The 286,740-nt window shown below is 45.9% G+C and overlaps 7 protein-coding genes and 1 non-coding gene across 16 annotated transcripts; 4 read left to right on the top strand and 4 right to left on the bottom strand.

Moving 5' to 3' along the window:
- Window positions 1-9,169: 9,169 nt before the first annotated feature.
- Window positions 9,170-22,313, bottom strand: UBL7 (ubiquitin like 7). Of its 2 annotated transcripts, none has more exons than XM_010593744.3 (11): window positions 22,256-22,313; window positions 20,699-20,911; window positions 19,452-19,571; window positions 15,658-15,740; window positions 14,804-14,888; window positions 14,177-14,234; window positions 13,289-13,422; window positions 12,983-13,032; window positions 12,556-12,723; window positions 11,845-11,967; window positions 9,170-9,502 (listed from the first exon to the last, which is right to left on the bottom strand). In XM_010593744.3, exons 1-11 carry the CDS (start codon window positions 22,293-22,295, stop codon window positions 9,365-9,367), a joined length of 1,212 nt encoding a protein of 403 aa, XP_010592046.2. In that variant the 5' UTR covers window positions 22,296-22,313; the 3' UTR covers window positions 9,170-9,364. The 2 variants fall into 2 exon arrangements, with proteins under 2 accessions (XP_010592046.2, XP_003413867.1); XM_003413819.4 differs by having other exon boundaries at window positions 22,207-22,266.
- Window positions 22,314-63,558: 41,245 nt separating this feature from the next.
- On the top strand, window positions 63,559-119,994 carry ARID3B (AT-rich interaction domain 3B). Its single transcript, XM_064267273.1, has 9 exons — window positions 63,559-63,653; window positions 66,578-67,202; window positions 94,282-94,353; window positions 94,556-94,628; window positions 109,686-109,869; window positions 111,085-111,365; window positions 111,486-111,734; window positions 113,197-113,295; window positions 116,080-119,994. Exons 2-9 carry the CDS (start codon window positions 66,654-66,656, stop codon window positions 116,244-116,246), a joined length of 1,674 nt encoding a protein of 557 aa, XP_064123343.1. The 5' UTR covers window positions 63,559-63,653; window positions 66,578-66,653; the 3' UTR covers window positions 116,247-119,994.
- LOC111751638 (U6 spliceosomal RNA) lies at window positions 97,892-97,997 on the top strand. The gene has a single exon (XR_002786760.1). It is a non-coding gene; the product is annotated as a U6 spliceosomal RNA (small nuclear RNA).
- Window positions 119,995-120,045: 51 nt separating the features above from the next.
- On the bottom strand, window positions 120,046-139,348 carry LOC135227265 (uncharacterized). Its single transcript, XM_064267275.1, has 5 exons — window positions 133,289-139,348; window positions 132,556-132,755; window positions 131,823-132,003; window positions 125,526-130,322; window positions 120,046-122,667 (listed from the first exon to the last, which is right to left on the bottom strand). Exons 1-4 carry the CDS (start codon window positions 133,439-133,441, stop codon window positions 129,945-129,947), a joined length of 912 nt encoding a protein of 303 aa, XP_064123345.1. The 5' UTR covers window positions 133,442-139,348; the 3' UTR covers window positions 120,046-122,667; window positions 125,526-129,944.
- A 929-nt stretch (window positions 139,349-140,277) lies between these two features.
- Window positions 140,278-159,784, top strand: CLK3 (CDC like kinase 3). 4 transcript variants are annotated; one of them, XM_010593748.3, is made up of 13 exons: window positions 140,281-140,392; window positions 143,764-143,915; window positions 144,614-144,830; window positions 146,661-146,757; window positions 147,033-147,099; window positions 149,412-149,528; window positions 150,310-150,476; window positions 151,708-151,802; window positions 151,894-152,023; window positions 152,241-152,323; window positions 152,614-152,693; window positions 152,959-153,049; window positions 153,715-159,784. In XM_010593748.3, exons 2-13 carry the CDS (start codon window positions 143,764-143,766, stop codon window positions 153,889-153,891), a joined length of 1,473 nt encoding a protein of 490 aa, XP_010592050.1. In that variant the 5' UTR covers window positions 140,281-140,392; the 3' UTR covers window positions 153,892-159,784. The 4 variants fall into 4 exon arrangements, with proteins under 4 accessions (XP_023408677.2, XP_010592050.1, XP_010592049.1 ...); XM_010593747.3 differs by having other exon boundaries at window positions 140,303-140,431; XM_023552909.2 differs by lacking the exon at window positions 153,715-159,784 and having other exon boundaries at window positions 140,278-140,392; window positions 152,959-153,499.
- EDC3 (enhancer of mRNA decapping 3) lies at window positions 154,646-218,026 on the bottom strand. Of its 4 annotated transcripts, XM_064267274.1 has the most exons (8): window positions 217,867-218,026; window positions 217,347-217,535; window positions 201,392-201,602; window positions 197,952-198,268; window positions 178,652-178,987; window positions 163,991-164,144; window positions 159,584-159,801; window positions 154,646-156,891 (listed from the first exon to the last, which is right to left on the bottom strand). In XM_064267274.1, the coding sequence occupies exons 3-8, from the start codon at window positions 201,553-201,555 to the stop codon at window positions 156,557-156,559; spliced, it is 1,524 nt and encodes a 507-aa protein (XP_064123344.1). In that variant the 5' UTR covers window positions 201,556-201,602; window positions 217,347-217,535; window positions 217,867-218,026; the 3' UTR covers window positions 154,646-156,556. The 4 variants fall into 4 exon arrangements, with proteins under 4 accessions (XP_064123344.1, XP_003413869.1, XP_010592051.1 ...); XM_003413821.4 differs by lacking the exon at window positions 217,347-217,535; XM_010593749.3 differs by lacking the exon at window positions 217,347-217,535 and having other exon boundaries at window positions 217,899-218,021.
- Window positions 218,027-254,923: 36,897 nt separating this feature from the next.
- On the bottom strand, window positions 254,924-261,081 carry LOC100665901 (cytochrome P450 1A1). Of its 2 annotated transcripts, XM_023552910.2 has the most exons (8): window positions 260,973-261,048; window positions 259,232-259,358; window positions 257,742-258,600; window positions 256,898-257,024; window positions 256,720-256,809; window positions 256,502-256,625; window positions 256,271-256,357; window positions 254,924-256,110 (listed from the first exon to the last, which is right to left on the bottom strand). In XM_023552910.2, exons 3-8 carry the CDS (start codon window positions 258,570-258,572, stop codon window positions 255,825-255,827), a joined length of 1,545 nt encoding a protein of 514 aa, XP_023408678.2. In that variant the 5' UTR covers window positions 258,573-258,600; window positions 259,232-259,358; window positions 260,973-261,048; the 3' UTR covers window positions 254,924-255,824. The 2 variants fall into 2 exon arrangements, with proteins under 2 accessions (XP_023408678.2, XP_010592052.2); XM_010593750.3 differs by lacking the exon at window positions 259,232-259,358 and having other exon boundaries at window positions 260,973-261,081.
- Window positions 261,082-274,852: 13,771 nt separating this feature from the next.
- LOC100666189 (cytochrome P450 1A2) lies at window positions 274,853-279,817 on the top strand. Its single transcript, XM_003413938.4, has 6 exons — window positions 274,853-275,948; window positions 276,694-276,814; window positions 277,262-277,351; window positions 277,615-277,738; window positions 278,664-278,750; window positions 279,520-279,817. Exons 1-6 carry the CDS (start codon window positions 275,118-275,120, stop codon window positions 279,815-279,817), a joined length of 1,551 nt encoding a protein of 516 aa, XP_003413986.1. The 5' UTR covers window positions 274,853-275,117.
- Window positions 279,818-286,740: the final 6,923 nt, after the last annotated feature.

Raw genomic sequence — 286,740 nt, 5'->3', positions numbered from 1 at the left:
TTTTAGATGAGGAAACTGAGGCATATGGAGGGCCAGGGACCCACCCGAGGTGGCAAATGGTGAAGCCAAGATGGGGCCCAGGTTTTCTGACTCCAAAGAACCATAGCTAACACAGAAGTTACTGTGTGCTATGCACACTTCATAGCCTCATTTTAACTCACTTAATCTTCCCAACCTTATGAGGCAGGTGCTAGTATCTGCCTCCTCTTTACAGATGAGAAAACCAAGGTCACACGGCCAGTTAGAAGGGCTGAAACTCAGGTGGTCTCTCCAGGGCCCATACCCTTCACCCTGTTGTATTGCTGCCTCCTGTGTGTGGGCCTCAACAATCCTCAGAAGAACCCAGACAGGGTCCAGGTCACCAGGTGCTGGGTAGTAGGGCAGGCTAGGGGCAGGCTCAGCCTCCCAAGCAACAGGGCAGCAGATGGAAAATGGGGTAGATGCCAGAGAATTTTTTTCCAGGCTGGGGGTGGGGGTGCTGAGAACCACCCTCACCTCATGTTGGGGGAGGTCTGTGTCACTCTTCCAGCTCAGCACCTGCTCTGACATCCCCCTGTCTTCCACGGATGAGGGTACCACCAACAGGCACCCCCGAGACAGCCAAACTGGGGGCAAAGGGCCAGGGCTGGATGGCAGCCCACTCCTGGTTAGCTGTAGGCAGCCAGGGGGAGTGAGGATGTGACTCATGATTTGGGGCCATAGTTCCACAGAGGGACAGGGCAGATAAACTATAGGGCATAGAGGGGAGCAGTTACACAGGGTGGGGAGAGTATGGGATCTGGTTTAGAGCTTGGCCTCAAGAAGCATAAAAACGTATTACTGTAAAGTTGATTCAATTCAATTTAGTTCATTCCAGACTCACAGTGACCTTATAGACAGAGTAGAACTGCCTCATAAAGTTCAAAAGAACTGCCACATCTTTCTCCCACAGAGCGGGTCGTGGGTTTGAACCACTGACCTTTCGGTTAGCAGCCAAGAGCTTAACCACTACTTCACCAGGGCTCCTTAGGAAGCACAGGGAAATCAAATCAGAATGGCATTAAGTGGTGATGGGGTTGCCTGACTGCTTCCCTGCGGCCACGGCTAGCTCTTGGGCCTGGACCAGGGATGGGGGCATAGCCCCCACTCATAACCAATGATGAGAAGCTGCAGAGGAAGCAGCAAGCAGCAGGTGATGCTGACAGGTCTGAGGGGGAGACACATTCCTGGGCTCCCCCTCCCCATGACTCCACAGAGGGGGTAGTGGAGGAGGGAGCCTGGGAGAAAGAAATGATCTAGGGGCTTCTGTCTAGGATGGGGGGCGCAGAAATATGCCTTGAAGGTACCATTTCCTGAGCCCTGTGGGCAGCTGAGGCAAATCCAAGAAGGGCCCTTGGGGAGTCAAAGAAATGGGCACACACAGACCCGAGGTTCATGGCCCCTAAGCAGCAGCAGAGGTTCTGGGAGCCGTCCTCTCCATTCCCTCCAGCCAAAGCCCCTCATCTTTGAAGACCCAACTCAGCTCATCCCTCTGCTCTCCAAGGTTGCTCTGACCCCCTTCTCGGCCCTGAGCCCTGTGACTGCACACAGCGTTGGCATGGGTGACTCGCCCCAAGACAAGAGGCCTGTGAGAGCTGTAAGGATGGAGCCCAAGCCCACAACATATTCCACATGCTAGACCCCACCCCTGCTGTGAGGCCTGGAGCTTGGCACCCACCCAGGCCTTCTGGCTACTAACAACAGCAACTATTACCGTCCCCCACCACCACTGCCAGGTATTTTGGTTTGGCCCTGGTGCTTCTCAGCACCTACTCCCAAGCTTGTTCAGAGACAAGCTCACCCCTCCATCTCCTCCAAATCTATTTCTGACAACCCTATTGTGGTTCTGTTGTGTGTAGGGGGGCGTGCGGAAGGGCACCCAGAGTGACAGGCAGTCTGTTTTTTTAAGAGAATCAGAAAACTGAGTTTTTTAAAATATTAGCAAATAACTCAAAAGTATGAGGATGTATATGGTCTAATAAAAACCGGTCCGTAGGCCACACCTGGGACTTCTGACTTACGTGTGCTCACTGTGGGCAGGCCCAAAACTCTCACGGGCATGGGAACAACAGCTTCTGAATGTTTAGCTATCACCGTACTTGGCCCAACCCTCAGAGATCACATCAAGGCCCAGGCTAGAGCAGGTGAAGGGCACAGAGGAAGCCTTCCTCAGCAGGCCTTCATAGGCCCTGGTCTCAGCAAAACTCCCCACCCCCACCCCCAGCCCCGTGCGCACATCCATCTCCCAACCTCTGCCAGGGTGTTCCTATAGTCTCCTGAATGCCTGCCCTCTCCCCACCTAGCCAAGCCTGCCTTTCCTTCCAGGCTAGTTCAGAGCCCACCACCCCCTGGATGTATGCTCAGCACACTCCCACCCTCAGTGGAGAACTCGGAATTGCTACCACCCTTCTCAGCTCCAAGGGTCAACACTTCTCGGTGGCATCCTTTTCGTGAATCTCTGTCCTAGTCTTCTAAAAAAAGATCCATTTTTACTTGATTTAAAATATATATATATTAAGATCTGAGTCTGGCCACCCAAGTTAAGTGAGACAAAAAGAGCAAACGTCCAATGATGGACAGGAGATTGGCCACTCAGCCTACCTAAAAACATGTTAGGTTCGCCCATGGTTGCCTGGGGCAGCTCTGCATCCTTTGCGCCGAACTCTGCCAACCAGGCACTGGGTTCATGGTTGGAGCGCCACCTCGTGGCTACTTCTGGAACAACCAGAGAGGAGTCAACAAAGACGCAGTATGTAGCTGAGTGACAACTGGGCTACCCCCAAGCATTTTTCTGAGACAAGTTCACCCCTCTATCTCCCCCAAGCCTATTTCTGAGTCCCCATTCTCAGTTCCCAAGGCCCAAGACAGAGCAGGAGATGGTAGAAGTCATGTGGATCCGATCAAGATTAACGTCTCCCAACTAGATGTAGCTGGGAAATCAAAGATCAAGTCCCAGCTTGGCCACTGACCAGTTAAGCAAGGCCCTGCCCTAGGCCAGACATCCGTTTCTTTGTTTAAAAAATGAAAAAGAGGGGCTAAACAGCAGCTTTTCTCCTGGCCTATTGCCTATCTAGACCAGGAAGAAACATGGCCTTCTGTCTTCTGCATATCCTTGTTGTTTGTACTCCAAGAATAGGTTGAACTAAATATGCATTTTAAAGCATCTCCCAAAGACGTATGGTGTCCCAGGGCCCTCCCAGCTCTGATGTGGTCCTTGGGTCCACTGAGGCCACTTCAGTGAGGAGATACCCATGCAGGCATGTGGCCACTCACAAACAGTTCACTTTCTTTCATGGATGTAATGATCTAAGAATTCCAATAGTCAGAATTACGAAGAGCTCTCAGGGGTCACTGGGTCCAACCTGGGAGGCCCTGACAACAGCCCTTACAGTGATCATGCAGCCTTTGCTTACATACCTCCAGTAACAATGAGCTCGCCTCAAGACAGCCTGGTCCATCTTGTTTCTCTCTGACACAAACCTTTTTCCCCTAATGACTTCCAATCGGTGATCCTAAATCTGCCCTCCAAGGCCACACAAACCACGTCTAATCCCTCATCTTTGGAACTGAGGTCTTCAGGGATGTCAAGACAGAGGTCAAACAAACCCATTGACATCACGTCAACTCCAACTCATAGCAACCCTATAGGACAGAGCACTGCTCCATAGGGTTTCTGAGGAGCGGCTGATGGATTCAAACTGCTGACCTTTAGGGTAGCAGCCATAGCTCACCCTAGCTCTCAACCGCTGCACGAGACAGAGGTCACAGCCCCCTAAATCGGCTCTTTCTTCAAGGTGAATAACCTCCATTCCAAATAGGTCCCTCAAGGGCCTTTTCCTGGTCTTTCTAATCCTGGCCCTTTCCCCAGACACGGTTAGTCATTTAACAAACTTTTACCGACTCCCTCCTAGGTGCTAGGCAGTCCAGTTTGGGTCCATCCTTTTAAAAGATCAGGTCCCAGATCAAAATACAACACCTAAGGTGGAGGCTGACCAGTAAAGGGCTTAAGACTGGCCTCCGCTCCTGATTTTAACACCAGCCTGTCCTGTTGATCTTAACCCTGGGTCACCCTTGGGCTAATTCCCACCTATCAGTAGTGGCTGCTACCCTGAAGGTCAGCAGTTTGAATCCACCAGCTGCTCCTTGGAAACCCTATGGAGCAGTTCTCTGTCCTATAGGGTTGCTATGAGTTGGAATTGACTCGATGGCAATGGATTTGTTTGTTTGACCTTTGTGTTGACATCCCTGAAGACCTCAGTTCCAAAGATGAGGGATTAGACGTGGTTTGTGTGGCCTTGGAGGGCAGATTTAGGATCACCGATTGGAAGTCATTAGGGGAAAAAGGTTTGTGTCAGAGCTAAACAAGCTAAACAGTAGTGGCTTTCTGGGACACCGTGTTGAGAAAGATTGTGAGTTTGGATCTGAGCCCAGGAGAGGAAGAAATGAGACCCCATCCTGCATAAGAGCCATTCATTTTCTGGTTCCAATCCCTCTGGTTAGGGTTGACTCCCTGTCCAGGTCCTGACTCAGTCATCTAGAACATTCACCAGCCCAGCTTTGAGTACCTAGGCATCACTGATATACACAATGTGTAGGTGAGTTGAGGAAAAGTGTCAAACAGGATACAACTGGGACTCCTAGAGGTGAGGTTGTCTGTGGAAGAGGCCGGAACTTCAGTCAGTCTGATTTGGAAGCCCCCAAGATCCAGGCTGCCACTTCCAGGAAGGATGAACAGCTTCCGGGCCTGCCCAGCAGGTGCCTGGCTCCAGGTGGGTGCATTGATGGAATACACTGATACAAAATCCTAACCAGCCCTGGGAAGGCCAGTTTCCCAGCCTTCAGTCACGTCCAACTAACAGGAAGCACTCATCTGTAAATGGGGATGATAATAATACCTACTTTTTCAGGGCTTTTAAGAGCACCAACTGAGACGGCATATGTGAGTGCCTAGCTCAGTGGCTGGCACGGAGAAGGCCATGATAAATGAGCACTACTGCACTGGACTGCTGTTAGCCAGTTTTTCCAGGTAGAGCAAGGCAGTGCCTGGGTTGCTGTAAAAGGCATTAAAAACACAGAGGAAGCTGAATTCTATTCCAGTGACTGCAGCGCTTGAATTCAGCTTCAGACAAGGCCAAGGCCAGGGAAACCAGGAACACAGCTGAGATGATCAGGGCCAGAGGGTGTTCCAACCTGTTAGGTCCAAGCAAATAGAGGGAGGCCTGAATACACCCCTCCACAAATATCCTCACCGTTCACTGCCAAGGCCTGTGGCAGAGGTAAGACTCCGAGAGCTTGGTCTGGGGCCCAGGCCAGATGGGGCTGAGGCAAGGAGCAGAACCGGGGCCCATGTGCCCAGCAAGCTGTGCCAGCCCAGCCCATGCCAGCCCAGCCAAATTTGAGTTATATCAGGAGAAGGGATCTGTTCAGAAAACTCACCCATCTCTGCATATTTGCATATTCTATTTCAGGGCTCTTTCTTTTTTTTCCCTTAGCTTCCTAGAAAAGTTCTTGTGATCAATTCCAACTTCACCTCTGCTGAACTGAAAAAGTTCACTCTCAATCCCATCTCCTCCCCAATTACCACCCTCTCCCTTGCCATCACCGTCAAGGTTCTTCCAAGAGTTCTCTGCCCTCCCTGCCTCTACTGCCCTCCACCTACTCAGTCCTCAAACCCTACAATTTGGCTTTGGTTTCACTGTAACATCTCCCCAGGGTTACAACAGCTCAAGTCAGCAAGTCCAAGGTCAGGCTTTCTGTTACTAGATTTCTCTATAGCAGATGACACCATGGACCATGCCCTCTTTGTCCAGTTCCTTCCACTCTCTCAGCTTTTGTTAACTTCTGCTCTCGCCTTCCCAGAAGCCGCAGATCCTGCCTGCCCCCTCCCCCCCCGGCCCGCCTCAGATTTCCCATGTCCATCAGTCACCATTTCCTATAAAGTCTAACTCCTTAGCGGGTATCTCTCTTTCCCTACCTCTCCCTGGAAAACTGAATTGCCTTCTCATATGACACATGCCCGGTCTTCAACTCAAGACTTTCTGATTATTATCTCCAGCCCAGAAACATTTATGTCTCTACCTGGCTGTCCCACGGTACCTCATGCTCAATGTGCCCAAAACTGGTCTTGTATTCCAAATTCCAAGCCCAATCCCTTATTCTTGCTGTGCCACAATCTACCCATGTACATGGTGGCTGCCTCCTCCCTCCCCTCACCCCCAGATCCAATCCTTCTTCAACATCTCACATCCCCGTCCCCCCCGCCCAGCTCCCCTGCTGCAGCTCTAGTTGAGGCCCCCACCATGTCCCATCTGGAGGTAACCGAGCCTCCTAGCTGGTCTCACAACCCCCCGTCTCACTTCCCACAAATCCAGCCTCCACACAGCTGTCAGATTAATCTCACACACAAATCTGGTCCCCACCGTCCTGCCTAAAGCTCCGCAGCCTGATCTGGCCCCTCGCTCTTCCACACTTTCGAGGCCACCAACAGCGATAGAAACAGCACCAACTTTGGAGTAAGACAGACCTGAGTTTCTAGGCCTACTACTAAGAAGTATCTAACCATGAGATTATGGGCAAATGAACTCACCTCTCAGAACCTTGGCATTCCCCATCTGTAAAATGGAGGTAAGAATAGTACACTCACCTTTCCCGAAGACGTGATATCAATTCTAATTCCTCAAGTCTCTCCATCCCCACTGCCACACAGCTAGGTCAGCCCATCACCCTTCCTGAGTAGATCATTGTCACAGCTTCTCACTGATCTCCCTGCCTCAAGCTTACACCTACTCCCACTCCACCTATTCACCACACAGCAGCCAGAGTCATCTTTCTAAAATACAAATCTGACTCTCACCCCTGATTAACTCTTCTCTAACTCCCCATTGTCCTCAGTGCATGCCCAGTTCTTTAGTATGGCTTAAAATTATCTGGCCCCTGCCTACCTATCATCCACCCTGACATACAGGTCCACAGGAGCCATGTTTTCCTCCACCTCTCATCCTCTCCAAACATTCCCTCTTGCCTGGAATACACCTTTTCCTGCAGAAACACTCCACATCCTTCAAGTTTCAGTTTGGACGCCACTTTCTCCAAGCAGCTTTCCCTTACCACCCTGCCCCCAATCCACGTTAGCTGCCCTTCCCATGAGCCCCCATAGCCCACTGTACTGGCCTGGCACAGTTCTCACGAGGCTTTCCTGTAAACACCTGTTTATAAATCAAAAACACAGCTCTCTGCAAGCAAGGACCCTGCCATGTTTACCTGGCACAGAGTACAGGCTCAATCAATGTTTATTGGAAGGGTGAGGCTTTGGGTTGAAAGAGACAATGGTGAGGAAAGTATTCTTCAGCCCATGGAAAGCCCCAGGCTCAGTGGGGGTACTTATCAAACCCAACATATACTATTTAAAACATGGCCACAGGAAGCACAAAGCCAACTTGCCAAGGCCCTGGAGGAAAGGGCTGACAAAGAAAAAAAAAAAAAGAGGGGAAAGGGAAATTGTGGGGACACTCAATTCTGGGAAGCAGGATAACTGGTACTTGGGGGTTCAGTTTCAGGGATAGGGCAGGGTTACTCAAAGTTCCGCAGCATAAGGGACAGGGGGAATTAAGAAGCCCCAGTGCCTTTGAAGGCAATCTGTGGGGGCAGGGTGAGGGCTGCCACAGAATGAAAACCAGCTCTCGACAGGCTGTATCATGGGGACAGGAAAGGCTGTGTCAGCCCCATTTGACCAAGACAGGCCCATGAGGATGCAACTGGCCTTTATTCCCACTACGAGCAAGCAAGAGACACTGGGTTCAAAGACAGAGCTTCCTGCTCTTTGTTCCCAACCACAAGGAGGCAGTGGGGCCCCAGGCAGACCACTGAGGCACAAAGAGGCCTGACACCAAGAAGCCTGGTGAGTTCCAAACCTTTTCCGCCAATGCAAATGCCTCTCAACATTAATCCAGGTTGAGAGGGGAATGCAGAGAGGCTTATCAAATTTTCTGCAGGGAAAGAACAATGTGCTGTTTGGGCCAGACCTGGAATAGTCGGTCCTTCTAAGCACCTCACTACCAGGATCACTGATCAACTGGAAGTCATCTAGACAAAAGAACAGGATCTGCTGGGGACCAAAAGGAGGAAGACAGGCCAAAGGGACAGGCAAATCACCACTCCCCTCCTTAAGTAACTAAAGTTCTGCTAATACAGAAGAGGAAGCAGGCTTGTTCTATGTGGCCCCTCAGAGCAGAAAGGGGACCGAGAGGTAAACGCTCTGGGGAAGAGTTAAAGGACAGAATAGGCTGTCCTTGTAAGTGGTAAGCTTTTGTCCTAGGCAGTGACAAGCAGAAGCTGAATGGCCACAACTGTGGACACTGTGAGTAGAATGTTTGCTAAAGGCATGGGGTTGGAGCAGACCTCCGAGCTCCTTTCCATCCCTACATTAGTTCCCAAATGAACTGGAACGCCACCTGAGGCGAAGGGGTTTTTTCCGAACAAGTATTCAAAGCACGTGGGACCCACTTGCTTGAGCTGGACGTGTCTGTGACGCGCAGGGAACGCTGTGCCGGGGGAATAAGAATGCAGGCAGATGGAGCAGCAGCTTGGGGGTTGGTGCCCTCCCTTCAATATTAAAGCTGAGCCCTGCTCGTGTTGGTGCTGTTGTTTAGTATTGTTATTTAACTGCTCTTGTATTTATGCCTTCAGGACAGAGAAGAGGGCCCAGCCTCCTGACGCAGCTCTTAGGCCTGGATTCTGGCATCATTACAAGAGACATCAAGGAGTGCTTGGTGAGGCTAGGCCCAGGGAGGGCAAGGAATCTTCTGGAAGCCTTTGGGAGAGGGAGTGATGTGGAGGGCACGCTGCCCTCACCTGCTCCTCTGAAGGTCTACCCAGCCTCTCCCCAGACTGTGGCCATCTCAGAAACATGTGCCTGTGCTGGTCATGACAGCAGCCACCCTGAAGATTGGGCAGCAGCCCTGTTCTAGCCTTGGGCACACTCTGAGAATGCCACATCTCAAAGCACCAAAAGATCCCAGGGCTATTGCTAGAAACTTCTCATGAAAGTGAATGTGGACATCACACAGGTGAAGTAATCCCCATGACCTGTGTCTAAAATTCTCCATCCAGGGCCCAGAACCAGGGGCCTGCAAGCCCCCTTATACCACAGCACCAAGACCTATATCCCTTGCTACCCACTGCCTCTGCCAGCAAAGATCAGCCAGAAAGGGCACACATTGGACAAAGCAGAGAGAGTGGACCATCAGGCAGGTGTATTGGGGAGAGGACAGATGGTGGCACCTTCACAAGTGCCTCCCATGGGCAGGAGCCTTTGCAGCCTGATGAGGGCTGGGGAGGAGCTGGGAGTTTAGGGGGCTCCTCCAGCAAAGATGAGCTCCAGGGCGGCTTGGATGTCCCCCCCAGTGGCCTGCAGGGCCCGTAGGCTCAACTCGTCATCCTGGATGCCCATGTCACGCAGCTGCTGCAGCTGGGGCTGCCATTGGCTCTGTGGAAAGACAGAAACAAGCAGAAGCTGTTAGCAGGGATCCTGAGGATAACTCATTTCGGGCCCAGAAAGGAAGATGGGATTCCTACAGCAATGTTTCTGTAGGAAGGCTAGAAGATGGGCTTGAGGGTTTGGAGAACAAATCCAAAGTTTTATAAGAAAAAAGGGAAATTTTAGCATAAGGATCAAGAGAGAAAGCACAAATTACTTAATGTCTAAATTCTAAGAGACTAAGTTACTTGTTTCTCCCCTGATATATATATCCACAAATATAGACAGGCATACATACACACACATATACCTATAAATAAACGGGGGTGAATAAATCTTTAAATTATTTCATTTTTGAACACGAATACAGTGAAAAATCTTACTCTCAGCCACTCCCATCCTCACCCTAGATAACGAATTTGATTTGTTTCTATGGGGAAATACATTTACCCTTTTCATATACCTCTGTTCTATACCTTTCCCCACCTCCTTTTTTAATATAAAATATATATATATATATATATGCAATCTAAAAGATCTTTTCATGCCAAGACATAAAGAAACTTTTCTTTAATGTATGGTATTTCATCCTATGGGTATTCACTGCACTATGCCCCATCTTGTGCTGTTACCAACAATGCTGCAGTGACTAACCGTACAAATGGCATTTCTACATGGCACGTACATCTCTAGGGTAAATTCCTGGAAATGGGGCTGCTAAGAATTTCACAGGTTTAAGGCCCTCTGTTTCCATTTCAGTGAACTGTCTGTTCACAACCTGTGCCCATTTTTCTATGGGGCTATTGGCCCTAAATTTCTAGAGCCTCTACATAGCAGTGAGATTTGTCCTTTTCAAATACATGCTACAGGCTTTTTCCCAGATTGCTGTTAGCCTTTAGGCTTTGCTTGTTTTGTTTGGCTTACCATGCAGAAATTTTCACTTTTGTGAACTAAAAATTTATTACTCTTGGACTTCCAAAACGTTAAGAGAATAAATTTGTGTTAAGTCACAGAAAAAAAATTTTTTACTCTTTTGTTTCATGGCTTCTGGATTTTTGCATTTCAGCTACGAAGGGCCTTCTCTACTACAAAGATGTAAGGAACTTCCCCCACACTTTCTTCTATTACTTTCATGGCTCCATTGACATTTCACAGCAGGAGGGAAGTGCCCAGCTTAGTCAGGAAAAAAATGTGTTCACACGTGGGAAGGAGAAGGCAGTGGGGATGAAATGTAAATTTGGAAAGGTTGGCAGGGGTGAGACTGCTTAGAAAAACACACAAATCCACTCAGTGGCTAGGCAGAGCCACGGAAAGCTCCTGAGTGGGACAGCAAATTGAGCAGGTGCCCAGCTCAGGAAGGTACAGAAACAAGAAAAGACTAGCTGCCTGCTCCTCTTACCCTGGCTGTCCACGAGGACCACGCAGGTAGTAGAAACAACAAGAAAACTTGAACCATCTCTACTACTCAATAGCTTTGTGACCCTGGGCAAGTTACAGACATGTCACTTATGCCACAGGCTTATTGTGAGGGGTAAGGGAAACCAACATGAAGTAACCAGCTGGTGCAGGGCAGCATGCAGTAATACCTGTCCCTCGGGTCTTCCACTTAGCTACAGAGGGCCTTTCTATGAAGCAGAGTGAATGGTGTCTCACAGGACTGCTAGACTGAGTCTAATCTCCTCAGCTTGGCATTCAAGGCCCCTCATCCTCAGGCTCCTGCTCTGTTTCTCTGGCTTCACCTCAGGATCTTTTACACCAGGCCTTGTGGTTTTGAGTATGTCACACATACCTCCATGCATTTGCTCAAAGAGGTAGCTGCCTCTGCCTAGAAGTCATCCTTCCAACTCCCAATATCCCCTATCCTGCCTGGCTAGCCTCTAACTAATTCTGCGGTAATCAGCTCAGACATCCCTTCTTCAGACCTCACCTCCAGCCTGGCTGGGATTCTGCCTTGCTGCTCCCCCAGTTCAGTAACTGCCTGTGCTCTCCATGGCAGGGAAGACGACTGTCTCACCTCTAGCCCCAGCGTCTGTACCCAGGCCTAGTATGTACATGTTCAATGCTCAGTCAACACTCACGGAATAAATCAATGAATGACTCCTTGACTAAACTCCCATGGTTTTCTAAGCCAGGCAGTCAGTGGTGTCAGGCCATGGTCATCGGGTGTGAGAATGCAGGCCAGAGGACAATAGCCCTTGCTGGGTGCACTCCTCACCTGTCACACTGCCATGCCCCTGCTGTACCTAGAGAGGAGCATGCCAAATGGGAAGGACCTCCAGGGAGCGGAAAAATGCCTGGAATCCAATGTAACTATGAAGCCCCATGGGAAACAGGAAGTGGGGAAGACTGACCTGGAGGCTGGGCTGCCCAGAGGCCTGCAGAGCGTGTTGTAGGGCTTGGCTGAAGAGGTCGTTGGTGATGGGCGTCCCTGACTGGACACCGGAGGACATTGGTGAAGTCCCTGAGGAATGGCCCTAGAGACATATTGGTGCAGTCAGTACCACCCTCCAAGCTACCTCAGTCTAACAGCAGATACCCACTGCTGAGATATCACCCTGCGGTGCCCCTGAGGTACCTCACTACTTCCTCACAACACGGGCTTGCCCATGAGACAATCGCATAAAAGACCCCAAAAGCTCTAAAGATAGGCAAGACAGGTTCCACTCTCTTCTGCTCTGGGGAATTGGAATCCAAGCCTCTGATCCAGCCTGGACCCCCAGCACTGGGAGAGATAACTCAGAAGCTGGGATAGACCTGGCACCAGGAATGCTTAAGCAGGTGATTTCCGAGCCCTGGCAAAGATGTGGAAGGACATATTATGTGAGGAGAGTCTTCAACTACCAGAAGGAACCAATCAGGACTGTGCTGAACCCCAGACTTCTCAATCCTAAAAAAAAGTGTGAGAGGAAACTCCCCTGGAAGTGCAGTGAGAAGTCCCCACTCGGGCTCCAGGCAGAGCTCAGTACAGACTGAACTCCAGAGTCGGCAGAGGCAAACCCATCCAACCACTAGGAGCTTCTCTCCTGGGGCTGGCTGAGATCTTGCCAGCCCTCTCTCCATACCTGGGTGCCAGGAGTCGGCGTGTGAGAGCTGCTCTCCGGAGTGCTGGCCAGGGCCAGGGCGGTGGCCAGCTCGCTCTGGGTGATGGGTCGGGGCCCAGCAGCTCCACTGTACCCCAAGGAGGCTGGGCGAGAGCTGGGTGTGCTGCTAGAGGGCGTGGACCTGGCGCTCTGGAGAAGGGAGGCACCCAGAATCAGGGAAGCGGCACTGTGGAATTCCCCGATGACCACCACCCCCATTCCAGGAATAGCTCTTAGGGAGACTCTCTAAGCTTCCAGGTTCACAAAGGAATCCAGAAAAAGGAACAGTATGACATGGGCTTGACAACCCAAGGACAATGTCCACCCCAGGCTTGGGAGTGCCAGGTCTCAGCCAGGCACACATCTCAGGCACCACCTCCCCCAAATGGCAGGCAGCCAGACCACTTACTGGGTGAAAGTCGTCCTCGTCATCTGAGAGCCCTTCAAACAGGAAGCCACCTGAGGGAGGGAAAACAGATTTCAGGAGGAAGAACAGAAAAGCACAGGCACAGCTCCAAAATCTCAGCTCAAATTACTCTACAAATTCCTATTTTCATCTCTCCCTTTGGAAAATTACAGGACAGATGCACTTCCTGACTTAAACCGAGAGTTCCCAAGGAACGCCCTCTGCCAGAGCTATACATAGCTGCTGAGGAAAGCACATCCCGGCATTGCCGGCTGCCGAGGGCCCACCTGACACTTTCCTGGGGCTCACCTGGCATGTCCCGGTAGGAGCTGGAGGCCATGCTCCGGGAAGAGGAGTCAGCCCCCGGCAGTGGGGTGCTGCCCGCCACCGAGTGCAGAACCAGCACGATGGCATTGACCAGGGCCGGGTGGGCAGGCACCAACCTGGCAGGAAGAAATCCAAGGGTGACTGGGAAGAACAGAACACCCTCAGCCACGGCAGGGGAACAGGACTTCTGGGTGGCCCTCACAACAATCAAGTCCTCTGGGCTGCCCAGGTTCAGTCTCTGGTCTGACTCTTCACTGGCGATCTGTGACAGGCCCCCTCTCTTCCCGGGGAGGGGCTCAGCTTCTTCATTTGCAAAAAAGAGGACATAACCTCTACTGTCCCTTTTAGCACTAAAATTTCATCAACCTATGCATGTTTCTCCTTCCCTCCAGCTTAAAATCCTTTAAAGGCTCCCCAGCATGAAATCTAAACTGAGCCAGGTACGCAAAGCCCTCTCCTTCAGACTCCTGCTTTAGCTCCACACTCTCCACACACTCCCTGTCCTTGGGCTTTGTCGTCCCCCAAGGAGCCCTTGCTCTTTCTCTCCTCCACACCAACCTGACATATTTAGAAGACAGGCTTGGTGACAGACTGGGAATGGGCTCCAAGAGCAGAACCCATTACTCTTAGGGTTTAGGTTTCCTAGGCCAGAGCAATTAGGTTTCTGGCCCAACCACGTGAGGAAATATAACCCCGGCTCATAGCAACCCTATAGGACAGAGTAGAACTGCCCCATACAGTTTCCAGGGAGTGCCTGGTGGATTCGAACTGCTGACCTTTTTGGGTTAGCACCCATAGCTCTTAACCGCTATGCACCAGGGTTTCCGGGAGGAAATATAAGGTGCCCCTTAATAGGATGGTTATGCTTACGTATCAAGCATGTTGGGATCAGCGAAGACAGAGAAGAGGTCCTTGTCTTGAAGAACCCCTAAAAGAGAACATGGCTCACCTCAGAGAATGCATTTATGGCCAGAACCAGAAGGAAGAAGAGGCTTTGGGCCTCAAAGCAACAGGCTAGACAAAGACATAGGACATGCCAGCCCACATGAGAGGCAGAAGGAAACAAAGCACCAAGCAGCACAATGCAAGCACTCTTCATCCTATTGCTCCATCTGGTTCCAGTGGAGATGTTTCCCACTTAGTACCGCCCCCTGCATTTAAGACACACACTGAGTACCAATTACACTCCAGCTGCTTCTTGCTCCTACATCTGGGTGCTTGCCTGACCTATGAAGGCTGGCAGCAACACTTCCCTAACGGCTGTGGTTTGGGCTATTGCCCTCATTTATGATTTAAGCCATGATCTCTACATGGGAATGAGCTCTTTGAGGGCTGGGTATATCTAACACATTTTGGTTACTCCTCCTCCTCACAAGACCAGCGATTTCTTCAAAAAAAAAAAAAAACAATGGTCAGAGTTTCTTTAGAGTAATTGCCTTCTCCTGGTTTCTCTTTTGCCAACAATTCCTACTTTCTCAAGTTCACTCTTGTACTTACCGAGAGCAATGGGGTCACTGCTGAGGCCTGGGGTGGCCACGATGATCTGATCCAGAGATTCCTTATTACTGAGCATTTTAAAGACCTGCAGGAGAAATTGGGAGGGCTAAGCATTCCAACCAGGGTGATCCACTCTGCGAATACCCACTCTCTCCTCAAGTGTATGCACACAAGCCACCAAAATGGAACAACTGCTGCAGGAAACAGGTGAACCTCTTTTTGTTCTGAGAGCGTGGCTTACTGGGGGGCAAAGAAACAATAAAAAAAAAAAAAAAAAGCAAGACCACAGTAAACCTTCAGTCTCTGATTTCTTCCCCCAATTACAGTTCTAATACTTCCAAAATAAAAGCTTTCATTACAAGCCATTAACAAAGGTTTTCCTAGGCCCCAGAAGTCCCTTTCAATCTCCATGCCACTACCATTTCACACTCATACAGACTGGAAGTTTCTCAGCTGTATTAATTTTACTTGCCAACTCTCCTGTACAAAGGCATCAGCCCATTTCCCCTAAAGAATAAATCCAGGTAAGGGGCGACGGGCGGGCAGTTTGGCCAGAGGCAAGCAACAAAGCCCACAGAAACAGTAGCTGGATCCTTTGGCTGCAACCACATTCCTTCCATGAGGCCACTAACAGGACAGGTTGTAACATTATCATTAGAGGGAATCAACAACACCTGGCTGAGGGAGCCTCTGTGGAGAAGACAGGGCTCTACTGAGGCCCACAGATTCCCCAAGGAACTCTTGGTTGCCATGGCAATGGGCTTCCAGCTCCCACTCTACACCACTCGCCAGTGTTCACACCCTCTCCTGCAGTCCTGGCAGGAGTCTAGGGCCGGGGGCCGCGGTGTACTCACCGCCTCTCTGTAGGATGAGCTGCTGTGCAGGGCAGTGTGCAGCACCCGGAACTCCCTCATGGCAGCCACTTTGTCCACAGGTTCTGAGGACAAGACACTTACGTTCGACCTACAGCCCAGGCCCTGGCCCTGCCACCAACCTGCAACATCACTTCAGCATGTGCCTGGGTGCAGCCTGGCCTATGAGTTCCCCTTCCTCATCACCCCACTGTACTTTGAGTGCCCATTCCGAAAAGCTCAATTATGCCACAGGTGTGAATACCACACTCCCTTTTAAAAATTTCAATAGATAAAACAAGCAACCAAATTCAAGTTCCAGCAGAGGAGAACGTCACCACATGAAAGAGAATGTTCTGATCAATACCCCACTGCAAGAATTCTAGGCTTCTTACATTTGAACAGGCGGAAGATCTATTCAACTCAGTAGACTCATATGCAGCCATTCTAAAGGAGTGTTCCAAACCATCTTAACCCTCTGGAGCTACGCTGACATGATATGTTAAGAGAAAGAAAGAGAACAAAGTTGCACGTGCATTCTCTGGTATAACTATGTAAAATGTGGCAGTATGCATACGGTCCAAGGCTGGAAGGGGACAAGGAGAAGAAGAGCACTTAGGTGGGGCGACAGCATCATGGGTTATTGTTTCTCTTTGATATTTTCTTTCAACCTTCTAGAATACTACCTTGAATGCAAAAGAAAACACAAGAAGGACCAAGAAAACACGCTGTTCTTTCAAGGCTCTTAACAAACTTTCATGACATGCTTGATAGCAAATGTTTCCCTGGGGCCCAAAACTCCTTTTCTGTCTCTGGACGACTATTATTCAGATATGTGGAAAGTTTTGCAGTTGCTATAATTATACTTGGATCTCTGGTGGGGCAGTGGTTAAGAGCTACGGCTGCAAACCAAAAGGTCAGCAGTTCAAATCCACCGGCCGTTCTGGGGAAACACTATGGGGTAGTTCTACGCTGTCCTATAGGGTCGCTACAAGTTGGTTTGGTTTTTCTGGTAGTTATACTTGATTACCTGACATCAGCCCATTTCAAAGGTGAGGAAATGTAGGTAACGGGGGAGGGTGGGAGATGGACAGTTCTCCCTGGATCACACTTTTAAAAGTGTGGTTATTTTCACCGAGGACCACCACTTGTGCCTATATAGGTTGTGTACTGCCCAAGCTGGGGGACACCACTCCCAAAACAAGGTGAATGGCAGCCCCGGGGTTTCTCAGCAGTGTTCTTACATATAGTCCTAATCATGAGGGTTGTCTCTTGAAAAATATTCATCTTAAGTAAATTATCTAATGGATTCATTCAACAAGCATGTACTAGACGTTCACTCCTTGTCTAGTTTTAGGCAAGGGACAGGAATGCAAAGAATGAAAGAGTCTGCCATCAAGTAACTCTTAGAACAATACAAGAAAAAGAGATCAGAACAAACACACTCTACACAATGCCATGCTGAGAGCCTCAGCAGAGGTGTGGATCACAGGCACTAGAATACAGAGGCAGCGAACCATCACTGAGGAGAGGAGATAGGACACCGCACTGCCTCCCAGAGGAGCCACTTTGAGCGGGTCTTTAAGGTAGAGCAGCTGTTTCCTGGGAGGAGAAGGCATTCCAAGCTAAGTGAGAACAGTGCAAAGGCAGGTACGAATAAAAAAAACATGGTGCTTTGAAGGAGCCGTGAGTTGTTTTATGTGGCTGGAGCTCAGGGTATATACTCCTGCTCAACGGCAGGCCGAGATCCTGATGGGATTGCGACTGGCCGTGGAGAACCACCAAAGGAGTCCAGGTGGTAAGGGCGGGACTGACAAGTATCTCCTCCTAGAGGCTCTAACCCAGTGGGAGAGCAGGGAATGTACTTGCTCTTAGAAGCGGAGTGCTCAGAGATAAAAGAGCTAAAATATCTTCACAAAAACAGTTTCTTTTCAGATCTAAATGTTCACTTTCACCTCCCAATAAAAAGTCCACCTGCATCAAAAATAAATCTCTAAGGCAGAAGGCGGGGAAAGGGACGCTTAATGTCTTAAGCCAATAATCAGCTAAGTGTAATGGATGTCTCAATCATGTTTCTGAAGTAATTTCACCCTTCGGGAGTGGGAGATAGCCAGCCCAGTGGAAGGACTGACACTCTTGGACCAGGAAGACTTGGGTTCGTGTCTCAGCTTTGGCATTCTTTTTCTAAGTAGGTGACCTTAAAGAAATGCCACTCTAACCCTTTCTCTTCACCTATAAAATAATTACTAATGCTTTTATCTACCTTGCAGAGCCACTATATGGATTAAGTGAAACACCAAAGAAAACCTAGCTGCAGAAGCAACAAATGTTTTTTTCCTTCTGTCAACACCCTTCAGCCAAAGACCATCAGGGGCACACCTGTAGCTGAACAAGTTGAGCTTACCGCCCCAGTGGCACCATGGTTAAGAGCTACAGCTGCTAACCAAAAGATCAGCAATTCAAATCCATCTGCTCCTTAGAAACCCTATGGGGCAGTTCTACTCTATCCTATAGGGTTGTTATGAGTCAGAATTGACTTGACAGCAATGGGTTTGGGTTTTTTTTTTTTTTAATAGACAGAGAGAATGCACACCATGGGGAACCATACTGTCTCAATATGAGGGTGGTGAAATGATTTATTATAGGATTTGACTGTGTGATTTTGGGGGAAGTTTAAGGAAGCAGGATTTTGCTCTGGATTGGGTGTTATCAGGAAGTGGTTATTTTATGATCGGCTATCTAGAAGAATGGAAAACTAGAGCAAGGCTAAAGCTGTAACCAGTAAAGCAGCAGCAGTCACTCATACTAGCTAGGATGTAGTGATATTTGGTCATTCTTGCAGTTTGGACAATGTTCAGGTTTTTGTCTGTGTTCAGACATGATAGGAATCTCATTTTTGTTCTGATCCACCATGGTCTCGAGTATGTGACCCGGTCTGATGCTGATGGTCTACAAAACTGTTTATCACCAACAGGAGTACACCAAGACCTAGCTGATAGTACCGGGGCCAGCCCCCAGGCATCAGGGGTTGCTTTTCTCCTTCTCACATCCCATCAGAATACAAAAGATGTTTTTGTCCTTTTTGTTTAAAATGAAAAACACAGTAAATTTTCAAGCTGATAGCCAGTCATAAAAAAGTATGTCAAAGTGCCAGTTTAATAAAGCTAGTCTCTTTTACATAGCTTAGCTTTATCCTTGGCAACGTAATTTAAAACACAAAATGCAAATTTTAAATTATGAATTTCAAGTAGCACCTTTTATTAACAAATCAAAAAGGCATTAGAGGCTTTGTATATTTTCTCTAAGAGCTACTTTAACACTGTTTGAATATTCTCAAGCTTCAGGAAAATAAATGACTAGTACACTAGGAGTGAGCTGACTGGGCAAATCACTACCTGAGGCAATTGTAGGAAGCGAACAAGCTACAGCACTAGAGAAGTGCAAGAAGTTTCCAGCTTCCTTCTAATGAGAACGGTAACAACAACAGGATACAAAGTTCACTGAGAAATAAGCTCTGAACCTAAAGGAGTTTTAAATAAACACACACACTCCCCCATCTCAACAGAAAATAGTGGGTGATGAACTTAGGAATTAGAGAAGTGGTGCCGGCAGGAAGGTCAAAACTGGCCTCTGTTTACCAATGAAGCCTAATCCAATAAGAAATAACAATATCTCCTACAGCCATCTCAGTAAGTCACCCCTTTGCGCCACCCAAGCTCGTGACTTGAGAACACCAGGCCCTTCCCTTATAGATATTAGAGAAGTTCTGCCCATCAAAGGGCCAGCCTCTCACTCACCTGGTTTCTGATCAGGCTCGGGCCAGGACTTACGCAGAACATGGACTGTGGACCCAGGCTGAATGCCATAGAAGTCAAGGGTTTGGTCATCTTTTAGCTTCCGGCCACAGTAGATCAGATCTAAAAAAGAAGCAGCCTGTTTATGTGTTGTTCCTCAAAGTAATTTAGATAGCTGGTTTCTATCCTCAAAGAAGCTTATCTTGATTGGATAGATAGTGGAGAATGATATAAGCTTCAAAAGAACTCTTATTTAATAAATATATTTTAGCAATTGTTAACAAGTACAAACTCACAAAATGCAGTTATACAAAATCTGTCCACAGGAAAGTCCTAGAGCTTAAAATTGTGAAGACAGCTCAATTTAAAAGAATGGAAAAAAATTCAACAACAAAAAAAGGATGAACCCAGTACCAGTATGCCTGAAAAAACCCTTTTGGCCAGTCGGATAGCTTAGTTATTAAAAATTACAACAATTGAGGGCTGGATTAACTCCTGAAATAAAAAAAAATAATAATAACTGCCCTGAAATAATCTTTAAAACTTAAACCAAAATATCCCCTTAAGTCCTCTTAAAATCAAACAGTACTTTAGCTTAACTAGTAAAAAATGTCTGCCTTGAGCATTATGCTCTTTTAAGAACTAGCGACATGGGATCAAACTAACAAGAGCAATCGAAAGATTAGATAGGAACCTTAGAGGACAGTGGGTTTGTATTAATGGGGAGGGAACAACTCAGAAAAAGAGGGTGAGAATGACTGCACAACTTGAAGAATGTAATCAGTGTCGCTGAGCTGTACATGTAAAAACGGTTGAATTGGAATATGTTTTGCTGTGCATATTCTCAACAACAAATTAAAAAAAAAAATTACCACAAGCTCCTCTACCTGGACTGCCCTTGCCATCTTCTTTTCCTTTTTTACTGCCTTCGCTCTAACCAACTAACCAAACAAAAAGCCTTCTAATCATTCCTTAAGACCATACACTCAATGCCATATACTAGGGAGCCTTCTCTGACCAACCCCTCCTTCCTTACCACCCCAAATTTTTGCACCTTCAGAGAAAGAATTTAATACTGTCATAGTTTAAGAAATTTATATAAAGTAGTTCAATATGATGCATAATCCTGAAGTGTTAACATTAAAAAAGGCAACAAATTCTACAATCTTTATTTATTCTTGTAATTTCAGATGTCTCCTGCCCAAAAAGAGATCAGAGCAGCAGCTCATCCCTCGTCCACAGAGACTCACCAATCAGCTCAGGGTCTGGAACAGATTCCTGGAGTTTGCCAGCAATGAGTTGCTTCAGAAATGAAATACTATAGCCCCCCAGTGAGTATTCTCCGAGCTCTGTCTCTGGCAACCGAAGAATGGACTTTGGTGCAAGTGGCTGATCAGCCAGCTTCACCGCCAGGTGCCAATCTGAGAGAGACATTCTCTCTCTTTCACGCTCTCTCTTTTTCCCTGTAAAAGAACAAAACTTTAGTGGTTGAAGGCCAGATTGCACCCCTACTCCACCACACCCCATCAAGGAAATGAATGAGAGATAATCAGTGTAACACTCTTAGAAAAGCACTGGATGCAGCACCAGAAAGCCAGAACTTGAATCTGGGGTCCTCTTTATGCATCCTGTGATAGAGGGCAAGGCATTTCAGCTATCTAGGCCTCAGTTTCTTCATCTTTAATGCAGATATTAAAAACACTAAGCAACCTAACAGGAATGTTGTCAAGTTCAAACAAGATCATCCAACCCCCTCCCTTTGTACACCTCCTTATTTCAGACTTTTTTCTATCAAGTGTTGCTTGAACTTTTACAACAGTTTGTAACAAGTTCCCTACTTTTTGCTTCTCCTCTATCAAATATCCATGCTGCTGTCCTAGTCCTCATTTTAAAACACAGTCTGATTGAGTCACTCTTCTGCTTAGAACTCCTCCAATGGCTCCAAACTACCTCTATGAATAATTCTAAACTCCATAGCCTGGCTTACAAAACCACTCACATTCTGCTCCCTCTGCCAACCTTCCTCCCAGACAGAGCCCTGTCCTGTCCCCACCCCCAAAACATAAATACACTCCATTAAGCTTCCATTCATAACAATGCTCTCGGATCATTTTACACCTTTTCTCTCTTGGCCTCTTAGCAAACTTCTACCAAGACCAACCCAGACACAACCTCTTCACCTCTCCCTTTCCTACCTCTACTTCCTCTGTTGTTCCCACAATCCTCCTCAGGGCAAAGGGCTACAAACATCTGTTACTTCTCAGCCTCCCCTACTATTCTTGGAGACCTCTGAGGGCAAACACTACAACTTCTCGCTTTATTGTCCCAATGCCTGACACATAATGGATGCTCAAAAAATGCATTAGAAACTCTGAAGGTTGAAGAATCTTGTAAGGCAGGACAAGCCCTTGTTTAAGTCATCATTACTGCTTCCAGGGGAAGGGGCTGTGAGGCTGCCGAGCAGACGCCAAGGCATTCTCAGGGTAGCGTCCACCTCAAAGAGACTCACAGAAGGAACAGGTCTTTTTAGATACGGTATGTCATTTAACCCTCACAACTGTTCCCTGAGGCAAAAATGATCATTCACATTTTAGAGAAGAAACCGAGACCCAGAAAGATGAAGTCACTGGCCCAAGGACACACAGCTAGCTAGGTGTGAGGCATGGACACGCTCTCTGGCAACCCCACCGCTCCCGTAGGCCCCTCTAACTGCAGGATACAAATCGAGGCCCCACAGCCCGGGGCCCAGCGCCCTCACCCGTCCCGCGGAAGGAACCGGCCGCAGTGCCGCCGGTGTAAACACTCACTCTGGTTCCCTCGCCGGAAATCGGAAGCTCCGCACGGCATGCTGGGAGTTGCAGTTCCCGCTGCGGCCCCCGCCCCTTTAACTATCCGGACTGCGAGGGGTGCCAGTTCCGGAGCTTCCGCTTCCGGGAAGGGCGTGGTCTGGGGTCCATTTGAAATCCCTGGCGCGAGGTATGTTCTTGCTTTTTTGGGAGGGCACCTGTCTTCTGCTACTCTCCCGCTGCGCTAGTCGCCAGAGGGAGGCTTCGTGATGCCCACGCTCTTTTTAGAAGCATATAAAGTCCATCGGTTATGCCGGGTTGTCACAACGCTGTCTGGTGGGAACGCCCTCGGTCTGATCGCAGACGGGGAGGGTCTCTTCCCAAGCGGCCTCTATAGACACACGCCCGAACGCCCGCCGCCTCGGTTCCCCGTAGCTCTCACGGTGAGAACGGCTGCCCTCGGGGTGAAATCAGCCTCTTTTGTGCTCCTCGCAGCTGACTTCTGATGGCGAACTTACCTATGGGGAGTGGAACGATGAGCTCTCCCCTCTCTCCCAAATAACTAAAATTCGGTCTTCGAGGGGAAACCCAAATTGGGTTCCTGGCATGCACCTGACAAGCAATGGTAGGGTTTATGTAACAGTCATTCATAGAATCAGTTTGTGGAGGGGGATTTCCCCTGAACTCTTTCATAGACTGCATATTTTAGATGACTGAAAAAGTTCTGCCCAGTTAAAATTAGATAATATTTACATAGACGTTAGCATTAGCTAAAATACTGAAGAGGGGCTACATCTGATTAGTTATATTTAGGTAATTAATCAAGGGCTAAGGAAAATAAAAATAATAAAATAAAAAACCCACTGAGTCAGTTGATTCCGACTCATAACGACCCTATAAGACAAGAGTGGAATGCCTCATAGGGTTTCCAAGGCTGTAATCTTTACAGAAGCCGACCACCACATCTTTCTACTGCGAGCAACTGGTAGGATCAACACCCAACCTTACAGTTAGCAGCTGAACACTTAACCACTGTGCCACCGGGGCTCCAATAATAATACAGCAGGTGAATATAAGAAAGTAATGAGGTTGATCACAGCAGCTAAAGGCACAAACAGCTAAATGCTTAACTTTTTTTTTTTTAATTTTTATTGTGCTTTAAGTGAAAGTTTACAAATCAAGTCAGTCTCTCACCCAAAAACCCATATACACCTTGCTACACACTCCCAATTACTCTTCCCCCTAATGAGACACTCCACTCTCTCCCTCCACTCTCTTTTCGTGGCCATTTTGCCAGCTTCTAACCTCCTCTACCCTCTCATCTCCCCTCCAGGCAGGAGATGCCAACATAGTCTCAAGTGTCCACCTGATCCAAGAAGCTCACTCCTCACCAGCATCCCTCTCCAACCCCTTGTCCAGTCCAATCCATGTCTGAAGAGTTGGCTTCGGGAATGGTTCCTGTCCTGGACCAACAGAAGGTCTGGGGACCATGACCACCGGGGTCCTTCTAGTCTCAGACCATTAAGTCTGGTCTTATGAGAATTTGGGGTCTGCATCCCACTGCTCTCCTGCTCCCTCAGAAGTTCTTTGTTGTGTTCCCTGTCAGAGCAGTCATCAGTTGTAGCTGGAAGTGCTTAACTCTTGAACATCCCAAATATTCAGACTGGGACCAGGGCAACAACTGAGTAGGCTAGCTTGATTGAGGAGAACAGGCTGCAGGGTCTGGGAGTGCCTAAATTGGAGATTGACCACCCTCTGCTGTTTTCATAAGCAATGTGAGTGGTTTTTACAAAGTCTGTCACTCCAGCTATCTTCAGGTGGCTGAAGTCCAGGTTCCTTATGACTGTTCCCAAGCTCCCTCTCCTCCCATTCCTACCCCAGCCCTTGCCTGTACAGACCTTCCTCAAGGGGTCTCCTCTCCTGGGATGCTTTCTTCCATCCTAGTTTTTGTTGGGGTTTTTTAGTGTATTTCAAATTTACCCATCTGTTATGGACTGAATTGTGTCCCCCTAAAATGTGCATCAACTTGGCTGGACCATGATTCCCAGTATTGTGTGACAGTCCACCACATTATCATCTGATGTGATTTTCCTATGTGTTAGAAATCCTAACCTCTATGATGTTGATGAGGCAGGATTAGAGGCAGTTATGTTAATGACACAGTACTCAATCTACAGGATTAGGTTGCATGTTGAGTCAATCTCTTTTGAGATATAGAAGAGAGAAGCTAGCAGAGAGGAGAGGGATCTCTTACCACCACGAAAGCTGAGCCAGGGGTGGAGTGTGTCCTTTGAACTCAGGGTTCCTGGGCTGAGAAGCTCCTAAACCAGGGGAAGACTGATGACAAGGACCTTCCCCCAGAACCAACAGAGTAAGCCTTCCCCGGGAACTGAAATTGGACTCCTAGCCTCCTAGACTGTGAGAGAATAAATTTCTGTTTGTTAAAGCCATCCAGTTGTGGTACTTCTGTTATAGCAGCACGAGATAACTAAGATACCATCTTTAGAGATATTTCCTCTTTCAGGAAGCCTTTCTAACTACCCAGCCTTCTTAGGCTTCTTCCCTTTCTATCAACTAAGGTGCTGACATCTGAACTGCACGATATAGTCTAATTTCATGCTTTATTAAACTTTGCTTAATACTGTGCCATAACTGTCTGCAGGAGAAGGCAGGGACCCCATCCTCATTTTGATTCCTCAAAAAGGAGCTGAATATACTAGGTGCTTATGAATTCTTGGCTTTGATTGATTTCATTATAAGCTCCATGAGGGAAGGGACTAAGACCACCTTGTCCTCCACTTTATCATCAGCAGTTGACCAGGGTCTGGAACAAAGTAGGTGAGCAATATGTGTTGAATGAATAATTCCAGCCAAAACTTTCTACCAAATGTGGCTGTCTTGCTGGGAGTGGAGGTAAGCCTGTTCAGAAACACTGCAATGATAATTATTAGATGAGCAAACAAATGAACAGATAACCTAGGACCAAACAGATTCTTAGGGAACCAAGTCACTAAGTAGGAGCTGTGCTCTGAAGCGAAGGTCAGTCAGATCTTGGAGAAAATTAGAAGCCTGGACGCAAGACAAAGATGGATGGCCAGACATATACAGTGAGACGAAGGAAAGTGTTAGGGCCCAGTCCTTTCAGTCAACCTACATTTAGAAGCACTGACCCTCATCAGCTCTTTCTGAAAAGATGGTGTATAATTTTATTCATTAAACCTTCAAGAGATTATTTGACCTAACCTGTAACTCTATTGGAAAACAAATTATAGGAATGTGCACTTGTATTTTTTTTTAATAACTTTTTTTTCTGTTTATGAAAATATGGGGATTTCTAGGTCTGGCAAGATAGCAAATAAAGATGATCTGTAAATACCCTTGCTACAAACACCTACAAACATTAGATAAAAATAATACTGCCACCAGTTGCTGTTGAGTCAATTCCGACTCACAGCAACCATACATGCGCCAAAAGTAGAACTGTGCTCCACAGGGTTTTCCAAATGGCTGAGTTTTTGGAGGCAGATCACCAGGCCTTTCTCCCGAGGTGCCTCTGGGTGGACTCAACTCTCCAGCCTTTTGATGCTAACCATGTACACCACCCAGAGACTCCATATAAAATAATACACTTATAAAAAAGTCACATAGTTGTGGTCACAGGAGAAATGGGAAATCCTTAGGTGCTAGAAATGAAGGAGAAACTGAAAACATGAGCTTGAGAGCTGATATACACCTCCCCAGAGAGATTAGTGGTCCTCTGAAACCTTGCTTGGGGATTTTTGTTTTAACCCCAAAACACTGGATCCCTCAGAGTTTGAAACTGACAACTCTGCACAAAATTGGATCTCTTAAAAGAACTGTACTTTAAGTGAAAGGGCAGACTGAAAAAAAAAAAAGATGCATCAGAACTAAGAGAAAACAGTTGGCCCTGAGAAAAGGTAAATTCGTGTATATAAGAATAGTCTCCTGAGAACCTGAACCCCAGGCTTGTGCTTTGTACAAGTTTGGGGTCAAAATTCCTGATGTCCAGAAACCCCCAAGATTGGTCCTGGGGCTCTTGGCAAAGCAAATATAAATCCTCTTCGGAGCAACTCTACAAAACCCCATGCCATTGAACAGGAAAAAAGAAAGTCAAACTGAAGATGACTTCACACAAAGAATTAGCAAATTCTCACGGTGAGACAGCCCCCATGGTGCTGTATTAAACACCCCGTTTTCATTGGTTGGCTTCCTCCCCCCAGCATTTGAATTCTGCTTTTATGTAAACCCCATTGTGCTTGCGTAGTATGATTAAGAATGTTGCTGACAACTGGACTAAACCAAAAGTAAAGAAGTTTCCTGAATAAACCGAACGCTTCGAAGGCCAGAGTAGCAGGGGTGGGGGTCTGGAGACCGTGGTTTCAGGGTACATCTAGGTCAATTGGCATAATAAAATCTATTAAGAAAACATTCTGCATCCCACTTTGGTAAGTGGTGTCTGGGACCTTAAATGCTAGCAAGCAACCATCTAAGATGCATCAATTGGTCTCAGCCCACCTGGAGCAAAGGCAAAGGAGAATGAAGAACACCAAAGACACAAGGTAATTATGAGCCCAAGAGACAGAAAGGGCCACATTAATCAGAGACTGCATCAGTCTGAGACCAGAAGAACTAGATGGTGCCCGGCTATGATTGATGACTGACCTGACAGGGAACACAACAGAGAATCCCTGATGAAGCAGGAGAGCTGTGGGATGCAGACCCCAAATTCTCAAAAAAAGACCAGACTTAATGGTCTGACTTGGACTAGAAGGACCCTGGAGGTCATGATCCCCAGACGTTCTGTTAGCCCAAGACAGGAATCATTCCTAAAGCCAGCTCTTCAGATAGGGATTGAACTGGACTGTGGGATAGAAAATGATACTGGTGAGGAGTGAGCTTCTTGGATCAAGTAAACACATGAGACTATGTGGGCAGCTCCTGTCTGGATGGGAAGTGAGAGGGCAGAGGGGGTCAGAAGCTGGCCGAATGGACACGAAAACAGAGAGTGGAAAGAAGGAGTGTGCTGTCTCATTAGGGGGAGAGCAACTAGGAGTATATAGCAAGATGTGTATCAATTTTTCTATAAGAACTGACTTGATTTGTAAACTGTCACTTAAACACACACAAAAAAATGTTCCTGACATAATTTCTATGAATTCCCTACTTGTAAACCCCTTTCAAAGTAACTTGCCTGGTTGCCCTTGCCAAGCAGTCTTGGTGGCAGCAGCTCTGAATGACTCCTTCCCTTGTACAACGAAATAAAGGTGCCTTTCCTGTTCTCCCACCTCAGTCTCTCATTTACTGGCCAATATGAGTCACGCCAAGCACGAACCCGGAGTTTCCACCCAGTAACAACAGAAATAATCCGTTATAAGAGACAGTCATCGGAGGAACAAACAAGATAGCCACAACGCCAAGAATGTCAGATAATAAAAACCTGTTGCCGTCGTTGATTCTAACCCATAGTGACCCTAGAGGACAGAGTAGAACTGCCCTATGGGGTTTCCAAGGAGCAGCTGGTGGATTTCAACTGTTGACCTTTTGGTTAGCAGCTGTATCACTTAACCACTGTGCAACCAGGGCGTAAAAAAATGGAGATAAAAGCATGATAAAATTTATTAAAGACATTAAAGATATCAAGCTTTTAAGAACAAATAAGACATGATGAAACAAGAACAGGTATATTTGAAAAGAACTTTCAGGAGTATTGTCACCAAAATTAAAAATTCAACAGATGAAGGGCCTTGTAAAAGGCATACTTCGTGAATATCTTCTCCCAGTTTGTGGCTTGCTTTGTCACCCTGTTAATGGCATCTTTTGAAGACAGAATTTTTTAATTTTAATGAAATCCAATTATGAAATTTTGTTTTGATGTTTAGTGCTTTTTGTGTCATATTTGAGAAATCTCTGCCAACCCTAATAATGAAGATATTTTCCTATGTTTTCTTCTGCAAGGTTTACCGCTTTTGTCTTTCTCTTTTAGATCTATGATTAATTTCAGAATAATTTTTGTGTATGATAATATGAGGTTGGGATCAAGGTTCGTTTTTCTATATGGATATCCAATTGATCCAGCAGTACTTATTAAAAAAAAAAACAAAAACCTTATACCCACTGAATTTCAGCAACAGCTTTGTCATAAAATCAGGTATTATGTATGTATGAGTCATTTTCTGGACTCTCTATTCTGTCCTACTGATCTACTTTTTTTTTTTAATAACAATTTTGTTGTTGTTGTTGAGACTATACACAGCAGAACATACACCAATTCAACAATTTGTACATGTACAATTCAGTGACACTGACTACATTCTTCAAATTGTACAACCATTCTCACCCTCCTTTTCTGAACTGTTCCTTGTTATGGATTGAATTGTGTCCCCCCAAAATGTGTGTCAACTTGGCTAGGCCATGATTCCCAGTACCGTGTTATCTGTCTACCATTTTTTCCTCTGATGTGATTTTCCTATATGTTGTCAATCTTAACCTCTATGATGTTAATAAGGCAGGATTAGAGGCAGTTTTGTTAATGATGCAGGACTCAAATCTACAAGGTTAGGTTGTGTCGTAATCTCTTTTGAGATATAAAAAATAGAAACCAGCAGAGAGAGAAACTGCCCCTGGAGCTGGCAGTCTGAATTCAGACTTCTAGCTCCCTAGACTGTGAGAAAATAAATTTCTGTTTGTTAAAGCCATCCACTTGTGCTACTTCTGTTATACCAGCACTAGATAACTAAGACATTCCTCTTCCATGGACACAAACTCACTGCGCCCTAAGTTTCCTATCCACTCTTTGAAGTTGCTGCTGTCAATTTGATGATTTATTTATTTTTTTATCCTTATGCCAATACCCCACTTCTCAATTACTGTAGCTTTACAGTAGGTGTTGATATTTTTACTCATATGCTTCTAAAAATACAATTTTATTGAATAAAACAAACATATTCAACAAAATTTAGATTACACTGCACAATTTGTTTAGTCATCTCATTTTTCACTTAGCTGGAATATTTTCCCATGTGCTTAAACTCTTTGCAAACATGGTATTTTTACTTTTTATTTTGAAATAATTTCAAGTTTACAGTAAAGTTGCACAGAAGTACAAAATAACTCCCGCCTATCTTACCCAGAGTCCCCAATTGTTAACATTTTACAATATTTTTCTTATCATTCTTTCCTTCTCACTCTTTGTATTCACATACTGTCTTTTCTTTTTTTTCTGAGCTATTTAAGAGTAAATTGCAGACACGATGCCCCATTACTCTTAAGTATTTCAGTGGGTATTTCCTAAAAATAAGGACATGCTCTCCTACATAGCTACAGTACAACCCATCAGAATCAAGACATTGTTATTAAACCAGTGTTTGTTGATATGTGCCTTCGAGCCAATTCCAGCTCATAGCAACCCTATATGACAGAGAACTGTCCCACAGGGTTTCCTAGGCTGTATTCTTTATGGATCATAACAAATTATGGATAATATTGTGAAGAATGGGAATTCCAGAACACTTAATTGTGCTCATGAAGAACCTGTACGTAGATCAAGAAACAGTCATTTGAGCAGAACAAGGGCATACTGCATGGTTTAAAGTTAGAAAAGATGTGCACCAGTGTTGTATCCTTTGTATCTTTTCACCATACCTATTCAAACTGTATGCTGAGAAGCTAGACTCTATGAAGAACGGGGCAACAAGATGGGCAGAAGACTCATTAACAACCTGCTGTGTTATGCTGTTAACACAATCTTGCTTGCTGAAAGTGAAGAGACCTCGAAGCATTTACTGATGAAGATCAAGGACCACAGCCTTCAGTATGGATTACACCTCAACATAAAGAAAACAAAAATCCTCACAGCTGGACCAGTAAGCAACGTCACAATAAACGGAGAAATGATTGAGGTTGTTAAGGATTTTACTTGGATCCACAATCAACACCCATGGAAGCAGCAGTCAAGAAATCAAAAGAGCACTGCATTGAGCAAATCATCTGCAAAAGACCTCTTTAAAGTGTTGAAAATAAAAAATGTCACCTTGGAGACTAAGGTGCGCCTGACCCAAGCCATGGTGTTTTCAATCACCTCATATGCATGGGAAAGCTGGACGATGACTAAGGAAGACTGAAGAAGAATTGACACCTTTGAATTGTGGTATTGGCGAAGAATATTGACTATACCATGGACTGCCAAAAGAATGAACAAATCTGTCTAGAAGAAGTACAACCAGAATGCTCCTTAGAAGCAAGGATAGCAAGACTTCATCTCACCTACTTTGGACATATTATCAGGAGATCAGTCCCGGGAGAAGGACATCATGCTTGGCAAAGTAGAGGGTCAGTGAAAAAGAGGAAAACCCTCAATGCGATGGATTGACACAGTGGCTGCAACAATGGGCTCAAGCATAACGATTGTGAGGATGGCACAGGACTGGGCAGTGTTTCGTCCTGTGGTACATAGGGTCACTACGAGTCGGAACTGACTTGACAGTACCTAACAACAACATTCTTTATGGGAGCAGATCATCAGGTCTTTTCTCCCATGGAGCAGGTAGTGGGTTCAAACAGCCGACCTTTCGGTTAGCAGCCAGGTGCTTACTCATTGCACCACCAAGGCTCCTTATTAAAACATTACTACCGTCTAGTCTACAGATCCCATTCAAATTTCATCAACTGATCCAGTTAGGTGGAGACAGAATCACCCCTCTGCTGTTCTCATAAGTGGGAGATTTCCACAATGTCGGTTATATCAGTCATTTCTCCAAAGGTCCTTGGTTCCTTTTAGTGGAAAATAGTATTTAGAATCAAAATCTGGATGCTAGGTGTGCTTGTTACTACTCGGATGTCATTATTTCCAGTCCCTCTCGGTGGATAGAGTTAAAGGTAGAAAACATGAATGTTTACACACACACACACTCATATATTTCTATTAATAAACGCATTCACACCAATACCTACAATCTAATCCAATGCCACTTTTTTTTTCTAGACTTCCCCTTCTCTATAATCTTACCTTCCTTCTCAACAGCAAGAAATCTGGCTTCCATTTTCCTTAATAAGTTTATTTTTATTTAATCAATCTTCTGGGATGTAGCCAATCTCTCAACCACAACAGCTGTGTCCTTGACCTCAGTGCCCTTAACCCACACCAGCTAGCCCTAGTCAAGAACTTCCTCCTATCCCAGTGCCACTGATTAATATGGGTCCCCAACGGTTGTGAGAACCACCCCCTCCCCCACCCCAGTACCATCGACTCGGAGAACTTGATTTTTAATGACTGAATAATATTTCATCTTATGGGTATGCTATAATATAACCAATCCTCTATGGATTAGATAGCTATGTTGTTTTCAGTTCGCTATTATGCAAAATGCTATAATTGACATGCCTGTATATAAATCTTTGTTTGCATCTCTGATTATTTTCTTAGGCTATATTCCAAGAAGTTAACATGTTTAAACATTTAAAGACTTTTGATAGGTATTACCAAGTAATTACTTCTGGAATTTCTTTATATCTTTATTTCCTGAGTGCATCTCTAGACACCAGAGTTTAAACTTACTATCATCTCAATTTGATGCATTAAATTTTAAGTCTCTTTTAACTCATTGTTTCCCCTCCATCCCTTTCTTTTCCTTATAATTTATCTGTTGAAGAACCTGGGTCATTTGACCTGTGGTTTCCCACAACCTGGATTTTGCTGACTGCTTGGTGCAGTTCAATGTATTCCTCTGTCCCTTGTATTTACTGCTAATTGGCAGCTGAATGCAGATGCTTGATCAGACTCATGTTCAATCTCATTAGCTAAACTCTAAGTGGTGGTATCTTCTTTCATCAGAAGGCAATTAATATCTGGTTGTTTTTTTAAATGCAGCTTATAAAGACAGGTTAAATGCATTATTCCTTCCTTTTATTTATCAATTCTCAAGATGCTAAATTAGCTCCCCATCTATCATTCTCCACAGGTAACTAATTAGGTTGTTGTCCCCCCTTTAAAAAAAATTTTTTTTGTGGTGAAATATACATAACAAAACATATACCATCTCAACAATTTCTATATGTATAACTCAGTGACACTGATTACATTCTTCAAATTATACAACCATTCTCACTACCCTTTTCCAAATCATTCCACCACAATTAACTTCAACGTCTCCTAAGCAAAAACTCCCCCTTTCCCTCTCCCTCCCACCCCTGGTAACCACTAATAATTTTTGGTTTCTATATATTTCTTTATTTCATATAAGTGAGATCATACAATATTTGTTCCTTTGCAACTAACTTATTTCGCTCAGCATGATGTTTTCAGTGTTCATCCGTGTTGTGGCATGCATTAGGACTTCATTTCTCTTTATGGCTAAGTAGTATTCTGCTGTGTGTTGCGGTGCATTAATTACTTTTGTGTGTGGCCTTTCTAGCCATGGTCTTGTAACTCCGACCCAGATGACTGTGTGATAGGATAATTGTGGCCTACCAAGGGGATTGGTCAGTTTTGCCTTAAAAGAGAGCCAATTCCAGAGCAAGAGAAAAAGCCCACCATCACCAAAGATGGAGTAACCCACAGAAGACAGCGCAGTGGGCTTCCCAGCCCACGGAGTGAGAAAGATGAGTGCCTTTGAGCAGAGACTGAGGGCCAGGGAGAAGTCTACTTGCCAGCCTCCACAACCACGTGAGCCGTTTCCTTTATATGGATTCATGAATTCTGTGAGATGTTGCAGGGAATTAGAGAACCCAAAGACAGGAGGGAGAGTGCTGAGGCGAGAGGGAGTAATTGATGTTAGAAATTATGGAGTGGTACAGCAGCTTGGAAGAGTTAAACATTTGGGAGTCTTTAACCTCCACCTCATAGCAACCAACTTTGTGCTGATCCTTATAAAAGAAATTATTAGTTCATGTGTATATATCACACAGTTTGCTTATTCATTCATCTGTTGATGGACATTTCAGTTCTTTCCACCTTTTGGCTGTTAGGAAAAGTGCTGCAATGAACACTGGTGTACAGGTTTCTGTTTATAGCTCTTTTTTTTTCAATATCATTATGAACTCATGGATTTAATGATATTTAATTTGGCTTGATCAATTCTAATTATTATCTTCTATGAAGCTCAACTGAATCTTTTCGATAATGACCCTAAAAGTTGTTGATAATTGCCTTGCTATCTAGTATGACTAGAGTCTAGTCTTATCTTGTATATTTCCTGCTCCAGACACAAGAATTAGCCATTTCTTCAGGAAGCTCATATGTGTTTTAGTGGGGAATTGTATTTTAAGACCATAAATTAGGCACTAAAACCTGAAGCACTATACCACCAGGGTTTCCAATCTAGGTACAAGGGACGCTTATTGCTACTAGGTTGGTCATTGTTTGTAAGCCTTTTGAGTGAACAGAGCTATAGATACAGGCATATCTATATTAGTAGATATAGAAATAGAGGTTACATCTTATGAATTTATACTTCGATTCAGGACTGAAGGGTTTTTAATGTAACCTTTTCCAAATTACATCTTTATTTCCTTTCTTCTACATGAAGAATCCTAATTCTCAAGAACATAGGAGACAATACAATCTGAATATCCCATAATTACTCATTTACTTTATCCTTTCATCCACATTACTCAAACAACAGCCTTAGAATAACAATACTAATAGTATCACAAACATAATTATTGAGAAAAGTTTTACAGAATTTTTGACCAAGGCTCTTCAACAGATAAACTGTAAGTGAAAAAAAAGGAATGGAGGGGAAACAATGAGTTAAAAGGGACTTAAAATTGACCCACCAAATTTAAACCAGAGGTAAGTTTCAACTCCGGTGTCTAGAATTGATAGAACTTTGATAGATTAGTCACCAAGCTTTCCAGTGAATACCTGATTATTTAGAGGCATTCCTATTCTCAGGTCTGTCGGACATGCTCATTACTTCCCTCTGCTTCTTCCTGCTCAGATGCTGATATCATGTAAGTCTTATGGTTGCCAGCAGTTTGTCCTCACCCCCTTGTACTTTAGAGGTCATGGGGAAACCTTGTCATCTAGTTTTGTTATAAACATTGCCCATGGGTGTTTGGTTTTGCTAACTAGTTGTTTGATCTGTTTTTAAGTGGGATTCAGAGAGAGTAAAAAACTATTCCACTGCCACCGTCTTCCCAGAATCCTTCTCTCCAAACTTTCGATCTTTAAATAGTATTCCAAGAAAAACACTCATCAGCAATGTATGAGAGTATCTATTCTCCATACCCTTTTCAAAAAGGCTATTATCTTTCTTTAATACATGCCTATATAATAGGTTTGAAAAAATGAATTATTTAAAAATTTTAATTTGTCTTAAAATAATGACAAGCAAAGAGAAAACCATTCTACTATTCAGTGTTCTTAGTTACAAACAACAGAAACTAACTCTGGTTAACTCAAGCAGAAAAGGAATATATTGGACTGGTACCATGAAGGGGACAGAATCAATGAGACCAGGCTTGAATAAGGACCAAGGGAGGCAAGGAATGGCCCAGAACCAGCCTTAGAAATGGCCGACTGTCAGTTCACCTATAACCTTCTGCCCACAAGTCTAATTTTAAAATCATGGTATTTGCCTCACTATGGATGTTGTTCCTGGGGTTAATGATAAAATTTAGCTTAATGTTTCATCCTGTTCCTAAGTTCCCAGCCAGATATATCCCAGAAAAGTAACTCTTACTTTTTTCCTGGTATCATCAGAATTCCTATAAAAAATGACTGCTGGTCAAAGGTAATTAGGCCACATGTCTTAACTGCTTTGTTCTGATGTAGCTATAGTTCACCTCACTTTCCTACTGAATGTTGAGGCACTTTCCATCCCACAATTCCATGCCTGGGTGAGATTTGCCTTTCACGTCAAAAGGAGCACATCAAAAATTTGAATGAAATCAAAGACACAAGGGAAAGATTAGTCCAAAGGACTAATGGGCCACAAATCCCATAGTCTCCACAAGACTGAGTCCAGCACAACTAGATGGTCATCGACAGCTGACAGGGATCACAACAGAGGGTCCCAGACAGAACTGGAGAAAAATGTAGAACAATATTCAAACTCACACACACAAAAAAAGACCAGATTTACTGGTCTGACGGAGACTGGAGAAACCTCAAGAGTATGGCCCCCCACACCCTTTTATCTCAGTACTAAAGTCACTCCTGAGGTTCACCCTTTAGCCAAAGATTAGACAGGCCTATAAAACAAACAATAACACATATAGTTCAACCATGTATACGAAACTAAATGGGCCCACCAGCCCAGGGGCAGGGACAAGAAGCCAGGAGGGAACAGGAAAGCTGGACAAATGGAAATGGGGAACCCGAGGTCTATAAGTGGAAAGTGTTACACATAGCGGGGTTGGCAACCAATGTCACAAAACAATATGTGTATTAATTATTTAATGAGAAACAATTTTGCTCTGTAAACTTTCACTTAAAGTACTATTAAAGAAAAAAAATTTTTTTTTGGAATGATTTCACCCATGGAGCACTGTGCTGGAACTTCGCCAACTCTTCACTTGGCTGGAGACTATTCTAAGAATGGAGAAGGTGAGCTCACTGAAATGACTGTAAAATATAAAGATGTGTCTTGCTATTTATGTGGGCCTCTTTCTTCTCCTGGAGTCTGAAATAAAAATGCACAAAGAAGAAATCACAGCCTTTATGTCTGAAAATTTATGTCATGAATGTTTAAGTGACTGTTATGTGCAAGGCATTATATCAGGAGCTATGGGAGGGTGAGGGCTGGGGTGATTTAATTTGCTTTCATTGTTGATCTGTATGGTTCTTAGAGGCTTGTATCAGGTTTTAGGATCTGCCATTATTCTTCAGGAATGGGGAAGTTTTGTGCTTTCTTTTCATCATGTCTTTGCTTTGCTTCTTTTTCTTCTATTGGCTTCATCAAATTTTCTTTATGCTCTTCTCTTCCCATTGACATTGAAGTTGCAATTCTATTTCTTTTCTCTTAGAAGTTTAGCATGTATATTTAGCTTAAAAACCCCAAACCAAACCCGTTGCTGTCCAGTCAATTCCGACTAACAACAACCCTATAGGATAGAGAAGAACTGCCCATAGGGTTTCCAAGGAGCGGCTGGTGGAGTCAAACTACCAACCTTCTGGTTAGCAGCCATAGCTCTTATCCACTGCATCACCAGGGCTCCATATCTAGCTCAGCAGAGTCTAAAGTTAATCAACATCACAACCTCCCTTCCAAACAATATAAGGACCTTAGAATGCTTTAACTCCAGTCCTCTCCCTCTCATGTTATTTGTTCGACAAACCTTTTTGAGTACCTACCATGTACCAGACTGATACAGTAATGAACAAAATGGGGAGGGGGGAAGGGAAGAAATCCCTGTTCTAATGGATTTATATTTTAGTGGGGGAGACAAACAAGATACAAAATTAAAATATATGTTAGATAGTAAAAAGCACTAAGGAGCAAAAAATAAAGCAGGGAAGAGGAATATGAAATGCTGTGTGTGTGTGTGTGTGTGTGTGTGTGTACATAAAATATTAGCTATGCATGCCATGAAAGGCCTCACTAACAAGTGAATTTTGAAAGGAGAATGAAAGATATCAAAGACATAAGGTAAAGATTAGCCCAAGAGACAGAAAGGGCCACATAAACCAGAGACTACATCAGCCTGAGACTAGAAGAACTAGATGGTGCCCAGCTACCACTGATGACTGCCCTGACAGGGAACACAACAGAGAACCCCTGACGGAGGAGAACAGTGGAATGCAGATCTCAAATTCTCGTAAAAAGACCAGACTTAATGGTCTGAGTGAGATTAGAGTGACACTGGAGGTCATGGACCCCGGGCCCTTTGTTAGCCCAAGACTGGAACCATTCCTGAAGCCAGCTCTTCAGACAGGGACTGGACTGGACTATAAGATAGAAAAAGATACTGGTGAAGAGTACGCTTCTTGCATCAAGCAGACACATGAGACTATGTGGGCAACTCCTGTCTGGAGGCGAGATGAGAAGGCAGAGGGGGACAGGAGCTGGTTGAATGGACATGGGGGATACAGGGTGGGGTGGAAAGGAGTGTGCTATCTCATTAGGGGGAGAGCAGCTAGGAGTACATAGCAAGGAGTGTATAAGTTTTTGTATGAGAGACTGACTTGATTTTTAAAGTTTCACTTAAGAAAAAATTTTTTTTTCACTTAAAGCACAATAAATTAAAAAAAAGAGAATTTTCAATAAAGACCTGAAGGAAGTGAGAGAGCTAGCCACGTAGATATCTTGAGGAAGAGCATTCTAGGCTAAAAGAATTGTTGTTGCCATTGAGTTGCTTTGACTTGTAGCAACCCTGTGTGACAAAGTAGAACCGTACAATAGGGTTTTCTTGGCTGTAATCTTTATAAAGCAGATCACCAGGTCTTTTCTCCTGCAGAGTGGCTGAGTGGGTTCAAACTGCCAACCTTATGGTTATTGAATAGCAAGGGGAAAGCCTAAAGGGCATTTTGACATGTTTACGATACAGCAAGGAGGCCTGTGAGGCTACAGTGAAGTGACTGAGGGGAAGAATGGAAGGATTTGAGGCCACACGGCTAATAAGGAGACCAAATCAAGTAGAATCTTACGATCCATGTTAAGAACTTTAGCTTCTAGTCTGGAGGGGAGATGAGAGGGCAGAGGGGGTCAGAAGCCAGCCGAATGGACATGAAAAGAGAGAGTGGAGGGAAGGAGTGTGCTGTCTCATTAGGGGGACAGCAATTAGGAGTATATAGCAAGGTGTTTATAAATTTTTGTATGAGTCTGACTTGATTTGTAAATTTTCACTTAAAGTACAATAAAAAATAAAAAAAAAAAGAACTTCAGCTTCTATTCCGTAATGGGGAGCCACTGAATGGTGTCGAGCAGAGCAACCATGTGATCTGGCATGTTGTACGGAATCACTCTGACTGGTGGGTGAGAGCAGACTGCTGGGCAGTAAACCAGCTAAGAGGTTACCACAATAATCCAGGTGAGAGGTGGTGGTGGCTCGCCTAAGATGGGACAGTGAAGGTGATGAGAAGTGGTTGAATTTTGAGTGTATATTGAAAACAGAGCTGACAGAATTTGCTGACTGACCAGTAACATGTGAAGAAAAGGGAGGAGTCAAGGATGATGCTCAGACTTTTGGCCTGATCAGCTGGAAAAATGGAGTTGCCATTAACTCCTATTGATCAGAATTTAGTCACAAGGTATGGCAGGCAGAATTCTAAGAATGTCCTCCAATGACCCTCACCCTTGTAGAATCCCTTCCCGTTTGAGTATGGGTAAAGCCTGTGATATGATATCACTCTGGGGAATTTGTTACATTATATGTCTCTGGGTGGTTCAGACAGTTAATGCATTCAGCTGCTAACCAAAAGGTTGGAGGTTCGAGTCTCCCCAGAGGTGCCTTGGAAGAAAGGCCTGGTGATTTACTTCTGAAGAATCAGTCACTGAAAATCCTATGGAGCACAAATCTACTCTGACATACATGGGCTCACCATGAGTTGGAACTCACTTGACAGCAACTGGTTATGGCAAGTGGGAAATAATCCAGGCGAGCCTAATCTAATCACCAGGACTTTAAAGCAGAGTTTTTTCCAGCAGATGGGCAAAACTGGAAGTCATGGAGAGTCAAAGCATGAGGAGGACTTGCCATACCAGTGCTGCTTTGCGGATGGAAAGGACCCCATGAGAAGGAGTTGAGGCAGCCTTTAGAAACACAAAGTAGGACTCCAGCTAACATCCAGCAAGAAAATGGTACCTCAGAGCTATAGACACAGGAACTGGATTCTGCCAACAATCTGAATAAGCTTAGAAGGGGAATGTTCCTCAGAACCTCCAGATAAGAGCTCAGCCCAGCAGACACCTTGATTTCGGCCCTGTGTGGCCATGAGCAGAGAACCCAGTTGAGCCTACCCAGACTTATGACCTACAGAACTGAGAAGTAAATGGGTGTTGTTTTAAGCTGTTAAGTTTGTTACCCTGCGGTAGAAAAGTAATACACATGGCCACAACTGATTCTTAAGAGAGACTAGGCCGTGATGTCTCAAGCTGGGCATTCATGTACCTTGTTAAACTTGGGAGAGGGAGTCTATAATGAAAAGAAGAATGAATACTGGGGGGACAAATGGTCTGCTGCACACTGTGAACCTGCACTGTCCAATACAGTGGAAGCTAGCTTCGTGTGGTACGTGCGGCACTTAAAAAATGGCCAGTCCGAATGACACGCCCTGCAATGTAAAATACACACTGAATTGCCAAGATTTAGTATGAAAAGTTGGATGTAAAATATCTCATTAAATATATCTCACATTGATTACATTTTTTATTGTGGTAAAATATGTATAACATAAAATCTGCCATTTTAACCACTGGCATTAATTACATTCACAGCGTTGTGCAACCATCACCGCTACCTGTTTCCAAAACGTTTTCATCACCCAAACAGAAGCTACATACCCATTAAGCAATAGCTCCCCATTCACCTTTCTCCCAGCCCATGGTAACCACTAATCTACTTTCTGTCTGTATGCATTTGTCTGTTACAGATGTTTTACATAAATGGGATCATACAGTATTTGTCCTTTTGTGTCAGGCTTATTTCGCTTAGCATAATGTTTTTGAGGTTCATCTATGTCACAGCACGTGTGTTAGAACTTCATTCCTTTTTATGACTGAACACTGATTACACTTTGAAAGGATATTTTTGACATATTGAATTTAATCAAATATATTATTAAAATTAAGTTTACCTGTTTTGTTGTTTTTGCTTTTAAAAAACGTTGCTGCATGTGTCATTTTAAGTTACATACACAGCTCATGTTACAGTTTTATTGGACAGCGCTGCTGTAAGCTCTTTTATACATCTCAAATTTTTTTTACCATGTATGTGAACTGAATTAAAAAAAAAAAAACATTTTTTTCATTCAACATTGCAGGTTTAAAAAGGCAACGTTTCCATTAAAAATAACGGAAATGAAGGGAGTTTCCAGTCACACTCAGCAAACGTGTTCCCCTAGACTACTAGGTGATGCATGTAAGTACACAGGAGGAGAAGCTAGTGTGGAAATTGGTGGGTCTGGGAAGCAAACGAAGGTTAAGACATTAGATGACCACCATGGTGGAGGTGGTGTTTATGCCACCATGATGCATCCATTGGTTCACCGCAGTCTTGAACAGAATCTAAGTTCTTGTAGCAAAGGAGGAAGGGATGGCTGTTACGTAGGTAGGTATCACAACCCATCTTAACTGGAGGGTGAAGAAAGAATGGTCTACCATAGATCTGTATTGCCAAGACACGTGTGTAGTGCCCTCTGGTGGTCTACGGTGGCAATGGAGCCAGGCGGAACAGACCCTCATCACTTCTCACCACCTCCACCACCCTCCTCCAAACCACCATCATCTCAGGCAAGAATTATCATAAGAGACTCCTAATTGGTCTCCCTGCTCCCACTCTTGTCCACTTATTTTTCCCACAGCAACGGAATGATCTTTTTAAACCTTCATCAGATTATGTTACTCCTCTGCTCAAAACCCAGAGTAACTTGCCTTCTCACTTAGAGTTAAAGTCAAAGTCCTCACCATGGTCTACATAGCTCCACATGATACGTCCCCCAACACCTTAGCTACCTTTCTGTCCCCAGCTCTTACTCCCCACCCCTTATGCACTCCACTCTAGGCACACTGGGCTGCGTGCCCTTCCTCTACTAGTATGACCCGCCAAGCGTGCTCCTGCCTTTGTATTTACTATCGCCTATGCCTGCAATGCACGGCTTACTCCCTTGATTCCTCCAGGTCTGTACCCAAATGTCACCACATCACCTTATCAGTAAGGCCTGCCCTCATCACCTTAGGTAAAAGATCCCTCCTCCCACCATTCTATAACCCCTCAACTGGATTAATTTTTTTGCCATAGCATTTAACACCATCTGACATATGGTAGGAGCCTTGGTGGTGCAGTGGGTAAGAGCTTGGCTGCTAACCAGAAGGCTGACAGTTCGAATCTACCAGGCGCTCCTTGAAAAGCCTATGGGGCAGTTCTACTCTGTCCTATAGGATTGCTATGAGATGCAATCAACTCGATAGCAATAGGTTTTTTTTTATGGGATACATGGTATATTTACCTGTTACATGTGTTATATATTTGTTTACTACCTGTACCCCACAACTAGACTGTAAACGTCAAGGAGGCAGGAACCTTGCCTACTATGCTCACAGTTGTACCCCCAGCATCTATAACAGTGCCCAGCATGCAGTAAAAAAGTGCTCAAAAATATTTGCTGGATAAATAAAGAAAATAAGATCTAAACAATGAAAAGCCATTGTATGGCCTTCATTATTTCATTCTTGGTTATCAAGACCATGTCACAAAACAGCCAAGTCTCCACAAATGTATATAAAATTTATATAATTCTGATTATAATCCCAATAGATTTCTTTTTAATTGGATTAAATTATTTTAAAATTCATTTGGAAAGAACAAAGTACTGAGAACAGCCAATAAAGGTAGGAAGAAGAATACTGAGGGTGCACTTGGCTTACCAGATATCAGAAGATACTATAAAGCTAATATGATAAAATCAATATGATATTGGATAGGAATAGGCAAATTTGTGAAACAGAATAAAATATAACACATAAAAGGTAGAATTTCAATTCAGTAGGAAAAGAATAATCATGTAATAAATGCTGTTGGTATTATCTACCTGGAAAATAGCCTCGAACCCTCATCTTATCCATTCAGTTGCTGTCGAGTGGATCCCAACTCATGGTGACCCCATGCATGTCAGCGTACAACTGTGCTCCACAGGGTTTCAATGGCTGATATTTCAAAAGTACATCCCCAGGTTTTTCTCCCGAAGTGCCTCTAGGTGGACTCAAGCCCCCAACCTTCCAGTTAGCAGCTGAGAGCTAACCACCTGCACCACCTAGGGACTCCCCTTATTTTATGCCATACACAAAAATAAGCTCCAAGTAGATTAAATGCTGAACCGTATTAATTAAAGTTGGTACTTTTAGAATCCTAACAAATTCAGAATATTGTTAATTTGATCCTTATACATATCTGAAGACATATAATTGATTTAACATATAACAGCTGTTAATTCACATTGCACATTCTTAATCTCTTTGCTTTAAAAAAAAAAATCTCTTTTTGTAACCGGGTTCAGGGTATCAAAGTCCAAGCAGAGTGAGAAGGGAGTCCATGTTGGGGAGAGAAGAGTCAGTGGTGGGCAAGAGTGGGGTGTTGGAGCCTGACCTGAACAGGAGGGGGGTTTCCACACAAGGGTGGGGGTGGCGGCAACAGAAGCCCAGCAGGAAATGTCAGAGTCCAAGCCAGGGTAAGATAGGGTTAATGGAGGGGCAGGACAGCAGCAACAATGGAAGATACAAAGGGATTGAGCAAATGAGTAAATATTTTGAGCATAATGGGAGCCAACAAACGAAGGGACAAATAAAGTAATGGAGTGTTGGGTTGGAGTTGAAGGCGTCAGGGTGAATTCATGATTTTTGAGTGATACAAGCAGATACAGTGTATGCGTGGAGTCCCTGGGCGGCACAGACCGTTAAGCACTGGGCTACTTACTGAAAGATTTGGCACAGCCATGAAAACTCTATAAAGCCCAGTTCTACTCTGACACATATGGGGTCACCATGAGTCAGAATCGACTTCAGGGCAACTGGTTTGATTTTTTTTTTTGTAGTATATGTGTTAAGTGTGGAGCCCTGGTGGCCCAGTGGTTAAGTGCTATGGCTGCTAACCGAAAGGTCAGCAGTTCGAATCCACCAGAGCTCCTTGGAAACCCTGTGGGGCAGCTCTACTCTGTCCTATAGGGTCACTATGGGTCGGAATCGACTCGACAGCAATGGGTTTGGTTTGCTGTTGGTATATGTTAAGTATATATATGTATGTAGGTCTGTCCACTGAGAAAGGAGTAGTGCCATCCCAAAGCAAGGAGCACACTCAGCACCCAGATCTTGGATTCTGAGTGCTAAGAAGCCTGGCAGACCCCACCTTAAACAAGTGATCAAAATTAACATCATCAGTAACGGGACAAACTGAAATTGTGCTGCACCTTACAGGACGCAAAGGAAAGAGCACAGCATCACTTCTGATATTCCTGCCAACGATGTGTAACTTGAAACGAGTCATGAGGACACATCAGACAAACCCAGACTAAGGGGCATTCTACAAAACAGCTGGCCTGTAATTGTCAAAAGTGGTCACGGACATCCAGGAACTTCCAGACTAAACGCAGGTTACCCAGTAAGCAAGGTAAGCACAGGCTCACTTGTGCTTACTTACTAGTCTGTCACTACACATTAGTCACTGATCTGTAGTGACAGATTAGTAAGTAAGCTCAGGTAAAACCGTGCTTACCTTGCTTACTGAATAATCCATCCCTGATAGGAATTGTAAATTTGAAAAGAGGCTTTGATTCTCAAGGAAGGTGCTGTGGGGCTGGGAGAGAGACAGATGTCAGCCATAACTAGAAGCAGAATCTCTGATGTGGTGAAAAAATGCTCACTACAGATGATCTGGTAAGCATTATCTGATGGGATAATCCGCCCCAAAAGCAACGTATGGTCCTGGATTGGATTCTTCTGCTACAAAAGACAGAGCTGGGACAATTAGCAAAACTTGAATGGGGTCTGTGGATTAGATGTAGTACAATATCAACATCGATGTCCTGGTTTTGATGGTCGTAGTGTACTTACATAAAGCAACGTTTGTAGGAAATACATGCAGTTGCACAATCTTTTGGGCGTTAGGGCATACTGTCAGCAACATACTCTTACATGGACAGGGGAAAAAAAACTTCTTTGCACAAGCCTTGCACAGCTTGGTGAACTTACCTGTGTAATCATCACCCAGACCAAGAAACAGAAATGACCAGCACCACAGAGGCCCCATTTGTCCCCAGCTGGATTGTGCTGCAGCTGGTATAGGCCTAGTGGCTAGGAGGGGAGGTGGAGCAAATCTCGATGTGGTACCTGTTACTCTGTGGACAAGTGGGCCACTTCTGCAGGCTCAGAAGATTCAGAGGAATCTGTGGAGTCAAAATCTTCTGTTGCATGCACCTGATATCTCCATTGCATATGTCAGGGTCCCAGGTTTTTCCAACTGGCACCCTGACTTTGACATAGCAGGTCTGCCTTATTTGGGCATTTAACTGTCTTTGAAGTCAGTCACTTAGACCACTAAACCCTGGGCTTAGTCCTTGGCTTTCTCCACCCTCCAACGGCAGGAGATGCAGCCTTCTTTGTGTGCACCAAAGAAGCTCTCTGGCTTTCATACATGGCTTTCAACGGCCTGATACTGGCCCTGAGTTGTTCATTACCCCTTTGCAGCACATCCTTAGAGCTTAGCAATAGCCATCCAATTCCATCATCCTTATAGCTACTATCCTCCACACATTGCCGCACCTGATAGATACATTGTGTACTCTCGAGCACTCCATTCTATTACTAACCCATTGCCTTCAAGTCAAATTCCAACTCATAGTGACCCTGTAGGAGAGAGTAGAACTGCCCCATAGGGTTTCCAAGGCTGTAAGTCTTATACAATATTTGTCCTTTTGCAACTGACTAATTTCACTCAGCATAATGCCTTCCGGGTTCCTCCATGTTATGAAATGTTTCACAGATTCATCACTGTTCTTTATTGATGCATAGTATTCCATTGTGTGAATATACCATAATTTATTTATCCATCCGTCTGTTGATGGGCACCCTGGTTGCTCTATTCCTATTTCGATGAGAGTTTTTATCGTGAATGGGTGTTGAATTTTGTCAAATGCCTTTTCTGCATCAATTGATAAAATCATGTGATTCTTGTCTTTTGTTTTACTTATGTGATGGATTATATTAATTGTTTTTCTAATGTTGACCATCCCTGCATACCTGGGTATGAATCCCACTTGGTCATGGTGAATTATTTTTTCAATATGTTGTTGAATTCTATTGGCTAGAATTTTGTTGAGGATTTTTGCCTCTAAGTTCATGAGGGATATAGGTCTGTAATTTTCTTTTTTTGTGGTGTCTTTTTTTTTTTTTTTTTACCTGGTTTTGGTATCAGGGATATGCTGGCTTCATAGAATGAGTTTGGGAGTATTCCATCCTTTTCTATGCTCTGAAATACCTTTAGTAGTAGCCAAGGCTGTAAGTCTTTAAGGAAGCAGACGGCCACACATCTTTCTCCTGCAGAGCTATTGGTGCATTCGAACCGTCAACCTTTTGGTTAGCAGCCGAGGGCGTAACCACTGCACCACCACAACCAATTTTCCCTAGTTGTCTGTAATCCACCTACCTCTGGTAATGGGTTCCTTGTAGCCAGACAGTGATGCCCTAGTTCCAAAACCCCATCTTATCACCTACTTCCTCGTCCACTTATGGTACCAATTGTCAAATGTCGGGCTTTCAAGGAGGTGCTGAGAGACTTTGGGATGCGAAATGTTTATTAGGGATTGCCACCTGTGAAAGGAAGAGAGGAAGCAGGATTGAGTAGAGGGAAAGTCAACCTGTGCTGCAGGCTCAACAAAGTCTTGGCCAACCAGTAGGTCATTCTGGAGCAAGAAGTGCCCATCAAAGTTGTCCAGCATCAGGCCTAAACAGCTGAGCCTTTGTACCCCTACCTTGCTCAGTCACCAGATGTGGGTTGCCCCCAGAAGGGTGTGATCTCAGTCCAGCTAGGCTGTGCAGCTGAGGCAGACCCTGAAGGAACTGACAGCTAGAGGCAGTCTGCTGACCACACTCTCTGTGGCTGTGAAGCAACCCTTCCATGAAGGCGGGGGTCTGGGCAACACATCACCATGTCCCATAATAACATACATACAGAAAAGTGCCTAAATGCTGAGTGCACAGCTTGGTGAACTCACCCATGTAGCCATCGCCCAGATCAAGAAACAGAAACCCCAACTGTCCCTCCTCTCAGTCGATATCCTTTCCCCAAGGTAACACTATCCGTCTTCTATTACCATAGACTTGTTTACCTGTTTTTGAACTGTATAGAGATGGAATTATACCATGTGCATTCTTTTGTGTCTGATTTCTTTCCCTCAACACGTTTGTGAAATTCATCTATCTCGTTGCATGTTGTTGTTGTTAGTTGCTGTCAAGTTGATCCCAACTCATGGACATCCCACGAGTACAGATTAGCACTGCTCCATAGGGTTTTCAAGGCTGTGACCTCTTGGAAGCAGACTGCCAGACCTGTCTTCTGAGGTGCCTCTGGGTGGGTTTGAACCACTGATCTTTTGGTTAGTAGTAAAGCTCTTAACCATTTGCACACCCAGGGACTTGCTGCATGTAGCAGTACTTTATTCTTTCTTGTTGTTTATATTGTTCCAGTGTATGATCATATTCTAATTTGTTTATCCATACTGCCATTGCTGAACATTTAGGTTGTTTGCAGTTTTTAGCTATTATGAATCGTGCTGCTATGAACATTCTTGTTCCTGTCTTTTGGATACGCATGTATCTTTATATATGTAGGAGCTGAATTTCTGAGTTATAGGTTATGTATGCTCAGCTACAGTTTTCCAAAGTGGCTGGGCCAATTTACCCTCTCAGAAGCACTGAATGAGCATTCCAGTGTTCCACATTCTCCACAACACTGGATACCATCAGTCATTTTAATTTTAGCCATTCTCATTAGTATAAAGCGGTATCTCATTGTGGTTTTAATTTGTATTTCCCTAATGACTAATGAGTTTGAAAAACTTTTCATATTTATCAGTCAATTGAATATCCTTTTTTATGAAATGCTTATCCATATCTTTTGCCCTTTTATATTGTTTTCTTTTTTTTCTTACGGATTTGTAGTGTGTGTCTATGTGTGTATACACATATATATTCTTGATAAGGGTCCAATGTCTCCAATGATGGAAAGAGGGAACTTAAAAGAGCTCAGGAATGTGGCCCACAAAAAAAGGCTCATTCATATATTAAATAAAGCACCTGGGGGGCACAAATACAAATACTTCTTAGATTTAACCAAACACCTCATGGGATTGGTTTACAGGGTCTGAAGGCTTAGGACCATAGTCTTGTGGGATAACTCAGTCAACTGGCAGAATAATATAGTACATGGAGTTTATGTTCTACCTTCTAGTTTGGTGAGTAGCAAGTGGGATATTAAAAGCTTGGGAGCGGCCATCTAAGATACAACTATTGAGCTCTACATGTCTGCAGCAAAATAGAAAAAAGGAAACCAAGAATGCAAAGAAGAAACTAGTCCACAGGACTAACAGTCTACATGAACCATGACCTCATCTACCCTGAGACCAGAAGAATGGACCATTCTGATCAGAAGCACAGTAGATGAATGTTGGCAAAATGTGAGCAATAACAGAACTCAAATTTTTAAAAAGTCCAGACTTATACTGGATCAGTTGAGGCTGGAGGACTCCCCGAGACCATTGTCCTGAGATTACCCCACGAGGTCATCTTTCAGCTAAATAACTGATTGGCTCATAAAATAAACAATAGAATTGACTCAAGGTCACTGAGCTGGATCACCATTGAGTTCTGTGCTCCGTTAAAAAATTACCTATATGAGTCCAAATGATCAACATTTACTCAAAAGTGAAGACGAGAAGTCAAGGGGACAGGGAAAGCAGGTAACTGGAAATTGAATCACCAGAATGGAAATAATGAGAAAGTTGACATACTGCAAAAAAATATAACCAACATCCCTGAACAAATCATGTAAAAGTTGTTAAATGGGAATCTAATTTGCTGTGTAAACTTTCGCCAAAAACACAATAAAATATTTTAATTAAAAAAAAAAAAAGACTCATCCTTAAACATCTGCCATGCCCAGAGAATGCAGATGCCACTCAGGACAGTATTATCATGTACCAACTTTACTGTCTCTCCTAGTACTTCCTCCATATGTCCCAATCTTTTTGTTGTCGTTGTTCTTAGGTAAAAGTTTACAGCTCATGTTAATTTCTCATGTAAAAATTTATGTACATATCGCTATGTGATTCTAGTTGCAATCCCTACCACGTGACAGCACACTCCCCCTTCCCACCCTGGGTTTCCCATGGCCATTCACCCAGCTCCTGTCCCTTCCTGCCTTCTCATTCCGCCTCTGGGAAGGAGCTGCCCACTTAGTTTCATCATTTCTTTTTTCTTTTATCTACCTGAACTAAGAAGTACACTCTTCACGAGTATCATTTTCTGTTTTATAGTCCAGTCTAATCTTTGTCTGAAGAGTTGGCTTCAGGAATGGTTTTAGTTCTGGGTTAACAGAGAGTCCGGGGGCCATGTCTTCTGGGGTTTCTCTAGTCTCAGCCAGACCATTAAGTCTGGTCTTTTTATGTGAATTTGAGTTCTGCTCCACACTTTTTTCCTGTTCTATCAGGGACTCTCTGTTGCACTCCCCGTCAGGGCGGTCATTGATGGTAGGCGGGTACCATCTAGTTCTTCTGGTCTCAGGCTGTTGGTGTCTCTGGTTTATGTGGCCCCTTTGTCTCTTGGGCTAATATTTTCCTTGTGTCTTTGGTGTTCCTTATTCTCCTCTGCTCCAGGTGGGCTGGAGCCAACTGACGCATCTTAGATGGCCACTTGCAAGATTTTAAGACCCCAGATGCCACTCACCAAAGTGGGATGCAGAACATTTTCTTATATGCCAATTGGCCTAGATGTCCCCTAAAACCATGGTCCCCAGACCCCCACCCCTGCTACTCTGTCCCTTGAAGTGTTTGGTTGTGTTCAGGAAACGTCTTAGCTTTTGGTTTAGTTCAGTTGTGCTGACTTGCCCTGTATTGTGTGTTCTCCTTCCCTTCACCTAAGATAATTCTTGCATATGTTCCAATCTTCACAGGTCTTATGGGTGTGTAAGTTACTCACTGCAAAAGGATGCCTAGCTAAAGGTTTAACTGGGGGCTGAAATCCAGCCTGCATTCCACTCATGGGGCTGTGTCTACCTGGAAGAAGAGGTGACTTTTTCTCATTCGCACAGAGGTGCAGTTCTCTCACCCTGGGGTTACATCTACCCTGAAGGGACACCTTTTTCTAATCTGCACAAAGACACCGTATGGATTAGCAGTCACCCAGTATGAAGGAATCAGAAACAATGGCTAGCAAGATGAGGAAAGAAGTGGACACGCTGAATGAGAAAGGAATGAAGCTGGTCAGACACTTCTTTTCCATAGTAGGTGACCTGTCTCACGGCCAAGCTGGGAGAGAAGGAGAAGCCTCAATTTTAAGGAATTTCAGAGTAGTGGCTAATTAAAAGGAGCTGGGCATTTTAAATACTTAACTGATGCTGTCTGGGAGACTAGCATGACAAAAGGACTTTTAATACTTAAATGTGGCCAGAAAAGTTGAGGTACTTGACCATGGTTTCATCTACGAGGCAGGGGAAAACTAGCCCCAGAGAATAAATTAAATGGCTGGCAGAAGACAAAAACTAAGTTGATCTCTGATTTTCACCCCGTAGCAGAAACTTTTAGTTACCTACTAATATATATTCTCTACTTTAGGAACAGAACCACACTATATTTCCCACAATCTCTTGGAGTTTGGTATAATCTTTCGGCTAAATCCCCTCCAATGGAATGTGGGATGGGCTAGGGATAATATGATAGGTGCCACTTCAAGGACTGGCCTATAAAAGCCTTCCATGAAAAGCTTTTCTTCTCTTTCCCCATACGCTAAAAAAAATGCAAATGATGACAAGGGCTGAAGGGATGACAGAGAGAAGGAACCCGGATCCGTGAATCTGCAAGGAGAATTGCCCCACCAAGCTAAACATCAGTTGAAGGCTACTATGTAAGCAGGAAATTTTGTCAAGCCACTACATTTTAGGTTTGCTTGTATTAAAGGAGGTCCCTGGGTGGTGCAAACAGTTTGCACTCAATTACTAACCTAAAGTTTGATGGTTCAAGTCCACCCAGTGGGGCGTGGAAGAGCCCAGCTGGTGTGAAACAACCTAACCTGTTGCTGTCGAACTGATTCCGACTCATGGCAACTCCATGCGTTACAGAGTAGAACTCCCCCTAGGGTTTTCTTAGGTGTAAACTTTATGGAAGGAGATCACCAGGCCTTTCCTCCCCAGCACCACTGGGTGGGTTCAAACTGCCAACCTTTAGTAGTAAAATGCAAACCATTTGCACCACCCAGGCAGGTTTCTCCATAAGATTATAGTAATTGAAAACACTATGGGTTGCAGTTCTACTCTGACGTACATGGGGTCGCCATGAGTTGGAATTGGCTCTATGACAATGTTTTTTTTGGGGGGGGGAGGATGGTTTGTGTTAAGGCAATAACCACAAGTTTTTCAAATACGAAAAACAAAAGTAGAATTTATTTCTTGCCATTCAAGGAGACGTTCGATCTCCCTGAACAAAGTAAAAGAGGGGGTTTATAAAGGTTTGGGGGATGTTTAGACTAAATATAAATCAGTGGATTTGATTGGCCCAGACTGAAGTAGGGTTAGTCATTGCAAGCGTTTTAGGAGCAGATCTATTAATGTAACGTTTGGTGACTCTGGGTGATGCAGCATAAAACTGATATTGACTGGTTTTACAGTTTCCTGTGTGACTGGGGCATGAATAAGGGCCTCAGGCAACAGTGGAATTTTCCATTCTCCTTTTTGGCCCTCCTTGACAGGTCACAGAAGAGGCCAAGAAATAACGTACTGAACAAGGATCGACATTTTCTGAAAGGGCCAGAAAGTAAATACTTTAGGCTTTATGAGCCATATTGGCTCTCCTGTAACTGCTCAACTCTTCTGTTGTAGCAGAAAGCAGCCATCGACAATATGAAAACAAATAGGCATAGCTGTGTTCTAATAAAGGTTTATTTACAAAAACAGGTGGTGAGACAGATTTGACCCAGGGTCTGTAGTTTGCTGATCTCTAAAAGTCTAGATCTAGTCCACTGTCGTGGTTCTCCTTAGAGGGTGAGATAATGGCTATGGTGATCATTATGACTTACTTTGGGTTTTTATTCAGGATTATCTGTTGCATCACCTGATAAGACAGCCACCACACAGTACCGTTTAAAACTTGGACACCAACTAAATAGTATATGAGTACAATATAAACAAATATACAACCACTAGATTAAAGGGGGACTGTAACCAAAACCATGATCCAAGTTTTCACAGATTAAAAAATAAAACCAGTTGCTGTTGGGTCAATTCCAACTCATGATGACCACATATGTTACAGAGTAGAACTGCTGCTTTGGGTTTTCTTGGCTGTAATCTTTACAGAAGCAGATTGCCGGACCTTTCTTCTGCAATGCTGCTGGATAGATTCAAACCTTTTTTTTTTTTTTAAATTGTGCTTTAGGTGAATGTTCACAGCTCGATTAAAAGTTTATACACGTATTGCTTCGTGATATGGGTTGCAATCCCCACAATTAGACAGTACACTCTCCCTTTCCATCCTGGGTTCCCTGTGTCCATTTGTCCAGTTTCTGTCCCTGCCTTCACATCTTGGTTTTGGACAGCGGTTGCCCATTTGGCCTTGTATGTTTAATTGAACTAAGAAGCATGTTCCTCAAGAGTGTTATTTTTGTTTTACAGGCCTGTCTAATCTTTGTCTAAAAAGCAGGCTTTGGGATTGGTTTCAGTTCTGAGTTAGCAAAGTGTGCAGGTGCCATAGTCTCGGGCGTTCCTCTGGTCTCTGTCAGACCACTAAGTCTGGTCTTTTTTTGTGAATTTGAATTCTGTACTACATTTTTCTCCTGCTCTGTTTGGGACTCTTTGCTGTGATTCCTGTCAGAGAGGTTGGTGGTAGCCAGGCACCATCTAGTTTTTCCGGGCTCAGGCTGATGTGATGTGATGTCTCTGGTTCATGTGGTCCTTTAGTTCTTTGGGCTAATATTTTCCTTGTGTCTTTGGTTTTCTTCATTTTCCTTTGCTCCAGGCAGGACAGGACCAATAGATGTATCTTAGGTGGCCTTTCACAAGCTTTTAAGACGCCAGATGCTATTCACCAAAGTGGAATATAGAACATTTTCTTTATGAACTATGTTATGCCAATTGGCCTAGATGCCACCCCCAGACTATAGTCCCTAGCCCCTAACCCCTGCTACTCGGTCCTTCAAAGTGTTTGGATGTGTCTAGGAAATTTCTATGCTTTTGCCTTGGTCAAGTTGTGCTGACTTCCCTATACTGTGTGCCATCTTTCCCTTTTCCAAAGTTGACACTTGTCTACTATCTAATTAGTGATTTCCCCTCCCCCTCCCACCTCACCCCCGTAACCATCAAAGATTGTTTTTTTCTGTGTGTAAACTTTTTCTCGAATTCTTATTTTAAAAAGTGGTCTCATACAATATTTGTCCTTTTGTGACTGACTTACTTCACTCAGCATAATGGCCTCCAGATTCATCCATGTTGCGAGATGTTTCTCGGATTCATCGTTGTTCTTTATCCTTGTGTAGTATTCCATTGTGTGTATGTACCAGAGTTTGTTTATCCATTCATCTGTTGATGTTACCAACTTTTTGGTATCATGAATAGTGTTGCAAAGAACATGGCTACTACTAACCTTTAGGTTAGCAGCCGAGCACAAAGCTGTTGCACCACCGCCAGAAAAGATGCTCTTGTTGGCCTGAATTATGGGAACGAGACAAAAGAGTATCGGCCGGGTTTCAAGCTTTTGAAAAATTTTCTCTAACCTTTTTGATAATGTTGAAACTCTCTGAGAGATCTTTGGGAATACAGGTGAATTTTTCCCCTTAGTACAGCACAACTTCCTTGTGAGATAAGATGTGTAAGGCCACCTCAACGAGATGGACTGACACGATGGCTGCAACAATGGGCTCAAGCATAACAACCATCATAAGGTTGGTGCAGGACCAAGCAGTGTTTCATTCTGTTGTATACACGGTCGCCAAGAGTCGGAACTGACTTGACAGCACCTAACAACAACAACGAGGTCGCCTATTTTGGCCTACTACCTGTCCTAGTTTAGTGACTTCTTGCACCTAAAGCTTGGGAGGTCTTTGTCAAGCTTCCGGTCATTTGTATAGCCATAATCTTGAAGAACTCTCCCAAATTTATGTGCCTTCTACAAGGAATGATGAAAAATGAGAGCAGGAACATATTTTCCAAGTTCTCCTTCAGTGGTTATGTTCTCTGGGTTAAATTCACACCTATGTTCATAGCTATTATGTCAAGATTTGATTACTTATATCGAGAACAAAGGGATTTTCCTTTATGTAATATTGACCAAAAGGTTCCTCTCTGGTTACTGGGAGTAACCAGAAAAATTTAAATGGAACTGCAAGGGACCCCAAATAGCCAAAGCAATCTTGAAAAAGAACAGAGTAGGAGGACTCACACTGACCAATTTCAAAACATACTACAAAGCTACAGTAATCAAAATAGCCTGGTATTGTTACAATGATAGGCATATAGACCTATACAGTAGAATTGGGAGTCTAGAAATAAACCCATACATCTATGGTCGATTGATTTTTGACAAGGGTCCTAAGACCATTCGATGGGAAAAGAACAGTCTCTTCAATAAACAGTGCTGGACCAACTGGATTTCCACATGCAAAAGAAGAAGCTGGACCCATAGCTCATGCCATATACAAAAATTAACTCAAAGTGGATCAACGACCTAAATTCAAGAACTAAAATCACAAAACTCTTAGAAGAAAAGATAGGGGTAAAGCTTCAGGACCTAGTTTTTGCCAATGGAATCTTAGATATGACACCAAAAGCATGAGCAACAAAAGATTAAACGGCCAAGTTGGACTTGGACTTCATCAGAATTAAAACTTGTTCACGAAAGGTTTTTACCAAGAAAGTAAAGAGAACGTACAGATTGCAAGGAAATTTTGGGGAACTGTATCTGATAAGGGTTTAATATTCAGAATATACAAAGAACTACAACCTAATGACAGAAAGACAACTCAGTCAAAAAATGGGCAAAGGACTTGAATAGACATTTCGCCAAAGAAATACAAATGACCAAACAAGCACACGAAAAGATGCTCAACAGTCATCAGGAAAATGCAAATCAAAACCACAATGAGATATCATTTCACCCTGTCTCAGTTATCTAGTGCTGCTATAACAGAAATACCACAGGTGGATGGCTTTAACAGAGAAATTTATTCTCTCACAGTTCAGGAGGCTCGAAGCCCAAATTCAGGGTGCCAGCTCCAGGAGAAGGCTTTCCTCTCTCTGTTGGTTCTGAGCGGAAGGTCCCTGTCATCAATCTTCCCCTAGTCAAGGAGCTTCTCAGTGCAGGAGCCTTGGGTCCAAAGGATGCGCTCTGCTTCTGGTGCTGTTTTCTCGGTGCTATGAGGTCCCCCTGTCTCTCTGTTCACTTCTCTCTTTTATATTTCAAAAAAGATTGACTTAATACACAACCTAATCTTGTAGAGTGAGCCCTGCCTCATTAACATAACTGCCTCTAATCCTGCCTCATTAATATCATAGAGGCAGGATTTACAACACATAGGAAAATCATATCAGATGACAAAAATAGTGGACAATCACACAATACTGGGAATCATGGCCTAGCCAAATTGACACATATTTTAGGGGGACACGATTCAAGCCATGGCATACTACCATTAAGATGGCTATAAACAACAACAAAAAAATACAGAAAACAGGTATTGGTGAGAATGTGGAGAAACTGGAACCCTCGTCCATTGCTGGTGGGAATGTAAAATGATACTGTTGTAGAAAACAGTTTGGCAGTTCCTCAAAAAGTTAAAACATAGAATTACCATATGATCCAGCAACTCCACTAGTAGGTATATACCCAAACGAATTGCAAGTGGGAACACAAACAGAGACTTGTACACCGATGTTCATTGTGGCACTATTCATGACAGTCAAAAGGTAAAAACAACCTAAACATCCATCAATAGATGAATGGATAAGTAAATGTGGTACATACATACGATGGAACATTACTCAGTCATAAAGACAAATGAAGTCCTGATAAAAGCTACAACACGGAAGAACCTTGAAAACGTTTTGTATCTGAAGTAAGTCAGACACAAAGGACAAATATTGCATGATTCCGCACATGTACCTAGAATAGACCAACATACACAGGCCAAAGTTTATTAGCAGTTACCAGGGGCAGGAGAGAGAGGGAAAGGGAAAGTCATTGCTCAGGGGGCACTGAGCTTCTGTTAAGCATGATGCAAAATTCTGGAAACGGATAGCGATGGTGGTTGCACAACGTGATGAACGTAATTAATGTCACTGAACAGTGCATGTAAAAAAATGCTGAAATGGCAGTTGTTATATATATATACACATATATAAAAATATATATATATATTTTTCATACATACACACGTTCATATATGCATACATCTATATATCTACCACATACACACACACAAAAACCTACCAGGGTCAGGGCTGATTTTATACGGGTTCAGGATATTCAGTCATTGCAGACGCCATAATATTAAAGCCAGCAACACAGAGGGTTCATCACTATTGGTGGTGAGAAGGGTAGGAGCCGAAGACAATGCACACAAATGTAAATGCCATTCTCCTCACACTGGAATTCCAGAAGTGAAACTGGAGGACTGAGCTGTCCATATTAGGAAGTGACTGGCTGCTTGATGAGCATCCTGTTAAGCCAAGTATTCTGACTTCTTTAGGAGGGCGTGGGGGGAGGGCAGAAGGGAATTGGTCAGGAGAATGTTAAATCAGTTAGCTTTATAAACACTCAATTTTCTTCCAACATAATAGTGCAGTTACAAGCATTATAAAATCTAAGTTTCACTCTAATTAGAGAGACTGAAAATTCAGCTCAGTTTTCTGAATCACATTCCCAAATGAGGTTATCTGTTATCCCCAGAAACGGCAGCAGGGTTAAAAATCTGTGCGGAGCTTGGTTTGAATGGATCCAAGCATTGGGCATGTGCTTGCCCTTGTCACAAGGCAGTAAACGAAGGCCTGGAGTACAGACAGCCTCCTCAACCTTCTGGCACTGAATAAAATATCAACTTAATAAAATGATCAACAACTCCCATTATACTATGCTTAGCTTCCTACAACGAAGTAAAGTATCAGGGATAAAATAGCATGTAACTCGCAACAGGAACATAGATATTTGGTGCGTGCTATGTGGCAGCAAAGACGACATGCTGAACCTGGGGCCCAAACATTTCAAACTTAACAAAAGCGAATGCCCCCCACCTTTTATTTGGGAAACTCCCTTTCCACTGAAGTTTCTCTAGAATACCTTGCCTTCTCTGACTTTTTTTCTTAAATACTTGCTCAAGTACCCTCTATAACTGCTTTATGCTTTTCTCCTGATGAAATTGGCTGGGTTTGTTTTTTAATCCAGAGACAAGTGTCCAGGCCAACCCTGACAACAGAAAATGTCTATTACTCTCCTTGACACCCCAACATTTGGTGTTGGTGCTTGGAAATAAAGACGACATAAAGCCCCTGGCGTTTTTGGGTGCATTTACAGGAATTGGTTGGGTCTACAATTCTCCCAGAAACCAAGCTCACTCCCAGGCAGACTTCAGCTAAGACACCCTCTACTCTTAAGTCTCTTGACAGCACTTGACAGTGTCTGGCTTATGACAGCTCTCTCGGCTGGGGGCCAGATGGCTCTCAGAGAGCCCCAGCCAGAGGCACAGGCCTGTGACCAGGTGTCTTGTTCTAGGACAGATGGCTTGAACTGCCTCCTGCTCCCTCTTGCTCTGGCAGTCTGCAGGACTGCTGGGAGTGCCGGGGCCATCAGAAAAATCTGGATGGAGCTTTGCAAAGACAGCTTTCAATTACTAAGTATCAAGGGGAGTGAGGCAATTCACTCTTTTCAAAGAGAATGAGCCACTTTGGGATTGGCCTTTTTGCTTGTTTTAGAGGTCTGACCTCTACATTCCCAGGTGAGGGGAAAAAACGATATAATCAAGTCAATTAATCAGAATGTTGGCAAATCACAGAAGCAGAGGCTTGGAACAGATCTTGGTGAGAGCAGGTGGAAAGGGAATGTAGCAAGAGAGCAACCACCTCCAGAGGAATGTTGGGAGGCCTCATTACTTTAAAGTTTTCAAAATTCATCCTTAAGCCTCAGTGAAGAGGTGTTGATAGTTCCCCAGGTTTGACTGGCTTATGGAGGCCGAGGCATCACAAAGTCACCGGAAACCAAACACCAATTGTCTGATTTACAAGATGAACAGGACTGTGAAAGAGTCGTTTCTTAGGCAAATCCGTCCTGTAGGAAAACGCACTGGAAGCCAAACTGGGCTGCAGATTAACATTACTGGTGTATTCACCTCGGTATCAGGTGAGGTCCCCTTCAGGAATGTGTTGACTTGATACACCTTTTAGGCCCTCCTGTCACATTCTTTCTTTACAAGCCTTGACGCCATTTACTCAGCAAAGGCTTTACACATGCTAATAGAGGCTCCTGCGGCTATACCTTGATCTCAGGACAAGAAGAAACCTAATCACCCAGTTACATTTTAATTTCCCATAGCAATAAAAGGTACACCCTCTCCTGCCTTACTAGGTTAATTAATCCTGAGAAACTTCTGGTGGGGCCAATTCAGACTGAAAATGTAATCACTCTTAATTTCAATGGGGAAAAAAAAAAACTTACTTGTTCCCTGAGTCCCGGAATTCATACCCACTCATGCCGAAGCACCAAATCTCATTAAAACAAACACAATGGTATCAGTCACTGACAGTGGCTATCACAGACACAATCTACAGGTGTTCTCCCTTCATCGCTGCCGTTACTAGCTACCACAGAGTCCGACTCATGGAGACCGTATGTATAACAGATCGAAACATACCAGGGCATTGTTGGCACGTCTGAGTCCATTGTTGTGGCTATTGTGCCAATCCATCTTATTGAGGGTTTTCCTCTATTTTACCAAACATGTCCCTTTCTAGCTACATTATTATTTTATAATATGGCTGTTTACCTGTTCTTAGCTTTTATGCACTAAATAGTAAGTTTATAACAAACATGTATACTAATGATACCCAATATTTATGCAATTCTACCTTTATTAAAAAAAAAAAGTAATTAAATGAAAGCCATGTAAACATTACCCTACGGAACAAAATGAAAGTATGTTCATATGTATGATGTATAGGATTATCCCTGCTATAAATAAGCAGTGGAACCCTGGTGGTGACATGGTTAAAGCACTTGGCTGCTAACCAAAGGTCAGCAGTTCAAACCCACCAGGCACTCCCAGGGAGAAAGATGTGGCAGTCTGCTTCCTTAAAGATTAAAAAAAAGCCTTGGAAACCCTATGGGGCAGTTCTACTCGGTCCCAGAGGGTCGCTATGAGTTGGAATTGACTTGCCAGCAGTAGGTTTGGGTTTTTTGGTTTAAATAAAAAGTATGAGAAATCTGAAGGAGAACTTAAGGTAGCACAGGCCAACTATGTGAAGTTGATGCACAGTAGCTCTCCTCTTCAGGCGTTCAGCAGCTCCAGGAAACAACAAACCAAATCCATCCTGACAGAGGCAAGGAAAGGAGCCCTGGTGGTGCAGTGGTTAAAAGTGCTCGGCTGCTAACTGATAGGTCGGCAGTTTGAACCCACTAGCCGCTCGACAGGAGAAAGACGTGGCAGTCTGCTTCCGTAAAGATCACAGCCTTGGGAACTCTACAGGGCAGTTCTACTCTGTCCTACAAGGTCGCTATGAGTTGACATTGACTCAATGGCAATGGGTTTTTTGGTTTGGTGTAGTGGTTTGGTAGAGACAAAGAAATGCCTTGTGTTATCAGTTACCTTTTGGGGCAAAACAAATCACCTCTAAACTTCTTGGTATAACTTGAAAACAGTAAACATTTATTATTTCTCATAGGTCTGTGGGTTCACTGGGCAGCTCTTCTGGTCTGGGCCAGCTCGGCTGGGCCTGAATGGTCTAGAATAGCTTCGTTCACATATCTGGTGGTTGGCAGGCTGAGTGGGCTGAAGAGCCACTCTCAGACGCCTGGCAGTTGGTTCGATGTCAAATGCGGTGACAACCATCCATTAGGTGAGCCAGGAGTTATTCATATAGTGGAAGAAGAGTTCGAATTACCAGCAGCAAGAGTGGGCAAGTCTCTGCTTGTGTCATCCAATGCCAAGTCACACAGCCAAGCCTAGATCCAAAGAATGCAGGAATACACTCTACTTCTTGATGGGAGAAGCTGAAAAAGACTGGCTATTCTGTTCAATCTACCGCGGCTTAGAAAACAAAGTAGAGATATTAAATGATATTCCTTGTAACCTTAATGGACGTATGTCTCAGGGTTTCATTGTATTTTTATGTTGCGTGTGGAGGTAGTTGGTGGGGAGGGCATTTTTCTCTTTCAACTACTAAAGTCCAACGGCTTTCCTGGACCCTATACTGTTAAGGCAAAGAGGCAACACCAAAGAGGTGGGCAGAGGCTAGAGCATCCTAGGGCCCTATACACCATATAAAGGAATTCAGTCTTGATCCCAAGAGCAATGGGAAGCCATAGAGTGGTGTTTGAGGAGAAAGATAAGATCATTTGGGTTACAGGGAAGACAGTAACTCTAGAAGCTTTGACAGGAAGGGAGATAGTGAGATAAGGCTTTAGTCACAGAATGTGGGATCAAGAGAAAGATTTTTTTGTTGTTGTTTTAACAAAGATGGGTGAAACTGAGCTTATCTGAATACTGATGGAAGGACCTAATATTTCAAGAGGTTAAAGGGAGATCCCTGAGAAATTAGAACAGAAACTTAAGCACACATGGGAAGTTTGGCTTTTTTGTTTGTTAAACAATCATACGATAAAATTGACTTTTATTTTCGGTATAGAGTTTTTCAGATTTAATGCATGTATAGATTTATATAACCACCACCACAATCAAGATATAGAAGAGTTCCATCACCCCAAGAACCTCCTTTGTGCTATCCCTTTATACTCACCCCTCCTTCCATCCTTATTCCCTGGCAACCACTGATCTATTCTCCATCACTGTAGTTTCAATCTTCTCAGTAGTTGTCATTTTAAGGCTGGCTTCCTTGACTCAGCATAATTTCTCTATTGTTATGTTGTTACATTGCCAAATTGCGTGTATCTCTAGTTCATTCCTTCTTATTACTGAGTAGTATCCTATTGAGGATGGCTCCTCGTAGTATTCCCTGGATAGCAAATGATACCACTATTCTACCAGTTACTTGGGCCCACAACCTTGGCATCATTCTCAACTCTCTTCTCTAATCCACATATCCAACCCATCAGCAAATGCTGGTGGCTCTACATTCAAAACACACCTGGGATCTGACCGTTCCTCATCACCTCCACTGCTGTCACCTAGTCCAAGCCATCATAATCTCCTGCCTGGACTAGTGCTTTTACCTCTACCCCTCCACTCCCATAATCTATTCTCCACATAACAGCGAGAATGATCTTCTTAGAAACTTAATTCAGATCATCGCTCTTTGGCTCAAAACTCTCCAGTGGTTTCAGTGATGACAATCCAGAGTTGTCATCATGGTCTACAAGGTCTATTGAGCCCTTGGCTACCTCTCTGATATCATCTCCACTCCACTTTTCCCCTTAACTCACTATGTATCAGGCATGGTGGTCTCCTTGCTATCCCTATAGCACAAGCGTGCTTCTGTCCCAGAGCATTTGAACTTGCTATTCCCTCTGTCTGGAAGTCTTCCCCTAGATATCCATATGGCTCACCCACATCAAGTTTCTCCAGTTCCATTAAGAACCTTCAGGTTCTGCTTTACTATCCCTTATCAACGACTTCTTCTCTGATTAACCTATATAAAATAGCAGCTGTCTGACACCTCTGTTTGATCTTTATCCTGCTTTGTTCTTCACAGCACATATCCCTACCTGACACTGTATACTTTTCTCTCTCCCCAAACTAGAATGAAAGATCCTTGAGGACAAGGAATTTGTTTTATTCATTGTTTAATTCAAACATCTAGAAAAGTGCCTGGCCTAGAATACAAAGGAAGTTCAGTAAATACTTTTTTTTTTTTATAATTTTTATTGTGCTTTAAGTGAAACTCCACAAATCAAGCCAGTCTCCCACACAAAAACCCACATACACCCTGCTACACACTCCCAATTACTCTCCCCCAATGAGACAGCCCGCTCTCTCCCTCCACTCTCTTTTCGTGTCCAATTCGCCAGCTTCTAACCTCCGCCACCCTCTCATCTCCCCTCCAGGGAGGAGATGCTAACATAGTCTCAAGTGTGCACCTGATCCAAGAAGCTCACTCCTCACCAGCATCCCTCTCGAACCCACTGTCCAGCCCAATCCATGTCTGAAGAGTTGGCTTTGGGAATGGTTCCTGTCCTGGGCCTACAGAAGGTCTAGGGGCCATGACCACTGGGGTCCTTCCAGTCTCAGTCAGACCATTAACTCTGGTCTTTTTATGAGAATTAGGGTCTGCATCCCACTGTTCTCTTGCTCCCTCAGGGGTTCTTTGTTGTATTCCCTGTCAGGGTCAATAAATATTCTTGATAGTCCACTTAAGGTTGATAAATATTAATTTAGGGATGCCAATCTGTTCACTAGGACAATTTTCTAAGACAAGGTACAGGCACACAGGCATAGAGAAGCATGTAGGTCCAATCAGGTGGGAGACTTACTCGGAGAAATGTAAAAGGGAAAAACGGAGTGCTGGGGAATTAGAGTGGGACTGTGATGATGTACCATTGAATCTAAGATGGATAAGGATGGAAGGAAGAGTGTTGTTGTTGTTGTTAGGTGCCATTGAGTCAGTTCCGACTCATAGCGACCCTATGCACAACAGAACGAAACACTGCCCGGTCCTGTGCCATCCTTACAATCGTTGTTATGCTTGAGCTTGCAGTCACTGTGTCAATCCACCTTGTTGAGGTCTTCCTCTTTTCCGCTGACCCTGTACTCTGCCAAGCAGGATGTCCTTCTCTAGGGACTGATTCCTCCTGACGACATGTCCAAAGTATGTAAGACGCAGTCTCGCCATCCTTGCTTCTAAGGAGCTTTCTGGTTGTACTTCTTCTACGACAGATTTGTTCGTTCTTTTGGCAGTCCACGGTATATTCAATATTCTTCGCTAACACCACAATTCAAAGATGTCAACTCTTCTTCGGTCTTCCTTATTCATTGTCCAGCTTTCACATGCAGGAAGGAAGAGTGGAAGGGGTTAATGGATAAGAGATAAAACAGAGGCTTTCAACAAATTGAAGGTTCTGATAAAGTAAAAGAACTGTTATGGTAACATCCTTACTGAAAGAATAGCAGGCTGTGGTTGGACAGAGGGATGTTTGATAACTGGTGACAAGGTCCAAGTTCTGGCTGTGAGACTGGGAGGCTCATGTGGGAGTCACTAGAAAGTGGCCTGGATGTTGAAAGGGTTGTCTGCAGTGACTCTGAAATCATCAAGGAAGATGGTCAGAGAGGAGAAAAGTTGCAAGAGACTAGGTGAACAAATCTGATGGCCTATACTGAGGCAGCCAAAAGGGTGGCAAAGTCTAAGTAAGTTCTGGGAAAGCAAGAGTTTTATGAGAGGGTGACAGGATTTGGCACACAGACTCCACCTTTGGAATCTAAGAGGTGAGAATACTAACACAGGTAGTCCTCTTGACTTACTCAAGCTAGGAGAACCTCACTCACCACCGTTCTTTTTTTTTTTTTTAATATATCTTATGGTTAGTAATACGTACTACATACAATGCTGTAGCGTGTAACTTGCCGATGTTCACTCGCTGACAAAGATCAGATTTATAAAGCTACTGATTATGAAAAAAATAATCATGAAAACTAACACAAAAAAAGGTATTTGACGTATGCCAGGACCCACTTACGACGAAGTCATTAGAATGGAACCCCGTCTTAAGTCGGGGCTGCCTGTACATGTGAGGGGGCTCGGGGAACAGGAATGCAGCATCCTCAGGGAACAGCCAGGTCTCAGTTCAAAAAGAGGAGTTCAGGGAAAAGCTGATCTGGAAACAGGAATCCCAGAGGTTTGAAGGTCGGGGGTTAGTACGGGACCGAACCAGCGGAAGCTCCAGACACCCCTTTGTCTTTCACTTACCCGCGCCACACCAATCTCCGCAACCAGAAAACGTTCAGAGAAGACTGTAACCAGCCCGTTTCTTTTCAACTTCCCGCGGAAGTGCTCACACCGGAAATCCTCAGCGTCCGCGCTTTTCCATTGGCAGAAGACTTTAACCCGTTTCCGTCCGAGACTGAGTCCCGAGAGGCCGTCCCCAGGAGTCACTTCCGCCCCGCCCCGCCCCTCGCTCTCTTTGGAGTCGCTTCCGGCCTCGGGCCCCGCCCCACACCCAGTGGCCCCGCCCCCGCCCCGCCCCGCGCCTGTCGGCCCGGCCCCGCGGCGCCGCTTCCGGTGCGGGCCCCGCCCCGGCTGTGGCCCCCGGCTGCGGAGGAGGCTGAGACGCAGCTGCGGCGCCGGGGTCTGAGCGGCTGCCTGCTTACCGTGGGCTGAGCCGGAGTGCCCCGCAGAGGTAAACCGCGCGGGTCCTTGCTCCCTCAGCCGCAGTGGGAGCGGGGACTGTGGCAGGTGGAGGGGACGGAGAGGTGGGAGGGGAGGCAGGTGTGTAGGGGGAGACGGGAAGGCGCGGGCGGTGGTCCGCGGGGGCGGTGGAGGAAAAGTGAGCGCTGGGAGGAGCCCCGAGTCGCCAGTGCCCATTAGGGTCTTTTGAGATAAAGAGATGGGAAGGGTAAGGGGCCCCGGGAACTGAGGGGGCAAAGATAGGTGGGGTTGGGGCGATCGGAGAAGAGGCCAGCGGATCGGCTGGGCGGGGGGTTGGTAGAGGTAAAAGTGATAGGGCTGAATGGAGAGATGTAAAGAATGGGGGGAAGGAGGCAGGAGTGGCCGGAGAGGTGGATATGGGGCCGCGAAGGAGGCTAGGGCCAGAGGTCTCCGGCAGCGAAGGCAGAGGGAGTGGTCGGCAAGGCCAGGTCTGAAGCTGCCAGCAGTCCGTTGCTCCGAGCTTGGTGGTCCGGGAACTTTAGGGGAAATGGAGGAGGGGGCGGTGTGAGGGGATGAAGTGGTTTAGAGATTATGAGACGTAAGTTCTCTGAATGTACCCGTTGCCGTCGAGTCGATCCAGACTCGTAGCGACCGTATATGACAGAGTAGAACTGCCCCCACAGGGTTTCCAAGGCTGTAATCTTTACAGAAGCAGACTGCTACATTTTTCTTCCGCGGAGCGGCTGGTGGGTTCGAACCGCCTACCTTTTGGTTAGCAGCCAGTGCTTAACAACTGTGCCACCCCAGTTCCTTCTCTAAATGTAGACAGGTGGTATTATTTGGGTCAACTGGTTGCTTAGGGACTGGGGGGAGATGGGCTCTTTGGGGGAGGGCATGTGTATTGAGTTGTAGAACTGAGTCATCTCAGTCTTACTACAGAGGCTGTGAGACACCTCCCCCTCTGCTGGGGACAGCCTACAGAGAAGATGGTGCCACAAGACAAGAAGCAACTCTTCGGTGAATGGAAGGACTTGGTTGAAAAATTATTCCGCTTGTGATTGACTGTAATGATTATAAGGGAATTTTAAATGGCCGACGAATTATTTGCTTTATTCATTGTTTAATTTTTTTCGTCCCAACTTGTTTTTATTTTAAGGGAATACTTTTGTCCCCTGGATTTTATGTGGATGGAAATCTTTTCAGGCTTTGTTACACTGTAAGAAGAGCTACATTAGAAAGTATTGCACAGGCACAGCTCACTTTTTAAAGTGCCCAGAGAGGAAGTAAAGGCTCTAAGAGGCTAATTGGAATTTGAATCATCCACAGAATACAAAAGGCAAAAGCAGTGCTTCAGAGATAAACAGAAAATGAGAATTTTTTATCTCTACTTTTTTTTTGGCCCGGCTTCAGGTACTGTACCTGTTTTACTCTAACCCATAAAAGATGTTCATAAACCCAAGCAGTTTTTATTGCTAGGGGTCTGATTACATCTCCATGGATTTTTGAAGATGCATGCTAAAGACATTTAGGGTTTTTTTGTTTTGTTTTTTGGGTTTTTTCCTACCCAATCCTAAAACACTGGAACAGCGCAAATAATCAAGTTCCAGCTTGTGCAGTGCGGCTTCTTCTTTCATGTGATAACAAAATTGTACACCATGTTGCAAGTCCTGTTCACCTAAAATTGGCCTGTGCATAGTAATCAGTTTGGTTATGCATCCCTCAGCATGCTGAGGAGACATAACAAATGTGAGGTTTGTTGGGTGTGGGGGCCTGGAGAGGAGGAATGGGGGGGCTAGAGGAGGAGAGGGTGTGAAAGGGGTGTGTGTGTTTCGAGACTGATTGGTAAGAATGCTGATAAACCTGCCCCCAGAATGCTTTTGGTCTGAAAGCCCTTTCTTTTTGTATTGGTCATAGATTATCATAGTAGAAGCGAATCAGAAAGAAAGGGGATGTGAAGATTTATTTGGCCGCTTAGAAAAAGAAGAAGCATTAAATTGTTTAGACAGTGTTGATATCTGTTTCAAATTAATTAACGTGAAAATCTCTCAAGGAATTCCCGCTTGTTTGTTTTTGTGTGAGGATTGCAATTTGAGACTCTTGCCTCCTTGTGTGCCTTTCTTTCATGCTGTTGGAATTGGATTCTTAAGGTCCAGTTAGCATGGCTCAGTCCACTCACCAAGCAGGCTAGCAGTTTCACCTGGAAAATCTGAAAAGTTTAAGCTGAAGAGCAGTTTGCTTGGTCCCACTTTTGTGTGAGAAGAGTCGTTCTGTCTGCCCATAGGCTCTGGCTGGCCTGGATAGTAATATCTTTCTGGGATGGGGTTGGGAACATGGGTAGCATACTCTTTTGTAGGCAGACCCTTCCTTCCGTGTATTGTTGTGGTTTTCATAGTCACTACCTCCCTGCAATGCAAACCCAGTTGCCATTTCAGTAATAAATTAACATCTGGGAATGTTGAGGGAGAGAGATTAGAACCTAGATGTTAGCCTACTAGGTATCTTCTGGGTTTACTTCTTCTTAAACGCTTAGTAGTGCACCACTAGTGAGCTTCAAAGGAGCCCTGGTGGTGCAGTGGTTAAGCACTCTGCTGCTAACCAAAAGGTTGGTGATTGGAACCTGCCATGTAGCACTCTGCTTCCGTAAAGATTACAGCCTTGAAAACCATATAGGACAGTTCTACTCTGTCCTGTAGAGTCAGTATGAGTCGGAATTGACGTAACGGCAATGGGACTGAGCTTCATCTGGTATTTCTCCTGTTAAATACTGTTTCTCTTCTTCACAGCCTTTTTTTTCCCGCCCTCCCCAAAACCCCCACCGCTCAGTCATCTGAAAACTCAGGTGTAGTGAGAATGAGAATAGGCCTAGTGTTCAATACCTATGGCCCTTTACTGGAGAAAAGAAAGCCTTTTTGTGCTTGTTTTACAGTTTTTGTTTTTTCCTCCTCTGTGGTTAAGGCCAGACCCAGTGTGCCTGCTGGGCTGTGACCAGGTTCATAGCCATGCCAATCAGTGGGTGAAGCTTGAGGCAGTCATGGAGCCCCGGCAGCAGCAGCAGCAGCAGCAGCCGCAGCAGCAGCAGCCGCACCTGGCTTCTTTGCAGATGGACGCCAGGGAGAAGCAGGGACAGCAGATGAGAGAAACCCAGTTCTTGTATGCCCAGAAGCTGGTCACACAGCCCACTCTTCTTTCTGCCACACCTGGAAGGCCTTCTGCCAGCTCTGCCCTGGGTCCCTTAGCCAGAGTTCCACCAGCCACAGCAGCCCCCCGAGTTTTTGAACGAAGTAACGTGAACTCAGAGCCTGAGGAAGAGGAAGGAGGTTTGGAAGATGAGGATGGGGTTGAGGAAGATGCAGAGGTGGCTGAGAAAGAGGCACAGTCTGCTTCAAAGTGTTGCCACGTGCAGAAACCAGTTCACCAAGACTCCAGAGCAGTGCCCCTGTCCAGTCTCCTTCCAGCACCAGGGCTCCCACCTCATGGACCGCAGACTAAAGAAGACCATACCAAAGATGCTTCCAAGGCCCCACCTTCCGTCTCCACGTCTGGGCAGCAGAGCTGGAATCTGGATGAGCAGCTCAAGCAGGTCAGTGTTTCTGGCGTGGGAGGTCATTTGTTCTTTCTAAAGGCTGGCCAGACGGGTACGGGACTGCCAGGGGCAGTGACTATGCCAGGCTCTGCCATCTGTCCCACTTCAGTGACCAACAGCCAAGACGGGAATAGATGTTTACGTTTCTCTCACCTAACTTCTGTGTTTTTGAGTAAAGCAATGAGATGTTACTTCTAGTATAGATAATTCCAAGTTTGATGTGAAAGAATGTCAATACGATTTCTCTTTTAAGGGATAATGAGGTTGTCGCAATAATGGTATGAAGAATGTCTAAAAATGAGATGTGCTTTTAACAATAGTTTTTTTGATAGTCACGTAAGGGAACGGTCTTACCTAAGACAAGTTTTTTGGTTCCAGGTTAACCCAGAGCCTGCTCTATAAGGCAGTTTGTTGTTTTGTGTTAAAATAGCGGACGAGAAGTACTTGCACTGTGTATATTTCCAACAAAGAGCCTGTTAGACATGATTTCACTTATCTCTTATATCACCCCTTTTGAGACAGAGAAAAGTAGACCTCAAAACTCCCTTTTTGTCCAAGGTAAGCTTAAGTGATTTCCACACGTGACGGAGCATCAGAGTCATCGAGGGAGCTTTTAGAAAATGCAGATTCCTGGGTCCTAATGAATTATGTCTCAGAGAGTGGAACCTAGGGAATTGATGTTCTCAACCAAGGCTTTCTAGTTGCTGTGCAATACAGTTTTCTCACTCAAAGAGTGGGGTGATGATAACTTGTTCCAGGTTAAGTGAGCTTAGTCAGGGAGTTTGCGGTGAAGCCAGCAATAATTGCTGGGTACTGCTCGTAAGCACAGTCTTCATATGGCCGCGTGGTGCTGTTTAGAAATCAGTTTTGAAGAGCTGAGGAGTCATGTAAGAAAGGTCCTTTGGTACCTAAAAAAACCACATTTTTGGACCAAGGAAACCTGTACAGTTGATCTGTAGAGTTGATCTGAGTTTTACTATGGCAACAATTGCAGTAGATTCTGCAGCCAGAGAAGTGGGGTTCAAATCCCCCACTCTTCCATTTCCTGCCTTTGTGGCCTTTTAATAGGGCTCTTAGCTGATCTGAGCCTGGGTCTTCTCGCCTATGAAATAAAAATGACACATGCCTCCCAAGGGTGTGTGAGGATTAACTGAGCTAGCACATGTGAAAGTTTGTACAGAATCCAGGTACATGGTAGGCGGTGGTGGTGGTGCTGCTTGCGTGCTGTCCAGTCGATTCCATCTCATGGTGACTCTACATGACAGAGTAGAATTGCCCCGTAGGGTTTCCTCAGCTGAAATCTTTACGGAAACAGATCGCCAGGTCTTTCATCCCATGGAGCCGCTGGATGGGGGTTTGAACTGCCATCTTTTTGGTTAGCAGCCAAGCACTTAACCACTGTGCCACCACACACCCAGGCGCGCCATCCTCTTCTGCATGCACACAGACATGCCTCTGCAGCAGGGGAGGTGCTGAGATGCACAGCAGTTTTCCCTCTGATCACCCAGGGAGAGCTAGGACTAGGATCAGAGAATCCCAGCTTCCACGACAGCAGCACCCTGGCCACCAGCCCAGAGCCGCCTCCTGGCTGATTACTTTGGTTTAGCAAAACATCTGTGAGTTGCCGGCAGCCCCCGCGTGGCTGTGTGGTTGGCAGAGTTCCATGGCGGCTGCTGAGTCAGCTCACAGCGGCATCCCGCCCTGACAGCACTGGGAAAGTTCAGGCCCGAGGCGGCTGGGCTGCCCCCGCCTTGGCAGCTGGCCAGCCTCTGCGTGTGTGCGGTCGTTCCTAGAAAGTGCAGCCGCGTGCGAGGAACAAGTGGAGCTCCAGAGCCTGTCTGTCTTCAGGAAGTGCAGCAGGTGTTGAGGTCAAGCCATTAGGGCTTTGAAAAACGCAGCTCCTCAGAACTGGCGTGTGCATGCGCACACGTGTGCACTGTGGCCGGGCGCCCGCTGCGGCATTCTGGATAGCAGCAGCCCCATGGCTGCACAGCTCAGTGCGCGGGCCTGGCTGCCTGCTCTGCAACCCTTCAAGTTCACTTCAGGTTTCTGAGGTGTACCCACTAATTATAGACTGTCCGAGCACCTGGCAAACTGTCTTTTAAATGCCAACATAGACGAGACCTAATGCTTCACCTAAATTTACTTTCTCTTTGGATTTAGAGATGAAGAACTGGGTTAGGACATCACTTTGTAGCAATGACTTAAGACGTTAGATGTGTGCTTCTTTTTCCCATTTTGAATTTAATTTTCAAAGTCAATTTTATTGGTGCTCTCCTCCCTTGTCTAAATCCTATTTCTAAAGGGGTAAATATTACACTGTGGGATTTTTAAAATTTTGAATTTTAGTTGTGTTTGGAATGGAGGCTAGAAAAAAGTATATCCTGCAAGAGACTCTAGAAACCATTACAAATCATGAAACTGGCTTTTTTGGCTGTTCTTGTTCAGAGCCTTGTTTAGTTTCTTTATACAGTTAACCTCTAGAGAGTAGTAAAAGTATCCCTTGCTCCAGGAACAATTACAAAGCTCTTTTACAGCTGACACAAAATGATCTTATTGTCAATGTTAACAGTGTCCATTTTGTTCTTTTAAACAACAGGCTTTTACAGAGCACTTCTCTGTGCCAGGCCTGTACTCCATGGATAAGGCAGGCTTCTCCCTCAAGGAGCAGGTTAGTCTAGTGGAGGCAGTGTGGCAACCTCAAGGGGAATTGGGTCTTGGGTTGTAACTTGACTTCTATCCCGTGTCTGCTGAAGGCTCACCACCCAGTCAGTGCCGTGGTATGGGTGTTTTAAAACAGAATTTTGTTTCAGACTAAGGTACAAAAGTTAATTTTGTCTACAGCATAGAGTAGCTTGGTAAACCAACGGGGATTCTCAAAACTTTTTACAAAAGAGATTGTATGCGTGCGTGCGTGCATGCGTGTGCGCACGTGTGTGTGTGTAGAAAAAAGGCATTTGCCAACCAAAAAGCAAAATATCTTTTGCTTCTAAAATTCATCTCTTAGAACATGTAAAGACAAAGCTATTTCATGGATTCTCTTGAAGAAACTCTTAGAAAATATTTACTTCTCAAATCCTGATCACAAGAAAGAATGTAGTATTTTCTGACACCAGAGTGATGATGGGAAGATGAATAATACCGCTGAGCCAAGCATTCTAAAGCCCATCATATTTGAAAGGCAGAGTAAAGAATAAATAATTGTAAAAGAAGACAACAAAGAGTGGTGTGCCCCTCCTCTCCAGGGAGGTGGGTGGAGCCCTATCGGCACACAGCCAACTGGGGGACACTACTGGCCTGTTAGGGGGTGGTTTTCCGTCCCCCTGGGAAAAGGAATGGTTCAGGCCGTACAGGCTTTGTCTGTCTTGAGCCCATTAGTGGAGCCAGACTTCCAGAAGGGCATAGACTGTCTCCCATAGAAGAGAGGAATAATTTTCTGCGTACTTTGGCAGTCTGTTTGGTTACTGAGTGTGGGAAGAAGGGATAACTGACTACTTATTCTCCAGAATCTATTACCAAGAGTACCTCTAAGTAATAAGATTTAGTCCCTTGATTAGGCCTGTTTTTCTTGGTATATACTGCTTGGGTTGGGAACATTTGAACCTGTTTATAAAGATTGTAGAAACTGTTACCTGGGGAAAAAATGGTCATAGTCTTTCCCTGCTTTCTCTGTAAGGATATCTTGCTGCCCTTGGCATCTGTAATCACAGTGGCATACCTCTAGTTCAGTGATTCTCAACTGGGGGTGATTCCTGCCCCCCACTGAGGACATTTTGCAATGTCAGGAAACATTTTTGGTTGTCACAACTGGGAAGAAGGGAGGTGTGTTACTGGCATTTGTGGGTAGAGGCTAGGGATGCTGTTCTACTTCCTAAAATGTCTAAGACATCTTCCCTGCCCCCAAACAAAAAGTTATCATGTCCAAAATTGAAGAGTGCCAAGGTTGAGAAACCTGCTCTAGACTTTGTAATTAGAAAGAGAACATATGCTGTGGTGTTAAAATCAGACACTGGCTTAGGGTTTCTACAACGTCTGTCCCTTGGTACTTTGGTTTCTGTAACTGCTTCAGGGGTTTGGCAACCTTGAGTTTTCTTCACTTCTGTTTTCAAAATCTGTTGAGTTCATGTCTTCTTCTATAGTTGTCTGAGTGAACATACAGTCAATGGGGAGAGAATTGGGACCTAGAACTTGAGATCTCTTACTTGGCTCTACCAGCAGTCCTTCTGGCCAGCCTTCTGTGGTATCTAGGGTGATTCGTGAGAGAGCTTGGTCGCCCTTCTAAGACATCAGCTCCAAAAGGTTATGGGAGTAAACACTTGGTAAACTTGTTACGTAGTAACAGATGTAATTATTAAGTCAGCATTGGTTTTAGAGGATGTGGATTTAGATCCTAGCTCCACCATTTTGTTCCTGCACTACTTCAGACAAGTGACCTACCCTGCATCTTGAACCATGCAGACGTCTGTTCCAGGGGATGGTACTCCTTTCCCACCATCCTCAGTGAATTCTTTTAAAGATATTGCAAAGATAGAAGAAGAAGAATATGAGTGTGACTGGAAGGCATTATGCTGAGTGAAATTAGTCATAAAAGGACAAATATTGTATGAGACCACTATCATAAGGACCCAAGAAAAGGTTTAAACTCAGAAGAAAACATTCTTTGATGGTTACGAGGGTTGGGAGAGGGGTATTCACTAGATAATAGACAAGAATTATCTTAGGTGAAGGGAAGGACAACACACAATACAGGGAAAGTCAGCACAACTGGTCTAAACCAAAAGCTGAGAAGTTTTCTGAGTACAACCAAACACTTCCAGGGACAGAATAGCAGGCGTGGGGTTCTGGAGACCATGGTTTCAGGGGACATTTAGGTCAATTGGCATAACAAAGTTTATTAAGAAAATATTCTGCATCCCACTTTGGTAAGAGCCATCTGGGATCTTAAAAGCTGATGAGTGGCCATCTAAGATGCATCATTTGTTCTCAACCCACCTGGAGTAAAGGAGAATGAAGAAAACACCAAAGACACAAGGAAAATATGAGCCCAAGAGACAGAAAGGGCATATAAACCAGAGACTCCAACAGCCCGAGACCAGAAGAACTAGATGGTGCCTGGCTCCCACGAGTGACTGCTCTGACGGTGAACACAACAGAGAATCCATGATGGAACAGGAGAAAATTGGGGTGCAGAACTCAAATTCTACTTAAAAGACCAGACTTAATGCTCTGACTGAGATTGAAGGGACCCTGGAAGACATGGCCCCCAAACTCTTTTACCCCAATACTAAAACCATTCCCAATGCCAATTATTCAGACAAAGATTAGATTGGACTATAAGACATAACGTTTCTGTCGGTTTATCGTACTGTGGGGACCAGCTTCTGCAGTCTGAAATTGCTCGAACATGAAATCAGGATGCATTGATAATTATTGGTGATTGGAATGTGAAAGCCGGAAACAAAGAAGGATCAGTAGTTGGAAAATATGGCCTTGGTGATAGAAACAATGCCAGAGATCATATGGTAGAATTTTGCAAGACCAACAACTTCTTCATTGCAAGTACCCTTTTTCACCAACATAAACAGCGACTATACACGTGGACCTCACCAGATGGAATACACAAGAATCAAATTGACCACATCTATGGAAAGAGGCGATGGAAAAGCTCAATATCATCAGTCAAAACAAGACCAGGGACCGATTGTGGAACAGACCACCAATTGCTCATATGCAAGTTCAAGTTGAAACTGAAGAAAATTAGAACAAGTCCGCTGGAGCCAAAGTACAACCTTGAGTATATCCCACCTGAATTTAGAAAGCATCTCAAGAATATATTTGATGCATTCAACACTAATTACTGAATACCAGACAAGTTGTGGAATGACATCAAGGACATCATCCATGAGGAAAGCAAGGGATCATTGAAAAGACAAGAAAGAAAGAAAAGACCAAAGTGGTTGTCAGAAGAGACTCTGAAACTTACTCTTGACATCGGATAGCTAAAGCCAAGGAAAAAATGGTAAAGTAAAAGAACTGAACAGAGGATTTCAAAGGGCAGCTCAGAAAGACAAAGTGTTATAATAACATGTGCAAAGACCTGGAGATAGAAAACCAAAAGGGGAGAACACGCTCGGCATTTCTCTAGCTGAAAGAACTGAAGAAAAAATTAAGGCCTTGAGTTGCAGTAGCGAAGGATTCTGTGGGGAAAATACTAAATGACCCAGAAAGCATCAAAAGAAGATGGAGGGAATACAGAGTCACTATACCAAAAAGAATTGGTTGACATTCAGCCGTTTTGAGAGGTAGTATTTGATCAGAAACCGATGGTACTGAAGGAAGAAGTCCAAGCAGCAATGATGGCATTGACAAAAAACAAGGCTCCAGGAATTGACGGAATGTCAATGGAGATATTTCAACAAATGGATGCAGCTCTGGAAGTGCTCACTTGTCTATGCCAAGAAATTTGGAGGACAGCTACCTGGCCAGCTGACTGGAAGAGATCCACATTTATGCCTATTCCCAAGAAAGGTGATTCAGCCAAATGCAGAAATTATCGAACAATGTCATTAATATCACAAGCAAGTAAAGTTTTGCTGAAGATCATTCAGAAGTGGCTACAGCAGTATATTGACAGGGAGCTGCCGGAAATTCAGGCTGAATTCAGAAGAGGACGTGGAACCAGGGATATCATTGCTGATGTCAGATGGGTACTGGCTGAAAGGATGTTTACCTGTGTTTTATTGACTATGCAAAGGCATTCAACTGTGTGGATCATAACAAGTTATGGAAGAATTGGAAATTCCAGAATACTTAATTGTTCTGGAACCTGTACATAAATCAAGAGGCAGTTGTTCAGATAGAACAAGGGAATACTGCGTGGCTTAAAGTCAGGAAAGGTATGCATCAGGGTTGTATCCTTTCACCATACCTATTCAGTCTGTGTGCTGAGCAAATAATCCAAGAAGCTGGACGGTATGAAGAAGAATAGGGCATCAGAATTGGAGGAAGACTCCAACAACCTGCGTTATTCAGATAACATGACCTTGGTTGCTGGAAGTGAAGAGGACTTGAAGCACTTACTGATGAAGATCAAAGACCACAGCCTTCAGTATGGATTACACCTCAACATAAAGAAAACAAAAATTTTCACAACTGGACCAATGAGCAACATCTTGATAAACGGAGAAAAGATTGAAGTTGTAATGGATTTCATTTTACCTGGATCCACAGTCAACACCCATGGAAACAGCAGTCAGGAAATCAAAAGACACATTGTGTTGGGCAAACCTGCTGTAGAAGACCTCTTTAAAGTGTTGAAAAGCAAAGATGTCACCTTGAAGACTAAGGTGCGCCTGACCCAAGCCATGGTATTTTCAGTCACGCCATGGTATTTTCAGTCACATCATATGGTTGTGAAAGCTGGCCAGTGAATAAGGAAGACCGAAGAAGAATTGATGCCTTTGAATTGTGGTGCTATCGAAGAGTATTGAATACCACAGACTGCCAAAAGAACGAACAAATCTGTCTTGGAAGAAGTACCACCAGAATGCTCCTTAGAAGCAAAGATGGCAAGACTGCGTCTTACATACTTTGGATATGTTGTCAGGAGGGATCAGTCCCTGGAGAAGGACATCATGCTTGGTAACAAAGAGGGTCAACAAAAAAGAGGAAGATCCTCGGCAAGATGGATAGAGGCAGTGGCTGCAACAATGAACTCAAGCATAACAATAGTGAGCATGGTGCAGGACCAGGCAGTGTTTCGTTCTGTAGTGCATATGGTCACTATTCGGAACTGACTAGACGGCACCTAACAACAAGACATAAAATAATACTCGTGAAGACTGCGTCTTAGCCCAAGTAGATACATGAGATTAAATGGGCAGCTCCTGTCCAGAGGCAAGATGAGAAGGCAGAAAGGGACAGGAAGGAGGTGGTTGAATGGACACAGGAAATCCGGGGTGGAAAGGAGGAGTGTGCTGTCACAGTATAGGGAGAGCAACTAGGGTCACATAACAATGTGTGTATAAATTTTTGTATGAGAAACTATCTTGAACTGTAAACTTTCACTGAAAGCACAATAAAAAACAAATAATTTTAAAAAAGAATATGAGTGTGAAAGTTCTTTGTAAAATTTATACCACCGCACAAAGGTTAGGTCGAATTGTCATTAGCACCTAGGTCAAATGTTCCGTAAATCTTGTACATTACTCTGAAATGACTCCTTTTCAAGCTTTCTAGAGCTCTGAACTGTAGTATTCTGGGGCTCTCTGAAACCTTTCAGGATTATGTGAGCTTAAACAATTGCACTTTTGAACCTCCTTTACCTTCTAGAATAGGGATATGTGAAATTTTTTTTTTTTAGGTAGAAGTAAGCTTTATTTATATTGCTTTGGTTGCATCATCAGGAAAGACCAACCTTTAGAAAAGGATATCATGCTTGACAAAGTTGAGGGTCAGTGAAAATGGGGAAAACCCTTAACACGACAGTTTGACACAGTAGCTGCAACAAAGGCTACTGTGAAGATAGTGCAGGACCAGGCAAACGTTTCATTCTGTTATACATGAGGGTGCCATGAGTCAGAGCAGACTTGATGGCAACTAACAGCATTTATATTAAATCCTTATAAATTATTGATCATTGACTTGGATCCTCAGTGCCATATAAAATAGCAACCTATTATATTTCTGTAATAAATTTGCAGTCCCATTCACCAAAAAAATAATTTCATGTTTTTTCCACCTTCTCATTGCTCCGTCTGCCTCCGACACCCTCACCTGTGACTTTGCCTGATACTTCATAGAAAAATAAAAGCCAGTAGACACACACTGCCCTTATTGTCCCACCACCAAGTATACAAAACATTTAACTCTGAACCCATTGCTGCTGCTTTCTTTCCTGTTGCTAGGGAAGAAGTGTCTTTCTTACCAAAGATCACCTCCTCCACATGTGTTCTGGATGCCATCCCTGCCTTGGTGTTCAAGGACCTTGGTCCATCAGTGAAACCCTTACTCTCATGCCTCTTTGGACTCTCTGTCTTCTGAAGCTCTTTCCACATCCACGCATGTTCTGTGATCTCCCAATCAGAAAACATCCACAAAAACCCTTTAGTCATAAAATCAGCCTAATTTGATTGTTACACTGTGAAAAACCTTTTTTTTAAACTGCTTATTTCCCCTCTAGCTTTTTCTGTATTCCTGCCCACCTCCTCTCCCTCACCCATCTGCAACAAAGCTCCCAAAGGAATTGTTCGCACCCCCACCTCTGTTTTGTCACATCATGTTCACTGCTCAACCCACTCCAACTTGTACACTGTCCCTTCCATGTCCCTGAAGTTACTCTCGCTAAGGTCGCCAATGACCACCATGCTACTAAACCCAGTCAGACCTGACCTCATTTGACGTAGCAGCAGTGTTGAATACAGTAGACCTCTCCCTCCTTGAAACATCTCTTCTTTTGGTTTTATAACCCCACAGTCTGCTTATTTTGTTTTATCTCTTTAACTTTCTCTTTCCTCTGGCCATTAAAAATCGGTTACCCAGAGTTCAGTCCTAAACCCTCTTCGCTATATGCTGTGCTTGGGTAATTTCCTTTTACTCCCATGGCCTTAAATACTCTCTACAAGTCATTGACTCCAGCGTATGTTCCTTGAGCCCACATTTCTATTCTGAGTTCAATGTATGTATTCCCAACTACCTTCTTGATATTCCAACTTAAATGTCTTTCTGGCATTTCACGCTTACCACATATAAAACTGAACTCTTGATTTCCAACCTACCACTCAGCAGTTATTTCCTTCTTTCTTTTTCTTCTCAGTAAATGGCATTTCTGTCAACTTATTCATACTCTCTCACCCTCACATTCAGTCCGTCATCAAGTCTTATCAGTTCTACCGACTAAATGTCTTCAGTCCATCACCAATTCCCATCAGCCAGTTCTACCATCTGAATATCTGGAGTCCCATCACTTCTCTCCTTCCTCGCCATCATCTACCTAATCTAAGCTACCGACCTACTGCTGTATCTCAACAGGTTTCTGCGCCCCTCCCCACCATCTAGTCTATCTGTGACTCAACAGGTAGAGTGAGTTTCTAAAGATCAAATTGGAGTATGTTACACGTTTGATGCCAACCAAGTAGAATGTCCAGTTGCTTTTACTGTAAAAGCCAAAATATGCATGAATCGACCCCTGCCTACTTCTCCAGCCTTACCTTTGCCAGTCTCCTGATCTGTCACCGCTCCAACCACCTTGGCATTTGCATATGCCAGTCCTTTTGCCTAGAACTCTCTTCTCGAGCCTAACTGTTCCCCAGTCTTCAGTTCTCACCTTGAACATCACTTCCTGAAGAGCACTGTCCTCACTGTCAGCGGAGGTCTGGTTCTCCTGTTATATGCTGTCATTGAACATTATAATCTTATGTTTGTGTGTTTTATGTGTTTGATATCTGATTCCTACCGTAGATGGTAAGCTCTAAGGGGAAAGGGAAAAGGTTTGTTTTGCTGATCATTGTATCTTCAGCACCGTCACAGCACATAGTAAGAGCTCAATAAACACTTGTTCCTTCCATTTTGTTTTAATTTACTGGGGTTTTTTAAAATTGAACTTTTTATTAAGATAATTGTAGATTCACACGTACTTAAAAGAAGTAATATAGAGTGATCCCTTGTACCCTTTGCCCAGTTTCCCCGAATGCTAACATTTTGCAAAACTAGTGCAATATCACAACCTAGAGGTTGACGTTGATATAATCCACCAATCTTATATTTCCCTGGTTTTACTTACAATCACTTGTGTGTGATCTATTCTGATTTTAAGCCTTGTTAGTTGTATGTTTAACATATTTTCTGAATTTCTTGTTACTTAAATGCATTTGAGGCCGTAGATTTCTTTCTAGGTCTAACTTTTACTGTATCCCACAAGTTTTGGTATGTAATGCTTGAATTGTTGGTTAATACTAAACATTTTGTAATTTCAGTTGTTATTGTTTCTTTAATCCATGGTTTGTTCAAGTGTGTTTCCACATATGTGGGTTTACCTTTTCTTAATATTAATTTATAACTTAATTACTTTGTAGTTAGAGGACTGGTCAGTATGGTATCAGTTCTCTGAAATCTGTTATGATATCCTTTGTGTTGGGCTTGTGTGTGATCAGTTTCTATAAATATTCCATGTGTGCTTGGAAAGAATGTATATTCTCTCTTTGATGAGTGCAGAGTTGTATATATGTCTTTTGGATGAAATTTGTTACATTACTTAAATCTTCCTTATCCTTATCCTTATTAAGTTTTGTTTGCATGATGAGTTCTAGAGAGAGGTGAATTATAATATTCCAGTATAAGATTGACTTTTTTTTTTTTTTAGTTAATATGAGTACATTTTTTTCTTAGACATTCTGGTCTTTATATCTTGAGGCCACATATAAAAGACCTATTTCTGTCTTTTGGTAGATTAATTTAATCCGTTTAGTTATTAGGATTGATGATACATTTGGACCTATTTCTGCCCTCTTGTATTGTCTATTTAACTTCTTTTCCTTTGCTTCTCGTTTTCTCCTTTTGTTGATTTTTCTTTATTCAGTCTTTGGCTCCTCTACTGGATTAGAAGTTATATGTTCTATTTCTGTTCTTTTGTTGGTTACTTTTACATTTAAACTTGCATTCTTGAGTTTTTACACTAGTTTAAAACAATATTAAAAAAAAAGTTTCTGTTGAGTCAGTTCTGACTCGTGGCAACCCCATGTGTTTCAGAATAAAACTGCACTCCATAGGGTTTTAATGGCTGTGATCTTTTGGAAGTAGATTGCCAGGCCTTTCTTCTGCAGCATCTCTGAGTAGATTCAAACCAGTAGATTCAAACTACTCACCATGGTTAGTTAGCTGAGCACTTAACCATTTGCACCAATTAGGATCTTAGAAATTCTAGTTTTAACTTCTGTCTCTGCCCACCCATCTTTCAGATTATTGTTGCCAGTATCTTTAGTTTGTTTAACTCCCCCACAATTAGTCCTCCCACCACCCAATACCCATTATTTATTTAGGTTTACCAGCAATTTTACAACTTCATCAATTTACTTTCTTTCTTTTTTTAATATTATGTTTTTAAAGCTTACATAGCAAATTTGGTTCCCATTAAACAGCTTTTGTACAGATTGTTCTGTGACATTGGTTACAATTTTTGCAATATGTCAGCATTCTCATTGTTTCCATCATGTTTGTTCAGTTTCGGTTTATCTCCCTTCCCTGCCCCTCCTTGCTTTCTCATCTACATTGTGTCTTATAGGCCACTCTCCCCGCTGGATTCAGTTTCCTTTTTCCTTCTTTACTAATTCTTTTAGCAGAGATTTATATGTAGCCTTGGTAGGTCTGAAATTTTACTTTTTTTTTTTTTTTAACATTATTACGTTTTATTAACAAAACGTATATTCTCTTTAATACATGTGGAATTTTACATCTAGGTAAATAACACATTTGGAATTTACCATTTACAGGAATTGTTACAGGATAGCCATCAGTTGAAATTTTGTCTTTATTGTTGCCTTCACTCCTATATCATTGTTTGTAGCTTTAGGTTCTAGCTAACCATTATTTTACAATATCATTTTGATGATAGGATCCCATTGGCTCCTGGCAACTGTTTTTGCTAAGGAGAAGTCTATTGTCAGTTTGTCACCTTTTGAGTCCTTTTCTGTTGTACTTTTAAGAATTTCTTTGTGACCCTGCTCTTTTGCGCTTTGACTAGCATGCTAGGTTTGTACTTATTTATCCCACTTGGGCCTTGGTCTGCACCTTCAACCTGATTCGTTCATGTCTGTTTTCCTTCATCACTATTTTTCTTGGCCATTATTCTAATAGAAGTATTTGAACCTTCTCATTCAGTCTTCCACGTATCTTTTCTTTTTATAAACATTATGTCAATCTCCTGCAACTCTGGAATATTTACACATCCTATTTTCCACTTTCTAATTCTCTCTTCAGCTCTGTCTATCCGACTTTATTGCTTTTTCAAAATTTGTTTCATCTTATTATTGTGTTTAATTTCTATACATTTGTTGGCCTTTAAAAATCTGCCTGTTCTTACCTTACGGTTTCTATTCCTTCCTTTTAGTCCTTGGACCATCTTTACCTTTTAAAAAATCTTTATACTATGGAATTGTTAAAACTTCATTACGGAAAATTTCAAACATACAGAAGAAGCAAGAATAGTAACAAACCACCTATGTTCGTTACCCAGTTCAATAATTACCAGTATTCTATCTATTCTTTAAACACGCTTATTTTAAATATGCTTTTAGATTATTCTGTTATTATCTCTTATTCATTGAGGCACAAGTTCTTCCTGTGTTGTCCTCGTCTTCTTTATAATGGTTTATTGCCTCTCCTGGTTGGTTGTTCTTTATTTTTTTCAATGTAAGCTCATTTTGAGTGGGGATTTGTTTCTGGGGGAGTCCCGTGTGCCTTGGATTGTAGAAGCATTCCTTAGGGGAATTTTGTTTTCTGATTTGGTGGGGCAGTACAATTTTTGCAGGTTCTCGCTGGTTTGAGATTGTGTGAATTTGGAGTCTATATCTGTGCATGGTGAGAGTCTCAGTTACCATTTCTTATGAAAGCACTCTCTTTCCATGATGCCCCTGGCAAATGGCAAAGTTCCTTCCGTCAGGCTGGTGGGCAGTTTTTCTAGGCCCCAGTTGCAGGGATGGGGATTCCGTCCCTCATGGCCTCTAGCTTTATGTGATTATCTCAGTTCTGGCTCCTGGCATGCAGAGGACCTGGAGCCTGGACTCCCATCCCTTGAGGGGAAGGGCTTAAATGCCCATTCATCGGCCTCGGTTCTTAACTGTATCTGGGTCCCATTCTCCCTTGAGCCCTTCAGCTTCAGCACCTGTTCGCTGCTTACTGATTCTTCTTTTTTGTTTCTAGCATTGCAAACTCTTCTTTCTTGGTTTCAAGAAAACAAGATATGAGGGGTGCAGGGTATTGAATTTTATCTAGCATTTCTATGTGAGGTTTTCCAGGCCATCTGACTTCAAGCCCTCAAGGTTCACCTCTTCCCATGCTCCCTCTCTTTCTTCATTTCAGAGGGAGCACGGAAAGGATCATCCTTTCTCAGTGTTTCTCATTATTGTAAAAGTAACTTTTATTTTGTTTTCTAATTAGCAGAGTAATTCAAGCTCATTGTAGAAAATACAGAAATTTGTAAGTAAGAAAATATAATCACCACAATCACATAACCTAGATACAAATGTAAACATTTTGTTGTATTTCCTTTATGTTTTGGGGGAGAAAAAAGCCTATTATGGGTACATTTAAAAATTTTTTATATACAATTTTGTGGCCATCTTTTATCACTTAACAGACTATAAGCATTTTTTATCATTAAGTTTTAAGGTATTTTAAAATATTTACATATATATGGAAGCCATATTGACTCATAAAATAATTTCAGAAATATGGAAGTGTATAAATGTCAGCCTGACTCTGCAGGGGTAATGATTGTTAACAGTTTGACCTCTACCTTTTCAGAGCTTTTTCTTTTCACAAATATAATTTGGTTTTTTCTAACAGAAACAGGAAGTTTGCATCTTGTTCTGCAACTTACTTTTTTCTCATATTATGACTGTCCTTTCATGTGTTCATGCAGATCTGTTTATTCATGTTTTTATAATCATTTATCTCAAAATTATGTAAATAATGCAAATAGATGCTCTTGAAAAATACAGAAAAATAGAGAATAAAAACTTACAGTTTAAAGAAATATTATAATGTCTTTTGCTTATCCGTTTCCCTTCAATCCCACCTCCCTCCTCAGAAGAGACCACAAGTAGGAGTGAATCAGCTTCTAGAGTTGTTTCTGTGTATCTACCTACGTAAGTGTGTAGTCACAGAACGAGAAAGAGTACACGTGCGTGCTCACGTGCATAAGCTCGAGCATACACATAAACTATTCTGCCCTTTTTTTTTTTTTTTTTACTTAACAGTCTTTCCATGTCAGTCATTATATATGATTTCATTTTTTTCAGTGGTTACACAGTAGTTATTTACCATGATTTATTTAACTTATTCTCTGTTGATGACTTTTAGGCTCATTTTTTTCTATTACAGTTAATGCTTCCACAAACATCTTTTTAGGTGCCGTGTAACACAGTGCCCTGGTGTATGTATTTCTGTGGCAGGAGTAATTATTCTAAGAGGTCGAATTTGTTGCATCACAGGATGTATATGTATATTAATTGTTCTAATTAATTTTTATCAAAGATTTTTATTTTTATACTTACACGTGGTTTTAAAAAGTCAAATAGTATTTAAAGGATTATAACAAAAAAATGGTTCCAACCTTCCCAGTCCTGGCCATGGTTTTCAACTCCTACAGCAGTTTTTTTGGTATTTACCTACTCATTTTTAAATAACATGCTTATAACACTATTTCTTCTTTTCTCAGTTTTCGATATTATCTGTTAACTTCCTACAGTGGAAAATGTGGCTTTAACTCTTACGCCAACTCCCCTGCCCACGTGCACACGTGCATACACACACACTTCTCCTACCCTACTCTTCTGACATTGATTAAATCAATAGCCGGTGGTTACACTATTATATTATACACACATTATTCACAGACGAAAGGAGCTCTGCTGCACAATGGTTAAGCGTTTGGCTGCTAACCAAAGGGTCAGCATTTTGAGCTCACCAGCCCCACTGTAGGAGAAAGATGTAGCAGTCTGCTTCCGTAAAGATTTCAGCCTTGGAAGCCCTATGGGGCAGTTCTGCCCTGTCCTGTGGGGTTCGTATGATTTGGAATGGACTTGAAGGCAATGGATTTGGGCTTTATTGCTGTTGTTTTATTTATTTCACTGCCTAGTCATACAGCGAGCTATGGTTACATATCCTTATATAGTTAGCTTTCTCTGGAAATAATAATTGCCTAATTTTTTAGTTAATTTTGTTTTCTATTTACCTTTGTTTCATCCTCAGACTCTTTGACAGACTATAAATCTTCCCTCAGTACATTAAATCCGTAAGCTTTGTTGAGCAGTTTCATGTTTATTCCTGCAGTTATCTCTTCACGAGTTTCCACCCTTCTGTTCCAAGTTTGACTAGTGACTCTTTGGACCTGCCACAAACTGTTGTCCTGTTGCCTGGATCTTATGCCTTTCTGCTTCTTTGGTTTCTTCTCTTATTTTGGTGGAGCACATCCTCCAGTAGTTTCCTAAGAAAAGATGCATGGGATGTAAATGTTGGGGGATCTTGCATGCCTTAAAAAGCTTTTATTCTGTCATACTCTATTAATAGTTTGGCTGGATATAGAATGCTAGGTTGAAAACAATTTTTGAAGAAATTGCTCTGTTATTTTCTATATTGTTGCTCTTGAGAAGTTTTATACATTTCTATGTATAATCTGGTTTTCTCTTTGGAAGCTTTTAATCCACATCTCTGATGTTTCACAGAGATGTACCTTTAGGTAGATCTTTTTCTATGCCATCTGCTGAGAATTTAGTGAACTCTTTTACTTAGAAATATGTGGTCTTTATTTGGGGGACATTTTTCATCCCTGATTATAGTTTTCTTCCTTTTTTTTTTTTTTTTGGTCCTATCTGGAATTCTTGTTATTTGGGTACTAGACTTTTTGAACCAATCTTCTACTGTTCTCTTTCTTCTGCTATTTTACATCTCTTTGACTTTAAAATTTTCATACAAACTGCTACATTTTCTCAAAATACTAATTTACTTGTCTGCCAATAATGTATTTTTCCAAATCCTTGCCAGCATTGGTTATTACCAGTCCTTTTATTTCTATCTTTTCAGATGTTATTTGCCTTCCATATTTGTTCCATAAATTCCCCGCTTGTAGCCTTTGCCGATTTTTCTATTCCATTGTTTATCTTTTTCTTATTGATCTGCAGTAGCTTTTGTGCATAGGCCCTTGTCTTTGTGTATGCTTCAAGTAGTTCCCTTAATTGGTTGGCTTTTATCTTAATTTGTGTTTTTTTGTTTTTTTAATCAGGTAGGAGTTTAAGATTTTGATGTAGCTATGTCTATTGATCTTTCCCTTTATGGTTTCTATCATACTTAAGAAGGGTCTTCCCCTTCCCAGGATTATAAAAGAACTATTCTTCCCTATTTTTCTTACTATTTTATAGTTGTGCTTTTATGTAGATCTTTACTCCATCTGGCATTTATTAATAAGAAGGACGTGAAGTTGCTTTTATAAATAAAATTATACTATATTTCTAATTATTTCCTGATGATAGATTCGTAGACGCAGGGTTATGAGATGGGGGAGATTACAAAATTGAAGCAGTTACAAGCAGGGATTTAAGGCCACACTGCCTGCATTGGATTGTCAGTGCCACTGTTCGGTAGCTTCATAACCTGCAAGTGACTCAACTTCCTGGTACCTCAGTTTTCTGATCGGAAAGGTAGAATAATGATAGTACCTTGTTAGGTTGTTACGTGCCATCGAGTCAGTTCCAATTCATAATAGTACGTACCTCATAATCGTACCTACTGGTGCTGATAATACACATAATAGCACCTACTTTATAGTATCGTGAAGATTAAATGTTTAATACATATAAAATGCCGGAACGATGCCTGACGTGTTGTTAAGTACTCAGTTAATACAGTTGTTGTTTTTACTGTTACGGGCATTTTAAGGCAAATTACTTTCTAGAAAGGTCATGCCATTTTATATTACCACTAGCAGTATGGGGAATTCCATTGCACCAACCCTTGTTATTGTTGAATATTAATCTTTTGTTTAAGATTTGCTAATTTTACATGTGAATGATGGGCTCCTGTTTTTGATGTGTAATCTTCTGCTTACCACTTGGGTCCTAAAATTAAATTGCTGTCTTTAGGAAATGATTTATATTGCGTCCTAGATCCTTTTATGGGATTGTAGTTTATAATTTGGAGGCCGCCTTCTTAAGTGTATTGTGACTCTCCCCCAAATTCATTACCATCATCTGCCAGGCCCCGTGCCAAGTGTATGAGTGTCACAGAGGAGTAAGTCCCTGTTCCAGTGTGAGAGAGACTCACAGAGTGGAGGTGGCTGGCAGCGCAGGAGCAGCTGATATCAGAGTGGGCATGGTACACCATAGTTGGATGGAGTGGGGAGAAGTCCTAGGAGAAGCTTTTAAAATCTGTGAACGGGGCTGACTTCAAACACAAAGCACAGCCATGTTCTGCCTGGTATCAGAGTGAGCACATTACACCATAGTACCGTGAGGGAGTGGGGTGGGAGAAGTCCTGGGAGAAGCTCTTAAAGTCTGTGAATGCAGCTGACTTTTAAACTCAAAGTGCAGCTGTGTTCTACCTGAGAAAACTTGCTCTGTGGAAATACCAAACATGAAAATGAAAGCAGGTTTTTGTTTTTCACCTTTATAAAATAATTCATCACGTCATTTTTTTAAATATTGCATTCTTCCTGTACCTTTAAAATACATGGTTTGAAAAAAGAGTTCTGTGAAACTTTTTTGGAGCATTGACTTTTAACAAGTTACTTGGCTGTTCCACATCTCAGTTTCCCCTTCTGTCAGATGAAGGTCAGATGAGGTGTTTTCCCACTAGGCTCTGACTTTCTGGAACTCTCTGAGTAGAGCTCTGTGGTATGAATGAATGTCAGCAACCATTTTGGAACTTCAGTTGGTAGCTCAAGGGGTAGAGTATGTCATGGTGCTGCAAACTCGGATCCTCAAAGAGAAAAGGATCTGGGACTTCACTGGGCCCATTCACCCATTGGTATTGGGGTGTCCTCCACCAGCATTGCATTTTAGTTTTTCTTCCTCCTTTTGTAGGAACACCCATTTCTTCACAGTCTTCTTGATTATTGCATGGAGTGTTGAGTGTCCAAATGGACAGGTATGAATGCCACCCTTCATTCCCCTTCCTCTTCCTTCTCCATTCTACTGCTTAATTAGGAAAGTGTCCCTTAACTCTTTTTCCAAGCCACCGAGTCTGAATTGATCTCTGTTGCTGTAAGAGGTGGGGAGGCGCTGGCTGGTTCCTGCTAAAGTTACCTGCCAGCGGAAGGTGTGCATCTGATAATTATAACTCTAGTGCTTCTAAGGCCTGAGCAACTTAGCTAAGAGCAGTAATCCTGATCTTATCAGGAGGGTTTTGTAGTCCAACAGTGTTGCTTATAACAGTATCTGTTTTACTTCCTGGGGCTCCCCTCTCCTCCTGGCATTCTCCTTTAATCCTGCCCATTACCCTTGTACATGTCTCATTACCACCTGGAATCAGTTAAAGCTGGAGAGAGGGCAAAGAGTGTTTTTCCTTTCTTCATACCAAGATGTTGGAATTGGACTTCTAACATTACAACATCACTGACCAGGCCAGCAGTAGAGCAGTCACAAGTGTGCTACAGGTAATACAGAACCACAGACCTGGCCAAAGATAAGGGCATTTGTTTGTGTTGCTTATTAAAAAAATAATAATAATACTAACAACAGCAGTATTCAGCCCAAATACTTTAATTACATTTTGTATTTCAGAGCAGTTAATTGGTATCCATGAGCTCGATATCAGCCCCTTTGAAGGCTAGTGATTTTGCTAATGACTATTTTGAGGTCCAGGTCCTAGGAATTCATCCAGATCCTTGACCTTGGGTTTCAGAATCTACTACATTATAGAGAGTAGACAGTAAGGAAACACATTCCTGTTCTGTCTTCAGGAAACACTCGAGAATCTCCCTAAAAGTTGCTAGTACGTGCAATGATGCTTTAAGAATAGGACAGCTTCTTAAAGGTTTCAGAGTATGGGGAATCCAAGCGAAGAGTTGGTAGCTTAGCCTTGTACTTTAAACTTTAGGGAAAGGGTTAACTTCTGCCTTGGAGAAGAGTGAGGGATGGGAACTTAAATTGCTTTGGACATCTGAGCTGTGCTTTAATAAGATATTCCAGGTGGTCAAGGAGTAATCCTAAAATAGCCTAGATACTTAATTGCTTTTAAAGTCAGGCACTCTTGTCTCTGGGGAGGTACAGCTCTAAGGAATGCAGTGCTGGCTCCTAAGATCCTAGAGGCGTGGTCTGGTTTTTCTTTCTTTTTTTTTTTTTTTTTAATCCTAGTAAAAAGAAAGACCCAAGGTAGCCCTCTTGGGTCAGGAGCTATTCCTTAAATTCCCCCCCCCTCCCTTTCTTCTCACTGGAAGATGGGCAGTAAGCCTTGGCTTCTTTTGCTGCCAGCTGCCATGCCTGACTTCTCCAGGGCTGTGGGATTGGTCTTGTCACCCCGCAGAGACAGTGGTCTGTTTTCATTAGTGCTCAGAGCCTTCCTGCTTCATCCCCTGCCCAGTTACTGTTTCCATCAGGAACATACCTTCCTTACTGTAAGAATTCATATTCATCCTTCTCATTCTTGGCTGCGTCATATGACGGTCATTTCTCCCTGGTTCTGCTGCCCCTACCACCACCCCCAACCCCCACCTCAGCGTGGGCTGCCGCACAGCCAGTGCTCGGTTTCCCTTTCAAGTCTTTAGTACTGTTTACAGAAGCAGTACGTTGACACTGTAAATCATTACTTAGGGGTGTTAAAAAATTTTTTTTATTAAATGAAGAGTCTTGTGGCTCTCTGAATTGAAAGACTATTGCGAAGGTGTCAGTTCTGTCTAAATTATCCTATCATTTCAGTGCAATCCAAATCGCCGTTGAAGGGGAAGGGAAGGGCAAGTGATGGGTCTTGACAAATGATTCAAAAATTAATCTAGAAGAAATAAACATAACTAGTATTTTTTTTTTCTCTTTCTTCCCATTAGACTTTAAACCCCATAAAGTCACAGGCTTTTATTTTTTTCTTTTTCCCTCAGAACCTTTCATAATGTCTAGTATATCCTGGATGACCAAATGTTTATGTATAAATGAATGTAATGAAAACATTTCCAAGTGAAAGTCTCCCATGTTGCAATCCAATTTAGTGTCTGCCTGCATACATTCACATGTGTATAGTATATGTTTTTCCAACAAAAACGGGTTATTGAAACAGTTCAAAGCACTGATTTGATCATTTCTTTCTCTGTTCAGAAAACTTCCAGTGTGCTCCCCCTCCCCCAGTTCAGAGTTTAAATTTCCTCGTGGTATTCAAGGCATTTCACAGCCTGTTTCCACCTTAACTATTCAGACTTGCTGTCCTGTATCCTCCCTGCCAAAACATGCCTTGTTTACCCCCTACTCCATGCTTATTTGAACTGTAAATCTCCCTGCACCCTCCTTTAAGGCCCAGCTTGATCTCCACCTCTCAGCCACTCTGGCTTTTTCTTCAGCCTCCTGGGCACTTTGTATTTTGGTACTTATTGCCTTGCACTATTAAATGTGTGTTACATGTATGTTCAACTTGCTGGAACTCCCAGTGGTGAGAATCACAGGTGTGTGGGTGCTTCTCAGCACGATGCTCTACCTGTGGTGGGTTCTTAGGAAATCTGTGTGGAATGAATTTGTCATAGGATCTTAGTTTCTCCAGGGCAGAAAGGGCCCCTAGAGGCCATCTAGTCCAACCCTGTCTCATGTTGGATTCCACACCATGACATCCTAGACAGATGGTCATCCAGGGTCAGGAAGCTGCCCACCTCCTGAGAAGGCCCACCCCATTATTGGGCAGTTCTAATTCTTAGAAAAACCCTTTTTCTATCGACCTGAAATCTTCCTGGTAACTTCTGCCCAGTGAACCTAGTTCTGCCCTCTGGGGCTTTAGAGAAGAAGAAGGAAAAAAAAAGTCTGTTTCCTCTTCTACAAAGCAATCTTTTAGATTTTCAAAGATAGGGATCATTTCCCTTCTTCCAGAGCTGAGGTGCTAGGGAAGTGCTATTTTAATTTTGAGCAGCAGTCAGGTTAGACTGACTCATTAGTATTTTTTGAAGGCCGCCTTTGTGCATGCCAGGGTGCCCTATTCCTGTGATGCCCTCAGAGCTGTTACTCTGTGCTCTCTTTCCAGACCCCCAGGCCCCTAGGGGAGAATGGGGGCTTTGGAGGCAGTGGGAAAAGGTTAACAATTTAGTACCCTCAAACAACTCTCCTGGGCAAGTGTCCTGTGAGGGCTGGCTTGCTGTTCAGCTGAACCACCCAGGTGAAGATGAGGTAAATCAAGGAATGAAAGAATCACGCATTGATAGGAGCTACCCAGGGTCATGCCTTGGACAGTCTAGGATTCTGTGGACAGAGGATTTTATTCTCACTTCTTTTGCTCTCTCCCTCATCTCCCCACCCAAAACACTTTCTACTGTTCTTTCAACCCACGAGGCAGCGTGGTAAAAGAAAGAGAGCCAGACAAACCTAGGTTTAAATCCTCACATTGCCCAGACTTTGGGCAGAGTTGAAACCCTGGGCAAGTTATTTGAGGTCTTCAAGCCACGTTTTCCTGGCTCTCAAATAACCATCTCCACATTTCTCACAACTAAGTGATAAAATGTGTGGAAAGCTCCTGGCCCAATCTTTGATGCGCAGAAGGTACACAAACACTAGCTTCCTACTCCCCCTTCTCTTCCCCTAGCCTTCTTTCACTACCATTTTTGAGGTATTTAAAGGCATTACACTGTGGCTTCCCTAGGGAAAATGAGCTGAATGTGGCTATAGTAGCCAAAGCTAGTCTTGGGTGGGTATTTGGGAACAAACTGTCAGTTTCCTGTGAGCTCCTGGTGAGATCAAAGATGTTAAAAGGGAGTTCTCAAGTAGGAGAGGCTGAGAAGGTTGTAAATAGCAGTAAGTGACCACTCCGGCTACTGTTGAGTCCCAGCACGCAGGGGCTATTTAATACTGCTGCTGACAGGGTAACAAAGCCTGTGCCCCGGGCGGGCGGGGCGCGGTAGACTTGCAGGCAGTGGCCCTTCCATGGATATGCTTTTCTCATGGACTTGTCTCGATCCCTTAAATGTTGAGCTGTCTCTTCTTGAGTGTGTTTCCTCTGCAGGCCCACCCCTCTCCTGCCACTCCTTGCCTTCTTCCACCACTACACAGTCACAGTCAGCCATACTCAGCATCCCAGAAAAAATTATTTCGGGCTGGTAACTTTCCAGCAGTCATACCCCGACCTTGTTGATAGGCCGAGGAGCCTCCTGCACGTAAAGTTGAGTTGCATACACAGGCGATGTTTTACAGCAGTTGCTCGGAGTTAGAGACCAGCTAAGCCTGTAATCCTCCGGATGAAAGAGGGACAGGGAAGGCAGAGGAGTTGTGGGAGTGGGGGGTCCCCTTGGGGAACCTATCCCTGTCTTTCAGCAGATGTCTTTAGTGCCTTCTGTGTGCTCACAGGATGCTTGCAGACTGAGGGCATAGACAGGGCACAAGTAACCAGAACACGAGGCAACAGAGCTCAGAGGAGGGCGTTGATTCTGCCTCGTGGGCAGAGGTAAGGGGCACTTCATGAAGGAAATGGCATTCCAGCTAGACCGTGAAGGGCGGGCAGGTACAGGAATGACTCTCCCTTCAGCCAGAAAACCTGTGAGGCCTGATCAAAGTTTAACTGTCCCAAGACAAAGGAAGTAATGCACAGGGACATTTCTCCATCAGCCCCGATGGAATATTTTAAATTAAGTAATGGACCATCCTTGCCCTGGAAATGGACAGAGGAAAATACCCCCAATCCTGGGCAACTCTTTTCCCCACATTTTCTTTAAATAGTAACTGACAGTACCTATCTGGGGAATAGCCAAACAGTGGGATTGCTCAGAGTTCAGTTTCCCATTTCTGTTCGGTTCTAGCATGTCTCCATCTCCTCTGTGGTCACTGAGCTATTACTAAGCAGATTTTTAAGCTCTCTAAGGGGCTCACATTTAGCACGCTATAACTAGTACAAGGACTGACCCTCCTGTTATAGTTCGGGTAGAGTTGGAGAAAGCCAAAGGAGCCCTAGCTCCCAACCCCCATGCCAGGGCATTTCTGTCCCTGCTCCCTGAGCTCAGCGCTAGCACTGAGGTGTTTGTTTTCACACATAGTCACACAGGGATCACACTGGCGAGCTTGTTTTTTATACTTCTCTCCTGCTGTGGGAAGCCCTGTCTCAAAATTCTGGGTTGTGGATTCTGTTCTCTCAACCCAGCTGAGTGTTAAATAGTTTTTGAGTGAGCATTCAGAGTGCCTGGAAGTTACTGCAATTAGCAAAAATCTGTGTTTTCATCTCTCTCAGTAACCGGTAACCGATAGAGAAAGAATCCTCCTGTGAACAAAATCAGCCTTCAGATCTCTGACGGGAAAGTTGGGAATTGAGCTGCCACAGTAAACAGCTGACATAACAGAAGCAGCAATGATCCCCATTAAATGTCTTTCAGCCGATGGGGCTCCCGGGATAATTGACTTTCCAGCAGGAATTACTGGCTCAAACAAAATCACTGGGCATTAGGGCAACCTACTGCATCCTTTTTAAAGGGGGAGTGTAACTCTGCCTGGTTTTGCTGACCTGACAGGCATAACTCATCCTGATTATTCATTGTGCTAGTTGCCACCAAATGACACCGGTGACTGTAATTACAATGTCGGGTGAGTTTTTGTTCTGTTTTTCACAGTGTTCTTCCTTCTTGATCATTGGCTTCCCTGAGCTGGAGTTGCTGTGGTGTGGTTTATAACATGGTCTGCCTCAGTAGACCAAGAGTGCACAGTCAGATAGCGTTTGCTGAGCACTTCACCGCACACAGCTTTTACTAGATAAGCAGGGGAACAACGTGCTGTGGCCTGTTTCATTTCAACAGACAGAGTGTCACTTCTTCTTGGTTATACACACCTCACTGTGTACTGAATTGCTGCTACCAGAAAGTGGGTCTACATCTCAGAGCCCCCTGAAGTGAGTAGGAGAGGCAAGGCATGCCCGCAAAATACAACTGAGTTAATAGCCCCTGCTTTCAGGCAAGCTTTATTAAAGGGAGAGGTGGGAGAGAATAGAATTAGACCAGGCTTTCATTTTATTGACGTGGTTTTAGAATGAGACACCTGTGTAGTCCAAAAAATGTCTTACCAAGAAACCCCTGCTTCCCATCCCCAGCTACCCCTCCCCTACCATTTACACACCCCACCCAACTGGGTGGTGTGGGAGCGAATGTGCACCCACCTCTACATACATACACATACCTTTGTGTGCATGTGCACCTGTGGTTGTGGGGAGAAATGAGAGGGTGTGGCAGTCCGTGTCCATTCTCATCCACTGGGTGAGCAGCGGAGTTACACTGTGAGACTAGCATTCTGACTCTCCAGTATGATGTATGTGTTTGCACGTTTTTGAGGAATGGTTTTAAATAACTAGTTAATGCCTTTAACGATGATTACAGTTCATCAAACATTTATTGAGGCCTATTTTATGCCATGTAGGGATACAAAGATAAATACGATATTCCTGCTTTAAAGAAGCATACAGTATGGTGAGGATGACTAGTAATTTCAAAATGCTGGTGTTGTTAGGTGCCATCAAGTCGGTTCCAACTCACAGTGATCCTGTGTACAATAGAACGAAACACTGTCGGGTCCTGCGCCATCCTCACAATCGTTGAATGTTTGAGCCCATTGTTGAAGTCAGTATGTCAATCCATCTCATCGAAGGTTGTCTTCTTTTTTGTTTTTTTAAATTGTATTTTAGATGAAGGTTTACAGAGCAAATTAGTTTCTCATTTAACAATACGTGTTTTGTGACATTGGTTGCCAACCACAAGGGAGTCGTCTTCTTTTTCATGGACCCTCTACCAAGCCTGATGTCATTCTCCAGGGACTGGTCTCTCCTAATAACATGTCCAAAGTACGTGAGACAAAGTCTCACCATCCTTGTTTCCAAGGAGCATTCTGGCTATACTTCCAAGACATATTTGTTCACGCTTCTGGAACTCCATAGTATATTCAGTATTCTTTGCCAAACCACAATTCAAAGGCATCAATTCTTCTTCAGTCTTTCTTATTCATTGTCCAGCTTTCACATGCACATGAGGTGATTGAAAATATCATGGCTCAGATCAGGTGCATCTTAGTGCTCAAAGTGACATCTTTGCTTTTCAACACTTTGATGAGATCTTTTGCAGCAGGTTTGCCCAGTGCAATATGTCGTTTGATTTCTTGCCTGCTGCTTCCACAGGCGTTGATTGTGGATCCAAGTAAAATGAAATCCTTCATAACGTCAGTCTTTCTCCATTTATCATGATGTTGCTTATTGGTCCAGGTGTGAAGATTTTTGTTTTATATTGATGTGTAATCCACACTAAAGATGGTAGCCTTCGATCTTCATCAGCAAGTTCCTCAAGTCTTCTTTGTTTTCAGCAGGCAGGGTTGTGTCATATTTCAAAATAATCTGTAAAATTCTCAGATAGAAATATATACCAGTTGTTTCTAGTGTACTTAGTGGAGCATAGGTGAGGAGAAGGTGATACCTGTTTTGAGTCTTGAGGGAGGAGTAAGAGTCACCCAGTTGAAGAAAGGTAGGCAGCATGTTCCAAGAGCACGAACAAAGGCCTATTTGCCATTTCCTGCTATTCATTTGAATGGTGTTGACTTAACCTAATCAATTGAATTAATATTAGGTCTTTATTATTTCTCTAATGACAATGAACCTTCATCCTAGGGCTGCTGAGTGTCTGTACTTTGGAAACAGTCTCAGGCCATGTGACCCTGATATTGCTAGGGAGTCCTGATCCCTAGGTTTAGGGCTTCTTTCGATGAGGTGTGGCTGAGAGACCACAACTGCACCATCTCCGTCCTCCTTTGGCCTTTTATCCCTCCCTTAGTGTTGTGTGAGAAGTCAGGTGAGGTATTTTCACAGCCTGCAGAAAAGTTACGCATCTCAGAGTGATGACTTCCAGAAGATCAGCTCCCTGGCTGGGTTGAGCAAGTCCTCAGAAAATTGGACTGTAAGGCCCCCACTAGGAGGATTATCAATAAGTAACACCCACCCTCCTCCGACAGATGGAGTGATTCCTCCACCCAACTACTTCTTGTTTTGGAACCATAACTGAAAACAACAAAAGCCCCTGGAAAGGTGGCAGAGGTGGTTATCTGAGTGGTCTTAGCTGTGTGAACCAGGATAGCACAATTCCTGAGGGTCTTTATCTTTCCCCTAAATGCTTGCCCTGCTTTCTATCACTCTTCCTATTCCCCTCTGAACTTTGTATTTTGTTTCCTTTTAGAATGGTGGTTTGACTTGGAGTGATGACGCCGACGGAGGCCGGGGAAGAGAGATCTCTCGAGATTTTGCCAAGGTCTGTAGTGTTTCCTTTCTGCTAAAGAAAGAAGCAGTTTTACAGTGGGTTGTTCTCTCTGATCTCCAAGGACTAAGGACAGGAGTGGCCTCTGAGTCACATTTCTAGTCATTTGGATGATTGCAGTATATATGGTATAAGACTTCCTGCAGCAAGATGGAATTTCTCATTGTGTTTTTCTCTTGGGGGTTGGGGGTTGCAGCTGTATGAATTGGATGGTGATCCTGAAAGGAAGGAGTTCCTGGATGATCTCTTCATCTTTATGCAGAAGAGGGGTGAGTGTGCAATCTGCTCATCATTTCAATTCAGTAAATATTTACTGAATGCCTACTGTGTACAGGTTGCTGTTAGCCGTCCTTCCCCCAAAGTGCCAGCATTTTATGAGGATAAGAGGCATTTGCTGCTGGTTGGACCTGAATTTAGCCAAGTAATTGACAAGATTGAAGAGGGAAGAGAGGGTCTTGGCAGAAAATGAATGGAATAATCATCCAAATTTGGCCCTGCCGTGTTTTTGTCTCTCTTCTTGCAATTAACTGGTCTCTGGAGCCGTAGCCTTACAGCTGCCCTGGGCTTCACTTAAACTAGCATGTGGAGGCCTCCTGTTGGTGCGTCCAGCATCGTGGAGACTGAGCAATGTAAATGGAAGAATAGAGATGGGTGGTGCAAATAGTTAAGCACTCGACTGCTAGCCAAAGGGTTGGCAGTTCGAACCCACCCAGAGGCACCTTGAAAGACAGGCCTGGTGATCTACTTCCAAAGAAAACCCTATGGAGCAGTTCTACTCTGCATACATGGGGTTGCCATGAGTCAGAATGGACTCCATGACAGCTAACAACAATGACAGGGGTTTGTTGGAGGGTCTAAAATGATTCATGAAAAGCAAAGGCCAACTGTTTCTCCTTATCCTTTTGACCCTTTCATTCTCTGACTTGCCTGGAGCATTCCTGCAGTTTAACCGTGGGTGCGTAGGTATCTGCTTTATAAACCACTCTCCCGATTCTCTTTCGTTCTATCCTTCTCACAGTCTCTCTGCCTCCTACCATAGCCATCTCCACTCTGGGCCATGGCGTGACTGAGCCTTGAGTCCAGTGAATCAACTTCCTGGCTTTATATCCTGTCGTAGCAGTGGGTTCACCAGCCCGGTCAGCCCTCAGGAAACATGGCCAGAACCCCAGGCTGGCACGATTCTACCTTCATCACCCTCAGGGCAAAGCCACAGAGGAAGCTGCTCCCACCATGCTCTTCCCAGGCTCCTGCTTGTGTCTGATCACACATCCTTGGTTTCTCAGTCCTTTACTGAGACCTAGAAATGAAAGTCTTCTCTTTACCCTAAGCTGAGCTATAATGGCTGCCCCCAGCAGCTAAATACCCTGAGATAACTCTCTTTCTTTCTTTGTCTCTCTCTCTGTATCCACCCACCTCTCTCTACCCCTTTACCTTCCAAAGCCTTATTGCCTTCTTAGTGGCATGACTATAACTCCTGGTTTGCTTAAAAAGTCAATGGAAAGTTTTGCATCTTGTTTCCCCCAATCTCCAGGCTTATCAAAGTAGCATAAGCAGGCCCTAATTAGTTTACCCCTCCAACTGTTATCTGGAGCTGCTTGTGTCAGTGAAAAAACAAGAATATAATCCTGAAAGATAATGTGACTGGCAGCAGTGAAACTCCCTGGTTGCCCTGAGAGAGAGAAATCCACTTAATACTTTGGTCTCCCCTTCCAATTACCTTTTAATTATTTACAAGCCTCACAAGCCCAGCTGGTGCAAACCCAAGAGCTGATCCTGTCTCAAAGGGACTGCCATAGCAATATAGATTTTAATCAGCGGTGTAGTTCCATTGCTTTATTTTCTACTTTATTGCTTTTCTCCTTTCCCAGAAGGATTTTTAAAGGAAAATGGAAGTTATATCGGTCTAGCCAAGAGTGAAGATGGGTAATTGTTTGTTCACTACTATATGTCCCCACTCGACTAGGAACTCCTCGAGGACAGCCACTTTGTCATTCCTGCGAGTCCCCAGTGCTAGCATGGGGCCAGGCTTGGAGCCACTCAGCACATGTTTGCTGTGTGAGTCATCCTGTTAGTTTTCCTGCCTCAGTGTGCCACACACAGGGAGGCTGAGCTGCACAAGACTTCAGGTGCATCTGCCTTGCTTCCGACAGACAGCTGCCCTGTAAACGAAGGTCAGCAGCAGCGAGCAGCCTGCGGAATATCCTGCTGCTGCACAGCAGCTGGAACTGCCAGATTGCCAGCTAGTGGATTTCTCAGTGAACCCAAAACAGAAGTGAGCGGCACCCTTTGATAATACCAGTTTCTAGTGATCCAGGCCCTGAGCAGATCTTCTTCCTGTCTTCAGAGCACTTTGTTAGGTGTTTCACTGTTTGCATTCACTATTGGCATCACCAGTAGGAGGGAAAACCAATTCAGTCCATCTGGCTGCTTGTTAGTTATCCTAATACAGGGTTTCTCAACCTGGGTGCTATTGATTTTTTAGACTGGGTAGTCCTTTGTTTTGGGGGACTGTCCTGTGCTCTGTAGGATGTTTAGCATCATCCCTGGCCTCTACCCACTAGATGCTGGTGGTACCCCTCAATCATAACAGCCAAAATGTTCTAGAATATTGTAAATGCTCCCTGGGGGCAAACTTGCCCCCTGTTGAGAACTGCTGTAATAGAAGGATGAGAAAGAGTACAGGAAGTCCCTGAGTTAAGAACATCCAATTTACAGACTGCCATAAAGCCTATTGTATGAAAAATTTGAGTTAAATACAGTGATTTGTAATAACGAACACACACTACTTTGTGACACACATGAAGTGTTTCTTAAGTGTTTTGTGTGCACAGAAAGATAATGTATATACTATATACTAATACAAACATTTAACTAACAGACAGTAAATAAGAACCGAATGTACCTGTTCTGACTTACCTACAAATTCGACTTAAAGACCAACTTAAGAACAGATCTTGTTCGTAACCCAGGGACTGCCTGTAGATTTAAAATTTCCTCTGCAGAAAAACCCTTCATGGAAATAACCTTACCTCCACTCAGGTAGCAGTACCTGGGGGGTGGGAGGGGGGGCCTGAGTCAGGCTGTCCTTTGTGACTGAGTGGGTTCAGGGACCTCACCCTGGGCTGGTGTGCAGGGAAGGCCTCTGAGAGCAGGTGCACCTTCAGCATGTCTGAGGCACAGGAGTGGGGAAACCACGCAGAGGAGGCCAAAACACCATGCCATTCGTGCGTGGCTGGGATAACGTTTGTGTGCGGCCTGAGTTCAGGGGCTGTCCTGGACGGGTCAGCTGGCACCAGACTGTGAAGAGCAGTATTTGACTGAGAAGTTAGCACTTCAACCTGTAGACATAGCTGAGTTATTGAAGGCGAAGCCCAGGGAGTGGCTTCAGAGCCGGGCTTTCAAAACACTTACAGTCAGCAGCGTGTAGTTGGAGAGGGAAGGCTGAGGCAGGACAGCCAGTGTGGAAAACTCCTCCCTGGAAAACTCATTCTGAGAGGCTTAAGTTAGAGTGGATGGTTGAAGAAGTCTGGGGGTGCTCGCTTCAGCAGCACGTATACTAAAATTGGAACATACAAAGAAAATTAGCATGGCCCCTGCACAAGGATGACCCGCAAATTCGTGAAGCATTCCATATTTTTCCCGTGGTGGTGCAATGGGTTAAGCTTTGGGCTGCTAACCAAAGGGTTGGTGGTTCAAACCTACCCAGCAGGGATAAAGACCTGGCTGTCTGCTCCTGTAAACCATATTCCCTGACCACCTCTTCCAAACTGAAAGCAAGCTCACAAAGATGGGAACCCATCTGTCTAGCCCAGCGGTCAGCAAATTTCTGTAAAGGGCCAGATAGGAAATATTTTCAACTCTGTGGACCTGAAGATCTGGATCAAGGCAGCCAGAGACAATATGTACATGAGTGAGTGTTACTGTATCAATAAAACTCTATTGATAACAAACAAAAAGAAAAAAAGTCTGGGGGGTGGATTGCGTTTTCGATCATGTGAAGCTTGGTGTCTTTGCTCTTCACATAATGGTGAGACTAAGGGCCCCTGGATGCTTGTTATTTATTTGTCAGTCTTGAGTTTGAGTGTCTGGGTCACTCAGGAGTCAGATCTTGTAAGCTGGGACCAAGGAAAAGCCTGGTAGACCTCGGCAGCAGGTCAGCTTCTCAGCCTCCAAAGCTAACGTGAAGGGTAAATGGTGGATTTCACAGGAGCCACTGAAAATGGCCCGGGTGTACAGAGCCTCATGCCGCCTATGGGGCTGTGAGTGGACTGGCAGCTTTGGCACAGCAGGCTGCCCTGCAGAGGAAGTAGACAGGGCCCTGAGGGAGGCTGCACACAGCAGGCTGCCCTGAATGACTGCAGCTGCAGGTGATAAAACAGCAGATCAGTGGGAGCAGGGGACAAGGCTGTAACTAAGGCTTTGTGCGGGGTCTCTCACTTGTTAACATGTTTGGGTGAATTGACTGCAACAGATGGGCCTTTCAGCCCATGGCACCTTGGTTTCTAGGCTAGACAGAGGCTACTTGCACCCTGGTGACCCCCTCCCCCACCACAGGGCAACCTTCCATGTAGAAGGAGCGGAGTCGCCGAGGCAGATGCTGAATCGGCTGGCTCGCTGTCTGTCTGCTGCTGCCGTGTGGTGGGGGAACGAGCTCGGGATTGATCAGTGCAAAGCCAGGGCTAACATTCCACCCTTCTCCATGGTCTCGGGCAAACCCCCCTCTGGGGGCCATAGTTCCTTATCTATAAAATGAGAGGATTCCAGTAGTCTAGGTAGAAGTTCCTTCCAAGTTGTGTGTTCTGTATTTTGTGTCCATGATTGTGTCTGTTGAGCTCGCAACAGACAGTGACCTAGTCAGATGTCCAAAAAAAAAAAGCCCCGTTAGTAGCAAGTTTCTGTCAGAATAATTGCCTGTGCAACAGATACACAAAGAAACCCCAAGAAGTGCTTCTTCCATTCCCCTGCTGAATAAAGTATTTCCTTTTCCACTGACTGAAGCCAAATTGAATTAAACAAATTACTCTTGATTCTGTTTTCCCTCAAAATGTTTTCTAGAAAGGCTTGGTTAGATTTCAGAACTCTGATGCCCCTTTTTTCTCATCTTTTGCTCTGTGTGTGTGTGTGTGTGTGTGTGTGTGTATGTGTGTAAAGACGCACACATTTCTTTGCCTGAAATAAATCCAAATGATTGTAAATAATCTCTGGCTGATGTAACTCACTATGGGTGGTTTCTGAGATATTTAGTCTCCCAGTGCCCAAGGGGGGGATTAATTTGGAAGTCTGATAAACAAAGGCTGTACATACATGATTCCACTCTCCCCTCGTCAGTGAGGAAGAAAGGCTTGTTCCCTAGAGGGTGAAACAAAACTGTGAACTCATCAGAGCCAGGATGATGGTGATGATAATTTTGCTGTTATTTTTTTTTTATTATCATCCCACACAGTTTCAACCCATTCTCTAGTCTGCCACTCCCCACAGCTCCACTTGGTAGGAGGACAGAGCAAAGGTTATCATCACCCACAAAGAATCAGCTCTGAGGTTAAGTGACTTACCTAAGGCCACCTAGCGGAATTAGAACTTGGTGTTCTAACTCCCAGGCCAGTGCTCTTTCTTGCTTTGGCAACACCTTTGAAAAACTTGGCCCATAACACCAGCAAGTCCATCACTTTCTCCCTTTGGGGCAATGGACAACCCCTTGTCTCTCCTTCAGTATCCCAAGCCAATAGAGGGAGGTGGCCTGCCTCTCCAGGCCACTGTGGAGTATAGGATCTGACTGCATCTAGCTAATTAATACAAAATAGAGTTCTGTGTGCAGGAGAAGTCTTCATCTGAGGGTAAGGCTTGCCTCTCAGGAAAGGGCAGATGTGACTAACTCAACAGTGGCAGAGAGACTGCCATCTGTTGGGGCAGTTTAGGGTGGGGATGACGTACGCCAGAGACAGAAGCACCTTATACACACCCAGGATGCCCATGAGCCAGGCTCTCCTTGTCAGCCCCTGCCCCATCTGAGCACACTAGGCTGCAAAGCTAAGGAAACACTTGATAGTGTGGAAGACAAGTTTTGTCCAGACCTCACTCGTAGAGCTGCCCTCCCTCCCCCACTAGCTCTGTTCAAGGCTGCAAACTGACCTTGGTTTTCCCAAATGGATTGTTGGATCTGTTTTTGATGTGTATATACAAAGAATTTACTGTGGGAAAGAGGCTTGGCTTGCCTCAAAGTGCAGTTTGAGTGTTTTTCCTTCTGTTGTGTGCTTATCTATCCATCTCAGGCAAGGAAATGTTCCTGACATATATTGCTTTGCCTTTTGGTGGTAAGGCAATTTCTGGTGTATTCTTTGTATCTTGCAGTAAATGGCCTGTGGCTCTGGACACCCTTCCTGGTAGGTTGAAATATGTTGTCTTTCTTAGATGAAATAGGCCTCGTGACTTCATGGACTAACTTGATCCCCAAATCGAAGTTTAAAACTCTAATATTTAAGGATCAGGATTAGCCCTTTGTCTGAGGGCAGGTCTTTTCCTTTCCCCAGGTGATACAGCTGCTATTGATAAATACACATCGTGTTTTTTTTTTTTTAATAGTCACTTAGTACTTCATAACTAGCTATCAGTTATCCACCGTAATGGGAAGGGAGTTGGTTCTTGAAAGGCACAATTAATTTGAAAAGCTTGCTTTTGTCATTAAATTCAGCCTTTCTCCTTAGAAATCTTTATCGGTACTTCTAGCACATGGTAAAATTGGGTTATTTGGCAGTTTCAGCTCTTTTGTTGAAGGTGAGCGAATATTCAGTGAGTAGTCCAAGAGTTGGTGTAGGGGAAGGTTGAAGTGAGGGTTTGGTCCACTTACACTGTGGGAAACTCTGCTGGGTCTTGAGAGGCTGGTGGCACAGATTGGCAATAGAAGCTCGGACAGCTGTGCAGTGCCCAGCCAAAAGGCCCTTGAGTGGTTGCACCTCGCACAGGCTGCCGGCCACCCCTTCTCCTGGACAGACCAGCCAGGTCTATTGATCCTGCAGGAGACAAAGCAGAGAAGACCCAACAGGCCCTTGGCATTCATTTTGTTATCTCCTAACTCTGTACACAGAAGATAAAAACTCTTTTAGGAAAGAGACAGCACAACCGTACCCATAATTTTATTATTAGCCATAGCAGAATACAGCATGAGGTACACTGTTGAAATTCACCTAAAGCAATTAGCCTGTGCTGGAGTATCAAAAAGAGTGATGAATTTAAAATTAGCCTCCCAGGTTGTGGAGCCATGAGAACTCCCATACAGTGCTGGTGGGAGTGTAAATAGATACAGCCACGTTAGAAATCTGTGGGTAGTAGTTACTAAAGCAAAACGTTTATGTGCTGACCCTTTTACCCAGCAAGTCCACTGCTAGGTATTATACCCAATAGAAATGAGTGCTTATGTTCACTGAAAGACACAGGCAAGAATATTCATAGCAGCACCATTCATTATGACTAAAAAGTAGAAACAAATGTCCATCAGCAATAGCGTGGATAAATAAATGGTAGCAGAGTTGTATAGTGGAGTACTACGCACCAATAAAAAAAGAATGAACTACTGCTTTACACAACTGGGATGATCACAGACCTAACGTTGAGCAAAAAAAAAAAAAAAAGCCAGACAGAGCAATACATATGATTCCATTTATTTATGTGGTGATACATGTCAGAGGTTACCTCCAGGGTGGAATAGGGTGGGAAGATGGATATTGACTGGGAAGAGGCATGAGAGAGTTTTCCAAGGCACTAGAAAAGTTCCGTATTTTGATCTGAGTAATGATTACCTGTTACCATCAAGTTGATTCCAGCTCAGAGTGACACTATAGGACAGAGTAGAACTGCCCTATCGGGTTTTTAAGGAGCAGTGGTGGATTCAAACTGCCAACCTCTTGGTTAGCAGCCAAGCTGTTAACCACTGTGCCACCACAGCTCCGAGTAATGGTCCCATGGGTTATATGGATGTAAGAATTTGTTTAGCTATCTACTTTAGATTAGTGCACTACACTATATATAAGTTATATTTCAATTATGTGTAAACCCAGTAAACCCAGTGCCGTCGAGTCAATTCCGACTCATAGCAACCCTATAGGACAGAGTAGAACTGTCCCATAGAGTTTCCAAGGAGCGCCTGGCGGATTCGAACTGCCGACCCTTTGGTTAGCAGCCGTAGCACTTAACCACTATGCCACCAGGGTTTCCTAATTATATATATACACATATATATATACATGCATACGCACACACACATTTCAAGACAAAAAAGTGGGCCCAGTTTGAGGGTGATTTGAGGTAGAGGGCTTATGGGTGCCCATCAGTCCAGTAGGAGGATGTTTGCGTGTCTTTCGCCTTTGCCCTGTTGAGTGGAACAGTCTGCCTACAGGCTGTGCTGCATACTGCCAGGCACTGCTGCCCAGTTCCCCCGGTGGAAGGTATTTTCTGCATAAACAAGTCAGGGAAGAAAATCCCCAGTCACTTCTCTGCCGGGTTCTGGAGAGCAGGGCTGGAGCAGGGTGAGAATCAACATGCAGAGGAGCGGAAGGAGCCCCGCCTGCCTTTCTGCCTGCACACATTCCCTCCTTAACCTGGGTCTTAACTCTGCGAGGCTCCCTGGCTGGCAGCCCAGCTCTCTTGACAGTCTTGCTATGGCAGTGATTAATGACCATTTTCAAAGCCAGGAAAAAGCATCGAGGGTCCCTGGCAGGGCCACGCCCTGGGTCTTGGGCCCTCACCCCTGACCAAGAGGCAGGAAGGCAGCCATGTGGGTCTGTCTGGGGTCCCTGCTTCCAGTTGCTCCTGGTCTTCACTGGAATGTCCCTGTTCTCTGTGGTGGGGAAGGAGTGACTTTCCCTCCAACACTCTTGCCGTCTCCCATCTTTGTCTCTAGAGCCAGAGGAGGCCATCTCTTCTCCCGCTCTCCTCACCTCTAGCCCCAGCTACTTCCCCAGCTGTCTGAATGCCAGGGAGCAGCTTTTGTTTAGCCACGGGTCAGTGCCGGAAGCTCCTGACCACAGCTCGTGCAGCTTTGGCCTGCTAGTGCGGGTGCCTGGCAGCGTTCCTACCCACGAGAGTTAAAGCCTGGGAGCCCAGCAGCTTCACTGGGTCCTTGGCCCTCATAAAAGCCTTTCACTACACCCTCAGGCTGCCTCAGGTTCCCTGGCTGAAATCTGATAAGGGGCCTCTTTGTTGAAACTGTCAGTCTCCTTTATTGAGGAGGGAACTGGAGACCAGTGGCATTTCTTGGGGTACAGATAAGGCTCAGGATTCCTGTCAGGGAGCCCATGATTAATTACCCTCAATCCTAGCTCCTGCTATGATAGCAGTGACTGACAGGCTACATGCTTCCCCATCAGGTGCTCACACTCCCTCTGGGGGCAGAGATTCGGCCTCCAGCAGGGCCAACCCTGGTGGCCACAAACAGCCTCCCGTCAGTGGGTAGTTTGCCTCTCCCCTGGCCCTCTGCAGCTTGCTTTTGCACTTACTGTGGGCAGGAGCTTGTCTTCTCTCAAGTGAAGGGCTTCGTTAAGGGAAAATACAATACAGGTCAGAGAGCAGGCTAGAGATCTGCCTCCCTCCCCACCTTCCCCAAAAGACTTCTCACTGGAGCCATTACTTGTGGACTTCAACTTCACAGATCTGGCACTAAGCCACACAGGCCCCCTTCACAGGAGAGGATCCCAAATCATCTGTGTCAAAGTCACCTGGCAATATTATTCCATAATTTAAGCAAGCTCCTAAAACGTAAGTCACCCTCCCTTTGGTAATAATAACAACTATCAAATTTTTAAAGGAGCCCTGGTGGCACAGTGGTTAAGAGCTCAGCTGCTAACCAAAAGGTCGGCAGTTCAAATCCTCCAGCTGCTCCTTGGAAAGCTTGTGGGGCAATTCTACTCTGTCCTATAGGGACACCGTGAGTTGGAACCAACTTGACGGCAGTGGGTATCAAATTTATTTCAGTTTTTATTCATAGACTCATAGGACTTTAGAAGTAAACATCATCTAGCCAAACTCTTCATTTCACAGATGGGGAAACTGAGGCTTGAATATACCTGTCTCCCCACCCTACCTGTTGTCCTCCAGCATTATGTATTGGTTTCTTCCTTGTTCAGGGAGGTAAACTCAGCTAAGAGGCCTTCACCCACCCCTTCTTTCTTCATAGTTAAACCTGCTTTGGACAAGGGCCTGGCTACCAGGTCCAAGCTGCAGAGACAGACCACGCTGAGGATTCGGCCTCCCCCTTAAGTTTTCAGAAGGATCAAATCCAAAGCAGGATTTTGTGTCTAAATTATCTGGGTAATTGTCCAAACCTAACAGTGAGAAAACCATACCGTCATCTAGAGCTAGCACTCGGATTAGCATATGCCTGGCTTCTGACAATACGGGGGGGCCTGCCTGCACTGGGCGCTCTTGGCAACTTTACAGCTGGCCAGCCACGGGAAGAAAGCACCGATGTCCCTTATCACTTGATTTCTAGATGCAGGGTGCCTGACCAAAGCACAGGGATCCCGGTGAGGAGCATGCAGTCTGGGTCCCTGATACACCCAGAGTGGGGCTGAGCCACGAAGCAGTGCTGCAGCACACCCCTTGACTGCAGTTTCTCTCTGGTGTGGGGAGACAGTTCCCAGGGTGGCCTGTCCCTCCCCCTTGTGGTACAGGGACGAGGTCACTTACTGGCTAGGTTTACAGCCTTGATTCCATGTGCTGCTTTGACCCTGCCTTGTCTTCCCGAGTCCTGTATCTGCCACTGTTACTCTTGCCCCTAAGCAATTCTCAGTCTAATTCAGGCACATGATGTGTGACCACAAAGAGGCTAATTTTTAAAGAAATTTCTGCATCCATAACAGTGTTGTTCTTCAAAGAAACCATTTCAAACGTCTCGACATTAGGTCAGTGACTACTCAGAATTTGTGATTCCTCACTGGGAGTTGCCTTCAGCGGCAGTTTAAGCCACACTAGAAAACCATCATGGTTTGTGGCCACACCCCATTGTCAATCAGAGACAGTAAACAGCCTGGTCACTCATCCTGTTTACCTGGCTTCCCTCCAAATGAATGATGTGCATTTCTAACGTAAAGTTCACCCTCCGCGTTTGAAAATTGACCATCATTGAAGAGATTTAAAAGAAAATCGTGCCAACTCTGAAAGCTGTTCACAAATGGAGTTCCAAAAACGTGTGGTGTCTGACTCTCAAGGTGACAGTTGAGAAGGCCAGCCAGCCCTTGTCTGTAAGCTTTGCTGTGTTGGTTTAAACACTCAGGAGCATCTGTTCTTTGTACGCTGCCTTCCCCTTCTAACACCTGTTTCCCCTTCCCTCTGGCACCGCTGTGTGAAGTCATGGCTTTTCCTAACTCGCTGTCCATTCTTTTGTCCTTCCCCCGATGGAATCACTTGCAAGTCCTCTTACTGTGGGACCTGGAAAACAAGGAACTAAACCACTCTGGATCCCTATTCCCTGTTCGTTTAATAAGGATAGTAGCAATCCCAATGAGCCATGCTAGGCCCTGAGAGGACAAGGTGGCTTCTGTTCAGGACTATCAGCTGACTTAAAGTTCACACCACAGCAGGCACACCAGAAGTATAAGGAAAATGTGCTTAAGATTCCCAGGTGGGTTACCACGGAGCTGGTTGCTTTGACTCTGAGAAGCATTTCTTTTTATTTCCATGGTAAATTAATTGATTAAACACTTGAATGTTCAAGGCATGGTGAAGGAAAGACAATCCCTGCCTTCAGAGTGTTCAGTCCTGCTGGGAAGCCAGGCAAACGTAGGTGAAACAATTAGAGAATAATTGTTTGCTGAACTTGTAATAGAGTTGCAATAGAAATTCTGGAAAGGAAGAAATCCTTGTGAACTGGGATGGGTAGAAAACTACCTGGAGGAAGTAGACATTGAAGGATATTGTGGAGTCAGGTCATTTTAGGTTTATGGGGTAGCAGAAGTGAGCTTGCGGGGGGGATAGTGAGAAGACCCAACTAACAAGAGCGAGAGTGAGTTGTTGGGATATGCTTGAAACATTTCCTACGTAAATTTTTTTCTTCTAAATTTTGTTTATTTTGTTGTTGTTGAGAATATACACAGCAAAACATAGACCAATTCAACAGTTTCTACATGTATGGTTTAGGGATGTTGATTACATTCTTCGAGTTGTGCAACCATTCACGATTCTCACCCTTTTCTGAGTTGTTCCTCCCCCATTAACAAACTCACTGCCCCCTAAGGTTCCTATCTAATCTTCCAAGTTGCAGTTGTCAATTTGATCCCATATAGATAGCTCTTAAAAGAGCAGAATGCTCAAAGCTGATATCTTTTACTAGTTAAGCTAAAGTCTTGTTCGGTTTTAAGATAACTTCAAGGGATAATTTTGGTTTAAGGTTTAAAGATCATCTCAGGGCCTAAATAATTTTTAAGAGAGTGTTGGGGAACATGGTTCACGAGGTTGGACATGTGGGTTGGGATGAATAGGCAATAGGAGTCTTTGTAGGCTTTGAAACAAGGAAGCAAGTGACATGGTGAAAGTGGTATTTTAATAAGATTGTCTGGTGGCAGTGTGTAAGTTGAGTGTAAGGATAAAAGGCTGCTACAGGCATCTAAGTATGAAGCAACAAGGGCCTGGTCAGGGTGGTGGCTGCAGATTGGAAAGGAAGGTACTTTTGAAAGGTATCTCAGAGGAAGAATCCATGGGGCATCCTAACAACCTAAGAGTGAATGATAAATGAGAGAAGAGAAGCTGGTGCCCTCAGACCTCAAAGAATGATGGTGCCGCTGGGGGAAAAAAGGAGTAACGGAAAAGGGGCATATAATAGTTTAGGGGCGTGAAGGTAAGTTCAGTGTGAACAGTCTGAGTTGGAAGTTCATAGGTTACACACAGGAAGATTGTGGAAATGCGAGCTTTGGGGGCTTATGCGAGGGGGCCTTGGAAGGACCCCCCCTAGAGTATCCAGGTGATGCCATGGAAAATGTGAACTCGCCAGGGCCATAAGTGCTTGAGTAGACAGGCCTCCACGTGGAGGTGGACTCTAGCCCTCTTCTGGCAGGAACCAGTTGTGCTGCATCAGGCTTTTGTCTTTAGGTAGGACTAAGGTTTACTGCCTGGAGCAGTTGGGAGAAAAACTAACCAGCACATGAGCTGTGAGTCTTAAGAGTATACCAGTAATCTTCTGATAGTTTACTTGTGAACTGGAATAGGTAGAAAACTACCTGGAGGGAGTAGTCTAAGTCTATGACCCTTTTGTCCTTGGCCCTCCAAAGAACAGCTGATCAAGACTGAGGTCTTAGAGATCTGTAGCCCCCATGTTTAGAAAAGAGGCCTGACCCTCAGCACAGTCCACCTGTCTTTGCTCGCGCTGCTTCCTTTTCATAAATGTGGGACCCTTCCCTCCATTCTTTGGCTTGAATTAACCTGTAGAAGAGTTGTCCTGGGATGGTGAGGCTGACATTCCAGGGCTGAGAAGAAAACAGCTGTTCCTTAGGGGAAAGAAGCAGGAGGAGCAGAAGCAAGCAGCCCTTCTCTGGTCAAGCTGGCCTCAAATGTGCCAGGCGGCTCAGTGAGCCCTCGCCAAGATCAGGACCAGTGGGAAGAGGGCAGGACAGAGGAGGAGCAGCCTGTATACAGTAAAAGGGTTTGCCATCAAAAGGCAACAAGTCTCAGGCCCTGCCCTGGACGGTGACCCTTCCCTGTGGAATTCTCCCCTCTGACCTCCAGATCATTAATCCCGAGGCTGCCAAATGACAGTCATCCATCACGCCTCCTGACGAGCATCCCAGCCGGCTGTGAAAGGACCCTGGCCCCACCCTCCCTGCTGTCCCCTGGTGCTCATTAGTAGCCCTTCCTGCTCGGTGCCAGGTTTACTAATCAAGTCCCTGGCTCCGCTCACTTCCCTTCGGGGGCCAGCGGGCGGAAGCTACTCTGACCCTCCCTCTTTCAAAGGCCAGGGAAGGAGTGAGGAGAGCATTGTTGAGTGGCTTTTCATCCCCTTGGAGACCTGCGTATCCAGCGGCTCCTTTGACTTGGCAAGGCACACACGAGAGAAAAAGCAATCTCTCCATCCTGCAGCAGGGCCAGTGGCCGCAAGTGTCAGCAGTAAAAGAAGAGAAAGCAGGCGGTATAGCAGATAAATAGGAGCCAGGGTGAAGAAAGCAGTTTGCAATGCACTGCTAACCTAAAGGTTGGTGGTTGGAACCCACCCAGCGGCTCTGCAGAAGCAAGGCTTGGCGATCTGCTTCCGGAAAGATGACAGCCAAGAAAACCCTGTGGGGCAGTTGGGCTTTGCACACATGGGGTCGCCATGAGTCTGAATAGATTCTGAGGTGGCTAACGACAACATGCAAATCAACACACTGACAGGCTGCACTGAGTGCTACAAAAGGTGCCCAGGGAGCTGCACCTGCAGATGATTGCGACAAGACCTCCCCCGTGCAGGCAGTTAGGACAAGGCTTCCCTGAGGAGGTGACGAGTGAATGGAGGCGGAAGGCTTCAGAGGAGTTTGAGTTGCCACATCATCAGGAAACAGTCTGGACTGATATAAGTTGCCAGGAAAAAGATCCTAGAAATCATCTAGTCCAGCCCTCTTATTTAACAATGGGAAAGCAGATCCAGAGAGGTTAAGTGTTTTGCCCAAGGCCACACAGTGAATTTGACCAGTCCTGTGCATCCCAAACAAAAGTGATAGTCTGATAGTTTTCAGACTTTTGGAGACTTGAGTCAAATTAAAATTACACTTTAAGCAAGTTCATGAACATTATTTTCAACTCAGCAAAAAGTAGGCAGACACACTGACGGGGAACACAACAGAGAGTCCCTGATGAAGCAAGAGAAGAGTGTGGAGCAGAACTCAGATTTTCATGAGGAGACCAGACTTAATGGTCCGACTGAGGCTGCAGGGAGCCCCGAAGACATGGCCCTTGGACTTCCTGTTAACCCAGAGCTAAAACCATTTCCGAAGCCAACTCTTCAGACGAAGATTAGACTGGACTACAAGACATAAAGGATACTCGTGAAGAATGTGCTTCTTAGTTCATGTAGATACACAGGACCAAATGGGCAGCTTCTGTCCAGAGGTGGGGTGAGAAGGCAGAAAAGGATCGGAGCTGGCTGACTGGACATGGGAAACCTGGGGTAGAAAGGGGGAATGCGCTGTCACATTATGGGGATAGCAACTAGGGTCACTAACAATGTGTGTATAAATTTTTATATGAGAAATTAATTTGAGCTGTAAACTTTCACCTAAAGTACAATAAAAAAAAAGTGGGCAGACACAGATGTCTTCTTTCTCTGCTTGGCGATGACACAACTCTCTCTTTTTCTCTTTGGGCAATCACAGGGACCCCTATCAACCGAATACCCATCATGGCCAAGCAGATCCTGGACCTGTACATGCTGTACAAGCTGGTGACGGAGAAGGGCGGCCTGGTGGAAATCATCAACAAGAAGATCTGGAGGGAGGTCACCAAAGGCCTCAACCTGCCCACGTCCATTACCAGCGCCGCCTTCACCCTTAGGACCCAGTGAGTGGCCAGGGCCTGGGGGAAGGAAGCTAGAGGTGGAGAAAGGGAGATGTTCTAACCTAGAGTAAAGGAAGGAAGTTCCACTGTACAGTCAGCAAGATGAGTGGAATTCCTGAAGTGACAGTCGGGAGCTTTCTGAGGTGAACCCGTCATTAAACCTAAATGATAACAACTACCACCACTTACCAAGGGTCTCCTGTGTGGCAATATTTTACCGTATTGTTTCATTTTAAACTTCACAATCAATCCCATAAAGCAGGTGTTAGCCCCACTTTCCAGCTTACAAAACCCAGATGTTCAATAATTTGGCCAAGGCATACCAGCCAGTAAGTGGCAGAGCTGAGATTCAAACCTGTCCTCTGTCTCTGGAATCCACACTCTTTCCAGGACACCATCTCCCAAATAGCACCTCCACCCTAAGCCTGGACCTCCTTAACCGGACATTCAGCTTGCCCAGCAATAGGGGGCGGGAAGAAAACAGGCAGTCAGACCCCGTCAGGATTGGCAGCCTATTTTTATAACCATTTGAATTAATTACAAAGCTGGATAGAAACGGTGAAACCAAAAGTACCATTAGAGAATGAGGGGCTGAGGGGATTCTGTTCTTTGGACCGCACTGGAAGTTGCTGTGTGAAGAACGTGGAAGGCACAGCTGACGTACCAGTTGGGGCAGCCTGTCGTGGCCTACGTGAGAAGCGCAGGGGTTGTATCTATTGCAGTTGTCCCAGCAGAAGTTGAGAAGCTGGGGACAGAGCTATGACGGGAACAGCAGTCTCCTTTCCACCCTCTTTCAAGACCTTTGGGTAGAGAGTTGCATCTTGGGGCATCTGACACAAGAAGGACAGCACTGCCATGTTCCACACACAATGGGAAGAATTGTTCTCTTCTGACCAGCCTAACCCAGAGGAGATCAAGGAGCCAGAGAGACATTGCAAAACATGGGCCCGATTTCTGTCAGCACTAAAAAAGGCACCAAAACAAACATGAAAACATTATACGTTATTTATTTCCCTCAAGGAAAGATGCCTCAAATTTGAGCAGTGTTCGGAATTGAGAAGCAGGTAGAGGAGCCTCACCTCCACCAAGTGCACCGAGGCTGCCATCCTCTACCCCAGAGGCCTGTCTGACAGGTTGCTTCCAGAGAGCCAGCAATGTAAACTGAGCAGTCTCTGGTGCCGTGTTTTGGATCATTCTTCCTTCCTTCCTTCCTTTCAGGTACATGAAGTATCTATATGCCTACGAGTGTGAGAAAAAAGCCTTGAGCTCCCCAGCTGAGCTCCAGGCGGCCATCGATGGTAACCGGAGGGAGGGGAGACGGCCTAGCTACAGTTCCTCGCTGTTTGGCTACTCACCCACTGCTGCTTCTGCTGCGGCTGCCGGGGCCCCTGCCCTTCTCTCCCCACCCAAGATCCGCTTCCCTATCCTTGGGCTTGGCTCCAGCAGTGGCACCAGTGCCAGTAGCCCTCGGCTGTCCCCAGCAACCACTCTCAGGAAAGGTTAGCAGGGCCCTTGGGGGAGGAGGAAGGGAAGGGAGGTGGTACGCCGAGTCTCCCCAGGCCCACAATTGGATTTGTTGGGTGGGAGGATGGATTGGTCCAGCTCTGGTTCCTTCACAGGTGACGGAGTCCCCGTGACAACGGTGCCCGTGCCAAATCGCCTAGCTGTGCCCTTGGCAGGCCAGCAGGCCAGTACCCGGACTGCCACACTGGAGCAGCTGCGGGAGCGGCTGGAGTCAGGGGAGCCTCCTGAGAAGAAGGTGTCAAGGCTGTCAGAGGAGGAGCAGCGCCTGGTGCAGCAGGCCTTCCAGCGCAACTTTTTCAGCATGGCGCGGCAGCTCCCCATGAAGATCAGGATCAACGGCAGAGGTAAGCCCCAGGCTCCGGGCAAGTGCCTCCCTTCTCAAGTGGTGCCAGACCCCAGCTCCACTGGGTGCCCACTCATGTCCCCCGGGACTGGGGCAGGGTGGTAAGGCTGACGTAGAAAGGTCATACTCCTGACTAGAAGGAACCCCTCCAGTTCTGCCCTTGAGGGCCTCAGTGGTCGCTAAGATCTCAGTTCCAAGCTGAGGTCCTTTTCTAGGGGACCAGAAATGGCCTCAGGCAGTGCCCTGTTCTCTAGTTATTCAAGGAGGAGGAGCCAGAGATCTTCAGAGACAGCTCCTGTTTCTCCCTCCCACCAGCCTTTTGATGTGTCTAAATTAAATTAGAGGGCTCAGCCTTCACCCCAGCACCTCACCAGATGGAGGCGAGAGCAGGGCACAGCTGTCGCTCCTGAGCCTCACTGAGGGGCCAGAGCTGCCTCAGGCTGGCCTCACGTTGGTGTGTGTGCTGGTGACCCTCAGGAATAGCAGGGAAGGAGGAAATACAAGTTTGGCAGCATAATTGACATCTTTCCCCTTCCCCTCTACATTTTTCTACTGCCTCACCCTCTCTTCCCTGAACCACACGCTCCGTCTCCCTTGTTCCTCTTTCTCCATTTACCCCCCACACACATTTCTTTGCCATTCTTGCCCTGGACTCTATCAGAACAAACAGGAATCAGCATGTGTTGGGAAGAAATTGAGGGTGAAGGGAGCTAGGGCCCTACCTGTTCCGTTTTCCCCCACCCGGGTGAGGAGCCTGAAGAAGCTGGGAGGTAACAGACCCTAGAGCTGGACTCTGTCCTCCATTACCTGTTCAGGTGCTCTTGGTCCTATACAGAGCCAGAGGCAGCTCACCTGGAAGAGTCTCCCAGTGCTGAAAAGAGCAGGGCCTGGGGTGAACCAGGCAGAGGCCCTGGCTGCCAGTGCAGCACCTGCAGCCTTCCAAAAACACCAGCTGCTTGGGTTTAGATGCAGTGCCCAGGCTGGGCCAGCTGCTGGGGAGGTAGAACCACCTTCTGGAGGAACTCACAGCCTAGCTACGGAATCTCTTGTCACTGGCAGGAGGAGGCAAAGGAGTCCATAAATACAGGGACTGGCTCTCACTGACCTCTGATTTCCTGGGGCCTGATGCCAGCAGGTGCTCGGTGAGAGTCTGCTGAATTGCAGCGGCGTTAGTGCACAGCGGCTGAGCTGAAGTCAGCCTTCTTGCTGTGTGCAGTTCCCTTGTGAGAGCAGAGGACTTGGGAAATGAACTGGCTTACCAGAGAAGGCAAGTGACAGGAAGTTGACAAGCCTGGGTTCTCCTGCCAGACCTTAAGGTCAGGAGAAGGCAATACAGGTGCTTTCTAACAACACGAGGCCTTGACCTGGTGCAGCCAGGCAAGGAAAGTGGAGTGTGTTGAAGAGGACCATGGAAGTGCTGTGGGCGGTTTGACCAGGCCCAGCTTCTCCCTTGTCCCCAGCAGAAGACAGATCAGAGGCCTCAGCTGCAGCCCTGAACTTGACTACGAGCAGCATTGGGAGCATCAACATGTCTGTGGACATCGACGGCACCACCTACGCAGGTGAGGTTCTTGAGCCCTGGGGGAGGCCCAGGCCTCAGTGGCCAGCCCCAGTGCACTTGCAGCTGACCCTGCTTGTCTCCTCTGTGTGACCGCCCCCAGGGTGGCTTCCTTTATGTAGTCTCGGGGTTCCAGAGGTAGAGTGCATCCTCTGGACTGTTGGAGGCTGAGAATTGTTAACAGGGATGGCAGATCCCCTGGCCCCTGGCAGAAGGATAGACACCCTTGTCTAGCCCTGTTGGACCAGTTTTCAGTTCATTCACTGAAATAGTCATTTAACATGCAGGGGAGTCATAATCAGTTCCTTCCACGTTGCGTTCTTATTTACATCCATGTCCACCACTCACAGACCCGATGCAAGGCCACGGCCCTTTCTTTGTGGGTCAGCTGTTCTCTTTCATAAAGCATACTTATATTACATCATCTGTCATTTCTCTCTCTTTAAAATGAACTAAGCACTAAGATGCAAAGCAATCTGAGCGCAAGAGAATCATTCCACAGTCTTCATTTTTTTCCCCAGTCTTTGACAGTTGTTTCTCCCCAAACCTCATTTGGTACAGTTTTTGGTTCGTTGGTTGGTTGTTTAGCACCTTTACCAAGTCTTTCTACAGCCTTCGATTTAGTTCTCATAGAAACAGCAGTCCTTTTCCCGTGTTTATTTCATGGGTGTAGGTGTGAGCTGGGAAACAAACCAGCTGATTCATTAAGCATAGCTTGATGAGTAGGAGCCCAGGGGCCCCAGCACACTAGGGAGTGGCCTCCTGCCATTGGTGCGTGGGGTGTGTTGGCCAGTCTGGGAGGTGCCCAGTGGAAATGGCCAAAATCTTCTACTGCATCTTCCATCAAAACTGAGAGCATTTCCTCAGGGGCACGCTCCTGTCTTTTGAATTTTTCCGGGAGCTAAGCCCCCTAGGGGAGGCCCTGGGTGGTGCAAATCATTAAGCACTGGACTACTAACCAAAAGTTTGGTGGTTTGAGTCCACTCAGAGGCACCTTGGAAGTAAGGCCTGGCAACCTGCTTCCAAAATGTCACCACCCTGAAGACCCTGTGGAGGAGTTCTGCTCTTCACACATGGAATCAACGCAACAGACACAACAACAAATAAGCACCCTCAAAGCACCACCTTCCAGGCCTTGTGGAGGCCCCTTCATGTGCTGGATCTCCCTTGGGCATCAGGGTGGGAGTTAGGGAAGGGGACAGAAGTTCCTGGAAGCAGCTCCCAGAGAAGCTGTGGTGTCAAGTTGACTTGCTAGTTACCGGAATAGTGGGTGCACAATCTACAGGCCACGTTCAGGTGTCTCTGCCTGACACAGGAGGCCCCTGGAGGAGACCCAGGTCTGCTCTGGCTGGGCAAGCCAGCAGGTAGGCCTGAGTGCCTGTCACCTTGTGGTGCTGTGGTGGTCTGGGAGATTTGGGGGTTGGGTGTGCATTCGTGGAGAGAAGAAGGAGGAAGGAGATCAGTGCCTGGACCCTTTTATCCTCTCATCACTGTCCCTGAGAAAGGCAGAGATGACTTCACCTTCCCTCTTAGAATGGGGAGGGGGAGGTCTGAAGAGGGTTTAAGGCTTCTGAAGAGGGAAGAGCTGCCACCTGCCCCCTCTGCCTTCATCCCTCTGTCCCCCCTGTGCTTTTCTCAGTGGGTGTCTTAATCATCTAGTGCTGCTATAACAAATACCACAGGTGGGTGGCATTAACAAACAGAAATGTATTTTCTCTCAGTTTAGGAGGCTAGAAGTCCAAATTCAGGGTGCGAGCTCTAGGGGAAGGCTGTCTCTCTGTCAGCTCTGGAGGAAGGTCCTTGCCTTTTCTGAGTTTCTGCTTTTGGGCATTGTTCATGTGGCTTGGCATCTCTCTTCCTCCATCTCAGCTTCTGTCACTTGCTTATTTAATCTCTTTTATATCTCAAAAGAGATTGACTTAAGACATACCCTACACCATTCTTGTCTCATTAACATAAGAGAGACAGCCGTTCCCAAATGGGTTTATAACCACAGGCATAGAGGTTAGGATTTACAACACATATTTTGAAGGGACACAATTCAGCCCAGAACAGTGGGTATGCAGTTGCCAAGGCCAGGAACCCAGGAGTCCTTCCTAACAGCTCCCTCTCTTCCTGTGACAGTAGCTTCCTTGACCCTAGCCCTCCCAACCCCAGATAGAGGGTTCTGAAACTCAGATCTTGTGATGCCCCATACCTACTTTAAACTCTCAGGGGCTCCACAACCCCTGCTGGGTCAAACCTGCTTTAGGACTGAGCAAGGCCTCCATCACCTTGTCCTCTCCACCTTCCCAGTCTCGTCTGTTGCCACTCCGGCCTTCATCATTCCGTGGTCACACCAAATACTGTGTCAGCCTCCGTGCCTTTGCTGCCTTTCCCTGCTATGTCTGTGTTCCCCGGATTTCCTCTGCCTGGCACACCACTCCCCCTCTTCTGCATTGGCTACTTTTCCTTCTGCAGCCCAGACAGTCTCTCCCCTGGAGCCTTTCTGGGCCAGCCTTCCTGTGCCCTCCAGAGCCTCCTCTGTTCCCACAGCACCTGGCTGCCCTTCCTCAAAGTGTTCATGACATTGCAACAAAGTTCCTCTGTTTGCCTCTCTGCCCCCTTGCCGGGCTGTAGGCATCTGAAGGCAGGAGAGTGTCTGGGAGCCCTCCTCTCAGTGCCCAGCATGGGTTCTAGAACACAGCTTGCATAGAGCGAGGCGAACAGTAAGTCCTTGTGAAAATGAGCTGGACCTGGCCCTTCTCTCCCATCCGCTCACACTTGCTTCTCTCCCACCCTGCCCCAGGTGTGCTGTTTGCCCAGAAACCTGTGGTCCACCTCATCGCAGGATCTGCTCCCCAGAGCGTCGGCAGCAGCGCCAGCAGCAGCAGCAGCAGTTCTCACTGCTCACCAAGTCCTACCTCATCCCGGGGCACCCCCAGTGCAGAGCCCTCCACCAGCTGGTCCCTCTGATGGGCAGAGCCAGCTTCCTACTCCCGCTGTCCTGTCGAGAGTGAAGGACTTTGATGCACAGGATTTACCTCATCTCACGGAGCCCGCGTTGAACACCGTTTGGCCAGACGTTGAGGATTTGTCCAGGCTCCATTCAGGTCCTGCTGTACCCTGGGGGCAGGGAGAGGCCGGAGGGGCAGGACAAGACAGGCGTTGTCCAATCAGGGATTGTCCTGGAGAACTGGGCAGGGGTCTGTGGATGGCCAGCTTCCTCCAGGGCTCTCAGGTCACCTCCCATCCCAGGGCACAGTGTATTGACAATCCGTAAGCCAACACAGGGCTAGAGGCCCTCTATGACCCTTCCCCTTAATTTATTTCCCTTCCCTGCCTTCTGCCGTGACCCCAGGGTCACTGACCTCTCCCTTGCTCAGTCCCCTACTTTTTAACTCTCATGTGGGGCTGCTAGGAGCCAAGAGCCTGCCTCCATGGTCCTTCTCTGCTGAGCATGGGAGGGGGCCCTCCCAGCCCACCTTGCCTACTGGGCTTGGCTCCTGAGTGGTTCCCTCAAATCCAAGTCTTGAATCAGTCCCTAGGGTCCTATATCTCCCTTTTAACGGTCCCAAGGAAGGGCACATGAGGGCAGTTTTCAGGTCCTAGTCCACTGCGGAGGGGAAGGCAGAGCTCGGGGCTGCCCGGGCCCTGGCACCCACCTTACACTGACCCTTCTCTGAACCTCCCCAACCTCCTGCTCCCCCTTCCCCTTGTTGGCCAGCTTTCCCAAGAGCAGCCCGCTTGTCCCTTGGGCCACCCTTCTCCTCCTGGGGCCATCTCAACCCCCACCTCCCCCAAACCTGCTGATGTCAGGTTCATTGAAATACCTCAGATTTGTAATTGTTGATGTTTGGATCTTCAGGAAGTATTTGCATCTCTGAAATCTTTTTTATATGTGTTTTACTGACTTTGTTTTTTTTATTTTTTTAATTTTTTATTATTGTTCTTGTTGTAGCACCAAAGAATTGAAAGCAGAGCACCCCCAAAGCCAAACAAATGCTTTGGCCTTCCCTAAGAGCCCAGAGAGGAGGTGACTCAGGGATCATGGTGGTGGGGAAGGAGGTGGGATAGAGGTCCCACTCTCACGCCATTTGTGAAGACAGTCCTTAATTCGTTTCCTGCCCAAGCAGGGCTTATCTTGGACCCTTGCCCCAGCTCACCTGTGTCGGGGTGGGATGTCTCCCCTTACTCAACATTGCCACCTCAGGACATGGACAGGCCATGGAAGCCGAGGCCCTTGGTGGCCTTGCCAGAGGTCAGGCTGCCCAGGGAATAAGGAGATGCCGAGAGCTCAGTCTCTCCTCCTGGACCCTGCGGTGCGGCAGGTTGCTCTTTTGTTATGGAGAAAAGGCCGTTTCCTGCACAAGGCTCACCTCTCAATCATCTAGGCCCTGATTTGTTCAGTAGAGCACCATCCACTGTGACGTCATAGGGCTGTGGTGGTAGACCACACCAGCTCAAGCCCATGGCAGAACTCATATTTAAACCTGTTTTGGGAAAGGAAAGGAAAATCAAAAGCTTGAGCACAAAACAGATACCTCAGCCTGTTAAGCAGTGCCTCTGCTGGACTGCATATTCTCTCCCATCCCCAAACCTTCACACAAACACACACCCTCACAGCCCCGCGCACTGAGACGGACCCTCTGCTGGCGTCGGAAGGGTGTGGGTGAGGAAGGGCACCTGGGATTTGGCGCCAGGGGGAGCACCCACTTGGTTGGCCCTGGCCCACTTGAAGGTGTCTCAGACCTTTGGCCAGTGCGTCTTTCTCAGGGGTTTGGTCACGACGGATGCACTCTTCCCATCCAGAGGACACAGGGACAGTGTACCATCTCTCTGGTCATTGGGTCCTTCCCGTCCCCCAGGCAGCTTGCCTGGCGTCACCCTCTGAGCAAACCCTCGCTGCCCTCAAGGACAACAGCAGAGTCTCAGAAGGCCTGAGAATGGGGGTACCAGTAGGTGCCCCAGGAGTGGGCCCCTGATCCAGGAGGTGCTTTCCCTGAGGTGCAGTCCTGAAGACCACATGGTAGGCAGGCAGCCTGGGCAGCTCTGTCTCTCCCTGTCCCCATCGTATATGTATTCTCACCAGGAAAATGTGATAGCACATGGGTAGCCTAGGCAGTGGATAAATACCTCAGATATCTTCTTACAGCAAGTGTCTGTATATGTTGTGGTTATTTTCTATCCTACATGTTCTCAAATGTTTATATTTCAATAAACCTCTACCTCTTCACACAAGCAGGTCTCCCTTGGTTGCACTGCAGGAGTCTTCCATTGGGCAGTAACGGGAGAGGTGGAGCCTTCTGAATAAAAAGGGACTGGGTGAACAGCTCCTCTGATACCCAGATTTTCCTGAACCTTTCTCCCCTTCACTGCTTACCCATTCTTTGCCCAGAGCACTCACTCCGATGCTGGGTGTATCTTCTGTATTAGCAGGGGACTCAGACATTGCCTGGGTACCAGAACTAACTCCAGTGGTGTGCATCACTGTCCTGGCAGGCACAGGGCCAGGAGATCCCTTCTTCCATTTAGCAAGCCCTTTTTGAGCTCCTGCCATGTCAGATGCTAAGAATAAGCCGTATTCCCTGCACTTAATGAAGCTCACAGCCCTGTCTAGGAGATAGACACCATTATCTAGACAAAACCAGTTATTTCAAATGCAGCATGCTGGGACTCTGAAGAGTAGGCTACTTGGGCAGACATAAGCTGCAGCAGCTCTCTCCAGAATCTCTGGAAGGCTTCCCAGAGGTGGTAACATTGAAGCTGGAAGAATTAGTTTGCCAAATGGGCAAGTAAAGGAAGAGTAGTCCTGGCAGAGGGACTGATGGATATGGAAAGACAGCATCAAAGGGCCTGGTTCCAGGGAACCGTGGCCAGTGCCCAGGGTCAGTGGGGTGGGGAGGATTGGGGCAAAGTCAGAGGGGATGCTAGGCTCTGGGATTTGAGCATCATCCTCTGAGCATCAGGACACTGCCAGTATGTTTTAACCTGGGCATTGGCTTAAAAGGGGCTTTTCTAGAAAGCGTCTGTGACAAGCCGGGAGATATGCTGAGCATGGAGCCCCTGGGGACACTGCCACTGGAACTCAGTCCTAGACCCAGAGTTTGCAGCCTGTTTCTCTGCCATAGCGCACACTCCCATGGATACAACCTGGGTTTTGGCAGAACCAAAAGGAACGTTGAGAGAGGTAAAGCATTAGGTCAATCTGTAATTGCCTTCCATTAACAGTGTCTACCCAGGAGTGAGGTAAGCTTGATTTCAGTCAGATGGGCTGGCATTTCTGTGCAATCCACTGAGGCAGGCTAGTGGGACACCTTTCTCTACCTTATGGAAGTACTAGAGAATGAGGGTGATGTTGGGACAGTTTTGAGCCTCTCTCACTTATTTTTTAAATCTTTTGAGAGGAATAACTAACCCTTCAGTACTTTAATTACTAGTAACCAATGGTTGGTATCACACCTCACAACTTCCTGTGACACGCCAGGGGCTTACATGGAGGTTAAGAGTCCGGGCGTTGTCTGGGAGGGATCTGAGAGGATGAAGAGGATCCAGGGTCCTGAGACGTCCAAGATGGAAACAGTGCTGAGTGACTTGGGGGGCGAAGGAGGGGAGGGATGGATGGGGGCCACTGCTAAGGGAGAAGTGGCAGCTGAGTAAGACTGCTGATCCGAGATGAAGACCCCAGGAGGAGCAAGGCACTAGCCCACTCCAATTCCATCCCATTTCAAATTAACAGAAGAAAATACAGGAGATGGGAACATTCTTACATGCTGCTGGGGGCGGGGGGCGGGGCGGGTGATGTAAATCGATCCAACCAGTTTGGAAAACACTTTGGGATTAGTCAGTAAAGTTAAGCGTGCATGTGCCCTGTTGTGTGCCATTGCGTCCATTCCAACTCGTAGTGACCTTATAGGACAGAGTAGAACTCCCCCATAGGGTTTCCTAGGCTGAAATCTTTATGGGAGTAGTAGATCGACAGGTCTTTTCTCCCACAGAGCGGCTGGTGGGTTCAAACCGTGGGCCTTTTGGTTAACAGCCAAGTGCTTAACTATTGTGCTACCAGGGCTCTTTATGCATGAGCCTTAACTAACAAAAGCAATCAACCCGTTGCCATCGAGTTGATTCCAACTTACAGAGACCCTATAGGACAGAGTAGATCTGCCCCGTAGGACTTCCAGGGAGCGGCTGATGGATTCAAACTGCCGGCCTTTTGGTTAGCAGCCAAGCTCTTAACCACTAGGGTCCAGCAATTCCGTTCCTAGGCATTGCGCCAGGGATAAGAAGGTTCACGGCAGCACTGGTGGTCATAACTTGACTATGAAACAACCAATTACAGAACACTGATGTGTACCAGGTACTGTTCTAAGTTCTTTACTTGAATTAGCTCACTTAACCATCTACACGTTAATGACATAGCTCTATTCTCTCCATTTTGCAAATGCGGGAACTGAGGCACAAGGGACAGGTAACTAGCCTGAGGTCCCACAGCAGAAGAGCTGGGATTCTAATTCAGTGGCTGCAGAGCCCGGAGTCTGTGTTCCCAACTACAAGTGCTATGAACTCCATATACATGGACTCATTTAATATTCCACTCACAGCCCTCCAAAAAACAAAAAACCCATTGTCGTCGAGTCAATTCTGACTCATAGCGAGCCTACAGGACAGTGTAGGGTTTCCAAGGAGCACCTGGTGGATTTGAAATGCCGACCTTTTGGTTAGCAGCCGTAGCACTTAACCACTATGCCCTCACAGTCCTAGGAGGTAATTATTTTGTTCACTTTACAGATGAAGTAACTGAAGAACAGAAAGGTTGGGAGACTTGCTCAAGGTCACCTATCTAGTGAATGACAAGGCTGGGATTGGACTAGAAAGCTGCTGCCCTGAACCTGCTTTCAGTGAGGGGAAGGGGCGGCCCAACACGGTGATCAGAGGGAGGCAGAGGAGCGACAGGGTGGTTCTCCCCCATCTGCTCTACCACCCTGAACCCAGTCACCAGGCTGCCTTTAGCTGCTCCAAACATCGCTGACAGTGAAGGAAAGCTTCCCTGGGGCATGCAGCAGACCTCCCCTCCCACGTTATTGGCCAGGACTGGGTCATGCGCCCTCCCCTAAACCAATGGGAATGGGGATCGGGACGACTGTGAATGACCTTGGACTAATAGTGATGGGCGGAAGGGAAGAGAGGACCCCAAACCTGATGGCACCTTGCCCTCAGGGAAAGAGGCCAGCGGGTCTCTGGAACAGAAAGAACGTGGAAGTGGTGGCAGAGGGGCTGTGGAGGTCTGAAATCACCACCGAAGGGCAGGGGAACAAGACTGCCCAGGGGCAGGTTGCAGGAACTGGAACAGTTGGGGGTCCAGCAGAACTTGGAGACTGTGAGGTGTAAACTCCCATGGGCAGACTGGATACGGGGCCAGACACGAAGGCCGGGGGGCACTGGAGAGGGCGGCTCTGACTAGCTGCTTGAGTTCCCCTCTTTGGGCTGCGATGGGCTGTCTGAGTGCCAGGAAGACAAACAGGAGCTTTGGGGGAAGCAACTGCAGGGTTCCCAACAGTGACACCTGATTGAGGATGGATGGCCTTGCCTCAAGGGAGGGGCAACCAGGAGGGCCAGGAGTCTGGTCTGGAGCAGCATTGGGAATGTTTCTCCCTTTGTTAGCAAGTAACAAGAACCACTCAGACCACTGTAAGCTGAAGTAAAAATGAGAGGGGTTTATTCTGGAACATCTGAGTGTCTGGAGGAGCCCAAGGACAGCTGGGCCCCTGTACTGGCCTCAGGAACCCAGAAAGCTCTGCCCATGGAAGCAATTCCTCTCCTTCTGAAGACCTGCTTACGCTGCTGCCCAGACCACAGGGCAAGGTAAGATGGCCACCCCAAAGGTCAAGTTTATGTCTACGCCATGCAAGATCCCTGGGTTGAACTGAAGTCTCCCATCCCAATTCCACTTTGAGAATTGTCAGACTCCCTCTCACTGAAATCCAGCTTTTTCCACGCGGTGAAAAACAGGCCAGTGGACATTTCCCCGGTCTTGTGTGTCCAGTCTTCAGCCCTGGCTAACACTGCACTCTTGTCCCAAATCCAGTGGTCCCAGGAAGGGGCCCGCTGGCCATTTGGCTCAGGTACCTAGCCCTGGTTCAATCAACTGAGGGTGGGGGTGAAGCCTTGTAAGAAGTTGGCAGCCCCCACAGCAGCCTGTGGATGGCAGGGGAGGGCAGAGGACATCTTGCAGAAGGCCATGGTGGGCACCCGGAATGGTGAACCAACCCTGAGAATCTCGTTCCCTCCACGGCACAACAGCGCCTCTACGAAACTGCCTCAATCAAAGCAGAAGGTGGGCTGTTTAGTGACGGAGTTGAGCAGGGTTCTGGGAGCGCATGGCCTGGTGGACACAGCTCTGTAGAGGGAGGAAGCACACAGCAGGGAGAGGATGGAAGATCAGAAAAAGAAATTCAAAGCATAACAATTGGTCTCTATTCACCTGGAGCAACAGAAGAAGCAGGAGAGTCAGGAGTAGGAGGAGGAAATGGAATGTGAGGCTAATTGCTTCCATGAATAACGGCCCTGTTTGCCATGAGACCAGAAGAACTGGATGGTGCCTAGCTACCATTACTGAACGTTGTCATCCAAAAGACTATAGAATTCTGATCAAAAGGGAGAAAATGCAGAACAGAATTTAAAATTCTCATGGAATCCAAACCTTAGGTGGCAACGAGTTTATGTTAATGGGGGAAGAACATCTTAGAAAAGGAGGTTGGTTGCACAACTTGAAGAATGTAATTAGTGTAACTGAATTATACATGTAGAAACTTGAATTGGTGTGTGTTTTTGCTGTGTATATTCTCAACAACAATAAATCATTTAACAAAAAAGGCAAACCAGAACAAAACGTGAGTAAACTCTTCTTTAGCTATTGAAAATTTTACATTATTCCCTTTTTTTCTTGTGCTTTTACTTCCATTTTCATTCCACTTACTCTGCAGAATTTTATATGTGAAAGTCTTTTATAGATCATCCTGTAATACTTCTCTGTGGTAAAATGTGACATGTACAATATTTAAATTAAAAAAAAAAAATCTTGTGAAGAAAAAAATTCTCACAGAATTCAGACTTTCTGGAGCCACGGAGGCTGGATGAACCCCTGAAACTACTGCCCTGAGATAATCTTTAAACCTTAAGCCAAAAACATCTCCTGAAGTCTTCTCAAAACCAAATAATAGTTTAGCTTAACTAATAAGGAATGTTTACCTTGAGCACTGAGCTCTTTTAAGAACTACCAATATGGGATGAAATTGACAAGAGTAATTCGAAAGATTAGACAGGAACCTTAGGGAGCAGTGAGTTTATGTTAATGGCGGAGGAACAACCCAGAAAAGAAGGGTGAGAATGGTTGCACAATTCAAAGAATGTAATCAGTGTTACTGAATTGTATTTAAAATTTTATTTTAAAAGATCGTATGGAAGAATCCTAATCAAAAGGGATAAAACTGCAGAGCAGAATTTCAGATTCTCATGGAATCCAGGTTTTCTGGAGCCATTAAGGCTGGATAAACTCCCAAAACTATTGCCCTGAGATAATCTTTAAACCCTAAGCCAAAAATATCCCCTGAAGTCTTCTTTAAACCAAACAATAGATTAGCTAATTAGTAAAGAATGTTTGCCTTGAGCATTGTACTCTTTTAAAGAACTATCTATGTGGAATCAAACTGACAACAGCAACTCAAAAGATTAGTTTGGAAGCTGAGGGGGCAGTGAGTTTATGTTAATGGTGGAAGAACAATTCCGGAAGGGAGGGTGAGAGTGGTTACGCAACTGGAAGAATGTAATCAGTGTCACCGAATTGTAAATGTTAAAATTGTTGAAGTGGTATATTTCTGTGTATATTTTCAACAACAATAACCAAAACACCATCAGAAAAAGAATGGCCAGATGACCTGGAGGGGGATGCCACCCTAAGTTGGCCTGTGGCTACAGAGGATGGTCAGGTTCAGAATAAAACCAGCTGCCCATTGAGTCAATTCCAACTAATGGCAACCCCGTGTGTGTCCGAGTAGAACTGTGTTCCACAGGTTTTTAATGTCTGTGACCTTTCAGAAGCAGATCAGCAGGTCCTTCTTCCAAAGCGACTCTGGGTGGATTCGAACCGCCAGCCTTTCAGTTAGTAGCAAAGCACTTAACGTTTGCACCACCCATAAGCTCAAGCTTAGGATAGTGTGAAATGAGATACCGCCTTTTGGGGCCAGGTTGAGGGACCAAGGCCTTGGCTGCTGTTTGCTGTGTGACTTAGGCAAGTTACTTCCCTGCTCTGGGCAGTTGCCCTGTCTGTGAAACAAGGACTATAGTGTGATTTGAGGCACAAGTAAATGAGAACTCACTTGGAAAAGCCTAAAGCCCAGTGCCCAAGGCCTTCACCAGTAAGACAGAGGGTGCCTGGTAGGTGTTCTGCTGACAATAGCCCACTCAAGCTCTGCAAGGACCCTAGCACCCCTACTAGCCACTCCCCACCCAGCTCTGTTCCTAGCAGCAAGGTCCTCAGGGAAGGGCCACGTGACCTCATCCACCAAGAATCAGGAAACTTGTCAGCAGTATTGTGCCAAGAGGGGCATTTCAGGCCCCATGGCAGTCAGGGGACAAGGAGAGGTTTCTGCCAGGGAGGCTTCTGACTGTAGCTGCCTATGACAGGTCCTGTGCCCCAGATCTAACAGAGACCCTGGCCTTGGGGGGCTGAAAGCATAGCCACAAGGGCCTCCCCTCTCCCAAGGAGTCTTTGCCCAATCCAGCCCCTCTGTGCCAGGACCACCCAGCTCAGGGGGTGGGCAAGGGGCTGACCTCAGTCTCTTGTGCTACAGCGTGAGGCTGTTCCCTGGTGACCCTGGGCCACAGGCTCCCCACTGCCTTCCCTCCCCAGCCTGGGCACTGCCCCTGGCTTCTGGCTTTTCTCAGATGCTCCTGTCCTCTGTGACTCCAAGGCTGTGGCTGCAATCTGGGGGCAGATGAGGCAGAGGCTGACACCACAGAGGGGCCAGAGTGGCAGGCCTAGGTTCCCAGGCATGGAGTAGCTCCAGTTCTGCCCGGGGAAGGAGGCCAGCTCAAGAATCCATTTAGAAACCAGCCAAGGCTAGAAGGACCCTTTGAGCCTTCTGTTTCTACCCCTCCCACCTGCAGATGGGAAGACCAAGAGAAGGAATGAAGCTGGGTCCCACAGGAAGGCAGAGGCCACCCCTCCTGCCCCTTTGGAGAACCCCCAGACACTACCTTTAGAGGCTCCTGTCCTCTCAGTGCTGGATTCCGTGAGGCTCGGAACTGCACCAGCTCCTGCTCCCTGGGGACACAGTGCTCAGCCTGACGGTCAGAACTCTGGTAGTCTCCCAGGCCCCCCTAGCGGCTCTGACCCCCTTCCCTAGGGTCCCCGAAGAGCAGCTGAGGCAAAGGATGGGAGCCCCCACCCCATCCAACTCTCCAAGCAGCATCTCAAAGATGAAGACCTGGTTCAGAATGTACAGAAGTAATGACTCAGCCCAACTGGACCCACATATGCGTGAGGCTGAGGGGACAGGGAAACTAGCCCTGTGCCAGGTGCATTACCTCCTGTGATCCTTACCCTCACACTAACCCCAGGAGGTAGGTGCTATTATTGTGTCCATTTTACACATGAGAAAACTGAGGCTTAGAGAAGTAAAGGCTTGTTCACTGAGCTGGTCAGTGGTGGAGCTGACATAAGCCCAGGACTTCTCAGCTCTGAAGGCCACTCTCTTCTCACTCATCACCCTAGGCCCGGAACCCAGAGCCTAGATGTCCTGATTCCCTGTGCCCTGCTACCCCAGTTCCTTGTCCCCCTCTCCCCACTTAAGAGAGGAAAAGACAGATCAGGAGATACATCCAGCTCAGGCCTGGCAGTGTCCCCACCCCCATTCTCCACCCCACCAAAGGAATGAGAAAGCTCTCTCACCAGTGTTTCCCAAAATGCCCCCTCCCGCTGGCCCCAGAGCCTCAGGAGAAGGGTTAGAGCCTTGGGGCCTGGTGAGCATCTCTGTGAAGGAAAGTGGGCTTTCTGCTTCTCCCAGAGCCCCTCAGGCCCAGGTGCCCCCTCGCCCTGTGGTCCTCACTTTTCCATGAGCTCCTGCTCCAGAGACCTCAGCTGCTGCTCCAGCCTACGCTTCTCAGCACAGCTCATGGCCACCTGGGAGTGGGAGGGGAGGATGGGACAGTGAACATATTCCGGGGCCTGAGCCCTCCCCAGGGGGCATCGAGGGGCCAAATCTCGGGAAGGGAAGATTGAATGCCATGTGGGATTGTGCATGAGGGAGACTGACAGAGGCACAGGCTGGGGTGGGGGGTACATAGCACCTGGCTCTGGGCAGCCTCCAGGGCCCGCTGCTGAGCCTCCAGCTCCAAGTTCTGAGCTTTCAGCAGGTCCCAGAGCTTCTGGAGCTCAGACCGCATCTGGACCAGCTCCGAGCCCACCTCCTGCAGGGAAGTCTGGGGTGGGAGGGGGGTAGCTCCTATCTCGCTCTGGTCCTTCCCCAAGGACATCCCTACCCAGGTCTCAGAGCTCCATTCCCACAGGGGCCTTCCTGGAACTATGTCTTATCCCAAAGAAGGGGTTGTAATGGGGAACGCTGGGCTCTGGGAGAGGCTGATAGAATAGCACTGGGCATGGGGAGGTTGGGCAAGGCCTCATCCCTTCTCTCCAAATTGTACAGGTGACTAAACACCCAGGACACTTTCTCCGAATCCTCCATTCCTCCCCTACCTCTTTCCTTTTCCCCGACTCCAAAAATACTGAAGGGTGGCATTCCCTCAATGCTCCCTGGGTGTCTGGTACTGCCCAGCCTGAGGGCTCCCCAAGGGCAGACTCAGGGCCCTGCATCTCCCTCTACCTCGACCAGGATGGTCTCCTCCTCCCCTCTGCCTCCCTGCACAGGGTCCCTGGTGTCCAACACACTTGTTTGGAGGTGATGGTGGGGCCACCCTGCCAAGGGGGGAATGCCTGACCCCCCTAGGGCCACCACAGAGACTGGGCAAGTGCAGGGCAGCCTGACCCTCAGCTCTTGGCACTCAGTGGAGAGGACCCTCCTGACTCACTGGTTCAAGCACTGGGCTGGTCTGAACCCCACCCCACCCCCTGCCTCCCAGGCTTAGGCCCATCTTCCCTTCTCAGGTGGCCTCAGGCTCAGCTCCTCCAGCCCTGCAAACAAGGGCCCAGCGTGGTCTTGGAGTGCCTGATCCACACAGCAAAGGGTGACCAGAGCCATGTCCTCTGCCAAGAAGGTCCCATCTCCAGCCAGTTTCCAGCTGATCTCAGGGAGGGCCACAGGGCTGGCCCTGCCCAGCTCTCACCTGTGGCAGGGGCTGCAGCAGCTCCGCCCCCACCTGCTCCTGAGCTCTTCTCTGTTTCTGACCGTACCCACCCTGGATGCTCTGGCTGCTCTGCAGGCCTCAGCTCTGGCAGCTCCTGGGGTCTGGGAGGTAGAGAAGCCACTGGACCCTGACCCCACCCCACCCCATTTTGAGGGTCACTCAGCTGGGACACTGGCTGGCTTCTCTAGAATTCTCTACAAACCCAGAGCTCGTGAGCCTGTGGCCCAGGGACAGTGACCCGGTGGATAAATTGAATAGGGTCATAGGATCCCTGATTGTCAGAACTCGTCAGAGTCCATCCAACACCACTCCTACGTGCAGATGGGAACCTGAGTCCCAGAGACAGAAGGATCTTGACCAAGATGGCTCTGCCAGTGGTGCAGAGTTGGGACCAGAATCTGTGCTCTTGGAAACACTGTGTCCTGACGGGCCCAGGGAGGAGTTCACAGCAGCCACATCACAGGCTGTGGGGCTGCAGGCTGTGGGGCTGCAGGCCGAGGGCACTGGTGCTTGGCCAGTGCCCACTCAGGGGGAATGCCAGTCCATTGCCCAGAGAAAAGCCAAGCTGGGTCACACGTCCACAGGGGCTGCATAGGTTGGGGTGGGGATGGAGCCCACCTTCCCCTCGTAGACTCTGGGAGCTGGCCTGGGGTCTCTGCTAGGACCTGTGCCTGTGGGGAGAGGCCACGTGGCTGTGGCTCAGGCACCTGGTCTGCTCCAGGGGCTGCCACCCTCCCTTCTGGGGCTAGGCTGGATGGTCACACTGGCCTGGGGCACCCAACCCTCAACCCTAGCAGCTGGTGCTACAGGTTCCAGTACCAGCTGCACTCAAAGGCCAGCCCCTGGCAGCAGGCATCCAGCTCACCCTGGACTGTAAGGTCTTCATCTGTTTGTGGACACACCCCTGGGCCTGGGCCTGGGCCTGGGCCTGGGCCCCAGAGACTGCAGGCACCAGGGCAGGGAGTTGGGGGCCCATTATACTGACAGGGAACCTGAGACCCCATGAGGAAAAGGGGCTAGAGACTGGCAGAGGCCCAGCCTCCAGTACTTTTGCACTAGGTCCCTGGTTTCAGGTCTGGGAAGGGCTCTAAGGTCAGCAAGAAGGGCTCCTGAGGGACCCTGACCCTAAGTGGGCCCTACCCGACCCAGGCAGCCCCCAACTCCTCCCTACCTTCCTCCTCTGGATCTCAGCGGCCACTGGGTCATTTTCCTTCTCCCGAGCCTGCACCCTGCTCCCACTCCTGGCCAGGGAGGGGCAGTGAGGGGGTGGATTACATCCCCATCTGAGGGGACGCCCACCCCATCCTCTCATGCCTGCAGATGCCCCACCCGCACACAGGCTTTTGGCTCTGGGCAGGTTCCGGCCTGCATAAAAGAGCCTGGTCTTCAGCCTGGGCGCAGGCCTGCCCTCCCTTTCCTGGATGTGGACAAGGCGCTGGGGGCTCACTGAGTGGCACTTGCCCCACTCACGGCAGTTCCTCCTGTGGACACTCCAGCCTCTCCGCAGCTGTGTCAAGGTCCTGGGGTCAAACGAGGAGAAACCCAAGATAGGGAGCAGCCAGGTCCCCTGAGATTCCAAGTCACACCAAAACTATCCAACAGGGAAGGTGGCAGGAAGCAAGTGAAGGGATCAGACCCCACATGGCACCTCTCTGGCTCCAAAAGGACTCTGATTTTAAAGGGAACTTTCCCCTCCAAGCAGCCACACTACAGCAGCACGAGGGGGGTCATAACAGCAGCTAACGTTTCGTGAATGCGGACCAAGTGTCTACTGTTGCTGTTAGGTGCCGTCAAGTCAGTTCCTGCTCAAAGCGATCCTACAGGACAGAGTAGAACTGCCCCATAAGGTATCCAAGGAGCAGCTGGAGGATTTAAACTGCCGACCTTTTGGTTAGCAGCCAAGATGTTAACTACTACACCACCAGGGCTCTGTTCTTTGGTGCGTTTAATCCTCAGGGCCACCCAATGCAGGGCAGGGAACTGTTATTGTTCTCCTTTCTACAGATGAGGCCTAGAGTCACACAGCTAGTATGTTGTGGAGCTGGGATCTAAACACAGTATTCAGGGTTCTGAGCCCACAGTCTTAACCACTAATGTGTGGACAGTGAAGGAGCCTTAGTAGCACAGTAGTTAAGCACTCAGCTGCTAACTGAAAGGTCAGCAGTTTGAACCCACCAGCCGCTCTGCAGGAGAAATATATGGCAGTTTGCTTCCACAAAGAGTACAGCCGTGGAAACCCTATAGGGCAGTTCTGTTCTGCCCTTTAGCATTACTGTGACTCAGAATTGACTAGATGGCAATGGGTTTCTGGGTTTAGAAGACCACTAAATCCTGGGATTGAAAAGGAAGACAGACAGATTGAGGTAGAGAGGGTAGGGGTGGAAGGAGCTGGCAGTCAGGGATGGCAGTGGAGCTGCAGAGCTCTGGAGACACAGGCTCTCTCACCCCTTGGCCAGCCAGATGTGGATGCAGTGTGGGCTTCGTTGGAACTCTATCCAGCTGCTGTCCCATCTCCCTGAGAGCCTCCGCCCTGCTGAAAGAGCGCTGCTGTGAGTGTGGCCCATCGCCACTCCCCACAGGACTCCTGCTCATGACCCAGGGCCTGCACTCTCCACCACCCTCACTGGGCAGGTCCAGGGCCTGGGGCACCCACCTGCTCACTGAAGCTGAGTCCTGGGCCGACACTGGGGTCTGGGAAAAGAGGATAAATGGCCTGGGTAGGCCCTGAAGGGCAAGGGGCTGGGAAGCCCTAGAGCCAGGGGCCCAAATGCGAGCAGGTTTTCATGTTATATGCATGTTGTCTGTATATGGTTCCCAGGGTGTTGCTTCCTGTTCCAGCCTGAACTAGCCAGTGGGCCCAGCCCTTGGTCACTCTGTGCCCTGCCTTCTCACTGACATTGTCCACTCCAGGTCCTCCAGCTTGACTCACACTCACACCCTTTTAAAGAATATATAGCTGTCCCAGGGCCTGAGACTCTATCCTCTGATCCTTGAGGGTCTGGTCTGAGAAACAGACAAAAACTGAGACTTTATTCCATACAAACGTCATACAGCTACAGATCATCATTGTAAATTTGCTTCCTTGAGGAACTAAGAGTTCCTTTAGAGCACAGCTCTGGATCCCAGTTTGAATATGCTGATTTAGTCCAAGGCTGCCTTTTTATAGATGGGCAGCTGAGGCCCTCAGTCAGCCAAGTACTGCTGCCGAGACCTTCTCGCCCATTCCTTCTAGCCAGACCAACAGATCAGCTCTTGTAGGGAGTCCCATGGCAGAGGAGGGATTCGATCTCAGTCCTGCTAACACTACATTCCTACCCCTTGGTGTCTGTGGGAGTGTGTCTCTGTGTGTGCACACTTGAGTGTGTGTGCCTGTGCCTCTAGGTGTGTGTCTAGATGAGTATCTTAGTGTGCGCATACACATGCCTGGGTGTGTCTTTATGCAAGTGTCTGTGCATGTCTGTGTGTGTGCCCAGGTTTGAGTATCTATATGTGTGTCTGCGTGTGTCTGTTTGCATGGGCACACACACCTTTGTCCAGGAGACCAGGAGGAGGCAGTCACCAAGCTGAAGTTGAGTCTTAGTGGACAGGGCCTGGGACATTTAATTCCTTGATCTGGCCCCTATCCCACATCTCAAGTAACCAACCCTCCACTTGTCAACTGTTTATATACGTTCCCCCTTCCCATCTCTCTCCTCTCTGGGGCTTTCATGTGCTGTTTCCTCTTACTGAAAGGACCTTCGCTTCCTCACTCCTCCAGGTAAACACCTGTTCACCCTTCACTGACGGTGAGTCTTTTCCTGACCACTGCTTCCTCACCTCAGCTTCCATGGTGCCTCTTCCCTCCCCCGGCACATTACATTGTAATTGACTGCTCAGTGACTGTGTGCCCCCCAACCAGAAGATTCAGGGGGACAAGGACTGGGCTGATTCAACTTGGGTTCTCCTGTGCACAGAAGCAGGCCAGGCATAGAGCAGATGCTCAATAAATATGTGCTGCATGAATGAATGAAGGATGGAGCATGACGACGAGGAGGCAGATGAAGAGAGAAGTGTAGAATAAAGCTAGGGGCCCTGCTAAGAAGGGGGAAGAGCCCAGTTGGCTTGCAGTGGGAAAGACAGGGCAGTGGGGTAGACAATGAGGAGGACGGCATTGTGTTTCAGAGAGAAAGGGGGTGGACAGAGAGCACCCACCTGGGGAGGCCAGGCCCCGCTCTGCCTCTGGACTCTCTGCAGCTCCTCCTCTTTAAATTTCAGGGCAACAACCACCTGGTGCCAGCATGCCTTCCAGTACTCAGCCTCATGAAGCTTAGGGTCTGACTTCTCCTCTAGCTCTTTCCCAAGGGGCACTGGTACCTCCTGGACCTGGGGTGTGCTGATAAAAATGGGGGCAGTCAGACACAGCACGGACTCCAGATTGCCCCCACCCACCCTTTTCAAATGATTTTGTTCCAAGTTGCATAGATGTCCTCACTACGTCTTCTTATAGACAGGAAGGGGGTGAGGCAGAGACACGGCCTTCACAGCTCCCTGCACACAGAGCCTCTCTGTCCTGGGCATGTCCACTCCCAAGCATCCTGACATGGGACCAGAAGGGAGGTCATCTTGCCTACTCCAGCCTCTCCTGGCCTACTAGGCAGGGCTCAGCCATGTGTAGGGGAGATAGGATTTCTTGAAGCTAAAAGATTTCCCATATACCTCCCTAAAAGAGCCAAAATATGACAACCAGGAAGGCTGACACCTGGGGAAAGGAGTCTGGCTTCAGCCATGGGAGTTAGGATTTGGGGATCTGGGTCATTCCCCCTCACCCAGTGGGTGAAAGAGCCAGGCTTGCCCCTTGCTGGCAGGGCCATCTCATGTGTGAGAACAGGGCACTCTCCCAGCCTTCCTTGGATGCTCTGAGGAACGGCCCTGAGCAGCCACCTACCAGGCCTCCTGGCCTGGGGCCAACCCCAGGGCTACCAGCAGCACTGAGTTCTCCCCAAGCAGCCGGGCTCGCTCTGCCTCCAGGGCCTGCACACGGCCCTCCAACACTGTCAGCTCTCTCTGTAGCTGCTGCAGCTGCTCCAAGCAGGCCCCTAGTTGCTGGTGGCTCTGGCCCAGCTCTTCTGAGAGTCTCTTGTTCACCTGGGAAGGTCCCAAGTCCCACCCAGAGTTGTGGCTCAGCCTCTACCAGGGTTGTGGGACTCCCCTGGAGGGAACCTGCTCAAGCCCAAGCCTTTACCCATCCCATCCCCTCCTCCATTCTCATCCTCTGGGACTCTACCCCTCTAGAAGGCTCCTCTGACCACTCCAGCCCACAGAAAAAAAAAAAAACAAAAACAGAGGCTTCTCTCAACTCCAGGCTTTGACTCTGGACCAATGATTGAGGGCTGGACCAGTTCCTGGCTGCACACCACCAGAGGGTGCCATTTATGTGGACTGCAATGTGAAGGGTGCTCTCTGGAGTTGTGCTGTGTGGATACCCTGCTCAGATCTGTCCTCCCGGTCATTCTCTTTTCCAAAGTCTCCCTACAGCCTCTCATCCTGTCTTGGAATCTCCCAAGGGCAAGGCCCAGGTTCCTCTGCTTCTCTGCCCCCTGGTACAGGTGGGAACAGCCTGGCTCAGCTGGGACTTGGGGCTTTCTGCAGGTTGAACCTTGACAATGGCCTTGACCCACCTGGGTGAACATCACCAGCCGCTCCTGCAGGAGAGTTATGTCCTGGGGCTGCGCAGGGGCTTTGGCCGCCCCCATCGAGACTCCACCTAGGCCCTGAAGGGCCTGGGCCCTGGCCTCGCTCTGCTCCTGCGCCTGCTGGCCTGGCACCAGCATCTCCTGCAGACAAACTCAGTCCAGGATCCTGGGGTCTCCTCCCAGCCTCCAGACCACTCTGGGGTGTTCTTGACAGACCCTTTGTGCCTCAAGGGGCATGTTGTGGCAGGGGCCAGCAGCCCCTGGGTTCTGGTTCCAACTTGCGCTATGACCCTGAGCAAGCTCTTCCCCACCCTCTGGCCTCAGTTTTCCCATCTGTAACAGGAGGGGGGTGGGCTGGATGATCCCAGGGCCTTTCCAAACATTGGGTGGGACTTGATCCCTCTCTGGGCTGCACAGAAGCCCCCTATGCCACCCACCCCCCTCTCTCAGCTACTGCTCCAAGAATGAAGACCAGGGAATGAAGCATACATAGGGCAGGGCGGAAGGTGTGGCAGGGCCATGTTCAGGGCCTGCCCACACCCACTTGGAGGGGGGCTCTGTGTCATCCCTACCGCAGGAGCTTCCAGGCTGGGCTCTGGGCCAAGGGGCTGCTGGCTCATCTGGTCCAAACGCTGCTGGGCCTTTTCCACTTCCATTTGCAGTAGCAGGATCCTGGGGGCAGAGGGGGCTGTCTGCCCATCCTCTACCACTCCGCCCCTCCCCCATCTCCCAACCCCCTCACTTGTCTTCTATGTCCAAGTGTGGCTTCCTCCAGTCCTCCTGCCCCTGGGTTCCTCGCAGCTGGTGTCTCTCCTGCTCTAGGCGGGCCAGGAAGCATTCTGCCTGCTGGGGGAGGGCTGCAGGCAGCACCAAGCCCCTGGGGAGGGCTGGGCCAGTCCCCCCACCCCACCAGGCAAGGAGTGTCTGCGGCCTCTGATAAAGCAGGCAGAACCTACAGCCTCTGCCTGCTCCACCAGCTGAGATAAGCCCAGTCAGGGGTCCAGCTGACAGCCCAGGGGAGACCTGCACTCCATGGCTCGGAGAGCTACCCAGCTGTTATCACTATAGCTTCCAGATGTGCAGCCCTCTGCCTTCATCTGGGCCTGAGATGCATCACCTCTTGACCCCACCTGCTGATAGCTTCAGAGCTTAGGCCTGCAGGAGGACCAGGGACACTGTCATGTAATGCTAGAGAGGCATGAGAAGACAGTCAACTGGGTCCTGAGGGTCGCCCCAGGCCTGGTAAGGAGCAGTGGTTCCACGAGGGTCGACTGTGGGCTGAGACATCTGAGTCATTAAAAGCTTGGGCTTCTAGGCCGTCAGGGGGCAGTCCAGTCCTTACCTCCACATGGGGCAGGGATGCTGGTAGCCTCCCCAAGAAGCCTCAGCTTGCAGAGCTCTCTCTCCTTCTGGGGATCACCTTTTCCACCAGGGGAGGCTGGGCTTCTAAGGATGCTGTTCTGTCCACCGAGCTAAAACCAGACCCTCCCTACTCTCCCTCCATGGGCCACAAGCCCTCCCTTTGCCTCTAGCAGCATTCCCGGCCCTGCCCTGCATATCCCTCACAGGAAAGCGCTGCCCGTCTCCAGGCAGCGGCGCCAGGCACGGATACAACACTGTTCAACACAGCAACCCCGTTGGCACCTCTACTTCCCTCTCTCTCCTCTGGATGCTCCAGACCCTGACAGACCTTCCTGAGAACGCGGCACTGGTGAACACCAGCCCTGAGCGTTCTGGAGCTTTCAGGCTGGTAAGAGGACCTGGCTAGCCCAAGGGGCCTCCCTGGGGCCTCGGACAACAAGGAAGGTGGGAGGAAGAGGCTGGGAGCCTCACCTTCTGCTTCAGAGTCAGCAGCTCACACAGGGCCCGGCCTCGGTCCAGCTGGCATTCCCGCCTCTGCAGCACCCAGGCCTGCTCTGACAGGGCCTCCAGCGCTGCCCGCAGACGGCCGGCCAGCCCTGCCCGCTGCCACCTGCTCTCCGCAAGCCACACCCGCAGGTCCTTCTCTGACTGCCACCGGTCCCACTCAGGGGCTCTGTCTGGGCACCTGCCAGGGAGAGAGGAGTCAGACTGCCAGCAGGGTACCAGAGGGCTGCTGTGCCTGCCATCCCCAGGCTCACCTGCACCCCTCGGTGGGGCTCCGTGGGCAGTCTTGGTTCAGTGGCCAGAGGTTACAGGAGTGCCGGGGACAGCATGTGGGGCCAGACATGAGATCCATGGGCTCTGCCTCAGTGGGCCCTGAGTACAGAACAGACTGGAGTCTAAAGCTGGAGCAGTCCCTTCCTCCTAGAACACCCACCTTTGAGCCCCCTCCTCAGATGCAGAAACTGAGTCCCTGGGGTGAGCATGCACTCAGCCCCACCCCCTTGGCCCAGGGTTCTCTCTGGTTATTCCAACTTCAGATAAACCCCAGCCTCGGCACCACTAAACAGTTCTCAGTTCTAACTGTTCCCGTGTGCTGTGGGTGCTGACTGCCAGCCAGGCCACCTACTGAATAAACACCACCTCATTTCACACTCACGGGTACCCGGCTGGGGGCTGTGCCGCTGAAGCTCAGAGGGGGCATTCAGTTGCCCCTGGTCACTGCAGGGCAGGGAAGAACGGCCCAGTAAGCAAGGTAGGCACAGGATTACTTCTTCTTGCTTACTCATCTGTAGTGCACAATTTCACCTGTTCCTTACCGTGTTAAAGATGTTCTGAGACCCATATGAAACTGTGCACTACAGATGATAAGTAAACACAATTAAGCCCGTGCCTACCTTGCTTGCTGGTTAATCCGCCCCTGCTGCAGGGAGTCCCTGCAGAATGGGGATTCCCACCCAGCGCTGTCCGGCACTAGAGCGCACACTCACCCACCCTGCTGCCCTGCAGCGCTCCCCTTCCAGGTGTGTGAGTCTGGTGGGCAGTGGTTAGGAAACAGTAGGGGCCAGGGGAACATTTCAGGGCCAGCACAGTTTAGCTAAAGGAGCCCTGGTGGCACAACGGTTAAGTGCTTGGCTGCTAAGAAAAAGGTATGGGGTTTGAACCCACCCAGCAGCTCTGCAGGAGAAAGACCTGGCGATCTGCTCCCGTAAAGATTCCAGCCTATGATTGCTCTGACAGAGATCACAATAGAGGGTCGCGGACAGAGCAGGAGAAAAAAAAGTAGAACAAAATTCAAATTCACAGAAAAAGACCAGGCTTATGAGTCTGACAGAGACTGGAGGAGCCCCTGACACTATGCCCTCCGGATACCCTGGTAACTCAGAATTGAAGCCACTCGTGAAGTCCACCTTTCAGGCAACGATTAGACAGGCCTTTAAAACAAATAATAACACAGGAGAGGAACGTGCTGTTTTAGTTCAATCAAGTATTCGAGACCAAATGGGCAACACCTACTCAAATGCAAAGACAAGAAGGCAGGAAGGGACAGGAAAACTGGAGGAATGGACATGGAGAACCCTGGGTGGAAAGGGAAAGGGAAAGGGGGACAGTGCTGACACATTGCAGGGGTTGCGACCAATATCCCAAAACGGTTTGTGTATAAATTTTTGAGTGAAAAGCTAACTTGCACTGTAAACTTTCACCTAAAATACAATAAAATTAAAAAAAAAGATTACCCACCCACTGCCATCGCAGCCTAGAAAACCCTACGGGGCAGTTCTACTCTGTCACGTGGGGTAGCTATGAGTAGAAGTCAACTCAATGGCACCTAACGACAACAACAACATAGTTTAGCTGTGATGTGGGGGTCAGAAGCCCCCAAACTCCTTGCTCGGATACCTCTCCAGTTGCCATAACTGCAGCTGTAACACAGGGGCCCTGACACCCACTCCCCACCAGCTTGTGGTAACTCATGAGGCAGACAAGGACTACTCGGTGGGTATTATCCCCTCACACTCCTCCTATCCCCACTCTTCTTACCTCCAGGGCCTCAGAGTCCTACCACTGTCTCCTTCCTCCCAAGCCTGAGCGCCAGGTAGCCAGGCCCAGGCTCCGTGATGGCATGGAGGGTGTGTGGCCCAGTCCTGGAAGGCTGTCTCCACCTGAGCAGAAAGAAGAACTAGGCTGAACCTCCCCTCCCCTCGCCCTGATGTGCCCATTCCTCATATACCCAGACCTGCTCCCACCTCAGGATGGCACTGCCATCCACCAGGCCCTCTCGCCTCTAGACACCTTGACTACTCTCCCCTCCCTCCAGGCCCAGGTCCCTGCAGCCCAGGAAATGGGAACCTGACTCTCCTAGGGGCTCCCAGGAAGGTTTTCCAGGGGAGGTAACCCTGGGGCTGAGGCTTGAAGGTGAATTAACTACCCCTAGAGAAGAGAAAAATGGATGTGGCAGACAGAGGAGAGAGCATGAGCAGCAGGACAGGAGAGGGATCAGAACAGCTGGGGCCTGGAGGGGCAGTAAGCTGAGTCTGCGTTGAGGGTGGCCAAGTGAAAAACCAAGAGGGGCAAGGCTGGCCCTAAAGAGGAACTGTGGGGCCAAGTGGCTAGGAGCCGGGCACAGGGCGGAGGCAAGACCTCGGTGCTCTTGAGTCATGCTTTGGACCTCAACAGAAAGGACCTGGTGCGGGCAGGGGCGGGCGACTGGGAAAAGAGCTTGGGTCTTCAGGGCAGGGCTGTGGAGCAAACCTCTGGAGTTGGTCTACCCCCTGAGCTCCCGGGCCAGGGGTTACCAGGGACTTATTGCCAGGCAGCACGGGAGTATGAGAGTGGTGCAAGGGCAGTTCCACATACATCACATCAGGGTAGATCTTTTTCCAAGTGCCTATTTGGTGCCCTGGTGGCACCGTGGTTAAAATGATGGACTGCTAACCGAAAGATCAGTGGTTAGAAACCACCAGCAGCTCCACGGGAGAAAGTTGTGGCAGTCTGCTTCCTTAGAGATTTACAGCCTCGGAAGCCCTATGGGGTGGCTGTGAATCGGAATCCGCTCAGTTGCAGTGGGTTGGTTGGTAGGTTATTTGATACCCTGTTTCACATTCTGCTCAGGTGTGAGTTCTTTTAGGAAGAAAGAGACAAAAGAAAGAAGACTTACTGGTAGAATCTCAAGCCCAATGGCTGCCTGACTCCAGATTTTGGAGAGTTAAGGAGCTGGGAGATGGCTCCTATTTCTCTTCAGAAAAAGAGAAAGCTGCTTCCTCACTGGGAGGTAGGGACTCCTGGTTTCCTGGGGGTAGAGGGCTTGGGGGAAGATGGGCCTAACTTACCCCCTCAGAGCCTGGTGCCCAGAGCAGAGCTGGGGACAGGAGCCTCTCTGAGGGCCTTGGCGCCTCTCAGCTGCCCGCCACAATCCTGGCTCCAAGGAGCCATGGAAACCGCGGGCAACACTAGGTGGTGGGAGGAGGAGCCACCAGAGCCCTCCCACCTCGCATGAGTGGATGAAACCCCTAGGAAGAAACCTGGTTGGTGTGTCCACGGCCTAGACCAACGAAGCATTGAAGCATTTGGAGCCCGGGCATAGGGGTGGGTAGGGGTTGTGGCACCTCAGGTGCCTGCCATTTTTTAAACCCCTGGCCCCCGAGGCAAGATCCTGAGGGGGCGAGATCTGAGGGCGGCAATAGCCAGGTTCTGGGTCACCCATTGCACACTTGAAGTGGCTCTAGAATTTCTATATTGGGGGGAGCATTTGATTGGCAGGAGGACTCGGGCATGGTCTTGAGGGGGCATTAGCGTAGCAAGCACCCAAGTTTTAGGTAGCTTCTGTGTTTATTTTGGGTGGGAGTGGTGGAGGAAACCGAGATTTGGGGGATGTAAGCATCCCTCAAGCCACGTCGTAAGACTCCAGTATAAGGGGGCGCCAGAAGCGAAGTACTAGAGGGGGAATGGTCGCCTCTGACCAGGCAGCCGGGGCTTGGAGACCGCGCCCCCAAGTCAGGGGCGTGGCCAGTTCTCATTGGGGAGGGGGCGGGAACTGGGCGGGGCCGGGGAAGAGAGGCAGGCGGGCGGCCCGCCTCCGCCCTGCCCCGTGAGGTGTTGGAGAAACCCAGGCCGCCCATTGGTGGATGGCAAGAGCTGGCTGTCCAGGGGAGGGGGCGGTGCCTGGGGAGATGCCCAGCCCCGCTCACTCCGGCCGGGAGGGGCTGCGGGTTTCCAGCGCTCGCTTGGCTTGGGGGCAATTAGGGGCCGCTCCCGCTCGTTTAGCTGCGCGACGCCGGGGAGAGCCCGGGGGCGGGGACGCCACTCCCGGATCGGGCGGGGCGTGCGCGCCACAAAATGTGAGGTCTCCCAAAGGGCCCCGGACCTCAGTTTCCTCATTTGGGAAATGAGGCTTCGTTTTAATCCCGCTCTAGACAGATAGGAGGGAGGCATTATGGTGATCCCATGCTCGGGGGCCCTGCATGGCGCGAGGCTTTTGTTTGGCTGGGGCTTACTGAGAAACAATGCTGGCCGCACTAAGACGCTCTAAAGGTACTCAAGGGGGAAGAAGACCCCCTGCCACCTGACCCCGACCCCTCCAAGATGCCCCACCATTGTGGCTCTCGGGTATATTCCCAAAAACTGTTTTGGATAAACACAAAAACACACATTTCATTTGCTTTTTTCACACAACCGTTGTCACCACCGCCTTCGTGAGCCTCTGGGCCCAGGTCTCCGCCGTCTTTAGTTCCCTCTTGGGCCCCGTGGCCCGGTGGACCTCAGTAACCCCCGTTTTCACTGTCGTAACAGGGAAACAACGACCGTCCCCTCCGCGCACAGAAAAGGGGTTGGCGGACACGGGCGAGGCTCCGCCTTTCGGCTCCGAGCACCCCCGCGGGGCATGGAGAGGCTCGGGGACCCGGCACCTGTCAGGTCTGGAGGGTTTACGTGCGTCGAGACACGACAGGGGGCGGGGCGAGCCGCCGCCGCCGCCGGAGCCACCCCTCGGCCCTCCCGGAGCTAGTCTCGACTACTCTGCGGCACCGACCGGAGCGTGGAAGGCCAGTCCCCCAGAGCCTTCGAGTCAGGGGCTAGAGCGTCCCGGCCACCGAGCCGAGCCGACCCGGGGCTGGCGACGCCTGCGTCACCCGGGGGGCGGGGACGCCACGGGCGGAGGCCGGAGCCGGAAGCGGAAGAGGTGCTCGGAGCGGGGAGTGGGGCCTAGCCGCAGCCGGAGCCTGGGAGACGGTGAGTGTGGGCCTCGGCCCGCGACGACGGCTGCGGGAGGTGAGTCGGGCGGGGCGGCCTCGCCGGGTGCGGGTTTCGGGTGTCCCGGTTTGGGCTCGGCCCGCGCCCTTTCTCTTCCTTTACCAACCTCAGGCCGCAGCCCCGACCCCTCACCCCTGACCCGCTGCTTGTCGCCCCGAGGGCGAGCACGGCGGACCTCGAGCTCTCGATCCCGTGGTGTCGGAGTGGGAGCCAGAGCAGCCTCTGAGGCCCCCTCTGTCAGCCCCTGCAGGGACCCAGTTTCGGCCCTGCGCCTGCCCGAGGAATGGGGTCGGGGTCCGACCTGGGATAGCCTGGAGACTCCTTCAGACTCCTTGGCTCGAGCCTTGGTCCGTAGGTCCCTCCTCCCCGCGTGGCCTGGAGTTGGATTCTGGCTCACACCGACCTGCCCCCACCACCTGGGTCCCTCCTCCGCCATTGACGGTGGTTCGGGGGGCACGGGGCTCCTAGATACCCAAGACCTGGGGCGCCCGAAGGGACCCGAGCGAAGGCCGCAGGCGCCTGTGTGTGTTTTGTTGTGATGATGGAGCCGCTCCAGCCCCGGGGGAGGGGCCCGGCCAAGCTGACAGCCCAAATGCCCGGCTGCTCCTCAGCGCGGTAGCCTCTGTGCTTTTAGTTCCGGGTGCGAGTGCCCTGGTGTGGAGCCGGTGTGGGAATTGCCCGAGCCAGGCCCCGGTCGAGGCGGAGTTGGCGGGCTTCCAGCTTCCCTCCTCCGTGCCCTTGAAAAGGAGGAGCGTTTCACCCCGTTGTGGCGGCTTGCGAGGTGGCAAGCTTGAGGTTGCAGTGGCGGGGCAGTGCCAGCCAAAAATAACCGTGGGGCGCTGGGGTGGCAGGGCTCCGGGAGGGCAGTCGCTGACCCGGCTGGCTGCACTTCTTGTCAGCCCAGTTCTCTGGCCAGGAACAGCAAATGAGAAGCCGACTAGGCCTGTGCTCCGAGGAGAAGAGCTGGCATCCTCGGCCTGGTTTCCTTCACATTACCTTTTTTTTTTCCCATTGTGTAGAGCAGAGCCTCCTAAAGCATGATTGTGACCTTAGCTTCCTAAAATAACCTGTTTGCTGGGGTCTCAGTGGATCTGAGGCAATGGATGAGAAATGGGCTCTTGTGCTGTTGGTGGGAGGCTGAGGAGGGGGTCTGGTAGGTCCAGTAGCTCACCTGCCTAAAATGCGGTAAAGGAGAGATGATTTCTCCTATTAGTCTTGCCTTGCGTGTAGTACTTTATAGCTCTCATGCTTGTCATCTCCTTTGCCAAGTTGGCTGGGAGGTAGTGTTATCTCTACTTTCCAGGTATGGTAGCCAAGGCCTAGAGTGACTTGTATAAATTCACGAAGACAGTAAGTGACAGCACTGAGAATTAGGTCAGGGTTTTCTGCCCAGAACTGTCTTCCCCCAGGTTCCCAGGAAGGGACTTATAAAGTGTTCTTAGTGCTCTTAAGGCATTTAACAGAGGTCCAAGTTGTTACCCGGAATGTTTTTCATTTTGTTAATGAAAAGTTGCCTGTAGTACCACTTGTGGGCCCAGGCCTATGCTAGGCAGTTGGTTTAGAGGAGACACATTAAATCCTCACAAACACTTGTAAGAGATTGTTATCCTGTTATTGCAAGAGGAAGCTGAAGGATAGAGCAGTTGAGTAACTCGCCCAAAGGCACATAGCTAGAAGTGGCAGTGCCAGGCTTCAGACTGACATCTGTCTGCCTCTGAAGCCTGGGCTCTTTCCACTAACATGAAGTGTGTGGACATGTGTATCTTCCAGGTCCTGGGAGGGAGGCTTTGGCCTGGTGTGGACTAGACCAAGTCCTCCTGATGCTTTGTCTCCTCAGCAAGGAGGGCCCATGCCAGGCCACTGGAGCTTTCATTCCACAGCTTGGGCACCTGCCCCAGGGTAATGGCAGGAAAACAGTGAAACATTAGTCACCTAATCAACAAAACAGAACAGCAATCCAGGTCTTAGGGATCTGTCAGTGATTTTCTGTATGTTTATCTCCAAGGATTGCTGAGGGCTGGGCCAGTACCACTTCCTGGACTTCCCAGATAGAAAGGGGACATCAGCTACTGGGGAAATGGAGGGCAGTAACTTTGTCAGGATCACCGAGGAGCTCCCAGGAGTTTGGTCAGATTGGCCTCTTTGCCCTGCTTACCCCAGGGGGAGCCATTCCATGCTGCTCTCCTCTTGACAGACCTTTCTGCCTTGATGGTGCAGCCTCAGTGGGTTTGTCCGAAATGTGCTGGTCAGGTGAGCCCAGGACTGACCATGACCAGAGGCTGGCTGTGGCCAAGTGAAGGATTGGCCTAGCCTTCCCATGGAGGCAGCATCAGGGTTTTGGATGTAGGTGGAAATGGGGGCTGGCCTCACATAGCCACTTTTCTCAGCTGGTACTGGTCCAGCCTGGCGATTTCCCGTGGCGGATATAAGTCTTTGCTTAACAGGGAGAGTGGGGTGGGGCCCTTTGGCCTGCCTGCCTGCGCAGGCAGCCAACCCCTCTGCTCTTCCTGAGATGGGAACAGGAGCCAGTACTGGAGCAGGGGAAAGAGAAAAGGGGACAGCAAAGGTGATGTTGGAGAGAGGTGAGGCACTGCCCAGCATGGCACTGCAGGTGGTCTGAAGGGTGCTAAGTGGGCCTCTGGCAAGAAACTTGGGTGCTCGGAGGACCCTGGCATCCCAAGGGATACTGAGACCAGGTGATGACCAGTAAGGGCTGGTCAGACTCTGGGGTAAGCTGGGGAATATTTGTGAGACCCTGTATGCCTCTTTTTCCGAGGGCTTGTCCTCTCATCTGTGGCTCCTCACGTTGACTTGCGATCCTTACTCCCTTGAGTGGGGTCCAGTTCAGGGCCTCAGCCAGGAGACTTTAGGCTGAAGGTGTTTCCCCGCTTGCGCCCATGTTGTTGGCTTCATGCCAACAGCCCTTTGACTCTGGCCTCTGGCTTTACAGCATGGTCACTTCATAGGACCACCCAGTAAGTAGGGGACTAAGCCCAGTAGGCTCCTCCTTCTCCCTGACCTTGGTGACCATACTCACCATTCCCTCCTGCCTTCCTGCCTCAGCACCTGGTCCCAGCTCACCCATTTCCCCAAGTGCTCAGGCCACTAGGCCAGTGATGCTCTGCTGGGGAGGCAGCTATTAGTTCGCTGGCAGAGAGGGTGTTACCCATTGTCTGTTGTTCGGCCAGTATGACCTCAGAGTTCTTCTTCACTTCATAAAACCCTGGGAGGGGCTGCCCCCAAACAGAATAATGGGCCTCCTCTTTAGGCACGTCTGGGCCGCCCCGGCAGCCCTGTGGCTGGAGGTGGCTGGCTGCATGTTGAGTAGGGCACTTTCTCTCGTGGCCTAGATGCATCACTGTAAGCGATACCGCTCCCCTGAGCCAGACCCGTACCTGAGCTACCGATGGAAGAGGAGGAGGTCTTACAGTCGGGAGCACGAAGGGAGACTGCGCTACCTGTCCCGAAGGGAGCCTCCGCCTCGCAGGTCTCGGTCCAGAAGGTGAGAGGGAACTGGGTAGGCAGGAAGGACTCCTGCCCTTGGCTGGGCTAGTGAGATGGTTTTGGGGCTTGGGGCAGTCTCACATCTCCTCGAAATGGCTGCCATCTCTGCCTGCTGCTCCTAGGACCCACCCTGTCCTCTTGGGGGACCTCCCCAAATCTCACCTGCATTCCCTGGCCTTTGTGTTAGCTGCAAGCCTTGCCTCCCCTTCATCCTCTGTCCTTGAGTGCCCCTTCCTCTTCTTCCTTCTCCCAGAACATTCCCCATTTTTCCAGGATGGCAGTGCAGGTCTGTGGCTCCTCCTCTACTAACCTCCTGAGCCTTCCTCGGTGGGGATTGGGGGGACCCCAGCCCTTTCTAGCTGTTGGTCCCTGGTCGTATCTTAGCCTCAGGCCAAGGTTAAAGTCTCCAGAAGGCCACAGGGAGCCTGAGTGTCTGAGCCCTCAGAGGCCCTCCACCTGCTCCCCTTCCCCACTGCTCTGCCTCCTGGGGCACTGGAGGGGTGCCTATCTTTAGCCAAGGTTCTGGAGGACAGGCGGGCTCAGCACCTTCACACCTTCCCTCCCTTGCTCTCTTCCCGCCAGTCTGGGTGTCTGTGAGCTCTTTGAGGGTCTACACAGGCTTCTTGCCTGGTAGCAGGGACCTGGCTGGTGGGAGGAAGGACCCTGCTGACCAGTCTCCCCCGCCCTTCTTGGCAGCCATGACCGCCTGCCCTACCAGAGGAGATACCGGGAGCGCCGAGACAGCGACACGTACCGTTGTGAAGAGCGGAGCCCATCCTTCGGCGAGGACTGCTACGGATCATCACGTTCACACCATCGTCGGCGGTCACGGGAGAGGGAGCCATATCGAACCCGCAAGCACGCCCACCACTGCCACAAACGCCGCACCAGGTCTTGTAGCAGCGCCTCCTCGGTGAGTGGTGGCCAGAGTGTGCTGGCTGGGCCTTCCAGGCCTCATCTCTTTCTAGCCTTCTCTCAGGCTGGTTGGTCGTGGTGAGTACTGCCAGCTGGGCACACACACTGGTGTGCGTGCATGTGTGTGTGTATGTGTTGTCTGGTCCAGGTACAGAGCTGAGCTGGGTGGCCCGGCCCCTCTGCCTTCTTGCCCCCTTGGCAACGGCAACTATAGGGGCCCTGATTCCGGCGCTGGCTGGCCCCCAGCTTTTCTGTGTCTCCAGGCTGCTCCAGACACCAACCGCATGGCACCGGTGGCCAGGGAGCCTTCTTGGGGAGCCTTCTTGGGGATCCAGTAGGGTTGCCGCTATGTGGTCTATATGGTCTGGTCCTTCCCTCCCAGAGGTTGCCCCAGTAGCTGAGAGCTTTGACTGGTGTGGCCGGCACCCACCTTCCAGTCCCATCTCCACACACCCTCCTCCGAGGCTGGAGAGGATTTGCCCGTCAGCCCGGTGCAGATTGGGAGCTTTCCTGCTGACTTCCAGCCAGGCCTTCTGCAGTCTCGCCTCTTCATGTGAGGGGTAGTCCAGGCGAGGGGTGGGAGCTGTCTGTGTGCTGGGGTATGTGAAGAATGGCAGAAAGCCTTCAGCCCCAGGCAGCCCCAAAGGCAGAGCCTGGCCGGTGTTCCTGGTGTGGAGGATCGCGTAGACCCTACACTGCACCCAGGCCCCCAGGAAAGAAAAGCTAGTTGTGTATCTCTGAGGCTATGTGCTGCCTTCTCTTCTCCTCCCACCCCCCTCCCCACCCTCTGCCGGCCATGAGGCCCCTGAGGGGTAGGGGCAGGGTCAGTGGAGGGGTCCAGCTTCTTCTCTGCCCAGTTCTCCCTGTGACTTCTCTGAGCGGCCATGGCAAGTTGAGGGGAGACTGGGTGAGCCCAGCACGGCCTGGTGGCCTCTTGGCACACTGTCACAGGATGGCAGTGCAGGTCAGTGGCTCCACTGCTTCTCTTTTTGGTGCCCTCTGTCGTTGTGAGGCTTGGGATGGGCCTGGCCTGTGGGCGGCACGGTGCCAAGGCCAGGGCAGGAGCTGGCTTGGGGCCTGTGTGGCCGTGGTGGAAGGAGGCCTGCAGGCCGACTGGCCCAGAGGACCGGCCCCTTCCCTGCTCGAGGCTGGTGGCAGGAGGGCTGCTGGCAGGCCGTTTCTGGTAGTGGTGCTCAAGTCTGGCCAAGGATGCCATCTGGGGACAGGTAGCAGTTTGGCTCTGAATGGCAGCTATCGGGCATGTGCAAGGCCGTGTGGACAGGAAGCAGGCAAGGACAGGCTGGGCATTTCGCAGGAAAACCGAGATGGCCCTCTCACCAGTCCGACGGTCAGACCCAGGCAGGGCTGGCTGCCTTCTTGCGCCGTTCTCTCTGCGTCTTCAGCTCTGGCCGAAGCCACCACGAAGCCCCCACGGGAGGGCCTGGGAGGGGGAGACTCGCTGGAGGAGGGCGTCAGGGATGTGGCTCTCTTCATGGCCTGGCCCCTCAGCCGCAGAGGCTGGTCGTCTTTCCGAGCGTTTGCGGCGCCCCTCCTTGTAGATAATGTCCGAGTTTTCTTTACATACCTGTAGCTGTTTTTACTTTTCTGTTTTTGAAGTCAGTTTGTGTCTTGACGTGTCCCTTGCAATATCCCTATCGTTATATATGCTGTGTGCCTTATGAAATGCTGGCATCTGGAAAATCCAACCAACCAACCCACCGGCTCCTCACCGTCTCCACCTCTGCCTTTGACTGACACCTCAATCTGTCAATCGGAACCGCCTACCATGCGATTGGTCGGATGGCGTTTCGGGGGGCGGTGCATGCAGAGAAGCCAACAGAGCAGTAAGCGCAGCAGCCGGAGTGTGGAAGATGACAAGGAGGGCCACCTGGTGTGCCGGATCGGCGATTGGCTCCAAGAGCGATGTACAGCCACCTTTCGTAAAACTTTACCTCTCTACTTTCTACCCCCCTTGTTAGACGAGACCTCTCCTGCCTGGAGGGGCCTCTAGTGCGCGTGGCGCCTTAGCGGGGCCACCAGTAATTGCCTGAATGACACAGACACTAGCAACTTCTGTTTTTAAGAGTGTGGCAGTGAGAGAAGCCTTTTTTGTTTTTGAGAATTTGAATGCTGTGAACTTACAGGAGCTGCCGGCCCTTTGCCTTGCAGACCCTCACGCCCTGTTTCTTCTTTCTCCTAGATGAGATCGTGGGGAACCTGGGCGAAGGTACCTTTGGCAAGGTGGTGGAGTGCTTGGACCATGCCAGGTGAGGGCACCGGGGCAGCCCCAACCAGCTCTGGAGGTGACTGCCTGGGAAGAGCCTGTTTGGGAGGCTTGTGGGTTGTGGTTATCTGAGCCTTTTTCTTTCTGAAGGGTAGCACCAAAGCAGGATCTGACCCGTACATGTTGGTGTTCTGCGGACCCCCCGAGAAATTCTTGGGGGTCTGCAGGCATGCCCAAGAATTGCTGGGCAGTGACTAGTTCTGCCCTGATTTCCCCTTCCCAGGGCTGTGGTGGTGGTTCTCAGGGCAGGGCCATGTGGCCTGGCACCTGCTCCCTGGGATCTCTTGGAAGGTCTTGGCCTGGCAGGGGACTGGGAGTGCTACTACCCTACCCTACCCTGGGCATCTGCCTGAGGGGCCGTGCCAGGTCCCTGTTGGGAGAAACAAGACTGGGATGTTCTCCCAAGTAGGCAGCTGCCTGCTGCAGTGTGGCAAGGGTGAAGTGGGGTCTTCACCGAGCATGCTCAAAGAGAGCTGTGCTATCCCATGTGTGTTGAGGGCACACTCTCTGTTCCATGCTTAAGAGCAAAACACTTTTTTTCCCACTTACCATTCCTCAAGACAGGAGCTTCCTGCCTTGCTGCCTTCCTCCCCTAGCTCTGGGCAGGGGAGCACTGTGTGTAGAGTAGGGGCATTGCCTCCGTGCCTTCCTGGCCCTCTGATTGGTTTGGCACTTCAGCTACAAGCTTATGTGTTCTTTATCTCATTGACCCACTCGCTGTCCGTGGGTGACCTTCCCACGATCTTAGAGGTGAAGAAACACGTTCAGGGTTTGCCACCTTTCCCACAGCTAGTGAGTAGTGGAGGTGAACTCGCAGTTCCACAGTGCATCCACAGTAGGGGTGCTCAGAACGGACCGTTAGACCCAGGAGCCCAGCCATCCCTGTGGCCCCAAGATGAGGTAGTGGCAGTGACTGAGGAACCTGCCCTTTGCTCCCAGTCCCATTTAAACATCCCTCAGGCCCAGTATGGCTCAGGAGGGCTGGACTGGGACCAGTGAGTGTAGGGACTACACCGTGCCCAGAGCACGTGACCACATAGACATGTGGCAGCACCAAGAGCTGTGACTCGTGAGGGCAGCTAAGCTCTCCATACTGTGCCACTCTAAAGAGCTGGAGGGGAAAATAAGCCTCAGAAGCCACCAAGGGGCAGCGCAGGGGTAGGGAACCTTTGGGACCCAAAGGGAGAGTCAGGAGCAGTGGGGATTATTGTGAGGAAGCAGAGTGCCACTCAGCCAAAGCAAGGGCCTTATCCTCCGACTCACCTAGCCCTGGCAGGGGCTCCCTTTGGAAGTGATGAGCTCCCTGTCCTAAGGACTGACATGCCACAGAGGAATTCTGTTCCAGGTGGAGCCTGGAGTGAGTGGCCTTTCCTCTGAGGTCCTTCCCTGCCCTGACAATCTGTAATTCTGGGGAAATGAGGCAGAGAAAGAAGAGAACAGGGTATTCTCCAGAGGATGCCTCTGCCCTGGGGCCTGGGAGCCTTTGCCTGGGCACCAAGGCCCAGCCTGCCTAACCTCCCTGAGGCCCCAGAAGATGCACCCTTGTGAGCTGGTGCTGCTCTCACTCGTTTTCGAACCACGGCCATCCCTTCCTGATGGGGCCTGGCAGCTGAACCTCAGCAGGATGCCTTCTCTGCAGACATCCTGGAAATGGCCTCTGGTGGCTGGGTTTGGGGCGGGAAGTGCAGAGCAGGAATTATTGAGATCCTCAGTAGATGCTTAGCCAGGGTGCCTGGCACCAAGTGGTAACTGGTAAATGCTTGTGGTGGGAGGCAGGCAGGTGAGTAGGCACGGAAAGGGTTGTGGTAGAGGGAGTGGTCCTGGGCCTCAGGGAGAAGACCCCATTTCTGGCACCCTTCTTCTCCATCCTGGAAGCCCCCACCCCAGGGACAGCTGTTTACAAAAGAGGGCTTTGGTTGGGACGGCCTGGCCAGGGTCCGCACTGACTGACCTAGAGGCTGGGTTACTGCACGGGCTCAGGCTGGCACTGGTTAGTGGGATTGGCCTCTACTCCTACCCACACTCTCCCCTGGGAGCTGGCAGTGGCTGATTTCATAAAAGGCTAAGGCTGGCATGGATGCCAAGAGCATTCACACACAGATGCCAAAGGAGCTTGCTGTTAGGAGCATAGAGGTCTGGGTTGCATGGGCAGGCCGGGCATCAAAGTACCTGCTCTCTTCAGAGCAGGCCTGTTCCTGGTGAGTGGTGTTTGCTGGGAGTTGCTGGGTTGAGGCAGAGGGGCAGGGGTGGGGCGGGACAGCTGCTGATGAGGGCCCGTTTCCTTCCTGGTCCCAGAGGAAAGGCTCAGGTTGCCCTGAAGATCATCCGCAACGTGGGCAAGTACCGGGAGGCCGCCCGGCTAGAAATCAACGTTCTCAAAAAAATTAAGGAGAAGGACAAAGAGAACAAGTTGTGAGTGTTGGCAGGGAATGGGAGGGAAGCCTTCAGTGGGGACAGAGTCCACTTTAGCCCCTACTGCCTGAACCCCTAGGTCTGGGCACACTGTCCCATCCAGTGTCTGGCCTGTGCCTTCTTCCCACACTCAGCACCCGGGAGCTTGGCAAGGGAGTCTTGCTGGAAGGAGCCTTTGGACTTTAGTCCAGACTCCACCCATCCGGCTTGGTGTTCCAAGGCGGCCCCCCGCTCTGCCGTTGTGAACTGGGACTTCACTGGGTTGTGGTGGGCGGAGGTCAGGATGTCCACAGGAAGCTATGTGGGGCTCTCCTGCAGGAGGAGGCACCCAGAGGAAAGCCTGTCTTTGGCAAACAGATGCTCAGCTCTCCCTCTCCTCCAAGCAAGTGTGCTAAGCCCTGGGCACATGGTGAATCCAGCACCCCTCAGGAAGCACCGCTGAGTGGGGAGGCAGCATTCCATCTCTTCTCAGAGCAGCTCTGAGGCAGGGCTTATCCCCATGTCACCCATAAGTGAGGGGGAGACCTCGGACCAGACCCTGGCCTTCCCTGGGGGCCAGCGCTCCCCTGCCCCCGCAGGAGGTTGTCCTTGCCCAGCTGATCTGTGGTGGCTGGTGGGGAGATGTGCTTTAGCTCTGTTAACTGATTCTCTTTCTTCTGTGTATCTCCCTCCTGGCGTGTGACCCAGTGGCCTAGGAGGGAGTGGGGACTGGCTGCATCTTGAGACGGGGGCGGGGCAGCCCCCAGCACAGAGCCTGAGCCCCACCCATCCTTCTCCCCAGCCTGTGCGTCTTGATGTCTGACTGGTTCAACTTCCACGGTCACATGTGCATCGCCTTTGAGCTCCTAGGCAAGAACACCTTTGAGTTCCTGAAGGAGAATAACTTCCAGCCTTACCCTCTGCCACATGTCCGGCATATGGCCTACCAGCTCTGCCATGCCCTTAGATGTGAGTGTCCACCCTCAGATGGAGCACAGGCCAGCCACACACTTGCAGCAAAGCTACCTGGTTGTCTCGTTCTCCCCCATGCCCTCTAGCACATTGCTAACCTTTCTGCTGGGCCTGAGAGACACCAGGGCCCCTCTGGCTGAATGGCCTTCTGTCTCAGGTAGGAATCTCAGTGTGAGGATGGAAGGGCTGGAGTCCCCTCCAGGGACCTACCTCCTGAGCCAGCCTCTGCCCCCAGGTACCCAGGAAGGGAAAAAAAATAAAAGCTGTGGTAGAATTAGCCCAGCTACCAACCTTCCTGCATAGGGTAAGAAGGCTGACCTGGCAGATCCCACCCCGGGCACTGCCCACACTGATATCCTCTGTAACTGTCACTACTCATCTGTCTGCAATGTTAGAATGTGCTCGGTGGTGCCAGCACTCGTTGTAGAATTTGCCATGGTTGGAACAGTACAGAAGGGCTCTTCAGAGAGGAGGTGGATAGGCCTGGAGCTAGACTCTGCAGGCTCTGGCTAGGTGGAGGAGATGGGGAAGAGCGTTCCAACCAGGTGAACAGCTATGTGCAGGCCAAGGGCCTGGTGTGTGTGGAGACACTAGGAGAGGGAGCTCAGTTGCAGAGGGGTGGCCACAGCTTTGTGTGGGGCTTCAGTGCCAGATGGGAGACTGGCGCTTGAATGTGATGAGTGGGCGAGGGCTGGAGGGAAAGGCAGGCTTCCCTGCTCAGGGGACCACCTCATGGGTGTGGCCTGTGCAGTTGCACACGGCCCTGTGCTTGGTTTGGTGCTTTGCTGCCACTATCTTGACATTGTTAATAGTTGAACAAGGGGCCCTGCATTTTTGTTTTGCACTGGGCCCCACAAATTTACGCATCCCGTGCTAGGAAGGGGAAGCACCCTGAGTGTTGTGGCAGCTTTGGTGTGAGACAAGGTGAGGAGGCCTGGCCCCTGCGGAGAGGTGGAGAGAGTTTTTCTTAATAGAAGAAGCTCCCCCTTCCCACCCGCATTTCTAAAGTCTCAGACGCTCCCAGGGCCCAAGCATGGAGAGGCCTTAAGAGGGAAGCCAGTGGAGAGGCAGAATAAGCTCGTTTCCTGGGCCCCCTGCCAAGGGTAGGGGTGCGAGGGGCTCTGGCAGCCCCTGGCTTTGGAGGAGGGGTCTGGGTTTGAGCTGGCAAGAGAGCCAGAGCAGAAGCCCAGTCTCTCAGTGCCTGCTTCCCCCATCCCCACTTCCCTAGTCCTACATGAGAACCAACTGACGCACACAGACTTGAAGCCAGAGAACATCCTATTCGTGAATTCCGAGTTTGAAACCCTCTACAATGAACACAAGGTATTGGGGAGGGGAGAGGGCGAAGCCCTGCTTGATGGTGGGGAGCCCCCACTGGCTGCCGAATCCTGACCTGGCCCACCTTGCCCTTCAGAGCTGTGAGGAGAAGTCGGTGAAGAACACCAGCATCCGAGTGGCTGATTTCGGCAGTGCCACCTTTGACCATGAACATCACACGACCATTGTGGCCACCCGTCACTATCGTCCACCTGAGGTGATCCTTGGTGAGTGACTGTGTAGCAAGCCCCTAGACCTTGCAGACCAGGTCTGAGGAGCATGGGGACAGTATCATGAGTCAGTGTGGTTGCTGACTTGGCACCAAGAGAGGCACTTGCACTGGGGTTTGAGCAAGAGTCCTGCTAGCCAGAGTGGCAGGTGCCCGGTGACCTTCTAGGCTGGGAGCAGGGAGCAGGACCTCATAGTCTCCATCTTGGCTTTCAGAGCTGGGCTGGGCACAGCCCTGTGACGTCTGGAGCATTGGCTGCATTCTCTTTGAGTACTACCGGGGCTTCACTCTCTTCCAGGTATGGCCACCCCTACACATTCCACTCCCCTGACCTCTGTCCTGACAAGCCGCAGGGCACTGGGTGGGAAGTCCATGCGCCTTAGGAGATAGGTGTCTGCCACCCGCCACCAGCCATCTATGTTGTGAGACTCGGTGGAGATGCTTGGGGGAAAAGGAGTGGACATGTTCCTTTGGTGGGTTTGCATCTCGCGGGGCAGGGAGGACACTTGGTCATCTTTCGGTTCCTTTTTTCTCTATGAGGGGACTGAGGCTAGTACTGACCCCTGCTCTGTCCTTGACCTTCCACAGACCCATGAAAACCGAGAACACTTGGTGATGATGGAGAAGATCCTAGGTCCCATCCCTTCACACATGATCCACCGCACCAGGTGAGGGGCACGGTAGCCCCCTCAGGGCTGGCCTAGGGGCTTTTCCCTTCTTGGCTGGGCTAGTGGGGTACTGGATGGTCTTTGCTGGACATCTGTGGCTCTTCCAGGCTCCCTGTACCCCCTCTGGATGACCTGGCAAACCCACTGCCCTGACCTTCCTCCCCTGCTGGGTCTGGCCAGAGCTGCTCTTTCCCACCTCCCACCAGAGCTTTGTCCCTGGATACTCCCAACACTTGAGAAACATTCCCCTTCCCTTCATTTCTAGGAAGCAGAAATATTTCTACAAAGGAGGCCTGGTTTGGGATGAGAACAGCTCTGACGGCCGGTATGTGAAGGAGAACTGCAAACCTCTGAAGGTCAGTTTCTGGCTTCCCCTAGCTCAAACTCATGCCCAGGAGACCCCAGGCACTGGGCAGACATACAACAGAGACAGGACAGGCAGTCCTCCTTCCAGTTCTGTGGGAGGCTGTGCCTGGGACTGCTGGGTGCTGGCAATGGGGCTTCTGGCAAACTGCCCCAGAGGGGCCCTTAGCCCCAGCCTCTCCCCACAGGGTGGCCATGAATGTAACTGGGGAACACCAGCAGAGCCAGGTGTCCGAAACCCTGGTATTTCCTGCCCCCTCGTCCCCTCTCAGTTTTGGGAAGAACTAGGCAGAACTGAGGTGAAGGGGACGGAACACCTAGACATGGCCAGAAGGCCTCTGTCGACGGCACTGCTGCTTGGCCAAGTGTATTTTGCAGAGGGGATTTCTATCACCTGTCAGGACTTTGCATGTGGGGCCAGAGGCACCAGCCCAGCAAGATAGCCAAAGCCCGACAAGTTCAGGCCAGGGTGTTAAACAGGCACAAATGAAAAGGAGCAGCTCATTTTTTGTCCAGGAGGGCGAAAGTACTGTCCTGCCAGGATGCATTACTGCCCCCTCTGCTAGTCCAGCAAGGCTTCCCAGAGGCAAAGGGACCTGCTGTGGCTTCCCAAGACCCTGCCGTCAGTCACATTGAGGCACCTTGTGTCCCTGAGCAGAGTTACATGCTCCAAGACTCCCTGGAGCACGTGCAGCTGTTTGACCTGATGAGGAGGATGCTAGAGTTTGACCCTGCCCAGCGCATCACACTGGCGGAGGCCCTGCTGCACCCCTTCTTTGCTGGCCTGACCCCTGAGGAGCGGTCCTTCCACAACAGCCGCAACCCAAGCAGATGACAGGCACAGGCCCCTGCCCAGAGATGGAGGTTGGGGCGGGGCCACTGGCCCTTCTCCACCCTCTACCGCCGCGCCCCAGGGCCAGAGCCACCCATTGAACAGTGCAATGTGAAGGAAGGCAGGAGCCTGCAGGGGAGGAGACTTGGTGCCCAGCTGCCAGAAAGCACAGATTTGACCCAAGCTATTTATATGTTGTAAAGTTATAATAAAGTGTTTCTTACTGTTTGTAACCCCTGGTACCGGTGTGTCCGTCTCCAGGCTCCTTGCCTTCTCTCCTCCCTCCCCCCGACCTTATTAATAAAGTCTTTCTTAGCAGTTCACCTTGTGGAGAGCTAAGTGTGAACTGGGCCAGGCACAGAAGGGCTAGCCAGAAAAAAGACCAGAAGCTGGGACATCCATCTGGGCCCAGGGGGAGTAGTCCCTGCCCTGAGGTGGAGCTTAGGTCGCAGGCCTGCTGGCTGCTGTCCTGGATCTGCTCCCCTGTTGTCTCCAGGTACTTTAAGGGAAAACAGCCTGGCTGGCTATGCAGGGCTGGGCTTTGCCTGCCCTCCCCTTCGCTGGCTGGGGGAGTCAGTGCCTCATCTCAGCCTACAGAGCAATTCAGCACACGTCACAGGACTGAGTCGTTCTGCTTTATTTTAGTGCTGGTTTTTGGTTCCCCAAGAGCCACACGAAATAGTCTTGACCACCTGACTGGGGCCCCTGGGGGACTGGGCACTGTGGGCAGGATGCCTCTGAAAAGAGCGAAGGTAGAGGAGTCGTGCTTATCTTTAATACCACTGGAGGAGGCTGAGGCTGAGGGCAGGGGGAAGCCCCTCTGCCACCTGGGGAAAAAGAAGAGGGAGAGGCTTGGGCACAAACTCCCACTGGCCCTTCAACTGGGCCATCACCCCGAGGTCCACTGCAGCTTACTGAAGCAAGCAGAGTCTTCTGGGCAGGGTTTCTTCCTACTCGTTTTCCAATGTACCCAATCGGGGGGCCTAACTGTTGGGCAGCCAGAGCTGTTTCACTGTTGCCTATCAAGATGCCTGCTATCCAGCCGTGTTCCTTGGACTGTGGCCCTGCCTCTACACACAGGGCCCCATCATTCGGGCTTGTTGGCCCTGAGAATGAGCAGAGGCTCATGGGGGATGCCCAGCACAGGGCCCATAGTCCCTGTCCTCCTCCCACTGCTGGAGACAGTTTAACGTTTAAGGGAGGATGGGAGGAAAGGAGGGACCAGCCCTCCCTGCCCTTCCTCATTTGCTCCTGGCTATGCTCCTATAAGAAAAGTGACAGCCTGAAACCCGTGATACCGGGTCCACCCTGTGTCCACAATCCTTGGTGAGCCCTCTCCCGTTAGCCAGAGTGGGTGGGCTCAGGGCAGAAGGCAATCTGAAGCCCTGGAAAAGGCTTTAAAGCACAAACCCTTGTGGAGGATGGTTCCCACGGCATGGCTCCTGTCCCGCCAGCCTTGAGGGCCGAGGCCTGTGATGGTGCCAGGGCTCAGTCCTTTGGATCTGAGCAGCAGTGTGTGTGTTCTATGGCTGAGCCCCTCAGCTAGTTCATCCAGAACTAGCCTCGTTTTGGCATCTGAGCTAGGGTACTGGCCCCCAAGCCTACTCATCTAGTGTGGACACCGGATGAGGGTTCAAAGCCCAGACAGGGGAAGGGTATGCACCCTGCCGGGGTGACAGCTACAGAGGGCCATTTCAGGTGAAGGGCAGAGGGGGCAGAACAGAGTGGGGGTGGCCCAGGACAGAAGCACCAGGGAGCCTCTTCTGGCTCAGCACCAGGCTCCCCTAGGGGCCTCCCCAATACTGAACATTAAAGCTGCATCCTGTGGCCCAAGACTAGGCAAAGGCTTGGCCCCCGGCTACAGGGCGTCGGGTACAGGCAGGGGCCCTGCTGGCAGGATGGACATGGTGGTTCTACAGTAACATAACATCATACTACTGATGCTGAAAACGACAGAAAAACAAGAAAATCCCAACAGAGTATATCACCAGCCTGATGCCACCCCCTTCCCTGCCTCTCAGACAAATGGAGTGGAAAGGAAGGAAGGGTCCTTGGAAAAACTCCAGCATAAACTTGGATCAACTCTGGAGAAAGGGGCAAAAGACCCCTAATCAACCTGTGGGGGGCAGGGGGGTGGTGCTGGAGAAGACCTAGTCACACCCTCAAAATGAATGATGGAAAGTCTGCCCTCTAGTGGACAGCTGCAGCATGGCTGGTTCTACATGATTAGAGGAAGGGCTGCCCGGGCTGGGTGAAGCCAGGAGACAAAACTGCAAGCTCTACAACACAGCAGGTGCAGGCCCTCACCTGGGCCCTGCCCCACCCTCAGGCGCTCACCCAGGCCCAGTGGCTGTAAACCTGAAACACTGCCTGAGAGCTGCCTTTGTCTGTAAACAAAGCCTGACCTGCCATGGGCCAAGGGCAGACACGCAGCCACTGCGTACTCAGCTTGCCACCCACCCACGCACCCAGGGGGGAAGCCTTCCCAGGCTACGGGCAGGTGACAGATCAGTTTTAAATCTGTGTGTTCTCTCACAGAAGAAACATATCCAAAAGAAAAAAATTTAACAACAAGGTCCATGATGCTTCACATCCTTAAGGCGTTCGTTGTCAAGTTCAGTGTCAGAGGCCGCAGGGGACTGCCGGGTCCAGCCTGCCCCAAGCCCCTCTAGGCAGAGTGCAGTGGGATGACAAACTTGCAGCCAAAGGGCGAGTGGTAGTTGATGCCCACCTCCTGGAACACCTGCTGGGGAATGCCGATGTCACACAGATAGACGCGGCCTGCGTGCTCCCCCAACGGCAGAGGCAGGCCCAGCGCTAGTGACCATTTGGCATCGATGCCCTGTTCACCTTCGTGCACAGGAGGGTCTATGCTGAGCACCGGTGCCCGGTTCTGGTTGGCCCAGGCCACGGCTGCCTTGTACCAGGGCTGATCCCGCAAGAAGGCGTTCTCAGGGCAATCCAGGCAATTGATCACCAGGTCCACAGGGCTGGTGGGCAGGTCTGCAGGTGGAAACAGTGCCATCTGAAAACTCCTATAAGCAGAGAGTAACCCAGGCTGGGACTAGAGCCCAGGTGGCCCTAAGAGTGTCCTGTTCTCCAGATACTGCCCTGCTGCCTGGGCCAGGACTCTAGCCTGGCTGGGGAGGGTGCTAGAGCCCAGGGGCATGTAGGCCTGATGGAGCATTAGCCTGCATTAGCCTTGAGTCACTCCCAGGCTGAAGTGCTGTCCCGCTGAGGTATGCAAGGCTGCTCAGGCCCTCGTCCCTCCTCTGCCTTGCAGGCAAGCCTCTATACATACTACTCACTCCCTGGGTGCATTATGAGTTCTGGAAGGCTGGGTTCACTCCCGAGTCAGCCTCCACAGGGAAGCCCTGCCCAGGGCCCAGCAGAAATAGGACCAGACTGCTGATTAACGATCGGTCCAAGACGGGTGAGCGGGTGAGAGCATTCTTGCTCATTCTATCTGGGCTCGCCTACTCTGCTTGAGCCAGCCTGCCCTCCTCTCTGGCCCCTTCATTATCTCATGGCAACGGGTCTCCCACACAGCCCAACCTTCGTAACGGAAACAGACTCTATCACTGTTCTCCCCAGGTGTTTTTCAAAGGCTCCTCGGCAGTGACAGGCCTCTGGGACAGTACACTAAGAACATCATGTCTCAACAAGTATGTAAGTCTTGGACCAGCCTAAGAGGTTAAACAGAGCTCTGGTGGCACAGTGGTTAGGAGATTGGCTGCTAACCAAGAGATTGGCAACTTAGAGAATAATAGAGACCAGTCCAAACTCAAGAGTCATTATCATCATACTTGCCTCCTGGGGTGTTTGGGATATGTGGCCTTGTGAGCAACCAGAGGAAGAACTGCCTGCAACCGAGGTGTGTTATATAACTGAAGAAGGGGAACCCACACCAGGCCTCTTTCCCAGCTCTCTGCCTGAAGTAGTGACACTTCCTAGAGTCACATAGTTCTCGTACTAAAAATGCCACCATGGGGAGTCCTCTGTGGGCCATGAGGTTCAAGAGGGAGAGCGGCATGTTATTTTTTGAGTGTCCATAGGAGCCTGGCCTGAGAACTAGATTGATGTTCTAGGTCAGGCTCTGCCCTCAACTCGCCATCTGACTTCTGGCAAGGCCCCTTCTCTGGGCTGTATTTGCTTCTTCCAATTCTGCTCCCTGTTTTCTCTTCACACTCCAATCAGACTTGAGCTCCACCACTCCATTTGAAACAGGGACCCCCCACACACACTGCTCAATCTAGTGGCCAATTCTCAGTCTTCATCTGAACTCACCCGGAGTGGCCTGCTACCACAGCAGCTCACACCCTCCTTTCTTCACTTGGCTTTCAGGTACCAGCCTTCTCCTCCCTTCACTGGCCACTCCATCCATGTCTGCTTAGCTGGTTTCTCCTCAACTCTCTGACTTCTAAACAAAGAGCTCAGTCTTTGGACTTCTCTATCTATTCTCTATGTGCTTCTCTCTCTTACTAGGTGATCTTATCCAGGCTCTTCATAGCTTTAAATGTATCTACACACTCGTAGCTCCAGGCTCACGTACCCTACTGCACCATGAACACTCCCGCCTGCATGGTCGGCGGTGTGGTTGCTAGCTGCCGCTGAGTCAATTTCAATTCACAGCGACCCCAGGAGACAGGAGTCGAAAGAAGTGCTCCACAGGTTTTCTTGGCTGCAATCTTTACAGAAGGAGGTTGCCAGGTCTTTTGCCCGTGGAGCTGCTGGGTGAGTTCAAACTGCCAACCCTTTGGTTGGCAGCTGAGCACTTAACTGTTGCACCACCAGTGCTCCTCAGGTACCTCAAACTGAGCCTCTGCTCTTTCTCCCCAAACCTTTCCCTCTTCCCAGTCTTCCCATCTCAGGGAATGGCACCTCCATCCTTCCAGTTCCTCAGGCCAACAACCTTGAAGTCCTTAACTCTCTTGTTCTCTCACCCCCACATCCTATCTGTTGACTTGGTATCTCCAAAGCTGATTCAGAAATTGACTCCTTTTCACCACCTCTCCAAACTACCATCTTGTCTTAGCCATTGTCACTCTCTCAGATTATGATAATAGCCTCTTAATCCATCCTCTATACTGCTACAGTCTACTCTCAGCATCCAGAATGATCATTTGAAACTTGAGTCAGGTTAAGTCAGTCCTCTACTTAATCCTCCAATACCTCGTCATCTCACTACCCAGAGTGAAAGCCCAAACCCTTGCAGTGATCCGTAAGGCCCTTCATGACCTAACCCTGAAATGCCTGTCTAATCACATCTCTCGCTTCCCAGCCAACCCCCCAACACGCCCTGCTTTATTTTCCTCCATGACACTTATTACCATCTAAGCTAATAGGAACATTACTTAGTCATCCCTCTGTCTTTCCTCACTAGGACATGAGCTCCGTGGAGGCATGGGTTTGTAATCTATGGCCATACTCCAGCACCAGGAACAGGGCCTGCTCCATAAATACTTCTGAAATGAATAAACGTGCCCCAGCTCTACATCTTAGTGGTGTGGGAGAAAGGAGGGTGAAGGGTTAGCAAGTAGGCAACTTGACACCAAGGGTATTTCCTTTCTGCTGCTCTAAGATCCTTCTAGGAACATATGATACCTTTCCACTAGTTGCCACTGGGTGGCACTACCAAACCACCAAACAACCCCAGAGGGAGAAGACCCGAGCCCTGCCAGCATAAAGTACTCACCTTTGAGGCTAGATACTTGTTGGCCTTGGGTCTTGCTAAAGAGAGAGAGCTCGTTGGTGATGGACTCCAGCATCTTGACAAAATTGGGCAGGAAGAGGATGACCTGGACATCGTGGTTAGCTAGGTGCCTTCCACAGCTGATACCCTGAGCCCCCTTTGCATGGGGTCCACATAGCAGGGCCACTGTAGGCCTCTGGTGAACATTTTTGGGATTCAATCTGGAACAGAAGGTGGTAAAGTGCAGTATCAGCAATAGACTTGCCAATCCCTAGCAGCTCATACCAGACAAGTGCCTGAAGGCCTCTGCTGCTCTCAGAGCTTTCTCCCCCTGCTCACCAAGGCCCAGACTCCCAGGGCCAAAATCCGCTGCAGGCCAGGTCTACAGAGTGGTGTTCCCATTGCCCCATACCCCTGCACCACTTCATCTGCTGGGCCCTCTCTCCGGGTATCTACTCGGGTCTTGTTCATACACCACTGTGGCCAGAACACTGCTTTCTGGCCCAAGAACACTTAACAATTCCTCACTGTGGGGCCTACTAGGCCCAAACCCTGCCCTGCCAAGAGGGCTTACCACTTCTGCAGCCTTCTCTGCGCTTCTTCCCCAACATGCCTGCTCCACTCCAGCGAGGCTGCTCTCACCTTTCTCTCCTGCACTTGGAAGGTTCTTTCTTGCTTGTGCTCAAACTATGGCCACTGCTCAGAAAGCCCTCTGCTTGTCAAACTCTGACCCCACTTCTTCTTTGAGATCCAGCTCAAGGCCCACTTCTTCTAGGAAGCCTGCCCTGATTACTCTGGCTCACTCTAATTTTTACCTTTTTTCAACTCCTCTAACAAACTATAGCAGGTACCAAACTAGTTTAGTTCTAAATTGTCCTCAATTGCAGTCCAAGTTCTCTTTACTGAGCTGCCAGTAAGCTAGTAAGGGTAACACTGCAGAAACTAATAGTATCTACCTCATAGGATGCTGTGTGAATTAAATGCGATAATGAACGGATGGATGCCCTGAGCACAGTGCCTGCCGCACACAAGTAGCACTCCTTCAGTGCTGGCCATTGCTATGGGTACTGGTCACAAAGAAGGCAGCAGGCTAGGGATGCCTAGCCTTCCCAGTTGGCAGCTAACTTGGATACCCACTTCCTGATAGAACAGTCACTTCCAGCTTTCTGGCCATTCAAAGCTGAAACTCCACTGGTCTTAAAGAAGCCACAAGTAAGAAGGATCAGAGGATAAGCCCTGGAGCTGTGCCCAACTCATCGGTAGTGCAGTCTGCCCACCGGGCAGGAAGGTAGGGGAGATGGACAGCAAGAAACAGGGCTTAAGTCCCTGCTTAGGGGCAAAGCAGTGTCACTTACTAGTCACCCAAGGGGAGGAAGATGACAGATGCAGTCAAGCCAAGGAGAAACCTCATAAACATCCCCCCCCAATAAATTTTGGGGAAATTTAACAATGTACATATACACCAAACTATTATTTTCTTCACTATTTATGAATCTTGAGAAAATATGAGAACTTCCCTTCAAACAAACGCTGCAGAGTTCTGGCATCTGACCCACCTGTCTGTTCCCGAAATAGGTTCTCCCTCTCATGAAGGAAACCCCCCATCAAGAATCAGAGCAGAGCATGGCAGTCACACATCCAGCAGCAGGGGGCAGAGGACAGGCACTGTACCTCATTCTACCACCTACAAGCAGTGTCACCTCGGGCTAGTCCTGTGCCTCTCGGAGCCTCCACTCACTCATCTTAAAACAATGGGGCTACTATTTACCTTCGAGGTGAACTTATGAGGATCAAGTCAAATTGTGTTGTGAAAGCACTGCGGAAAACTGCATAGTGCTTGATATACACTAAAATTCTAGATTATTAACTGTAGGTTTGACTTCTCACAGAAAAACCAACAACTGCCATGAGGGATGAGGAATGGCCCTTCTGAGCGCTGAGGCACTGAGGAGAAAGAAACAGGCACAAGATTGGCCAGCCCCAAGAAGCTGGCGAGGCAGGAATGGGACATTCAGCTCCTGCCCAAGAGCTGCTATTTCTGGGAAGCCACTTAATGGCCTCAAATGCCCCTGGGAAGAGCTTATTTCAGGAGCTGCCCCCAGTGGCTGCTATGGGTTGAGGTGCAACAACCACCAGATCAAGGGCTTAATGCTCCTTTAGAGGGCATGCCACACTACTTCCTCCTTTGGGAGTCCCTGTTGGCAATTCTCGGGCACAGGCGAGGCCAGGGATTCAGCAGAGGTGGGAAGCAGATCTAAATCAAGGGACGAGGAGGAGTGAACACCCCACAACTCTATGAGGGAGAGGGGGAAGGAGGGGGAACCTCACATCACATTCAGCCTGGACTAAGCCATGTGTATCAGGGCGACTTCAGGATCAGGAGACACCTTTCATCCAAACACAGCAACACTAGGACACAAGAGATGGAAAGAGGCTGGAGGGCAGAAATGCAGGGTCTACCTGCAATGTCAGTATTCTGGCAAGGACCCTCAAATACCAGGGCTGGAAGCACAGTCGAGGACCGGGTTCCATGTCACAAACAGGAATGGGGCAGCAGTGGGTCTTACGAAGCTCTGTTGGGCTCCAGGTCTGTTGAGTGCTGCTCCAGGAAAACAGGCTTTCCTGCCCTGCTGATTGCAGGTCTCCCTGTTCCTTGGAAACCACCTTCCCCACTCTAGACACCACTCTCCCACAAGTGAGCCAATGTCTTCCTCTTTACTGACAAATCCAACAAACACTTGTCAACTCTAATTTTCCTCGACCTCTTGGTTTTTTTTTTTTTTCTTGGTAGTACCGCTGCTGATCATTCCTTTCTTCTTAAAACACTGCTTCGTTGGTTCTTCAACTCTACCCTCTTGGTTTTCTTACATCTCTGGCTTTCTCTCTCAGCCTATTTTAGAAGGCTCCTCATCCTCCTAACTGATGTTCCCCAGAATTCCACCCTATGCCCTTTCCTCTCTGTATACCTTTTCTTCACATCCCCTAAGGAGACTATTTTTACACTATCTACAAACTGATGACTCCTAGATCTCTATATATGGCCCAGACCTTTTTCTAAAACTTCAGATCCACATTGCCAACAGTCTACTTGGATATCTCACAGGCATCCCAAAGTCAACATATCTAAAACAAAACCCACCATCTCCCCCAAACCTGTTTCTCTTTCCATGTTGTCTGACACAGAAAATGTTATTATCACCATCCAACGAGGTGTTAAAAAGCTAGAAAAATTAAAGTTCAGTAATCATCTATACTGCATTTTCCCTCACCTCCAACATCCAATTATCTTGCCCTGTTGGTCTTACCTTTATTAAAAAAAATCTCTCATCTACCCACTTTTCTGATCCCTGCTTCCCCAGTTGGGGCCACCACCATCTGTCCTCTGGCTTATTGTTAATTTTCTAACTGATCTCTCTGCCACCTGTCTTGCCTCTATTCAATCTGTTGTCCATACTACAGCCGAAGTCATCTTTTGAAAACACAAGACCAATCATGCCACAGCCCTACTGAAAGCCTTTAGCAGCAACCTACTGCTCAGCTGTACCAAGCCCCCAGATTCCACCCACACAGAATGCTCTGTGGTTCCCCAACAGTGCCATGCTCTCTCAATTCTCTCTGCCCTTAGCATGTGGTACTCCCTATACCTGTCACACATCTCCTTCTTCCTGCTTGCCCCCTGCTAATACCCCCTTGTTCTTCAGGACTCAGCTTGAATGTCATCACTCTGGGAAGTCTAACTGACTTCCCTGGTCTGGAGTAGAAGTGTGGCTTCCTGGAGAATTTTCTGCCTCCTCTACTACAACACTGTAATTTGTGGAGACCTCACTAGGTTACGTGAGGGCAGGAGCAAGATCTTATTCTTTGTTGTATCTTGAGTGCCTACTGCATGAGGTCTGGAACACAGTGGGTGTCAGAAGTGTCAACAAAAAAAATATTGGTACATCTGTTCCTGATAATATAAGCCCAAGGGGCAGGTAGGAACGTACCAAACCCCAGCTCCCCCACCCAGTTGTCAGGGTACTTCTAGAAGTTCTCAGATATGAAGCTCAGGACTGATTTGCATCCCTGCCACCTGGAATGAACTGACAAGACCAGAACAAAGAGCAGGGTTTCTAAAGGTTTCTAGCAGGCAGGCCTCTGGTAGTTAGCAGGAGTTGCAAGGCCAGACAGCTGCTATGGATGAAGGAAGAGTCAAAGGCTGGCTAGCTAAGAGAAGAATGAGGACTTCCAGAAGATAGGTAAGAGGAGGGGCAAAGAAAGAAACCAAGTAACATCCAGGACAGCAATATCACAGTGATGATCATGTTCGGTGGGCAGCAACTGTCTGATGAACTCTTCTGTGGTAGAGACACCGCAGTGGTGACTAGGTAGAGCATTATCACTCACATTCAGCTCCTGCTGGGCATTTACCTGTTGGGTCCTCCGAGTAGGGTCAGTGCCATCTGACTGGCACAGACACCTGTCATCTCCAGTCTTCGCTCCAGAGTCAGCCCATGTTTCTCAGCCACAGACAACAGCTTTTTATGCAGCTCATAGGAAATACTTGGGACAACCAAGCCAGAATCTGCAAGTCAAAAGGTAAGAAAGGGTAAGTGACTACGGGAAATCAGGTCCAGAAACAGATGTGCTCTATTCAGCATTCTGTAAAAGCCAAGACTTTAAGACAGATCCTCACCTAGCCCATCCTCCTAATCTGGGATGAGTATTCTCTGCAGCCCTCCCAAGCTCAAGCAGTGGATGGTGACCTGAGTGACAACTTGTTCCAGTTACCATAGAGCATGGGCGAACTTCAGTTCCCTTAGCAGTCAATGTCACACAATGGAGGCCAAATCTACCAGGAAGTATCTGGTGCCACCAAGAAAAGGCCGGCATGGTGTATGTAACAGCAGCCCATCAGCCACATTACAGGAGATGCTTTTCCCACGAAGGGGAAGATGCCGTCCCTAGCTGCAAAGCTTCCCTCACAAGCAGGCCCCTAGCCTTTCCCACAAGTGAAACAGACACTAGCTAGCTCTCCTGACCCTCTAGTCCCTTCTGTTCTCAATTTTGAGGCAGAATGACTTGTTCATCACATCTGTTTCCTACTTCCTCTTTCTCTTCCTTTCTACTTAGCCCTTCCTCTTTAAGAAATTCAGCTAACAGCTTAATTACTCAAATAATTTGTTATTTTCTCCCAATTTGGGTAGAACGTAACTCAACATTTGTACCACAGGAAAAGATTATATGTAAAGTAACCTATAGCATGTTTTAATAAGATACTCAGAAGAATACCGAATGCTTTTTATTCACCATAAATAATAAGAACTTTATAAAGGTTGGGGAGAACTGTAGTCATTAAAAGTACAATATGGGCAGAACGGACATGAAAAGAGTGGAGGGAAGGAGTATGCTATCTCATTAGGGGGAAAGCAATCAGGAGTATACAGCAAGGTGTAGGAAGCCCTGGTGGCGTAGTGGTTAAGAGCTATGGCTGCTATCCAAGAGGCTGGCAGTTCAAATCTACCAGGCGCTCTCTGGAAACTCTAAGGGGCAGTTCTACTCTGTCCTATAGGGTCGCTATGAGTCAGAATTGACTCAACGGCAGTGGGAGCAAGGTGTATATAAATTTTTGTATGGGAGACTGACTTGATTTATAAACTTTCACTGAAAGCATGATAAAAATAAACAAACAAAAATAAGTACAGTATGGAAAATGCCTGGTTTTTCTAGGCTCAAAGCCAAAGTCTACAGCAGCTTGTATGCTTCAAGGAATCTATAGTATTATATGCTTCAGTATCAATGTATGAGGTCCTATTTCAGAGCACAGAAAGCCAGGACAGATAAGAAAATGGCAAGCTCAAAAACTGTGATCTATAAGAGCCAGCTCTTGCCTAGATCACTGGCTCCCCATTTCTCCAAGATGCCAATGTCATCTTACCAATGGGAAAGCCACTGGGCTGGCTCCAGGGGAGCGGACCTTTTGCCAAAGAGCCCACTGGGTCTCACTGGCTGATGGACCAATAAACACAAATTGCAATTAGCAAGTTATCGTGCAAATGCATGTAACTAGTTTTGTCTGACTGGATCAGATGCCTTTTTAAATCCTGTTTCCTCAACTACATTGAACTGTGAACTCCTCAGTGTTGGGGAATAAGCCTTTTACTTCCATCAGCCCCCACCCTTCTCAACTTATCCTGGCTACTTTACACTTTCTTCTCTACTTTAATAGAGGAGAGCTTCCATCAAGTACTCAAACATACAAAGGATGCGAATCTAGTGAGATTTCTGCTCTGGCCTAACTCAGAGGGCTAACTCATTATCTCACTGCAGTTTCTGAGCCCTGTAGAGAAAAATGTGTCCTCCTGCCTGGTCATTTCAGAAGGAATTTCTTGAGATTCTGTCAGATGTCCAGTCCTGCCTACACATATCCTTAAAAGCATACGGGATGAGGGTACGGCCGTGTATTTTAACAGCAGGAACCCACGTACAAAGACTGACCCTACACCCCCCAGGCCTGGATCCTCCTCTCTCAGGGTATGGGAGAATAACAAAAATTTAATATAACAATGATAATAAAAAGTATCTACCCATCAAAATAAATACTATCCTGTCAGTTCACTGTAGCCGTCTACTTGTCAGAGTCCTATTCCCATCTTGGGCAGAGGCCACAAACAATGCCATTGGGAGCACTGAGTCTGCCCTCCCACTCCTTTCTGAAATGTCAGTCACTGGTCCTCCAGGTACCAGTGCTGGAGGCTGCAGCCTGACCTTGCATGTCAACAGCTGATTAAAACAGCCATTTTTATGGCCTGCTTCAGACACGCACATATTATCAGAACTAATTAGGATAGCAATGTAAAGAAGCTGAATGAGTCCTAAACCACTAACAACCTCTAAGCCAGTCAGACAAGTCACGCACCTGCCTCCTTCACACAACCTCTTTACCTGCAAAGTCACGCGAGGTAGAGCTTTCACTCAGGTTTATGCATTTCTTCACCTATTTATCAGTTCTTTCTGAATTTGAGACTGCTCAGGGCAGTGAGTCTTTCTGGGGCCAGCTCTTGTGCAGTGTGGACAGGCACCCCCATCTTCCTGTCTGAGGGCTTTGAGGGCTCTCTGAGGGCAACGGAAGCATTCTTTGCTGGCTTTCTCCTTACAGTCCTTAGGGTACAGGGAAAGGCACACTCACCCCACCCTGGCTGGCTAGAGCCTGCAGCTGCAAACTAGCCTGCCTGCCCCACCCTCACTGTGCTGGGGGAAGGGATGTTATCGATGAATTGGTTTATTTTTGTAGCCTGGGGGAGAAAGGCAAAGAGCCCTTTCTGCTCACAGTCTGCCAGTTGCAGGGTCTAGGGCTCCACTGTCCTCTACTCCAATTGCTCTTCAGAAAGAAACGTGAGAGCACCACACAATAATCCTTTTTAACATTTACACAAAGTCCAACCAGTCTGACTGGCTTATCAGAACAGGCAGAGGGAGGAAAAAAAAATCCAAAGGAAGGGAACCAAGAACATAGCGTGTAAATTGCAAACAATAACACTGCCAAAGCCTGAACATGAGCCAAGCTTAATTATGTTTGGGTTGGAAGGTGGATCTTTATTGTTCAGGAATCAAGGCAGTAAAGTCAGTTGGTAGGGTTCCCTTAATATTAATGTGTATTTTACAGCTGTCTGTGAAACAAGAAAGGGAGATATTATAACTAGTTCGTGACAAGCAGAGTACTTCATAGGATCTGATTAACCTTAGGATATCAAGAAAAAGGCATTAAACACACTCGGAACAGGCCAGAATAGGAGTCTTCTCTGCACAGCTCATTTCCACAGGAGGAAGCCAGGGTCATCTTTCCAGGCCTGCTGTAGTCCACACTTCTTCACGTCTTCATCACTTCCATATTGCTTGTACCAGTACGTACCATCTCAGGCTTTCCCCTCCCTTATGACATATGCATGTTCTCACACCTTCCATGTCATTCCTCTACCCTCACACCCTCCACCACCATGTCCAAGCCTTCCCCGGCAACTTCTGCACGTACAGCCTTCCCTCTCATCCTTCAAGCCTCTCCAGTGTTTCTGTTGCATAACAAGGTTCCAACAACAAAGTGTCATCTCATATATAAAGTGGATCCTCACACTGACACGGTCCTTTGGTTGGAAGGGTTGCATGTGCCTCATGTCTTATCAGTAAAGAGCACAGCACACTAATGGGCATAGGGATCTCTCCAGGACTACAAATTGTGACTCCATTCTGGGGTGGTCATAAAATTGGCAATAACACGTAAGTTCTTTCAGGGATATAAAACCACCATTAAATTCACACCCCCAGACAGACCAACAGTGTACAGGCAGCCCCTGTGGATCTAAATTAAAGCCACCACAAAACACAATTTGGTGTCCAGTGTTATATTTGCAAGAAGGACTGGTTACAACAAGCCTAAATACTTCTAATACTCTTTATTTTGGCCCACAAGGCCTACCATGATCTGGTCCTGCCTACCTCACCACCTTGACCTTATACCCTGACCCCTGGCATGCTCTAGGCACCTTGGCTGCCTTCTGGTTCCTAAACACTCTAAATTCCTTCTGGCCTCAGGAAACATGTCCTTTCCCATGCTGTTCCTCTTCTGGCACTCTCTTCACTCTTCCAGTGCTGCCTACATACCCCTGGCTGGAACCTCCTCCTTCAGGCCTCAGCTTAAATATTTCTTGGTCTCAGCATGCAGGTTACTTCCTTCATTGTAGTTAATACAATTTGTAGATAACTTTATTTTTTTGCCTGTCTCCCTCACTAGACTGTAAGCTACATGGGGGCAGCAACTGTGCCTGTCTTATTCACTGCGATATCCCCTGGTTCTCCACTGGGCCCTCAGTGCTAGCACACTGCCTGCTGGTACATGGTGCCTGGTGAAGGGGCCTCATAAATATTAATTGAATTAATGAATGCATGACAAGGAGACCTGTATACAACAGACTTGAGGTCAGCCTTAGGGCTGGTTACGCAGGTGAATTAGGGGCCAGCTGTAACCAAAGGCAAGTGTAGGTAAGACATCACTCACTTTCCCCTTTACAACATTTACAACAACTAGACCAATCCTCCTCCCCATGCTGGACCTTACTCCTCCAAGTTACAGCTTCACTGGAACAAGTTTACATAGCAGCCCCTCAGTCTGCTCCAGGTCACATTCTCTTCTGCTTTTAGGTAGACTTGCTCTGGCCCATGCTTTGGACTGAAGAGGTAAAAAGCTTTCCCAACAAGATTACTAATTCACTACAAATGGGAAAAAGTACCTTTACAATACAGAAATCTAGTGGACAACACCTCAACCAAGTGATCCAACTTAAGAGCACCAATCACAGGACAAAATGACATCATGGACCCCTTGATATAATGACACAGCCCACCAAAATTCTGGAAAAACTGCTTAACATGAATCAAATCATAAGGAAACAATCAGTATCAAAACTGAGGGACACTCTGCAAAGCAACTAACCTACCCTCTTCAGATACGTCAGTATCATGAAAAACAATCAAAGTTGTGGGAACTCTTCTAGGTTAAAGGAAACTAAGGAGCTATGACAACTAAATATAATACGCAATGCTTGATTTAAAAATATAGCTATAAAGGACATAATTGGGACAAGCGGAAAATTCTGCGTATGGATCATACATGGATAGTGTTATTCTATTAGTGTTAAATTTCCTGAGAGCAATCTTGAACTGTGGTAGGTAGAGGCATGTCTCACTGAACACATGCAGAAGTATTTAGTGTAAAATATAGTGATGAGTGCAATTAAATCACAAATGGTTCAGAATATGGGTATATATGCACACATACACACAGTTATTTATAGACATAAAGCCAATGTGGCAAAACGTTATCAACTGATCAATCTAAACGAAAGGTGCATGGTTATTCATTATACTATTCCGGCAACTTTTCTGGAGGTTTGAAATTTTTATCAAAATAAAATTAAAAACAAGAAACAAGAACTAAGTGCTTCCAAATATGGTCAACAAGTGTCTGCAGAGTAACCACATATCAAGTCAATGGGAGGCTTGGGGAGTGGCAGGAGATGGAGAAAATAAAAAAGAGTACAAAAACAGACCCTGTTCCTGACGTCCTACAATCTAGCTGGAAACAAAACATATACTTGTGAAAAGAGAATACACAATAGTCCTAAACTGTTATTCTGAGCACAAGTGCAAAGTAAGGATTTCAAGCCAGGAGCTGCTGTCAGTAGGTGTCAAATCCTCATTTGGAAGTAGGTCTTGAAAGACAGGTAGGACTGCAGTCACAATGAAGAGAAGATGGGGAGGAACCATGAAAGAAGTTCCCCAGGCCAGAATGGATGTGACCTGTGCAGATGAAAACCTTCCTGCCTGGAACCCAGAGGCTGGTGTTAGGAAGAAGTCAGCTTAGAGCAGTGGGCAGGGCCAGACATCAGAGGGCTTAGAAGGCAAGTCTTTTTATGCAAGACGAAGTTGACGGGGTAGAAAGTGAGGGCACAATGACCAAACAAAGTTGATTTCAAGGGCCATGGGGAGCCTAGCCAGTAGCAGAAGAAACTAAAAGGTCATGACAATTTCAAGGAAGATATTGAAGAAAGAGAATCTGGAGCCAGAATGAACACCGGGGATAAAGGTAGACTGCCTGCCAGGGTTACTACAGAAGTAATCACTGTGGCTGCTATTAAATTAGAAAAAATGGCCTCTAGGGTCCCTTCCAGCCTTAAATTTTTATGAGAAAGAACAGTCCAAAGATAGCCCCAAAGTTTCAATCTGGACAATTGAAAAATGGTGATTCCATTGAAAGAAATGGGAATGCCGAGGAGTCATGGATGTGGGTGGTGGAAAACGACTCAGCTCTGATACGGTAAATTTAAGGAGGATGGGGAATACACTGAAGTCAAACTCCTTTCTCACTCTGTATAGACACCTGTGGCTCTGAAACTGCAAGTGGGCAGCATATTGGCAAAGTGGCCACATTAGCTGAGACCAGCTCAGTTTCTGAAATGACCAATTGGCAGGTGTCAGGCCATAAGGTACTAGCCTCCAGATCCTCCAGCCTTTAGTTTGAGCTTAAACTCTTAAATTAAAACTCTGGCAATAAGCTGCCATGAGGCCTTTTCTAGGGGCAGGACTGTAGGAAGCACACGGGTTTTACTGGGGCAGGAGTCTAGCCAAGACACCTGTCTGAACAGTATTGATCTAAAACCTCATGAGAGTGCCAATGCCCACAATCAAGCTTTTCAGGCCTGTGACAACCCTCCACCTGATTCTCTGGGCCCAGGAACTCTGAAGGATTCCACATTAAAGGGACTGACCACTCCATCTACTCCTGGCACTGGAGAGTCTGCTAGAATCCAAGTTTCCCCAAATCAACGAAGTCGCTGTCAAGGAAAGTCGGCCTACAGAGACACAGTTTCAGAAACCAGGCTCATTAGTTCTGCCGGTTGCAAAGGGCAAGAGCGTTAAGTGTATCCATGTAAATGTTTTGGTCTAGAACAAACTTCTAGAATTTACCTCTTGGTGTGTCCCTGTGCCTCTCTTAAAGTAAGTAATGTAGAAGAGATGCCTCCCTCAGAATGACATCTCTGTAGCACCTGACCTAACCTGTAAACAGGATACGGAATGGGGTGGGGGAAGCGGCTGTGGGGAGACTAAGGTAGGAACTGTGTGGGCTGGGGCTATGTCTAAGAGGGCAGTGAAACCATGGCCAACTCCACTGCAGCAGATACTGGATTCTCTGAGGGAGAAGGATTCTCTTCAGCAGCACAAGAGCTGCTGAAGGAAGGAGGCCTTACTACCCTCAGGGTGAAATTCTTCAACGGCCACTTCTAAACTCAAAGATTTATTTCTTCCTGATTTCCCTACACACACATACACAAAACAGCCAAAGCAGATTTCCTGGCTACCTATTCTTGAGGAGATAAAGACACTGCTGGCCTTGAAAGCATCAGAAAACTTCTTGAGGGACTCTTGATGATAAGAGGCAGAGGAAAGCAGCCAGGGCTCAGATGAAGAAATGGAATGCCAGCTGTGGAAGATAACTGTCAGCCTGAAACAGTGAAAGCCAAACTCGTCCTGAGAGCAAGACATTCCCACTGAGGCTCAAAGATTTAGCTAGCCAAGGTGGGAAGTGCAAGGGAGGCAAGCCACAAAGCAACAGGGACAAACAACTGTGGTTCTACCAGCTGCTCCCCTTCAATGAAGAAACCAGAACTGCTTTTACCAAGCAAATCCGGTATGGGGAAGTGGTGCTGGACTAAGAGGGAGCTCAGACCTAAGGTCACTCAAGCTGTGCCCTTTGCAAAACAGTAAACAGCAACTCTAATGGAGGTCATCCTCATACACATGCTGCTCTGCAAAGCACAGCAGACACACTGTGGAGGTAAGGCAGCATCCTTCAGTCAGAGCAGATGGGGCAACTGCGGAGACACTACCTGAACCAACCGCACCCCACTGCCTCCTGCCAGCGCCTCTACATACTCTGAGACAGAGAACAGCTACACAGTGGAAAACAAATGGTAGGGGTTAAATAAGGAGTCTACCCAAAATGGAGTGCTAATGAATAAATATACCTGAGAAGAATTTTCTAGAAACTAGAGGCTGAAGAATCAAGTCACTTAATAAGTCATTCCTGAGCAAAGGTTTACCAAAATGCCTACTTCTAGCAAAATGGGGAGTAACAGTACCACCTCACAGAGCTGCTATGATTAAGCGAGGCAATCCACATGAAGTGCTTAGAATGGTGCCTGGAGCATAGTCAATACCCAGTGAAGGTTAGCTATAATGATGTTCCATTTCCTGAACCAGGCCCCCACTCTTCCCTTTCTGCCATCTCAAAACCTTATACGCACTTCTATTATTTGTCTGTTTATACACCTGGCTGCTAACCAAAAGGTTGGCAATTCAAGTCCACCCAGAGGCACCTCAGAAGAAAGGCCTGAAAATCTACTTATAAAAAACTCAGCCACTGAAAACCCTATGCAGCACAGTTCTACTCCAACACACATGGGTTCACCATGAGTCAGAATCAACTCAATTGGCAACTGGTTTTATACTCCAAGGCTCCCTGAGATGAAAGACAGTATCTTACCTATTGTACCTAGAACAGTGCCTGGCACATAGTAGGTATGCTGTTAAAAAAAAAAAAAAAAAAATTTTTTTTCTTAAATAATATTTTACTATGCAGGTTTACACAGCAATTTAGGTTCCCACTCAACAATCTCTACACAAACTGTTTCATGACATTGGCTACATTCTTCACAATGCATAAATATTCTCATTATTTCCATTCTGGTTGTTCTGCTTCCATTAGTGAGTTTCCCTGTCCCCTTACACTTTCATCTTTGTTTTAAAGTAATTGTTGACCTTTGGTCTCACATAGGAAACCCTGGTGGCATAGTGGTTAAGTGCTACAGCTGCTAACCAAGAGGTAGGCAGTTCAAATCCGCCAGGCGCTCCTTGGAAACTCTATGGGGCAGTTCTACTCTGTCCTATAGGGTCACTATGAGTCGAAATGAGTTTGTTTTTTTTTTGGTTTGGTCTCATATAGATGATTTTTTAAAGAAGCACAGTACTCACGGGTGATATTCTTTATTTTGTGAGCCAATCTGTTATTTCACTAAAAGGTAGCCCCAGGGGCTAGTTTTGGTTCAAGGTTTAAAGAGTATCTCAGAGCAATAGTCTCAGGGAGTCCTCCAGTCTCAACTGGGCCAGTAAGCATGGATTTTTAATTTTTTTTTTTTTTTTTTGAATCTGAGGTTCTGTCCCACATTTTTCTGCCATTTTATCAGCATCCATCTATTGTGGCCCTGATCAGAATGGTCAGCAGTGGTAGCTGGGCCCCATCTAGTTCTTCTGGTCTCAGGGTAGATGAGGCTGTGGTTCATGTAGACTATTAGTCCTGTAGACTAATGTCTTCTTTGAGTCTTTGATTTCCTCCTATCTCTTTTGCTCCAGACGAGTAGAGACCAACAGATGTATCTCAGACGCTGTAAATTTTGATGCTTTGAAATAACTTTACTGCGGCAAATCTTTGCAATTCACACTTGAAGTCAATCATTTATTGAGTAACAATTTTACAAGCTAGGTATTGTGCTAGCTGCTTTCCCACATAATCTCATTTCACTCCAACAGCAGCCGCATGTAATAAGTAATCTCACTTTACAGATGAGAAAACAGGCTCAATAGCCTCCCTTCAGCTATGTAACTCAATTTCTCGACTCTACAAAAGCCCCTTAATTGAAGCCCTTAAGAGCTAATAACTCCCTCAACTCTCTACCCCTCAGTTGCAGCAACTCTATTCTGCTTTCTCTAGGTTCAGCCATAAAGCACTGCAGGAGAATCACAAAACCATATAGACTTGGCTCACTATAAATTCATGTAATCTGACTTCAACCAGACCCTTGCTGCCATTCTTCCTGCCCCCAAAAGTTCAATGTTCCAAATCCTCTTGCTCACTCAACCTTTTCCCACATATTTTCAATCATGAAATCCTATCATATCCCCCTCTGTCACCTCACATCTTGTCTTCCTTTCCATTCAGAGATCCAAACCCCTGATGTGCATCCTGACTACCTGCTTCTTGGATTACATCATGAGCCTAGCTGGTCTTCCCGCTCTGGTTCTAGTCTCCTCTCCCCTCTCATTCTACCTTGAATCCTAGCATATGTCCAGTCTTCCTAAAACCGATTTGGATCATGTCATTTCCCCATCCAAAACCCTTCAGCTGTTGCCCACAGCTACAGGACAAGGACAGCACTGGCACAGAATGCACTCTGTGCTTTGGTCCAAAGCTATTTTTAATTCCTTCTGCTCCCCCACACAAACTCTCTGCTCTGGCCAAACCTCCCAGAGACCAATTTCTCACACAGCCCTTTACCCACATTATTCACTGGCACCTGCCCAACCAACCAATGAATATCCTCCTCTTCCTCTCTGCCTGGTTAAAACATGCCCACGCTTCCAGGCTACTGTCCTGCTCCCTTGTGAAGCATTCCCTGACCAACCCAGCCTTTAAGACCTCTCCTGCCTCTCAGCTCCTTGTCCACTTCATATCCACACCCTCACTGGATCTGGGCACATATAGTATCTTTCCATTTCCTATCTCATTTTAATAACTTGAAAGCAAGGACTATCTTAGAGTGACTTAGGTGTAATAAGCACAACATTTTGACGACCCAAACTGTCTTAAATATTTCTTTGAGAATATTATGAATGTTGAGTAAAGATTTTTCTCTGAAGCCTTACCATTCTTCTAAGCAGTGTTTTTTGGAGGACTTCTCACCAATAAAGAGTGCTCACAACATATCTAGCATTTTATAGCTAAACCTAACACATACATGCACACGTACACATGCACACAGAATCAAAGAATCTCTGTTCAAAGAGCTTTCAAATTACAAGTCTGGTCCAGAAAGACCCTGACCAATCCAGGAGTGACCACTGGATACCATTATTCAACAGGGCAGGCCAAGGCTGGAGGGATGTCTGACGATCCATGACTGCCGGAGAGAGCAGCATTGCCAAAGGACCCAGCAGGGCTTGGGTTCCAGAGAGAAAAATTTGGGTTAAACAAAGGACTAAATCTAGTTGCTTCCTAAATGTGTTTTTGCAAGCAACGGACCTAGTATAACATCTCCCCCCCACCCAACCACTAGCACACCTGGCAAAGAGTACTGCCAAGAGATCAAGTGAGAGCAATTACAGAATGGCTTATATACTGCTGACACCACTTGGCATGCAGTTATTATGTAGGACACCACAGCAAACTGCCACAATCAGGGTCCCAAAACTCAAGCCATCACCAAATGGGTAATAAATACACTGTTCTTCTTTCTTTTGCTCCTCTGGAGATCAGTGAAAAATAAGGTGTTTGGGATTTGAAGACACGAATAACACAAGGTTAGGCTGGAGAGCAGAGTCCTCGGGTGCTGCAAATGGTTAACACGCTCAAGTGCTGAGAGGTTAGAGGTTCAAAGCTCTTCAGAAGAAAAGCCTGGTGATCTCCTTCCAAAAAAAATCAGCCACTGAAAACCCTATGAAGCACAGTTCTAACTCTGACACACACAGAGTCACTATGAGTTGGCAGTGATTCTACAGCAACTAGTTTAGATTGGGGAACTCTCCAGGCAAATCCCCAAAACTGCTGAACTAAGCTGGTCTGTTTCTGCAAAAATACTAAAGAGAAGAGAAAAGACTATAGTCTATTCTGGCCTTCTCTTCCACTATATTCTTCTTCTTTAACTTATCTGCATTCAGAAGAGGAAAGGAGGTATGATGGATAAGGTTGGTAAGAGCCTTTACCTCTCTGGGCCTCAGTGTTCCCACCTGGAAAATGAGATTATACTAGGTGATTGAGTGACCTAAAGCCAATATTTTATGAACCTAGATTATTTCTCCAAATATTCCTGACAGTTTATTCTGATCATAACACCTGGATAGTAGACCCAACTAGAAAAGTGTCCCCAACTCTAAGCTATTTGAATACCACGCAGTAAAAACCCGTGTTGAGGCTTGTGCCTTGAAGCTGGAGCAGAGATAAAAACCACCTACAGGAGAAGCTACTCAGCAAAATTAACGATTTGTCTGCTCTATTTCCAGCATTAGACACTGCTTGGCAAAAAAGCTTTCTTTCTACTCATATCACTGTTGAGAACAAAGAGAAAACTCAGATGGGATGAGGCTGCTGGGGCTCTCGTGCCCTTCACTGTCATGCACCAGTGCGGTGCACCTGGTCCCTACTCACCAACAAGCTGCCGTACCTGATTACTTGGCCAAGTATCAGCACATGTGGTTTGTAGAATGTTTGCTGATGGCAGTTCTGGGAAAATAGTTTCATATGTGAGGAAGGAACTTTTCACTTCTGTCATTGATCAAGCTGGGGAGGTAGAGTGTGTAGAGGAGAAAATTTCCACCTCTCCCTCTGTCTCCCTTGGCAAATATTTTCTCAGACTCTTTCAGATCTGAGACTCTTTCCTGATTCTCACTCTTAATCTTACCCTTTTAGCCAATTCACTCCAAGGCAGACTACAATCTTCCCAACCCCAGGAATTTCTACAATGTAAAAAGTTTCAGGGAAATTATACACTGCATACCCCAACACCACCACCTAGACTACAGATATAGAGCTACCAGTAGGAGCGGCCTGCAACTGAGGACAGTAAAAAAGGGAGCAGTAGGAGGGAGTGGTGGGCAGGATCTGGGTGTAGTACCAGACTTGCTGGATGATAGCTGCCTTTGAAAAGCGTAAAAACTGGCCATTTAAATTAAGCCTGATTCTGAGTTAGGTTGTTTGCCTTCCTACAGGTAGTAAGAATCAAAGGAGTTCAGCAAGTCTGTCAGTGCCACTTAAGAATTAGTAAAGAGGCATGCCTGCAAGCTGCTGCTGGTAAAAGACTAGAACAAGCTAGCAGTCTCTCTTAGCCTGACACCCTGCCTATGTTTTTCACACAGAAAAGCACACACAAGCCTCTATACTCAGCAAAAGCAAATATAATGGAGCCCCATTGTTGACAACAAAAAGCCATATCTCTGACTTTCCTCCAAAGGCCATTTAAGCTGTTTCCATAATTTTCCCTATAACTGCTACTAGCACTTGAGATTTACATTCCCTTAATTCCATACTGCAAACCAAAATGAAAATAGTATACCCAGTTCCTTCTGTACTTATTAAAATAATTGTGATTCTTTCTTAAGCTCTTAATATCATACAATAACAATGGTTGTCAAACTATTCCAAGAGACCCAGTTAATAATGTGGTTCTGGGATGAAGGGATGAGGGCAGGGACATGGTAGGTCACCTTTCCCACCGCCTGTATCTATTTCATATGCCAAGGGTTTGTACTTAAGATTTTATTTGGAGAAAAGGTTCTACTGCTTAAAAAAAGGAACTTAAAAATCACCAAGATAATAGAGCTGGACTATCACACGTACAGTGACCTACATAACTACCAAGCCATCACTTTGTTACATGAGAAATAGAGCTAGCCAATTCTCAGTGACCAGGGCTAGCAGGAGACTAGAATAGTGTAGATATCAATTCTAACTGTAGCCAATGGTTTCAAACATGCATCTTCAACTGTCTTCTTTTGTCTTGCAGCTCCAAGTACCTAGTAACGCAGCTGAACTTCTAGTGAGATGTACAGGCAGTAACAGGAAAGCCAAAGTGAAAACAGATATGAATTATTTGAATCCAGATTGTCAGCCTCTATGCCTTTAATTGCTCAGGCCATCCACACAGGTGCAGGCCATGGAACTCCAGCTCAGGATGGCAGGGGCTTAAGTTCAGCGTATCCTTCTGGGCTCTGCTCCTTTGGTTCCTTCTTGAATGAGCTAGACAGTAACTCATTGTGATCCTCATTTTCCAGGTGAGAAAACTGACACCCTGCATGGAAGCTGCCAACTCCTCTTAGGTCTCTGGGAACCACTTAGATACTCCCATTCCCCATCACCTGTGGAGGCCTACAGATTTTCTGGATTAATCACAGCTGCAAACACTGCCTGACCTCAGATTGTTAATTTCGGTTTTTCTGATAATAGCCATCCCAGTGAGTGTGAGGTCTATCCTATTATGATTTTGATTTGCATTTCCCTTATGACTAACAGGAGTCCCCGAGTGGTGAAAATAGTTAAGCACTGGGCTACTAACTGAAACGCTGGAGCCTTGATCCAACCAGAGGCACCTCGAAAGAAAGGCCTAGTGATCTGCTTCTGAAAGGTCACAGCCATGAAAAAACCCCATGGAGCAGTTCTACTCTGAAACACATGGGTCACCATGAGTCAGAATTCATCCAAGGGTGACTGGTTTTTGGTACTGGTTATGCCTTTAACTGTTACTCATAACATACTAAATAGCAGGCCAGATCCTGCCAGATGCTGGATATAAATGGACATGTGGAGAAATTAGCCTCTCCATAGTGACAGGATACTGTATTGTCTGCAATCCCCAAAAGGCAATAATAACGGGCCAACCACCAAGCCACGTGATTCCTGGTACAAAACTCTAACTCAGAATCTGGGTCTCTCTGTTCCAAACAGCATAGAAAAGGAAGAGTAGCCAGGGCACTGTGGGACCTGGTGCAACTCACCCGTGCAGAACTCCTTGCTCACGTTGTGAGGCACTGTGATCCTTCGATAAACAATGGGCTCCGACTCCAGGATGTTCTCATCATGGCGGTACCGAGTAGGCTTTTCATTTGGGATGCCCCGGGAACGGGTACCACTTCTCCTCTCATAGGTGTCAATCTCCTCAAACACAGCTGCCTTGTCAAAAAGGGCCAGGTTCCCTTCGAAATCGAAATCTGTGTCTGGGATCTCCTCAATATCATCCCCGAAGCACTCGTCATCTTTATTCTTCATTTGGCCATTCTTTATGCCACTTTTCTTTGGAGTTGCCTGATTTGGGTGCCTGCTACTAGATGACCCTGGAAAGAAAGAGGGACTAAAGTCAGTGTGTCCGTGTAAAGTGTTCAGTGCAAGTGGAAAATACAGTACACTAACGCCCTTTGCAGAGCTTGTTACATGAACAAAAGTGAAGACGGTAAAGGTGAGCTATTTCTAAATCATTACATGCACAAACTACTACAAACCTCATATGGAATAACAGGTTTCAAATATTGCCAAGTAACTAGTTAGTGAACATAAAATAAGCAGTACACTGGAAATCTTAACCAGTTCTGCCCTTTGTAAGGAAATGTAGTAATGAAAGCAGCTTTTTTTTACAAATTAGTATCAGAAAAAAAGTGGAAGGGCAAGAATATAGCAGTTTCTTCCCACAGTTCGGGGAGGTTTGATTCTGAATGGTCTGGCAACTATTTAAGAAAGAAATATCCCCAGAGTAAAAGAAGGCCAAGTCGTCATAACTTGAAGCCCATAAAAAGATACTATTCAACTAGCTCTTAAACCTACACTTACCAAGCAAGCAACCTTCAGATTTTTTAATTTGGTCTCAGGCTAGACCCCAGCAGATGGGAATTCCTGGTATAGACAAAAGATTCCAAATCTTGAGCCAGAGATGTATCTGTTACTAAATATTGGCATTTTGGCTTATAAACTTGTCTTCAGACTTTTTGGTTCATCTCTTTTCTCAGAATTTTATCACTCCTGCATAAGCAGGTAATATTCCAGCTTCTGAACCATCAAGTGATGAATCATATCAAGCAGTTCTCGTAGAGGGCACACCAAAATGTGCATCAACACAAGAAGCCAGCCAGCCTCTGAGACCCTGTTTGGCCACCACACATCAACCGACTACCCCTCCAGGAGTCAAGGCAGAGATCCCACAGAATTTTCTAATCCACCCATTCCTGAGAATCCCAAATTGAATTTTCACTGTGGTCCCCAAGGGGCCACCCTGGAAGGGTAGACCAAGTGAATGACATGCCAATGAATCTTTAACGTGGTCTAAATAAATCTGAGATAATGAGCTCCCCAGTTACTGAAAATCCTCAAGTGGAGGTTAGAATGATCATGAGTAAACCCTCATACTCATACCATCCCAACTAGATTTTTCTAACTCTTTTCACAAGCAATACCTTTCAACGCACCATTCTTGTCAAGATCCACCAATGACAACCTTGTCACTAAATTCACTTAACACTCTTCATGAATGCTCATTTTACTCGGCTTCTCAGGAGCAATGAGGAGAACTGACCACTCCCTGCTTGACACACTCCTCTCTCGGAGTAGTCCTCATTTTCCTCTTAGCCTCTCTAATCACTCCTACTCCCCTGCCCAGCCTCTAAATGTTGCAGTTCTTCCGTTGTTTGGAACTTAACCCTTTTTCACTCTACCCTCACTCCTTTGTCAATGCTGTTCACTCCCATAGTTTTAAATACTCTCTATAATGGCCAGTGACTCCAAAATTTGTATTCTTAGATTGGACCTCTGGGCATCAGATCCAGATATCCAAATGATTCCTTAGATGTCTCTCACCGGCATCTCAAACTCAACATATCCAAACTTAACTCTTGCCTCTCCCCACCTCCAAATGTGTTACTTCTCTAGTGTTCAGTAAAAAACACGCAGCCACTTATGCCAGGAACCTGAGAATCTTTAATACCCCACACACCCAATCTTACCCTCAAGTCCTAATAATTCTACTTCCTAAATATCTTCCAAATAGTTTTTTCTCATCTCTAATACCACTACTAGCCACTATCTCTCTCTCCATGACTGTCATAATAGCATCCTAACAGTCATTCTTCCTACCCATTCTCTACATGACAGAGTGCCCTTTAAAAAAAAATCAAATAGGATTCAGTTACTCCCTTGCTTACAACCCTTCAATGGCTCTTCACTGTACTTAGGATATAATCCAATAACCTCACCATGACCCATGAGCCTAGCATAGCCCCCTTCCCCTTCACTCACTGTTTCTAACTTCACTGGCCTTTTCTTTGTTCCTAGAGTGCACATGCTTCTTGCTACCCAGGGCCTCCAATTTCCCAAACTATCATAACTTGTTGTACAAGAAAAATGTTAAATACTTTTATAATTACCAACTTGAAAACTAATTTGTGTTACACATTTGAAATGATAAAATCTTTTACTATCTTGGGCCTCTGGTAACATTTATTTAAACTTTGGTCTTTTTACTGGCCAATCTTTTTTTATTAAATGGCTATACAACTAGTAAATCATAGCGGGCTAATTTTGCAACCCCCTTTTATCCAACAAAAATACCATATAAGGAGAAAGAGACTTATACATCATAATGAAATTAAGGAATTGAAAGGTTTACCTACCACTAAAGTAAAGGCTGGTTATTGGTAAGTCCCAAAAACCTCAAGGACCCAGATGAGTCTTGCTTAAACACCAATTGTGTTAGAGAGATAAGAAAACAGAATACTCGAGGGAATTTCTGGGTCTTTTTGCTCCTATTGTGAAATTTTGCTCCCTGATAACATGTCTCCCTGACTGTCATCTATTAGTTGTTCATCTACTTATTACTGGAAAGCAAATTTCAAAACATCCATCTGCTCATCGCATTCACTCTGTCATTCCCCAGTGTCCCTAATGATACTTGTCCAATAGAATAAGAAAGTGGTATTTAAGCAGATCAGCACCCTTCCCCCCTCATCTAATGGCATACATACGTAAACATATCTACTAGTCCCAGCCCACTGAGGGAAACAGGGTGGAAAGACAATGTTACATTCCTAATGCTGCTTAACACAGGGAAAGAGCAATGGACCATGAGGAGACCTAGGATCTAGCTGCAGTTCTGTCATTAATATGTTATATAATCTTACACCTGTCATCCAGCTTCTCAGGGTCTCAATTTTCTTGTGTGTAAAATGTTCCATGGGGTATCCCCAACAGTTTCTAGCACATAGTAGGTGGTCAACAAGTATTTAACAAATTCACCAATGGCAGCAAAATCAATTACAAAAATTATTCTGAAAGGTACACTATGCAAATATAATTCATGCTCGAGCCTTCTGTTACAGATTGAATTGTGTCCCCCAAAATATGTGTTTTAAATCCTAAACTCTGTGCTTGCAGTTATAATCCCATTTGTTAATGAGGCAGGATTAGTGTAGGGTATCTTTTAAGTCAATCTTTTTTGAGTTATAAAAGACCTTAAACAAGCAAGCAGAGCAGATATAGGGGAAAAGAAATGCCAAGCCACATAAAACTGCCCAGGGACAGAAGCTCGGAAGAGACAAGGACATTCCTCCAGAGCCGACAGAAACAGAAAGCTTTCCCCTAGAGTTGGCATCCTGAATTCGGACTTTACTAGCCTCCTAAACTGTCAGAAAATAAATTGTTTATTAAAGCCACCCACTTGCGACATTTCTGTTATAGCAGCACTAGATAACTAAGACATCTTCTCAATTGAAAATACTGGTATGGAAAAGGGTTGTACTGATGATGGTTGAGTGAAAATAAGGTTTAGGTTTCAAAACACAACACTGACCAAAATTATGAAGGGCAGAAGAGCAGTTTAGACATCATAAGCAACTCAGATTATGAACCACTACGAAGCTAGCCAAAGTCTGGGTTCTTAAATACTATTTCCAACAATTTGATAAAACATTTAGCGATACCATGCTGAATGCCACAGCTAGGTGCTAGGAATACAGTAATATAACCAAAACACGTCGCTTAAATGTATATATATGCAAATAACTAAAATATAATGTTTTTAGAAAGTACCATGGAAATATGGATGAGAAAGCAGAGCTGGATTAGGAATGGGAAAGCAGGCATGAAAATACAAAGTCAGGATAACACCATCGGCAATACATGCAGGAAGGGGAAGGGTAAGAGTCCAGCTGCAGGATTATCAATGCACTGCCTCAGTACTCTATCAAATCGTCCTGTGGGGAACAAGTCTCTCCCAGCGGTGTCTATGCATCCCCGGGGGTGTGCGGGACGATCCACTGGAATGCAGAAAGAGAGGTTACATATTCTATTTACTTTTTCTTTTAACTAAAAACAGTAAGAAATTAAGCTTTATTAATTGTATGTACTGATAAAAACTGACACTCTTATGGGGTTACATGGCAGCCAACAGCTGCCAGTGTGAAATATCTGAGATAACAGTGAAGTTCCATAACAAGGAGAAGTGTGTCGATGCAAGCGGATTCACGTCAATTTTTACCTGAAGATCGCAAAAATAAATTAAGTGGCTTAAAAAGATTCCTTTAAAGAAACTGTGTATTAAAGATAATACTAATAAAACAATCATAAGTAAGAGAACGGCAGCCTCTCAAATTAAAAATTATCAAGAAGGTTATTTGAAACATGAATTCACATCCACCTTTTTATCAATGAGTCGGAATTGACTCGACGGCAGTGGGTTTTATTACTGATTAACTTCATCATAAGTGTATACTACTCTACATCAGGAGTCTGTAAACTATAGCTTACCAGCCAAATCTAATCCATTGCCTGTTTCTGTAAATAAAGTTTTATTGGAACACAGTCGCATTCATTGGTTTATATTACTGTCTATGGTTGATTTCATGCTACAAAGGCAGAGTTAAGTAATTGAGACAGGGACCTTACGACCCACAAAGCCTAAAATATTTACCACCTGGTCCTTTTACAAAAGGAGCCTGGGTGGCAAAGTAGTTAAAGCGATCAACTGCTAACTAAAAGGTTAGTGGTCCGAAACCACCAGCAGCTCCACGGGAGAAAGATGTGACGGTTGCTTCTGTAGAGACTTGCTGTTGGTGTTTGGTGTTTTCAAGTCGGTTCCAACTCATAGTGACCCTACATACAATAGAATGAAACACTGCCCAGTCCTGCGCCATCCTCATGATGGTGGTTATGCCTGGACCCATTGTTGCAGCCACTGTGTCAATCCATCTCATTGAGGGTCTTCCTCTTTTTCGCTGACCCTCTACTTTACCAAGCATGATGTCCTTCTCCAGGGACCAGTCCCTCCTGATAACATGTCCGAAGTAGGTGGGATGAAGTTTCACCATCCTTGCTTCTAAGGAGCACTCTGGCTGGACTTCATCCAAGACAGACTTTCCATAGAGACTTACAGCCTTGGAAACCCTATGGGGTCACTATGAGTCGGAATCAACTCGATGGCAGTGGGTTTGGGGCCCTTTACAAAATAAGTTCGTTAACTCCTACTCTACATCATGCCTCTCTGAGATATTCTTTCCAGCTATGACTACCATTAAAATTAAAAAAAAAAAAGCTGAGCCTGGATCAGTTCTTTGAATCTGTTTCACTCAAAGTGTTAAGTCAACTGTGTCATTTATTAAGCTACTGTCTTTCAAGTCTACAACCACTCCTGGTGATACTGGGGCTGGAACTCTATGCACTCCATTTCTCCTTTGTTAGCTGGCTTCCTGTTAGGTTCCACCAATAGGCAGTACTGGCGGGAAGGAGGAAAGAGAAGGAACTTTCTCCTTCCTGTTTGCCAGCTGTTCCTGTCAGCATTCCTAAGCAATTGCCCTTTACTGCCAGCTGGTTCCAGTCTCCAGCCTTTCTTTCTGCCATGCCCAGACAGAGCTTGCTTCATCATACTCCCTCAGAAGTACGGGCACCAGATCCATGAAGCCCTTTCTCTGAGCTTTGAGGATCTGATAACCCGAGCCTCTTCCTTTTGTTTTCCCTTCCTCAAGGTCCCTTTTCTACTTTTTGAGTCATCTAACACCTACTTAACTAATTTCCTATATTAAATTCTCTCTGAAGTAACTAATTTCCTATATTAAATTCTCTCTGAAGTAATTAGTGTGGTCACTCTTCCTTCCTAGTATGGTATAACAAGATTTTACAAATCAATGACTCAATTAATTCCCCTGTTCTAACCAATGAGAGAAAGATATGACAGTCTGCTTCTGTAAAGATTTACAGCCTTGGAAACCCTATGGGCAGTTCCACTCTGTCCTACAGGATCCCCATGAGTTGGAATCACCTTGATAGCAGTGGGTTTGGTTTGGTTTGGTTCTAGCCAAATATTAAATTTTTAATAAGCAAAAAATATTTTGACCCATTAATAAACTATTACTGTGAAAAATAATTCATTTAATGTTTATCTAATCTTTAAAATCTGTACTTTTATGTCTCATATCTAATGTATATGATATATAAGTATGGTAGAGATGGTCCCTGGGTAGTACAAACAGTTTAAAAAGCTTGACTACTAGCCGAAAGGTTGGTGATTTGAACTCACCCAGAGATGCCTTGGAAGACAGCCCTGGTGATCTGCTTCCAAAAGGTCATATCCTTAAAAACCCTATGGAGCAGCTCTGTTCTGCACACACACACGGTTGTCATGGGTCAGAACTGATCGACAGCAACTAACAACAAGGTATGGTAGTAGAAGCCAACAAATTATGTGTAAAAAAGTATTACTGGGAAGTTGGCTAAATTGTTTTTACCAAGTGGATGATCAAAAAGACACCTATACTGCCCTGTTGGTAGAGAACCTTAAAACTGTTTTGGTATTAAAATGATCTAAAAGAATCTTAAGCTCGGGATTCTAGGGCAACAACCAAGAAAATATTCTCAAGAGGAGACCCTCAGCTGAATGTTGCCAAGTGGTTGGCCACGAGAGAGGCAAATTTGCTAATACTTCTGTGGCTTCTCCAATAATCCTTCCAACTGTGAAAAAGTCTGTATCCTTGTCCGCCCTAGGGCAAATGCTCAGTAGATTCAAGATTATATGCCTCTAAACAGAAAATACGTGGCAAAAACATCTCAAGTTTTGTTTGTATGCTCTCAGCTAATACTTCTGTAAACATTAATTTTTTAACAAAATTTGTACTGCCCAGACCAAGCTATTTCACACTTGTTTCCAGTACTTCAAGATGAGGAACTCTGTAGCAGTATCACAGAAGGATTTGCATACCAGGAAAGGGCTTACAAAATATGGCGATTTTCACAATACAGGAGAGGTCAGTACAACTGGACTAAACCAAAAGCAAAGAAGTTTCCTGAATAAACTGAACGCTTCGAAGGCCTGCTCAGCAGGGGTGGGGGTTTGGGGACCACGGTTTCAGGGAACATCTAAGTCAACTGGCATAATAAAATCTATTAAGAAAACATTCTGCATCCCATTTTGGAGAGTGGCATCTGGGGTCTTAAATGTTAGCAAGCAGCTGTCTAAGATGCATCAATTGGTCTCAACCCACCTGGAGCAAAGGAGCATGAAGAACCCCAAAGACACAAGGTGAGCCCAAGAGACAAAAAGGGCCACATAAATCAGCGACTACATCAGCCTGAGACCAGAAGAACTAGATGGTGCCCAGATACAACCAATGGCTGCCCTGACAAGGAACACAACAGAGAACCCCTGAGGGAGCAGGAGAGCAGTGGGATGCAGACCTCAAATTCTCATAAAAAGACCAGACTTAATGATATGACTGAGACTAGAAGGACCCTGGAGGTTACAGTCTCCAGACCTTCTGTTAGCCCAAGACTGAAACCATTCCCAAAGCCAACTCTTCGGACAGGGATTGGACTGGGCTAAGGGATAGAAAATGATACTGGTGAGGAGTGAGCTTCTTGGATCAAGAAGACACATGACACTATGTGCGCAGCTCCCGTCTGGAGGGGAGATGAGAGGGCAAAGGGGGTCAAAGGCTGGCCAAATGGACATGAAAATAAATAGAGAGTGGAGAGAAGGAGTGTGCTGTCTCACCACGGGGAGAGCAACTAGGAGTATACAGCAAGATGTATATAAATTTTTGTATGAGAGACTGACTTGATTTGTAACCTTTTCACTTAAAGCACAATAAATTTTTTTTTAAAAAAAGCAAAGAAAAATACTTTTTTTTTTTTTTTAAAGAAATGTATATATTACGATTCTGTTTGCTTTTAAAAACTACAATAGTTCAATATAGAAAACCAATTCAAACAATGTCACCCCAACTATAAAAGGCTTTAGGGCATAGAATCATATATGCTGAACAACTGTCCCAGTAAAGAAGGAACACAAACATCAAGGTGAATAGGAAAATTGTGTCCTAGGAGAGTACTAAAATACTAAACAGAACACAGTTAATTTTAGAAAAGTGACAAAACAAAGGTACCATTTAAAATCTCAAAGATCAACTCTTCTCTTAAAGGAAACCTAGTTAAGAATTGTTAGAGAAAGTGATTCATTTTACCCTGACATTCTCAACAGTTCTTGAAATGTACAAAGTGGTTACGTGGCAATACAGAGCTTGAGCAGGATTGACTCAGCTAACACTGAACCCTGTCCTCACCCATCAATACTCCAAATACTTTGAAATGCTGAATAAAATACAAGCACAGAAAAATTTAATGTATAGTTGATCTCAAAAGTCAGGGATATCATCAGGTATTAAACCAAGAGGGAACTGGCAAGTTTCTGATGACACTGGAGCCTCTCCCAGTTCTCCTTCCTTTGCTACTAAACATATCTTAGGGTTTCCTAGGCTGCAATCTTTATGGGAAGGAGCCCTGATGGTGCAGTGCTCGGCTGCTAACTGAAAGGTCGATGGTTCAAACCTACCAGCTGCTCCGTGGGAGAAAGATGTGGTAGTCTGCTCCCGTAAAGATTTCCAGTCTTAGAAACCCTACAGGGCAGTTTTACTCTGTCCTATGGGGTCCCTAAGAGTTCGAATTGACTCGACAGCAACAGGTCTGGTTGGTTTGGTAGAGGGTTGCTGTGAGTTGGAATCAACTTGATGACAATGAGTAATCTTTATAGGAGCAGATTGCCAGGTCTTTTTCCCACAGAGCCGCTGGTAGGTTTGAACTGCTGGCCTTTTGGTTAGCAGTCAAGTGCTTAACCATTGTGCCATCAGGGCTCCCTTAAGCAATAATGGAGACCAAACCATAACATCAAAATATCTTCAAAGTGATGAGTGAAAACAACTATCAACTTACAATTTTACTTCTGGCAGTCTACTCCTGAAAAATTAGCCACTGAAAACCCTACAAAGCACAACTCTACTCTGACACACATGAGGTCGGCATGAGTTGGAATCCACTTGATGGCAACTGGTTTAACCATTCAAAAGTGAGGGCAGTAAACATTTTTAGGCAAAAAAAAAAAAGTAAATTTAACACTCATTTATTACTGACAAAGAATTAAAGTATAGACTTCAGAACCTATTAGAAAGAAATGGAACATAAGAAGCAACGGTAAACAAAGAAATTAGTACACATGTAATACTGACTATAAAAACATTAACATAACAGGGACTGTTTTAGGTACTAGAGAAGCCTAGTTTTCTGGACAGGAAATCCCTATTCTTTTTTTCCATCCAGAAATTCAAGTAGCTAGCTCATCCCAGGCTTAAGGTCTAACTGTCTGATTTTCCAACTCAGGCCTTAGAGATGGTGTGAAGGAGGCATAGTGAGCCCATGGGAAGAGAAGTGAGCCTAGTCTGACATCCTTTTCTGGGGATGATAGGCAATGGCTGGCTGGTAAGTCAATCAAGAGTTCTTATCAATGTCATAGTAATTAGTTCTGAAGGGGAAAATACAAGAAATCTAATAAAATATTATCAGTATTATGAACCAAATACTTAATTCTTATTTAAAGGGACTATTTAGGCCAAAGTATAATCCCTTTGAAACGTATTTGGAAGAAAAGAATTGTGGTCATATACATGAGTCTCTTCATTTCATCAACTGCATTTATAATCACACCAACCGCTCACTGAATCCAAAATACTATTTCATCCATGAGAGTATCCTCATCTGCACATATTTTTATATTCCTTCACTCAAAAAGTATTTTTTAAGCATCTGCTATACACTGTGATCTGTGCTAGGTGCTAGAGATTCAAGGTGAACAATATAACCTAATGTTACACTCAACCCTACCATCATTCTAGATCATTTCTGCAGGGCTAATAGTCAAGTTGCCTGCCTTTTCCAACATGAGACTTTCAACAGACCCTTGTTACAGATAAGCAATTTTAGAGCGAGTCTTTCTCTTTGTAGCCTACCCAATATCCAGATCTCTCCACCCTCAGAACAAAACACCATTTTTGTTCAGATAGATATCCGCCTCTCTCTGCCATGTATCTGGGGAGGCTGGCTGTACTCCAGCTAAGGGACCTGATTAATTCCTAAAACAATCACAGTGGTGCTCATGCCAATAACTGATTTAAACATGGGCATGTGAAGTAATACTGACCAAGACACGATGGGGTGGGTCTGGGGAAGGAGATCTCACAGTGGCTTCTAATGAAAGTTTCCTCACTCCTGAAAACCAGTGTTTCTTAACCAGGGGAGATTCCCCCTCCCCCACCCCCCAGAACATCTGACAATGTCTAGAGATATTTTTGTTTGTCACAACTGGTGGGGAGGTGCTACTGGCATCAAGTGGGTATAGGCCAAACCAAACCAAAAACCCAGTGCTGTTCAATTGATTCTGACTCATAGCAACCCTAAAGAACTTAGTAGAGCTGCCCCATAGGGTTTCCAAGGCTGAAAATCTTTACAGAAACAGAGTGTCACATCTTTCTCCCGAGTAGTCGCTGGTGGGTTCAAACCATCAATCTCTCAGTTAGCAACGGAGTGTTTTAAGCACTGAGTCACCAGGATTCCTTAGCCTAGACCAGGGATGCTGCTAAACATCCTACAATGTACCTACAAAACAGTCCCCCACAACAAAGAATTATCTGGTCCAAAACGTCAATAGTACAGGGTTGAGAAACCCTGCTAAAGATGATGCACTAGAAGAGATGGTCTCTTTTCTCCTTCTGAAGGATTTTATATCTGGATGAGACACATGGACCTGCTAGAGCCAGCTAGTATCAATCTGAGGACAAAGCCAACACACAAAAGAGTATGAGTGAAACAAGGCTGAGGCACTGATGTGCTGTACTTTAAATGCCCAAATTCTGGACTTGCCGTGATGTAATTTCTTTACCGTTTAAGTCACTAAGGTTTTTTTTATTACTCACAGCCAGAGCATCCTGATATAATTTATCTAGTGCTTTAATATTTACCGTGAGCTTTTTCACGAAGATTACACCATTAATTTTTATAATATTCTAAGTTATTATAAGGCATTATAGAAGCACAGAAATATTTTAAGGTGGTTATTATTGTCTACTGTCACCTACTAGCCTAAGGGAAGGAAGAGACACTAAAGACTCCACCATTTGTCGTCCTGCAGAACCTATGTGCCTGGCACCATCTTAGGCTTTAATATACACATTATTTCAGTCTGTCTTCAAAACAACCTGATTAAAGCTATCATTTGACAAATGAGGAAACTAAGAGTGAGAGGTTAAGTGCCCTGCTCCAAATTTACATAGCTAATAAATGTCTGAGTTAGGAATGGGAGTTTGATCTGACAAACTCCAAATTCCACACTATTTCCACATATAAAAATGAGGAAACATTACATGGTTTCCAATGTAACTCTAGCAGACCTAGGCAAAGTTATAAGAATTAAGAGAGAAGATCATTTCTAGAAAATGGGCATATAAGGCAAAAGCAAAAAACATATTCAGTGCAGCATAATGGAAAAAGAAGGGATTCAAAGGCAACAGAATACAAGTATTGCTTTTTAAAAATAACTTTTTGTTAATTAATGCTCACTGTAGATAAAGCATAAAACATATAGAAAATTGCAGATAATTACTTAATATTCTGATGTTATTTCCTTTTAGTAAAAAATGTGCAACCATGCTTCTGAAATTCTATATCCTGCTTTTTTTCTTAGGAGAATTTTCCTGCTCCATAAAATAATTTTTCCAATATTTTATATTTTATGGCTCTATAAGTTATAGATATGTCATACACTTAACCATTCCCTATTGGTGAGCTTTTAGCTACTTCTCACTCTCACTGTTATGGATTCAGCCCAAACACAGTGTCTTTGATGACTGACTCCAGTTGAGAAATCACTCCCACGTGCCCACTTAGAGCAGGTGGGTACTACTCATCTAGCACTTACCTATACTACCGCCTCTGTTCTGTATTTATCTGTGTTCTTGCTCTAACTCCCTAAGGAGCTTGTAAGCTAACAGAGGGCAAGGACCATGTCATTCACATCTGTCACCCAGTACTATGCCTGGCCCACCACAAGTACATAAACTCAGTTGAATGAAGAAATAAAAACAGCCATATTAAAAAAAAAAAAAAAACAGACAAAAGAGAATAAAGAGGTTATAAAAGAAATGGCAACTTGAAATTAACTGTGTGAAAGAAAGGGAGCCATCAGAAATTATGCCAAGCTTATTTCATGACTAAAAAAGACAGGAAGATAAAGTTGTCAACAGTAATACGAGAGGAAGTAAGAGACAAGGGCTTCAAAGAAAAGGAGTTCAGTCATGTCCAGCATGAACTGGCCATGAACTATCCTGGATCTATCACAATAACAGATGAAGGTAAGAGATTAATCAAGGGGGGAGAAGACAGGATAAATATCGCAAAATGGGAAAGGATCCCCATTCAGATGAAACCCCAAGCTCCAGAGAAGGTGAAAAATTTTTTCTTGAAAAATGCTCAGAGGAAAAGGATACAGATATTACTAAAGAGGAGTAAGTAGAGGTGCAAAAACAGCTGCAGGAGGAAACAGAGCAGCTCACACTTCCCAAATGACACTGGTGAAAGACCAGTCACAGCGGTGCTAAAGCTGGCTTCACAGAGGATCATCAGTTGCTCCTCTGACTTAAACGCTGGGCTAACACCAATGTGCAACTGTTCAGAAGCATGAGAGTGGGAGGGAGGGTGACAATGCAGTGTGGAAACAAAATCTCCTCCTCAGGTTAAAAAAGAAAGCAAAAAACAGCTAATAAGCAGTACCCAGTTTATATCATGCCACATGATGAAGACCTGCTGAAATATACCAGATAAAAAAGCAAACAACTATGGCAAGCTGTAAGGCTCTCTCCCAACATGTTGACACAGTTTCCCCACTGGAAAGATTAACAAGGTTTACAGAAGGAAATGCCTTAAATTTGCCCCTAATGAAGCTGTCTCCACTGGTCACCATTTTTGGCTATACAAGCATAATTCCCAACCAAACGCAGCACCGTGTCTTTAGAGGGCACTGGGTATTGTGCTTCCTCTGAATGCAGGATCTTCCAGTCATTCATTTGATAAATATATACTAAGCACCTGCATGTTCCAAACACTGTCAGGAAAACAGAGTCTGAAAAATGTTCATTAAGCCAAAAGGAAATACTGACATCATATTGTCAGCAAGAGAAAGATAAGAGAATATAAAGTAAATGAGAGAAAAACAGGCTAGCATGCACAGTTGTTTCTTATTGTTCCCTCTTCTCATATTTCAACATAAATATTGGGAAGTCCTGGGTGAGTAAGATGCTTCAGCATTTGGCTTACTCAGCCCAAAGGCCCTGGCTCTACATTAAACTGACCTTTGACCACTGGGAGAGAAATGCACTTCCCTTGGAAAAGACAAACAATGCTTTCCAGATTTCTTCACCATTCAATTACGAGGGCCAGACATGTGTTAAAACTGGAGGTTGGCTGCCTTCCTGTGCCATTTTGCTGCCTGTGTTTGGCACAAAGGCCCTTTGGCCAGGATACCCTGTAAAGAATGCATTGTTGTGTAACCCTCAGTGCCACTTGTTTATTGGTTTTTGTCACACACACATTGTAAAGGGGGAACTCTGCCCTGCACTTAGCACGCTAAAGGGCATCTGAAGGTCAAACTGCAAATGTTTTGGTGCCAGATTCAATGGGCTTCATGAGAAGGTGCCCGAGAGTATCTGGGACCCTTCTTTTTAACTCCCAAATTCTAGGCCCTGGTAATCAGTCAACCCCTTGGGCTCCAGCACCAGTACCAGGGTTTTTTGTTTTTAATTAATTTATTTTTATTGTGCTTTAAGTGAAAGTTTACAGTTAAAGTTAGTTTCTCATACAAAAATTTATACACACATTGTTATGTGACCCTTGTTGCTCTCCCTGTAATGTGACAGACAGTACACTCCTCCTTTCCACCCCGGATTTCCTGTGTCCATTCAACCAGCTCCTGTCCCTTTTTGCCTTCTCATCTTGCCTCTGGACAGGAGCTGCCCGTTTAGTCTCATGTATCTACTTGAGCTAAGAAGTACTCTCTTCATGAGTATAATTTTATGTCTTATAGTCCAGTCTAATCTTTGTCTGAAGAGTTGGCTTTGGGAATGGTTTCAGTTCTGGGCTAACACAGAGTCTGGGGGCCATGTCTTCTATGGTCTCTCCAGTCTCAGACCATTAAGTCTGGTCTTTTTACTAGAATTTGAGTTCTGCACCCCACTTCTCTCCTGCTCTGTCACAGACTCTCTGTTGTATTCCCTGTAAGGGCGACTACCAGGGTTTTTAATTCTATTGGACATATGAAACACATCCAAGGAGGTTAAGAAGTCAAAAGGACTTCAGTTGTTGTTGTTAGGTTCTGTCAAGCTGATTTCGACTCACAGTGACCCCATGTAACAGAGTAGAACAGCCCCATAGGGTTTTCTTCGCTGTAAATCTTTACAGAAGGTTCCGGACCACCAATCTTTCGGTTAGCAGCTGAGCACTTAACTGTTTGCGCCACTGGGCTCCTTAGGACTTCAGTAGGATAATGAAAACTTTGCAAATAATAACTTCTGATCTCAGATGATGGGATCACTGTTACAATAAACAGACCATTAAAGCAACAATATACAACATCTTTCCATTGAAAAGGTTCAATTCCATTTCCTCATTTCTCCCCACTTCCATAAACGAAGGGAAGAAGGGAAATCAGTGCCAAGTAGAGACAATGTCAGGCCTATGGAACCACCTCTGCCTAAATACAAAGGCCCTCTATCTACTTCCATGTTCCACATGCAAAAGAGCCCTAACTCAACCCTTAAATTTTTATTTAATTGTATGTAGTCAATGATTACTCAAGCCCACAGTTAGACTGAGGTTTCAGAGGGCTATACTTTGAATCTACTCTTAGTGGTCACCATTTTTCCTTCTGCCATGGGACTTGATAAACATAATTTGCACTCATAACAGGCCTCAAGGGGTTTCCCTCTGTTCGCTGTGACTAATATTCCTTTCATTCATTTCACAAATATTCTGAATGGTCTGTTCAATGACCAAGGTCATAAGGAACTATCCCTTGGACCTACCACCAAGGGGAGATATTAAAATTTGCTTGTGCTAAATCTCTCATCATTGTTGGGTTAGGTAACTAGAACCAAGAAATCCCTCAACTCTTCATTGCTAATCCTGAAAGAACACTTAAAAGTCAAAGCTGCGGGAGATTATCTCTATAGTTTCATCAATCTACTAATCACAGTATCAATGTACATACACCAGAGAAAATTCTATATGTTTATATTTAATGAGAAAAACACTTAATCTCCATTTCTTCTTTCATCAATGAGAAAAACAGCCACATCTCATCATCAAATTCCCAGGCCAGACATTTCCACACCCTCTGGATTCAAAAAGAAGCTCCCTAAAAGAGAATAACAATTTACTGCCCCATGATCTCTTCACCCTATTTATATACAATCAACAAACTAAGAAAAAGGAATGGACCAAACAGCAAAAACTGAATAAGCACCACCAAGTGTACTTCTCAAAGTGACTCCACTTTTTGGTATTTCAGGACAACTTGTTAAAGGTCAAATAGATTACATGTTTTAAAGTTAAAGGACTCTTTCAAGAAACTTGTTATAATTGTCAGTAATGGAAGAAAAAAAAAAAGGAACGACCCAAATAACCACCAACAGAAAACTGACAGTCTTACCATAACATCTAGCAACTGCGCTCCTAGATATTCACCCAACTGATCTGAAAACTTGTGTCCACACAAAAACCTACACAAAAATGTTTATGGCAGTTTTATCCATAATTGCCAAGAGATAGAGGCAACCAAGAGGTCCTTCAATAGGCAAATAGATAAACTGCGGTACCTCCATACAATGGAGTGTTATTCAGTGATAAAAAGAAATAATCAAGTCACAAAAAGACATGGATGGCCCCATATAGCTAAAGCATTATCAAAGATGAACAAATTAGGAACCCCCACACTTTCCAACCTCAGAACCTACTATACAGGCACATGGCAGTTAAAACAGCCTGGTACTGCCTTACGACAGACACACAGACTAATGGAACAGAGCTGAGAATTCAGAAATAAATCCATTCAGCTATGGACAACTGATCTTCGACAAAGGGTCGAAGTCCATTAAATGGGGGAAGAAGTAGTCTCTTTAACAAATGATGTTGGTAAAACTGGATATCCATTTGCAGAAAAATGAAACAGGACCCATACCTCACACCACATATAAAAACTAACTCAAAATGGTTGAAAAACCTAAAACTATAAAGTTCATGGAAGAAGACATAGGGACAAAGGTAGGGGCCCTAATTTATGGCATAAATAGACTATCAAATGTAACTAAAAATGCACAAACAGTAGAAGATAAACTAGATAACTGGGGCCTCCTAAAAATTAAATATTTATGCTCATCAAAAGACTTCATCGAAAGAGTAAAAAGAGAACCTACAGACTGGGAAAAATTTTTTGGCAACAACAAGGGTCTAATCTCTAAAATTTATAGAAAATTTCAACACCTCAACAACCCAATCAAAAAATGGGCTAAGGACATTTACAGACACTTCACCAAAGAAGACATTCAGATAGCTAAGAAGCACATGAAAAGATGCCTGCGATCATCAGCCATTAAGAGATGCAAATCAAAACTGCAATGAGATGCAATCTCACCCAGGCAAAAATGGCACTAATCAAAAAACAAAAAAAAAAAACCCAACAAATGCTGGTGAGGTTATGGGGAGACTGTAACTCTTCTGTACTGCTGGTAGGCCTGTAAGGTGGTATAATCACTATGGGAAATGGTATGGCACTTCCTTAAAAAGCTAGAAATAGAAATACCATATGATCTAGCAATCCCACACATCCTAGAGAAATAAGAGCTGCGACACAAATAGACATATGCATACCTATGTTCATTGCAGCATTATTCACAACAGCAAAAAGATGGAAACAACCTAAATGTCCATCAATGAATAAATGGATAAACAAATTGTGGTTCATACATACAAACAATGGAATATTAACCAGTTGCCCAAAAGTCAACTCCGACTCATAGTAACCCTATAGGACAGTGGAGAAATGCCCCATAGGGTTTCCAAGGAGTGGCTGATGGATTCGAACTGCACACCTTCTGGTGAGCAGCCAAGCTCTTAACCACTGTGCAACAGGGCTCCAATGGAACACTACGCAATGATAAATAATAATGATGAATAAAGAAAATGTTCTACATTCTACTTTAGGGAGTAGCGTCTGGGGTCTTAAAAGCCTGCAAGTGGCCATCTAAGATACTCTACTCGTCTCACCCCTTCAGGGGCAAGGGAGAATGAAGAAAACAAAAGATACAAGGGAAAGGTTAGTCCAAAGGACTAACGGATCACATCTACCATGGCCGCCACCAGACAAACACCATTCTCCAATGAAAGGAACCAGAGCTCCTTGGAGAAATGGCTGATTCTAGGGCTGGGGCAGGAAATATATAAGATAAGGCCGGAATATCTTGTAGGACCATAAAGTAAAGCAGTATTGGGGTGGTGGTGGGGGGTGCACAATAATGAAGGAATGTCAAAGTGACATAGGAGCCAACTGAAAGATCTCCAGATGTCCAAAACTAGAACAATTTGGGCAACGAAATAAAGTAGTATGAATTACCCAAAGTATAAAATAAACACCCATGAGTCTACACAGATATAAATAAATACACATATATACATACACACATATATACATATAAATAAATGTGAGACAAGACACAAATCTCTGATGCAGAAGAATCCAAATAAATCACATAGATACTCCCCACTCAAGGAGGGGGACCACAACTCCCCACTCTGTAAGTGTGGACTGCACATAGTGACTTCCTTCCAAGTAGCATACATAGTATGGTGATGGTTGCACAACATGGTGAATGTAATTAATAGGTACACTTAAAAATGGTTAAAATGACAAATATTTTGTTATATAAATTTTACCTCAATAAATTAAAGAAATACATTTTAAGAAAAATTTAAGAAAGAGAATAATATGGAAAAGAGAAAAAAGAATAACTTTATACCTACACCTCAGTAGGTGATCCAGGTCAACATTAAGTCATAAACCATGTTGATGGTATTCACCCATCCCATGGTGGTACAATGGGATGAAAATGATGCTTTACCTCTGAGGTCTTCTTGCCCAAAACACATAACCCCAGTCTGGTTATAAGAAAAACATCAGACAAATACCAACTGAGGGACATTCTACAAAATACCTAACCAGTACTTCGCAAAACTGTCATCAAAAACTAGGAAACACTAAAAAAAACTGTCAGAGACTACTAAATGTAATGTAGTGTGCTGGATGGGATCCTGGGACAGAAAAAGAACATTAGGTAAAAACTTAGAAAATATAAATAAAATACAGACTTTAATTACCAATAATTTGTATTTATACTGATCAACCATACTAATGTAAGATGCTAGTAACAGGGGAAACTGGGTGTGGAGTACATGGACAATATTATAATTCACCCCATTTTCATAAATGATATTAGTACACAAATGGAAACACATAGAAAAATAATACAGGTAGTCCCTGGCTTATGGTAGGGTTCCATTTCGGCAACTCTCTCATAAGCCGGTTCTGACATAAGTCAAATACCTCTTTTTTTGGTTTTCATTATTTCCTGCTATACAGCAGTTTTTTTGAACAATAAAAGAAGGAAGGAAAGTGGTATGAGAGGGCAGGGAATCGGCATGTGTCTTGAACAGTTTATATCCTTTCCCCTAATACCTTGAAGGAATAGAGCTGGGGTAAGAAAATCATGCTATATAATTGTGAAGTTCTGTCAGCATCCTTTTTATTAGAATAATAAAGCACTCGTCTAAAGAGCAGTAGTGGAAAAGAGCATAAAGCCCTGAAACATCTGTAAAGAAAAATACCAACATGATCCTACTTACAAGAGTTGTGCCGACGACGGAAACCTTTGGATTGACTCAAGGATTCCATGTGCCTGTCCACATAGCTTTTTGAGCACTGTTGCTGCTGTGGGGAGATGGCAACATCTTGGCCCTTCATATCTGTCCTCTTAGGGATGTTCTGAGGGGCACTGGAGGAGGCTGGCTTCTTGACCAACTTGCCCATGCCATTCTGGTTGATACCCACTTGATACCCAACACCAGAGGAGCCTACTTCTGTCTGATGAAGATCTCCAAAATGTTGGCTGTCTCCAGGACCTGGTATCTCCAGGATTTTTAATTCCGTAATGTCAGCTGCCCTGAAATACATAAAAGAGTCCAAATCTCAAAACAACAGCGATAAAAGTGATGAAACTGGATCAACAGCAACCAGAAACACCTCTGCAGGGATGTATGTCAATGAATATCAGAGACAGAACCTAGGTAGGATGACAGAGCACTCAGAGACAGGGCTCAGATACCTATATTCAGCTGACATGGCCCTGGCCCATAGTTAATAACAAAACTATCATTATCATCTTAGATTTCCAGAATATTTTATGGCTTTTTTTTTTTTTCATTCATTCACTCACTCACTCAACAGGCATAGATAGAGCACTTACTATGTTCTAAGTCCTGAGCTAGGAATGGGATATATAGAGATGAAAACCAATACATATCCGCAAGGAACTTGCAGTCTGGTCAGGGGAAAAGACAAGTAGATAATTAAAAGTGTTAAATGCTGCAACAGAAGTGTACATAGGGGACTAGAGAGCCCAGAAGCAGAACACCTAAGTTACTTCACCATGGTGAAGGTGGATGCAATATTTAAACTAGATAGGGAGGAGGAATGAGTTAGCCAAACAGAATGGTAGGGAAAGGGAATCTCAGGCAGAAACTCAGAGATGGAAAAAATGTGGAAAATGTGGTCAATCTGAGGGGCTGCAAGCACTATGCTGTATACGGGGATGGATGCTTGCAGAAGGCCATCAGCAGGTAAGGCTGCAGAGGTAACCAGGGGTCAGATTTAATCATTCTGACAATTTCTGATGGTTGTAGGGAAGGTAGAGAAACTAGAGGCAGGGGTAGCAGTCAGAAGACCAGGTAAGAAATTAAGAGGGAATGAGCCAGGCATGTAATAATACAAAGGGAGAGATGAAAATGGAGTCCAAAGGCATTTAGAATCCATGAGATCTGGTAACTAACTGAACGTGAGACTTAAAGAGAGAGTGTATGATGATTCCCAAGTTTCTATTTTGGGTGAGATGTGTTATTACTTACCAATTAATGAGTAGACTGTTAGAAGAAGAAATCTGCAGGCAAACATAATTAAATATGAAGATTTCGGGGAGGGGTCTCAATGCACAGGAAGGTACACATGAGATTGTCTACAGAGAATCCAGATTGAGGAAAGAACTAAAGATAGAATCCTGAGTCTTAAAAGGTTAGTAGAAAAAAAAAGGAACCAGCAAAAACAAAACAAAACAAAAGATGGAATGGAGAAAAATAGGTAGAAAGAAAAGTCAAACTGGCGACAGAGAAACTAAGAGAAGAAGGTACTTTCAGAGTTAGGGTTGAAGGCTAAGGACCCCAGACTCGGCGGACATCTACGTCAGCTGGCATAACATAGTACATGAAAACAATGTTCTCTATCTTACTTTGGTGAATAGCGTCTGGGGTCTTAAAAGCTTGCAAGCGACCATCTAAGATACAACCAGTGGTGTCTTCCCGTTCAAAGTAAGGGAGAGTGAACAAAACCAAAGACTCAAGGGAGAAATTAGTCCAAAGGACTGAAGTACCACATGCACCACAGCCTACATGACCTTGAGGCCAGAAGAACTAGATGGTGCCTTATTACCACTATACACCGCTCTGACCAGGATCACAGTAGAGGGTCCCGGACAGAGCAGTAGAAAAATGTAGAACAAAAAATCAAGTTCATGAAAAAAGACCAGACTTTCTGGCCTGATAGAGGCTAGAGGAACCCCCGAGACTACAGCCCTAAGACACCCCTCTGACTTGGAATTGCAGCCATTCTTGGAAATAACCTTCCAGCCGAGCAACAGACAGGCCTATAAAATAAACAATACACAAAAAGAACATCCATAGAACAAACAATTATATGAGACCAAAATGGCAACATCTGCCTAAAAGTAAAGATGAAAAGGCAAGAAGAGGTAGGAAAACCAGATGAATGGAAACAGGGAACCCAGAAGGAAATGCGGAGAGTGCTGACACAGTGTGGGGACTACAACCAATGTCCTGGAACATTTTCTGTACAATTTGTTGAACGGGAACTAATTTGCGCTGTAAACTTTCACCTAAACACAATAAAATATTAATAAACAAGAGTTAGGGAGCATTCAGAAAAGGTTGTAATTTGGCAATTAGGTCATTTGTAACATCATCAAGAGGTAGTTTAGCAAGATGGTAAAGTTAGAAAAAAAGACAATGGTGGGTTAAGAAGGGAACAGAGATTGGGCTAAGGAGAGAATACAGAATAAGATCACAAAAGGAGTAAAGGAAGGCTGTTTTGCTCTGTAAAGAATTGTAGGTATAAAGAGAAGGGAGATGACAAGTCAATTTATCTAATAACAAATGTAAGGTCAGGGGTGGGTGTTTTAATATGGAATTGGCCTGAGAATGTTAGACGAGGAAAGGGGCAGTGTAAGAGTTGAGACTGAAGATACAAAACAGATGGAGTAGGGTCCCAAATGAGGTAGAAAGGGGTAATCTAGAAAGTGCAGATGACAAACTAGTCGTGAATACAAAGGGTGCTTCTTCCACTGAGACTGCAGGGGGAGTACAGTGTAAGAATGGGGGCACCTACAGAAAAGGCTGTGTGTATGTATGGACGGAATCGCTCAGAGAGTCATGGAAGCTCTTGCCACTTTTTTTTTTCCTACAAAAGAAAGGTAGATTGTCTGCCAAACCGGAGAAAAGAGGGATGTAAGGACAACTGAACTTGAGATCTGTTGACAAATACTAAGAAAACTACTTTTTGGTAACTAAGGACTTTAGCTACTGGCTATAGCGCACTGCTGTGGATAAATTATTTTATAAATCTACGAGGAGGTACATTTATGTAGGGGAAAAAAATCAGTAAGGCCATTATTCGGAGAAAGTACAAATAATATAAAACTGAGAAAGAAAACCTGAAAGTATCATAGAAAAAAAAGGGTCATCCTCAAATTGACTTATTTAAATACTACTATGTGCTTGACAAACGTAAGAAAAAGGTTTCATAAAACCCTGAATCATTAGCCGAAAGCTATTTATGACACTATGTCTCTGCTAAGAACAGCAGCTGGAGTGTAGAATCTCACCCATGACAAGACTCCAGTCAAAAGCAGCCCTGTAGAAGAGAATACTGGCAACCAAACCTAGGCTCAAACTCCCGAGACCACCAGGCTGGATATGGAAGACTCAGTCAGGACACCCACCTGAAGGTGACTTCTGGCACAAGGCACTTCACTCCATTGTGGAAAGGCCGGGTCAGAGAAATGGTCTGGCTGACCTGATCCACCGCTGACACTCTTCCCTGATAGACACCCAAGCTATCGCCACAGTTGATGGAAACAATACTGCCCAGCCACTCCATAGCCATGTTTCAGACGTGAGACCACCGTGAAGAGAAGGAACCATTCAGTGCACCTTGAGAAACATATGGATCTTTAATTAAACTCAGCAATTATTAACTCAGTCCTACTCTGTGTCAGGCTCTGTACCAGGTGTTGCTTAATAATATATTTTCTGTCACTTTCTTAACTGAGGTAATAAAGCACAGAAAATAACTTTTTTCAGTAGGAGTGCATGTATTAATGAGTAAGCAATATCATTCAATATACGTAAAGATCTTATAGTTGCTTTAAAACACATGCATTGGGTAAAGATAATGCTTTGCTACACATCAAATCACATAAATTATAACCTGTTTATACCCAGGAGTATTTTAATGTATCTGCCACTAGAATACTTTCAAAGAGAATATTTTCCCAAGAAATGATATATGAAAAAAAAAAAATGGTGATGCCAGAATAGCTTGTATCAGACTAACTCTCTTGCTAATGATAGTGATAAATTCTGGACAATATTAAAAAAAAAAAAAAACTGAAGGTACTACAGAACACTATTCTTTCCAAGTCCACACGGAATGTTCACCAACATATGCTGGGCCTTAAACTGATATGAAAAAATTTCAAAGAACTAAAATCACTGAATATATTCTCTGGCTACAAAAGAATTAAATTTGAAATCAAAACCAATAAGACAGAGTACCAGACGGGCAGGGCCAAGATGGCGGAATAGACAGACGCTTCCGGCGAGCCCTCTTACAACCCAGACCTGAAAAAACAAGTGAGATGACTATATTTATGACAACCTAGGAGCCCTGAACATCAAAGGCAAAGTTAGAAAATGGACTGAGCGGCAGGGGGAGGAAGAGACAGTTCAGAAGTGGAGAGGAGTTACTGGACCTGAGTCGAGGGGAGCCCTCAGGCACCATTCCCAGGAGCAGCTGCGGCAGGCTGGTACTAGCATTCGGCGGCAGTTTCCTCAGGGAGAAGCAGCCAGCCACACAGCCTACTCACACCTCCGGAGCCAGAGAAGAACGGCACTCTTGGCAAAAGCTAAGTACTTGTGTACGTTTTACTGTGCACCCCCCCGCCCCCGCAACAAGCTGGCTTCAGTGGCTGTTGATCTCCCTGGGCCTGAGATAGGCCCTGTTCAGCACCTACAGCCATCCTCCCAGCCTTGAAGAAAGCATAAACTCGCAATTGGGGGAAAAGATAATTTGCCAGCTCCACTAACCTGGGGAGCTCAGGACAGAAGCAACTCCTGTCCAGGCATAAACGGTCCCTGGACTTTGAGTATGTTTCCCCCCTGTATGGACCTGTGTGGGCCTATTTCAGGAGAACAGGCCCTTGTTGGCAGACTACAACTGTTTCAGCTGTGTGGTGGAAAGGTGGGTGTTTTGATGTTTGACACCACCTTGCCTATTAAACAGGGTTCTCACCTACCCACATCATGGGCCTAAGGACTAGTGAGTCCACTCAGGTCACCCAGCCACCTGCGACAGGGGTCCGAGGATAACCGCTACCTCCCAGTCCTTATAACCAAAAACTTTGGGTGCTCATGGTCCGTCTGCAGAACCCACCCACCTGTACGCTCTAGGGAAGAGGGATGCACTTTCCTCAGAGATACTTGGGGGACGATTCTCAGCCACCTGCCTTATTCAGAGCGTGACCCCCTACTGCAACCAGATACCGGTATCTACACAAACCGCTCCTGCCCTTCTAAGGCTGTAGGACACAGCCTGTACCACACACTTGATGAGCAGCTACCTGGACACCTGAGCTGAATTCATACAAGAAAAGTAAATGGACTCCTAGACTGATATACCCGATAACTGCTCTAGCCATCTGGTGACAGGACGTCAGACCTTCAAAAGTGAAAATAATCAACCTCGCTCACTCAAGCAACCCATTTGGGCATTTCAAAACAAAACAAAGCAAGGAGCTAGAATACAGTAAGCAAACATAAAATAATAACTTACAGATGGCTTGGAGACAACGGTCGATATCAAATTACATAAAGAAACAGACCATGATCGCTTCAATAAGCTCTCAAAACAAAGAATCAAGGGATCTTCTACATGAAAGTGCCTTCCTGGAATTACCAGATGCAGAATACAAAAGATTAATATACAGAACCCTTCAAGACATCAGGAAGGAGATCAGGCAATACGCAGAACAAGCCAAGGGACACACAGATAAAGCAGCTAAAGAAATTAAAAAGGTTACTCAGGAACATAATGAAAAATTTAATAAGCTGGAAGAATCCATAGACAGACAGCAATCAGAAATTCAGAAGACTAACAATAAAACTGCAGAATGAGACAACTCGGTAGACAGTCAGAGGGGCAGAACTGAGCAAGCAAGCCTAAGACAGAATTGGTGAGCTAAAAGATAAAGCACGTGGCACCAATATATTTGAAGACAAATCAGATAAAAGAATTAAAAAAAATGAAGAAACCTTAAGAATCATGTGGGATTCTATCAAGAGAAATAACCTATGAGTGATTGGAGTACCAGAACAGGGAGGGATAACAGACAATACAGAGAAATGTTGAAGATTTGTTGGCAGAAAACTTCCCTGATATCGTGAAAGATGAGAAGATATCTACCCAAGATGCTCATCGAACTCCACATAAGATAGATTTTAAAAGAAAGTAACCAAGACATATTAATCAAACTTGCCAAAACTAAAGATAAAAAGAGAATTTTAAGAGCAGCTAGGGGTAAACAAAAAGTCACCTACAAAGGAGAGTCAGTAAGTCAATAAGAAACCAGGCAGGCAAGAAGGCAATGGGATAACTAACATAAAGCATTGAAGGAAAAAAAATTGCCAGCCAAGAATCATATATCCATCAAAACTGTCTCTCAAATATGAAGGTGAAATGAAGATACTTCCAGATAAAATGAAGTTTAGGGAATTTGTAAAAACCAAACCAAAACTACAAGAGATACTAAAGGGAGTTGTTTGATTTGAAAATCAATAATATCAGGTATCAACCCAAGACTAGAACACTGGACAGAGCAATCAGATGTCAACCCAGACAGGGAAATCAGAAAAATAAATCAAGATTAAAAAAGCTCACAATGGGAAACAGCAATGTTATTATGTAAAAGAAGACAACATTAAAACAAGAAAGAAGGACTATGAAATGTAGTCACAGATCTCGCAAATGGAGAGGAAGACAAGGCAATATAAAGAAATAAAAGCTAGGTTTAAATTTAGTAAATATTAAGGTAACCACAAAGGAGACAAACTATCCTACACTTCAAAATAAAATACAAGAAAATAATAGAGACTCAGCAGGAACAAAATCAACAACAACGAATAAGAGGAAAAACAATATATAAACTACTCAGCACAAAAAACTAAGTGGTAAACAGAAACTGTCAACAACACACACAAAAAAGACATCAAAATGACAGCACTAAACTCATACCTATCCATAATTACGCTGAATCTAAATGGACTAAATGCACCAAGAAAGAGACAGAGAGTGGCAGAACGGGTTAAAAAACACAATCCGTCTATATGCTGCCTACAAGATACACACCTTAGACTTAGAGACACAAACTAAAACTCAAAGGATGGAAAAATATATATCAAGCAAACGACAATCAAAAAAGAGCAGGAATGGCAATATGAATTTCTGAAAAAATAGACTTTAAAGTTAAATCCACCACGAAGGATAAGGAAGAACACTATATAATGATTAAAAGGACAACATACCAGGAGGATATAACCATATTAAATATTTATGCACCCAATGACAGGGCTGCAGGATACATAAAACAAACTCTATCAGCACTGAAAAGTGAGACACACAGCTCCACAATTGTAGTAGGAGACGTCAACATACCACTTTCAGTGAAGGACAGGACATCCAGAAAGCAGCTCAATAAAGACACAGAAGATCTAAATGCCACAATAAACCAACTTGACCTCATAGACATATACAGAACACTCCACCCAAGAACAGTCAAGTATACTTTCTTTTCTAGTGCATACGGAACATTCTCTAGAATAGGCTACATATTAGGTCATAAGGCAAGCCTTAGCAGAATCCAGAACACTGAAATATTACAAAGCATCTTCTCTCACCATAAGGCCATAAAAGTAGATATCAATAACAGAAAAAGCAGGGAAAAGAAATCAAACACTTGGAAACTGAACAGTACCCTGCTCAAAAAAGACTGGATTACAGAAGACATTAAGGATGGGATAAAGAAATTCATAGAATCCAATGAGAATGAAAACACTTCCTATCAGAGCCTTTGGGACTGCGTACCACTTAACCACTACGTCACCTGCAAATCAAAACTGCAACTAGGCTGGCATTAATCCAAAAAACACAAAATAATAAATTTTGCAAAGGTTGTGGAGAGACTGGAACACTTCTACACTGCTGGTGGGAATGTAAAATGGTACAGCCGCTTTGGAAATCGATTTGGCGCTTCCTTAAAACCAGAAATAGAATTACCATACGATCTAGCAATCCCACTCCCTGGAATATATCCTAGAGAATTAAGAGCCTTCACACGAACAAATATATGCACACCCATGTTCACTGCAGCACTGTCTACAATAACAAAAAGACGGAAGCAACCACAGTCCCCATCAAAGGATGAATGGATAAATAAATTATGGTATATTCACATAATGGAATACTATGCATCAATAAAGAACAGTGATGAATCTGTGAAACATTTCATAAAATGGAGGAATCTGGAAGGCATTATGCTGAGTGAAATTAGTCAGTTGCAAAAGGACAAATATTGTATAAGACCACTATTATAAGAACTCAGGAAACAGTTTAAACAGAGAAGAAAATATTCTTTGATGGTTACAAGAGGGGGGAGGGAGGGAGGAAGCGAGAGGGGTATTCACTAATTAGACAGTAGGTAAGAACTATTTTAGGTGAAGGAAAAGACAACACACAGTACATGAGAAGTCAGCAAAACTGGACTAAACCAAAAGCAAAGAAGTTTCCTGAATAAACTGAATGCCTCGGAGGACAGCACAGCAGGGCCGGGGGTTTGGGGACCATGGTTTCAGGGGACATCTAAGTCAATTGGCATAATAAAATCTATTAAGAAGACATTTTGTATCCCACTTTGGAGAGTGGCATCTGGGGTCTTAAACGCTAGCAAGCAGCCATCTAAGATGCACCAACTGGTCTCAACCCACATGGAGCAAAGGAGAATGAAGAACCCCAAAGACACAAGGTAATTACGAGTCCAAGAGACAGAAGGGTCCACATAAACCAGAGACTACATCATTCTGAGACCAGAAGGACTAGATGGTGCCCGGCTACAACTAATGACTGCCCTGACAGGGAACACAACAGAGAACCCCAGAGGGAGCAGGAGAGCAATAGGATAAGCAGACCCCAAATTCACATACAAAGACCAGACTTAATGGTATAACTGAGACTAGAGGGACCCAGTGGTCATGGTCCCCCAGATGTTGTGTTAGCCCAAGACAGGAACCATTCCCAAAGCCAACTCTTCAGATAGGAGTTGGACTGGACAATGGGATAGAAAATGATACTGGCAAAGGATGAGCTTCTTGGATCAAGCCGACACGTAAGACTATGTTGGCATCTCCTGAGTGGAGGAGAGAGGAGAGGGCAGAGGGGTTAGAAGCTGGCCGAATGGACACAAAGAGAGTGGAGGAAGGAGTGTGCTATCTCATTAGGGGGAGAGCAACTAGGAGTACAGCAAGGTGTATACAAATTTTTATATGAGAGACTGACTTGATTTGTAAACTTTCACTTAAAGCACAATTAAAAAAAAACAATAAGGTATTTAGAATATCCCCCAAATATTTGTAAATTAAGCAAGACATTTCTAAATACCTATGGGTCAAAGAAGAAATCACAAGGGAATTTAAAAAATAGTTTGGACTCAATGATAATGAAAGCGCAGCATGGAAAATCTGTGGTATGCATGACTGCCCTGACAGGGCACACAACAGAGAATCCCTGATGGAGCGGGAGAGAAGTATGGAGCAGAGCTCAAATTTGCATAAAAAGACCAGACTTCATGGTCTGACTGAGGCTGGAGGAACCCCCAAAGACATGGCCCCCAGGTGCTCTATTAACCCAGAACTAAAACCATTCCTGAAGCCCATTCTTCAAAGATTAGACTGGAGTATAAATCATAAAATAATACTCATGAAGAGTTGCTTCTTAGTTCAAACAGGCACAAGAAACCAAATGGACAGCTCCTGTGCACAGGTAGATGAGAAGGCAGGAAGGGACAGGATCTGGCTGAATGGACACAGAAACCCAGGGTGGAAAGGGGGAGTGTGCTGTCATATTACAGGGATTGCAACAAATTGTCATATAACGGTATGTGTATAAATTTTTGTATAAGAAATTAACTTGAGCTATAAACTTTCACCTAAAGCACAATAAAAAAAAATTGTGGGATGCACTTAAAACTTCCATGGAAATTTATAGCTTTAAGTGCTTATATTAGAAAAGAAGAAAGGTTTTTAAACCAATGACCTAAGCTTCTATCTTAAGAAGCTCGGGAAAAAAGAGCAAATTAAATCTAGTCAATGTTATTGTTGTGAGCTGCCTTCGAGTTACCCCCAACTTACGATGACCCCATGTACAAGAGGATCAGACTGTTGTGATCCATAGGGTTTTCACTGGCTGATTTTTTAGAATTATATCACCAGGACTTTCCTCCTAGTCTGTCTTAGTCTAGAAGCTCTGGAAAAACCTGTCCAGCATCATAGAACATGCAAGCCTCCGATGAGAGGGGTGGCAGCTGTGCTAAAGTGCATTGAGTTTCCCACACAGAATGGGAGATTTCTAACCCTGAATAAAGGCTGCCCCTCAAAAGGCCAATATGCACATGAAAAGGTGCTCAAGATCATTAGTTATCAGAGAAATGCAAATTAAGACACAATAAGATACCATTTTATACCCACTAGGGTCGCTATGAGTTGGAATCCACTTAAGGGCAATGGGTAGTAGTAGTACCATGGCTTAAAAGGACTTGTAATATCAAATTTGAGTAGGGGTATGGAACAACTGGAACTCCCTTACATTGCTGGTAAGAATGAAAATGATACAAATCAGTTTGGAAAACAGTTTGGCAGTTTCTTATAATGTTAAATACATATTTCCCTATGATCCAAAATTTCATTCCTAGAATCTACCCAAAATAAATTAAAGCATATATTCAAAAAGGCCTGTACACAAATATATGTAGTACCTTTAGTCACAATAGCCAAAAACCGTACAAATGTCTATCAAGAGGAGAAGAGATCAACAAATTGTGGTATAATCAAACAATGAAACACATCGCTACAATAAAAAGGAATAAGCTATTTTAAGCAAAAAACATGGATGAGTTTTAAAAACCGAGTGAAAGAAGTCACAAAGATGAGTACATATGAGCCTATTCATAAGAATTTCTAGAACAGGCAAAGCTACTATATGATGAGAAAGATCAGAACAGTGATTGCCTCTAGGGTAGAAGGAATGACTGGAAAGGAGCTAATGGGATTCTGGTGTGATAAAATTGTTCTGTATCTTCACTGATGCAGTAGGTACACATATACATTTACCAAAACTCATTGAATTGTGCACTTAACATCTGTGCGTTTTACTGTATGTAAATTATACCTCAATAAAAGAGAAAAAGTGTATGTATCCAACGGACCCACTATATAACACCATAGAATATTTAGCCTTTCCATAAATATAAGAAAACAGTAACTTCCTAAGCAAGATTTTCCACAAAATACAAAAAAAAAAAAAAAGCCCACATATAGGACAGTGTCTACCCAGATGTCTATTAGGCATCTCATAAATGTCCAAAAGAATTCTTGATTTCCCTAACCCCCATACTCCACACCCCCCCATTTGTTCGTTCCTAAGCCTTACCTATCTCAATAAATGGCACCAGCATTCGCACAAGGAGTCATCCTTGATTCCTTACTATCCTTCATCCCACACATTCAATCCATCAGCAAGTCCTATTGCCATCACCTCAAAAATATATCCATTTATCTCCATCTCTATTACCACCTTCCTAGTGTAAGCCGCCATCATTTCATCATTGCAGGAGGTCTCTAACTGGTCTCTCTGCTTACACTCTTGTTTCTTCTTCTATCTGTTCTCTGCACAGCAACCAGAGCAAATTCTAAAATGCAAATCAGTTGTCATTCTCCTGAATAAAACCTTTCAGAGGCTTCCAACCATAACAGTCGAGTCCAACTTCCTTTCCATGGACTATAGGCCCCAAAGGATCTGATCTCTGCTAACCTCTACGACTTCATCTCTTCCTACTCCCCTCCCACTATTGTCCAGACACACTGGCCTTCTTACTGCTCCTCAAACATAGCAAGTTTGTTTGCTCCAGAACTCTGCACCAGCTATTCCCGGAATACTGCTTTCCCAGCTCTTTGAATGGCTAGCTCCACCATGTCTTTCTGCTAAGTCTTAAAATGTCACTGCCTCAAAGGGATCTTTCCTGGCCACCGATCACTATCCCTCATTACTCTCTAACACATCATCCTCTGTTATGATCTCAAATGAACAACTATATGAGTTATTTTATTCGTGTTTATATTGTCTGCTTCACCCCACTAGAATGTAAGCTCCACAAGGGCAAGGGACCTTGACAGTCTTGTTCAGCCAGTGAGTGCCTAGAATGGAACAGGAATTCAATACATATTTTTTAACTGATGAATGAACTAGACATAATAAATCTGACAGAAGTTAATCACTCAAAGTCTGAAGTATCTAAATATTTCTATCTAAATGCCTTGGCTCTTTTTGAAAATAGTTCTAAAAATATACAATATCCTTAAAGCATACTCTCTGCAAAATCCTGCAGAAGGTATGAGATATAACACTGCCCTCCACACAGAAGGAACTCAGGAAATAGCTGGCAGATGAATAGGAACATAACATTCAATATTAAACACCAAATGAAACAGTGGCTCAGTTTTCCATCAAATATAGAAAAGAAATAGAATAGCATTTTAAGTAGTTTTCAAATATTAATTTCGGATGTTTATCTACATAAAATGTAGAGTATAAAAGAAGAAAAAAAAGTGCCAAAAAGCATATAAAGAAGCAATAAAAGGCATTCCACTGCTAAACAGAGTATGTCCCACCAGAAACACAAAGCATTAAAGAGCTCGGCTCTAGGGATTAAATCAAACACTAGGCTCTTCTCTAGTGATCTAACTAACTAAGCAAGTATCACAAAACTATGCTGACAGAACAGAAAATAAAAGAAACAATGTAGGCTCATCATAAATTTTTTTTTTTTATCTTTTACATTTTACTACGGAAATTTTCAATCACACAGAAAAGTAGAGAGAGCAGCATGACGAGCCTCACATACACACCACTTTACAATTATCGAGGTAGCCTTAAGAATTTAAGAGATCTGATGAATTTCCAATGCAACACAATTTCCAAAACAATGGCGATGATAGAAAGGCACACGCTTTAGGCTTACCTCTTCCAGATCAGCCTTTGCCTACTTAACGTCACTTAAAGCATGGATTTCCTTTCCTACTATTTATACTCCATCATAAGGGAGTGGGCTGCACCAGTTACTGGGCTAACATCTTCATGTCAAAAAGAACTACAACGGAGGCAGCAAGAGATACAGTAGCTACAAAAGGACCAATCTCCTGATGGCTTTTATTTTCTACTTTATCAACTGTAACATATACAGCATATAAAATACATAGTACATGTACATATCTTGAGTATACAGCTCAATGAATTTTTACATATTATTCATCCATGTAACTACCAGCCCAATCAAGATAAAGGCTTCGTTGTGTCCTCCCAAATGTAACCATTATTCTGATGCCTATCATTTAATAAGACGTTTTACAAAAACGCTATGTTGGTACAGCTAGCCAGCCAACGCCATTCTGCCAATTTGCTACTAAAATTTATCCTAACAATCTGTTTGTGTAGCTAGAAGAGGAGCAGAGATGTCAGTTCACCAGGATTTTCCAGATGATTTTTTTTTTAATATGGAACAATTTTGGTCAAACGCTGAACTATGAGGACTTCCAGACTACTGAATGCCAGACTTAGAATGGGACTTTACTATATCACTTCTCTTGTGAGAGGCCTGTAGATAACAAAGTTGGGTAGCCCTAAACAGACTTCCACCCATTATGCAACTGAAGCAGTTGCCAAAACAGTCCATAAACTACAAATACCCAACTTGTGAACCACAGACCTGGCTACTTCATTTGAACTGCCACATCAGACAACTCACAGCGTTCAGGCAGGACGAGTACCCTTGGCCTGCTAAAGACAGTTACAATCAACAGCTGTGGGTGGGCAAGTGGTTGGTTAGAGAGGCTTCTGAAAAACTAGGTGTTTTCCATGCATCTGGAAAGGTGTTTATGTTTGTAGAATCAACATCTTAGGAATGGCAGGGACCTTAAAAAAAAATATCTAGTACAATCCTAGTACTGAGTCTATGTCATTGTGTGCCGTAGAGTTGATTCCGACTCACAGGCCTTCCACGGAAGGTGGCATGTTGGACAGGACATGAACTTTTGAAGTCTGACATCACCAGCTCAGTTTACTTCTGAGATTCAACCCCTTCCAGCCCTATGACCTGGGCAAATAACCTAATATGAACCTTAATTCTCTCATATATAAAATGAGAATTATACCAATTATACTACCTACCTCACAGAATCATTGTGAAGATTAAATGTGATAACCTATACAGTGTGTACCACGTATCAAATTCTAGTTCATTCCCTGATCTCAAAACTTACTATACGGCCACGGTAGTCAAAACAGTCTGGTACAACAACTGACACATACCAATGGACCAGAACTGAGAACCCAGAAGTAAATCCATTCAGCTACGGACAGCTGATCTTTGACAAAGGGTTGAAGTCCATTCAATGGGGAAGAGATAGCTTCTTTAACAAATGGTGCTGGCGAAACTGGATATCTATTTGAAGAAAAACAAAACAGGACCCATATCTCACACCATACATAAAAACTAACTCAAAATGGATCAAAGACCTAAATGTTAAACCTAAAACTATAAAGTTCCTAAAAGATAACACAGGGACAAAGCTAGGGGTTCTAATTTATGGCATAAATAAGACTATCAAACATAACTAAAAATTCACAAACGCCAGAAGATAAACTAGATAACTGGGGCCTCCTAAAAATTAAATACTTAAGCACATCAAAAAACTTCATCAGAAGAGTAAAAAGAGAACCTAGAGACAGGGGAAAAATTCTTGGCAATGACATATCTGACAAGTGTCTAATCTTTAAAATTTACAGAAAACTTCAATGCCTTAACAACAAAAAGCCAAGCCAATCAAAAAACAGGCAAAGGACATGCGCAGACACTTCACCAAAGAAGATATTCAGGTAGCCAACAAAAACATGAAGAGATGCTTGAGATCATTAGCCATTAGAAAACCCATTACCGTAGAGTCGATTCCAACTCATACCATAGAGTCGATTCCCTATAAGACACAGTAAAACAGCCGCGCTGGGCTTCCAAGGAGCAGCTGGCAGATTCGAACTACCAACCTTTTAGTTAGCAGCCGAGCTCTTAACCACTGTGCCTCGAGGGTTCCCATTAGGCATCAGATAGATGAAAATCAAAACCACAATGAGATACCATCTCACCCCAGCAAAAAAAAAAATGGCACTGATCAAAAAAACAGAAAACCACAAACGCCGGTGAGGTTATGGGGAGACTGAAACTCACACACTGATGGTGGGACTGTAAAATGGTACAACCACTATGGAAGACGGTAAGGCACTTCCTCAAAAAGCTAGAAATAGAAACACATATGATCCAGCAATCCCACTATAAGGTATTTACCCTAGAGAAATAAGAGCTGTGACACGAACAGACATATGCACACTCACGTTCACTGCAGCATTATTCACAATAGCAAAAAAATGGAAACAACCTAAGAGTCCATCAACGGATGAATGTATAAATTGTGGTACATAATACAATGGAATACAGTGCAACAATAAAGGATAATAAGTCTGTCGAACATTTTACAACATGCATGAATCTGGAGGACATTATGCTGAGTGAAATAAATCAATCACGAAAGGATAAATACTGTATGATACCACTTTTATAAAAAGTTTAGAATAAAGTTTACTCACAGAAAGCAACATTCTTTGATGGTTACCAGGAATGGGAGGGAAAAGGAGGGAGAATCACTGTCTAGATAATAGACACGTGTTAATTATGGTGATGGAGAAGGAAGTCAGCACAATGTGACCAACGCAAAGGAAGACACTGAGATGTATGCGAGAATAAAGGACAACTACAGTAACACCTATACTATATACCATATACAATTCTGCAACAATAGTAATACTAACCTAAAACCTGTGAATAGTTACCTAGGTAGATATACATGTTATACAGATGTTGGACGGCACATGGGCGTGCGTGCGCGTGTAAATATGGAAACAACCTGTTGCTGCCAAGTTGATTCTGACTCACAGCGACCCCATGGGACAATGTAGAACTGCCCCATAGGGTTTCCAGGGAGCAGCTGGTGGATTCAGACTGCTGACCTTTTGGTTGGCAGCTGAGCTCTTAATCACTGCATCACCAGGGCCTCATCTATGGGTATAGTTGTGGGTAATTATATACACATATTTGTATGTGCTGCATGTGTATCCATATATATAATAGAACACATAAGAGGCACTGTTATGGGAGCTTCTCAGGCATAGCCAAACACCTCACAGGACTGAGTTACTGGGCTTGAAGGCTAAAGACCATAGTCTCAGGTGACATCTAGCTCAATTGGCATAACATAGTTCATAAAAATAATGTTCTCCATCTCAGTTTGGTAAGTAGTGTCTAGTGTCTTAAAAGCTTGCGAGCCACCAGACAGCTTAGATACAACTATTGGTCTCTTCCCATTTGTAGCAAAAGAGAGCGAAGAAAAGCAAAGACTCAAGGAAGAAATTAGTCCAAAAGACTAATGGCCTACACAAACCACGGCCTCCTCTATCCTGAGACCAGGAGAACTAGATGGTGCCCGGCTACCACTACTGACCACTCTGACCAAGGACATAATAGAACGTCGCGGTTAGAATGGAAGGAAAATGTAGAACAAAACTCAAATTCATAAAAAAGACCAGACTTACTGGAATGACAAGAGACTGGAGGAACTGCGGAGACCATCACCCTAAAACACCCTTTCAAACTGGAACTGAAGCCACTCCTTGAGGTCACCTTTCAGCCAAACAATACATAGGGCTATAAAATAAACAATAACATCCATGAGGAATGCGCTCCTCAGAGCAATCAACTAAACTGTGCTCCTTAGAACAATCAACTAAATGAGAACAAACAGGCAACATCTGCCCAAAAGCAAAGATGAAAAGGCAAGGAGGGACACGGAAAATTGGAGGGATGGAAATGTGGAAGGCCGGGTGGAAACAGGGAGAGTGCTGACACATTGCAGCGATAGTAACCAATGTCATGAAACAATATGTATATGAATTGATGAAAGGAAAATTAATTTGCTATGTAAACTTCCACCTAAAGCGCAATAAAAAAAATTTTTTTTTTTTTGGTTCAAATGTCTCCTTTTATCAGAAAAAATACTGACTAGACAGAGGACTGGCATTACAGCCCTTGAAAATCATACTGTGAGGGCCACCTCTTTTCTCAACCAAACAAAAATACAAAAATGTCTGAATTCACTCTCCAATATCCTGGAAAGAAGTCCCAGTTTTCAAACTAGAATATGCATATCTCTGGGGGTAAACAAAGTTTTCCAAGAGATACGAAAGCACGGGAGTCAACTTCCATAGGAAGCCCATTAAAATCCGTTGCCGTCGAGTCTATTCCAACTCATAAAAAAAAAAAAACTTTTTTTACTCATAGCAATGCTCTATCAACCCTACAGGAGAGAGTAAAAATGCCTCATATGGTTTCCAAGGAGTGCTTGATGGACTCAAACTGTCCACCTCTTGGTTAGCAGCCATAGCTCTTACATTACACCACCAGGGTTTCCCTCCACAGAAAAGGGGTCAGTAAACTACAACCTGTGGGCCAAATTTGGCCGACTGTCCCTAAAGTTTTATTGGAACACAGCCATGCTCATTCATTTGTGTTTTCTCTATGGCTGTTTTCACACTACAATGGGAGAGCTGAGTAGTTGTGACAGAGACAATAAAAAAAAAAAAAAAAAAAAAGAGACAATATGGCCCACAAATTCTACCATCTGGCCCTTTACAGAAAAAGCACACAGATCCCTGCTTTATTCATTTCAGGAATGAAGGAATTTCAGAAATGCGAGGTTGGTCTAACATTTAAAAATAATGTACGCCATTTCATACATACCTTATAGTTTTAAAAAAGCTTATTTGTATATTTTTAAAACATCATATTCCCAAAACTTTTTGGGAAAAGTGGAATGGGTACAAGTTCAAAAGAAAAAGGAAAAATATAAAATGGACAAATTCCCAGAATGATACAAATTACCAAAATTGACTCAAAGAAAACCTAAATAGAACTCTATCAAGTAAAGAAACTGAATTAGCAATTACAAATCTTCCCAGAAAGAAAAGGCCAGGTCCAGAGGACTTCGCTGGTAAATTATATCAAACATTTGAGAAAGAAATAGTACCAATCCTACACAAACTCTTTCAGAAAACAGAGCAGGAGGGAACGCTTCCCAACTTCCTTTATGAGAGTAGTTTTATTCTGATATTGAGACCAGACAAAGACATCATTAGAAAAGAAAATGTCATCTAAAGTACAATTAAAAAAAAAAAAAAGTCAGACCAATATCCCTCACGAACATAGACACAAAAATTCTTAACAAAATATTAGTAAATCTAACTCAGCAACATATGAAAAGTATTATACACCATGACTAAGTGGGGTTCATTTCAGGAATGGAAGGTTGGCTTAACATCTAGTAACACTGCTCGTCTGGTTGATACGAACAGAAATATGACACATCTTCCACTTTGCATTAATTACAGGATCTCAGGAATGACAAGGATCTAAAATATTTTCTAGTCCCGTGTTATTCAAATTACAGTTCATGATCTATTAGAGGTTAGAGTCAATTCAGCGACTTGCAACTTTTTTTTTCCTTTTAATGAAATAAAAAATGTCAAAAGGCATCACCTGTAGAAAGGATAAATAAACTTTTGTTGTGTGTGTGTCTGTGTGTGTGTGTTCCTGCTCCTGTGAGCAGGGGGCACACTGAGTCATGATGTAAAATGTATCTAGTTGTGGGTCACAGGTTAACAAAGTTTGAGAGATACTTTTCTAGCCTCACAGCCCTACCCCTACAAGGAGACTCCACCAAAATACTCTTAGTAATCAAAAGGGCATGTTCTTTGCAACTATTTTCACTTCATACAGAGAAACCAGCAACTGGGAAAGAGTTCTGTGCTCAGTACACCTAATTTGTCTTTCCTATATAAAGATTAAGATCCCTTAGAAGTTTCCGTTTGAAACACTGATCTGCTCAGAGACACTTACGTTTTGGTGGGATTAAAACCTATACTTGGCAGACATCCAAATGAAGTTAGTTTAGTCTGTGGCTAGGGAAGAGAACAAAAACCACTCTGGTTCTTAAGTTCCTCATCTGTAAGCAGAGGAGAAGACTGCTAAAACTCCTTCTAGGCCTAGAATTGGAAGATAATTCAAAAGCAAGCGGCCAAATCAGCAAGGACTCTGCCTCTCACACATCACAGCAATTTAACTACTTAACATGTCAATTATTGATAAGCACAATCAATATCACAACAAGTACTGGTAACAAGAACCGCGAACTTACACCAAGGGCAGGAAAGAATCGAGAGGGAAGTTCCTGAGATTCAGCAGAGGATGCGCCGTAGCGTGTATCATTAACTTCTCAGCCATCCTTGTCTCCCAGACCCCGGCTCACCTCTGTCCTCAAGCCATCAGTTCATGGGTATGGCACTCTGCTCTTCCCTGCTCCCCTATCCCACTGTGCAAAAGGAAACTGAAGCACGGAGCAACGAGTGAGCTGCAGCAGCCACCAACAAGGCTGGACTAGGACCTCAGGCCGCTAACGCCTCCTACCTCATGCAAGCCATTCCCAGGCTATTTAGAATCCGCTGTCCTCGGCCACCCACCTTAAACCAAACCCCATGGGCAACTCCTAGTACCTGGCCTCCATATCATTCATACCGATGCGGCCTCCAGCTCCCACCCACCCCAGTAAAGCTCTATAAGGCCTGGAACCCCGAAGCCTGAAGGCAAACACTGCTGGCCAACCACGGAAGCCCCCGACCACGGGCGCTCACAAACCGGCCGCCTCCCCTCGCTCCCACCTCCGCGCCGTCCAGCCGCGCTTCCTCCTCACTTCACACTGAGCCGACGGCGCAACGCGGGAGGGACCCAAAGACTGAGGGGCTTCTTCTCCGCACCGACCCCCAGAGCCACGGCATCCGCCGCCGCCACCGGAACCGCCCGGGCGTCTACACGCCAACAGCGTGAGGTCACTTCCGGCGCGACGCCTTGGAACTGGGGGGCGGGCGGTTGAGGGTGAGCGCCCGGGAAACTTGAGAGCTGGGGAGACCGCGGCAAGGGCTGGCCATGCGGCCTCCCGAAGTCGCGCCTGGGCGGCCATTTTGCGTGCTCCACCTACTTACTTACATCGGGTGGAACCCTCGCTGGAGTCGGGATCCTGGTTCTCCCTTCCCCAGCCCCGACGCCTGGGAAACTCCGTTTTCCTTTGTAGGCTCTAAGAAAAACTTGGGCTTCCTCACCCACCGCTTGCGCCAATCGCCAAGCTTGAGCGAAGGACTTTCGGGGTGCCTGATGACGCGGGACCCCATCCTTGCTCTGTCGCAGCTGTAGGATTCAAAAAGTAGGTCAACCTGAGGACAGGTTAAAGGAAACAAGAAATTCCTTCTGCGGCTAATCCTCAGAGTTTATTAGCTCAGCCCTTTTGGGGAGTTGGAGTCAGCCTCTCTATGCTTGCTTGCCTGTCCCTGACTTCCTCCTTCCCCTCTAGCCTGTCCTGGTACACAATAAAGTGTCACCCTCCGTTCTCCTGCCTTTGGCATTTCATAGTCTTAGCAGTATTAACTTTGAAAAAAAACATGGCTTTAGAGCCAAGACTAAGTGTAACGAGGAGTTTTCTACCTTAAAGTTTGCAAGGCATCCTTAAAGCCTGACGCCTGGTTTGGGAACCACTGTTTGTGCAGGCTGCATGGACTAGGGCAGTGGTTTCCAAAACTGGCTCTACAAAATCAGTTGAGGAACCTTATAAAACTTTTATTTTGCAGGGGATCCTCGCCCCACCCCCCCCCACCCCCCATCGCAAGAGATTCCTTTTTAGTAGGTCTGGAAGGGTGCTGGCATCTATTTTTTTAAAGGTTCTCTCCAGTCAATTCTGTGCATACTCCAAGTTTGGGAGTCATTGCTACATCAGACCCAGGGTTGAATGCTAGCTCTTTTTTTTTTTTTTACAAACTATACCTATGAAACACAAGATAAACTGGAGATGATAGCTGACAAAGTTGCTGTGAAATTGAATGAATAATGTGCACCTGCTCATAGTTGATATGCCTAAAAATGTGGTTAATTCTCTCGTACATTCCTTTGGTTAGGGTTTTATAGTCTACTCCAAACAAGTTTTTAAATTCACAAGGCCCAATCTTCAATCATGAGATTATTCTTTACTGCAAGCATTGCTGTAGCCACAGGGGTCAGTTGGTTATGTGATGTTACGTTATGTTACGTTACATTATTATGTTGTGTTATGTTATGCTCACCATTACAGACCCATCCACCACTTGTCTGTCAGTTTGGTATACTGTGGTGGCTTCTGTGTTACCGTAATGCTGGAAGCTATGCCACCAGTATATCAAATACCAGCAGGGCCACCTATGGTGGACAGGTTTCACTGGAGCTTACAGACTAAGACAAACTAGGAAGAAGCACCTGGCAATCTACTTCTAAAGAAGTCTACGAGAGCCAAAGAATAACCTTGAGCATATCCCACCAGAATTTAGAGACCATCTCAAGAAAGATTTGACACATTGAACACTAATGACCGAAGACAAGACGAAGTATGGAATGGCATCAAGGATATCATATGTGAAGAAAGCAAGAGGTCATTAAAAAGGAGAGAAAGAAAAGACCAAAGCACATGTCAGAAGATACCCTGAGACTTGCTCTTGAACATAGAGTAGCTAAGCGAATGGAAGAAATGATGAAGTAGAAGAGCTGAACAGAAGATTTTAACGGGCAGCTCAAGAAGACAAAGTATTATCATAAAATGTGCAGAGACCTGGAGTTAGAAAACCAGAAGGGAAGAACACACTCAGCATTTCTCAAGCTGAAGGGACTGAAGAAAAAAATTCAAGCCTCGAGTTGCAATACTGAAAGATTCTATGGGCAAAAAATTGAACTGCATAGGAAGCATCAAAAGAAGATGGAAGGAATACACAGAGTCACTGTACCAAAAAGAATTGGTCAATGTTCAACCATTTCAGGAGGTAGCATGTGATCAGGAACCAATAGTACTGAAGGAAGAAGTCCAGGCTGCACTGAAGACATTGGCGAAAAACAAGGCTTCAGGAATTGATGGCATACCAGTTAAGATGTTTCAACACACGGATGCAATGCCAGTAAATTTGGAAGATAGCTACCTGGCCAGCCAACTGAAAGAGACCCATATTTGTGCCCATTTCAAAGAAAGGTGATCCAAGAGAATGTGAAAATTATCAACCAAGATTATTAATATATGCAAATAAAATTTTGCTGAAGATAATTCAGAAACAGTAGCAGCAGTACATCAACAAGGGACTTCTAGAAATTCAAGCTGGATTCAGAAGAGGACATGAAACAAGGGATATCATTGCTAATGTCAGATGGATCTTGGCTGAAACAGAGAATACCAGAAAGACGTTTACCTGTGTTTTATTGACTATGCAAAGGCATTTGGCTATGTGGATCGTAACAAGTTATGATTAACATTGCGAAGAATGGGAATTCTGGGACGCTTAATTGTGCTCATGAGGAACCTGTATAAACCAAGAGGCAATTGTTAAAAACAGAACAAGGGGTTACTGCATGGTTTAAAATCAGGAAAGGTGTGAGTCAGGATTGTATCCTTTCACCATACTTACTTGATCTGTATACTGAGCAAATAATCCAAAAAGCTGGACTATATGAAGGACGTGGCATCAGGGTTGTAGGAAGATTCATTAACAACCTGCGATATGCAGATGACACAGCCTTGCTTGCTGATAGGAAAGAGGACTTGAAGTACTTACTGATAAAGATTGAAGACTACTGCCTTCAATATGGATTACACCTGAACATAAAACAAAAATCCTCAACTGAACCGATAAGCAACATCACGATAAACGGAGAAAAGATTGAAGTTGTCAGGGATTTCATTTTACTTGGATCCACAGTCAACATCCGTGGAAGCGGCAGTCAAGAAATCAAACAATGTATTGCATTGTGGGCACATCTGCTGCAAAAGTCTTCTCTGAATTATTAAAAAGTGAAGATATCGCTTCGAGGACTAAGATGTGCCTGACCCAAGCCATGATATTTTCAGTCACCTCGTATGCATGTGAAAGCTGGACAGTGACTAAGGAAGACTGAAGCAGAATTGATGCCTTTGAATTATGGTGTTGGAGAAGAATATTGAATATACCATGGACTGCCAGAAGAACCAACAGCTCTGTCTTGGAAGAAGTACAACCAGAATGCTCCTTAAAAGTCAGAATGGCAAGACTTCATCTCCTGTACTTTGGACATGTTATCAGGAGGGACCAGTCCTTGGAGAAGGACATCATGCTTGCTAGAGTAGAGGGTCATGGAAACAGAGGAGGACCCTCAACAAGGTGGATTGACACAGTGGCTGCAACAGTGGATTCAAAAATAGCAATGATTGTGAGAATGGCCCAAGACAGGGCATTGTTTTCTTCTGTTGTACATATGGTCACTCTGAGTTGGAACCGACTTGATGGCATCTAACAACAGCAGTCCCATCAGCCTTGCACAGGGCATGCCTTATAAAAACAAACAAATCCATTGCCATTAATTGAATACCACTTGTCTTAGTCATCTAGTGCTTCTATAACAGAAATAACAAGAAAAACAAGTGGATGGCTTTAACAAAGAGAAGCTTATTTTCTCACAGTAAAGTAGGCTAAAAGTCCAGGTTCAGGGTGTCAGCTCCAGGGGAAGGCTTTCTCTCTCTCGGCCTTCTCATCAGTCTTCCCCCAGACTAGGAGCTTCTCTGGGCAGAGACCCTGGGTCTAAAGGCCGCACTCTGCTCCCAGCACTGCCTTCTTGGCGGTATGAGGTCCCCATGTGTCTCTGCTCACTTCTTTCTTTTATGTCTCAAGAGAGTGTCCCAAGACACAATCTAATCTTGTAGGCTGAGTCCTCCCTCACTAACCCAACTGCCCCCATCTTCCCCTATTAACATCATATAGGCAGGATTTACAACATATAGGTAAATCACACAATACTGGAAATCATGGTCCAGCCCAATTGATACACACATTTTTGGGGGGACAATTCAATCCGTGACATCACTCATGTCAACCCTGTATGTTACAGAGTAGAACTAAATTCATAAGATTTTCTTAGCTGTAATCTTTACAGAAGCAGATTGCCAGGCTTTCCTTCTGCAGTGCTGCTGGTTGGTTTTAAACTGCCAAGCTTTTGATTAGCAACTGAGCGCAAACCGTTTGTGCCACCTAGGGACCTCCTGCCTCATAGTAGATGTTAAAATAAGTGTTGAATGTATGAAGGAATTGTCCTAAGGCTTCCTACATAGACTTTCCCCAAGGCTCAAACTGAGAAGTTCTAGGCACCTCTGAAGTCCCAGCTGGTGAGCTATTAAACCTTGGTAAAGCAGTCAGCAACTGCCTTAATCCACTATCTGCTCTGTCAGCCCTGAAGAATTGCTTGATTTACAGAATTATGCTATGTTGTATTTTGACCTAGAATTCATGGGCAGATCAATCACCCAGTGTGAAAAGCATTGTTGAGTTTCTACTGTGGCCTGAAGGGTGTGACAAATAATTTCATAATTGGGAAGGGAACATTCTTTCTCTAAACTGCGTCTACATTCTCCAGGGCTAGTCATTCTGAGAATTGAGAAAAGGATTGTTTCTGTTTCTGATTGAACACAGAAAAGTCGTTCTCGTTAAGTTCATTTGGAAACCAAAAGCCAGTGGTATTCTACGAAGTTTGTTAAAAATGCAGATTCTAGTCCTCCCTCTGAGAGACTGATTCAGTAGGTCTGGGGTAGAATCCAGGAATCCAAGAAACAAGAGCCAGGAGAATAGCATGTCCTTTGGACCCAGGGTGCCTGTGCTGAGAAGTTCCTTGACTGGGGAAGATTGAGGACAAGGACCTTTCTCCAGAGCCGACAGAAAGAGAGAAAGCTTTCCCCTGGGACTGACACCCTGATTTTGGACTTCCAGCCTACTGGGCTGAGAGAACAAACTTTGTTAAAGCCATTCATTTGTGGTATTTCTGTTATAGCAGCACTAGATAACTAAGACAATACCTAAAAGACTTGAAAGCAGGAACTCATATACATGTACACCAATGTTCATTGCAGCATTATTCACGATAGCTAAAAGGTAGAAACAATCCAAGTGTCCATCAAGAGATGAATAAAATGTGGTATATACCTACAATGAGAGGGGAGTGCAGAGAGGGGAGAATAGAGCTTTCCAGATGTGACATCTGGGCTGAGGTTCAAAGGATGAAAAGAGATTAATCAGGTGAAATAGGGAAGACGGTCATTCCTGTAAATGAAGTGTTATTATTGCCAAGAAATGTGAGTATGCACGACATAGCCAAAGAAATGCAAGTAGTTCAGCTTGGATAGAGCATATATGTAAAGGGAAGAAGTAATGATAGGTTAATTTAGAAAGACAAGCAGAGCCAGATAATAAAGGGCCTTCTGTGCCCTAAGGAGCTTGGATTTTATCCTAAGTACAATGGGAAACCAATGAAGAATTTTAAGCAAGAAAATGTCTTGGTCAGATTTGTATTGTGGAGAATGTACTTGAGAAAAACAACTGGAGGGAATAAGACCAAATGATAAATGATAAGAACTCAAACTAAGGGAGTAGCAAGTGGGATTAAAAAGGAGAAGACACAAATTATAGAGAGATTTAAAAAATAGGATCAACTCCCAGGTTTAAGGCTAAAGCAAAAGATTGGTGGTGCTATTTCCTCAGATATGGAAAATGAGAGGTTGTGGGTAAGCAGTAATGGAGGAGTAAAAAGGTAGATGGTAAATTCATGTCTGTATGTGTTGATTTTGAGGTACCTGTGGGGACAGTTAGCATCAGAAATGGGGAGATTTGCATAGACCCCATAATTTAGATGGCCCCTACTTCGTTTCTCTTCTATCCAAGCCTCTTTCCCTGTTGGACAAAGAGGACATGACTACCCAGAACTCACACACCCACTTCCAGATCCTGCTACACTGCAGATTCCTAAAAAAAAATCCCTGAATTCCGTCTTAAATGTCCCCACACCTGCTTCCAGCTCATGGACAAGCTTCTTCCCCAGGTCTGTTCTGAGGATGGACTGCCACCATTGTGCACGTTCCTAGGCCCAAGGAGTAGCCAAAAAGGTGTCTGCTTGGGAGGAGTGTGGATGGAGCTTGGGAAATCAGGCTGGGGTCTTGACACATGTATCCAAGAGGTCTCTCACAGTGTGGGGTCGAACACGGGTGGGAAGAAAAAGGGACAGGTCAGGAATCTTCATTTTATACTCTTGCCCTGGCCATGCACATGTTACAGGTGGGCCTGCTGTAGGACATTAAGTGGGAGATTTGGATGTGTGGATCTGGGGTTCCGGAGAGAGGAGATTCGGAAGTCATCAATAACAAGGCAATTATTAAAGTTCTAATAATGGGCAATATGGTCCAGGGATAGCATATAGCATGAGAAGAATCAAGAGCTAAGGACAGAACCCTGATGAACATCAGCATTTAAGCAATACACAGGAAGAGAACAATTCAGAGGAAACTGAGGAGCAAAAACTAGGAATACAGAAGAAAACCCGGCAGTGGGTGATCCCAAAGAGACAAGAGAAGTTTTTTGAGAGATGGAATCCAACAGTGCTAGATGTTGCAAAGAACTCAAATCAGAGGAGGACTGAAAATGTTCTTTGGTTTGAGCAACTAGGAGGTCACTGGTGATTTTGGCAGAGATTTTTTTAATGTAGTAAAGGGGTCAGAAATCAAATGTCAGTGGATTGAGGAGAGAATAGGAGGTAAGAAAGTAGAAGCAGTAAGTGTATATAACTTCGAAGAAGTTAAAGGGAAGAAGCAACAGACAATAGCTAGAGAAGCAGGTAGAATGGGATGACAGTTTTGTGACAGGGTTTACTACTCAGCAAATCCTCTTGAAGCCTTCCTAAAGTCCCAAATTAAAGAATTCTTCCAGGTATTGTTGGTTATCTGAACTGGGTAGATCTTACCAGACCACTAGAATCAAGTTTCTGGGAACCAGTGTAGACAGGACCAGCGGGCAGATAAACAAATGGAATCTCATAAAAACCAAAAACTGTTCATCAAAAGACTTAACCAAAAAAGTGAAAACCAACTGGGAGAATATCTTTGGAAACCGTATATCCAACAAGAATCTAATAACCAAAATATATTTAAAACTTCAATGGCAACAAAATTATAAAATGGGCAAAGGACTTGAATAGATGTTTCATCAAAGAGGACATTCAAATGGCCATCAAACACATGAAAAGATGCTCAATATTATTAGCTATCAGATGCAAATCAAAACCACAGGGAGATACCATTTTACTCCCACTAGAATAGCTAAGATAAAAAATAGAAAATAACAAATGTTGGGGAATTGGAACCCTTACCTATTGTGATGGGAATGGAAAATAGTACAGCCATTGTGGAAAACAGTGTGACAATTCCTCAGAAACCTAAAGATAAAACTCCGATGTGACCCCGCAATTGACTCCTAGGTATGTACCAAAAAGTCTTGAAAGCAGGGACTCAAATGGAAACTTGAACACTGATGTTCATTGCAGCACTGTTCACAATAGCCAAAAGGTAGAAACAACCTGAATTCCTATCAACAGATGAATGGATAAACAAAATGTGGTATGTACATACAATGGAATACTACTCAGCCAGTAGGAGAAATTAAGTCTTGATACATGCTACAATATAGATGGAGCTTGAAGACATTATGCTGAGTGAAATAAGTCAATCACAAAAAGACAAACATCCTCTGACCTCACTTATATAAAAAGATAAGAAAAGGCAAATGTTTAGAGAACAAAGTTTATTAGTAGTTACCAGGGCAGGAGTAGTAGGAAAGGGGAAGTTAACGTTAGGGAAAAATGACATTGATTAAGGATGAGGTTGTACAGCCAATTATTGTAATTGCTCTCAATAAGTTGTACATCTGTAAAAGTTGAATTGGCAAAAGTTGTGTGATAGATATATTTATAAAACCAGCAACAACAACAACAACAAAAAGAGAGTAGCTGCTGAGGCTCCTTATGTGCAACCAAAAACCTCATGGGATTTTATTCCTAAATTTAGGGCCATGGTTTCATGGGACATCCCAGTTAAGTGTTTAGTGCCTCTGTTCTACCTCCTAGTTCAATGAATAGTGCCTGGGGTCTTAATAGCTTGCAGGCCACCATCCAAGGCATAACAATTGGTCCATATTCATCCGAACAACAGAGGAAGGAGAGTCAGGAATAAGAGGAGGACATGGAATGTGTGGCTAACTGCCTCCATTAATAACTGCCTCCTTTGCCATGAGACCTGAAGAACTAGATGGTGCCTGGCTACCATTATTGAACATTTTGATCAGAGATTTCATAGACAAATCCTGATCAAAAGGGGGAAAATGCAGAACAGAATTTCAAATTTTCATAGACTCCAGATTTCCTGGAGCCATGAAGATTGGGTGAACCCCTGAAGCTATTCCCCTGAGATAATCTTTAAACCTTAAACCAAAATTATCCCCTGAAGTCACCTTAAAACCAAACAATTAGTTTAGTGTAACTAGTAGTAAAAAAAAAAGGTCTTCCTTGAGCCATGAACTCTCTTAAGAACTATCTATATAGGATCAAATTGACAACAGCTACTGGAAAGATTAGATAGGAACCTTAGGGGACAGTGAGATTATGTTAACGGGAGAGAAACAAAGAAACGGAGGGTAAGAATGGTTACACATCTTGAAGAATCAATGTCACTAAATGGTACGTGTAGAAACTGTTGAATTGGTGTATGTTTTGGTGTTATATTCTCAATAACAATAATAACAAACTAAATAAAATCACGTACTTTTTAATAAGCCTCTCCCCATTTATGGAAGGTGGCGTTTATTTAAACAAAACTTGCTTCTGCCTTGGTGGGGGCCATACTAGCAGTCTCACATGGACATCAACTGTCAGAGAATTAAGCAAATTCTTAGGCCAAGAATACCACAACACTAATCTACAGTTCTTGACAGTACATTCCGTGGAGTTCTAGAATATTAGAGCTGAAAAGAATCTTAGAAATCATCTACTCCCCTTCTCCCCCCTCCCCCATACACACACACTGTTGTGTAGGTATGGTCTTAGCAAGTTAATGGTGGGTCCAACATTGGAACTGAGGTTGCCATTATGTTTATGTAAGAGGAATGTACATCCCAGTTTACCTGGAAAAATCACAGTTCATGCCTGTTACTGTGGCATAATTATTAATATCACATTATATTCTCAAATGTGTTCTGGTTTAAATGATAAATTCTATAGTCACCCTACTATATAGCATAGGCTTTGGGGCTAGGTAAGCATTATTAATTTCTTAACCTAAGACTATATTTTTCTTTTACGTTATCTCAAAAGGTTTTCTAAAGTCTTAAATGTCACCTCATAAATGAGGTACATGAAAGCATGGTGCAGACTGTAAAATGCCAGACAAAGGTTAGGATTAAAAAGAATAATAGCCTTGGATAAGGCAATGGTTTCTTAAATATAAGATGAAAAGCAACAGAAGAAAAAAAGATAAATTGAACTTCATCAAAATTAAAATATCCTTAGCATCAAAGGGCACTATCAAGAAAGTGAAAGACAACCCAAAGAAAGGGAGAAAATATTTGCAAATCATATGTCTGATAAGGATCTAGTATCCAGAATATATAAAGAACTCCCACAACTTAATAATAAAAACAACCCAATTTAAAAATGGGCAAAAGACTTGAATAGGTATTTCTCCAAAGAAGATATGCAAATGGCCAAGAAGTATATAAAAAGATGCTCAACATCATTTTAGTCCTTAGAGAAATGCAAATCAAAACCACAACAAGATACCACTTCATACCCACTAGAATGGACTTTAATAAAAAGTTCAAAACCTGAAAAATGACGAGTACTGGTGAGGATGTAGAGAAATTGGAACCCTTGTGCTTGTGCAAGTCTTACGAGAAGGTAAAACTGTGCAGCTGCTGTGGGAAAGTCTGGTGGTTCTTCAAAAAGTTAAACATAGACTTACCATATGACCTAGCAATTCTACTCCTAATATAACCAAGAGAACTGAGAACAAGTTCACACAAAGATTTGTATGTGAATATTCATAGCAATATTATTCATAATAGCCATACAATGGACTATGATTCAGCCATAAAAAGGAATGAAGTTCTGGTGCATGCTCTAACATAGATGAGCCTTGAAAACATTATGCTAAGTGAAAGGAGCCAAACACAAAAGGCCACATATTGTATGATGCCATTTTTATGAAATATCCAGAAAGGCCAAACACAGACACAGATTAGTAGTTGCCAGGGATCGGAGGAAGAGGTGGTAGGGAATGACTGTTTAATACGTACAGGGCTTCTTTTGGGGGTGATGAAGATGCTCTGGAATTAAATAACTGTGGTGGTTGCACAACATTATGAATAGACTAAAAACCATTGAATTATACATTTTTAAATGGTGAAAAGGTGGACTTTATGTTATATGAATTTTATCTCAAAAATTTTTGAAAAAGTAATGCATGCAACGGAAACCCTGGTGACATAGTGGTTAAGTGCTACGGCTGCATCTGCCAGGCGCTCCTTGGAAACTCTATGGGAAAGTTCTACTCTGTCCTATAGGGTCACTATGAGTCAGACTCGACTCGACGGCAGTGGGTTTGGTTTGGTTTTGGTTAATGCATGCAATGCACAATGAATACCCCATTCTTTAAAAAAACATCAGTTCTCTAACTGTTAACCTTATTCCACAATTATTTTTGCTTTCAAGGACAGAAACTCCACCAGTCCCTGTTGTTGTTGCTAGGTGCCATTGAGTTGATTTTGATTCATAGTGATCTCATGTGACAGGGTAGAACTCCCCATAGGGTTTTCCAGGCTGTAACCTTTATGGGAGCAGAGCTGCTGGATGGGTTTGAACTGCCAACCTTTCACTTAGCAGCCAGGCAACAACTGTTGCACCACCACAGCTCCTTCTAGACACCATCAATTTTATCATGGAAATCCATGGCGAAATGGGATTCATCTCAGAAATTTGCATCTCCATTAAACTTCTTACAGTTTACTCACCCATTAAGCAATAACTCCTCAAATAAATGAATCCAGATTTGGGAGGGGATAACTTTGCATTTTGGCTGACATCATCTGAGAATTGCTTTCCCTTTCTGTCTCATTTTGGTGAAACCAATTTAGGCATGAAACAGTAGTCATGTGCAGTGAGCAGGAATCCTGGTCCCAGCTGATGAGGCTGGATTGGAAGTCTGACAGCAAGGAGTCTTTTGTTTGTTTCCTCCACCCATCCACAGCAACAAGCCTCTTCCTCACTGTGTTCTCCTGCTATACCTCTCCCATGACACTCTGTAATCCATCTCTTGTTTGACCTGCTCTCTCATGCTATTTGCTCAATGTCTAACCTGGAGAGCATTGTCTTATTCTTAAAATGGGACAGGAATTGATATTGAACATAAAAAACAAGGGGAATCTAGAACTGTGCTGGGTAATAGAGGAGGGTGTGTTGCCTGTTTTAAAAAATCCAAGAAAAGAATAGACCACAACCATCACTGGTGTGGCAGCAGCCTCTCCTCTCACCCTAGGCAGAAAACCCTTCCCATCTCCAGCAGCTCAGCTTCTGTCAGCCTCCCTCTCCCCTTTCCCTGTTGGGATGCCCACTTTTACTTTGAGAGAAACCAGCTCAGCAACAATGGGTCTTTTCAGATACTGCCACTTTTTACTCTGGTCCGGGGGCTTTAAGGAGCCCTGGTGGCAGAGTGGTTAAAGCTCTTGGCTGCTAATCTAAAAGCAGTTTGAACCCACCAGCCACTCCATGGGAGAAAGATGTAGCAGTCTGCTTCCATAAAGGTTAGAGCCTTGGAAACCCTATGGGGTAGCTCTACTCTGTCCTATAGGGTCACTATGAGTCAAAATCAACTCCATGGCAATGGGTTTGATTTTATTTTTTGGCCTGGGGCTTTAAACAGTTCCAGGAATGCCAGCTTAGACGTCTTTCAGGATGTCTAAGGCCACCCTAAGGGGTTGCATGTAGACACAGAGAGATTTGACTTTCCTTACCAAGACCTGTTGTTGTTGTTAGGTGCCATCAGGTCAGTTCCAACTCATAGCAACCCTGTGTACAAGAGAGTGAAACACTGCCCAGTCCTGCACCATCCTCATAATCATTGTTACGCTTGAGTCCATTGTTGCAGCCACTGAGTCAATCCACTCTTTTTTGCTGACCCTCTACTCTTACCAAGCTTCACGTCCTTCTCCAGGGAACTGGTCCCTCCTGATACCAGGACCTGCAACCCAGCTATTAAAATATTCAGGAGAGGTCACAGAGCTGGTCTTGGATGATGGGGATGGGAGTGCGGAGTGTTGGGGGGAATGTTGGCAAACAGCCCAGAGGATAGGCTCCTTTCTAGGTTCACTGTACTCCTGCGGACTTGGAAGCTAGGTGTCCTCTCTGAGCATGTCTTGAGGGCCAGACTCCTGGGAAGAATGTTTGGGAGCTCAGGACACGTCCACATAGTTCCCACAGCCCAAGAGGGTGCACGCTGCAAGTTGTATACCTCCTTGGCCCATTGCGCTTTGGGGGACCCCTGCCCTCTCTACATCCACAAATCTCGGTCCCACATCCGGAGATAACTGACATTCCCCCACAGGAGGAGTGCCAGAAAAAGTGGTAAGGAAACAAGTAATTTTGTATGCATGGTAAAAAGCTTTACATTCATACAAATTTTGTGATAAAACCAAGAATACCTTCACCTGTCTCACGGGTCTGCATTTATTTATTTATTTATTGTCCTTCCTTTTATTTATTTTTAACATTTATTGAGCTTCAAGTGAACGTTTACAAATCAAGTCAGTCTGTCACATATAAGCTTATATACACCTTACTCCGTACTCCCACTTGCTCTCCCCCTAATGAGTCAGCCCCTCTCATCTCTCCTTTCATGACAATTTTGCCAGCTTCCAACTCTCTCTATCCTCCCACCCCCCCTCCAGACAGGAGATGCCAACACAGTCTCAAGTGTCCACCTGATACAAATAGCTCACTCTTCATCAGCATCTCTCTCCTACCCACTGTCCAGTCCCTTTCATGTCTGCTGAGTTGTCTTCGGGAATGGTTCCTGTCCTGGGCCAACAGAAGGTTTGGGGACCATGACCGCCGGGATGCCTCTAGTCTCAGTCAGACCATTAAGTATGGTCTTTTTGTGCGAATTTGGGGTCTGCATCCCACTGATCTCCTGCTCCCTCAGGGGTTCTCTGTTGTGCTCCCTGTCAGGGCAGTCATCGGTTGTGGCCGGGCACCAACTAGTTCTTTTGGTCTCAGGATGATGTAGGTCTCTGGTTCATGTGGCCCTTTCTGTCTCTTGGGCTCTTAGTTATCGTGTGACCCTGGTGTTCTTCATTCTCCTTTGATCCAGGTGGGTTGAGACCCATTGATGCATCTTAGATGGCCGCTTGTTAGCATTTAAGACCCCAGACGCCACATTTCAAAGTGGGATGCAGAATGTTTTCATAATAGAATTATTTTGCCAATTGACTTAGAAGTCCCCTTAAACCACGGTCCCCAAACCCCCGCCCTTGCTCCGCTGACCTTTGAAGCAGTCAGTTTATCCCGGAAACTTCTTTGCTTTTGGTCCAGTCCAGTTGAGCTGACCTTCCATGTATTGAGTATTGTCCTTCCCTTCACCTAAAGCAGTTCTTATCTACTAACTAATCAGTAAAAAACCCTCTCCCACCCTCCCTCCCTGCCCCCCTCGTAACCACAAAAGTATGTGTTCTTCTCAGTTTATACTATTTCTCAAGATCTTATAATAGTGGTCTTATACAATATTTGTCCTTTTGCCTCTGACTAATTTCACTCAGCATAATGCCTTCCAGGTTCCTCCATGTTATGAAATGTTTCACAGATTCGTCACTATTCTTTATTGATGCGTAGTATTCCATTGTGTGAATATACCACAATTTATTTAACCATTCATCCGTTGATGGACACCTTGGTTGCTTCCAGCTTTTTGCTATTGTAAACAGAGCTGCAATAAACATGGGTGTGCATATATCTGTTTGTGTGAAAGCTCTTATTTCTCTAGGGTATATTCTGAGGAGTGGGATTTCTGGGTTGTATGGTAGTTCTATTTCTAACTGTTTAAGATAATGCCAGATAGATTTCCAAAGTGGTTGTACCATTTTACATTCCCACCAGCAGTGTATAAGAGTTCCAGTCTCTCCGCAGCCTCTCCAACATTTATTATTTTGTGTTTTTTGGATTAATGCCAGCCTTGTTGGAGTGAGATGGAATCTCATCGTAGTTTTAATCTGCGTTTCTCTAATGGCTAATGATCGAGAGCATTTTCTCATGTATCTGTTAGCTGCCTGAATATCTTCTTTAGTGAAGTACGTGTTCATATCCTTTGCCCACTTCTTGATTGGGTTGTTTGTCTTTTTGTGGTTGAGTTTTGACAGAATCATATAGATTTTAGAGATCAGGCGCTGGTCGGAGATGTCATAGGTGAAAATTCTTTCCCAGTCTGTAGGTGGTCTTTTTACTCTTTCGGTGAAGTCTTTAGGTGAGCATAGGTGTTTGATTTTTAGGAGCTCTCAGTTGTCTGGTTTCTCTTTGTCATTTTTGGTAATGTTTTGTATTCTGTTTATGCCTTGTATTAGGGCTCCTAAGGTTGTCCCTATTTTTTCTTCCATGATCTTTATCATTTTAGTCTTTATGTTTAGGTCTTTGATTCACTTGGAGTTAGTTTTTGTGCATGGTGTGAGGTATGGGTCCTGTTTCATTTTTTTGCAAATGGATATCCAGTTATGCCAGCACCGTTTGTTAAAAAGACTATCTTTTCCCCAATTAACTGACACTGGGCCTTTGTCAAATATCAGCTGCTCATATGTGGATGGATTTATATCTGGGTTCTCAATTCTGTTCCATTGGTCTATGTGTCTGTTGTTGTACCAGTACCGGGCTGTTTTGACTACTGTGGCTGTATAATAGGTTCTGAAATCAGATAGAGTGAGGCCTCCCACTTTCTTCTTCTTTTTCAGTAATGCTTTGCTTATCTGAGGCTTCTTTCCCTTCCATATGAAGTTGGTGATTTGTTTCTCTATCATATTAAAAAATGACATTGGAATTTGGATTGGAAATGCATTGTATGTATAGATGGCTTTTGGTAGAATAGTCATTTTTACTATGTTAAGTCTTCCTATCCATGAGCAAGGTACGTTTTTCCACTTAAGTATGTCCTTTTTAATTTCTTGTAGTAGTACTTTGTAGTTTTCTTTGTATAGGTCTTTTACATCTTTGGCAAGATTTATTCCTAAGTATTTTATCTTCTTGGGGGCTACTGTGAATGGTATTGATTTGGTTATTTCCTCTTCGATGTTCTTTTTGTTCATGTAGAGGAATCCAAGTGATTTTCGTATGTTTATCTTATAACCTGAGAGTCTGCCAAACTCTTCTATTAGTTTCAGTAGTTTTCTGGAGGATTCCTTAGGGTTTTCTGTGTATAAGATCACGTCATCTGCAAATAGAGATAATTTTACTTCCTCCTTGCCAATCCGGATGCCCTTTATTTCTTTGTCTAGCCTGATTGCTCTGGCTAGGACTTCTAGCACAATGTTGAATAAGAGTGGTGATAAAGGGCATCCTTGTCTGGTTCCCGTTCTTAAGGGAAATGCTTTCAGGCTCTCTCCATTTAGAGTGATGTTGGCTGTTGGCTTTGTATAGATGCCCTTTATTATGTTGAGGAATTTTCCTTCAATTCCTATTTTGCTGAGAGTTTTTATCATAAATGGGTGTTGGACTTTGTCAAATGCCTTTTCTGCATCAATTGATAAGATCATGTGGTTTTTGTCTTTTGTTTTATTTATATGGTGGATTACATTAATGGTTTTTCTAATATTAAACCAGCCTTGCATACCTAGTATAAATCCCACTTGGTCATGGTGGATTATTTTTTTGATATATTGTTGAATTCTATTGGCTAGAATTTTGTTGAGGGTTTTTGCATCTGTATTCATGAGGGATATAGGTCTGTAATTTTCTTTTTTTGTTATGTCTTTACCTGGTTTTGGTATCAGGGAAATGGTGGCTTCATAGAATGAGTTAGGTAGTATTCTGTCATTTTCTATGCTTTGAAATACCTTTAGTAGTAGTGGTGTTAACTCTTCTCTGAACGTTTGATAGAACTCTGCAGTAAAGCCATCCGGGCCAGGGCTTTTTTTTTGTTGGGAGTTTTTTGATTACCGTTTCAATCTCTTTTTTTGTTATGGGTCTATTTAGTTGTTCTACTTCTGATTGTGTTAGTTTAGGTAGGTAGTGTTTTTCCAGGAATTCATCCATTTCTTCTAGGTTTGCAAATTTGTTAGAGTATAATTTTTCATAATAATTTGATATGATTCTTTTAATTTCAGTTGGGTCTGTTGTGATGTGGCCCTTCTCGTTTCTTATTCGGGTTATTTGTTTCCTTTCCTGTTTTTCTTTAGTCAGTCTGGCCAATGGTTTATCAATTTTGTTAATTTTTTCGAAGAACCAGCTTTTGGCTTTGTTAATTCTTTCAATTGTTTTTCTGTTCTCTAATTCATATAGTTCAGCTCTAATTTTTATTATTTGTTTTCTTCTGGTGCCTGATGGATTCTTTTGTTGCTCACTTTCTATTTGTTCAAGTTGTAGAGACAGTTCTCTGATTTTGGCTCTTTCTTCTTTTTGTATGTGTGCATTTATCGATATAAATTGGCCTCTGATATATATTGATATAAATTGGCACTGCTTTTGCTGTGTCCCAGAGGTTTTGATAGGAAGTATTTTCATTCTTGTTGCATTCTATGAATTTCCTTATTCCCTCCTTAATGTCTTCTATAACCCAGTCTTTTTTCAGCAGGGTATTGTTCAGTTTCCAAGTATTTGATTTCTTTTCCCTAATTTTTCTGTTATTGATTTCCACTTTTATGGGCTTGTGGTCTGAGAAGATGCTTTGTAATATTTCAGTGTTTTGGATTCTGCAAAGGTTTGTTTTATGACCTAATATGTGGTCTATTCTAGAGAATGTTCCATGTGCACTAGAAAAAAAAGTATACTTTGCAGCAGTTGGGTGGAGAGTTCTGTATAAGTCAATGAGGTCAAGTTGGTTGATTGTTGTAATTAGGTCTTCCGTGTCTCTATTGAGCTTCTTACTGGATGTCCTGTCCTTCTCCGAAAGTGGTGTGTTGAAGTCTCCTACTATAATTGTGGAGGTGTCTATCTCACTTTTCAGTTCTGTTTTGATTTATGTATCTTGCAGCCCTGTCATTGGGTGCATAAATATTTCATATGGCTATATCTTCCTGGTCAATTGTCCCTTTTATCATCATGTAATGTCCTTCTTTATCCTTTGTGGTGGATTTAAGTTTAAAGTCTATTTTGTCAGAAATTAATATTGCTACTCCTTTTTTGCTTATTGTTTGCTTGATATATTTTTTTCCATCCTTTGAGTTTTAGTTTGTTTGTGTCTCTGAGTCTAAGGTGTGTCTTTTGTAGGCAACATATAGACGGATCGTATTTCTTTATCCAGTCTGAGACTCTCTGTCTCTTTATTGGTGCATTTAGTCCATTTACATTCAGTGTAATTATAGATAAGTAAGTGTTTAGTGTTGTCATTTTGATGCCTTTTTATGTGTGTTGTTGACAATTTCATTTTTCCACTTACTTTTTTGTGCTGAGATGTTTTTCTTTGTAAATTGTGTGATCCTCATTTTCCTAGTATTTGACTTTATGTTTGCTGAGTCGTTACGTTTTTCTTGGTTTTTATTTTGAGTTATGGAGTTTTTATACCTCTTTGTGTTTACCTTAATATTTACCCCTATTTTTCTAAGTAAAAACCTAACTTGTATTGTCCTATATCGCCTGGTATCCCTCTCCATATGGCAGTTCTATGCCACCTGTATTTAGTCCCTCTTTTTGATTATTGTGATCTTTTACATATTGACTTCAATGATTCCCTGTTTTGAGCATTTTTTTTTTAATTAATCTTAATTTGTTTTTGTGATTTCCCTATTTGAGTTGATATCCGGATGTTCTGTTCTGTGACCTTGTGTTGTGCTGGTATCTGATATTATTGGTTTTCTGACCAATTTCCTTTAGTATTTCTTGTAGCTTTGGTTTGGTTTTTGCAAATTCTCTAAGCTTGTGTTTATCTGTAAATATCTTAATTTCGCCTTCATATTTCAGAGAGAGTTTTGCTGGATATATATGATCCTTGGCTGGCAGTTATTCTCCTTCAGTGCTCTGTATATGTCATCCCATTGCCTTCTTGCTTGCATGGTTTCTGCTGAGTAGTCTGAACTTATTCTTATTGATTCTCCCTTGTAGGAGACCTTTCTTTTATCCCTGGCTGCTTTTAAAATTTTGTCTTTATCTTTGGTTTTGGCAAGTTTGATGATAATATGTCTTGGTGTTTTTCTTTTTGGATCAGTCTTAAATGGGGTTCGATGAGCATCTTGGATAGATATCCTTTCGTCTTTCATGATGTCAGGGAAGTTTTCTGTCAGCAGATCTTCAACTATTCTCTCTGTGTTTTCTGTCCTCCCTCCCTGTTCTGGGACTCCAATCACACGTAAGTTATCCTTCTTGATAGAGTCCCACATGATTCTTAGGGTTTCTTCATTTTTTTTAATTCTTTTATCTGATTTTTTTTCAGCTATGTTGGTGTTAATTCTCTGGTCCTCCAGATTTCCCACTCTGCATTCTAACTGTTCGATTCTGCGACTCTGACTTCCTATTGCGTTGTCTAATTCTGTAATTTTATTGTTAATCTTTTGGATTTCTGCATGCTGTCTCTCTATGGACTCTTGCAACTTATTAATTTTTCCACTATGTTCTTGAATAATCTTTTTGAGTTCTTCAACTGTTTTATCAGTGTGTTCCTTGGCTTTTTCTGCAGTTTGCCTTATTTCATTTCTGAGGTCATCCCTGATGTCTTGAAGCATTCTGTAAATTAGTTTTTTATATTCTGTATCTGATAATTCCAGGATGGTATCTTCATTTGGGAAAGATTTTGATTCTTTTGTTTGGGGGGTTGTAGAAGCTGTCATGGTCTGCTTCTTTATGTGGTTTGATATCGACTGCTGTCTCCGAGCCATCACTAAGATATTGTAGTGATTTATTCTATATTTGCTCACTGAGTCTTATCTTGTTTTGTTTTCTTTCAATATACGTGGATGGGCTACTAGATTGTGCTGTCTTGATTGTTGTAGCCCTTGACTTACTTATGACCTATTACCAGCTGGTTTGGGCTGTTGCCAGATATATAAGCCTGAGTCTATTCACTATTCTTGAGTAGAATCTGATTTTGGGTCATCAAGTGTGTGCTGCACCCTAACACCTATCCACCTTGAGAAGTAGTGGTGATAGTTGTGTGGACCAGATTCTATTCGCAGCTGGGGTTCACACTCCAGAGGGGGCAGGATGCTGACAGGCTTCCCCCAAGTGTCAGTGAGGTAGGTGTGTCTCTATTCCTAAGGCACCTTGGTGGGAGGGCTCTGCAGCTGTGCCTTAGGCCCCCAATGCAAGTACCTCTACAGATTGGTAGGTGTTACCCTCCTTAGACCCCTAAGGCAGGAGGCTAGGTGGTTTAGGGGGAGCTTCAACCCTCAATTCCCTGTTGTGGGTCAGTGAGGGCTCTGTTGAATACGCAGAGATATCAGACCTGGGAAACTTGTTTTTCCAGTAAATCTGCTAAAAAGAATGTAGTCAGATCCCTATCAGAAATGCCTTTGCATTATAATAGCCACCTTGTTCCCTGTAGGGATGAGATATGGATCACATATGCTTGGCTGGAGCTGGTTCTGTGTTTCTAGTCCAATTAGGGAAGGATTTTTGGTCCCTGGGTTTTTTGTGGTTGCTTCTCTCAGGCCGGAAGAATGGGTTAGGAAAAGACCAAAAAAAAAAAAAGGGAAAAAAAAAGCTGTTCTCCCTCTGGCTCAGGAAATTCCAATGTTAATGAAGCCACCTGGGAAAGGGAGGGGAGGGTTCAGAAAAACAGGAGAGAGTAGCACCCCGGAATATAGACAAAGTTGCTTATCTTGCTTGGGATGACTATTTTATCTGAGATTCCTGAGGGGCATGTCACCTATGCATGCTGGCTGGGTAGAGATTGCCCCCAAGGGTCTGGCCCGCAGAAGCCGCAGTCAGTTCCGCTGCCAGTCCAAAGCCCAGCGTCAAAGTTCCCCGGCTGGGATGCTGCACTCCCGGCTCCAAAACCAGTCACTGCCTCCTGGGGACTTCTCCTCCCGCCAGCTGAGTCACCGTGCTGCCCGCGCTGACCGGCTGGGCCCCCTCCAAGGTCAGTTCAGGGGGGTAGGGCTGCGCCCCGTGTTTGCGCCGTCACAGGATGTTGTGTTCAGCTTCCTGCACCCAGTCCTAAGCCCGGCGCCAAGGTTACCTGACTGGGATGCTGGCTCCAGGCTCCGAAAACAGTCGCTGCTTCCCCGTAGTTGTTTGTTCTCTGTCTCTGTCACTCAGGTCAACTCTTTAAATCTGTGTTTGTTGTCAGGGTTCGTAGATTGTCATGTATGTGATCGATTCACTTGTTTTTCCGAGTCTTTGTTGCAAGAGGGATCTGAGGTAACATCTACCTAGTCAGCCATCTTGGCCCCCTCCGGGTCTGCATTTTTTAATAGGTCAAGTATTCTTATGGAAGACCCACAAAGAGAAAGTAGGGGAGCGTCCTGACTTGGAGACTTAATGTCTTTATTTACTCATGACCCAATTCCTTGGAAAGAACAGAGGTGTGAACAGGAGAGAAATAAGCTTAGAGAAGTAAACCAATGCTCATAGTCACCCAACCAACCAATAAAGTATCTAGTGAAGAATCATTAATCAAATATTTATGATATGCCAACCGTGTGCTCAGTCCCAGTGCTAGATGCTGAGATGGAGGCAACAAAGAAATAGACCTTCCCTGGAGAAGCTTATTGTTTAACTAGGAAAACCAAATTAACATGGTGTATCAATTATCTATTGCTGTGCAACAAGTTGCCCCAAAATTTAGTGGCTTAAAATATGTAATGACTGATTTGGAAACCCTGGTGGCATAGCGGTTAAGTGCTACGGCTGCTAACCAAAGGGTCGGCAGTTCGAATCTGCCAAGCGCTCCTTGGAAACTCTATGGGGCAATCCTACTCTGTCCTATAGGGTCGCTATAAGTCGGAATCGACTCGACGGCACTGGGTTTGGTTTTTGGGTTTGGAATGACTGATTAGTCTATGGATTAGTTGGGTAGTTCTGCCGTCTGGGGTGGGCTGGGCTGATCTTGACTAGATGTACTCACGGAAGGTTGGCTGGGCCTGGCTCATCTCTGGTGGCTTCAGCTGGGGTAACATCTCTGCTTCACACGAGGAGGGCTAGCTTGGGTTTCTTCTCATGGTGGCGGAAGGATTCCAAGAAAGAAGTGTGCAAAGTCTCTTGAGGCCTGAGGTCAGAACTGGCATTCCACAATTCCAATGCATTATATTAACTAAAGCAAGTCACAAGGCCAGCCCAGATTCAAGGAGTGGGGAAATAGATTCTACCTCTTCAAGAGAGGAGCTGTTAAGTCACTTTGTAAAGGGCATAGGTCGATATAGATAGGAAAGAAAAATTAGGCTACAATCAGCTGACCACACACAGGAAGTAACAATGAGCAGAACAAAAGAATAAATGGCTAAGGGCTACTTTTTGCTGGGGAGAAGGCCCAGGACCCAGGCCAGTATTGTCAGAAGTCATGGAAGAAAACCATTCATTACTTCTAGTCTCTCTGGAGAACAGTTGACATTTGTTACAGGCTAAGAACCCCCAGGTCAGTTAAGAGAAGGCCCTTAGGGATCAGTGGTTCCAGAGATACTCAGGTCACCCACAGGGGTGCAGGCCATGGAACTCCAGCTCAGAATGGCAGGGGCTGAAGTTCAGCATATCCTTCATGGCTCCTTCTTGAATGAGCTAGATAGTAACTCATTGTGATCCTCGTTTTCCAGATGAGAAAACTGAGATCCTGTTTGGAAGCTATCAAATTCCTTTTGGGTCTCTGAGGAACCACTTAGATACTCCCATTCTCCTTCACCTGTAGAGACCTATAGATTCCCTGGATTGACCACAGCTGTATATGCAGCCTAAACAGTTGCTTCTGTTTTGCTGATAATAGCATCCTAGTGGGTATGAGGTGAAAGCTCATTGTGGTTTTGAGTTGCATTTCCCCAATGACTAACAACTTGAAGCACATTTTTATGTGGTTTTTGGCCATTTGTATGTCTTCTTTAGAGAAATGTCTATTCAAATATTTTGCCCATTTTTTAATTTGATTGTTTATCTGTTTGTTATTGAGTTGTGAGAGTTCCTTATATATGCTGGGTACTGGATCCTTATCAGATATATGATTTGCAAATATTTTCTCCTGTTTAGCGGGTTGTCTTTCACTTTTTTTTCTTTTTTAAAATTTATTTTTAATGTTGACTCCGTGTATATCAGAGTAGAACTGTGCTCCATAGGATTTCGTTTTTTTTGTGTTTTTTTTTTTAGATGAAGGTTTACAGAGCAAATTAGCTTCTCATTAAAACAATTAATATACACATTGTTTTGTGACTTTGGTTGCCAACCCCACAGCATGTCAACACTCTCCCCTTCTTGGCCTTGAGTTCCCCATTTCCATTCATCCAAATTTCCTGTCCCCTCCTGCCTTCTTGTCCCTGCCTCTGGACTGGTGTGTCCATTTAGTCTTGTATACATGGCTGAGTTACATGTATTACTGTTTGTTCTATGGTCCTGTCTAATTTTTAGCTGAAGGGTGAACCTCAGGAGTGACTTCAGTAGGAATTAAAAAGATGTTTAGGGACCATACTCTCCAAAGTTTCTGCAGTCTCTGTCAGACCAGTAAGTCTGGTCCTTTTTTGTGAGTTAGAATTTTGGTCTACGTTTTTCTCCAGCTCTGTCCGGGACCCTCTGTTGTGATACCTGTCAGAGCAGTCGATGGTGGTAGCTGGGCACCATCTAATTGTGCTGGACTCAGACTGGTGGAGGCTGTGGTAGATGTGTCCATTAGTCATTTGAACTAATCATTCCTTTGTGTGTCTTCTGTTTTCTTCATTCTCCATTGCTGCAGATGGGGTGGGACCAGTGGAGGATCTCAGATGGCTGCTCACAAGCTTTTAAGACTCCAGACACTACTCACCGAAGTAGGATGTAGAACATTTCCTTAATAAACTATGTTGTGCCAGTTGAGCTAGATGTCTGCTGAGACCATGGTCCCCAGCCTCCAGCCCAGTGATTTGGTCCTTCAGGGAATTTGAATGTGTCTCTGAAGCTTCTATGACTTTGCCTTGATCAAATTGTGCTCACTTTCCCAGTACTGTGTACTATCTTACCCTTCACCATCTATTGTCTACTTAGTGTTTTTCCCGCACTTCCCCTTTCCTCCCTCTTAACAATCAAAGATTGTTTCTTTTTTTTGTGTAAACCTTTTCATGAGTTTTTATAATAGTTGTCCCATACAGCATTTGTCCTTTTGTGATTGACCTTATTTCACTCAACATAATGCCCTTCAGATTCATCCATGTTGTGAGATGTTTTGCAGATTCATCGTTGTTCTTTATCGTTGTGCTCCACTATGTGTATGTACCATAGTTTGTTTACCCATTCATCTGTTGATGGGCACTTAGGTTGTTTCCATCTTTTTGCTGTTGTGAATAATGCTGCAATGAACATGGGTGTGCATATGTATATTCCTGTGACGGCTCTTATTTCTCTAGGATATGTTCCTAGGAGTGGAATTGCTGGATCATATGGTATTTCTATTTCTAGCTTTTGAAGGAACCGCCATATCATTTTTCAAAATGCTTGTACCATTTTGCATTCCTACCAGCAGTGCATAAGAGTGCCAATCTCACCACAGCCTTTCCAACATTTGTTATTTTCTGTTGGTTTTTGATTTGCTTTTTTTTAATGGGTAGTGATCACGAGCATTTCTTCATGTGCCTGTTAGCTGCCTGAATGTCTTCTTTGGTGAAGTGTCTTCATGACATTTGCCCATTTTTTAATTGGACTGTTTGTCTTTTTGTTGTAGAGGTGTTAGATTTTCCTATAGATTTTAGGAATTAGACTTTTGTCGGATATGTCATAGCCAAAAATTCTTTCCCAGTCTGCAGGTTGTCTTTTTACTCTTTTGGTGACGTCTTTTGATGAACATAAGTGTTTAATTTTTAGAAGATCCCGGTTATCTAGCTTATCTTCTGGTGTCTGTGTATTGTTAGTTATGGTTTGTATCCTATTTATGTCATGCATATGGATTTTCTAGCATTGGCCCTATTTTTTCTTCTATGAGCTTTTTAGTTTTGGGTTTTATATTTAGGTCTTTGATCCATTTTGAATTTGTTTTTGTGTATGGTGTAAGGTATGGCTCCTGTTTCATTTTTTTTCAGATGGACATCCAGTTTTGCCAGCACCATTTGTTAAAAAGAGTGTCTTTTTCCCATTTAATGGACTGTGGTTGTCTTTTACTTTCTGAATAGTGTCCTTTAATGCACAAAAGATTTCAATTTTGATGAAGTCCAATTTATCTATTTTTTTTTCTTTTGCTGCTTTTGCTTTTGATGTCATATCTAAGAAACTATTGCCAACTTCAAGGTCATGAAGACTTGGTTCCAAATTTTCTTCTAAAAGTTTTATGGTTTTAGCTCTTATGTTTAGGTCATTGATCTATTTAAGTTAATTTTTGTATACAGTGTGAAATAAGGGTCCAACTTCATATTTTTTGCATGTGGATATCCAGTTGTCCCAGCACCATTTGTCAAAGAGACTATTCTTTCCTTATTGAAGGGTGTTGGCACTCTTGTCAAAAATCAATTGACCACAGATATATGGTTTATTTCTGGACTCGCAATTCTATTCCACTGATGGATATGCCTATCATTATTGCCACTACCACACTGTTTTGGTTGCTCTAGCTTTATATTAAGTGTTGATGTAAGGAAGTATGATTTTTCTCATTTTATTTCCTTTCTTCTGATATGGTTTTAAACAGCAAAGTGTCTCAGAGTCTCGTGATTTAAAAGAACAATATTTCTCCATACTATGTCTGTGATGTTGATATGATTTCAATGAACATGATTTCCTAATATTATGCCCTTGATAGTCATTATCAGAAACATTGCTTTATTTGTCTTTTCTACAGTCTCCTTTTTTGATACTTTTTTTTATCAAAAATAAAGAGACATCACAAAATTCTGATCATGTCCCCAGACCCTCAAGCTATGTCCAGGTAATCATCAGTTCTTTAAATTATGTTGATTCCATAATTGGTCCATTTTCCTTCTCTGCAATGTCACTTGATGAATGAACCATTTTTCAAAATAGTGGTTGCACAGTAGCTTTTAAGACTCTGGAGGTCAAACATTATGTGACTCTGATGCAAAGATACCAATTAGAACTATAAGAAAGGTTTGGAAGGCACTTATGCACCATAATTCAAGGTTTCCCAAGACCTAGCCATGAGCATTGGTTCCAAAAGGACAGTTTGGAAAGCCATGTAGCATATTTTTAGATTTTATATAAAGACCTTTCTATCTGATCAGAAACATTTATCCAAATATATAAGAGGAGGTATTTGCCAGTGTACAGATACCACCTAATTCAGTCAACAAGTAGCCCCATCTAATTCTATAATACCAGAGTGGTGAATGAATAAATGCTATTTTGTTGGGCATCAGCAATGACTACTATAGGAAGAAAAACATATTGTGTGTGTGTGTACAGTGCATATGCAGGCACAGCATGCCAAGATGCAAACACACAAAGTAGTGGAAGACATCTTGAACTCCTCTTGAATGACCTGCACTTCAACAAGCATATCAGTGACAGCAGATTAAGTCATTGTGACACCACCAGAGAGTGTAAAAATATTAAAATCCAAGAATGGCATAAAAACCACTCTTGTGTGGCAGGCTCCTGGCTCCCTTCAGGATCACCACTGTGTTATTCTTTTGCATCAACACATGAAACACAACTTGTAATTTTGATAAATTTGCTAAATGTATTTCTAGATGTCTGGGAACCACTGTAGCCAAGTATGTCTAAGATGACAATCAAAAGTGTGTCATTAGTCCTGCCAGCAGAAGGACATTTTCCTTGATTGACCAGTTGAGTGTAAAAAGTGTAATTGGAGGAACCTGGAAGGCACTATGCTGAGTGAAATTAGTCAGTGGCAAAAGGACAAATATTGTATAAGACCACTATTATAAGAACTTGAGAAATAGTTTAAACTGAGAAGAAAACATTCTTTTGTGGTTACGAGAGGAGGGAGGGTGGGAGAGGGGTATTCACTAATTAGTTGGTAGATAAGAACTACTTTAGGTGAAGGGAAAGACACACAATACAGGGGAGGTCAGCACAAATGGACTAAACCAAAAGCAAAGAAGTTTCCTGAATAAACTGAATGCTTTGAAGGCCAGTGTAGCAGGGGAAGGTGTTTGGGGACCATGATTTCAGGGGACATCTAAGTCAATTGGCATAATAAAATCTATTAAGAAAACATTCTGCATCCCACTTTGAAGAGTGGCGCCTGGGGTCTTAAACACTAGCAAGCAGCCATCTAAGATGCACCAACTGGTCTCAACCCACCTGGATCAAAGGAGAATGAAGAACACCAAGGACACAAGGTGATTACGAGCCCAAGAGACAGAAAGGGCCACATGAACCAGAAACTACATCATCCTGAGACCAGAAGAACTAGATGGTGCCTGGCTACAACCAATGACAGCCCTGACAGGGGACACAACAGAAAACCCCTGAGGGAGCAGGAAAGCAGTGGGATGCAGACCCCAAATTCTCATAAAAAGACCAGACTTAACGGTCTGACTGAGACTGGAAGGACCCCGGTGGTCACGGCCCCCAGACTTTCTGTTGGCCCAGGACAGGAGCCATTCCCGAAGCCAGCTTTTCAGACATGGACAAGGGGTTGGAGAGGGATGCTGATGAGGAGTGAGCTTCTTGGATCAGGTGGACACTTGAAACTATGTTGGCATCTGCTGCCTGGAGGGGAGATGAGAGGGTAGAGGGGGTTAGAGGCTGGCAAAATGGACACGGAAAGAGAGAGTGGAGGGAGAAAGTGGGCTGTCTCATTAGGGGGAGAGTAATTGGGAGTATGTAGCAAGGTGTACATAAGTTTTTATGTGAGAGACTGACTTGATTTGTAAACTTTCACTTAAAGCACAATAATTAAAAGAAAAAAGTATAATTGGTTATTTTCTGTGTTGTGCAATCAGCAATATTTTATATTATATGACTTTACAGAAAACCTGCAATTTTTTATAGATGAGGTATTTGTGTCATTTATACAAGTTATCTTAACACAAGTCACAAATCTAAAAAAAAATTAGGCTATTATAACCAACTAGTTTTGTTTTCTTCAAAAACTGGTTCTACATAATCAGCCTGTAAGATACACATATGTTTTTTACAGTAGTTATTTGTGGAACAACTAGAAACAGAAATGAATGCCCATGAATGAATTTTATCACAATTGCAGCTGGTGGCATCTTTAGGATAATACTCTAATAGAAGAAATCTCCCCAGTATCCTCAAGACAAGTGTCAAATCCAACAGCAGGTGAAATTTCCTGAGGTAGCTACTGAATCTAACGAATACGTTTTCTGTATATAGTTTGTCCTAGAATTAGAACAATTAAAGGAATTAAAAATTTTAATGTCAGTATTTAAAATGTTAACAGAAGAATTAAAAGATAAGTCAGTAGCCCTATTTATAGGCATCAGTCTTCATTCAAACGTCCTGGGGTTGAACTGTCTACTTCAATGAAGTCCTTGCTTCTGGACTGAAAAGGTCCTGGAGATCCTGACTTGGTCACTTAATAGAGTCTGTGAAATATCTGTTATGTTTCTTTATTGAGGTTTTTGATGTTTCTTCAAGGAGATTCAATTTCTGATCTATAACTTATAACACTTCTACAGTTAGACAAGTGTAAGAAAAAAAATGTTCATGATAAGACTGAGACTGGTTAATTTATTTTAACAATCAATAATGCTAGAATGAGGAAAGTAGAATCCATTGTTGAGAATAGTACAAATTATTTTATAAAGATTTAGTCAGTAATTTATACCATGAAGTGTTTTTATGATGCTTCCCAATTGAATAGGCTCTTTAACCTAGAAACAAAAATTGTTACTCTGTGTACAGTTGTTTCGATTGTTATATGTGAGCATGAGAATCTTTATTCTCAAACTGAAAAGCACAAAAAGTCCCTGGAAGACATTTGTATTAATTAATAATGAGGCTGAACTTCTCTTTTGATGTATTGAATTTCATTTATTTTCATGCATGTTTTGGTAAACATATGAATTTTCTCAATAGTCTTGAGTTAAATAAAATCTGGGTATTAACAACAGCAACAACAACAAATGTTAATTATTCCCATGATCTCCCCTCTTATGAGGAGAAGAAGCAATTTTTGATTTCCCAGGGACCACCTGGTAAACCCCAAAGTCATTTTATGGACCAAAGAGTCAACATTTTATGAATGTGGGAAAGGCAACGTTAACAACAATTCTCAGACCAGACTGATCACAAGAACAAGGACTATGTTGTTGTCTTGGCTACCTCATTAATCTGAATGATAATAACAATATTTCAAATAAACATATCAAAAGTTAACATAATCAGATCAGTGGGATGCAGACCCCAAATTCTCATAAAAAGACCAAACTTAATGGTCTGACTGAGACTGGAGGAATCCCGGCAGCCATGCTCCCCAGACCTTCAGTTGACACAGGACAGGAACCATCCCCGAAGACAACTCATCAGAAATGAAAGGAACTGGTCAGCGGGTGGGAGAGAGACGCTGATGAAGAGTGAGCTAATTATATCAGGTGGACACTTGAGATTGTGTTGGCAACTCTTGTCTGGAGGGGGGATGGGAGGATAGAGAGAGAGGGAAGCCGGCAAAATTGTCAAGAAAGGAGAGACTGAAAGGGCTGACTCAAGAAGGGGAGAGCAAGTGGGAGTAGGGAGTGAGATGTATGTAAACTTATATGTGACAGACTGATTGGATTTGTAAATGTTCACTTGAAGCTTAATAAAAGTTATTAAAAAAAAAAGTTAACATAATCAAATTTTAGTCCTTCCTGACGTGAAGAATTCTTCTTACTTTATTTAAAAAAAACAAAAAAAAAAATTTTTTTTTTTTTTTTTTAACCTATAGGTCGCATAGCAACCCTATAGGACAGAGTAACAGGCAGGATAAACCAAAAAAAAAAAAAAAAGTTCATTGCCGTTGAGTAGATTCTAGCAACCCTGCATGACAAAGTAGAACTCCCCCAGATGATTTCCAAGGCTGTAAATCTTTACAGAAGCAGGCAGCTGTAATCTTTGTGGAAGGACAGATCTCCAGCCTTTTCTTCATAAGTGAGTTCCAACCACCATCCTTTAGGTTAGTGGTCAAGTGCAAACTGCTTGTGCCACTCACCCTTCTTCATTAGGGTTGCTAGACTTAGCAAATAAAAACACAAGATGCCCAGTTACATTTTAACTTCAGGTAAACCATAAATGATTTTTTTTAATACAAGTATGTCCCAAATATTGCATGGGGCATACTTAAACTAAAAAATTATTACCCTCCTCTGGACCAGCTTGGACAAGGACTTATTAGACTTATGCCTGTACCTGTTCCCTAAAGAATGTTCACTAATAGCAATCAGAACAAAAATGACCATGGAATGAAAAAAAAAAAAAGATTGTTTAACAAGTCAAGTAAAAGTAACAGAAGATAAACAGGATTAGTAATGTAAAGTGTTGCCTAATGAGATCTCCAAAAGGCTAAACCAAAGAAAGGAATGCAAAGGAGCCTAGAACATTCTTGGATAACAAGATACGTTCAGCAATGAGAACTCAATGGAAATACTGAAGTTCAAAATTGTTCTTGATACATAGTCGCCCAGCAGCAAAACCAGAAGACAATCAAGGAAGGGAACAACCGGTCAAAATTGAGTACAGTACTCAAGAATTGAGGGTCCTGCAAGGTTGCCACCATGCGGAGCCTTCATCTTGGTAGAGCTTCTAAACTGGTAGCTAAAGAGACCAACCGAAAGAAAAAGCTGAATTTATTGAACTTGCATTCTAATACAGTCTCCAGCCAGTCATAAATATACTATACAGAGGATTCTGATTGGTGCTAGCAGTAGAGAGGAAAGAATTTCATTGGCTCTTAGACCAAATATGAGTAGTTTCAAGAATCTACTAAATTGGTTTATTCTGTGATGATGTGACTTTAAAAAAAAATTGAGATATAATTCATACGTCACAAAATTCATCCTTTTAAAGCATACAACTCAGTTTTATTCAACCATTACCATTTGTCTTAGGCTGAGTTCTCAGAGGAGCAAAACCTGTGAAGTGCATATATATAAATATATATATATAGAGAGAGAGATTTATCTCAAGGAAATGGCTCATGCAGTTACGGAGGCTGAAGTCCAAAATTCATGGGTCAGGCATCAGGCTGGAGGCTTCTCCTGACTTTTGTGGCTGCAGGGGCTGACAAACCCAAAATCAGCAGGTCAGGAGGAAGGGTGCTGATTTACAGGGTTGTGAGAGCTGGCAAATCCCAAGATCTGTAGATCAGGTGGCAGCCTGCTGGCTTATGTTCCAAGAACCAGAGGTAAGAAGATGATGAATTGGATGCGGGATCCAGAGAGAGCTTTACCACAGCATCTATATATATCGGATGTAAGTCATAGCCCCAAGGAAACTGATTGGCCTTTCAACTGATTGGCTGCCCACATCAGATCACAAAATGTAGGATGATTACATAATATCTGCCAAACCACTGTGAATCATGGCCTAGCTAAGTTGACACATAAATTTAACCATCATAGTCCACCCCTTGTCAACTTGGCACCTGTACACGTATCCTTGAACCATATATAATCTCTAAATGAAGACAATATTATAAAGTCATACTTTTGCCTCACATGATACTAACACACATACAAGTGAAAATGCACTAGCCCCATTTACGTCTTGTATTTTATAAGGAGTAATGGAATAAGAGAGGGAAGAAAACAAAGATACATGCCATATACACACACGTATAAGAAACAAGGAAGAAATGCTAAAAACAATTACAGTACTTGTATTCTACAGCTGCTCATGTGGCTGTAGCTGGTATTTAGAACTACCTTCTTCCACCACCCATTCCATATTCTCTTTACCCTCAGCAACCACCTCAGCCGTTTGTGTTTCTTTGTCTGATGTGATGACCCAAACCTTCATTCCTGAAGGGTCTGGGCCATTAGTAGTCATGTTAGAATTGAGTTGCTGTAGTTTTCCATTGACTTTGACTTTAATCACAGGCTATGGTGGTACTAAGAGACGTCCTAAGTAATCTCCTGCATTTCAGACATATTCTTCTTTATCTCCATTATGTAATATCAGTATGATTTCCCCTTGGTCATCAGGATCAGTCACACCAGCCAATACAGTAACTTCCTTCTTTTCTGTTGATCCAGAGGCATGAAGAGCCCAAAGTGGCCAGGTGGCATTCTTAACTTCCAGTTCAGTGGAATCAGTGTTGTGTGTCCAAGTGGAAGCAGTCCTCCCTTTGGAAGGAATAGAGCATAGAGTCATGGGAACAGGAAGCAAAAGTTTTGCAAGTGGGTCACTAGGGGTAATAGTGAGTGGAGCCATTCCCATTTCCACCCCTTGATTCCTGGAGCCATGAATCCTGGCTATGAGAAACAGCACCATAAACAGGACTCTGGTTTAGAGCATATACAGCCTCCTGGAGAACATTGCCCCAACCCTGCAAGGTATTGCCACCTAGCTGGCATCGTAATTATGTCTTTGGAAGGCCATTCCATTGTTCTATCAAGTCAGCTACTTCAGGATGATGGGGAACATGGTAAGAGCAGTGAATTCCACAAGCATGGGCTGATTGCCACACTTCATTTGCTGTGAAGTGAATCCCTTGATCCAAGGCAATGCTGTGTGGGATATCATGACAGTGGATAAGACATTCTGTAAGTCCATGGATGGTAGTTTTGCAAAAGCATTGCATGTTGGGAAGGCAAATCCATATCCAGAGTGTTTACCCCAGCAAGAACAAAAGGCTGCCCTTTCCATGATGAAAGTGGTCCAATGTAATCAACCTGCCAACAGGTTGCTGGCTGATCATCTTGAGGAATGGGGACTCTGTTGATCTCTGCTGGTGGCAGATTGGACACTCAGCAGTGGCTGTAGCCAAGTCGACCTCAGTGAATGAAAGTCCATATTGCTGAGCCCATGTGTAACCTCCATCCCTGCCTCCACGGCCACTTTGTTCATGAGCTCATTGAGCAATGAAAGCAGTGGCTGGAGAAAGAGGATGACTGGTTTCCACAGAACATATCATTCTTTTCACTTGATTGTTAAAATCCTACTCTGCCGAGGTCACCCTTTGGTGAGGATTCACATGAGACACAAATATCTTCATTTTGGCCCATTCAGAGAGGTCTACACACTTACCGCTTCCCCATACCCCTTGTCACCAATTTTTCAATCATGTTCCTTCCAAGTCCCTGACCATTCAGCCAAAACATTGGCCAGCCCATGAATCAGTATACAATCACACATCTAGCCATTTCTCCTTCCAAGCAAAGTGAACAACCAGGTGTACTGCTCCAAGTTCTATACACTGAGAGGATTTCTCTTCACCGCCGTCCTTCAAAGAGATCCTAGAAAGAAGCTGCCGTGCTACCACTGTCCATTTTCCAATGGTGCCTGCATATGGTGCAGAACCATCTGTACCAGGCACAAGTTTTCTGTTCCTCAGTCAACCGACCATAAGGAACTCCCCGTGAGTCATTAGGTGCAGACTGAGAGAGAGAAGACAACGTGACAGGACTGGAGACCATGGGCATTTGGGCCACTTTCTCATGTAACTTACTTGTACCTTCAAGTCCTGCTTGAGCCTGATCTTATGTGATGGTTAAATTGTGTGTCAGCTTGGCTGGGCCATGATTCTCAGTGTTTATATGTGATCACTTCCATGATGGGATCTGCTATGAGCAGCCAATCAGTCAAAAGGGAGTTTCCTTAGGTGTGTGGCCTACATCCGAATATAAGCAGAACTTCTGGCTTTTTGTAGGCTCTGGATCCTGTGGCTGCCTCCTGTTCATCTGACCTCTGGTTCTTGGGACTTGAGCTATCAGCTTATTTGCTGATCTTGGGATTTGCCGATCTTCACAGCCTATGAGCAAGAGCCCTGCTCTCTGACATACCAATCTTGGGTTCGCCAGCCCCTGTGGCTATGTGAATTGGGAGAAGCCTCTATCCTGATCCACGTACTTGGGATGTTCCAGCCTCTACAATCATGTGAGCCATTTCCTTGATATAAAACATATATATACGCTTTACTGGTTTTGCTTCTCTAGAGAACCCAGCCTAAGACATCTTGTATATATCACTTCCGTTTAATGATGGAGTGCTGCTGTGCACATCCAACTTTATGACTCTGTGGGTCAGAAAATACCCAGATCAAGATGGGCAGCTCAGGCCACATGGTGACTTGGTGGCCCATGGTTAAACCTTCAGTCTCTACTAAGGCCCAGTAACAAGCCAAAAACTGTTTCTCAAAAAGAGAGTAGTTATCTGTAGAGTATGGCAAGGCTTTGCTCCAAAATCCTAAGGGTCTGCACTGTGATTCACCAATAAGGGCCTGCCAAAGACTCTAAACAGCATCTCTATCTGCCACTGACACTTCAGAAACCACTGGATCACCCAGATCATATGGCCCAAGTGGCAGAGCCGCTTGCATGGCAGCCTGAACCTGTTCAGACCCTTCCCTTGTTCTGGGTCCCACTCAAAACCAGCAGCATTTTGAGTCACTCGATAAATAGGCTGGAGAAGTACACCCAAATAAGGGATATGTTTGAACAGAACAAGGGGATACTGTGTGACTTAAAGTCAGGAAAGATGTGTGTCAGGGTTGTATGCTGCAAAAGACTTCTATAAAGTGTTAAAAACCAAAGATGTCACTGTGGGGACTATGGTACGCTTGACCCAAGCCATGGTATTTTCATTAGCCTCATATGATTGGGTAAGCTAGGCAATGAGTAAGAAAGACCGAAGATTTGACACCTTGGAATCATGGTGTTGGTGAAGAATATTGAATATACCAAGGACTTCCAGAAGAACAAACAAATCTGTCTTGGAAGAAGTACAGCCACAATGTTCCTTAGAAGCAAGGATGGCGAGACTTCATCTCATGTACTTTGAACATGTTATGAGGAGGGACCAATCCGTGGAGAGGGACGTCATGCTTGGTAAAGTAGAGGATCAGTGAAAAAAATAACGGCCTTCAACGAGATGGATTGACACAGTGGCTGCAACAATGGGCTGAAACATAGCAATGATTGTGAGGATGGTGTGGGACCAGCCAGTGTTTCATTCTGTTGTGCACGGGGTCATTATGAGTTGAAAGCGACTTGACAGCATCTAACAACAACAACAAAGGTAGTTATATGTTTGACTTTTTGAGGAACCATCATACTGTTTTCCACAGAAGCTACACCATTTTACAATCCCACCAGCAATGGTGGATTGTAAAACTTCTCTACATCCTTGCCAACACTTGTCATTTTCGTTTTTCTGTTAATATCAATCCTGGTGGAGATAAAGTAGTATCTCACTGTGGTACCTGCATTAGGGAGTGCACTTCTACTCTGCACACATGGGGTCGCCGTGAGTCGGGTCCACTCAACAGCAACTAACAACAGCAACAATATTGTGGTTTTGATTTGCATTTCCCTGACGACTAATGAAATTGAGCATCTTTTCATTTGCTTATTGGCCATTTATATATTTTCTTTGGAGAAATATCCATTTAAGTCCTTTGCCCATTTTTAAACTGGGTTGTTTGTCTTTTTGTTTTTGAGTTGTAGGTGCTATAATTATTTCTTTTGGATAAAATTCTAGAAGTAGGCAAAAAAGCAGGTATAAAAGAGTAAATATATAGCTCTATATCTGTTCATCTATTATCTAGCTACATATGAAAGATCATTTGTTATAACTGCGGAGGCTGAGATTTAGCCAGATTTTAATTTTCTTTTATGGGTATTTTCTAAATTTTTTTCAATAGCCCCTTATGTCCAGAAATGATCTGACATTCACAGCTAGACCTCAATATTATTACAAGCTGGTCTGATGCTCACAAACCATTTTTGTTCTCCTGTTCTGAAGTTCTCTGTCCACAGAACAGCAACCTCAGACATGGTTACTCTGAGCATTATTACTTCATTATAAAATGAAACAAAACAAGGCCACTTCATAATTTGGTCTAAGCAGGGACAAAACAAGATCACCGTGCTGCCCACAAAATACCCAATGGAATTGCCCCCCCTTCCTGACAGCACCCAACCTATAGCTAATTCACTCTTCCTTAGATTTTCTCCCAATTTACCCAACCAAAGCCCAAATCCCCTAGTAAGTTCTTTTTAATACCCTCTTATTGAGACGCCCTGTGGTTCCGCATGGTGTGTGTGCTCCCTCACTACAGTGGGTAATGGGTGGTGCAAACAGTTACATCCATCGGCTCAGCTGCTACCTGAAAAGTGAGAAGTTTGAGACCACCCAGAGGCTCCTGGAAAGAAAAGCCTAGTGATCTGCTTCTGAAAAATCAGCCATTGAAAACTCTACGGAACAGTTCTACTCTGACACACATGAGATTGCCATGAGTTGGAATCTACTTGATGCCAACTAACAACAGGTATGTTCCTGGTGGCCTTATGCTGAAGGGCACTGGCAACATGTATCAATTACATTTCTAAAAAGAAAAAAGCAACACAAGTTACTTTTTTAAGTAAAAAATACAAGAATGATTGGGCACTAATTTTCTCATCACCTCATAAGAGGGTGTTGCTCAGCTGGCTTCAGCTAGCTCCTTGGAGTGGCCTAAAACCTTTGGTTGATGGGAGTTATCTACCCCTGCCAGAAAGCACTGTGCATAATTGGCCAACTGCTGGCCACTGCACAATGCTTCAGGAAGAAAGCCGGGCTGAGGGTCACTTCCCAAGATGTGTCTCTACACCCCTCAGTCAGAACAGCTTCTGGCTACTTGGGTCCAGCCACTGCCCCTACTCGGCACCACCACTCTGCCATCGCAGATGACCATGGGCTTTCAGCATTGAAATCTGGGCCATAGTCTAGTTACAGGAGCCTCACAATCAAAGACCCTGTTCTCTGTCTGTGACCAGCCTTGGGTTCTAATATGGTGCAGGACTGACCCAGGGCATGAATAGCACAGAGCAGATCACTTCTGAGCTGAGGTAAGGACTCCCCTCCATCCGCCAGTACTGTAAATGGAGCCTACCCACCTGGACTTCAGTATCTAATGTGTGAGACCTGAGTGAGACTGCCCCTCGCCCTTTAAGGAAGGCTCAGCTCAAATATCCCCAAGACCTGGTAACTTTGCTTAGCACCCACCCCAGCTCTGGGGCTCATGCTCCTGTAGGCTTTCCAGGCCTGGTGGACATCTATCTGAAAGAGCCCTGATCACAGTGAATTGCATGATGTGTTTATGTATAGGTTCCCCCAACCAATTTGGGAGGCTCTTGAAAGAAGGGACTATGCTTTATTCATTTTATACACCTAGTGACTGGTCCAGAGAATATTCTCCATCAATGTGTGATATGTTAGAGACGGAGGAAGGCCATGAGGTGACAGAGTCTTGTCCCCTAACCAAGCTGCAAGCTGCCTGAGAGCAGCGGCTTCACCTTCTCCTTCTCTTCTCCTCCCTCCCCACACTGAAACTGGCACAAGATTGGGCTTAGGTTGGGCATTTGGATCAGTGATGGCTTCATTCAAGATTCAAAAATTGTCCACCTGCAGGGCTTCTGAATGATATCTTTATTTAGCTTAGGTAGTTGTTTGCCAAACATTTCTGGATACGTGGGTTAGAATTTTCTCTACCGCATTAAATAAATTGGTTCTTAAGCTCTTTAATGTGATAAATGCAAACATGCAAGTACAATGTAGGCTAGAAATAAAAAGCCCCTACATACAAACATTAAAAAAAAAGAAAAGACATTTTAATACAGGGTGTAGAGAAGGGAGTCCAGTAGAAGGTGACTGAAATAACCCCTGCCCCTCCTCACTACAGCCCTGGTCCTGGAGCCTGGACACCAGCACTTCCTCTGCCCCCTGCAACTCTTAGAGACACAAGTCCCCAATCTCTCTTGGGCAGGAATAGCAGCCTCACAAGGCCAGAAGGCAGCCCTGTTCCTGCCTGTAGGGAGGGTAGAGGAAGGCGGTCCTCCCAGGCAGTATCCCAGACCCATGTGGTTAGATGTCTCACCCTTGTTTAAGTGGGGTGCCCACCCTGTGCCAGTATCTTGAGCTGCCTTCATTCTTGATGGCTCCCAATTGTTAAAGTCAGTCAGTCCCCCAGAGAGCCAGCTGGCTGCTGGCCCCAGGGCTTCCAGAGAACTCTTCATAAGTTCTCAGAGGCCTCAGGACCTCCTGACCCTACCGGGCCTCCTAACAGAAGCACGTTTCAGAAGGTTCCGTCAGTTCTTGTGTGGCCTCTGCTGTGCCCACTGTTTGTGGTCAGCAGTCAGAGGGGCAAGTCCAGGGTAGGGAGCAGGCATGATTCCTCAGGCTCACTCATACAGAGACAGCAAAAAGTCAGCCAGACCAGTATCTGTTGGTTTTCAGCTGACCCCCTGGGCCAGCCTCCTGGCCTGGCTGCTCAGACAGGCCAGGTTAACAGGGTCTAGCCCTCAAAACACTCAGCTTAAGAGCGCAGCTTCACCTTGAAGTGTTGACAGCGGGCATGCTTCATGGTCAGCCCATAGATGGGAGTCATGTCCACCTTCACACCTGGCGACACACTGAACTCTACCTGCTGCAACAGGATGGCCAGGAAGAGGAAGACCTCTAAGCGGCCCATGGTCTCCCCGATGCACTTCCGCTTGCCCATACCAAAGAGAATCACTTTCTCACTCAGTGCCCTGTTGATGGCGCCATCACTGGTGAGAAACCTTTCAGGCCGGAACTCAGATGGGTCACCCCATAGTTTCCTGTAACCAGAGTGAGGCAGCTGAAGTGGCAGCTTGGGGGCTAGAAAGCATCAAGTGGGTTGATCCCCAGCCCCAAAAGGTAGGGGATGGGCAAGTGGCCCAGGGACAGGAGGGTCTGAAGCCTGGGAGGGGGTGTGCCCAGCCAGCCCTCTCAACTTACTGGTCATGGTTAATCTGCCACTGGTTCACAAAGACATAACGTCCCTTGGGGATGTAAAAGCCACTCAGACTTGTGTCTCTCGTGGTGCTGGGGAGGGAAGGAAGCTTGGTCAAGCTTGGTCAAGGATATTGCCCCTGCTTCCCATGCCATGTCCCTCCCACTAACCCTGAGTCAGATCATGGACTGGGGTAAGGCACACCATTAGACAGCAGTGGATCAATGGGGCCTCACCTGTGGGGGATGGTGAAGGGGAGGAAAGACGAATGTCGGAAGGTCTCCAGGATGAAGGCCTCCAGATACGGGAGCTGGCTCCTGTCAGAGAGTCGGGGTCGCCGTGCCCTGCCAATCACTGTGTCTGCAGAACAAAAAGGACCAGATGGCACTAAGGGGCTGCCCAGACCTTGACCAGGTCCCCTGCCTTGAGCCCTTTGAAGGGAGCCATCACCTACCCAACTCCTCCTGGATCTTTCTCTGCACGCTGGGGTTCGTTACCATGTACATGAGACTCCAGGAGATGGCAGTTGTGACTGTGTCAAACCCTGGTCCGGGTAGAGAAGAGGGAAAAGTTAGGCAGGTGGCAAGTCAGGGAAGTTGGGTACAGGAAGGACACAATAGGGTAGCTCATACCAGCTCCAAAGAGGTCCATGACAATATTAACAATCTTCTTGTCCGGCAGCTGGATATTTGCATTCTCGTCCAGCTTCTTGTCCTGACAATGCTTGATTAGGCTGTCTGTGATGTCCCGGATACGGTTCTTGGTAGGAGGGTCCACACGTAAGCAAGATTCCAAATGCAAACCTACCCCTCCATCTAGACTTGGTCGCTCACCATCCCTAGCACCTTTGTTGAAGAGGTGACCCCCCTCTCCGACTGCCATCCCAGCTACTCTCTGCCTTTCCAAGGCTCTCTCCTTCTGCCTCTGAATACTGGCAGTCCCAACTCAAGGGGCACCTGACACACATCATCTGGTACCATTATCATTTTGTCATGCTTTTAACCTTTCCTCTCCCTGAGGCTGGGAGACAAAGTTTTTAACTCTTTCTGGTCCCCACACGGAAACCCTGGTGCCACAGTGGTTAAGTGCTACAGCTGCTAACCAAAGGGACGGTAGTTCGAATCCACCAGGTGCTCCTTGAAAACGCTATGGGGCAGTTCTGCTCTGTCCTGTAGAGTTGCTATGAGTCGGCACTGGGTTTGGTTTGGTTTTTGGCGGGTCCCCACACAGCCAGCCCAGGGCCCTGCACAGAGTGGTTATTTGGTGAATATTGCTGTCTGATAGATGGGTGAAAGGGCTAGTCAAGAAAAAGTCCTACATCCCAGCCAAGGATGGAGTCCACTCCACTACTAGCTTCTAAATCCCAGATGAGGGCTCCCTGAGAGCCTGTCAAACCCCATGCTGCTCCTGTCTCTGACCTCCTGGCCCCTGAACCCCCCTGCCCCAGCAGCCCACCTGTCTCTCCCCAGCCTGTACCTTTTCAAATGTTTTGTAGTGCTCCTTGACTATCTTCTGTGTGAAACTGTAGAACTTTTCATTCAGCTCCTTGAAGTCATTCAAGGTGGAGTTGGGCAGGTAACGGAGGATGGGAATGAAGTCAGCCGGGTTTCCGGAGCCGACCACCTCCCCGAACTCATTATTTAAGTCGATTATGCCAAGCAGTTCTTGGTGGTCATGGTCATAGCGTTGGCCAAAGCAGACAGCACAGATGACATTGGTCACTGATACCACCACATACCTGTAGGGGTCAAAGTGCCCAACCTCTGCCATCAGCTCCTGGAACTTGCTGATGAGGTATTCAGCCTCTTTGCTCACGTGCTCCTCCAGGTAGCAGGAGGATGAGGAAGCTGGGTCTGAGGCCATGGAAAAGTTCTTCAGGGCGTTCTGGGCCAGGCGCCGGCGGGCAGCCCATACTGGTCCAGAGTCAGGGTTGAAGGTCATACTCTGGCCATCCATGATCAGAGTGAAGCTGTAGAGGTCGGGTCGGCCCTTGAAGTCATCGCCCTGCCGCACCAGGGCCTGCCGGATGGTGTCCAGGCCACTCAGCACCAGCACGGGCGTGGAGCCAATGCGCACCTGCATCACGTCTCCGTACTGCTGGCTCAGCCGTGTCAGCGCCAGGTGCGGGTTCTTCCCCAGGGTCAGCACGTGCCCAATCAGGGGCCAGCCCCAGGGCCCCGGGGGACTCTTTAGGCCTCTGGGGACCTGCGGTTTCCAGGCCCTGATCACCCAGAACATCAGGCAGAAGATGGCAGAGGCCAGGAGGAACCCGGTGGCCGAGATGGGGAGTTCAAACACAGAAAGCATGATCAGCTCAAAGACCTTGAGGTGGCTCCTGAGAGGTAGGGCAGGAAGGAAAGAGCAAGACATCAGACTGCAGGATGGCAAGAGCCAATAGCCAAAGTGCCCGCCTGTTGGTCAAAGAAAGGGGAAACCCTCTCACCCAGAACTGCCCTCTGACGGAAGGGGAAGAGGAGGTGGGGAGAATCTGTTTAGCTCCCACTGGGTGCCAAGAATTTCACAGTCATTGGTTCCTTCAGTCCCATTCACAAGCCTGTGAGGTAGGCGGCAGTGAGGCTCAGAAGGGGTAACTTGCCCAAGGTCTCACAGCCAAAAATGTTGCCTCTAGGCTCCCAACCCAATTGCCCCATTCCACAATAACTCTTTTAATTGCTGCACCAATCTGAAACAACATTTTCTGAACGTCAGTGTGATTTCCACATAGCACCCCTACTATTATTTATTTCAGTGTTCTCTAAAATCAACTTTAAATCCACCCACTTAGCATCATCCTAAATAATCGTATCTGTGTAAAGGTACAAGTTTGTTTGTTTTTTCCTAATACACATTAAAATAAACACATCATCAATATGTAGCACCAAAAATTCCCTTGGGAAAACACTACTATCAAAGGAATTACAGACCATCAGCTCCACCAACCTCATTTCACGTCTGGGGTAACTGACCTCTGGAAGAGACACCGGCTTGCCCAAAGTCAGTCACCTATCCGTCAGTGACAGAGCCTGGACTAGGGCTCAGGCCTCTTTGAAAAAGTTCCCTGGGAAACTTCCAGCTCCTGTGACAGGTTCCGCCCTTTGAAGAGTGGAGGACCCTCAGGCTTACTTAATCTCAAGCTCCAGGAAATCCCACAAGACCCTGGGACAGAGTGGGGAGGGGACGGGGGCAAGGAGGGCCACTACTCAAGCCACACTGCTTTCAGCCCCAGGTACATGAGGCTAAATTCAACTGATCCACAGCTTGAAAGTAACTGAGACCAGCTGGGTCATGGCTCCTGGCCACAGAAATCCACGCCAGGCTTTTTGTTGTGCTTGATTCTCAATGAATGAATGGTCAGGGCCTCCCCCACTTGCCAGTCACCCTGAGAGCAGAGAATAAACGGAAGGTTCCCACTAATCAGTGCTGCAAGAAAAGTCCAGACTAGAATTCAAGAAATCAGGAACGGATCTGGACTTAGCAGGAGGTGAGACAATACTTTCGAGGCCTGGTCTAGGGCAATCTGTAGAGAAGGTGTACAAATTCTTCGACCACTCTCACCAAGGCATTGAGCTTTGAGCATTTGCCTGGTGTCCTGGACTGGCGGTCAGGAGACCCAGTGCTCTAGGCTCTACGGACTGTCCTTGAACTGGCCATTTTATCTTTCTGGGCTCTAGTCATATTACCTGTGAGAGAACCTAAGACGACATCAGCCTACTTGGATCCCAGGGAAGAGAAGATACAGATTTGCTCTGGGGAACCTCACAGTCTGACTGGTAAGGTTGTCCCACAAAGAACCACTTAAGACAAGGGTCCCACCACATGGAGACTCTATGGTTCCTACCACAAGTACTATAGCCATCTTCATAGTCTTGGGAGGCTTTCTGGAGAAGGTGAATTCCAAAGCACACTCAAGCCCCAACTCCTTGAGTGAACTGGGAACACTTTCAGGCTCTAGAGTGCATGGTGTCCTCTTCTACATAATGGGTGCCCCCAAGGATCTCCATCCATAGTAAGATGGTAGGAGGCTAAGAGGATGGGACTGGTGAGTTCTCAGGGTCACGTTTCTGTTCCAGCTCCCTGCAGCTGGCAGTCTCACACACTGACTGCCCCACAATAGAGGACAGGGAAGGCAGTCAAAGGATAGGGAAAGCCCTTGGGCAGTGCCTGGGGCTTCTGTTCAGATCAGCCCCTCTTGCCAGGCCAGAACATCTCAACTCTGACAACCCACCCCTTGAGAGAGTAGACCCAGCCTAGGGTAGCTTTTAGATAGGGCAAGGTATGTCTGGTAAGAACCTAGTCTGCCCTCTCTATCCACCCTGACCACCCAGGGAGAAGCCTCCCTCATCACACAGCCTGAGGGAGGGGCTGCACATACTCCCAGGTTCCCTAAGCTGTGTCCTCATTCCAGCCTCCCAGGCAACCCTGTTGGGGAAACCCAAAGGTGGCCAGGATGGCAGTGGGCGGTGGAGCTGGAGCCCAAGATGGGGGTCATCTCAAAGTCTGATACTAGCTTTGGGACCTTGGGCAAGTCCTGCTCTTCCCCTGGCCTCAGTTTCCCCACTAGGAGACTAGACTGCCCGACCTTTAAGGACATTCTTAGTCTCCTCTATCAGAGGTGCTGACCAGTGGCTACCTAGGAAGACCTGGAAGGCATCAAAACTTCCCTTTTATTGGTGGGGAAGGGGCGAGTCAGGAGCCCGGAGCACTCACCTGTGGTTTTCAGGAGGGGTTGAGCTAAGCTGTAAAAGTGGTCTCTGAAGCCAGGGACCCCAAAGAGAAGCAGGGAAAGTTCCAAGAAACTGTCACCTTCGGGGTGAAGGCACAGCCACCTTTATAGGGGCCGGCTCACGTGGCCACGCCTCCTTCCCTGAAGCGCGTGGATGGGACAGGAGGAGGGGCAGCCTAAGCGGGAGGGGGGAGTGGGGAGTGGGGGAGGTTAGTAGCTCTAGGATGGCAGGGGACGACCGGGAAACAGGCAAGAATCTATTACGGTGACGCCTCATCTAGGTGCAGGCACGTAAACTGGTGAAGGCTGGAGACACCGCGGACTCCCAAATTCCAAGGTCCCCCATGGACAGCGCAGAACCCAGCTCAGGCAGGGGCTAGGGGAGAAGTCCCGGGAGGGCCGGGAGAAAAAGGATGTGGGGATCCCACTCCCGGGCATGAGACGTCTCTCCCTCATTTTTGCACCCATCGGAACTCTGGATGAACTAGTGCCGCCCCCTCCCTGAAAGCTGACAGGGGACCTGCAGGCAGAGACCGGGCTGCTGGGCGATGACCTCCTTGCCCCGGGTAACTGAATTCCGGCTCCTGCGTGAGAAGCGCAGCGACCCCAGCCCCGAGGTCACGGGGGACGGAAGGCCAGAGGCGCCAGTGGACTGGCCTCAGCCCCCGGGGCTCGGGCGCCCGACAGGAGCTCGTGCTCCTGGATGGAGGGGCTGGAATGCATGGCCGACACGCAGTCCCGCTGAGCGCTCACTAGCGGCTCAGTGCCGCCTCTAGGGCCACCTGAGGCTTGCTGTAACCTAGGGCTACCTCCACCGGACCCACCCGACTTCGCGGCTCCCTTTTGGCGCACGGGCTTGCTAGCTCTTTGGCAGGGCAGAGGAATCGGGAGTTCAGGGAGCTGCGCTGCTACCTCCCTCCGTGTGGCAATGGAAAGGGTCAGAGAGAAGCCCTCGGCCGGACAGGGGAAGGGGCTTTGGGACGGAGGAAGGGGGCGCATGGCGCAGATCCCATCCCTAGCCTAGCGTGCGTGCGTCTGGCACATCCCTCAAGGCACCGAGGTCACGCGGCCCGCCCCCACCCCACCTGGAGGGGGGCGCGGTGCCCGGGGGTTGCGTGAGAAGGGCCCAGAGGGCCGCCCAACACCCGAACCCAGCGCGGGTCCCGGTACAGTCACGCGAGGGGGAGGGCAGTCGGGGCGGAGCTCTTAAAGGGCCAGTCCCTCGAGGCCCGTGGGGTGAAGGGAGATCCGCCGCAGAGCCAGCGCTCCCAGGCCTGGCGGGAGCCCCGCGGGTGCGCTATTGGATGGGGGGAGGAGGCGGTGCAAAGGGCCCAGGCTTGCGTGCAGAGCACGGCTGCTGCTTGCAAGCGGGCGCCTGTGTGTGTTCGCGTTTTTTGGTCCACGCCTGTGGCAGGACACGCAGTCCCAGCGCCGCCCGGCACGCCTGGCTGGCTGCCTCACACACTGTCCCCGACACTGTCGCACCCTCCCGAGGTAGAAATTTCATGTCTAGCTCAACCTGACCCCAACAAGCACCATCACCAACCCCCTCACCATGCTCCCTATCCCAGCCAAAGGCCCCGGGCCAGAAAACAGAGCCTCATCCCTCCCCCTCACTTCCCGTTCCTGTATTGCACAAATACCTATCAAGTGCCTACTGCTGTTCGGAGCACTGGTGATAGATGTAGATGTGAACAAAATTGACAAGGCTTTTACATTCTGATGGGAGGGACATATAATAATACATCGCAAAATGCGGAGAATGACAAAAGGTGAAAAGTGCCTGCAGAGAAAAATAAAACAGGGAAGGATAAGAATTACTTGGGCCAGGTTGGAAGTAGGGTGGTCAGAGAAGGCCTAGTGGAGAAGGTGATGCTGAGCAGAGACAGAGTATGGAATGGCATAGTGCAGGCATCTGGGAGAAGAGTGCACTTGGCAGAGGGAACAACAGCAAGTTCAAAAGCCCTGCACGGTGGCTCAGGGGGTGGGAGGGAATGCTATGTTGGAATTGAAAATGTGCAGCAGCATTTTTCCATGGAGACTGGGGAATACCAGCATATAGTGCCTGAGGGGTGGGATGCCTATGGGGATAGCCTGGCCCATGTGCAAGGAGCACCCCCACAGAGAAACATGGGTGGGCTCTGAGCAGAGCAAGATCACTCTGGCTACAGTGCTGAAAACAGACCTATGGGACAAGGATACAGTTCTCCACTCAGACATCTCTCTAGCCCCACTGCCACACCCTAGTCCAGGCCCCCTCATTGCTCCCTAGAGTACTTAACAGCCCTCCCCACTTGCTTTCATCCGCTTTAATTCCTTTTACATCCTGTGGCACCCAGAATGGTCTTTTCAAACATGCAAATCTTATTCTGTCACCACTTTGCTTAAACCCCTTCCATAGCTCCTGCCACTCTGGGCATAGAACCCAGAATCTTTAGCAGCTCCTATCAGGCCTGCCCATCTCTACTTCTAAAGTCTCTGCTTTAATGCTCAGCTAAAACACCACTTTCTCCTGGAAGCCTTCCTGGGCCCCCGCCCCCAGCAGATTAGGTTTCTCCTGGCCTATGTTTTCAGCACTTCTCACATTCTCAGCACATCTGAGCCCTGCTCTGACCCTGACCCAAACTGCCACTCCTTCCTCAGCACCCTAACACAGGAAACCAACCTGTGGGAAATTGATAAAACCAGCTTCTTTTAATAGCAATATTAATGACGATGAAGGAGCTGAGCACAGCTATATTGTAGATGGGGCACATGGCAAGGACGATGATGAGCCCAAAGAGCTGATGCTATAATGGTGGTATTTTAGGCAACAGTACAGGCAGGAGAAGAGAGAGTTATTGCCAGACTTTCTCAGCGTTCTTCCAATCATTCTGTCCTCTATATTTCTGGCTCTGCCTGAGGAGCCTCACATCCATTGACCTGTTGCCGTTGAGTTGATTGCGACTCATAGCGACTGTATAGAACAGAGTAGAACTGCCCCATAGTGTTTCCAAGGATTGCCTGGCGGATTTGAACTGCCGACCTTTTGGTTAGCAGCCATAGCTCTTAACCACTATTGCACCAGGGTTTCCGAGAAGCCTCACAGTACCCAGAAAAGGACTGTCCTTCAACCCCAGTTGAAGATAGAGCCACAGAGAGGAGAAAGCCTGTGTGGAAGCCACGATGGCCAAGTGGGGAGTAAGGCCCTTCCGCATTCCCCATCCCGCTCTGCAACCCAAACCCTCCCTCAGCTCTCAAGAATCCTGGCAGCTCAGCCCAGTCATGAGAGATAAAGATCATCTAGTGTTGGGGTTCCTAACCAGGGGCCCAGGAAAGCCCTTCTCTGGGTAGAGGATGCAGAACTTTGCTCATATTATCTAAAGAGCTCTTGATCACAAAGAAATTAATTAGCTAATTAAACCAACTCCTCTCCCACTTCTCAGCTGAAGAGGCTGATGTCAGGGAGAGGCAAATCAAAGCAGAGCCCAGAACTCTGGTATTCTGCTTCCAGAACAGGGCTCTTCCCACTATGATTTACTGTCCTAGACTCCCAGCAAAGCCCCAATGGGTCAAACATGGACAGACTCAGCCTCTGGGCCAGGGCCCCCCATGCCCCTGGATAAGAGAGTGTGCCCTGTCTCAGCTAACAGCTCACAATGACGAGGAAGGGGGCCTCACTGAGCGCTAAGTAGAGAAGGAGAGAGACAGGCAGGAGGTTAGAGGACCTTGGCCCGAAGCTTAACACCCAATCCTGGGTCAAAGTTTGCATGCCTTTGCGTGAGAAGCCCTTTGGCTAGGATTTCCCAGCAATCGATACCAGGAACACGGGGGCAGGGGGGCAATGAGGAAGGGAGATGACTCGGGGCTGGAGAACTGGAGAAGGCTGAGGGTCTTGGCCCAACAGAGTCATCCCACCTACAGCTTTTGGTCAGCAATGCTGAGGGCTATGTGGCAGAGGGAAGGGAAGGCAAGCAAGATCCACAACAAATCTCCACCCCACAGTGTAGGCAGGAACCATGCCCCAATTAGAGCCTATGGGTGAGTCAGGAGATGCCCCAGGAACTGTGAGAAGGCTGCTGCCCCTGTGGGCTGGGGTTCTAGAGGGACCCTTGGAGAAGAGAGAACTGAAGACGAGTCATGGAGTATGAGGACTACAGGAAGGAATCCCGGGCATGGGAAGGGGGCGCAGCATGAACAAAAGCATGGTACTGGGAAGTTGGGGTGAGGCAGTTTGGGAAGAGTGGAGTTTGGGTGGATGTGGACAACTGAGATTTGTCTCCCAATGTCTCCTCATGCCATCCACCTCACCTGAGATCTAAGCCCCAGGCACCTTCTCCTCCTCTCCTGCCTATGCCGAGAGAGCCAGAGATTCAGATTGAAGGATTCAGGGCTCAAATGGGGCAGCCCCAGGCTTCCTGGCTCTTGACTGCTATAGTTAGGGTGACAATACTTTCATGGGACAGTCTGTATAAGGCTATTGTTGTTGTCATTAGCTACCGTCAAGTCGATTCCAAGTCATGGCAACTCCATGTATGCCAAATAGAACTGCCCCATAGAATTTTTAAGGGGGTGCCTTTCATAATCAGGTCATCACGCCTGTCTTCCAAGGCACTTCTGGATGAGTTTGAATTGCCAACTTTTTGGCTAGTAGTCAAGCCCTTAGCCATTTGTGCCACCGGGGACTCCTTTAGTCCATAGTCCTAGTGTATTTGCTAAAGTGACCTTCTTCACTCTCAGAAGACTCCTGGCTTGAATAATATATCATATAGGCATCGTGGTGATAGCGGACATCTGAAAGTTTTGCTTGCCTGGCATCCATTCTCTCTTCTGACTTCAACTGTCCATTCCACTCCTGCTCTCAGCCATTAGGTTTGCTGGAGATGTCCCCACCCCAGACTCCAAGACTGGCATAAGACCCAGGCCAGACCAATGAAAGCCCTACGTGGGTTTTGTTGAAACCATCAGAAAAGAAAAGCTTTCCTTCTGCCAGGGATAACTAAGCTGGTTAGAATATGTCTGGAATTGCCAGTGGTCATTTTTTACAAAAGCCTACTTTAGAATATACACACTCAGGTGAAAACTGGACTGGAAGATGAGAAAAGGAGAGAGGGAAAGAGTTGGTGACATTAAGCACCTAGATCCAGTGATTCCTGAAGTCAATGGAATTCACCCATACAACCTCTTTGTTATGTGAACCAATGTCACCACTTCTCATTTCCCCCTTTTGACCTCTTCCTGTTTCTCTCCTTCCTCCTCTTCCTCCCTCCCCAATTCCTTCTTGTTAGTATGAAGTGGGTTTGGGGGGTTTGCAATTGAAAGAATTATAACCAAAATACCTGCCCATCAAGAAGATTTTCCAGCAGAGCTCTCTGAGCAATTAAATCTCAGCACTTAATGCAGGAACCAAGAAGGCCTGAGAAAACTGGGCAGAACCCTAAGAAGTTATTCCTATCTAATATCTTTCCATTGTCCTGCCCCTGTGCCAAACATTCCGCCATCGGAACCATTTTAGATGCTAATTGTATCTCTAGGAGACCCACAATTATGTTGAGTTGTTGGTTCTTCTATGGAAGAACCTTTAAGCGTGGCAGTTTGTCAGATGAGTTTGGGCCACATCAGGAGGATATTCCACCTTGCCGGTCCAGCAGGCTAGGGACAGAGCTCACTGCCATGTTGACAGAAGGCCCCTTGGCTGGTGGATGCCCTGGGAAGATGCAGCAGGTGCCCCATTTGCTCTCTGTTTCTCTCAGCCTTTAGCGTTCTAGCTCCTAGCTTCCCCAACGTTCAGGACAGTCAAAGCTGAAATCTTCAGAAGGAAGCGGATGAGGCAGCTAAGCAGAAAAAACAATCCTTACAATGGCCTGCAAGGCCCTTCAGGTATGGATGCTATTACCTCTCTAACTTCTTCACCTGTCTCTCACCCTCCCCCTGGCTCATTCCTCTCCAGGCACAAAAGCCTTTTTGATGTTCCTAAGACACTCCAGGCAAATCCCTGCCTGTATGTGTCAGGATCAGACCCTACAGGAAACAGAAGATCCCCTCAAACTGGGTCATTGAGGAGAGTCTCATGAAGGAACTGTTTACAAAGATGTGGGCAAAGTTTAAGGGAAGCCAGTAAAGGTTAATGCGGCACTCTAGGGCTGGTGACAGCAGGGCCAGAAGTGGTGAAGGGAAGAAGCAGAAAACGAGACCCAGAGAGGGTGGCTATGGAGAGGCTTTTAGAAAGGAACTGTTGCCTTCAGTAGGGGGTGGGCCAACTGGCACACAAAGACCCTGCAGGAAGAGAGCCAGGAGAATAAATACCTAACCTACTTTATTCATATCCTGTGATGTCTTACTGGTACCTCCTATTGACTCAACCAAACTGGAAGTCAGAGAGCAAGGGAGCCCACTGATGCAGCCCACATAAGTCAGCCCTCCAGAACTGAGGGTAGGGAAGGACAGTGAGTGGGTCTGGAAGACACCTAGCACTCTGCCTCAGTGCCTTTGCACTAGCGGTTCCCTCCACCTGGAAACACTTCTCTCCCAAAATCCTCATGTCTTACTTCTTTGAACATCACCTTCTCAACTCGGCCTTCCCTAGCCATCCTATCTAAAACTGTAACCAAGATTCATACAGTCCCTAACTCTCTTTTCTACTTAATTTTTATTTATAGCACTTATAAACATCAAGCACACTATATATCTCACTTATTTATGTTGAATATAGTCTGTACCCCACCCCACCCCCCAACTAGAATGCAAACTTCAGGAGAGCGGGGACTTTTGTCTGTTTTGATCAATGCTTTATCAATAGCACCTGGCACATGTTGTTGTTGTTAGTTTTCATCGAGTTGGCTCCGACTCACGATGACCTTCTGTATAAGAGAATGAAACATTGCCTGGTCCTGTGCCATTTTCATGATCTTTGGTATGTTTGAGTCCATTGTTGTGGCTATTAGTGGAGGCTAAATAAGTATTTGTTAAATGAATGAATGGAAACATGTCAACCCTCCAAATAGAAAAACACCAGACTTGAAATGGCAGAGGCTTGGTGTGAGATTCCGGGTCTTCATAGACATGGTCCCAGACCCAAGATGGGCAGCGGAGTGTGCGTGGACCCTCCAGCCCAGGAGCTTTCTAGCACCCACTAGATGGGCATTGGTCATTTTGCCATCAGGCACAGTCCTGCCTCAAGAAACTCACCTCAGCCTGACCCAGCTCAGGCACCCTGCCTTGTGTCACCTTCACCCCGTCCAGGGCCAGCGTCTTGGTTAATCCTCACTACCGACCAGGTGGGTGTGATCACCAGAAGTCTCCAGCCTCTTCCAATTTCAAAGTCTCCTGATTCCTCCACACAAGCCACAGCTCCTCCCTCCACACTCCAGATCCACCACAGTAATCCAGGGACAGCAGTATCCGCAGCAACTCTCAGCATAGAGGGGGCTCTGGGGGATCGGGACAGGAGAGCCACACGTTTCGATGGATGGGCAAGAGCTGTAAGTGTCCCAGGACGCTACCCAGAGAAGGCTAAGGGGGTGGCCCAGAGGTTCTGGGCTGACCCTAGACAGAGGGCAGCTGAGATGAAGGGGACCAACCCTGCTCAGGTTGACAGTTTTCTTTATTGTTGGGGAAGTGTTTGCGAAAGAAATGAATTGTGAAAACAGCTTCAATGGGGAATGTTTAACCTCCTGAAGGGCAGGTACGGCATCCTCAGAGAAACCCTGTTTCCAAGTCAGAGGTGTTCTTTACGTACAAACACAGAGGTTTGCTGATAATGAACGTTCTGATCCTTGCATCAAAGCAGAGGCTCCAAGAACCTTGCTCATTGGCCAAGTACTCCTGGAAGTGCTCCACAGTCCTGCCAAGGAGGTTGTCTCTTTCAGACCCATCTGAGCAGCACAGCCTGGCTGCCCCTCCAGCCAGTGACTCAACTCCCATTCAGCCAACTTAGAACTTCTCCTCAGGAATCCTTTCCCAGCTGCTCCACCACTTGTAGACACACAATAACCAATTCCCCACCTTGATTTTTCCTCCTTCCCAACACCATACCCCGCCTCCCAGTTTTGTTCAGATATCCTCCAGGCATCTCCCTTTCTGGAGCTGTGTGCTTTAGAGGGAGTCCCCAGGTGACACAAAGGGTTAAGCACTTGACTACGAACTGAAAGTTTGGTGGTACCCACCCACCAAGAGGTACCTCAGAAGAAAGTCCTGGTGATCACTTGTGAGCAACTGGTCTGGGTTTTTGGGTTTGTATGTGTGTGTACGTGTGCATGCTTTAGGAGAGGCTGACCCAAGCCAGCCTCAGGAAATGGTTCCTGGCTGGTCGGAAGCAGTCATTGTGGCCCCAGCTGCCTTGCTGTCAATTGACTTAGACATGGACCCATGACATGATCCTGGCTGATGAGATGTAGGAGAAATCTATGGGGACAGCTTTTGGGAAGGGTTTTCTCACTCTTAAAATGGACACACAGCAAGGGATGCACTCTTGTCCTCGGCCCTTATCATGTCTGGATGTGATGGCCAGATGGCAGCAGGCCATAGGGAGCCAGCTGGAGGGAAAAGCCAACATTCCAAGGAGCAGAAATGTGGGCCATTAGGATAGTTTAATCAGGGGACTGTGTACACAGGAGTGGGCAGGATGTAGAGAAACCAACACAGGATAGTGTGTTACCATTGAACTGGTAACAGAGGGAAGTCCTGACCACCTTAGGCCTGAAAAGACAAGGGAAAAGAGCTGTTTCCATAATCCGGAAGACAGAGGCTGTAAGGAAAGGAGAGATGCCCGGCAGAAGCTGTGGTGTACGGTGGTGACTTCGCAGAGAGGGTCTGGAGAAAACAATATCCGAACCTCCGTCACCTCCCATCCTCCCATCTCGTGCCAGTACCTCCACTGACTGAACCCAACAAGAAGCCAGAGGGCCAGGAGCCCATTTCAGCACAACATTGGCCTGCAATTATCTCATTTATCTATTTGCATGTTTAATGTTTGTCTCCTCCATGAAGGCAGGGTCTGTCTTATTCACTACTGTAATCTTCCTCCTAGAACAGTGGTTGACAGCATAATAAATGCTCATACTGGTTGAGCGCCCACTATATGACAGGCACTGCACCAAAAAATGAGTAAGTAAGAACATAGTTTGCCTCAAGTTGCTCACAGTCTAGAGAGGTAGAATGAAATCAAAGTGAGACAGCTATGCCCAAAGGAGAAGTATCTGGACCAGAGTAGGAGTCAGGATGGTCTCAGACGAGCCTGAAACCAAGTCTTGGAGGACTTATTCTAGTGGAGAGATGAGAATGCTTTGTCCTAAACGAATCCCAGTATTGCAATATAAGTAGGTATCTCTTAACCTGGAAGCAATGCATTTTTTTTTAATGGGTTTGTTGGATGGGGAAGAAGCGATTACGAAGAGGGAACAGCATATGCAAAGGCACAGAGGCAGAAAACATGAGAGGAATTATAAGATGTTCTCTCTGACTGGTAGGAAAAATGATGAGAGGGAGAGAGAGGAGAGAAATGAGGTGAGAAAAGTGAGTAGGAACTAGCTCATGTGCTGAGCTAAAGAGTATGAATTTTATTCTTAATGCCTTAAGAAATTATTGAGAAGTTGTAAGTAGGGGATTGACATGCTCAGGAGCAGTGGTGGTTCAGTGGTAAAATTCTCACCGTCCATGTGGAAGACCCAGGTGTGATCCCCAGCCGATATACCACAAGTATAGCCGCCATTGTCAATGGAGGCTTTGCCTGTTGCTATGATGCTGAACAGGTTTCAGAAGAGCTTCCAGGCTAATACATGCTAGGAAGAAAGACCTGGCTATCTACCTCCGAACATCAGCCAATGAAAATCCTATGGGTTGTAATTGCCTCCATGAACAACTCCCTCCTTTGCCATGAGACCAGAAGAACTGGATGGTGCCTAGCTATCATTACTGAACATTCTGATCAAAGATATAATAGACAAATCTTGACCAAAAGGGAGAAAATGCAAAACAGAATTTCAAATTCTCAGGAACTCTAAACTTTCTGGAGCCATGCAAACTGGATGAACCCCTGAAACAGTTATCCTGAGATAATCTTTAAACCTTAAACCAAAAATATCCCCTAAAGTCTTCTTAAAGCCAAACAACAGCCTAGCTTAACTAGTAAAAAAAAAAAAAAGGTCTGCCTTGAGCATTATGCTCTTTGAAGAACTACCTGTATGGGATCAGGGAGCCCTGGTAGTCCGTTGGTTAAGCACTCAGCTGCTAACCAAAAGGTCAGTAGTTCGAACTCACCAGTGGCTCCTTGGGAGAAAGATGTGGCAGTATGCTTCCGTAAAGATTACAGCCTTGGAAACCCTATGGGGCAGACCTACTCTCTCCTACAGGGTCTCTGTGAGTCAGAATCGACTCAATGTCAGCAGGAATATGGAATCAAAGTGACAACAGCAACTCGAAAGATTAGATAGGAAACTTAGGGGGCAGTGAGTTTATGTTAATGGGGAGGAACAACTCAGAACAGGAGGGCAAGAATGGATGCACAACTTGAAGAATGTAATCGGTGCCACTGAACTGTACACGTAGAAATGGTCAAACTGGTGTATGTTTTGATGTGTGTATTCTGAACAACAACAACAAAATAAAACAGTTTTAAAAAAGAAAAAAAAAAAACCTGTGGGTCACAACAGTCCGCTCTCCAACCAATCGTGGAGATGATGTGTTCTCGTTCCATTGTGCGTGGGGTCACCATGAGTAGGGGACCAACTCCACAGCAGCTAATAATAATGACATGCTCAGATTTGCAGTTTTGTAAAGGTTCCCATGGGTTGGCAGGATGGACGGGCAGGGAACCTAGAGCAACAGTAGCTACTAGCCTCATGGGGTTATCTAAATTAAAATTAAATAGAATTAGCAAAATAATAAATGTTGGAGAGGCTGCGGAGAGATTGGAACTCTTACACACTGCTGGTGGAAATGCAAAATGGTACAATCACTTTGGAAATCTATCTGGCGTTTTCTTAAAAAGTTAGAAATAGAACTACCATGCAACCCAGAAATCCCACTCCTCGGAATATGCCCTAGAGAAACAAGAGCCTTCACAAGAACAGATATATACACACCCATGTTTATCGCAGCTCTGTTTACAATAGCAAAAGGATGAAAGCAACCAAGGTGTCCATCAACGGATGAATGGGTAAATAAATTGTGGTATATTCACACAATGGAATACTACGCATCGATAAAGAACAGTGATGAATCTGTGAAACATTTCATAACATGGAGGAACCTGGAAGGCATTATGCTGAGTGAAATTAGTCAGAGGCAAAAGGACAAATATTGTATAAGACCACTATTATAAGATCTTGAGAAATAGTATAACACTGAGAAGAACACATACTTTTGTGGTTACAAGGCGGGGAGGGAGGGAGGGTGGGAGAGGGTTATTTACTGATTAGTTAGTAGATAAGAACTGCTTTAGGTGAAGGGAAGGATGATACTCAATACACGGAAGGTCAGCTCAACTGGACTGGACCAAAAGCAAAGAAGTTTCCGGGATAAACTGAATGCTTCAAAGGTCGGCGGAGCAAGGGCGGGGGTTTGGGGACTATGGCTTAAGAGGACTTCTCAGTCAATTGGCAAAATAATTCTATTATGAAAACATTCTGCATCCCACTTTGAAATGTGGCATCTGGGGTCTTAAATGCTAACAAGCAGCCATCTAAGATGCATCAATGGGTCTCAACCCATCTGGATCAAAGGAGAATGAAGAACCCCAAGGTCACACGATAACTAAGAGCCCAAGAGACAGAAAAGGCCACGTGAACCAGAGACTTACATCATCCTGAGACCAGAAGAACTAGATGGTGCCCGGCCACAACCAACGACTGCCCTGACAGGGAGCACAACGGAGAACCCCTGAGGGAGCAGGAGATCAGTGGGATGCAGACCTCAAATTCTCAAAAAAAGACCAGACTTAATGGTCTGACTGAGACTAGAGGAATCCCGGCGGTCATGGTCCCCAAACCTTCTGTTGGCCCAGGACAGGAACCGTTCCCGAAGACAACTCATCAGACATGGAAGGGACTGGACAATGGGTTGGAGAGAGATGCTGATGAAGAGTGAGCTACTTGTATCAGGTGGACACTTGAGACTGTGTTGGCATCTCCTGTCTGGAGGGGAGATAGGAGGGTGGAGAGGGTTAGAAACTAGCAAAATTGTCATGAAAGGAGAGTCTGGAAGGGCTGACTCATTGGGGGAGATTAAGTGGGAGTATGGAGTAAGGTGTATATAAGCTTATATGTGACAGACTGACTTGCTTTGTAAACGGTCACTTAAAGCTCGATAAAAAATAAAAAATAAATAAATAAATAGAATTAGCAATTCAGTTCCTCATTTGAAGTAGCTACATCTCAAGCGCCCAACAGCCGCATCTGGCTAGTGACTACCCTGTTGGATAGTGCAGGTATAGAATATCTCTGTCATTACAGAAAGTTCTATTAGACAGCACTGGCCTAGAGGCAGGGAGACCACATAGGAGGTTCTTGCAAAAATCCGGACAGAAAGCGGTGCTGAGAGCCTGCTGCGCTAGGCAGTGGCCGCAGTAATGGAGAGAAGGGGTCAGAGGTACTTAGGGGGGCAAGAGGTATTTAGGCAGTAGAATCTTGAGGATTCGGTGGGAGGTGAATGAGAGGAGGAGCCTCAGGTTTATGGCTGGGATGAAGACCCAGAGGGAGGAGTGTTTGAGCAGGGAGGTGACATGACCCATGTGGGCACATTAAGGAAGCAATTGCAGGGGGCCTCTGAGTGGATGGATGTGTGCATTAGGTAATTAGATGCCCAGGTTGGAAGCTGGTCCATGTCTAGTAGATCCCAGCTCTAACTATTCACGTGTGCATCCGACAGCGCCTGTCTCCACAAAGGTCCGTCCTGTCTGCCAGGCCTGGGCACAGAGATGAATGGGCCCATAGTCTGGGTTAGTGTTTGGGTTAGGGGATTCAAAACACACACACACACACTAAAACAGGTCCCTCTACTCTAGACCCTGAGAGGAGCTGGACATCCGTCCTCAGTGACCAAGGGACCTAGCACCCCTCTGGTCTATCCCCAAAGAGCTGCTCCTGGACCCTGAGTAGTAGGTGGAGCTGAGAAATAATGGCCCAAGGCCAAGGGCTGATCCTTTGTTCGGTGCTTCTGATATCAGGTGACCAGGACAGCTGGGCCAATCTAACCGGGGGTGGTGTTTATAAAAGGCCCCATCACCCAGAGCCGGAAGCTCTGGATCACCCCCTACAACCCTGCTGATCTCAAGCACCTGCCTCCACAGGTATTCCCTTGAGCCCATTTCCCAGTTTTGGGAATCCCCCACCATATATCCCAGGAGCCAATGGAGATGGAGGTTGGTGGGACCCTGGGCTAGGTGTAGGAGGCCTGAGTCTTTGTTGCCCAGCTCCAAACCTCAGTTTCTGTTTTTAAACGGGCAGCTTGAACTAGGCCATCTCTAAGGACCCTTACTTGGATTGGAGTGGAGAGATGGGGTGGCGTCCCTACCTGGTACCAGGTCAACCCTGGCCCTGCATACAGCTCAACCTCAGCCTCCAAGACTGTGAGGGAATGGGGACTCGTCCTCAGAGTGGACGTATTGATAGAGCCCCTGGGGGAGGTGGGCTTCATGGGCTATTTGTATCAGCCTTGAGGCCCTGGTCCCCTCAGTGTTGCTGGGCGTGAGGAGGTCCCTGTCCCTGGGTATGTGGGAAGTATCAGCAGGAGCAGGACCACAGGGAGCCAGCACTGATTCTTCAGCACAATGCCCAGTGTACAGACTTCTCTGGGGGCTGGCAGGGGCGCTACCCTCGGCTCCTTCCTTTTGAAGTGGTCACATGCATCTGCTCCAGCCTCGGAACTTGAAACTGTGATGATGGGTAGAGGGTGGGGTCAGGGCTGGGGGTTCAGACACTCAGGTTGGGGCTCTTTAGGCTTCTTTCTGGCCCTAAGACTCTGGGACACTCTAAGCGTGAGCTCCTTGGCACAGGGCCTTTGGGGGATGTATCTTAGTCTTTTTGGTATCCAACTGGGAGCCAAGCACAGAACCTGCGTCTATGTTTATTAAATAAGTGAGTGAGTGACTGAATGGACGAATAAATTCACCCTCATCCTGGCTTCTTCTTCTTCTTTGTCTGTAGTTGATAAAGATGGTATTATCCCAGTCTGTTCCTTTCTCCGCCACCGAGTTCCTCCTGGCCTTTGTCATCTTCTGCCTGATGTTCTGGGTGATCAGGGCTTGGAAACCGCAGGTCCCCAAAGGCCTAAAGAGTCCCCCGGGACCCTGGGGTTGGCCCCTGATTGGGCATGTGCTAACCCTGGGGAGGAACCCGCACCTGGCGCTGACACGGCTGAGCCAACAGTACGGAGACGTGATGCAGGTGCGCATTGGCTCCACACCCGTGCTGGTGCTGAGTGGCCTGGACACCATCCAGCAGGCCCTGGTGCAGCAGGGCGATGACTTCAAGGGCCGTCCTGACCTCTACAGCTCCACGCTGATCAATGACGGCCAGAGTATGACCTTCAGCCCTGACTCTGGACCAGTGTGGGCCGCCCGCCGGCGCCTGGCCCAAAAAGCCCTCAACACCTTCTCCATGGCCTCAGACCCGGCCTCCTTGTCCTCCTGCTACCTGGAGGAGCACGTGATCAACGAGGCTGAGGCCCTCCTCCACAGGTTGCAGGAGCTGATGGCGGGAGCCGGGGGCTTCGACCCCTACAGCCAGGTGGTGGTGTCGGTGACGAACATCATCGGTGCCATGTGTTTCGGGCAGCACTTCCCCCAGCACAGTGAGGAGTTACTCAGCCTCATCGAGAACACCCACGAGTTTGTGGAGACTGCCACCTCCGGGAACCCCATGGACTTTTTCCCCTTCCTTCGCTACCTGCCCAGCCCTGCCCTGCAGAAGTTCAAGGTCTTCAACCAGAGGTTCCTGCAGTTCGTGCAGAAAACAGTCCAAGGGCACTATAGGGACTTTGACAAGGTAAGCCCCGGTGAGGTGGCCAGAGGACAGCTTGCAAGGCCTGGATGTGGCCTCTCTCTCCCAGCTCCAGGTTACCCAGGAAGGCTTGGGTCACCAAGGACCAGCTCTGTGACTTGGAGCCAATCCCCCACCCCACCGCACCCCTGCCTCAGCCTCAGCTTCCAAATCCCTCTGGCCTTCCTCTCAGCAAAAAAAACAAAAACCCATTGCCATCATGTCGATTCCCACTCATAGCAACCCTATAGGACAGAGTAGAATCGCCCCACAGAGTTTCCAAGGAGCACCTGGTAGATTCAAACTGCCAACCTTTTCGTTAGCAAAGGCATGTGAGTGGGGCCCTGGCAGAGCCCTGCACTGTATGTGTGTGTGTGTGTGTGTGTGTGTGTGTGTATGGGGGGCTATTACGAGTAAGGAGACCTTTGTTCTGCTTGGAACCTGAGCCCCAGCAGAGGCTAACCCCCAACTCGGGTGTCACTTTGCGTCCCTGTGTTCACATCCACCTCTTCCTCCTCTGAAATCGGATCCATGGGATTATTGGGATGAAGGGTCAACAGGGCTTGAAATGGAACTTTCAGCCCCTACTCAACGCTGCTGCAAACCTCTGCCATGGGCCCCCACCCACTGCCTGGAAGCCATAAGGGAGTACTCAGCCCCCAGGGACATGCCAGGTGGGGTGGGCAAGGTGAAGGGCCCAGCCTTTGGCCTCAGAGGTGTCAGAGGTGCTCCTAAGCTTGTGACTCTTCAGAACAGCGTCCAGGACATCACAGGTGCCCTGTTCAAGCACAGCGAGGAGGGCTCCAGAGCCAGTGGTGGCCTAATGCCCCAGAAGAAGATCATCAACCTTGTCAATGACATCTTTGGAGCCGGTAGGAGCCAGACCCTCGCCCCTTCATCCTCCATCCTGTGCCCGCCTTTCACCCATAGCCTCGCCCAACCCCTGAATCCATCAAATAACCTGCCAGCCACCCGCCAGGACAGGACAGGACACAGAGACCTGGCCCGGGATCAAGGTTTGAGCCCTGGCTATGCCAAAAGCTCCCAGTGGAAATGTGGCCAAGTTCCTCTCCTCTTCTGGGCCTCAGTTTCCCCATATGAGCAACAAAGTGTTCTTTGGTCTGGAAGTCTAGGCCCCTGTGATTCCAGCAGCTAATTAGCAACCCAATGACTCAGGTCAGTTTTGAGACCCAGCTCCTGTCCTCAGGAAGTTCACGGACAGGGGCCAGAGAAAATAATGCCTGGTACAAGGTGGGTGCTTGGTAAATGCCTGTTTCCTTGTTCTTCCTTTCTTCCTTAACTCACCCCGCACTGCCCAGGGATTGACACAGTCACAACAGCCATCTCGTGGAGCCTTATGTACCTCATGACAAAGCCTGGGATACAGAAGAAGATCCAGAAGGAACTGGGTACACTATGTCCCCGAACCCGCTGACCAAGAGAAGCCCTGGGGTCCCAGGGCATTTTTCTTCGACCTATAAGCTTCTCTGTGCCTACAATGTGCCAAGCCCTGAGTATACACAGGCATCCCACCTTTGCACAGAAGTTGCTGAGGGGTCAGTAGGGTCTCAGACAATAGGTATACTCCCGTATAGAGTGACACATGGTATAATAAGGACACAGATGCCTGAAGCAGTCAGGACAGCCCCTAAGCCCTATCCATCCTCTGCAGACACTGTGATTGGCAAAGCACGGAAGCCCCGGCTCTCCGACAGACCCCAGCTGCCCTATATGGAGGCCTTTATCCTGGAGATCTTCCGACACTCCTCCTTCGTCCCCTTCACCATCCCCCACAGGTGAGGCCTGCCCATTCTGACTCCACCTCGGAAGTCCTCGCCATGTCTACTCCTCCGAGCTTCTTAGCCCTGGCCTGACTCGGGCCTCAGCATCTCCTTCCAGGCCATGACACCAGATTCCTCACAGCTCCACCCCCCACCTCCCCCAGCTCTGGTCTTCCCTGTCCCATTCAGACATGTTCAAGCCTCCCAGCTGAAAACCCTTCAAAGGCTCTCAGGAGAAAGCCACACTTGGGGCCTCAGCTCTCATTCAGCTATACTCACATGCCCTCCCTTCAAGTACCTTCTGCTCCAGCCGGTTGGCCTCACCATCCCTTGCAAGCATATTCCAGCCAGCCTCCAATTTTGCTTTATGCTGGACCTTCTGCCTGGAATGCCTTCTACCTTATTCTCTGGCTACCAGAATCCTACCATTACCCAAGGTCAATCCTGACACACACTTCCCCTCTCCCAGAGCCTTTATTGACTTACCCAGCTGACACAGCTTTGTTCTCTGACATTCTACTAGACTTACAGCCATCTGTCCTTGATTATGTCCTGAATTTTAGCAGCAGCAAGAACGTGAACATTCTCTTCTGCCCGTATTTTGGCCTAGTTACTTGCAGAGTAAGAGGCCTGGCTCCCAGCCAGGAAAGGAGTTCCCCAGTGCCTGTTTCTTGGCTCCAGAGAATGGCCAAGTGCACAGCTGGACGTGAACATGGAAGTTTAATAAGCAGTTGTTGAAGCTGGGGAACAAGAGCCGAGGAAAGCAAAAGATGGTTTCACCTCTTCCCCACCCCTCACATTCCCTGCCAGTGCGGGGAGTGGAGACTGTGTTGCGGTGGGCAGGCCATTGGGGTGGGATGCAAGTAGGAGCAAGTAGTTCCCGGGGACACGTCCCACCTTTCCAGCCCCTGAGCCTGACAGAACTCTCTTCCCTCCTTAGCACGACAAGGGACACAACACTGAATGGCCTCTACATCCCTAAGGGGCGCTGTGTCTTTGTAAACCAGTGGCACGTCAACCATGACCAGTGAGTACACATCCACTCCGCAAGTTCAGCAGTCAGGAAGGTTGTTTATCCTCAGAAAGAACTGGTGATCTAATGCAGGAATGGTGCCTCAGTTGCTATCTAGCCTGGTGTAAGTGGCAAAGTTTAGGTGTGTGTTTCTCAAACTTTAATCTGCATATGAAGCAACAGGAAGTTTGTTACAGAGTATGGGACCCTATCTCCCAAGATTCTGCTTCAGTAGGTCTGAAGTAGGTACCTCAGGTGATTCTGATGTCAATGGCCCTGGGATCTCTCTTTGGGAAATTCCACTTTAGTCTGATAGGTAGGGGGACCATATAATTTATCATCCAAAACTGGGATATTTTTGAAAGTGAAAGGGTGTGCTATTAGTAATTACTTTAAGACAATAAGCAATAACCACGATGAATAGCCAGTTACATCACATTTTGAGGAGGGTAAAGAAACATTTTTTTTTTTAAAGATAAACATGTTTTCCTTCCTTTAATTTTTTTAGTTAGAGCATTATTTCTTTAAAATAACAAATTAACATTAAGAAGCACTATTTTCAAGGCTGACTATTTTAGTTTGAGCTTTGTAAACAAAATAAACATTGAAGTACAGTTTGGTCCCTTTCTCCCTAATCTTTCACTGCTCTCAATCTATGCTAATATTTGTGTTATCAACCCACGGGGGCGTCAGCCCTTGTTTCTTTGTCCAGATAGCTCCCCCAGGCCCCTCCTCCCAGGGCCTCCCCAGCCCTCAGATTCCATTTCCTGTGTCCCACTTGCAGGAAGCTTTGGGGAGACCCATTTGAGTTTCGGCCAGAGCGATTCCTCACTGCCGAGGGCAGCACCATCAACAAGACGTTGAGCGAGAAGGTGATGCTCTTTGGCATGGGCAAGCGCCGGTGCATCGGGGAGGTCCTAGCCAAGTGCGAGATCTTCCTCTTCCTAGCCATCCTGCTACAGCAGCTGGAGTTCAGCTTGCCACCAGGCATAAAAGTGGACCTGACCCCCACCTACGGGTTGACCATGAAGCACGCCCGCTGCAAGCATGTCCAGGCACAGCTGCGCTTCTCCGTCAAGTGATGAAAGCCCCACCATGCTGGGTCAGGGGAGAGGCGGACCCATTTGGCCTCAGCCCTTTTTTCTTTTTTAAATATATAACCACTTTTATTGAAATATAATTCACATACTATACAATTCACCTATCGAAAGTGTAAAATTCAATGGTTCTTAGTACGTTCACAAAGTTATGCAAGCATCACCACAATAAATTTTAGAACATTTTCATCACCCCAGAAAGAAACTCTGTACCTGTTAAAAGTCACTCCCTATTTTCTCCCTGCTTTTCCCGACTTCACCCCAGCCCTACCAAGAAACCAAACCTGTTGCCATTGAGTCGATTCCAGCTCGTATCGACCCTGTAGGACAGAGTAGAACTGCCCCATAGAGTTTCTAAGGAGCACCTGGTAGATTTGAACTGCCAACCTGTTGTTTAGCAGCCGTAGCCCTTAACCACTACACCACCAGGGTTTCCACCCCAGCCCTAAAAAGGCAACCACTAATCTATTTTCTGTCTCTATAGGTTTTTTTTTTATAGATTTATCTATTCTGGACATTTCATATAAACGGAATCATACAGCATGCAGTCTTTTCTGCCTGGTTTCTTTCACTTAATACAATGTTTCCAAGGGCCATCCATGCCATAGCCTGTATCAGTAAGCCCTTGTTTCTTGAGTCCTGAGACTAGACCCATGTCTGTCCCCTCATAGTCATTGATGGGTACTCTTTCACTGCTCTCTCTTCTCTCTTTTCTTGTATGAACCAAGCCTTTGAACACTTGGAGGAAACAATGAGGAAGGGACCCAGCTTTGTGGGTCAAATTCAACAAGTGAATGGGGTTCCACCATATCCCTTCTTCAAAAGGTAGAACACGTGACTTCTCATGAAGTCTTGATTTGTTTGCCTACAGCTGGGAGAAGGCAAGCTCCCCAGAAATGTCTGGATTACCAACAAAAGGCTCAGGCCTTCCCCTCTTCCTGCATGGCCCCAGGGTGCAGCACCCACGCAGCTCACTTCCACTATGGCAGACCCCACTCTTTCCACCCCTGGGAATGGCTTACCCGGTGGAAGACACAGTCCTGGGCTGGAAGTCATGAGTCCCAGGCTCTAGTCCCGTTTCTGACCCACAGTGTGACGCTAAGCAAGGCCCTTCGCTGCTCTGGAGTCCCAGTGTCTCAACCTACAAAATGGAGGAAGAGCGTTGGATTAACTAGATTAGTTTTTTTCTCCATAAAATGAAAGAGCTGTTTGTTATGTTTATCTCCTATGTGTAAGCAAGTCCTCGCCCCACAACACACCTCCCCACTGAAAAATCCAGACAGAACTGAGCTTGAGGATGTTGATATTTGAATATTTGGACCTCCTCTCCCCTACCCCCATATACACAGACCAAAACTGACCACTTGCTTTCTCTAGTGCACCTCCAGCACAAGGCTCTCTCCAAGGCCATAGCTTTATGCTTGGAGGGGCCAAGTAGCTATATAATGTGATTCCAGGGTGCATCCCCAGGTGTGGGGAACAGAGAAAAGAAAATGGTGGGGGAATCCTCAGAAAGGCTCTGTTGTTGTTGTTAGGTGCCCTCAAGTTGGTTCCGACTCATAGCAACTCCATGTATAACAGAATGAAACATTGCCTGGTCCTGTACCATCCTCACAATTGTTGTTATGCTTAAACCCATTGTTGCAGCTACGGTGTCAACCCATCTCATTGAGGATCTTCCTCTTTTCCCATGACCCTCTACTTTACCAAGCATTGATGTCCTTCTCCAAGGACTGGTCCCTCCTGATAACATGTTCCAAATACATGAAATGAAGCCTCGCCATCCTTGCTTCTAAGGAGCATACTGGCTGGACTTCTTCCAAGACAGATTTGTTCGTTCTGGCAGTTCATGGTATATTCAATATTCTTCACCAACACAGAATTCAAAGGGATCAGTTCTTCCTCAGCCTTCCTTATTTACTGTCCAGCTTTCGCATACATGAGGTGATTGAAAACACCACGGCTTGGGTCAGACACACCTTAGTCCTCAAAGTGACATCTTTGCTTTTTAACACTTTAAAGAGGTCTTTTGCAGCAGACTTGCCCAATGCAATATGTCATTTGATTTCTTGACTGCCGCTTCCATGAGCTTCAGTTGTGAATCCAAGTAAAATGAAATGACACAGAATGAATGGCTGCACACACCCACTATCAGGATCCTCTGTTTTCTGCAATAGACTCATTAGCCACATGAGCAGTAGCGTGGATCTCTGGAAAGTGAGAATCCTGCTTTTGTATTGCTTTTATCATTGCATTAGTGATATGTTCTTTAGAAAAACAACCACTACTAGTTCAAATTGAAAATTTAGTGAGAAGATGGTTTAAATGGTAACCAACCCCTCAGCGTTGTAATCCAGGGAGCAAGTTTACAGGTGCTGACACCTGTATTTCTTTCTAAATAGCACCCTTGGTACCGCCATATGCGTAGCTGCAGGACCTCAGTTCCCATCGCTTCCTCTGTCTGAGTAATCGAACTGAACCAGTTGCCGTCGAGTTGATTTCAACTCCCAGCAACTCTATAGGACAGAGTAGAAGAACTGCCCCATAGGGTTTCCAAGGAGCGGCTGGTAGGTTTGAATTGCTGACCTTTTGGTTAGCAGCCTTAGCTCTAAACCACTGGCCCACCAGGACTCTACTGTCTGAATAGTAAACGCAAATACTGATAGAGTAAGGCTGCAATACCACCCTAGACAGGAGCTGCTGTCTAATATATATATGACATCTACACTGTTCTGGAAGACTGTCTTCAGTTTATTTTTGGTTCCTTTATTACTAATTGGGGCACAACTTATCTGTCCTACAAACTATGATTCTCTGAGGTGACGTGAAAATCAGCAAGACCTTCATTTCCAACGTGTTCACCCAGATGCATACTTTTCCCAACGTTCTGGAAATATCGTGATTGTTTGTGGCTTTGGAGAAAATAATAAATCTAAGAAGTAAAAACATCTGGATTTGTGCTAAAATCCTGCAGGAAGGAAGTACTTCACCTAAGTTCTAGCTGTCTGTGTCCATGCCCTTCTTCAAACCCAAAATAAACTCCTCAAGGAACCTCCATCTGAGAGAAGACCCAAGTCATCTCTTAGACTCAGGAGCACAGTTCTGCCTTAGGGAACCCCAGTTTGAGAGGGGAGACAGAGTGCTGCCCTGGGAACCCTAGACAAGCAGAACATGACTTTGTCTTGGACATCATGGACTGAGTGAGGAGATGTAGCCCTGCTTGGGGTCTCGAGTCTGAGGGAAAAACTACCACGTCCAGAGAGTTCCAACCTGAGGAGGGAGACGCAGCAAAGCCCTGGGAGTCCCAGGAGAAATGGTCTCATTCTGTGATCCCCTATTTGAGAGAGGAGACACAGCCTTGTCCTGGAAGCTCACACAGAGTTGGCCTTGCCATGAGGGTCCCAGTTAGAGGAGGGAAGCCTAAACCTTCCATGGGAACCCTAAACTGAAGGGAATACTGCCCTGCCATGGCCATTTCAGTGTAAGAAAACCAGCCGAGTCCAGCCCTGGGCGTCCCAGCAAACTTGGTCCTCTCTGGGAGAGGAGATATACCATTACCCTGGGACTTCACTTAGAGGGTGTCATGGCCCTATCCTCCAGGGCCCGTGGACTAGTGGGAAGCTCATCAGTGTTGCCTAGTGGTATACGTGAAGACCGCCAACAAGCTGGCACGGCCATACTTTATCAATTCAGGGTTCAGCCAAGGGGACAGCTCCCTGGGGAGTTTCATGCCAGCTCTGAGGTGGCCCAGTGGTCACCCAAATGACACTCCATCACTCGGCTTCCTGTGGTCAGGAGTTGGCCTGAGCGTCTCACGCACACCTGGCCAATCTTTAACTCACTTGGTCTGGCCTAAGGCTCCCCTCTGGCCAGAGCCAAGGTAGGAGGGAGTGGACTTGGAGACTTTGCTCCCGCCTCATCACCCCAGCCCTCACAGCAGGCTGGAGGCAGACTGGAATAGTTCCATCAACCCACTTCCTGGGCAGGCCTGGACAGGCCCTGGGCACACATCATCTCAGGCTGTTCTCACAATAACCCTAGGAGGTAATTTTCATTATACCTACTTTAGAGATAAGGAAACTGAGGCTCAGAAAGCATAAGCTGGGAATCAGAGGAGGAGGGATGCAGACTTAGGACTGTACTGCTTCCCCTACACCATACCCAGAGTCTCTTCCCCTGCCTACGTCTCACCTCCGTAGCCAGGACTATCTGGAGAGAAGTGGGCAGCTTTGAAAAGCAGCATCATCAATGAATGGTGGAAAGAAAGAAGACTTGGCCGGATGGGCCAGAGACCTGAACTTAGGTTCCAGGGCAGCTGACCTTGGGCAAGTCTCCTTCCCACTATGGGCCTCAGACCCACACCTTCAGCCACCTCTGAGGTCTTCTCCAGCACCACAAACTTGAAGATTGGGCTACTAGCAATAAGCCCTGAGCTGCCAGCCTGGCTTAAAGGGCTTGGGCTAAAATCTAGGAAGGAAACGGATGGGGGGGCCCCACAGTGCACGGTGCACTGGTGAGGGGTAATTTTGACAGAGAAGAAATGGTAAGGAAATCCCAGAGCCACCTCATTGGAAAAATTACGTGCCTTCTCTAGGTCTCCCAGCCTGTCCAGCCCAAATCTTCAACTCCTTTCATTTCAAATATCCACCACTAACCAGGGCTTTCCTTTGCTCAGAATCTTGAGAGAGGAGTTCGATTGACTCAAATCATTCATTTTTTTTTTTTTAAGAATGTGATCAATATTTGTTCAGTGAAAAATACAAATTAAATTTTTACACAGACATAATCATGTGATTTTTTTTAGTGTGGTATATATATATTTATATTTACATAAATATATAAACCCAAAAAAAAACAAGTCCAGGGTTGTCGAGTCGATTCCGACTCATAGCGACCCTATAGGACAGAGTAGAACTGCCCCATAGAGTTTCCAAGGAGCGCCTGGCGGATTCAAACTGCCGACCCTTTGGTTAGCAGCTGTAGCACTTAACCGCTACACCACCGGGGTTTCCACATAAATATATATGTAACAATAAATACATATGTAACAAAGCTTTTGCCATTTCAACAATCCTCACATGTATAGTTCAGTGACATTAATTATCATGTTGTTCAACCACCACCCTTAACAGAAACCCAGAGTTACCTAAGCATTGACTCTTCCTTCCGCCCTCCCTCCTACCCGCCCCCAGTAATTGGGTCTTTGTGACACGAGTCAGAGGTCACAGGGCAGTCAATGGTTGCATCCTCTTGGAGCAGTGTGACCCCTGGTCCAAACTGCCATAGTCAGCAGAAGCAGGGTCGCAACACCCTGGCCACCTCAGCAGATGGACCCTGCCAGAGAGACAATGGCAGACGGAAAAGCTAGCATACCATGTAACAGGAGAAGACACAGCTTTGTCCTGGGAGCTCACACAGACTTGGCCCGCCCCTGAGAGTGTGAGGAGGAGGCCTAGGCCTTGAACAGGATCCCTAAACTGAAGGGAACACAGCCCCACCATGGGCATCCCAGTCTAAGAAGAGTCCCACCCCACCCCTAGGAGTCCCAGCAAATATGGTCCTTTCTGGGAGAGAAGACCTGGCGTTGCCCTGGGAAATCCACTTGAAGGGGGTCGTGGCCCTATCCTCCGGGGCCCCTGGGCTAGTGGGAAGCTCATCAATGCTCCCTAGTGGTATACGTGAAGACCGCCAACAAGCTGACACAGTCACACTTTATCAATCCAAGATTCAGCCAAGGGACAGCTCCCTGGGGAGTTCCATGCCAGCTGGCCCTGAGGTGGCCCAGTGATCGATCACTCAGTTGTCACTGGACCACTTGGATCCTTGTGATCAAGAGTTAACCTGAGCTTCTCACGCACACCTGGCCAAGCTTTAACTCACTTGGTCTGGCCTAGGGCTGCCCTCTGGCCAGAACCAAGGTAGGAGGGAGTGGACATGGAGACTTTGCTCCCCTCCTCATCACCCCTGGCCCCCTCACAGCAGGCTAGAGGCAGACTGGAACAGTTCTGTCAACCCCCTTCCTGGGCAGGCCTGGACAGGCCCTAGGCACATACCATCTCAGGTTGTTCTCACAACCACCCTGGGAGATGAGTGTCATACCTACTTTAGATATAAGGAACCTGAAGCTCAGGGAGCACAAGCTGGCAATTAGAGGAGGAGGGATGCAGACTTAGGACTGCACTATTTCCCCTACACTATACCCAAAGTCTCTTCCCCTGCCTGTGTCTCACCCCTGTAGCCAGGACTGTCTGGAGAGAAGAGGGCAGCTTTGACACACAACATGATCAATGAGTGGTGGAAAGAAAGAAGACTTGGCTGGATGGTTAGGAGACCTGAGCTCAGGTTCTGGTGTGGCTGACCTTGGGCAAGTCCCCTCCCCTCTATGGGCCTTAGACTCCCGTCTTCAACCACTTCTGAGGTCTTCTCCAGCACCATTAACTTGAAGATTGGGCTGCTAGCAATGAGCCCTGATCTTCTAGCCTGGCTTAGAGGGCTGTGGGTAAAACCCAGGGAGGCAATGCATGGGGAAGGGCCTCATAAACTTTGAAGTGCAGTGCACTGGTAAGGGGTAATTTCCACAAAGATGAAATGGTAGAGAAATACTAGAGCCATCTCACTGGGGAAATTAACTGCCTCCTCTAAGTCTCCCAGGCTGTCCAGCCCAAATCTTCAAGTTCTTTCATCTCAAGTATCCACCACCACCCAGGGCTTTCCTTTGTATCTCTTAGCTCAGGTTCTTGAAAAAAGAGTTTGATTGGCTTGGTTCATCTTTTTTTTTAAAAAAAAAAAAAAAGGATGTAATAGTTTTTTAATGAAAAATACAAATTAAAACTTTTTGCAAATAAATATAATACTGTGATTCTTTTTAATGTGGTATGTATATATATATACACACACACACACGTGTA

This window comes from Loxodonta africana, chromosome 13 (genome assembly GCF_030014295.1).
Source record: "Loxodonta africana isolate mLoxAfr1 chromosome 13, mLoxAfr1.hap2, whole genome shotgun sequence".
Lineage (NCBI taxonomy): Eukaryota > Metazoa > Chordata > Mammalia > Proboscidea > Elephantidae > Loxodonta > Loxodonta africana.
Note: the sequence above shows the minus strand (reverse complement) of the source record. Positions and strands in the feature narration are given on the sequence as shown.

Bases quoted from the DNA above. Each gene is read 5' to 3' on its own strand.
- UBL7 (XM_010593744.3), bottom strand. From the start codon at position 22,295: ATGCCGTGCGGAGCTTCCGATTTCCGGCGAGGGAACCAGA. The intron at 14,235-14,803 runs GTAAGTACAAGA...GTTCTCTTTTAG, and splicing joins CAGTGACCCCATTGCTCTCG to GGGTTCTTCAAGACAAGGAC. The intron at 13,423-14,176 runs GTAAGCATAACC...TCTTCCTGCCAG, and splicing joins GATCCCAACATGCTTGATAC to GTTGGTGCCTGCCCACCCGG.
- ARID3B (XM_064267273.1), top strand. From the start codon at position 66,654: ATGGAGCCCCGGCAGCAGCAGCAGCAGCAGCAGCCGCAGCAGCAGCAG. The intron at 67,203-94,281 runs GTCAGTGTTTCT...GTTTCCTTTTAG, and splicing joins TGGATGAGCAGCTCAAGCAG to AATGGTGGTTTGACTTGGAG. The intron at 113,296-116,079 runs GTGAGGTTCTTG...ACCCTGCCCCAG, and splicing joins CGACGGCACCACCTACGCAG to GTGTGCTGTTTGCCCAGAAA.
- LOC135227265 (XM_064267275.1), bottom strand. From the start codon at position 133,441: ATGCTGGTGCCAGGCCAGCAGGCGCAGGAGCAGAGCGAGGCCAGGGCC. The intron at 132,756-133,288 runs GTGGGTCAAGGC...GGACCTTCCCAG, and splicing joins GGCTGGTGATGTTCACCCAG to GTGAACAAGAGACTCTCAGA. The intron at 132,004-132,555 runs GTAGGTGGCTGC...CATTTTTATCAG, and splicing joins GCCCCAGGCCAGGAGGCCTG to CACACCCCAGGTCCAGGAGG.
- CLK3 (XM_023552909.2), top strand. From the start codon at position 143,764: ATGCATCACTGTAAGCGATACCGCTCCCCTGAGCCAGACCCGTACCTG. The intron at 146,758-147,032 runs GTACAGCCACCT...TCTTTCTCCTAG, and splicing joins CGATTGGCTCCAAGAGCGAT to ATGAGATCGTGGGGAACCTG. The intron at 147,100-149,411 runs GTGAGGGCACCG...TCCTGGTCCCAG, and splicing joins GAGTGCTTGGACCATGCCAG to AGGAAAGGCTCAGGTTGCCC.
- EDC3 (XM_064267274.1), bottom strand. From the start codon at position 201,555: ATGGCTATGGAGTGGCTGGGCAGTATTGTTTCCATCAACTGTGGCGAT. The intron at 198,269-201,391 runs GTGGGTGTCCTG...TATGTATTTCAG, and splicing joins GTGCCAGAAGTCACCTTCAG to GGCAGCTGACATTACGGAAT. The intron at 178,988-197,951 runs GTAAGTAGGATC...CTTTCTTTCCAG, and splicing joins CCGTCGTCGGCACAACTCTT to GGTCATCTAGTAGCAGGCAC.
- LOC100665901 (XM_010593750.3), bottom strand. From the start codon at position 258,572: ATGCTTTCTGTGTTTGAACTCCCCATCTCGGCCACCGGGTTCCTCCTG. The intron at 256,626-256,719 runs GTAGGTGATGGC...TTTGTTCTGCAG, and splicing joins AAAGATCCAGGAGGAGTTGG to ACACAGTGATTGGCAGGGCA. The intron at 256,358-256,501 runs GTGAGGCCCCAT...TTCCCTCCCCAG, and splicing joins CCCTTCACCATCCCCCACAG to CACCACGAGAGACACAAGTC.
- LOC100666189 (XM_003413938.4), top strand. From the start codon at position 275,118: ATGGTATTATCCCAGTCTGTTCCTTTCTCCGCCACCGAGTTCCTCCTG. The intron at 275,949-276,693 runs GTAAGCCCCGGT...GTGACTCTTCAG, and splicing joins ACTATAGGGACTTTGACAAG to AACAGCGTCCAGGACATCAC. The intron at 277,352-277,614 runs GTACACTATGTC...CATCCTCTGCAG, and splicing joins GAAGATCCAGAAGGAACTGG to ACACTGTGATTGGCAAAGCA.